This window comes from Acanthopagrus latus, chromosome 20 (assembly GCF_904848185.1).
Source record: "Acanthopagrus latus isolate v.2019 chromosome 20, fAcaLat1.1, whole genome shotgun sequence".
Lineage (NCBI taxonomy): Eukaryota > Metazoa > Chordata > Actinopteri > Spariformes > Sparidae > Acanthopagrus > Acanthopagrus latus.
Genome location: NC_051058.1, coordinates 2,599,106 through 2,887,463, shown reverse-complemented (window position 1 = coordinate 2,887,463; position 288,358 = coordinate 2,599,106). Strand labels below are relative to the sequence as shown.

Here is a 288,358-nt window from a genome sequence, read left to right as displayed (position 1 = left end):
GAATGCAATGATTAAAGAGCCCAAAAATGGTTGTAATTAATTATTCGCGCATGGAAGAATAGAACAACCTCAAGGGGTCTGGCTGAACAACCCCCAGACAACAACAAATTAAAATGACAAGCTGAAACACATCGAGTAACGGTATTTTAATGACAGCCAGCATCAAGACAGTTGGGAATAATTTGACAGGGGTGAGCAAAGTGAATGAAGAGACAACCTGAGTGAGTAGTAAATAGGTTTGGACAGGGTGAGAATTGAGACTAGAGACAGATATATATATAAAAAAAAAGACAGGCAGCAAGAGAAATATAGACTGACGGCTGCGTGAAGACAGAGAAAACCAAAAAGAACAAAAGGACAGAGACGGGATGAGTGTACGAGTGGCGACGTGCAAGTTCATAAACGATATGAGAAAAGAGAATGATGAAAGACTGAGAGGGACAGAGAAAGACAGCAAGACAGAGAGGGAGGGAGGGAGGGAACAGTAAATAGAATCTCTCTATTTAAGACAGCCTGTGTGAGAAATCATTTTCCCTCACGTCCAAGCTGTGTTTCATTTAGGCCATTAATCACAGCTATAATGGAGAGCTGAGCCCTGTGCTCCTACACACTCTCTTGACATCACACACACACATGCACACACACACGCACACACAGTAGCATGCTGGATAGAGTAAGTACTAAGCAGAAACCCTAATAGCCACATGGGAGGGAACTACAACCCTATTGAAAGCGAAGCTGATTTCACAAAACTATCTGGTTGCCAAAAAGCAGTCCTGTCCCCCCTGCGCGTGTGAATCAGGGCATGAGATGGAGGAAATTGTACAGATGGATTTTCAGTTGGTTTTTCGGTGGGAAAAAATCGCCGCTGCAGGGCTACTTCATTTTCTTCCGAGAATGTATCTGAAACGCAGCTGCGGATTTCGTGATTGGCACTGAACGTTGATGCCTCGCAACCAATTTTGTTCCACATCAAAACAAATTGAGGGTTTCAGTTTCTTTCCATATTTTTCAGCAAAAAAGCTCAAGATTTGATATTAAACTTGGGACTAAATAATTGTGCATATTTTTCTTTTTTTTTTTATAATGAGTTCTATTTGTGGAAACAATGTTTAAGTGCTGTGAGCCTGCATTGCTAACATAAAAACTGTAGGCGTTGTCTGATTTTTTTTTTTTTCCCCCAAGTCCACATAGTATTAGCCAGAGTTAGAGTTACATGGGAGCCAATGGGAGCGGAGCTCAGGTGTGAATGGACTGGCTTGAAGCTGTCCGCTTATGATCGTATCACTCAGGATGGCTTGTAAAACCAAATGTGAACAGTTTCACTGTCTTAACGCACCTGTTAAGCTATTAGCCTATTTATCTACTGTCAGTTAGTTATACAGTAGGGTTAGTTAATTTAGAGTTCCCCACAAAGCTCAGGTTATAACTCAAACACTGGTATGAGCCTGAGTGAAGCTGTCTTTCCCATTACAACATTTAACATTTTGTGAGTCATTCTGTTGTCAAGTTATGATGCACGCTGGCCCAAAATACCTTTTCCTGTAAGTTCACATGTAAATTTAGCAGCTGTAAAACTTGCTTCACCTTCAGAATTTGATCCATTCAGTCTGGACACTTGGAATGAAGAGCCATACGTTTAAACGGTTTTATCCCCATTCAGATTTGCAGAGGGCTTAACTGGCTTGTTTGATGAGAGAGAGTCTCTACTGCACATGTTTTAGTTTTTACTTTTAATGGGTTTTGTCTTAATTGTCTGAAATAAGGCGTGTGGTTACCACAGGCTGGAGATATTTACACGTTTTGTTCTATGACATAAAATACATCATCAAATGTCCCACAACTCATCTACTCACTAGTCTGTCTTTACAGGTTTACTTTAGTCACAAACTATCCTAAATCCTGCTTCACTGTTTGCACCCAACTTTGTGCTTCACCTCACGTCACAAATTTACACCTACCCCAGTGGCGGCAAAGCGGCAGCTTTGTGGAAAAGAAGGAATATCACACCTCCCTTTAAGATAGATAAGGCGGCACATTGCATCCTTTACCTTGCTGCAAATGTGCCACCTTTTCTACCTAAAAGGGGCTAAGATCTGTGGTTGAAGCCTGCCATTGGCTGTCTATTTCAGTTGATGTCCTCCCACCTTCGGCTAGGGTCGCCGAGGGTACAAGCGTAACCAAGCTAGCATTTGTTCACTTTTATTTTGCAAGAATGGGTTAGATTATTATGAATTTCTTCTTTTTAAATATTATTCTGTTCCAACAGCTCAAAATAAATTCAAAGGATGTACATATACACTACTCCCTTGGCAAAAATGAATTTCCATTTCAGTTTGACTTTAAAAGGAATCCTCTCTGTCAAAAGAGAAAAAGGTTGGTCGTGGCTTTCGCTGTCTCATAAATATTAAGAACGCGGATCCGATAAATCTTTGGCTGTGGAGCAAAATCAATGGAGGAGTCAAGTGATTTATATTTTACCTGTGAAAGAAAATTATTATTCTTGAAACTGCCCTTCAGGAAAGCCCGGAGTCTGTCCTCGCCCGATGATGTCACCGCCTTCTCCCCAGAACTCCTTCATCAGCAGGGTCAGGAGGCTCTCAGCGTGGGGCTCCACTGTGGCAGCGCTAATGCAGTCAGCTGGAGATAATGGGGAGTTTTTGGGAAGCGGACCTTCAGCGTGACCCTGGAGGCGAGGTAGGAAAAAGCTGACTAAATTATTCATCAGCCGTCACTGATCCCAATGAAAAAAATAAATAAATACGCGATGAGTCTCATGCAAATGAAGACGGGTGTTTTTTTTTTTTTTTTGCCTGTTAAGGCCCCTGGATTCCGCAAAGGCCCAGAGTGAAATGCATGAACAAATCAAAGAATGCATGCACACCCACCACCTTCAGAGCTCCTTTAAACAGAAACCACAGCAGAAAATTCACATTTGCTCTCTCATCGCTCCATTTCACCGTATGTTATCCCGCATTGTGTATAAGAGCTGCAAGAGACAACCTCTCTGTGATAAAACATTATCTCTGTGCCAAAATGTGTGGGCGTTCTTCACATCCTCATATACAGTCACCAGAATGTACAGGATGCCATTGGAAACACATATACAAAGCAGTGAACGATGAGTCGGACCGTCAGAATACATCACATCAGGAACACGTATTCATTAAACGGGCTGTAAGGAGCATTTTGTTTTACTGAGTTTGCTCACTGAAACTGCCTTTATTCTATTTATTTAGGTGTCATTAATAATTCATAAATTTTCTGTATTTTGAGTGCCCTTTATATATTTATACTGTGGGTATGCCAGCATGATGCTTACGAACGAAACGTTTGTGGCCCGTTATTGTGCTGCAAAAAAAGGCCACCAAGTGCTCTTCTGTCCGCCGACAGTATTGTTTGACGGCCTGCTCTGAAAAAGGGGTTTTGTTGGGATCCATTAGCGTGTTTTGTACCCTGCAGCTTTTACAGTGGAAACCCCTCCGTCCCCCCCCCCCCCCCCCCCCGCTGTGGTGAATCTAACCTACAAGCATGCCCAGAAGTGGGTATACATACACGGCCCATTCCAATCCCATCCCCCATAGCACACGGACACACTCAGTGGGGGGAAACAGGTGGGAGGTCAGGCTTGAAAAGGATGCGAGTGTGTGTTAGTTACTATGGTAGCAGTCGTGCTCCGCTGAGAGCACAACATAGAGGGTGGCATGACTGTCGGTAAATAGATTCCTTCATGGGAACACCACTTTACCAGCGGCTTATCAGATCCACCCAAACTAACACTGAATTATCAAATGTGTCGCCCCAAATTCAAATGCTTCGCAGCCCACGCAGTGACAGCAGATTACAGAGTTGTTATTCCTATCTTGGTGAGGCCACCTGGTAAGTGGTGAAATACGGGACGGGTCATGCAATGAGCTAGCACTTGCCTGGGGGTGGGGGGGGGTTGCAAGTAATGCACTGTGCACACTTCATGACTTTATTGCAACTGACAGTGTGTCTGCTGGACTGTTTATTTAAGTAGGCTACTTTGTCATGACTATTTCATCTATGAGCCTCTTTTTACTTACAGGGTTGGAAAACTCAAAAGTAGAAATAAAACTCACTTGCCTCTAATTGTATCTGCCCATGAAGCTACTGTTGTTTTACTTTGTCTGATTTTTAGATAGAAACGGTTTCTATATGGAGAAATTTGTAAGACATAGACAGAAATGTTGTTTAAAACATTCAAAAAACCCCCAGCCATTCCTGTCTGATAACACTACTTTAAACCACATGTGGCAAGTTTCAGCAGGAGATATATACCAGTGGCAAGTCTTCCACGTTTCACAAGTGCTCTTAATTTTTAGTATAATAAATGAAGAAAATTAACTCACAAAATATGGAAAATGTTCTTATTATGTTTAGTTCCCTTTACCAAACAGAAAAAAAAAATCATCAAATCATCATCAACTCATATTGCTTTCTTTAACCTTTAACTGGTCTAAGACTCACTAAACGTAGGTGCCCTGTTGACTGTGGTCACTACGTCTTAGGCACAATGTGCGACGCAGGCAAGTCTCACTGCTCGGCAGCCATCTTGGCAAAGCCCCCGAGCAGCTATTTCAGGCTAACAGTCTGCAGCCGCACCATGAAACTGTTGGGAATCCCAGCTGTACGCTTCCGTTAATGCAACAATGTGTTTGGTTGATAGGATAGTTGATTGGAGACGATTGGCTTTTTGGAGTTACGGACCTTTCTATTAAAAATGCTTTGAGTAGTTTGTGTCGATCTTATGAAGTCTCTGATGGTTACTCTTTTAATGCTGCTCCTATGTTTCTGAGCTACCTTTGACTTCTGGCCATATTTGACAAATTACACTGTTAATAGCAAGTAGTTCCAATATCAACCCTTGTGTTATGTTGATGTTGGAATGTTATGGAGACACTTTTTCTGCAAAAAGATATTGCTGAAGATAATACTTGTATTTTTCATTCCTCTTTGCAATATAAGCTACATCTTATCAACCTCTATTGTGCTGGTGTAGAGCTTTAAATCACAGAGACAGATATCTCAAAGCATGGACAAAACCATCTCTAATGGCTATTTACATACCACTAGAGACAAGTGAGTTCATTTGTGATATGAGTGAATTGTCCCTTAAGATGCGCTTATGTACTTGATTTCAACAACCATTCAATGCAGTGAAGCATCTGCACATCCCTGTCTCCTAAAATTATGTTTATATATGGCTAAGTTGTTTTCCCAATTACACTGTAATAATTGGATTTTGTTCAGAGGAAATGCTTATTTCAGTGAATGAGGCACTTCATGTATCTGCTGCACCAGACTTGCTTGTGGGTGGTCAGCATTCCAAAAGGAGATAAACAGAGTCGAGGGTTCACAACCTCATCTGTGGTTTAGCCATAGGCAACAAAAGCACTTACAGTTAAAGGAACATCATTGTTTTATTTGTTGTTTATTATTGTTATTGACAGTTTTGTGATCTTGCGCTCTAACTGTTTTGGCTTGTAATTCACTTATACACCACTGTCCTACCAATGGACACGTGTACACATGCTATATTGTAATAAACACATTACTTATGTATGTATGTATGTATGTATGTATGTGTACTCATTACTTAGTATCAGTATTTGGCCAGTCAAGTACAGCAACACAAGACAAGTGTAAAAGGGAAATTACAGATGTTATGTATGGTACTCACTACTTCATACTACATATATATATATATATATATATCAGTAGTCAGTAGCATCTTGTCACACTGCATATAAATCTGGTAAATAAAATCCTTTTTGAAGTGAACTGCCACATTTGACTCTGATGGAAAGCAGGATATGCAGGATAGCCATCATGCACAAACAGACGTGTAGAGCACAGCAGTTGGACCACAAACATGGACAGGAAGCCAGGAAAAAAACAATGAACAAAACAGCCCAAACCATTGATCCTGTGTCAGCTTTATGTTTAGAGCAGTTTTTTTTTCAACCACTGCAGTGACAGTTTACTCTCAGGTTAATTTTGCTCACCGGAGAACAATTTGACACCATGGAAGGTTTCCTGGGCAAAGAGCCCAGACCAGTCCATCATGGCCTGCTAAAATAGGGGCTGTAATCTGATTTCACTGTCAACCAATGCAAGGTAACAGGTCTGCAAAGCTCCTGAACCTACTTCAGCGTTCAAACTCTAGTTCTCTTGTAACATGGCAGTAATCTACACAAACCTTATTCAAAAATTCAGCAAAGTTAACTTTTCTCTTGTGATTAAATACCAAAGAAAACCAACTTTAGGCTTCCTCGCACCTTAAAGTTCTTGTTCATAGTCTTGTTTCTTGTCTCTTGTTTCCACAGGAAACACTGCTACAAGTTTTCTACTTATCCCTCTTCACAAGACACCATTTGACATTCTGTAAGAACAAAAGTATATTTCTTGGAAACTAAGGCACTTATCTATAAGCTTTGTTCCAGGTTGGAATGACTCAGAAACGACCACAAAGGCCCTAGAGACGCACTACAAACTCAGACCAACAAAGAAAGGCTCTTTAAAGTGGTTGTGCTGCACTTCCACCCTGCTCTAAGCTGTTAGAGGCTTCCCTATGAGTCACCTGAACACTTCTATTTATCACTGTCTCGCTGTTGCAGCAAAGTCATTCCTCAGCTGGGACAGGAGGATATGTGAGAAATGTTTTTTGAGACTCGGAGAGCGGTCGGCCGCTGTCCAACCTTACCTTGTCCATGTGATGTTTCGTAGCGGGCCCTCAGCAGAAGGCCGGGCTGTGTCTCTCCTTTAATGTCAACGTGCCACTCACCTGCACATGATGTTTATTGAAAGCATCAGGGATGAGGAGCAGCAGACTTCATCAGCCATGCTAGTGATGTAACTCTGGGGTTGTTAATGTTGGTGTGTTGATCTACTTACAGTGAAATATCTTTATTTATTTATATGATTATGATATCTACAGGCACACTTGGTGGAAAGCAATAAAATCACAAGTCCGTATGGCAGTAGAAATCAATGAATAACTGCGTAATGAAAAGCAAATATCAAACTAAATGTACAGAAGGCTCCTGATAATTATTTAAGCAATTATAGTATTCAGTTTAAACAAAACAATACACTGTATCTTATTTTTAGGTAGTATTTATACAGTACATTTCACTACACTTTTCATTCCTTTTCATTTTCATGTTTTTTAAATTGCGGTTTCATTTCAAGTAGTCGCAGTTTCTTAGCGGCTACGGTTTGTGTAAGTTTGTGTGTGTGTGTGCTAACCACTTCAAGTTGGACTGCTTCAGTGACGAGGGTCAGTACAAAGCTGGCTTTGCCTCGTCACTGACCCTCAGAAAAGTATCGTTCCCAACCATACCGGACCCAGCAACTGCACCTGAGCCACAGGTAAGTGTCGCCATGTTTTGATAGTATTTACAGTTCCTTCCATGTATAGTGAAGTCAGCTGGAAATTGTCTAACTAGTTAGCTCCGCTGCGGTCCGCTATGCAATGGCGTTTGAAGCGAGTTTAATGTTAATAATATTACGATGGAGCTTGGTTGGAGACTGTGTTGGACACAAACACAACTTCCGCTAGCTGTTAGCCTTTAGCTACATGCACTGGTGTACTCCAGGGTATATGCGGGTATATGGCATGCACCCACTTATTTTTCAGTCAGCGTTGCATAGACTCACCTCTAAATGCCCCCTGATGTGTACCGTGTGGCGTCACACCCATGGGGGTGTTGCATCACCACCACTTTTACAACAAGGTGATTTCACCCCCCCACACACTTTATCCAAAGATATTAAATGCCTGCCCTCGTGATGTACCAGCATACTGAAATGGAGTACACCTCAGTATGCTGGGTAGCGCCCCCCCATACATGTAGACCCATTGGTCAAGTTAGATTGATTGACAGCCGTCAAGCCAATCACAGCCACTTGACCAAACCCACTAGTCCTGGCCGCCTGGGAAAGTAAACACTGACATGCTTACACAAAGCTGCCATCACTTGCTGCTGCAGACAGTGAACAAAGCAGAGGTATGAAATTGTTGTTTAACTAGTTAATAATGTAGTCCGTAAATAACTAAACTATGTCTTGCTTTGTGGCATGTCAGCTAATATTAAGCAAGCCAGGTGGCAAACAAAGTTAATGCAAGCCAGGTAAAGTTAATGGCAACTGACAGATAGTTTTTCAGAAACATCCACTGATTTTGATATTATTCTACATTATCATTATGCTTTTTGTGAGGAATGCCAAAAAGGAAAAGGCAGCAGAAGACTGACTTCTCTTTCAAGTCAATTTGTCATGTAAGTGGAGTTATGTGACAGGAGGGAAACAGAAGGCTAGCTTTCAATCCATAAATGTACTAATTAAATTTATAGTAGTACATTCATATTCTTGCATTAATGCCATGTAGGTGTTCATTTACATAACTTAAAGCTATTTGTTGGAGCTTAAAACCTTCTTTTCAATGAAGCACATCTCCTACATCAACTCATCCCTGTTACTGCTCTCAGAGACTAGAAAAGAATAGAAATGAAGACAATGAAATGCAATAAAACTATTAAAATCTTAAAAAATAAGAGGAATGAAATAATATATAGTACAATAAAGGGTAGGATGAAAGATTAGATAAAACAGATAAAAAACAAACAAAAGAAAGGAACACTTCCATGTTCAGGAATATTAACATAGAGTTCTTCATTGAGGATGTTTATGAGGAGGGGATGTCCAGGAGCCAGGACAAAGGAGAGCTAAGGAATAAGGAATAGTTCACACAAAATGGTTGTCTAGTTTTGTTTATCTGATCTTATCTTATTCCGACAAATCTGGCAACGATATCAAATGTTTGATGCCTCGAAATATTTGCTGGGACCATGTTTCTAATGTTGCTTAAGTATGGAGCTGTTCTGAGCATTATTTGTGGCTTTTTGATGGCAGTTTTATACTTGAACCCATTTACTGCAGTGTATTATTGTCGTGCGGTCATTTCTGATGTTGCTAAAACTACGTTAGCTAGTGGTCTGCAAACGTTATCTCTCGGGGGGTCCTACTCGGTGTCACGTGTTAGAACATGGATTAAACTTACACCGGACTATCCCTTTAATTTTTTGTGTAATTTAATTCATATACTTTGTACTGCATACAAACCCCCGATAACTAAACTAAACTAAAAGCACGGCAACATGCTCAACATTAACATGCTAATGTTGGACAATGTATCATGCTAACCGTAAATTAGGCGTAACCATTGTATTTTAAAATCCTGACATAAGCTTACTGTGTGAAATCTAGCAGAGTATCATGATGTACTTTTTTTTTTACATCTCGAGATATAGTATGCAACATTTATGCATTGAATTATGCATTGAGTTGTATACTGACATTATCCCAGAAAAATAGAGAAATCCGCAAGCTCACTGGAGGTAGATGGGTGCAGTTCCGTTGACGGCCTCGAAGGCCAGCACCATCCCCTTGATTCGGCTACAACAGGAAGCCAGCGGAGGTCACAGAGGAGGGGGGTCATGTGGGAGAATTTGGGTAGGTTGAGAACGAGGCATGCTGCAGCGTTCTGGATACGCTGCAGTGGTTTAGCCACAGAAGCTTGGAGTCAAGCCAAGAGTGAATTGCAGTAATCCAGGTGGGAGATGACCAGCTCTGTAACCAGGAGTCGCGCTGTGTCCTTTGTGAGGTAAGACTGGATCCTGTGGATGTTGTAGAGGGCAAATCTGCAGGATCGGGACACAGCAGTGATGTTGGGGCGGCAGAATAGTCTGTCGTTGAGGATCCTCACAGTTGATGAAGGCGACACTGTGACGTCCTCGACAGTGACTGACAGGTCCATGCCAGGGAAGTCTTTCCCCGGGATGAAGAGCAGTTCATTTTTATGAAAGTTGAGCGTGAGGCGATGCGCAGTTGTCCAAGCGGAGATGTCTGCCAGACATTCTGAGATGCACGTTGCAATCCATATAACTCCTCCAGAAAGTCTGGCTTCGCCCTGGACTCTCTCCTCCAGAGCTGGCTGACTCTGAGTAAATGGTAAACGGACATACATTTCTAAAGCACTTTTACAGTCTACAGACTGCTCACAATGCATTATAACACTTGCCACCCATTCGTACATCGAGCAGAGGCTTCCATGCAAAATGCAAACTGCTCATCAAGAGCAATTTGGGATTCACTATCTTGCTCAAGGATACTGTGACATGCAGCTTGGATAGCAAGGGATTTGACCTTCCTACTTACTAGATGACTCTACCTACTGAGCTACTGCCATCTGGGGGCCTTCACCCCCACACTTTTTATGTTTTGATTGAGAGACCCCTAGCAGCAGAAATTACATGAATATAAGCTAATTTATTGAACTTCAGGCAACTAAGCTGCATGATAAAATGGTAAAATGGAAGTGAGGCGACCAACAACACTCTCATGTTGTAATGCACTGGAGTCAGAACATGCCTATCTTAGAAACTGGAAACAGGAAAACAGCAACGACCGACTCCCAGAGCTGCACCAAGCCATGCCACTGATTGGTGAATGGAAACAGGAAGTGTGCTTGTGCGTGTGGTTGGCAGCAAACTGGAAACACCAGTGAGAGGATCAGGGATACGTGAAAATAGATTAAAGGGATTCATCCAGTTATCAAGCCACTGCAGACAATCTCTGCTAAGTGATAGCAAGGCCATTCAAAGAGTACCGCACCAGTACACCCCCCCCCCCCCCCCATCTGCCGTCCACTGCCTCCTTGTGTGAGCTGTATTTGGACTCTACAACCGTAACTATAGATTCAATTAAACTGGAAAGAGGATTACTGATGAAATGCCACAGTTTAGCAGTGTCTATGTGTCTAGGCTTACTCTCTTACTCTCTCTCTGAAAGATGTGATAGCTTTCAGTAAGAACTTTCACTCTGGTTACTGTGACGTGGGAAGCCATGTTCCGGTCTCGACTTGATGGAACTTGAGCATGTCACCCTTTCTGAGAAAACAAATCACACTGTGACCAGTCGGCCCTCCTTCTGGTCAAATTCCTTCATATTTGAAGAAATCTAGATTAGTTTGATAAAAAAAAAAAGAATCTTAACCCACTGACTTAGTCTTCCAGGGGCACCAGAGGGCCCAGGCTCACTGTGTGAAAAAAATAAAAAAAGAAGTCATATAATAGAAAAAAAAAGGACATTTGTTCATCCTGTTTGTTAGCTATGTGTTGTGATGAAAAACAAACTTAATGTATAGCAGAGTTTTTGTCTGCACATAAGAAAACACCATGGGGTGGCTTAAAATCAATTCACTTTCGCAGTGGAGCCATGTTTTAGTCTCAACCCCTTAAAGAAGCATTTGTAATTGTTCCATAGCTCTCATCAGCGCCTCTGACTGGCTTTCTTTTCATAACAGTGGCCGAAGATGCTGTGTATTTGTAATATTTAGTCATCGTGCCAAAAACTTTCCCCTCAATTAAACTGAAATGATATAAAACTGTCTCTCATAACATAAACCCATAGTATAGTTTATACTGCATATCTAGAAGTATAGTGGGTTAATCCAGACATGATTATTGTCTTTTTAATTTTTAATCTTTTTTGATCACATAAGCCAGAAAAGATTTTAAAACATGTCACAGAAGCAAAGCGACAAATTATTTAAGCACTGAGGCCAGATCAGAGCCCGGGCAGAATAAACAGCCTGGAGTGTTCCTTCACCAGTGCTTTCATCCCAACCCTTTACTCAGAGCTGAGACATCAGAGCCAGATGTGTCACACTGACTCCTACATGAGGGCTCATTCCCTCATGGCCTACAATTATGAAGCCGTGGATCACACTTTTGAATGCTCCCCTACCTCCATGTAAAACCTCTCTCACCCTCTGCACGCTGGCTTTTCTCTCCGAGTCCACACGTCACAGGGACTCCTTGGCAACCAAGTCAACTCTCTCTCTCTCTCTCTCTCTCTCTCTCTCTCTCTCTCTCTCTCTCTGTGTTTCATTCATATTTTCCTGTGACCCAATTTTCCCTGGTTTAAGCAGAATAAAAAAGATGAGGCACAAAGGCAATTTTGCACAGGGCTTAAAGTCTCTTTCATATGCGACAAATTGTGCAAATGGAAAAGGGTCACAAAATTGTTGCAATGTAATCACCAGCGCCATGCGAATTAAGCTCAGTTGTATCACACGATCATGGAGGAGCTGATTATGGTAATCCACAGTGGTTGTATTTTACAGGTATTGTAGACTATTGTGAGTACAGTTACACTGACAGCTAAATGCGTTTTTTTTAATAGGTTCAGTTTTCTATTTAATAATGTCACAATGCTTTGCTCATAGTTTCATTTGGTTTTAACACACAAAAAAAAAAAACACTTGGTTAGCGTAGGGAAAAGATCATATTAAAACACCCGTTTTGGTTGCCACAAACACGGCTGGAGATGCTCCAACTTATTGTGAGAATTATCCAGTTTCTTCTTAAAAATATCCCGTGGTTTCATGTCAACATCTGAATTCCAGTGGAGACATCTCCATGACATGGGGAGTTCAATGTGGTTCCATCTTCCATGCAGATTCAAACCCCACCTGGAGCATTTTAGAGGCAGAACGTCATGCCTGCCTGATATTCGTGATTTGCTCAGACTGTGCCTTTAACAATATCTCAGTCCTAATTACTATTTTTGGAAAGATACAAATACACTATTAGACTGCATTCATACTGCAGAGTGTTGGGGTACAACGGTAGGGCAGGTTTAGTTATTAGTCCTTAATAATTACTAATGGTAATTATTAAAATCAATAATTAAAATTATCATCATAAATCAATAACGGAGCACCACCCTGGAATCAGGGACCAACAACCAGACCGGAAAGCATTCTCAAAAGAAGGGTGTTCACATTAAAGGCAAATATTTATAATATAATATTTAACAAGCATATGGTGTGTGGGTTTGTCGGAGAGAGAGAGAGTGAGAGACAGAGCCAAGATGGCTGATGGAAGATGATGTCGCGTGAATGCTCAAGATGGTGGACATGGGCATGCCGCACCGCAGGATGGTCAGTGGAAGTGGCTGTGCACGGCTTAAGCAAAACAATGGCGGAGCAGACTGTGCCGACCTAACGCATGCTTTTAGTGACCGTTTGGTTCGAACGTAGCTGAACCCTGAGGTTCCAAATTCGGCGTACGTGCCACTGTGACACACGTGTCTGAGTGAGCAGTGGCTTGGAGGCGAAGTTACTCAGATTGATCTGTTGACCAGACGTGTGCCTCGATGCTTGTAGGTGTGTACGTGATGGTAGAGAATGGGGACCTTCACCTTCGGCTCCTGAGCCACCGCCGTCATACTGCTCACAAACCCTGATCCACAGCCTCCATACCACAAGATCCACTCTTCGTCACTGAATCAGGCAGAGTGGGCACACGCTTCTGGTTCCACCACCATCTCTGCCATGTTTTATCCAAGTCAGGGATTTCCCCCCGACTCTACTCTGGTCACTCCTGCTTCTCAATCCTACAACAGCTACATCCACAACCACCAACGAGCCCATTTCTGCGCAGCCCGATAAACCTTTTTTTGGGGATGATGAGGCCACGGCAATCAAGATCAGCTCTTTGTGACGTGGCCCCTCTCTAAGTCTCAACCTCCCCGGTCCAGTCACTCTACAACCTTATTAGAGCACCGTTTCCTTCATATACTCTCCATTTTTGTGCTTTTACCATGGTCTAGAAGTAGTTAAATGGTTTCTTTTTGCCTGTTTTTATCACGTTTATTGTTAATAATTCCAGTTTTGCTTTGCTGTAGATCCCAAGTCTGCAACGGGTGTTTTATATTAAAAAATTGACTAGATGTTCCATGCTTCCATGTTCTGTGCCTGACTTCCTGCCTGTCATGATCTACTCTTTCCAACTTGATGTAGGTTCTGTCCACCTTCATCAAAAATAACCTTTGTGTTTATTCTCCGTGGAGCAAAATGGAGAGCTGCGTCTGAAAATCATGAGCGTTGTCTCGAATGGCTCCGGCTGCCGTGTGGTTTCATACTTCAAAACACATTCTCGAGCAGTGCTCGCTTCTGTCTTCTCACCTGTGCATCCGCCATCTCCTCAGACTACTGATAGGACCTGATAGGAAATAAACATGTAATGTGAGCATAATATGACATATATTGTAGAAATGTCAATATGGGTAAAGGCCTCTTACACGAGCAAATGTGAAGGAAACGTTGAGTGCCAACATTTTTTTTCCTGGTGACTGGGAAAGCATAAAGTTTGCAAAGTCAAAAATGATTTCCATATCAAAACAGAAATATTGATTCACATCCGCAAAGACTTGGACATGAATTCATGACAGCCGTATCCGGACATTAATGTACACTCAAACTGATCCAAATTTAGTCTGCAGAGGGAAAACTCTGTAAAACAGATGGGCAGATAGCAATGTGTTTTTAAAGCATTTTATCAGACTGATTGCAGATTCATTTGAAGTCACTCCTGAGACCTCGCTTAATGATCTGTGTACCTATTGAAATCCGGCTGGTGGATATTGATGCCCGTCTCTGATAAACTAAGGAGAGCTTGACTTCCAAGAGCAGCTTCTGGATCTCATCCAGGTGAGCTTTCCTCACTTCGTGGCTCAGTTGGCTGGAGAATTAGAATGAGGCATCTAACTCCTGCTTTGGCCTATGGCCCTGAAACAAAATGATTATTCCTCACATTTCAGCTAATGACTTTGGCACATCAGCATATCCCGCTCTCTAACACATATCAATTAGTTGGGACTGCATGAATGCCTAAAACACTTATGTGGGCAGAGTGCTGACACCAGCAATGTGACCGAGTCATCCTCGCTTGACTCTTAAGGAGTTGTGATGACTCTTGTTGCAATCCAATGTCAAAAGGTCCCCAATTTAGAGAGCCATAACAAGTCGAGTTCTGTGCAGTCGCAAGTAGACTCAATTAGTCAGAAATAATTACTAGTTTTACATTAGGACATGTGGTAAACATCCAAAGTAGTGACTGTTAAGAGGAGTATAGTTGAGTCCTACTGAGCAGACACAAACTTAATAAGGCATGCAAAAAGTAGGAGGAAGGAAAGAGAGAATGGAAGACTGAAAGAAGTAAAGAAAAAAAGAAGGAAAGAATCCAATGTATTGGCAGAGTATCAATACATTACAAGCAGCTGGACTCTGGTTTTCAGCTGTTTTCAATGTACTTAACACAGATATAAATATATATAAATATAACAGCTAAAAACAATGACAGCAAAGCTGAACAAATAAAGCAAAGCGTAGACAGGCCTGTAATGTACACAGGCATGTGAAAAAAATAGGTCTATAAAAAGCACCAATAACATGAAAAACTATGTATTAAAGTCAAGTGTTTTGTGAGTTGTATAGAAAATGAATAGTGCAGAGAACAAGAGACTGCATGGAGGTAGAACAAAGACAGGAGGGAAAGGAATAAAGTGGGAAAAAAGAAGGGAAAACAAGCAAAGAAAGCAGGTCAGGTATGTCAGGAAAAAAAGGAAGGAAATAATAAAAGATGCAATGTGCATATATCATTTTATTGCATTGTATTGTATTTATTGTATGAGAATTTCTCATAAATATGATAAACGCACTGTAAATGTGTACTTAAAGGTGTAATCCTTTGTGCGACAGAAATGGATACCTAGAATTATATCGGACATACGTAGATCTCCCAGGTGATGAAAACAAAAAGATAGAAAAAGAAAAAAAAACGTATGCTTCTTCTGGTCTGCTAAACGTGTAAATAAGAACGTTTGCTGTGATAACTTGTAAAATGCTGGTTTGATTACTCTGTATGGTAAGATCATTTCAGTGTTGTTTTTGCACCAGACTGGTTTCTGCTGCCCCAAGTGGCTTAATGGTTAGTTATTGCAGCTATTCTTGAACAACAGTTTTTTTTTTTTTTTTTACGCAAATTCCAGCATACAAACTTTTTCACCCCCTTTCTACTCTTCCTCCTCCCTGTTTCTTGACTGACCCCAGGCACCCTAACCCTCCCCTTCCCTCACAGCATATTTGGGCAGGACTCTTGGTGAAAAAAACCAATGCTGCGTGCAACCTACACGCAACACTTTTTTTTTTTTTTTTTTGTGGAGGCGAAGGTGAGGGGGCTGGGTGTAAATAGCTGACTAGAAGCCATTTGACTATTCTTGACCAGGTGAAAATAGACACTTCAATCAAGTTATCTGAAAATCTGAGTACATTCCTTGGTTGTGACCCAGCAATAACAGTCCCAACAGATTACTACTTGGTGACAGGAAATATTGCATATGTAGCAGCTTAACAATAAAGGTAATTTAGTGGTTTTAAGCAGCAGCAGGAGGAATTGTTAAGTTTGCTTTCGCAGTAACTTGTTGAGGCTACCTGTAAAGAGGGATGCTGTCTCACAAATATTAACATGAGTATTCTCATGCATTTTTCCTGTGAATCACTTGCCCATGTGACCTCAAGTTGGGGGAAAAAAAAAAAAAAACCCACTAAGAAAAAAACTACTTAAAAGAAAGGAAATAACTTGATGTAAATACACTGAATGGCTATTGCAGAAACATGTAGACCATAAAATAATGCTGAAAATAGGGTTTGATGTGATTAAAAAATCATTTTAAGTATAGTAGACAGTACAGAATGAATATATTTCCACTTCCATTCAATGTTTTTGTCTCATGCTGCACCCGCTAATATCAGTCCAATTAAACTGACAATGTTAAAACCACGTATGGTACATTTGCAGTTTTGCCTACAAATGCTATGCATTCATTTGTATACATTGCTACCACCAGTCCTGATGTTTCCCTACATGTCCACTGCACCCCTCTTCAGTCCGGCCACCATATGCTGCCTGCCCTCCACTGGAGCCCTTAATTTCTGATGACAAGAACAGGAAGGTTAAAAGCAGCACAAGTGAAGACAAGTGACAAGAGTCAGCCAAGACCTGAGAATAGCAACCAGGTTTTAAAGAGGCCAGTCTCGCTCTAGTCTCTATCTATTAGAAGACATGTGAGGGCGAAAACCCCTTTCCTCTGGCCTGAGATGGCTCAGGTTGCTGGTAGCAACTGATAAGCTAATAACTGCAGGATGGAAACATGTTAAAAATATCTTCTAAATGGGTCAAAAGTGTACGGAAAAATGTTGAATAACGCCATTGCATTAACCATTACGTTTTTTTTTATTTTATTGGTTTGAGATATTCTTAACTTATTATTGACTACAAGATTAAATAGGACTCAGTATTGCAGAATGACCCATTCTGAATCTAGCAGTTTATCATTCACATGCTGCTATTCTGTGTTTTATTTTACATACTTTATCTGTCACACTCTGATCTATGTCATGACAATTATTATGATACTGCCGATGAAAAAGTCTTCAGTTTCTCAAACTAAAGAGAATATGAAGATGGAAAAGAAAAACCCCAAACATATAATGACTGTGAATGTTCCGACACCTAGATGACCTACAAACACTGCAACACGGGACATTAGAAGCAAAACCAGCTGTGATAGCATAGGAGGTCTCTCTCATGCATGTGTGAAATCCAAATGCTCGATGGAGTCATGTCATGGACATGCTTTTTCGTTTCGTGCTTAAGAATTCAAATATCAAATACATTGCACTGTGTAGGAACAAGAGGTGATTTTGGGCGAAGCCCTTGTTTCATTTGCCAGTTCACTGAAGTACTTCCATTCTTCTGGTGCTACTGACAATAAAACTTTTTTTTTTTTTTTTAAAAGTTTATATATTGTTTTTATCTAACAAAAGCTTACTGGAAAGGGAAAGCTGGAAGACTTTCTTTTGTGAAAACTGTAGCCAGTGAGTTTTATTTACAGTAGTTCATCATTGGTTGAGAGAACCTGTAAAGACTGGAATTATTCTTAAAATGAGCAAGGCACTGCCGGTGTTACAAAGAACATTGTTACTGCACACTGCTGGATTCTGTTCAGTAAGAACCTTTTCTTTTACATTTACTACCAACATTTATCGACAGCGACAGAGTAATACACCCCAAGTGTGTGGAGGAGAGGTATCACAGGTCCTTCCCTCCTGCTGCTGTCAGACTGTACAACCAGCGCTGCTCCCAACAGACCTCACTCTTCATATAACCCATTTCTCTTTTTTTTTGCACTAATTGGACAATTTTCATATCCCATATTTATTATTTATTAACAACAACACACTGCCGAACTTCTTACAATTACACTATTAACACTGTAAAATATTATGTATATACAATGTATATGAGTCTATTTCTATTTCTTACCTTTTCCTTATATTGTTTGTTTTTTTACTGTTTTTTTTACTTTATTACTGTCTTTCGCCTGCTGTGGCAAAGACATTTCCCTGTTTGTGGGACAAAATAAAGGAATTCTGATTCTGATTTAAACTTTTATCATGCGACACGTTCCACTGTGCTGCAAGAAAAAGTGCAAAGTTAGCCGGCTCACATTGTAATCCACACTAAGTGAGTTTTTAGCAAACCTTATGACTTAAGTGTGCATATCAAGAGGCTAACCTTTTTTTTAAAAAAATGTAAATTGGAAATCTTAATGTTTCTGTGACGCCATTTCATATGATAAATAATCCCTAAATTAGATATACAAGAAATTCATTGACAGTGTATTGTCTTGGCCTATTCTTTGGCCACAGCCTAGAACTGATCGGCTGTTAGAACAGCAGCAGTCCAAATCACTTTCTTCCTTGTATTCTAATTCATCTTGAAATAACATCAGCTGGCCGTGTGGGAGGAGGGAGGGTGCCCAATGGTGAAAGGGAGTGGGAGTGACAGCAAGAAGAAGGAGGGAAGGTAATGAAAACGAAGACAGCCAGACAAAAAGAGGGCAGAGGAGCAGGAACAGGGTGAGTGAGTGAGTGAGAAGAACCGATGCTAATATCTGGCCGGCCTGTCAGCTGGACAGAAGCAGGAATTAGTTTCATCACCGTGTTCAGAGGCTGATGAAAACAAGCAGTAACAAACTTGGAGACAAACACAAGTGGTCGCTTTGTGTGTGTGTTTTTTTTTTTGCAGGTTTACATGCTGTTTTTTCTTTTCCTTGCGCTGTTGTTGCTGTGAGCCTACGTGCAGAATAAATGGAGAGTTACAAGAGCCTAAAATTGTTCAGAAATCTCAGAGGCATCATTGTGCTGGCCATCAGAGTAATAGACTGTCTGGATGCATTATCTGGTTGCATTATCTCCCTCTGGCTGCGGCCGCGGCTTGGATCGGATCCCGGAAGCGAAGTGATTGAAAAGCAAGAGGGATCAGGCGTTGGTGAGAGTGAGCCGAACCTGTAATGTATGATAAAATACAGCAGTTTCATTGCACTTGGAAGTCAAGAGGTGAGAGCAGGAAAAAAAGATTCTTTATGCTTAGAAAGTGAAGGACTGAGGGGGGGAAAGCAGACAATGATTAAGGATGATGGAAAGAGCTATTTGTAGGATGACATTTTATGATGGTTTACGTGGCAGGGTGGTGCCTCTCCCAATACACACACACATCCCACGCACGGGCTTTAACACTGTCAGGCTATCATCAAGGCAGCTCACACACACACGCACACACACACACACACTCAGAGATGGAAACAAGAGCCCATGTCACGCTCCTTGTCCAACTTTTCTAATAATAAAACTAGAAGCCACACCCCAACAGTGCCCCTGCTGTGAATAAGTTGCACAGCTTTATAATAACCTGCGTCTGCAACAGTGGAAGTAATAGGAGCGAGCCTATGGAGTGAGACAAGCAGCCATTTTATAATGAGGGATGGAGTCGCTCAGCCATACAGCACCGCTCTTCCTGTTAGGATCCTTAAATTAAAGAAGCAAACGATGCGTGCAGCAAATTCTCGCCCCTAAATCTCCAGGGCTACCTTTTCTCTGAGAGGAATCTAACTCCACTTTCTACCAGCTCAACTCTCATCTGCTCCACTGAATCAGCCCTGCTCTCAGAAAAAAAAAAAAAAGGGGGGGAAACGACTCACTGTCTTCGGTGTATCACTGAATTGGAACTGTATATATCCGCCGACCATTTTCATCAGTGCGGGAGAGCAGTTACTTGTGCATTTCATCACTCTGGAATCTTCGGCGCTCACAGCAGCGCTCCCTGGAACTCTGGAGTGTTTACCGCTTTATTTGAGATTGTTGGGCTTGTTGAGAACATGGCTATCCAATTTCGGGTGCCATCAAACACTCAGACCGAGAGTTGTGGAGAAATTAAAGAAGACGTGACCACCTCTCAACAGACCTGAAGAGCAGATGATTACGAATGAGGATCTAAAGTGAACCAATTAGTTATGAACGCTTTAGTTTCAGCTCAGTCAACTAAAGGTCTAATAGATCAATAACATTAACTTATCGACCCAGTTTCAGAGACTATGTAGAAATTTTGTGTTGTTAAAGATTCTTAAAACATCACTTTGATAGCACTGGTTTTGTCAAAAATGAGACAACTCTCGTAAATTGTTTATGTTATTTTTAGCCTTTTGGGTTGTGTCCCCATGTCAGAAATGAATTGCTTACACTGGTTACACTGATTTCTGCTTCAGCGTCTGTCACTGGGAGTTGCCAAAAAGCAGAACATTTCCAATTCATACACTGTAGTCTAGGTGCTCCAAAGGATAATCCTATTCTAATGACATCTTGGGTTTTATTTTTGTAGGCCATTGTTTTTTTTTTTTTTTGTGGCAATTTTAAACTCGCCAAAGTAAATGCTGAGAACTTTGAATGTGGCAACGTCAATAAAAATAATCTCAAACTGCACACAAGTGCAATTAGTGATGATTACCCTCTCCTCATCATCTTAATCAATAATTTCTTAAGTTATCAGTCAAGTGTGACTTCTTGATTAAAACTGATCTCCATTCTCCACTTCAAAGGACTACACAGAGCCACGACTGGATCTGACTGAAAATGTCTCTAAACCAAGCAGATATTAACGCAAATGATTTTCAATGGAATGATGATCATGACACGAACATTTACCAAACACGGGCAGTCGAAGTGGTGACGTGGAATCGAGTGAGAAAATGGGGAATGCTGGAGGAAATAAAGACGTGGAATTTTGCGTTTTTGAAAATACAACACTCAAATTTGATGAGCGGCGTGAAAAACCAGGCTGATGTATTTCAGGCGTTTGCTCATGAACTCAAAAATTGGACAAATTTAAATATTGACCTGATGACTATGGCAGACAAAATGTTCACTCCAGCTGGTCTAGTCGAGCTCCGGTAGGACATCCAGTATGTATATTCGCACCACTTTGTTGGGCCTCTGGGCACCTCACTTAAGATACTCATGGAGACATGCTGAGTGTTGAATGTATTCCGCATTAACACACAGCTGTGGGCAAACTGCATACGCTCAAACTCAGCTGTCTTATGCAACTAGAGTGTAGCTTCACATTTCCTTCACTGGTCTGGACACGGGTGGAGGTCAGTTACAGCAGGGGGTGCAAGAGAAAGTTAGTGGAGCATGAATTAATTATTATATAATGTTTTTTTTTTACATGTCCTAACTGTCAGTGAGTGAGGTAGAGTGAACCTGAAACTACTACAGTGGTTGATGAAGGGTCTCAGTCCATCCAGGTCATGGTAATCTTTAATGCTGTATGTGGGTTGGGTTGCTAAGGCTAGATGAGCCCGAGTGTGGATGGTTGTTAAGCTGTCTGGGGAGGGAACTGAGTACTGCTTTGTAGGTGGATGATAAGTGATGTCGTAGGCCACCTCCTCTGTTCAAAGATGGTCGCACCAGTTTGACAAAGATGGATTCTTGTGGGCCTAACAACTCTGAAACTTACAGCTTAGTTAGGACAGAAAAAGAGTGAGCGTCTTCAAGAAACTGACAACACATCACGTTGCCTACAACACAGCGCCTAGAATTACAACAGTGCAGCAAAGTTGACTTTTTCTGCTCTGATCCAGAGCAAAAAAGACATAATTCTCGACGAGAAGGGATTTCTCATTCTGCTCTCATTGCACCTTGTAATAACAGGGTCCACAAACACAAACCGCCTCTGCTCCAACCTGAACGAGATAAATCTACAGCTGTGTGGACTAATAGAAAACCTCCCAGCCATGCATCATAAAGTTTGAAGACTCAAACAGGGGGGAAAAAAAGAGAGAATGAAAATAAATGAGGTATAAACACGCACACAGGATGAATGTATGCTTTCAAATCTGCGTAAACACTGATTATTCATTATCAAATGGGCAGTTTAATTGGCGGCAGAATACACACCGCCACCCCGGCTGGTATGAAGAATCATATGACAGCTCTGAGAGGGGGTCGGCTCCTCCGCACTTTCTTTAGAGAGATGAGTTCCGCTGTTGTGATTAGAATCGTACACTCTAAGTCAAACTGCCAGGAGCTGGCAAACCGGCTGGCGCCGCATGTACTATGGATTATGAGGAATTTGCATCTGTTAATCAAGCTTGTCGGAAATTATATAAATAACAATTGGCAATTGCTGTGGATGAAGCTAATTACCCACAGTCTTTATTAAGCACTGTGCGGTAAGCCCTCCAAAGATTCTCCTCTGTGGCATCTTTCCAACACGCGTCCCTGCAGTCAGCCGGTCACGAGAGAGACGAAATTGTTTAGATTTTATACTTCGTCAAGTCCTGATTGTCCTAGTTGGCTTGGCCAGATACGCTATCTAGTGTATATGTGCCGAGTTTGGTCCAAGACGAGTCTTGGGACACAGTGATCTGCTGCAGAACCGATGAAAACTGCTCCTCGTGAAGGGTTTCATTCAACGTTGAATGAACGTAGATTTTATGACGCTTTCTTGACAGTAATCAACAGGAAAAAGATGTTAAAGTGAAAACTGAGCTCTCCAGAGCGATCTCTTTCGAAATATACGAAACACATGAAATTATTCATCCCCTCCAACCAAACAAAAAAAAACCAAAAAGTGCCTTTTAAAAGCACGCATTAGGGGATGGATATGAATCCTTCCAGGACACTGAGCATCCCTCAGTGTGGCACAGCTGTAACTCTGCCTAGAGCAGGCAGTCCTTAAAAACCGAGTGAGCCTGCAGGAAGGAGACTATAGACCTAACAACCCTGAAGGCCTTCTCAGCGGAGACAGCAAGGAGTGTGCTAACAACAGCAGCTGGTCAGGTCATTCAACAGTTGCATCATTATGGACATCTAATATATTGGCAGAAGGGAACAAAATATTTACCCCACAGTGTGTGTTTGTTTGTGTGTGTGTGTGTGTGTGTGTGTGGTCGTGTGGGTCATCATGGAAAATGTGGTTCCGGAGACACCGTTTGTAGCTGGAACAGAAGTAAATGTTTGTATTTTGCTATACGTTTTTTTTATTTTTATTTTTTTAAGTCCATCTGTCTGACTGTGGATAGTTTTTTCTTCTCACTGCGACAGCTGAGTTCAAAGAGAAGAAGAAGTGTAAAAGGAAAAACTGAAATAAGTTGGTGGAAACAAATAGGGGCGAAACTGCAGAGGGAGAAGAAAAAAATGAATAAATCAATATATAAAATGGAAAATAAAATGGTAAGTATAAATAAATAGTTAAATGGATACATATACATACAACTACAGAGGCAGATTAAAGCCATAACATTCATTTATGTCACATTTGGAAAACAATGACGGATGCCTAGATTTATTTTTCGTATCATTGTTAGTTCATATCACTACATATACGCTTATTTATTTATTGATACATTTGTTTATGTCTTTATTTTTGTTTCAGTCCTCCATACTCAGTGGCAGACAAGATGCTTTTATGCATTCATGTATTTATTTATTTCCAGTTTGAATTTCTAAACATGTAACGTAGTCTTGCCTGCTCTTCTTTATTATACCTCTTACTTAACCATGATAACATCTGACAAAATTTGAGGGAACCCCAGACAAAATAAAGCCCAAACTATCTGCACGGTTAGGTACCGAGAAAGCAATCTATATAGATGATAAAACATATTTTCCTCTCTCAAATAGCAGCATTCACCTCCAATAAAATATCTCCTAATTATTGCTCAGTACACTTGGTAGTTTTGCTGCTGCAGCCGTTCTTCATCTGGTATTGCTAACGTTAGCTTACATACTAACTATTTACCCATAACTTACCAAACCTTGGTTGCAGATTACATCTTTAGTACAGTTATCCTTGGTTAAATGAGATTTTCTGCAATGTCTATTTACTCTTACTGTACTTCTAAAAGGAACAATGGAAACATTAGATTGTTAGATGTTCAAATTTAAGAAGACGACTGCACAGGATTCTATTTAAACCTGAATTTACCTGTGTGTTCTGTTAAGATCTGGCACCCTACTGCAGGCAGATGTAAAGCTTTCCCCAAGGAGCAGAGTATATGTGTTTTGTGTGAGCTTGGTGTTGTTGAGGATTCATTTCATTTTCTGTTCCACTGCCCTGTGTACAGTCATCTGACAAACCATTTGTTGGAAAACATTCAGCCGAAAAATCTGATTTGTAGAAAGTGCATAACCATTAACACATAGATCATTATATCCAACACAATAACACATGTATTTTCTCTCAGTGATTGGTGTGCACTCTAATGCTCTTTATTTGACTTTGTGGATGTAAACTATGTGATCTTTGTGTTGTTTTTGTTAGTGGCTTGTAAGCCCATATGGACTTGGCACCTTTTGGTGCTTGACACTCAAACAAACAATCAATGCAAATGTTTTCAATTACAGATAAGTTGTTGATAATTTAGAGGTCTTAATAGAATTGCATGTATTTTTTACTTGGAAAACCAGGAGAACCAGGAGTAAACCAACAACAGCACCGTGAGAACATGCAAACTCTGCGCTGCCCACAATTCAATTTCAATTTCCAACTGAATACCCTGAGCCTAACCCTTCCCCACGATGGCCACTAGAATCGCAAATGAGTCTATTTGATCTGTCCATTCTGGGCTAATGTAGAAGCATAGTGGACTCAGTTAAGGAGTGAATATTGACCCATCTCAATAAGAGACAGCAGCCATTGCTTTTCAAGATGAATGCAAAGCAGTAAAGACAGAATCTTGGAGAAAGATTAAATGTAAGATCCTTGTCCAAAACTGATGAAGGAGGTGATGGAGGGGTGCTTCTGTTTCTTCTGAAGTAGGTGTAGAGAGTGTTTCTTCAGGTGGAAGGGTTACCACTGGATTGCATGCATGTTGTGGAACAGCTCCCCCACAGTCTTGCTCCCTGTACCATCGTCTGTCAACCCACACCAGCTGTGTTTTGAGTGAAGCATGGCTATAGTTAGTGTTCCCAACCAAAGGATAGGAGAAATGCTTGGATTTGTCTCTTCTTTTAAATGTTTGGGCTGGCGTCAACACAGAGTCTTTTATTATGAAAACTAACAAGATGTTATGTTGTTGTCTTGGTGTGTGACTTCCTGTCAGTTCAGTGGGTTAGAAATAGAAGCCCTGCGTATCTGCTATGTAAGGGTCGAGACTGCTGGAGCTGAGTAGATATGCAACAAAGTGAAGCCATTGGAAGTAGACACATGAACTAGAGTGAAACCTATCAGAGATGGAGGCGGGCCGAACATGGACCTGACCTGAATTTGGGGGTTAGGGTTATTGTGGGTCAATGTCAGCCTGTTTTTTATTGATTTAACTATTAATTTACTGTCTGATCTATTTTTCCATGTATCAGTTTTGTATTTGTGAATGTTTTATTGTTGTATTCTCTTTCCACATTTCTTCAATCTTTGTGCAAATGAGCGGGCTGTCATTCAAAGTGTGTTGTGTTTACTTATTTCTCATTTTGTCAGCTTTGGTCCCCCAACAAGGGCACAATGTGATATAAGACGGAATATAGCTTGTCTAAACACTGTACAGTTTTTAAATAAAACTTGCTTTTAAAGTTTTTAAAATATTTTTTGGCAGACTCTGTAGTTTCTCCCACATGCTGTGAAGGGAAGGGTAAGGAGAGAGGGCTATTCAGTTGGTTGCAACCTGCAACCTCAATGCTAGATTCCACTAAACCTGGACAGTCAACAGTCAATGTATCGGCGCTCCTATTGCTACAAGGAGACCCTCAAGAAAGACATACATAATTTAGGTCAATTTATAGTGAAGCTACTTGGCGGCTGATGAGATGTCGAGAAACACGATGACAAAACTGGGCCTCTTAGGGCAATAAACAATCCCAGCTAACAAGCCTCCCCTGGCAACGCACAGCACAAATAAACACCACAGTGTCGGCAGATCAAATGAAAGCAGACAAACAGAAAAGTTTTATAAAAAGGAGATTGTTAGTGTGAAACGCAAGTCATTTGCGCACACACACACACACACACACACACAAACACACACACACACACACGTGGTGGGAACGTAAATGTACTTTTGACGACAGGAGTGCTGCATGAAAGCTTGAGTCAATGAGACTTACTGGAGTAGGCATGCACACAATTATATAATCAACAGCATATTCTCTTGCACTCGTGAGTCATTTTGGGGATTTGGAGCTCTCTGCTGCTGCCTGCCATCCATACCGTGTCTGTGCACCGCATCTCTTGGTGGAGCCGAGCCTTCGAAGGCATTCATAGTTTAATCAATTAAACACTGTCAAGTTGCTGGCTGGCTAACAAGCAGAAGGGGCGGGTGGGGGGTGGGGGTTGATGGGGGTTAGGCCTTTCCTCTTCAAAAGAGGCTTGATTTGCTGTAATTTAAGCTCACAACTCATTCAGGGAAAACTTAGGGTGCATTCTGTTGGATCTGTGGGAAATTCTAAGGTTTGTTGTGTTGCGAAATCAGAAGGAAAAACAACATAAAAAGCTCCGAGCCAGAAAATCAACACATCTCTCTATTGAAGTGCTGAGCAGAGAGCCATCTTTGTGAAAATTGTCCCATGCGTGAGTCATCGTGCCTTTACCCATGAGTGTCCAATTTGCATAACTGCATTCGCAACCACCAGGGAGAGTCTGTTTCTCTAAGCTAAGTTCTGTCCCATCTTGTTTCTCAGCCTTTCCAATCATTGCCAAGGGAAATACTGCCATCATCTCAGTTGCTTGATACTGTACAAGGTTGAGAATTAAAGATCTTTTATCTAAACAGCAGATGTCAACACGATTAGATCACGCAGAATCTCCCTCTCCCTTCCCGATTGATTCTACAGGAGGCTCACGCTGCTGCTCGCATTTCACACTTCTGCACCATCACACCTTGTATATTCAATGACGTTTTCCAGCCATCTGGTACCTGTAGGTGTTTCATACATACCATGTACATTGCTCTCCTTTCAGAGAGGGCGTTCATCTTAAGGAAATCAGCTCCACATTTCCTCCTGCTGGGAAGGTCAAAGTTGAGGTTTCAAGGCCACGTGTCTGATCAAGTGCCTAGGAGCAACTTCTACTGACATGAGCCAAGAGAAGATTGCTGGAACTGCTTTAATACACCTCCGCCCCCATGAAGGAACAGATGGTGAGTTCTGGCAGCGCGCTGTTGGCTGGAAAACACCCTTTTGATATAGATGCCCATTCTTTTACATGTCTAAAGAAATGATGTGAAGAGAGTAAACAGTGGGAAAAAAAAAAAAAAAAAAGCATGGAAGCAGAGCCAAATTATATCTTGCTATGTATGCAATGTCTTATAGACCATCTGGATGATGCACTTGGCCGTTTCACAGCACCAAGATATCTCTATTAAAGTCAGAAGGCGCTTTTCCAATTCATACAATTTTATGCACATTTGCGCATGAAAAAAAGGCCTTCGAGGAAACAATGTCAATTTGAGAAAATCTTGAAATATCCCAAAATGTTTAGGTGTATTGACAAAAAGCAAACTGCAGCAAAATGCAATAAAAAAAGACTAAGCGATTTAGAACAAGACCCAGCAGTTGCAATTTATACTCACTCATCTAAATATGGCTGATTTTTTTTCTTTTTTTTTTTTTTTTTTTCAAATTAGCGAAAATGTCAAAAAATCTCATGAGGAAAAAAAATAATAAAAAATCCCGGATCCATCCCTCTATCAGGATCCAGGCGAACAGTTGATGGGATCTATTCTGGGCTGTGACCGATCGCCTGTCCAAGTTTGTAGAAATCCATTCAGTAGCTTTTTTTTTGTAATCCTGCTGAGCAATTCAACCAGTGGACATGGGTGAAAACTTGGGTACATGATATGATGACAGGACTGGCACATGTATCAGATTAGTGATAAAACAAACATAAATGCCATAGGTCCGTCAAATTTTCTACAATGTTTCTTGCTGTTTGAAGTTAGCTGGGGACGCCATCCCTCTTGGTAACAAAATGACCCAAATGCATCCCCCTTGTTAACCCGCCAACCCTTTCCACCTCCCCCAAGATCACTTATAGACAGACAGCCTTCCTGGTGCGGACCCAAAGGCCGGGATCTATAACGGATTCATTATTGGAAATTATTACATTTTGATGGAGTGTTTCTAGGTGTTTTTATCATCATGATGGTATTATTATGGCCTTTCCTCGGCTTAATTGATTGATCAGCTGAAGAGTGAAAGGAAATGGGATGAGAGAGAGGGATGATGACATGCAGCAACTAACGACAACAGGTCAGAGGCGGTGAGGACACAGGATCATTCAAATCCACAATGTATTGTGCCACTACTTGAAAATGCACAGGAATTGGGCGCAGGTAACACAATATTGTACAATGCAGTGAAGTGCAATGCAAGTTAGACATTCAGGTGTCTTAAAAACTGCGTTCCTTCAGTTTCCCCTGTGCAGTTTAAACAAAATTACAGACTGAGACCACCTCTTTCTTATCTTAACGAACTACCTCTTAATAATCAAACAACAGTGGATCAAAACGAGCATTTTGAAACCGATCAGGTTAAGCCCTCATGCCATTCAGAAAAACTGGACGCTCTTTCTGTGTTTATTGTACCAGTATCTTGGTTTTTAGGACTAGATCTGAATTAAGGATAAAGGCCTTTATTTGCCTGCAGGTCCACATTCAGTGCAGTAATCAGCTAATGGCTAACTTTGGTCACAAACCACAGCGCTCTTCAAGGCTGTGTTACAGTCACCATTAGCTTTATATTGGTAGTGACAGCACATGTACGCCCGGGTTTCTAAGTGACTCCTGGTAGTGTGCCTTTTAATCCAGTAATTGGTAGAGAGGATCAGTGAGATAGAGAGAGAGAGAGAGGGGGACAGAGAGAGAGGAGGAGAGAGGGGGAGAGAAAGTGTATACAGAGAACACACAGAGAGGATTGACCCTTTTCTCTCTTTCTCTAATTAGCAGTATTAGACAAAGAGCCCCGGGAGAAGACAGATTGCATCCCATCTAGAGTGTGAGATCACTCATGTTGGAGTGGCCCTCTGAGTAAAGTCAGCGCAATGTGCCAGTGTCTGAAATAAAGCCGCCAACCCCACACACCTCCTGTGCCTGGAGAAGGACGAGGTGGGACAGGACCTCTGCAGACAAATTGACATCATTGACATCAGAGCTGAGATGGATGGGAAACAAAATCAGCGAAACGACATTCTTTTAATCTGCAGCATTTTTGACACATTAGAAAATCAACAAACATCAAAACTTATCTAAGAGCCTCATGAAAAGGTCTTTGTAACCTGAAATGAAAATCCTGAATGTAATGTTGTGTAAAGAGTAATGAAATGTGCCTGTAATTACTGCATCTAATGATCATTTTGTAAATCAATGAAAACAGTCACAATCATTTGAACAATACTGTTGTAAATCCTGCATGCAGTGACCGTAATTAAATGAAAATAGTCAATGACTATGTTTACATGCATGACATTTTCTTTTTTTAACCTGTAATCTGAAAATGCTCCTACCAAGATGGTTAGAGGGCTAATTAAAATGAATATTATGTAGCTGTGCACTCTCTGATTAATGCACACCGCCTTTCTATTTCTGACTGTCAACCACCTCACCCTTACCATATTTGTGCATACCAAAATGTCTTGTGAATGTCCAAAGAATGCTCCTAAAACCAAAAATAATATCGTCCCATTACACATGTCTGTCCTGGAAAATGCTGCATCTGGAATAATGACTGAATATCCAAGCGGACGATGTTGTTGACATGGCCATATCATATTTGGAATATTGTCAGAATTGGAGAGATTGTAGAATATGAGTGTGCAAATAATACTCATATCTAAAGTCTAGGGTGCAATGTTCTAGACATTTAATTGACCACTGGCTTTTCCTTACATTAAACAAATCGTTTACATTATTATTATTATTATTATTATTATTATTATTATTATTATTATTATTATTATTATTATTATTATTATTAGTTCTTACCTGACCTTAAAACTGTAAAAACTGAATGTTTGGCCACTTTTAGTCACAAAATGATATCAACTTCAATTCGATGGTAATATGTCGTCATAGCACTGTCTATTTGAACATCATAGCAGATACAGAACAACATTACTATTTATATGGAGTCATGTGTCTAGTTTATTCACTCTTTGTTTAACTCCTCCTGAGATAAATATCTGTCGCTTGAGCTGCCACACACTCCTTTATGTTCACCAGCTAGTGTCTGTGTCTGTTTAGGTTGGGGTTTCCTTTATTGGAGCTTTGTTACTGAAGATATGTATTTTTGATATTACTAAAATCATTGTAACCATTTACGTTATCATTTGTCAATTTAATTTTATTATTTATTGTGTGTGTGTGTGTGTGTGTGTGCATATCAGTGTCTTATTTTGATTCACAGTATTTGTATGTATGTGGGCGTGTGCAGATATTGTACGTGTGTATATATGTTACAGTATTTGTTTGGGCGAATCAGATCGGCCCTTTTGGTAATGACATGTTCGGCTCAAAGATGCTAAATGTTTTGCAGAGATGAGGGACGCAACAAACATGCTGTCATTTGATCCATTGTAAAGTTACAAAATATTGATTCGTAGATCAGCTTTCACCATACTTCAGTTTCCATGCACCGATACTGAATGACCACTGGAAAAGCTGACAGTGAACGTTTTGAGACACAGATCCATACATCAGGTAGCATCATGCTTTTGGTATCTACTTGCAATAAATGCTGGCACAACTCGTAGAATGGGCACTGATAAGGAAGCAGCATTACTGATTCACCATTGTCAGATTTCATGATCATCTATTCCTTTTGATTATAAAGCAGGTGCTATGAATACTGTAAAAGTATCAACGCAGAGAAGGGGAATGCACACAGCCAGCATTCAGAAACTGTTCTTTTAAATGAGTTCCATATAGTTGTGATGTCACAACTATACAGTCACAGCCCTTAGCCATGACCGCACCACAGCTAAGTTTGCAAATACACCAACAGAACTGATGCAGAAACATGGTGGGCGGTGCCTGTAGAGGCCTGCCAGAACTGACGAATCAGAGCAGAATGGGCTTTTTTGGCGGAGGCCTTAAAGAGATAGGCACTTAAACAGAGTGTTCATACAGAGGGTGAACAGAGGTACTGCATCAATGGACAGTATCAGAAAAAAGAATGTGTTTTGTTGAACATTAAAGCATGTAAACATTTCCTAGAGGACGCCCAAAACAAAAGAATGAACCTGACAGTGAGCACAACATGGGACCTTTAACATGTCTCTGTGTGTTTTATGTATGAGAACAAATTACAGTATGAATACATAAAATCACACATTCACAAATTATTTTCTGCTTATAAATATAGATGTTCCCCCTGAACCAAAAACCATGAGCTCTGCATTTAGATTTAATGACATCAAACTCCTCAGATCTTTCACCCTGTAAATGTGAGAATAAAAAAAATGTTTCTGCCCCAGAAAAAGCAGCAAAAGAAACACATTCCGTCTCAAGGAATTTGTTTTCCAGTTTAGTTCATTCACTCTGCGTATGTGTGGCCAAGAGACCCAGGGCAATTTTCCGCGTTGCGCTGAGGCAGATACACACAAGGAAAAAACATCCTCCTTCAAGTCGTGCGTCAGAGCTTTTAGCAGGATAATTTTGGAAGGAAGATACAGTTGATCTAAGGACAAAAAATCTGAAGGTGTCCTCCACAATGTAAAGTGCAAGAGCCATGTCCATCATGCAGATACATCTAATCAAACCCCTCTGATTATTTTGACAAACAGCATTAATCTGAGTTTAAGCTGGATAACATACCGATACTGATGCATACTGATTTCTCTAATGCACAAATATGATGATTTGAAAAAAAAAAAAAAAAAAAAAATGGGGATTGTACTTTTCGGTCTGATAATATTGAAAAGTGCTGAAAATGATGCCTGGAGGCTTACAGTGGGATGGGAGGGCGGTACGGCAGCCCATACATACCAATGACATTGATCCGTGAGCAGGGCCTGTGAGATTGCTGAGACGGCCATATGCACATTTTTTTTTTTTTATTCTAGTAAGAAAAGTAAGAAAACATCAGGGATGTTTTGATGAGCTGGGCAGTATTTGGGATGAGTGGGCCATTTCTGTGTCCTTCAGTTTGAAAACGGCAGCAGATGAGGCCGGGGACCAGAGAAAAGGCCCTTTTATTGCGTTACGTGGCAGTGATCCGAAAAAAGGACCCTTCGTCGCTACCCGGACCTTCCCCCAAGGACCCCAGGGTGCAATGTTCTTACCAGGCCTTGAATCGCAATGCACCGTCGCGCTTGCTCCGGGGACCTGCTGGGCTCGAAACACTCTGAGCTTTATTCTAATATTCCCTCACACTTTCATGTACGGCCTTGTGTGTTTGTGAGCAGCTGTTAATATTTCATCGCATTGTATTATCCACATGCTCCACCTGATGCAATATTCAATACATGTACTCTGTACTACCAATGTTTGTACTACTGCATACAAATGCGTCTCAGCATATTCATGATAACTGAAGAGGCGCTTGCTTAATGTTGCCAGTTACATAAAGAAAGTGGTGATTTGGTTTACTCTTCTTTTGTGTATTTGTTCTTTTTAAATGCATTTGAAGCATGTCTTGGCTTTAATTTTTGCTCAACTTTATAAATCATATAAAAAAGGAAAACATGACAATAAGTCTCATGTTGATGTCACATTGTTGTATCAGTGCTTTTAGGCTCTGAGAAGCCCCAGTGGAGAAAAAAAAAGGAGCTGCAGGTCTGTGTGTGTGTGTTTAATCGATGGCGGGGCTGAGTCACATGCACACAGAGCAGGGAGGTTTATGTGTGCCTTTATGGTTACCTGACGTAAAAAAAAAAAAACAAAAAAAACAACTATTGTATTTTACCACATTTCCACCCAAATTTTTGTTTAATTTGAAATCTGAAATGCAGAAAAAAAAAACAACAGGTTGATGTAAATGCACCACATGTCTGCCCTGTCTGTAGCATGAGCTTCCATGCTTTGTAATTAAAGGTGAATTATGTAAGAACTGGCCACCTTTTGAATTGATGCTCTATACAAATACAGGGCAGCATATCACCAGAATAACTGCTAACTGCTTTTAACTGTAGCTGTCGTTAGCTCAGCTTGCCATGTAGCTAGTGGTCCTATTAGCTGACTGGAGTATGCTTACACTGTCAGCACACACAGTTAGCATGGTTAGCATGCTAACTTCAGTAGATACCTCTGCAACACAATACATAGGCATCTTCTCACATGATGTCAAAAGTGATATTTCTCAGATTCTGTTGATACTTAAAGTAATTTTTTTTAATAATATGTAATGTCGAATGATGAATATCTTATATCCAAAGTAAATTTTCACTTGCTGAAGTGTTTCAAATTAGTGAAAAGTTAGCAACTTCTTGAGCAAGCTTTAGATACTTAAAAACAAACTTTTTAAATTCCAAATTTGAACAAAAATATGTCTCCTTTCACATGTTTGTTCTAACCTCTTATAGAACAAGAAGAATGTTTGTTTCATATCATATAATACATATGCCATTACCTGTATTCTATCATATCCAGCTGTGGCCAGTGACTTAATCTCTGCTTTCATCAAAGTTGAGTTCCATTAATGACTTGCTTTTTGTTTCTATTTTTAAACCCTGACAAAATTAGCCACATCCCTTAAGAGCTGACACTAAAAAAATGTGTTTGAAGCAGGTTGATTTGCATTTTTTGCGTTCTTGCTTCAAATAAAACTGCTACTGCTTCTAGAATCAACAAGATTACATTTGGCAGTGTTTAAAGGTCGATGACGAGTTTCAGTTAAAGAACACGAGAGATCAGATTCGCCGATTTTTAATATTTTCTGTGATGAAAGCTGTGTATCCGTGTATGTCCTTGGTGGGGGATGACTGCAGTGTAAAGACTGTTAGGCGCCTCTGTGCAGCCTGATACGTCATTTCAGTGTTTCCCCATAAGAGGCAGTGTCAACAAGCAGACACGCTCTTTACAGAGACTCATAATGAAGGTCAATCTGAGGCTGTTATCCTCTGGAGTCTCAGGAGGGGAGCTACTGTTTGTCCTGGGCATGTCACACACACACACACACACACACACACACACGAGCGCGCACTCGCACACACACACATACACACCACATTTAACACACAAATACGTACACACCAAAACACATGCAAATATGAAAGCACACACACATGAAATTATGCGCATGCATGCCGACACAAACAAAGCCAGCTCAGCACAGCTGTGGCTTGGTTTTATGTGAGAATGGCCATCGAGGCAGAAGAGGTCGTCTCCCAGCATCACTCATGGGTCCAACCTTTGATCTCTCTGTCTCTCTCTTTCTGTCTCGGTCTCATCCACAGTCTCTCTCTCTCCAGGCCTTTCCCCGAGCTCCTGTTAGTGACCCCATCAGCTTCGCAAACTTTTTCCGTCATGGTCCTCCCCTTTGGCCAAAAAAATGTCATGAACCCCCACCATTTTTTTTTTTAAAGGGATTACTATTAATAAGGTGAAGCAACTAATATAAAAAAAGATCCAAACTGAATTTTAGTGAGATAAAGGTCAGCATGATGGCATCAGTAGGCAAAACCAATCATCCATTCATCGACTGGACGACAACCATTGAATGAATCACAAACTTTTTAGATAACCGAGTACATCCTCTGAATCTAGCTTTCAAATGTGAATATTTTCTGGTTTCTTTCCTGCTCTCTGACAATAGATATATGGATATTTTTGGGTTAAGAACAAACCATTTAAGGACATCATCTTGGGATTTGAGAAACACAGAGGACATTTTTCATATTCATTTGGATGTTATGTAGATTTACACATTGGACAGCCATATATTTAATTTACAAATTTAAAGGGGTTTAATGCCCCAACAGTTTGAGAACAACTGAGCTAAAGTCAGAAGTATTCACCCTTCTTTGCAACTGTAAAGTGTTTTTTTTTTTTTTTATATTTTTTGTTAATGAAAGGAAGAAAAATGGTTATTCAGGATATTTTAGGGATGCTCTTTTATCCTTAAAATCTTTTACTGAAAATGTTGATGTATGTATTTGACTGACACCAGTGTACAATGTACAACCCCAATTTCCAAATGTTGGGATGTTGTGTTGTGTTTTGTTGTGTGAGGTTCAGTCATTCAAAAGCAAGGACGAGGACAGGTTCAACACTTCATCAAACACGACTGTGTAAACGTCATAACCTAGTTGTACAAACACTTTTGCTTGTAAAAAGGGTAGCTTGCAGCTTGCTTGAAGGTTGATTTGAATGTTTTTTTCTGACTTGGTTGTTAATAATAATGGCCAGATAGACTGACAGCATTTTGTTAGATGGGGTTTTGATGAATAAGAACTTCATCATTATGCATCTAGACTTACTAATGCTGACATTTTCATGTATGTTTGTATGGACTCTTGTCCCAGTAGATTTTTGGTCGCTTTTTCAGGAAGACAAGGTGCAACACACGACACGTGTCCTTCAATGAAAAGAAATCGTGTACGCACATAAGCTAGAAAACTAATCTGATGTCTGACATACTGTGTTGTAATGCAGGCTGATGTCTGGTCATTGTGCTAACTATGTGCTAACTGTATCGGATGGAAAGTCGCTAAAACTTGCTGGAAAGTTGCGGACCTCTCACTGCAACAAGTGAAACTTCACTTCACTCATTCATTATTATGTATCGTAAAGATTTTTTTTACAAAATGATGTGTAACCAACTAGCTAAGTACACAAGTTCCCCTTGTACTACCAGAACAGCTCCATCAAGATCCATCAAGAAACTGACACAAGACTTCTGGGGGTGTCCTGTGGTGTCTGGCATTGGGACCCTGGCACTTTTTGGTCTCATGGGTTCGGTGGTTTGGTCTCCATTGACTGATTGATTAAACTTGTTCTAGCATGTCTCGTCGTTCCTGTGCTGATTTTGTTTTGTGGTTGAGCACACTGTACTGTGGTGGGGGCCCTGCCATCCATGAGGTTATATACGTGGTCTACAATGCTGCTTGGGTGGGTGGTGCATGTCAGGGGCACCCACCTGAAGGTTTCCGAGCAGAACATATTTTTCTCAACGAGACGATGAAGTTATTTACTTTGTCTGTTAGTGGTTTTATTGTTGTGGCTGATCGGAGTATATATACTGTTTATGAATAGAAGGCACTGCAGGGGTCTTAAATGTCACCAAATCCAGTTAGGAAAAAGTAAGAATGATGACAGCATAATACAAATATTCTCAAGTTTAGAATGAAAGCATTTCGTCCTCTTTCAAAGAATATCTTTATATGGCTTACATAGGAGTCGTTCATTTACTCACAACTCCATACAGTGAATGCTCACTCATAATTTTTTTTCCTGTAGTGAGCAGCAGATTGAGAAACTTATGAGTACTGTAATTGACAATCTGACGCACAATTACAATTCTCACACCTATGAAATGACACTCATTGCAAAGTGGGATTCTGTGCGTGCTGCGACACGACAACACATTTTTGTTTTCCTGCTGAATTTCTGAAGGGCACTTCATAGTCAGAGATCCAGTATGATTTAACGTTCAGGGAGCACCGGCATGAAACGGTGAAATACACATTTGTAATTTACAGGTGAATCAGAATCGACTTTATCAAACAAGATATTTGACTCACTGGAAGAGACAGGCAGCTAGAAACGAGGACAACAAAACCCGCCATGTAAGGTAAAGAATGGGGGGAAAAAAAAAAAAAAAGACCATGCAGTTCAATTTGAAATGGACATGTCTTAATGTCAGTTTGAATGACAACCTCAGATTGAGGCTGAGGAAACAATATCTATGGAGCTCAGAGAAAGACTCAGAGATGGCTTTGTTTTTCTTTTTTTTTTTTCCTGTCAGGCCTCAGGCAGCTTTCAATCCCCCATAGCAGTGAGACTGTGGCTGTAGATGGGAATTACAGTAGCCGAGGCAGTTTACATCATGTGAGTGCGGCCCTGGACATATGGATGGTGCAGAAATAGAGAGCCTCGAGCGCTCATTAGTATCCCACAGACCATAACACGTAAAGGCTTTTTTTTTTTTTTTTGCTTTCAGCATCAGCTCCTGTTTGTACTCTTTGTTCAATTATCAATGTCCACAATGTTGCTAAATTCATGCGCTGGGTTTTTCTGCAGCGCGAGCAATACGCTAGAGCGCATGAAAAAAAAAAAAAAAAAAAGTCTCTCAGGAGAGACGTCGGCTTTGAGGGAACTCTGGGTAATGAGCTGGAAAACTGCATTGATAATGTTGACCGTCACTCGGCAGACTGACGCGAACGTGTCAGGCTCGATAAATAATGTGTGAGGTGTGGTCTCGGTTTTGTGGATGCTCTCTGTGCTGACCCTCTCACTGCTCTCTGTATCACTGACGCTGTTTAATTATGTAAACCTATAGTCAGAGAGCGAGAGGGAGGGGAGACAGAGACGGTGGGGGGGTTGCTTAACTCGACGCTGGTGCGAAATTGTTCGTTCGTTTGTTTTCGGTGACCTAATGATGTTGCATCTTCTAATCTAGACGGAGTTCCTGCTTCACAAACGATCCTTCATTAGCAGGCGTGTGTCTGAAGACTGTCACGCAAGAAGAATATGCAGGAAAAAAAAAATCCTCAACCTGGCAATCTGGGCGTGAGTTGAAAATCGGAGACTTTAAAATGGATTTCGCTCTACAACAAAGATAAGGCCGACCTGAGAAGCAGGCTTTGCTCGAGTATGGAAAACGGAGCAGATATCAAGGAGCAATGGAAGGGTAGTTGAAAGGCCCATAAAGATAGAGGGAATTACGCGCATCGGTACGACAGCCTATTTGGAAAATGCGTTCTCCAGCGCTGCCTCTGTGGACCTTACTTCCACGGGGCCAAGCATGTGGCTGGAAAGCGGGCTGGATGGGAGCGCGGGGCGGGCAAGGTTGATCGTCGGTTCAAGGGAAGCCCGCGCGTTGAGAAAACGTTCTTATTTTGGCAGCTGTGACCCACTTTTACACGTTCATACTTGAGCTATCATATGAGCACTCACACATACACACACACCCACGCGCTCACACATGCCGTAACGCATCAGTGAGGAGGAAAACAGAGGCATCTGGAAACGTCGTCCTCTGGGAGGCATTGACATGATTTGCGGGGGCTCACTGCGTTTCCCATAACTTTGCTAGTGCAGCTCACTGCTAGGTGACTTCCCATGTGCGTTCGCTGCGGCAACTGATGGCTGCACACCTAATTGGCGAAACGCACAAGCAGACCTGCGCGGGGAGCCGAGGAACGCGCTGTACAGTAATGTAAGGAGGCATGTGAGACCACACAATGTATAAATAATTGTGCATTAAAGTTTAACTCTGGTTTAAGTGACTCCTCAGGAGTGAGTGGGAGCGTTTAAGTTCCCTGAGGCTCAGCTGGCGCTGAATCGACAAATGTCATCTTAGATGTGATGGTCTTGTTTGTGCTTTTAGAAGTCTTTTTTGAATTCCATAACGTATACTGCAAGCTCAGGTTATTGTTACTTAAGCAGCTCGGAAAGAAAGAAAAGAAACATTTCAGGGCATAAATGTGTAAAGTGTTCCCGTTTTTAAAGCCCCTTGTGTGTCACACTTCAACATTTTTGCCTCTGGTGCCCTCAGATATGTGAGAAGGATGAAGGACTGACTGATTACACGAAACAGGATGGCATTAATGTGATCACAAACAGCAGTTGTAAACCATTGCTTACTAGAGAAAAAATTAGATCACAGATGCTTTGAACTAGACTGCAGAGGCTTTTCTCCGTCAGTACAGTTTGTAACGGAAGTAAATTATCCATTTAAAAAGTGAGCTTCACATGCTGATGCATCCATGTGGGGCTCTGAGTTTCCACAATACTAAAAAATGTGATTTCACTTCCTAATGTGCTGTCATTGGTCTATGCACAGCGAGGTGATGATTTCTGAACTGTTGTTCTTTGATGCTTTTTAATCAAAGGATACAAAGTGACAAGAGAGATCTCTTGAGGGTGATGGGAGACGAGGGAGGAGCTTATGGGTTTTTTGCACCATCGTGTAATATTATTGATATGTTTCCAGTGAGATGAATGAAAGAAGAATCACAATTAATAATTTTACTTCCTGTAATGCTTGTTGATAAAGTTGTAATTGTAAGATTTCCTATTTTATAACTCAGTCCCCATGTTGAATATTGGTAATGTGCGTTTTTGCAAACCATGGATGTGCTTGAAACCTTACGCTTGATATGTTGCAACTTTACGTTTCTTGAGGTTCAGTTATCGATTTAGCATTTTTTACCTCAACTTGACATTTCTTTTTATGCATTTTTTAGATTTCTTTTCAAATGTTTTCAATTTTACATCAACTTTACATTTCTTCAGGTTCAGTTATCAGTTTTATGTTGATGTTAATGTGCTTATGGTTGGGTTAGGTTTGGACTCAAAAACCACTTGGATAGGATCAGGATGTTTTGGCTGACCCGGTTCTGTTGCTTTAAAATTAGCATTCTTGGCAGGAAGTGGTTTCATGCTTCTAAATGTTGAAATGCTTGTCAAGCTGCCACCAGTCTCTTCTCACCCTGACTTGAAAGACGGCTCAAACACCAGCTCGTCCTTATAACATATAACATAGCATACTTATTTAAACCCAAACCACAATCTTTTCCCTAAACCTAATCAGTTAGCATTGTTGCCTAAACCTAACCAAACTGGGAGATCATTATGAAGGTCTGGTGCACATGTCACCATGCTGCAACAGTCATAGTGTTTTGGGAACGGCGATATCTGTTGTTTGGGGAGTCATTGGCAGTCAGGTCATTCAGTCTTTTAGCTATGAGGATGTGTTGCATATAAATGCATTGCAGATGTGATATGACATGTTATATGTGACAGGTTATGATATGTATGAAACCTACAAATTTGAAGTCTGTGCAGCCCCATATGAGACAAACTGTGATGCACGGTGTATTCTGACACCTTTCTATCAGAACCAGCATGATATTCTTCAGCAATCTGAGCAACAGTAGCTCGTCTGTTGGCTTGGACCACACGGGCCAGCCTTCAACCTCCACGTGCGTCAGTGAGCCTCTTTGACCACTTTTGATAGATCCTGACCACTGCAGACCGGGAACTCCCCACAAGAGCTGCAGTTCTGGAGTTGCTCTGACCCAGTCGTCTAGCCATCACAGTTTGGCCCTTGTCAAACTCACTCAACTCCTTGCGCTTGCGCGTTTTTCCTGCTTCTAACATCAACTGTGTCCATGTTCACTTGCTTTCTAATATATCCCACCCATTAACAGGTGCCATGATGAAGAGACAATCAGTGTTATTCACTTCACCTGTCAGTGGTCATGATGTTATGCCTGATTGGTTTATTTTTAAAACATCGAGCAGCCATGGAGCATTAGTTTAGAGCCATGTTTGTGGCCACCCAACAAGTGTGAACGGTCACTTCCCTTTCAGCTCTGTTTTGGTCTCTTCCAAGTAATTTAGCCGCTGAAGAAGCAAAATTTGCTTTTTAGCCGGCTCTACTACGTTCACCAGGTAGTCAACTTGATGTCCCAAGCTCCCTGTCTGGGCAGAGTCAGCTCATAGGACTGGTAGCTGCCCGGCTAACTGAGCTAACTAGCCAACAACTGCTACATTTAGCAATAGTTAGCAGTCACTCTGGTGATGCAGCCTTTAAAAAACATAAACGTCAGTGTCCAACAATGATGTCATAAACACTGTTAACATTTTTCACAGCGTAGATTTGGAATATCGCAAGATTCCCTGATGACAATTGTAGCAGATTATGATAATCTGTAACTGATTACACTTTGAAAGAAAGCTTCCATCCCCTATATGAGTGTACCGTTCCCCAGGCACACTCACTACACCATCAACTCCCATTCATTATATTCTACAAAGCAGCACTACAGTAATAATCATTTATAGTCCCAACTGCTGAGCCCTGTGAATATATGGCCCTGATCAAAAGCCAACACTGAACATCAAACGGGCTCATTCAGTTGTAAGTCTGGCTGTAAATTAGTGAGACATTACAGCGTGCCAGCGCTGGTGCCAGGGACAGGAGCTGGGACAGGGTTTTAGACTAACAAGACAGTTATGGGAAATGATGACAGCGTGTTGGCAAGTGTCGTTACTCTAGACCTGACCTACTATTCATTCTGAGGAGGCAGCTGGAAACGGAAGAAAATCAGGGAGAAATTTTGACAGGGTTCAAATGCTTTAGTGCTCACAAAAATGATGTAACGCATTCATCGGTTTCACTCGGCCTCAGCTCACTATGCAGAGAACGCGTGTATTATGAGCTTTAATTTGACAGCGCGGGAGGCTAAAGCAGTGATATATGACACGAGAAACACCTCTTCATCTTGTCCTTTTTTGGGGAGGTGCTGTGTCTCTGGCGGAGAAGCTGTCTGCGTTTTATGTCTCCGCCCGGCTAGACACTCCACCAGTCCAAAGCCGATGGCTGGAACTTGTAGCGCTGTGGGCAAAAAACGGAGCATTATCAGAAATTCTTGACAAAGCACTTTCTTGAGTAGGACTTAGCAGCACGCATAGTTAAACTCAAGGGGACGGCTTCTCTTAAAAGCTCTTGTACCAGCCCCAGCTCTTTCTGCAATTGGGGAAACACAGTTTTCAAAAGAAATTGGGTCATGGTAATGGCAGGAGAACATGGCATGTATAAAGGATTGGCCCCTGGAGAGAGAGCAAGAGGAGTCAAGAACAATGGTGGCCTGCTCAGACGGGGCCGTGCTTCACTGCTTTGTCTGTGCTGTAACAGCAAAGTCTTGTCAGCTGAAAAAAAGAAAAAAAAAGAAAAAAGAAAAAAAAAAGTATTCCTCAGCCCTCCTCTGTGTTTCTCACATTAAGGTAATATGTGCCGTCTTAGGGCAGCGGGTGGGAATGGCGCTGATCCTGGGTCATTTCATAAACAAATAAGAAGCTTAAAGTGTTTCTTAGCCTCTAATGATTGTGAAGTTCAGAGATTTTCTGGATGAAAAATGGTCTTTTGGTGGTCATGTGGAAAAAAAAAAAAAAGGAAAAAGAAAATCCAAGGCACTCGGAACGTGTCTGAAGCCTTTATTCTGCATGGCCAGTCATAATTGCAAGCTTAAGAATACAGAGGGAAAAAAAAGAGATCCAAGGCACTCAAAAAATCAGTTAAAAAGCCTTTATTCTGCTCAGCTGGTCACTGTGAAGTTCCTAACTCGCAGTTATGACTACACAAACAGAAAGGCATGAGCTTTTAACTGGTTTCCGCAGTGCCTTGAATCTTACTTTAAGTTGATGATAAGCAAATCTCAGAAGTGGCCGACTGTATCAAGGATAGAACAGAATATAACGGAAAGAAGTAACAAGCATTTATAAAGAGTAGATGAACACTTTGTATTTATTTATAGCAGACTGTAATGTCTTAGGTGCACAAAATGAAGAGACTAGGATTCACATTCTCAATCCTGCATGTGGTTGGCAACAAACGGTTGCAGTTTGGTTAGCACACTGTTGTTTGGGATAAAATAAGTACATCATTTATGCGCACACATGCATGTTATTTACAGGATACTTGTGTTACTAACTTGAAGGAACTCATCGTTGACTTTAGGTTTCACATACTTTGATGCTCTGAATACTTCCTGACCTGACTTCCTATTTTGTGCCTGTTATAATTATTACAGCCACTAGAGGTCGCCACCTGACAACATAAAAAAACAAAAAAAATAAATAAAAACCTGCTTTCAGTTGAACCCTGTGGTTGTTGAGTATGGGCTGAAATATAAGCACAGAAAACAACATATATTATTACAACATGAACCAAGTCGAATGAGATAATCTGCTATACACTTTCCTGTGGCCACATGTGAATAAGGCAACTTTGGTATTACCAGTGTTAATTAAGACTGGTCCCCTGTTCTACTGAACACAAAGAAACCAAACTAATATTAATCTGACATCAAAGCAGCAAACAAACCCAGTCGTATCACTGTAATACCATACTGTGTGAGGAGCTATGCTACTGTCCAGCACTGTTGAAGACAAAGACATTATATGGGATCAAAATAATTGTTATTTCCAGGCACGGTCAAGCTCACATTAAGACAGCAGTTCTGAAGATTTCAGCGTCAAAATGGTAAAAAAAATCCATAAGTGAATAAACAAGCAGTTCTCAGAGAAGGAAAAGAAGGCCCTGGAACACTGTTTGAAGCTAGAAAGGTGGCAGGGTCCGCCACATTTAAACAAAGGAAAACAGCAGAAATTTTGCTGTTCATTTAGTTTGTTGAGGCAGAAAAAAACAAAATTCAGCCAATGAAGATCTGTCTCCTCTTATAAGAATTCATACTCCAAAACTGCATAGTGCACCTTTAATCTGGCTAACATATGAAACAATAAGTTGCCAGTCATATGAGACAAACAAAGTCATAGAGCAACCCTCCCCCAGTGCACTGAATTGAGGAAGGAAGTTTTTTTAAAATTTTTTTTTATGGCTTTTGAATTCTTTTCCTTTTCTTTGTTTTTTAACAAGATGAATGTGTTACATTGTCTCGCTTTAGGAATGTCCTTATTTTTTGCATGTGACTACGTTACAGGGTGTTAGAAACCATTAAAGAAGATTAATGAGGAGGGGGAACATATTGTTGCCCAGAATAGAATAATATATGATGAAAATAATGCAACCAAAACCGATATGATTCCATACACCAACACCAGCAGTAATGACACACCCGTAAGGAAAAAACAAGAGATGTAGTGATCACACAGCCTCATGCAGGATGCATCCTCAGTCTTGTTTATTGCAGGAACAGAAATGGATCTGAAACATTAATGGAACATTGTCCCAGTTGGTCACAAACCACAGCACACAGATGTAAAAAACTCGGGCTAAAACATTACCTTCTGTCTGCATTTTGGCCGCGTATAGTGCAGCTTTAGGCCGTGTGCGTTTGGAGGCGCACCAACACGAATCATGGCCTGTGCTATACTGTGCGCAAGTTTTTTCACCGCCGTGTGCACATCTATATCTCATGTCGAAGTCCCAGAGAATAGTTCAGTAGTGAGTTTAAATTTTTCATCACAACAAGTACGGATGGCATCGTAAAACGCCGTTACCAAGCAACTGCTTCTCAGCCTCCCAATCAGCAGCGTTGTTGGTTTTAGATTCAGAGACAAATACCATCACGCTCTCTTTTCCTCCTCTGCACGTCACTCAGTGTTCAAAAACACACACTGAATGGATTAATTTGTTACATAGTAAATGCAAAGACAAAGTGCTTTTGATCAAGAAGTCTTTCAGTTAGGGTTAGGCCCCTGAAGCGAAAATCGATTTCTTAAGTCGGTCTATCAACTTCATCCTGATGTGTATGAGCCATCCAGGAGATACTGTAGGTTTTATAAGAGAGGCTTTGACTTTAAATAGAAATCTTTTGGTCCCGTAACCTGCTGCCAGTCACACCACTGGTGACAGTGAAAAAAAGATGCTTATGCAAAGCATTTTTTTCCCCCTACTGTTCCTGTCAGGGAGCTTTTGAAATCCCTTTTCTAATGAGAGCTGGCATTCCACCTTCCTTCAGTATTTCCTCCGGAGGGGAAGCAGGGAGGGTTAGTGACAGAGGGATGACAGCAGCGAAAGTGCCGCAGTCAGGAAAAGTCTTCTGCTCTCAGCTCGTACAGAAGTCATACTTGGCTTTGAGATTTGTCTTTTTATAAACAATGTCATATGATTGCAAGGCGGCGGTCAGCTGTGTGACCTCCATCTGCAGCAGCGATATCTGATCTGGCACCACTGGCTGCTCCTGCAAAGCTCTGACAGGCGGTGCTGATGGAGGTGGATTCAGGCGACTCTTAAAGGTCCCGTAATAATCCGTTTCTGTTTTGCTCAGGTAGGATCATTTACTTTGGATATTCTGAAAACCAATGTAGTTTAGTTGAAATTATTTTAAAAGAGCAGGTCAACCAGAAATTAGAACTACCCACGTTTCCTCTTACCAGCACGGCTATTTATCCATCTAAATCTAGATAGAGTTTTGGAGATATCTAACGTAGAGATGTCTGTCTTCCCTCCTATATAATGGAACTAGACGGCAATGTACAGACCTTGTTGTGTGCAGTTTCATGGAGGAACTATTTTCTTTCTGCTTAACTGCACCATATCACTGCGCCAAAAGAGAAAGGTGTCTACTCAACGATGAGACGCGCAGTGAGAGAGAAAATACTTTCTAAATGTAACTGCTCAAAACAAGGCCTGTGGATTATCTTGAACTTGATCACGACCTCTGGAAAGAGACTTTGCTGACGAGTTATGCTATATTATATATAAATGGTTTTTTTTTACCTCTTTGAGCACCATCACTTTCTCTTAGATGGAGAGAAAGTTTTCAAGAGGCTGACACACGGTATTGGGTTCATGAGAATGAGACACTATTTTTAAGAAAACGCATGTGATCGAAAGTCACAAAAAGCAACACAACACAGCGCCACCCATAGAGTGTACTCACTACAGGCTTCCCCTGGATGAGCTGGCTAATTTACGGTTTAGGGCCCAACTCACTTGAATGGGGATTAAATCTAATTGTGCAGCTCCTCCAGACTTTCTAAATTGTATTTGGACAAACGGCTCCAGTTATGATGCAGGGTTGTGACAGTCAAAATAAAAAAAATGCATCCAGTGTTTTATAGACGCCTCTCGCACAATGTTAGCTTATGGGAGAAATTATTGTATTTACACGGCTTGGCCACTATGAAAACTGGCTTCAAAGCCGGGCGCTTTTCCTGGAGGTTCATCTCCTGCTCTGTGTTGCTTATGTACTGACATTGCGAGTCAGCTTTTCACCTCAACAAGCAATAATAGCCTGATGGCCGATATTGCCAAAACTCACACCAAAACAATGCAGATGGATAAAGAAAACCACAGGTAACAATGAGGCTGGTAGTATTCTATGCAGCCCAGTTGGCAGAGGAAATGCTGTCAATGTACATTTCTGCAGACCATAGATATGTTGAAACCTTAAGTTCTGTTTTCAGTTTTATTTTGTGACAACTCTGTGCTTATGCTCTGTTTAGGTTTATACCAAAAAACCCACCTGGTTTAGCCAACACCATGTTTTGGCTTAGAATACACAGATTGGTCGCAGAAACACGGCTGGAAATTCCCAAACCCGCAAGTTCCTACTGAAGATCATAAACTGTAATCGTTTTAAAAGAGGGAAACAAAATCCATATATAGTTTTACTATATATATTACTAAAAAAAACTGAAACAGCTGGATACTGTAGGTTTTAGCAAAACAAATAAATACAATAGTGCATTCCTTACTTTCGGAAGCCAATGTTACATATTTTGAGCTTCACATCACACTGTGTGCGTTCATGGTAATGAGGGAACATGTCAGCCAGTGCAATGATGTGGCTCATTTGTGCGTTTTTAAGAGTTTTTGGACAACAATGGTGCTCTGTGGGAAAGAGGACGAAGACACATCACGATGTGATACACACACAGTACTTAGTTAGTAGTTACGTTACAGTCACTGCTGGTTTGGGGTCTAAGAATATTACCGGCCTTTTTCTTTAAATGAACCTGTTCACAATGCTCTGTCCCGACCAGCTGACACTTTGGTCACGTCCAAGCTGGGGACACACTATGTGATCCAAAGCTCGATCTGAATCCTGATTTTGCCACATGGTCATTTTCAGCACAAGTCTGCGCTTATTTAAATGTACAGGGCAGGTCATCACGGACAGTAGACACCGAGCAGCTTTAATTAGTGTGCCCTCACCTCCTGACCTGCTGAGTGCTGGCTTTCACATTTAAACACTGCAAAGTGGCCCCACTGCAAAGGTTTTCTAGGAACTCTTTCAGCACATCCATACATCCTGGCCAACTCAGCAACAATTTGAAATCAAGGCAGAGTGTTGGTAACGAGTCCAGGCCAGCTGTGTCTGCAACCCAATCAGCATAGCAAATGTTGACAATTCACACTTCTTAAAACCACAGATCTTTTGCAACTTCATATTTTTGACAACGCTGTGCTAATGGTCTGGTTATGGTTAGGAAAAGATAATTTTATTCTTTAGCTCACCTGTTTCTGTCTCCATAAACGCAGCAGGAAATTCTCCCCCCATTTCGTTAGACATACGCAGTGGTTTCAGATGTACAAGAGCTGATACGCCCTTTATAATGATGGCAACTCTGCAACCACCATCCCCTCCACCTCCTGACATGAGAGTTGGCTCATATATATAAATAAACATGGCACCTAATGTAGACATTTGAATATGGTACACGTGAAGCAGAAAAATGTTTACTAATCTGTGGTTTGCAGAAACGTCAAATGGCAACATTTTATCTGGTGAGTCTATTACTGTCCTACACACAGATTTTTTTTGCCACAGCAGCCAAAGGACAGCAATATTACAAATAAAACCCAATAACAATAGTAAAAAATAAACAATAGAATAAAAATAGAATTGACTCGTATATACATGAAAACATGATATTGTACCATGGAATGGAATTTTATTTGTAGTTCAGTTATGGTGGAGGAGGTCGGATACATTTCGAGCTGTGAAATAAACCTAAAAACACAACATTGTCACATCATGACCGTATAACGTTTTAGTTCCAATTTGGTGTCGACCAACTCCTGAGAAAAACGTCTGGCTCTTTAGCTGCTGAACCTCACCAGCTAGTCGCTTGCTGTGTCTGATATTCAGAGCTGGGTACAGAATGTTCCGAGGGCTTTTTCAGGCCATTTTGCTGAAAACAACTGCCTGCTGCTGCTGGAACCAAGGCTGGAGAGGGAGGAGCTGAACACTTGGGTCAGTCTTTTAGTATAGGAATGTTTACTGGTGGGGCTTTAAAAGAGTTGAGACCTCACCACATGGTCCTAACATTGGAGGACTGCAACGCTAAGGTTCGGATGTTGCAGAAGAATGCTCAGGCAATTTCTTCTCTGCAGCAGCAGCTGTTCATGTGAATGTTTACAGAATACGTTTCAGATCCAGAGGAGATGCTGCACAATACGGCCGCCTAAAGTCCATCGTTGAGCCCCGTTTCCTTCACCAGCAGTATTTTCTCTGCTATGACACTGAAAACAGCCATTGTTTGCTGCTGCTTTACACTGTTACGTGTTGTGTTTGCTGTTCGCCTTTTCTTTGTGGCCACCACGAGTTGAGATGAGCCTCTCCACTTTGTGGATCAAAGTGCTAGCTTTGCCGCCATGCGAGTGCAGAGTAGGCCATATTTCTATCGGGAGCAAAGTCGGGAGGAAGGTGATCGAGCCCGAGTTCGTCTGAGTCAGGCTGCCGAGTGACAGAAAAGTAAATACTGTGTCTCTCCACGGTTGTTTTGTTGCACACGCACCTGCACACGTCCATGCACACACTCTGTTGAACAGATCGTTTGGTGTTAACTTTGTTGCCAAGCCATCGTTCCTACTCAGCTGTGTAGGAACCAAATTCGAATCCACAGGTCAGGGTTCAGCTCTGTCCTGAATAGGGTTAGTTTCTTGAATATTCCTCATGTTCTCCATGAGATCAGGTCTCACACACACACACACACACACACACACACACACACACACACACACACACACACACACACACACACAGGCACACTGATTATTCGATTAATATATTTAAGTGAAATAAATCTTCACTGTTCTTCTAGAAAGGTTAAACATTTGATAAATATTTACACTTTAAAGTGCACTTTAAAGCACACCAATTTTTATTATGAATATACTGATTACTATTAATAATTGAAACTGAAAACACAGCAGTATCGTCAAACTTGGTGTGACACCTTCTGCATACAGAACTAACCCTCGAAGTTTCTACATCTGTGCAAAACTGAACTCGGGGCTCTCTCCGCTGAGTGCACAGCTCACTGTGCAGAACTCATTTAAACATCTACTACTTATTCTGCATGTATTTATTTTCCCCTCTGCTTTGCATGCCAGTTGTAACACTGAATCCCAGCTGCCGTGTGGACTGGAATTTTTTTATTTTTATTTTTTCAATCTCGGTGTGCAAAAACATTCGAACGAGCATCAGACAACTGCCTCTGACTCGTGTCCACGCTCTCTTGATGGTTGCTGTGTGTACGTTTGTCTGAGCCTGCAAAGCTGCAGATGCTCATTAAATCCATTGATGGAATGCAACTAAATACAGTACAATTTGAAGGTACCTGTATTCCATTTTCGGGTATTTCATTCTTCCATTCCACTACATTTTGGATGCTCACATTGTACCCTGTACACCGTTATATTCATTGGGTAATTTTTGTTATGAGTTACTTTGGAGATTACATACTGCGTCAGAGCCAAAGTATCACATGTTTTATGAATAATCTCATGAAATAACATGTATTCCAATAACCAAAAGACTATCAGATCCGATAACCAGTCGAGCCATTAACAGTATGTACATACATGTAAATATATGTATGATTTACTTTTACTTGTACTTTAAGAACATTTGATATCAGATACTTAAAGACTTTTACTCGTGTACTTTTCGTGTGGGTGACTTTTTGCTTTAACCAAAGTAATATTTCATACAAAACAACTTTTAAATATGACTATGACTACAACACTGATTAAAGGTACATACTCATGACAAGTGATGGCAATTTGCCAGACTAACTGCTGCTAACTGTAGCTGAGTGTTGGGGTATTTTACACCCATAACACTGGAGCTGTGGGCGCAGGGCAAGCCTCCCCTCACATGTTGCCTCTTTAACTCTTAAGCTGTTCAGTTTTTTTTTTCTCCATTGTGACTTCTAGAGATATATATCGTGTGCTGTTTGCCGGAAAATGGAAGTAGCACTGAGTTTAAATCAAAGCCCGCAAACACAATCACGTTTTAAACAATGTCTACGACAAACATCACATGTTGACTGTACATAAACAGAGGAGAATGAAATCCCTCCAGTAAACCACCTTTGGATTTTTCTTTCCTCCAGGGTCTTATGACATTCTCTCTCTCTCTTTCCCTCGCTCTCTCTCTCTGTCTCTTCTGATCTTCTCTGGTGCCTCTTTGGCCCACATCATTACAGCCTCTCCCTGTCTGCCAGAAACCCTCCCCAGAAACAATGTGCTGTATTCTCCTCACGTTGCATGCGTTTCCCAACCAAGGCAGATAACTGCGATTTAAGGTCCCACCCCCCCCCCCCCCCCCCACCCCCCGCTCTCACCCTGCAGCCTCCACACCTCCTCTGTACCCGCTGATGTCGAGACACCCTCTGTACTTCTTGATCTCAAAGTGTGGTGCGCAAATCTGGTGTGCAGGGTAGAGAGCCGCAGCCCTGTACCTGCTGATCTGTTCCTCCTATCTGGTCGAAAAGGTGTGCTAATGGCTGAAAGTGAATGGGTGAAAAGACCTACACACCATATAGACATATACATGGTTTTCTTTGATGACCATGGGTACAGCTGAGGATGAAAAAAGCATTCTTTAACAAGCTGTATATAGGAGTACAAGAGTGTGAGTGCAGCAGTGTTGAAACACAATTCCCTGCTAATTTAGCCCTATCAGTTCTCTGTAATCCCCCAGGTACCATGTCTTGGCTACAGACCAACATGAACGACTTTATCTGGAAATATGGTGTATTAACCGAGCAAGCACGGCCAATTACTGTTGTCACCCCGAGAAACGGTGCTTGTTTACAGGCATGTTGCTGCAACAATGATAGCAAAAAGAGGTCGAGGGACTGTGAACGCGAGTGAACGGGGAGAGGTGCAGAGAGGAAGAGGGAGGAAGAGCAACCCCTGTTTTGTGCGGACAGAGGTCTGTAGCAGCCATTTAATTTCCAAGTGTTAATGCCTATAACCAGGCTTGCTCGGAGGAGGAGGAGGAGGAGGAGGAGGAGGAGGAGAGGGCTGCAATTTACCGATACTTGGCTGAGTTCTGACGCCAGCACTGAAGTGATGTAAGAGACGGGAGGGAGGGAGAGAGCCGAGAAGGAGGAGAGAAGAAGAAGAGAGAGAGAGAGAGGGGGAGAGGGAGAGACACACACTGAGAGAGAGAGAGAGAGAGAGAGAGAGAGAGAGAGAGAGAGAGAGAGAGAATGGTTCAGAGCTCTGATATTCTCCTCACTTTTCGGAGACCCTGACAGAGAGCAACTCCCCAGCGGGTATCCTAACTGAGGTAGGCTGCCTTTTTTTTCCCACTCTGCCACCCTTTGAATATTAGAGAAAAAAAAGAAAAGAAATTAAAAACATAAAAAAAAAGAAAAAAAAAGCATGTTAAAGTTAGATTTGAATTTTCGTTGAAAAACGTGATCAGAAATGTGATGTTCCACGTTAAGGCAGCACGCGTGCATGTGTCAGACACTGCTGCCGCTGCTGCTGTGTGGGTGTCGCTTCGCCAAGTTGAACGCGTCGTGCAAAACTGCAGACCGCGAGAAACGACCCCGGCCGCGGTCGTTCCTCGCGACTGCGGTCTCGAGGCAAGTTCGCCGGACGTGTGTAGAGGCTCGCTGGTTAATTGGTGACGCTAGCTCTGACGTGAGGAGAATGTCTAATGAGCGCTGTTTGGCTTCTGTGTTTCCTCCAGCCCAACTCTCTTAACTTGAGCGGAGCCGACCGGGGCTCCGGGCACCAGCACCTTGGACAGCGACGCGAAGCGACTCAGCAGCCTCCCTCCTCCCCGTCAACCACACACATACACACCGCCCCCCCCTCCTCCTCCTCCTCCCGGTCAGGATATGGTGCTCTCCCGCCGCTGAGCCCCGACGGGTCGCAATGGGCTTCAGTTCGTCCATTGCATGGTAACGGAAGAGAAATGCCCTTGGTAACGGTCCACACCGAGTTGCATTCAGCATGACGGCGGCGCAGGAGACGACTGAGCGAGTAGTGGAAGACTCGGTGATGAAACTTCAACGAGACTAAAGCCCTGCATGTGTGCCCTGAGTTGAAAAGCCGTAAAAAAAAACAACAACAACACAAAAAACCCCCCCAAAAAACAAAGACTTGAAGAGTTTCTCTCACTACCATGGGGACACGGCACCTTTTGTTGCTGCTCATATACCTGGACCCGCTGAGCGTGCTGGGCGCCGCTACGGGCGGGAAGAAGCCCAAACAGCCGGCCAAGAAGCCTCCCAAAGCCACCGCGGTGCCCACGGTCGTCCCGCCGAAGACCCCGCAGCCGGCGCCCGCCAGCAACCACGACACCTGCCTGGGCTACTACGACGTGAGCGGACAGTATGACAAGATGTTCGAGTGCAACAACACGGACCACCGGTACTGCTGCGGCACATGCTACCTGCGCTTCTGCTGCGAGTACAAGAAGGACCGGCTGGACCAGAAAGCCTGCACGAACTACCAAACGCCGGTGTGGGTGGTGACGGCCGCCCCGTCGCCCATCCCGACCGGCGAAACGTACGATCCGAGCATGGATCAGACCAACACGGCGGTCTATATCACCTGTGGGATCATAGCCTTCATCATAGTGTTGGGAGTGTCGGCCAAAGTTGCGTACGACAAAGCCACAGAGCCGCCTCAGGAAATGAATATACACAGGTGAGTGTGGAGAGAGTCTGAAATCCCATGCAGTGTGTGTGTGTGTGTGTGTGTGTGTGTGTGTGTGTGTGTGTGTGTCTGTGTCTGTGCAGCACACATGTTCTCTGCTTCATGTTGCCTCTACCTACACGTGCTGTGTACAGAATGGACAGACTGACAGGGTTCAAAGGTCAAGACTCATGTCAGAAACAGGCCTAGAGTCATGACAAATGCAGCAGACACTGATGCACTATAGACTACACATCACAAGAATTCTATCTTTGGCTGAGGTCAGAGTGTGTTTCCCTGGCATCAGACATAATGGACCAGAAATGGTGCTGCTGGTATGTCTCACTTAATTAACAGATTGTTATCTGAAGCCAGGCTGATGAGCACTTTTCAGATCAGGTTCTTCTGTCAGATCCGCAGCAGATGTTAAAACCGTGCAAGCCCAAAATAATTACGGAGGAGTCGAACGAGAGCCATCACCAGTGATTGTGGTAGTGTGTTCAGGAAGAGAGTGTGTGTGCATCTGTTACGTGTGGGAGTGAGAAGGACTGATGGCCAACATAGAATCATAGAAATCTTTCTTTCTGCCCTCACTTGCTGGGATAGAAAATTATTATTATTTTTTTTTAATTTAAAAATGGCGTCGCTCATGTTTGAATGGAACTGTGGCTCAGATATCTGACTCAGGAGGCCACCGTGTCAAGGCTGTCAAACATCATCCTTCGTGACCTACCATCAGTCTTACCCCCCCACCCCCCCCCCCCCCCCCCCCCCACCCCACCCAGCTCCACCCTCTGCACATCACCTCCTCTGCTGCCTCCTGCCTCCTGCCTCCTGCCTCCTCCTGGGGCTCTACCATATGAGAGTTATCATACATGAGTGGACCACATGTTGTAGGCTGTAGCCACATCAGTGAACAAATGCTGACACACATTATTTCCTCAAGATTGAATAGCTTTTTTTTTATTGGATGCATTATTCAACACTTGAGCAATCTTAAGACTGTGAATAATGGATAGTGTTAACGTTAGGGCTGTATCAAGGTCGGGTGACATGCATGCACCACTGCACATTCAATAAGTAACAGGAAGAGACGGCAAGGGGGGGGGGTAAAATATTAATTTAAAAGCAAAGGTTACATCGGCGATGCATTTGTCGTGCTAAAGCTTTGAGCTGCTGCAGTGCCGCAAAAGTAATTTGATTTCCCTTTTCAAAAGCGATGCCAGGAAAAGCAAACAAACACTTTTTGAACTTTCTTTCATCGTGATTGCTTCTCCCTCTCTTCCACTCTCCCCCCCCTTGAGGGCTCCATCCTTCCATATGCACCTGGTGCGGTCTGAAAAACATTCAAATTCAACCCAATTAGACGAGATACTCGTGCATCCAACGGTGTTTCTCTTGCAAATGAACATTCGTCATGTTCCCAGACGTGGAAAAAAAAAAAGAAAGAAAAAAAAAGAGAGAAAAGTAGAAGAAACAGAGCAGCCTGAATTACTCATAATAGCACAACACAGTCTTAACAATTAGCAGCCATTCGGCGTGCAGAAAACAGACGTGCTATCACTTCATGTCTAACTCGGTTCAGCTGCACCCAAAGAGGAAATGTGTACAAGAAGCGAAACGCAGTTTTGCTGCAGTATTAACACCCCTTGTTTCTCCGGTTTGCAGGGCCCTTGCAGACATTCTGAGGCAGCAGGGGCCCATCCCCATATCGCAATACGACTGTGAGAATTTCGCAGCGATGAACGGCTCACCCAAAGACAACACACCAGTCAGAACCTCATCCAAGAACCACTACACGCCTGTGCACACCTCCAAATCCAACCACGGTAAGAGTTCTCCTCTCTCTTTTTTTCAATACTCAAAGCCTCACACAAGCATTCGGTGTCATGACTGTTGGTCAAACATAGCCGAGCGGTACATTTCAGCAGTTTAGCCCTTTGCACACATCGCTCAGTGTTGTCTGTGGGAAGCAACTGCGACACATTCATCATTTCTGTGCAAAAATGCTGCATTCCCTTCCAAAGAGCACCCACTGTGCTCACCCTTTCAGCAGTGTAATCTCCAATGTTAACATCCAGTAATCATCCGATTTGAGCAAGAGAGTGCGAGGGAGCGAGCGACAGAGAAAAACAGGGGCCTGCGAGTGGAGATAATTACAGGCTGGCAAGGTGGCGCGGCCCCGCAGTCTCTGACAGGCTGGAAGTGATGACCTCTCAGTCATTCAGTGGGCGAATCGCACACCGAGCGCACGGCGTGATTTAACCCCGCGATCCGGAGAACAGACAGGAAGCATAAATCGCAAAACATGTCCAAAAAAAAAAACTGGAAGGATACCGGAGTCCAGGAGAAGCCGCTCAAGGCCGGCAGGGTGTTTGGGGCGAAGCAAGTGTTATCAGATCAAGAGAGGCAAAGACAGGTGGAAGAAAATGATGTTTTAGAAACACAAAGGAGTTGCTGAGATGGGGGGGCGGAAAAAAAGGAAGATGCGCAGCTTCAGCATGTGAAATAAAAACATATTTTCACACTTTGGATGATGATCTTGCAGCTGTTAAAGCACCAACATGTGGCGTACGTGAAATCATACCTGAGTAATAGTAAAAACATCATGTTAGAATGTGTCCTTATTACAGATACAAATATACGTATGACACGTATGCATATATGGTATGCCAGGGGTGTTTGGACTTTTTCTCCTGGAGGGCATAAATTGGAACTTAATCATCGACCAAGAGCAAAGAGACACCACCTATTCTACTGTATTGATGAGATGAAAGTAGTGCTTTACAGAAGCACTGAAAGCAAATCAGAAAAAAAAAAAATCTAGTGACCCAAAATCTGATCTAAATTGTTTTCCGTCTTGTGTTTGTAAGGTGACATTTTCTTTTTTCTTCTCGCCTCTCAGGGCTTACACAGTACTAGGACCCCAATTCCCCGAATGACTGACTTCCTGCTCAAAGCGCAGCTCTGTCGCCTTGTTCAGATTCTGAAAACTCATTCATAATTAGGTTTTGCACTGATTTTATTTTTCATCTGGAGGGCCAAATCAAAACTTATGGTGGGCCAACTTTGGCAGTCTTGTTGCATGCTATGGGTTGACTGACGAGCCGTGTGGCCGTTTATCGGATCAGATATCTGACATTTTTCTAATTATCCAAATCAGCGTTTTTTTTTAAAATCCAGCTGCCTGTGAAATAACGTACTTTCAAAATGCCCGGCTTTGGTTCTGATGCAGCGTGCAATCTGCACAGTAAGTGCATCCAGTGGACTACAATATTTAGAAGTAGTAGAAGTGCAAAGTAACAGAAAATGAACCCAAGGACAAGTGCCCCAAACATTTTTTAATACAGTACTTGAGTAAATGTACTTAGTTGCAGTGTATCTTGCTCCTAGAGTGTCATAATTGATTTTGCTCCTGGACCATCATTTCAAGCGAGGAAATAGCGGCGACACCCACATCTGGAGCAAGGCGCTGTAGTTGTGTGGGTTACATAAGGGTCTCCCACTCTCCCGCAGGAGAGTCCTGTTTGGAATATATCGTAACATTATTCATTTCACTTTGTATTTTCTCTGCCTTCACCGTTTTTTACTTTGCTTAGGTCTAGGAAAGCATGGTTCCAATTAAAATGAACCCTTTCACATTGTCAAACATGTGTTAGATGGGTCAGTTTCAATGATGGTCCTGCGCCGGCGTTGTTTGTGATGTTCCAGGACTAGAAGCCTTTTTTCAGAGCTCCTTTTACACGCTAGTACAGTATTTAAAACATGACTTGATTAACTCCTGATACTCTGGTATATCAGGCTCCAGATACCTTCACCTTGGTCGAGGAGGTGTGTCTGGAGGAGGCCTCTGCTGCATATGACTGGAACTGGAGCTGCATTTGAGAAGTTCTGAAGGCCCAACAGCAGCTGATACAGTACATGTAGTTGTTCGGGTTGACTTGAGCAACAGGACGGCAAAAATATGTCTGCATCTACGTATCTAAATAATAGATTGTGCACACTTCCAGCTTGATTTGGGTTTACAGACTCTTAGATGTCATGTAAACTTGGCCCCTTTCTGCCACATCTCTATCCATCAAATCCTTGCCGGGAACATTCTCCTGTAGCTCAGTGCTCGCTGCGACCGCAGTCTGCGTTCATTCACTTAGTGTCTCTGCTGCTCAGACACTGTATCAGTCTATAGTTAACGGTCACTAGCCGGCCACGCAGGGGACACCGCTGATGCATGGATGCACACGGCGGGCTGCCTTCGGCGTGACCTTGCATGCATTTCTACTCGGTATAGGTTGGCCATCATTTTAATCAGCCTATCTGACGCTCTGCTTGACTGCAACTATTTTTCCTACTTGCACACAATCACTGCAACTCGAGCCGGCTCCGCTCAGTCTTCCCCAGCCAAGCCCAACCCCCCCTCGAACACCCCCACCCCATCAGGGACCACAGCAGTCCTGACGGGGTTGGACATGAAAGGCAGTGACAGCCCGGGTGAAAGCGTGCTTAATGTGTGCATATAAATTGGGAGCTCCGCTCGATGCCCGAACAGGCTCCAAGGTGCTGTGTAGAGGGAAAACACTCGCTCTCATAGAAAATGCATATTCATGTGCACCTAAATGGGCATTTGGCACAGGGAGGCAGGTCTCTTAAGGAGAGGGGTCCTCTGCTGGAGCTGTCACTGCTAAGAATGGCACTTCACGTCCAGAGGCCTTTTGAGAAATCAGGTGGAGAGACCTCATAAAGCGAGTGGCTAACGGGCCCGAGAGGATCCTATCAATTCATGTCAAGAGAGGGAATAACATCCGTTTCTCTTTGATCCTCGACATGTAATGATGCCAGTTGCTCTCAGAAGTAATCACTTCCTCACCAAAGTGTTTTTTTTTTTTTCTTCATCCTCAGAGTTTTGTTTGGGCTCAATTCTAAAAATACATGCTGATTTATTTTTTATTTTTTTTTACACTGCAGGCCTTGTGTGGTGACACGGTACCCTTGGTGCAAAACTTCCCAGCATTTTTATATATTCCTTTATAAAAAAAAAAAAAAAAAAAAAAAAAGCAGAGCCTAAAGCGAAAACAGAACAGACAGCATAATATGATACCAGCAGAAGTGCTGCTATATTTATTCACATCCACTCTGCATTGTTGTTGGGCTCAGATCCTCTTTTAGGTCGGGGTGTAAACACAGAGCGCCCCACAGCCACAACAAGGAGCAGACCTTGAAAGGGAGGAGATACCTTTGCAGGAGTTCGCCTTTGGTTAAAGTAAACAATAACCGCTCTCTCTGAGTAATGCAGTTTGGCCCACAGCTCTCTTCAGATGAAGTTGATTTATTTACCGCACACCACGGGCAAAGATTTGCCTCTCTTTCTGTTTTTTTTTTTTTTTTTTTTTGAAAAGTGTTGCTTGGTTTCCTCCCTGACATTTTGTTAATGCGCAGAATGATGAAATATAGTTTTCAGGTAGTGCAGAGAGTAGCTCTTTCCTCTGTCTCAGTCTACTCAACAGAAACCAGAGGAAAAAACAATTACTCCCGTACAGCACTGTGTGAAAAAAAAGAAAAAAAAAGTATATAGGTAAATTGGATTATGAGTTATGGGGCTGCGTTCACTGCAGCAGAAGACTCAGAATAAGCACAATGAGAGGAATGACGATGTTGGAGTGGATGTTCAGGCAGAGGCTGGAGAGTCTTTAGCCAGAGCTACTGGGGCTTTTCCACTGGAACTTTTGGCCACTGACTTGCGTGTGCATCACCAGTTTTGCCGGAGTTGAGCCAGGCCAAGCTGAAGACGAACCTTCTTTGGAGCAGGGCCAAAGCGCGCCCACCTGGCTTCCAAGTGGGCGGCAGCGAGAAAGATGTTTTCAAAAGCGCCTGCGTTCAACTCTCAGTACAGGTTTGGCTTTTACCTGGATCTCTGTGGTTTCTCTCCCGTGTCCCTTTTTTGTACTTTCGGAAATCTGCTTCGTTTTACTGTTTCATCACGTTCGCTTTCAGCCGTTTTGGGATTCGCGTTATTTCGCCGGTGAAAACACACCATTTTCCCGATTTTGCTGTTTCCCACCAAAATCTTTTAAATAACATATTGTGACATGGGACTTGTTGCGTGAAGAATTTATAGAACTATCTTATCTCCAATAATCCAGAAGTGAGGAAGAGTTTTTACAGCCGTTCCTTTGAAAACTACTTAAGACAAGCTCATCATTAGTTAGTTAGGCTGCGCTGGGCTGACGTGCCGAGTCAAACCGAGCTGAGCCAAACCCCATATATGTGTTTGAGCTCCAATACAGTACTGGAAGGACCTGAGCAGCCAGTTAATTTGGTTTGTGATGTGCACAGACCCGAGCTTAAAGGTCAGCTGCTGTGGACAATTAGAGGTCATGATGATGGAACAACATTTCCAGCTATTTAGCAGCTTTGACATGACCTTCAGATATTTTTAAAGCCTGTGTGTGTGTGTGTGTGTGTGTGTGTGTGTGAGTGTGTGTGTGTGTGTGTGTGTGTGTGTGTGTGTGTGTGTGTGTGTGTGTTAGCCAGACAAAAAGTTGTTTTTTTTTGCCTAAATAACAAAACAATGATTTAATTACTGTAATAATTTGCCAAAAGGCACTTTTATAACATCATATTCAGTGAGCCTCCCTGCTTCAACCACTGCCACACACAGACACAAACACACGCACACACACGGCCACACACACACACACACACACACACACACACACACACACACATACACACGCGCACACACTCACATACACACACACAGATCAAACACATCCCTCTTCTTCTTGCAACCTCTTCAATTAATCCTTAAAGTGTGCCACTATAACATCTCCACTGTGGCCTCTCTGGCTCCCCATTGGCCGGATAATCATCACCCATGTGTTTTAAAACAACATTTCTATGCTGACTGCATCAACATGTTTAATAGAGGCACTCCTCCTGAGTGCACCTGTGTTAAACCTCAGCATCTGAGAGACCCCACCTAATTGTCTCCTGCCCTAGATCTCATTATTGCCCCTTATTATACAGCTGGACCTTTGGCCCCTTGAGTGTACACCTGTGTGTGTGAGAGGGTTTCAGGTGTGAAGGCATGGATCTATCAGCATCTCCTTCTTGTGCCAGTTAATTACCAACTAGTTTGGATCCCGACTTACTGCACCGCACCATTAGTTTCATGAGAGGGTAGGCCCGGGGTTAAAAGAAAAGGGGCATGTCTTTGCCAAGATGGCATTTAAAGAGCAGTCTTTTTTAAAGAGGCCTCAGGGCGAGAGGAAGATAAATACATGCAGGCACGTGATGCCGAGCTGCAGCTGAATAACTTTATCGAGATGATGTACACAGTTCCATGTCCACTCCGGCAGTTCAGCATCTGATAATGCCATAAAATCAGTATACCATGTAAATTACCCCTGCCTGGCTTGTGTTAAAGCTTAATCGACCTTGGAGTCAGATAACCTCCCCGATGATAGCCACACAGCACCACAGCCAGCTTGGTTCATGATATGATTATCTTATTATTCACATTTTCCCACTCCAAGAGGTCATTCCGAGTTGTAGGTGTCCAGTGAAGAAGTCTGATTAAAACGGTATTACCATATGAATCCTCAGCGCCCGTTAGCTCCGCCACCCGCTCATTTCGGCGGCACATGGTTGGGGTGAAAGTCACGATTTTCCTTGCATCAAGGACGATACATTCATAATGCGTAGCCTTCCCCCTGCAGGCTCTTCATGCTAGCTCACCTTAATGAGCTGGGAACGGGAGCAGGAGGAAAGGAGGGGATTGCTTTTGAAGGGTCTTTCAGATTCAAGGGTTGTCGCAGTGGGTCGTGGAGCGGCGTACCAATGACAAAGGTGACAAAAGAAGACAACAATAACGCGTGTGAATTGCCGCTATGATGGAATGGGAAAATAACCCCAGCAGATTCTCTATCTGCAGCCATGAAAGCAGCGCAGGGAGAGGTGTGATTGAGTTCAAAGTGCATTGGTATGTGGGTGTTGGAAACATATTGCTTTTTTTTTTTTTTTTTTTTTGAGTACCATCACACTATGCTTCTTTGTATGGTTTCACTTTCTACCATTTCCCATCTATCTGTGCCTGAGGTAAAGGCACCGCGGGGAGGTTCCCCATTTGACGCCATGAGAAAGACTCAACTGGGGCCACTGAGAACATGATGGAAACGTCCAAACACTATTTTTCTTATTTTTAACTGGTGCCCTGCTGAACTTGATCACTTCAAGTCATCAACTCAGAGCTCCACAATCTTTGTGGCTTGTGACCTCTTTAAGGAAAAGGAAATTCAGTCGTAGTCTGCTCACATTCATGCAGATGGAAATGATGGATGGAGGTTTTGTAGACCAGCAAAACGGCATTGCAGTATTCTCCTAAACAACTGAAGACGCTGGAGACTTGATTTAAAACAAACCAAAAAAAAAAAAAGAAAAACAACAACAAAACAAATTGGCTTCATTCAGCTTGTCTTATGCTCGGCTTAATTCAAGCATCAAGAGATCCCAAATTGATCTGAAAAGACTTTATTTATACCCTTGCGGTCAAGCTCACGCTCCTCATCAACCGCGCTTTCAGCTCAGCAGCTACAGTGAAGATTTCAGCTTTAAAAAGAGTGTACATAACATCCTTTCAAATCAGTCTGTGATCCTTCAGCTTCGCAAGACTTTGCTTACACCAGATGAGCTGAATGGACCATTTTAAGTTCTTTCAATTACTTGTGATTAGTTACTTTGCCTTTTTTAGTAATAGTACAAATATATAATAGAAATATATGTAATGAACATATTTCAAATATGTCAGAGTGACCTTATGTCATTTATAGATTGCCCCCTTAGCACTTAGAAATCTCTCCTTATGACCTCAATGGTTGCATACCTCCACACGTCAACCACATCAAAACATTTTTTCCTGTTTTATTCAAATGTTTTTTAGTGGACTACTGAGCTAAAACGATTCTGTAATTCATGAGGTACAGAATAAGGAATATCTGAAAAATAAAAATGTCAGTCATACATTTTTTTTTATTTTTTATTTCATAGTCATGCACACATCGTATGGTATATTTATACATGTATGGTATGTGGTAAATATCCACCGGTTTCACACATCAAAGTGTGTTCACACATTGTGTTGGGGAGTTGTATAAAGCCGTCAGTGTCTCCAGGGAGAGCTGTGTAAAGTATCCAGCTTCACACAGCTCTCTCGGAATAAACTGCCTCGAGTGATGTCACTTGAGGCAGTCTATTTAATCTGTTTAGTTAGAAAATGAAGTGAGCTCACCAGACCTCTGTAGCCCGCTCCTCATTCCAGCTTGACAGTCCATGAGATGCTGCTAACTGTTGAGTTGAATTGTGGGTAATGTCGATGTCAGTGTTCAGACATTTGAAGATGTCACATTGGGCTTTTGGAAATTGCGATGCGCTGTTTATTTTTTATTTTTTAGTATCTAATGATATTTTGTGGACCAAACAATTGCTTGATAAACTCAGAAATCAACTCTAGATCAGTCAATAATGCAAAAAAGTGTTACTTGCAGCCCTAAAGTAAGACATTTCCAGTTCCAAAGTTGATCAAATTGTGTGAGACAGTTTTGAGGAAAGTAAGACTGAGGGCTGAGATGTCTTGCCTTGCACTCCCTGTCCAAGACTCGCTCTGATGTCATGATGTTGACACACCACAGTAATTCATTTCCCAAGCGAGACGTGTTCCATGCAAATTCTTTATTATTCAAGCCTTGGCAGCCCCTAAAAATTCCATGATAGAGAATTGGGAAGCTGTTGGCCGCGACTCTCAGCTTTTCCTCCATGTTGTTTGAAGTTAGGGGGCAGCTGAGCAGTTGAGGTAGAAAAACAACTGTGGCTTTATTTCATTGAAACAATAAACTTGGAGTCTCCGAGCCGTCGCTCCAGCGTGACAGAATGACGCCTGAATAAAGTCGAACCTTTCTCCACTCTCTCATGTCACGCCACTTTGAGCCCTGACTCGTTTTTGGTGGCGTTGTCATCGCTAGGGTTCAGTTCACAATGACGCGTCTCCGAGATCATTTCTGAAACTGTGTGATCATTTTGTCTGGCCTAAACGTTTCTATTTAATCTTCTAGTGCTGCTTTAGATCGTTATCTCCACTGTTTGAGTTGTTGCTAATGATGAACTGACCAGAATACTAAAACTGTGTGTGTCTGTGTCTTTGTGTGTGTGTGTGTGTGTGTGTGTGTGTGTGTGTGTGTGTGTGTATGCACCATCCCTGTGTGTTTCCACATAAATGTGTGTATGTTCCTGTGTGGTGGCCCTGCGTGTGTGTGTGTGGGTAAATAGGCCTCCACTATGGAAAGGAGAGTGTCCGGAGCAGCGGAGGCGCTGATCTACACAACTTCATCTCCTCTGGCTTTGTGACGTTGGGTCGAGGCCATCCCAAAGGTAAAGTACCTTTTCTTTCTTTCCATCTTTTCTTCTCTTTTCCCTCACAGGAGATTGAATTAACTCTTATCTAATCTACCGGCGCTGTGCCGTATACCTGCTGAATGCTAAAGCAGCACGCGTAAACGTTCCGCTTGCGACAGCAGTGATCAACAACGAGACACAGGCGGAGGTGAAATGTTTCCAGATTCAATTTCCCTTCCAAGCAATTCACATGAACTCCTGCCTCTGCTTTTCGCAATTAAATACAAGCAAACACACACTTACTGCCGCTGATGGGCGACGCCGGGGTGGAGAAGGTGACTCCCAAGTCACACGCTCATCCACAACACACACGTACACATACACCCATTAGTCCGGGGGCAGAGTTTTCCCATGGGTAATACACTGATTAGTATGCAGCCATGTTGGCCGAGCTCTTGTGATTTATTCCCATCCATTTTGGCTCCACAAACCCGACCCTGTGTGTGTGTGAGTGAGAGGGAGAGAGAGAGAGAGTGTGTCACCTCGCGGGGGTTGCGAGGCGAGCTCCTTTACCTGATACAGCTTTCGAATGCTTAATTGAATGTGTTTGTGCCGGAGCGAGAGCGCTTGTAATGTTTCACTGTGGCTGCCTGCTTTAGTAAAAATCTACATGATTTAAATGTAATCTGGTACCACTGCTGCGCAAGTCTTCCCACTCTTCCTCTTTGCTCTCAAAGCCCGCTGAGTTCCTGTTCATCATCCTAATTACAGCAGCTGATGACCTGTCGTTGCTTTAATAAATACCAGTTCAGATTTATGTGTTGCTCGGCGGGCGTGAGTGGTTTTTTTTCCCCCCACCGGCAGACACTCATCTGTTTTAGTATCCCGGCTTTGTTTCCGAGTGCACAAAAAAACCGCAGGGGCCCAGAAGCTTCTCTCCACTTTTATTTCTAATGAGCAACCATCGTATTTATGTTTACATGAAATTAGCTGTTTTTTTTTTTCTCCTTGCTTTTTTGCGCCGTTTGTTTTCATCCCCAGAGGGGGTCCATTTCACAATGGTATCATAGGCAGGCATGAAAAAAAAAAAAAAAAAAAAAAATACCCTGCTGATATTTTGCAGCCGCAACCCTGCGTCTCCACCAGAGATGAGTAATAAGGAAAAAAATGATTAGGTTTTACGAATCCTGATTCTTTTAAATAGATTCTCCAGCAGTACTCCGGAAATCTCTGGCTATACACTGTAGTGGGGAACAGCATGCGGTAGGGCTTAGCATTCTGCATCCGTGCAGTCAAATCTGTGTTTTCTTGCAGCGGACAGCCTTTGATTCCTCTGCCGCAAATCAAATGAAACGTGACAGACTGAGCTCTTGGAGAGGTCTGCTGACGCTCAAATGTTCATACAAAAAAAAAAGAAAAAAAAAGAAGTGCATGAAGCGCATTCAAATGCCTCAGTTCTTTAACAACACTCTTCTTTTCAACGTCGATGTTTGACTGTCTTGTGCCCAGGGGCGGGTATTACTGTGGAATGAATCCTAAAAATCAATGAAACACTGGCCTGAAGTTTTGGTTCGGGTATTGTTGCTGCTTGGTTTTATCTTTAGCATTTCGCCAGTGTACAATCACTTCAGGGTGGTTGTGGGAAACGAGCAGTTTAACCAAGCCTCCCCCGCTCTCTCATCGTCTCTTTGTAAGCACACTCCATATCCACAAAAGCAGAATGGCTTCAGCTACATAATGTGCTGCTTCTCTCCATGACCGACTGAAGGATAAAAACTGCTCGTACCTGCAGTACGCTCTGCGTTTTTTTTTTTTTTTTGTCACTTCTCTTTCCAGTTTAACGATTCACAAATAGTCAGTAAATCACTTGATCCTTCACTTGACCCGGCGTCCAATTTATCAAAAACCTGTGGATGTGTTTCAGCGTCCCGAGCGGTGAACCTGTGGGCCGATGTGAACTCGCAGTGATGAGAAGGAGTCATGCCGAGGTTAACAGCAAGTAAACAGTCCGGTTGAATTTAAATCATACCGAGCTTCATTATTTTTGAAGAGGTTTGCACAGCTTGGTTTGCTCTGGCTCGGAGTAACAACGCTGAAAAAAAAAAAGTATGCAAATATATATTCAGCGGGGCGGCCAGTGGAAAAATCCTGTTTCCACCTGAAACCTGGAAACAGATGTTGTTTCCTTTGCGGCATCTCGGTTGCTTTTTAGTACATTTGTTTTTTCGCCACACTGACTGAACAAGGTGCAGGAGTCAAGATGCAGTCCTCTGGCTTTGGTATGGCGTCTCTTGCTTTGCTTAATTACACAGGCACAAAGTGTGTTTGGTTGTTAATTATATGGCAAGCTGTGTATGTGTGTGTCTGTCTGCGTGTGTGTGTGTGTGTGTGTGTGTCGGAGCACAGCCCTTGGGGAGGAGATGTGAGGTCAGAGCAGCTGGATGCTTCACATCTGTGTGGCGGGGTACAAAACAACCCTGTGCTGAACTCTAAATGAGATCTGCCATGAGCGCTGGGGAGGGAAACTAACGTCCAACCTCTCGCACTGCAGCCCAAGAGTTTGTTTGTTCTAATGCACCTTTCTGGCGTCCTGACCTTCCCTTCAGTGTAATTCTACTTCAGTTAGTGGTGTCCTGCATTTCCCAAAATGCCTTTCAGCAACCTTTAAAGAGGGGTCATAAACTTGTTTTCATCCGTGCCCTGATTTCATACTGTGTACTAATTCTAAACAGATTTTGAAAAGTGATAAACGTAGATTATATTGTAAAGGAACGCAGGACAAGCAATGTATCAAGTGAAGCTTAGTTAGCAGTGTGAGGTTACGGATAAAGGAACGACCACAGCGAGCTAGTACGTGAAGAGATGAATGACCAGCCGATCACCTCTAGAATGATCCTCTTCTCACGTCAAAACATGAATTTCACATGAGCCTCTGAAAACTGCGTCTGCTTAGGGAGAAGTCAGCATCAGCGCCGCTTCTAAATCAGCAGTTCCTTCTGCTGTACCATGCTGAATGAATGATCAGCTTGTTGCGAAATGGAGAAGGGAGGGCACCGAGACGCACACAAAATGAGCGAGTGAGCTTCTTTCCATTTCATTCACATGCACACTGTGTCTTCTTAGTCCACACCAGCTTACAGACCGGCAGAGACAGGCTTTCTGTGTGAGAACATCGAATTTTTTTTTTGCAGTTTCATGACTCCCACCAAAGCCTTCTGTGTTCTCCCTGTATGGAGTCAGGTGTAGTGTGAAGGTGGGTGGCCATCTGTTCCCTGCATGATCTCCCTTTGCTCAAAGTCCCGGGTTTGTCTCCACAGTGATGAACACGAGGAATACTGACTGCAGAGCTGGGAGTTCTGAGTACAAGCTTTATTTTTTCTCTGTCTTTCTTTTCTTTTCTTTTCTTTTTTTTTTTGCACAAACCCACAGGGTCACTTTTATTTGCTACTTCTGTTTTTTTTCCTTCTCAAAATTCCTCCAAGTTGTTTTACTCCAGCCTAGTGTTTTCCCAGAGTGACAATCTCTTAGTAATGCTAAACTTTATTTAGCATGCACAGCTGCGCACCTTGCTCCTGTCCCCTCAGCCATCTGTCCAGATCGATGCCCCGCCTCACCGACTTTTTGCTCCTGTGTATTCTGTTGTCCTCTTGTCCAAAATTAGGAGGCAGCAAGGTTGAGGCTTCTGTCAAACTGAGCCAAACTAATGAGGATGCTCACTGATCTGTTGTGTGTTAGAGTGTGCTGCTGTCAGATGGGACTGCGCCGTTACACTGCCTTGGGTGTAAAAACTGCAGAACTCAGTTTGAAGCTTCAGAGTCGCCAGTAATTGTATAAAAGTTCTCTGGAAACATAATCTCAGAAGATAGATAAGAGGGAGCCGAGCAACTCTGCTTTCCCCTTGTTAGCTGGCAGTGGTGATGCAACGCTACACCACATCATCGCTCCTAGCCTACGCAGAAGCCCAATCGCAGGCTTATATTAATTGCTCTTGTCACAGAAGAACTGCGGTGTACTTTTCTATTCACTCACTGTCACCGGCTAAAACTCTGCACTGTAAATCACTGTCACGTTGTCACACATATTTCTCTGCGCCGGAGTGTGTTTAAGAGGAGAAAAGCTCGGCGCGCAGGCGGGCGGGCGGGCGCCTCGGATTGAGAATCCTTCCATTGATGTAGCCAGATTACACCTCCGACACCTTGATTGATTGGAATTTTCTGCCTCAGTCAGGAGAGAGGATTGACAGCCGGCATGCAAATTTGATAGTGTATTAAAAATGCAGCTCGCCAGCTGTTATTGGTTGAATGCGTCCATTTTAATTATTTTTCCATATGTCAGTCTTGTTGATATGAAACGCAGCCAAGCCACGGCATCCGGAGAAGTGATTACTTCAGACAAAGCCTCCATCCTTGACTTAGCGTGTGCCATACTTCATTACCTTGCTAAGCCCAACTTTTAATTCTGCCCTGTGGAGGAAGTCAAATTGGTTTTCATGGCAGGCAATTATTGTTTTTTTTTTTTTTTTCTTATGAATATGATGTGTCTGGAATGGTGGATATGGCGACGTGGCAGCAGAATTAGCGGGGGATGTTATCACACAACTTTTATTTACTGTGCAATTTCAGCACATTAATGAGTGCAAGAGCCACTAATTGGCGTGCTCCTTATGTAGCAAGTTGTACAGTACAACAGTGCAGTGCTAAGAGACCGTAGGGACTACCAAGGGAAAAGACTTGAGGGAAAAAAAAAAAAAAAAAAACCTCCAATCATTTGGTTCTGCTGTTGCAGACTAACAGCTGTTTGCCTCTAATGTGTCCTTTTTGTTTACCTTTCATGAAGAACTTGATGACAGGGTATAAAAAGCCCCTCGCTGCATCTCAGTACTTCCCTCTGATTGTGAAACAGTCATCTCCTGTTCCTCCGAATGAATCAGATGCCAAGGAACAACAAGCCCACAGGCAGTATCATCATTTTCCAGCCCGTGTAATCAACACTCCAGGCTGATGAGGCAGAAGATGAAAACATCCGCCTGTGAAAACCTTTGGTGTTGTTTAAGGTACACAGGGAAAAACAAGCCCAGACAGGAACTGATTCACGCGGTGGCCATGAAAAGCTCCAACGCGTCATTAAACCAGAGGCGGGGAGCGAGATCTCTGATGCAAAACTGACTTTCACCAGCAAATCAAATAGTGGAACAGTCATTCACTTCAGCCTTATGTCCAATCTGTCAGCGCCTCATGACTCAATGATGGGTTGTGCATTTTGCCAGGCTGTTTGTGGCGTGGTGTGCTGAGCCGTTTTTAGCTGCATTATTCAGACCTGAAACGCTTTTTTTTTTTTTTTTTGAGAAAAAGCTAACACTACATTGTGCTCCCTGCAATAATCAATCTTTATATATTAGGGTTTGCGTGATGCAGGAACGGATGAATGCACAGCCAAATGTACACTTCACTCAGCTCTGAGGAGTTTCAGCTTTATCTCCAACAGCTCAAGTTCACAGTTGCACCTTACGTATATGCGTCAACTGGAAGTCAGTTTATCCTTATAAGAATATAGAATTTTTACGTATGTTACGTAAAAAAAAAAGTTATTATTAGTTATAATTAGCTTGCTGATAGATGAATGTAATACAGTTCTATTTACACATTTTTCTCAAGTGAAAAGTTTGACGGCATATTCAGTAGTGTATTTAGAATGAATGCATAGTGGTTAATATACTTGAACAAAATATTACATAAAAATGTCTACACAGCTGGCTTCTACAGAGAAATGTGTTTGTGTCACCGTTTGATGATTGTCTGTAATTACGGGCGCCAAAATTAAACTGTGTGGAAATGAGACTTCACCACTGTCAAAAACAGTGATGAACTCACTGTACACTGCCCGCCCAGCACCAAAGAGCAGGCAGGAAAAAGAAGTGGAGCATCTATCAGCTGACGTGATTTGTCTTTTCATAGAAATCATTGAAATGAGAAAGATAAGTGGCTATTTACTGATATTGATATTACTGTTATTTTAGTGTATTTTGTTTTATTCCAGTCAAGTTGATTCACACAGATAGTCTCTTGACAGCCTTGAATCAGCACATTAACAAACAGTCCAGAGTAAAAACAACCCACAAAGGGATCATTAAAGACAGTGCAGTACAAAACTACAGACAAAAGCACATCGCAGATAAATGCTTGTCAAAAAAAAAAAAGCAAGTGAAATGGAAATATCAATACCAAAAGCACAAGTGTGTAGCTGGATGTAAGATAAAAGGTTTTGTCTAACCTAGACAGTATGAATGTGAAAGTTTAGTGCATGCTAGGTTGTGGTTATAGAACAAGAAAACTTCCAATCAATTCTTGAATTATAAGAAGAAATACACCATTTCACAAAAACACATCTACTGGAAATAAATGAAAGTGAAACAGATTTCATGTAGCAGAGGGTTGCAGTCTTTGGTCTCCTCTCCTGTTCTTTTTTTTTTTAAGTAAACTGTCCGAGCAGCTGATAACAGCACAGTCCAATAAATGTGGGTTTAGTTACTTACAGGTGAAAAAGACATCTTGCCATATGTTCGAACTGAATCTTAATCATGTTAGAAAGTTCAGTTTATTCGATAATAACCTTTGGAACATGTAGCAAATCCTACAGGATCTCCTGGACACGTTTCCCAGCAAAACATTGGTCGTTCCTCAGCTTTATTTTAACATGCAACATTTTCAGTGTTTGTAAGAATGTCAGCATGAAATAGCCATCTGAATAAAAGGCTTTTTTAAAAACATTTTTGCCAGAAGAATGCCTCGGATCCTTCTTTTTGACCGCCACGGTGATGTGCTGCCCACATGTCCGTAGAGAGAAAAACCTTATGTACTGTAGGAGTCCTCACCTCAGGCTTTAAAACCTGAAAAATAGATGTTATGTCATCATGAATACCCATGAAGCGTGCTGCGTCGCATTTTCTTTCCAGACAAAATTTGTTTCTCTCACAGTGCTGACAAATTGCCAAATGTTGCACTGAGGATCACAGTGCTTGTATTACAGGAAACACAGGCATTTGTTGGTAAAACTTATAATATGCACACATTTCCACATTAAATTGTCTACTACTAGACTTTTGTCATCTAATTTGTTCAGCAGAGTATGATGTTCAAACCTAGAATAATTTTATTCAAGGTCACAGTGTGTTTCAGTGTGTCACCTGCGCCATAATTTCCAGGTAAATTGGACATCAGGAAGTCAAGAATGTGTCTAAACAGAGCTACAGGGATGACGCATCTTTTGTAGGTGAACCTGCAAGTTAGCATCAAGCCGGCCTGTAAGGACAGGCTAGTGAGTAAACAAGTCTGCCATGAGAATATATATATTAATTTATTATCCTTGAATATATTGGTGTTAGCTTCCCTTGTGATTGCAAGAGGAGTTCAGTGTTACATCTTCCACTCTGGCTGCTTCGTTCTTCCCTGGCAGACAAAAACTTTCCTCTTTAAACACCCTGAAACCAGGTCCCACTTCAGGGACCAATCTGTACCCCCAAATCACTTTCAGGGGCTGAAAATCCGGCTCGGCTGCTCCCTTTACGCTCGGTGGCTGTGTTTTGATTGACAGCGCCATCCTATCGGGGCACGAGTGCACCCGCTCATACAAATTGATGGTCAGGTTCAGGGGAGGTGGCACAGCTGACCTGCTGGCTAAGCACTCTGCGGAATAACCAATAAAAAAAAAAAAAAGCGTTAATAAGGTCCTGGAGAGCGGGGCCGGGGCTGTGGCACTCATTAGTGGAGAGAGAGATCAAGACAGATTTCTTTAACACACAATACGGAGAGTTGCCCGGATATCTCTATCCCCGGCCCTGTCTCTGGAGCTTCCTACTGAATATTCAGGAGTTGCCAGGCTAAGGACAGAGGTGAGGAGTTGTGCGACTGTACGTAAAAGCGGAGAGAGGCGGTACGTTTTACCGGCAAACATGCGGCCTGCTCACTTGGGGGTTAACAGGGTGCTGGTGGGTAGGGTAACAGAGTGTGACATGCCTGTTTTATCACTCACTTTATAAACTGCGGCAGGAGCGGAGCTGAGTGAATGAGAAATGAAGACAGGCAGGTTCTCTTCGCCCTCATTTACGCGACTCACCAGCGATCCTCGGCGTCCTTTAACCGGGGGCCGAATTAACAACTGTCTCTGGGTACCGAGAAATGATCGCATGCGTCAAACGCCCCGTAGCGGGTTTTTTTTTTTTCTTCCGAAATACCACCAGAACTGAAATATGTCGAGGTCAGTGAATGACAAGCCACCCTACAATTCCTGACAAGACTCTTGGGTATCCTGGGGAACAATAGCACTTCCAGATACACTGCAGTCAATTACAGTGATGTGAGATGCGGGGGCAGACAGAGGAAATGACAGTTGGGAGACAGCTCTCTTATCATTGTCCTTCTGTTGTGGCCACTTTTGAAACAAGTGGAGCTATTTGTCTGGTAGCGAGGTAGGCTGGAGGGAAGAGAACGACGGCTTTTATCTCGGAGAGGGAGAGACGGGAGAAGGGAATATGCAAGGAATGTCGCGCAGACAGAACATCTGAGTGGCAAGAAAAAAGCGAGCGGGCTAAACAAGAAAAGGGATTTCGAGAGCAGGTAGTTTGGCAGGTAAAATGGCAGGAGAAGCGATAGAGAGTCCTTGCAGGCAGGTAGTCGGGGACAATGGGCTGACAAGGCTGCTGTGATGTTTGCTCACGCACGGCGGCGTGCCCTTAATGTGCAGCATCAATCAAGATGCTGCCCACCGCACAGCGTGGCAACTTTTATCGCCGCTCATTAAAGTAAGTGCAGATATTTTATGCATCAGTTGGAAAGCAGGGACTTTTTCATGCTAATTTCCCCTCCTTTAGATTCGTTATTCATCATCTTTGATCAACGGGGTCCTGTACACAAATAAAGTGGAGTGGAGGCTGTGCGCCTGATGAATCCGGAATCCGCCATGTGCTGAAGCATCACATCTGTGGATTGATACCGCTGTTCAAGTTTATTCAGCAAACTTGGGGAGTTGTATATATGTTTAATGAAACTGTATAATATATTAAACCCTCCTTCAGTTGTTTGACAAGGCTTTTCTTCAGAGTCAAATTAAAGAAGTGTTGCATTAACTTATTTCTTCAAGGGAGCATTCGTTATCCTTTAATCTGGAGAACAAATCTCAAGTCTGGAATCAAGGTTTTTGTCCTCCCACTATTCACCAGCGAGAGGTTCTCTGATGAAAAAGAACATTTTACAATTGATTTTCACAGCCTCTTTGTCACTAATTCTGCAGGTCAATCCAAGACTGATTAGACAGTCAAACCTCTAGAATAAATGGCGGCAATGTACGCTTCAGAAACTTTACATCTCTTTCTGTTGCAACTTTGAATTTCTATAGGTTTTTAAATCTTTAGTTTTTATGCTGCGACAACATTGTGCTTATTGTCTGGTTTGATTTCGACACAAAAAACACTTGGTTGGGGTTAAGACAACAACATGCTTTGGCTTTAAATACCCTTTTTGACTTATGAATTTTTTGGTCGCAAAAAACACGCGAAACTGTCCGGAGGTCTCCTTAAAAGTATTCAGTAGTTTCATTCCAACAAATGTTGAAACCCTGTATGACACTGCATTGAGGTCATAAATTTGAATACGATTAGACGATATCAATGTCAATATGGCGCATAGCCTGTGACCTGGACAAATGTGACCGCAGACAAATTGACTGCCAACATTTTATCTTGGCAACTGTGCTGGAGAAAGAATAGAGTCTGGAAATTGAGGTTTCTGTCCTCCAGCTGCTCCAGCTCCTCCAGCCCCTAGGAGCACTCCCCTGATGAAAAGAACATTTAGCAATTTTTAAATCCCCCAACCTTCTTTGACCCCCTGCTTCTTTACCTTCACCCCCACTTCTGCAGGTCCATCCAAGCCTGATAAGATTACTTAAAATGCCACGGCCGGCGCTGAAATAAAATGAACTCGCGAACTTTGCCCCAGATATCTACCCTCGTGGAAACGTTTTGCCTCCCTCGCGTACACGTTAGCAGATGAAAGGAGGTTGGCATGAGCAGTTGAACTGTGTCCTGGGTCCGGTCCCAGTCTTTGAAACTCAAGCGTCTGCACACTGGGGCTTTAACACTCCTCCTTCTTTTGCATCACAGCAGCCGCAATGGGAATTGGATCCAGTGTTTTGTTTAAATTGATTTCTCGTGACCGAACGTGAGCGGTTGAACACCCTCTCTCATTAGAGACACGGGCGCAGATCTGAGGGGCTGTTAATCCGCCGCTAAAAGGAATGTGTCAAGCTTTTGAATCAAACAGCCTTTTTTTTTTTTTCTTTCAGCCCTCCCTTTTTTAAAGATGCCTCCCAGCCCCGACGACATTTATCTATTAACAATTCGAACACAGCGCCAGTTGTTTGGATTTTTGTTTCCTCTGAATACCTCGAACCTTCTAAATCGGCCAGCGTCGCTCCTCACCAGCTGCAGAATCCAACATGACGAGCAGGAAGGCGGTTAAGCCTGGAACAGGAGGGATGAAATGTATTAAGCGCACAACGGCAGAGCCCTCCACGGGCTGAGTTACCACATATTTAGCAACCGAGGAACTGAAAATAGCTGTCCCAAGCTGTTTGTCGTCTTGAAAAGCATGACATTGTGCATTGAACAACCGTGTCCTTCCAAACAGTCGTTACACAGAGTCCTGCTAAGGCCGTTACGAGGATACTTCTCCAAATGTTTTAGAGAGGGCTGGTAAAAGACTGATCTCGGCTCTGCTGCGCTGACCTCAAGCAGCTTCATACCCACCTCCCTGCAAGGCAAACTCCCGGTCTCATCTGTAATCTATTATTCATAACGAAGAGGCAGAGACGAAGACTGGGAAAGGCAGATAACTTGGTTGCTTTTTCCTCCATCCACCCCCACCCCCATATTACTATTATCCAGAGGCCATTGTGTGGGAAAACAAATGGAATGATTGCCTTTTGTTGTATAGGGGGGGGGGGAATTTTGTATTCTGCGCAGAATTTGAATGTAGACTTGCTATTCAGAGCACAGCAGCTACGACTGCTGGTTGCATTGTGCAAATAATGATGCATGGGAGGGATCGAATTAAAATTTATCAGCTCTGGGTTGAGATCCATCTCAAAATCTATTTCCAGCAGATGAAAAATTGAAAAGGCAGAGGGGAGCGTGTGTTTCCAGTTTGGTGTTAATTTGCTCCATCATTCCGTCTCGTTTTTTTGATCGATTCTGGCCAAATGTTAACTCGGTAGTGAGTCTGGTGGGGCGGAGGTGGGGTTTTTGGTGTTGATTTCATCTCTTCAGCAAAAGCATTCAATTATTAAATGCTTTATTTGACTAGAGTTACGCTCGCTTAAGTCATAACCAGTACATAACCCTAAAACCTATACTCTCGGGATTTACACAGCCTCTCTTTCAGCCTCTCCTTCAGAACTTGAACAGGGTGCTGGGTGGAAACCAGCCTTTTGTCTCCAGGAAAATAAGTCCCCATAATGTGGCTCTTATAACTGATTTTTGCCGCCACAATGTGAAAAATACGCATCCAAATATTTACATGCAAAAACACTGACACCCCCTCTGCCAGTGCACGCAGACCAGGAGCCCTGTTCAGGCTTGCTTCTATTGTAGAGGCTGATAAATGTCTTCTGTTGTTGTGATAATCAGTAATCATTATCAATTTACAGTGGGCGATTGTTTACTGAGCCCCTAAACTATCTGCTAATTTTGCATTCACACACGATAGACCATTCTAAGGAACCTTTTCCTTGTTGCTCCCAGTGAATTGGCGCAGTAATAATCCAATTTGCTGAACTGGGCCAGCCGAACCTTTACAATGTACCTTTTTATTATTTCTGCAATATATTTAACAACAAGCTGCCTCTCCGTAAAGCAGGTGGTGTTTTCCCGGGCATTCATTTCACACTGCCGCTCACGCAGCACGTAAGCTTGAGGGATGCGGGATCAACACCTTGTCAAGCTTGGCGTTAGGCTCCAATTTGAAAAATCACACAGGACGTGAGAGACGTGACGTGCTGAGAGGAGCCCTGTTGGGCTGATAAAGCTACTCCACGAGCTGTTGGTTGAAGAGAGAAGGTGGAGGCATGTGTACATCTCAGAGCTGTCAGTGACTCTATTTCCCCACCACACGTCACCGCCGTTGTCCCGGCCCTCTCCGACCAGAGCGGCAAATTGTCACCGGTGCAGGTTCTTTGAACTGTTCACGTGGCGGGGGGAATTGATTTATCGCAGATTGAAGCTACAGGTATTCAATCTCCGCACCCAGACTGTGGGGTAAGAGACGGGGGCCGAGGTATTATAATTGAAAGGCCTCTTCAATAGTGATAAATAATGAAGTTTCCCTAGGGTCCATTAGGGGTTGGGGAAGGGAGTGTGTCAGATGGAAGGGGATGTTCTCACATATATCGAGCCAGCCTGTTAACCCCCCTCTGAGTGAGTCATGGAGGGAATATGATACGGGTGTGAAAACACAGGAGGGGGAGTCACTCACACTGCTTCATTATGAATCAACCGGAACAGGTCTATGCATGATGTAACTGTTGTGTTACTGTTAGCTGAGGTGTTGCTTATTGGCATTAGCATTTCAGTTCTGAGAAGCCATTAAAGGAAAAAAAAAACAAAAAAAAACAAAAAAAACAGTGGTATTGCATGAAGTTGCCCATGTCATACATAACATCCTTCACGTGCCAGCTAAATGATAGCCATTGATTTATGCTCAATATCTGTCAATAAGTCGATACTGCTGAACCTTGCTTCAGCTGTGTAATCCCTGTAAATATCAATCATTAAATTAGTCAGTTACATTATTATTTCCAGGTATTGATGTGCAGACTTTTCAGATTTTGGTCACTGTCGGATTATTTGTTTTCATAATTAATTGTAGCAGATTTTCATTTGATGCTCACTATAATGGATTCCACTAGGGCTGCCAGATATTGGAAAAGAAAACTGACATTGTGATTGCGATATGAAAAAATACAGGAATTTACATCAGATGACCTGAACAGCACTTTATGTTATGCTGCACGGCTGCTATCTTGAGGACAATTAACCTGCATTGATCTTACCTGTTTTTCTTGTTCTGAGCTGTTTATGTGGTACCAACATAGACGGTCAAATAAATTAGTTGTGTTACCTCTCATTGTGGCAACAGATGCAAGGCACTGTCGACACAGAACACGTGTTTGGTCAATATCATCCGTCTTGTAGCCGAAATAATTACAGATAACTGACGCTGCTTTTCTTTTTGGCACCAAGTCTTTGTTTTTGGTAACTTTCTCTTGTTCATTGCTCATTTTTCAGTGTTGTTACCAGCGACTCACTCCATGTGCAGGGGCGTGGTCTGCCTCAGCACACTGAATAACAACTAATGATTGGTAGATTACTGCGCATGCAGAGACTGCATGCACAGTGTGTGCCAGGCACCCTTAAAATTAGATGAGTTCATTTGCCTCCTACATCGCAGGCCCTGCAGTGTCACTATTGCGCACACATATGTCGCGATGACGATGCTCAAACGATATATCATGCAGCTCTTGATTACACAACATAAAACATTTTTTTTTAGACAGTTTAACAATTTCCATACTGAAGTGACAGAAGTTAATGGCTGCTTGAAAGACTAGCAAAAGGAAAGTGTGCTTTCAGAACTCTTGAACTGTACATTCTATACAGTATGTAAAATATACATTCACTTAGCATGGTCCTTTAAACAATTTGCCTGCCCTGTGTGAGTATTAATGTATTAATGTTGGCAAAGATGCTTCTGGATTTTATTTTGATCAGGATAGGAAAAATGCTGCTTTGTCCATCATGTGACACCTTTACTTAAACAATAGTTTTAGGGGTTTAGCAGGCACATAAATCAGACTCACCCATCCCATCAATTCTGTGTTAGGAATGACACCTGGTGTTGAAATGGAAATTAAATTTGTCTTTTTTTGTGTAGTCAGATTTGGGCCAATTAACAGCTAATAACTAATAAAATGTAAATGTCATGACCAGCTGTTACATGATTATTATTGCAAGCTGAACATCATGACTAGCGGCTATGTGCTGGTGAATAAAACGGTAAATATCTAGCCTGGATTGAGTTCACTGGTACTTCAGTGCTTTGTGGCTGAGAAGAATATCATCAAAATGCAAACAAACTTTTCTTTCTCCCAAACGACTGAGCTCTCCTGCCATGCGAGTCACATGCCACTGCCTATATTATATGCACATAGTAATTGGCACACCCTTGAAGCACTTTCAGAACAGGCAAAATTAGCAGGACGCTGCCGCTTCTGACAGATATGAGCTTTTCAATCCTCTTCCCAACTGAGTGGAGGAGTTTTCTGTGTCTTAATTACCTCACATTTGGCACAGTGCACTGCAGAGCTAGCTGGAGCCACAGGGAGATGGGGACTCAGCTGAGACACTCAGACAGCGGTTGGTGACAGAAGCCAGGGGAGGATGCAGTGGAGAAAAGGCTCCCAGCTAGCATGCCTGGGATGACAGGAGCGGTGGTGGAGGGGGCCAGAGATCCCTGAGGAGGAGCAGAAGAAAGAGGAAGAGCTAGCTCAAGGGAGAATTCCCCTCAGGCACATATGGCAGAATTGAAACATCCATATGCTGGTGTAAAACAGAAGACATTCCAAGTGTCGATGCTCTCAGTCTCTATCTCCCTCTGCCTTTGGAGATGTTGTGTACTGGCTGGTCTGTTTTATTTTGCATACAACTTCTAATCCCTCAGGAATGCTGAGCATAGTAGAGATGAGACAAGAGTGTTTCAGTAGCTAGACTGAGAATACAATGTCATGGTTGGTGTGTGGCTGGACCTGTTAAAGACAGGCTGATACAGAACATTTTTATATTAAAGCTTTAAAGAAATGTATTTAAATGTATTTTGCTAACAGATAACATATACACCATATCTTTGTTGTTTAAATTTGTAGATGTATTTGGTCTTTTTTTTTTTTTTTAACATGAGATAGAATCATTTCATATTGTAATGACTTGTATTCAGTTAGTGGAACCCTCTCATTAGTGTTTGCCAGGGGGGTGTGAGTTTTTGGAACCACTGATGATGATGATGGGTATTGAAATTTAATTGGCACAGTATCCCTGTGGGCTGGCTGGCACTGAATTGTTGATATGAATTGTTGATATATATATATATATATATATATATATATATATATATATATATATATATATATATATATATATATATATATTGCGAGGAATCCAGTTGAATTTGCTTAATTTCGCTTATGTTTTCACCAAAGTGGTTCAGACCAATCCAAGTCCTGTGAGGAACTAATTGCAGCTATGGGTGTGATTTAGATGCGATGACAGCGGGAGAAGCGACTAAACCGTCCATCCTCATTTGAGACAACTAGAGGGAGGGAGATCGGTGGGACAAGTCCCGCTGGACAGCCAGAGAGATGGAGAGATTGCCACTGGCTGCTGCATTGTTTTGCAGCTGTACACAGTCTAATCATGCATTGTCAAGGACAATTTATGGCCCCTTTTTGCACATGCCTACGTCATGGCCAGCTATTTTTATTTCACTAAAGAAGTAAAACAGAAGTAAGAAGTGAAAGCAAATTATATATGAATTGTTGTACACATCAGATGTATTATTAAATTGTTCAAGTCATCCTTTGTTTTTTGATATTGTAACAAATATCGTGTCATGGACTATTTATCGCAAGTTTCTGGACTGACCTTTGTGTCCAGCGTGAAACCAAAAGTGATCAAAATTACTTATTTCATTGCAAACCACAATCATTTCCTAAACCAATCTGCTAGCACATATGTGATTTGTTTAAATTAGCCCATGTCATGGCCTGTCCTGGGCTAATCCCTGCCAACCTGCCAAGTGTCTTCTTGAAAGTGCCTGCCCCTTTCCAGTTTCCACAGACGACTTTCTCAGATGGTGGGTCCGGCAAATGTATAGTGGTAATCAGTGCGAACATTAGCAATCCAAGCTTCCACTTTCAGAGTCGAAAGCCAACTAATCAACACAATTGGTCTCTCAAGTGCCGAATGTTGCAAAGAGACTGACAGCTTAAACAACTCTCAGTAGATTGCTATCACTATATGGACTCGTTAATAACATGTAGTAGACATTTTTTTTCAGTTGGTCGCATACCAAAAAGTTGATATTGTGTCTTATAGCAACACCAGCTTTTAGTCGTCAATCAAAATGGCTAAAGAATCATGTCCACTGTCAACAATATACCACTCAAATGGCAGGATTAAGCTGATTAAGACAGCCACAGTAGTGAAACACCACAGGGCTCAAATCACTTAAGGGCACTTTAGTCTAAATCAGTAGTTACAATTAAATCATCTGATGGAAATCCGCCATTAAATTTAATCACTCAATTTATGTGGAAACTTAAAATAAAAGACTAATGTGCACGTCTTATACCCAAGCAATTTACGGCCAGTGTTTTCTCTGAGTTAGATGATAGTGGAAAAATCACAAAAAGGACTCTGCAGAGGGAAGTGACTCCTGCTGCCATGGGCAACGAACCACAAAGGCTGACAGCGAAGCACTCAGGGGTGTTAGCGTAAAAACTGTTCCTGTGTCCATGCTACAACACTCTGCTACCTCAACCAACTATGTTCGCTTGCTCACTCTTTTAATTGCAATAGTCAGCTGGTTGTGGGTCAACCATGCATGGCGGCAGCAGCAACACGACGCTGACGTGAGATGATGTGATGCTTCAAATCATAGTTGTCCATGTAGAACTGGACTAGCGGTGAATGTATGGCAGCATTCTGGATCATGTCTCCTCACTGTCGTTTTTTTTTTTTTTTTTTTTCGGGGAGGCTGTTTTTGTTCTCCTGATGATACACAGTCCACTGAGGCTTTTTGCTGCAGCCTACCGTGTATAGTTTCTGTCCACCTAAAGTGGATCAGCCTTCAGTTCAATTGTGCTCCCTTCACTAAACTGCCTCTATTCCCTTGATGTGGCATTGATCTGTCGACTCGGAGCATTGTCTGTGCCAGCCTGACCAGCGCCATCAATATTGCATCAGGCTCAGTCTAAACAGCTCAGAACTCTTTTGCAGTCCATCTCAGGAGGGGTAATAATATTCATGCCCGTCTTCATTCCCTGGGTGAGGAGAGTCAAATGGCAGCCGATCTCACCCTATAGCTCTATTTTGTGCATCGGAGGAGAGAATAATTCAGTCGCTGTCTTACTGTGCCAAGAGGTAAGGTTAGGAAATGATCCTCCCAGGCCATGCAAAAAGTGACTTTTACATTATTAATCACTTCAAACATTAATTAGTAATCTCCGCTAATTAGTATTTGGTCCTTTCATCGCCCGGAATCAGCTGTTCAGAGAGAATTAAATGTTTACAAGAGAGTGAGTCAATATTTGCTCGCTGGAAGTTAAATTGAATTATCTCAAGAATTACTTCTGAGTGCTCAAACCCACCTGAGCAGCGCGGGGACTTGTTACCGTCCAGCCCCGTCCTCTGGAACAAAGTTGGACTGATTTTGGCCCGAACGCCACCTGACTTTTCATTGTCCCCTTTCTCCATCCCTCCTGCAGCCACAGCGGTTTATCTGGCAGACAGCAATCTAGGGATGCATGAAGATATTAAATTAAACCAGGAGGAATCATCCATGCAGCTGCCACAATGCCCCCTGGGAAATATAGTTAAAAAAAAAAAGAAAAGAAAAGTGTTTCCGGGGGATGATTTCCACAGCGCTGGCGGCTCACTGACTTCGAGTGTTTTAGCTAGCTCATTAGCCTATTAGCCATAAGTGATTTTGCAGACCCTGGTCTCTTTATGGTTGTGCTGATGTTATACTATCGCCCTGTTAATTAATGGCTGGAGGAGATCTCGGTACTGTTGTGACACTGGACTGGAATTTGATAGTGATTCATGCACAATGACTGTCACGTGACAGATTTCATGTCTAATTTGGTTGTTTTGGGCGAGCGAAGGGACCAACCGGGGGCATGGCCTATTTCTGAGGGCGCCGCGGATAACGATCTCGTCCAATGCAATAACCCCGGGCTGCCATCCCAGCCTCTATTTTGAGAACACTAATTGAGGAAATGTCATTTTCCAATCCACTTAAGAATCTTCTGAATTTGACAGGCCACACATTTGTATGGTTAAACATCTATCGGATATATTTATTTGCAAAAACAACAACCAGAAAAACTCAGGTCTTATGTAAGTGTTCTTTGAAGTGACTCCCATCATTTAATAGGCCATCACTAATGCAGTCTAATTTGTTCTAATTGAATCTGACGAGGCAGTTTGGCTGGAGCAGATGCATTTGCACAAAGAAAAACAACTTTTTTTATGCTAACATGTCCATGCTCCATCTACCAATTGTGATATAATAAGAAATCAAAGCTGCTGAATCAGAATATGTTGCTCTATTGTTAACATTGGGTGATCTGATAGCTTTGTAACACTGGACATTGTGTGAATTTGTCATTGGTACAACTTTCAAATGAGTCACTCTTTATAAAGAGTTTATAAGCTGTAAATAATGTCTTTTACAATGGTTGATAAATCTTTTACTAATTCTTTTTAGAGCAGTTATTAAAGCCTCCGCAAACCTGCCCTCAAGTTCATTTCTGCACTATATAAAAGGCTGAATTAAACATACAGGTAACTGGAAAGGAAATGGTTGGTTGCTCTATGTTATACCAAAAGGTACTTCAGAGACCAGATAGCAATCCAGATAATACTCAAAAGTATTAGTAGTAAGAAAATGTGTCTAACTGGGAGGGAATTATTAAAACCTCTGTATTATAGCAGGTAAATTATTTAAAAAGGTTCATAATTGATAACATATTTTCTCATCCTTTGACACATTTTCTTGTATTTGGAGTGCCTGGATTGCCTTCTGGTTTATTTGAATTATTTTTCAGTTGTTTCGCACTGAAAATCTCAGCTGGTCAGGACTGTGTGATCTTACCAGATTTGATAGACTGTGAGCATAAAAACCTCCAGCTGTTGTCTCATTCTGATTCAAGTGTTAAATCCTGATTTTTCACTACAGTATGTGACATTATATTATGAGAATTAAAAGAAAAAGATAAGAGAAAATGAGAAATCAAAACTGGCCTCCTTTTTGCATCTAGTAGTGTGTTCATGTAGAGCTGCGACAATATGTTTTTCCAGGTCTTTAAAGCAGCTGTTATTGATATGTCTTAATTAGAAGCATCAAGCAGTGCTGTGGAAACAATGTTTGAACATATCAAAGTGGTCGCTGGTAATGAACATACAGTTATCACCTGAATCTGTAGCTCCACTTGGGTTTACAGTTTGAGTTTCAGTTTATTGACAACTTTACACATGTGCTTCACCACCTCCCTCTCATAGCCCCATTTTAAACCACAGCACGCAGCTTTTTTTGTCAGCAAAAAACACAATACACTACCTTCTCAGCACCAGACGACAGAAAGCCAGACAGGAACATTTAGTAGCTAAAGAGTTGGCTATTTGACCTCTAGAAAGCCAGAAACACTACTCCAAATGAATGATAATGATTTAAACATGATTGATGAAATGACATTAAAACAATGTTAACATTTTAGTTTGCTAAAATGTATTAAGACATCACAAAGGATAAATTATTAGGAAGGAATGTTGCCAAGTATTTTTTTTTTCCCTAATTTGAAAACATTTAAATGTGAAAAAATAAAAATGAAAGAGTAACTCCACCAATCCTTCACTTAATGTGTGTTTACAGGTTTTTTGGAGTAGTATTGCATATATGTATACTACTATATGTGCGTGTGTGTGTATGTATATCATCTGATAAAATGACTCTAGTGGAGTGATGGAGTGGCGTCTGGTGTAGCTTCGCACTTCTATAACACTGCTCATTATGGAAAGTTTCAGAACAAACAATCAAAATTGATACAGCACCTGGCACCACATTACCCATGATTCAACGTTGCCACTGAGTGATATCACTGGAGTGCAATTATAAGATTACATGTAGCTTCTTCTGGAGGCACGAAAGGCTTTATATTACTTTCCTCAAATATACAGCAGTGCTCCCCTTGACCTTTAAACACACTTGTGTTTAGTGTACAGTTGGTGGGGTTACCCTTTAAATAGTTGACCTGTAGCGATTGTGTCTGATTTCAACTCTCTTAATCTTATTAATCTCTTAATAAATTGTTTTTAACAATTAATCATGGCACCAAAAAATTCTGAGAGTTGTGTAGACATTTTTGATCAAAATAAAGCACCGTGAATGAACACTGTCAGTCCTACAGCTAGTTCAGGATACAGGGGTTGAAAGCGCATGACTTCAAACAATATGCTGTGAGTATTAAATGTAACTTGTTTTAGCTTGATTGTTTGATGAAGTGACAGCTCCAGTAGCATAAACCTCTGTAACAGGCTGGTGTCAGTGGACGTTACCTCATTTAAAGGTCGAGCTAACACTTTGTCACTGCTGCGCTCGCGCTCGATCCGTGCAGATTCCAGTCAAGGTCAGCACTGACACATCCCTCCAAAAATACTTTTGACAGGTAACACAATGACATCCAGGAGACGGAATGTGAGTGATATTTCTAAAAGTCCTCTAGCCTCTTTCATAAATAGCCCGGCTGCTGCGTGTCCTTCATGACTTCCTTCACAGAGCAGGCTTTGATTGATAGGAACGCACATAATCCATTATTTTGAGCCCATTGATTGAGCCTGGCAATCAAAGATCAGCGTTGTGGCAGAGGTAACTGGACCCTCCTATGAGACAGCGGTATCGTGCAGGCACAAGCAGAGGTGTCAGCCGGCGGCCTACTAATCACCCTATGCTGTGAGTAATGGCTATGAAAGCAATCACAGGGGAAATGCATCATCTCTACAGACCCTCGATCTATCAACCTGACTCGCTCTCATTTGACTGAAACGCATGCCAACGTGAAATATGACGCTTTGTCAAAGGCAGAGGGAGCACGTTCGCTCCGGAGCTGCGGAATGTAATAATTAAACACATCCATAAAGAGCCATTGTATTTCATGCATTGACACGTACGTGTTGCGCATTTCTGAAGCTGTTTTCCCTGGGTAAACATTTCATGCTCGGCTCCGGTGTATAATTACAATGCTTCACCAGTTTATACAGAGTTACAATATACTAACAGTCATTTTCCACTTCAGTCATCATTCAATTTGTTTCCCCACATGATATCAACAGAGCAATGGTGGAGGAAGAAAGAACTGCCTCGCTCGCACACCATCAAAATACTATTTGTCAGAGAGTTTGATGTGTTCCGCACAAACAAAAGCCACAAGCAGGCGGCCTCGGCTAACTGATCCTTTAGACGGTGCGCATTATGAAGGTGAACAGGAGTGCATTCCCGCAAATCTGGGATATTTGAAATTGTTTATGTTGCAGTTTTGGCAGTGCAGATGTAATTTCACACAGCAGGGGAACGTTTCCTCTCCAGCCACAACCACAGCCCCGTCCCACCACCTTGCAATCTGCAGGCTGGCCTCTTCCCGCTCTCCTCTCCAAACTGCCTCTCCATTATGCAGCATGCTGTTAGTCTCAACAGGTGCCCAAAAATATTTGCACAAGGAGCCCTAGATTTGCTAGCTGAGGAGGAAAATGTGGCGAGGTGAGGGACAGAGGGCACAGACTTTCAACCCGCGCTAATGTGCCAATTTAGCAAAGCCAAACGACCAACAGTGTTAAATAGGGTCCTTCGCCCTGTAACCAATTCAGATGATGATTTATGTTTTTGTACATCTAATGAATGCAATATTTGTCATTTTGAAACAAATTGCCACCACATCTCTGGAAATGAATTCTATAGATTTTCCTCTTGGCTTTCTCTCAGCGAGGGTTATTACTTAATTAGATCGGAGGAAGACTCTGTCAGATATCTCCCCTGCCTCCGACTGAGACTAGCCTTACCTCAGTCACACATGCGGAATACTGATCACTCGGCACAGGCTTGAAGCAATTACTCAACATCAGTTAAATATGACATAACACATGAATGTGTTTCCACAAAACCTTATTTTGCCTTTTTTTCCCCCCTTGTTTTTGGCTGAGTCAGTCTTGTTCGAGATCACATGAAATCTAAATCTTTAGGTTTTGAAAAGTACAGAATACTGAGCTGATACAACCTTATAATTCCCCTTGGAAGTTTTTTCTGACCCCACCTGTCTTCTTACAAACTGGAACTGTTTGACTTTTGCATTTCAAGCACGTTTCCTCTTTTGTCTCCATTTTGCCATGACACTTACCCACCAATAGTCAGACCTTCTAGATCGGAGGTCAGTGACAGGAGGGCGGCGTTTCCGGGTTGCAAACATCGTAATCTGTATCTGGACCTGTAACCGATAAATTATTGAGACGGAGCATCTCTATTGTAACTGGTGCAGCCTTTTCAGCCCTTATGGCACTGATTTAACAGCCCCCGAATGCTTACAGACCTATTGTATGTATATAAATTATCTCAAGTGATGCTACTCAGCCAGTCAAATCTACACACTGGGAAGGCTGATGGGAATGTAATTTGTTTTTGACAATGTTTGACATGATGATGGTGCGAGATGAAAAGTCAGCGAGTCACCAAAGTCAGTAGCATATTATGACATCTATACAAAATGTCCTGCTAATCCATTTTATAGTTGAGAAATTTAAGTCTAAACCAAGTAGTGGGCAGACCAACCGACCAACATACTGACATTGCCATCCCTAGAGGTTAGTGCTGGTTTGGCTGCATGGCATTGCATTGTAAATCTTCTGTATATGATGGGATGTGTGTGAACTGAAAAAGAAAACAATAGCATAAACAGAAAAGGATTTACATCCTTCCACATATGGTGCCATAAACCACATCCCAAGTTACCCAGCCCCACCTAGCTCCCTCCAGCCTGATCTGGCAGGCACAAAAAAATAATCCCAATCGCCGTGATCAGTGCAACTGATGTGACGTGTCGCACTTTTCTGAAATGTTAATAAAGCCATATTGAATGGTGCACTATTCTCGGCAGGAAGTCCGCAGCCTGTGGCTGCTCACTAAATCTCAATGACTTCATTAACTCATTACCATGAGTCACGGCGCGCAGTGCCAACAGCAATTAAAACACGTCAGAAAAGAGCGGTGTCCTTGGGCCACTGTGCTGCTTGCGAGACTAATACGCTTTACTAGATTTGGCGGGATGATTGACATATCAATAGGCACCGAGGTGGATTAAATGGACTCAATCAATATTCAGATTTGTCTCGCTCACACCTCGCTCCTCGAGCAAAATGTGCACACCTTGTCAAGTGCCGTCGTCTTCTCTGCTTCAGGCTGCGTGGAAATGCTGCTGTTATCAATACCCCGGCTGTCGTTTCCAGGACTATGACGTGTCCATGAAGATTTTATTTGAATGTGTATTGCTTTGAAAAATTCGGTATTTAAAGTGTGATAATTGAAAAATGGCCAAGAGCTAAACAAAGTGGAAGTCGGTGGAGAAATCCTAGAGGGCATGCAAGGTCACTAAGATTCTCCCCCAGTACAGAGAAGACTGGTTAATATTCATCCAGTTCTTTTGTCTTTTTATTCCATATTCAACCAGGAGGCCAGAGGAGACAGAAATACCGTAACTTTCGATGAATATGTCAAGGCTCTAATTCAAGTCTCTCCTCTGTCTTTTGTAGAAACACATTTCTATTCATGAAGCCAATCCTCCGTAGTCATGACACTGCATACTTATGTTTCCTTTGTAAAACTCCAGCAAAATGGTAATTAAATTGCAACTGTGGGCTTCTGTCCCCTATGCAGACTTAAAGAAGCCTTTATCTTAGCAAATGACTGACAGTTGATTATGAAAAACCCACCATTCCCTTTTTTTTTCTCCCCCTGCTGTGTGAAGGCAGTCCACCCACACCTTCTGCTTTTGTGTGCACTATTGTTATGGCTCCATTGTTAATGAGTTTAGAATCAACTGGCTGTAATGACTGGAGACTGGAGCCCCTGCTGAGCCTGATTGTGCAGTTGAATGGGGAGCTGGAGGTGTAATGTATGGACGGTTGTGCACACTGAGTGCAGGTGTCAGTGTCTGTTGCTGCCGGAGGTAAGCGCTGCCAGGACTGGGAGGGTCGTTTTCAGGACTGTCACGCCTCGATGCTCGTTGCTGCTGTACAACCTGACATCAGGTGTCATCCTGTGGCCGTTCATCTACTTTAGGGGATTGGTTTTATTGTGATTTTTAATATCAGGCAGACATCAGCTGGTACAGCTGTGGCCTCAGTCAGCTGGGAGCATGACACTCTGCCCAAACTAATCCATTGCTATCTGAATTAGTGCCGTTAGCTCATTCACAGATAATTACTTAGCATTAAAAAATTGTATTTGTGAAGAATTTCTTTAAGAGTAGACTAATATTTTCTTTCGGTAACACATTCAGTGATGAGTGCTGTCATAGATTACAGATTATAGCCACATATGTCTGCATTGGCTGGACATCTTATTTTGAAAACACCGTACACGTGTGAAATTATCGCGTTCCGACTAGTGTTAGTGTTATTTTGGTAAAGTTGTCCACTGACACACAAACACCTCAAACCATTCATCCAAATCTGTTGATCTGAGTGTCAGTCCACGATATGTGTTTTAATACAGTCAAAGTCCCAATTCAGTCATATTTTCATACTTACATATTTTCTGTTAGAGAAGTGACTGATTAGATTTGATAAATGCAACCTGTTAAGAAGAAGACGGTAACGCCTGCATTACAGTGTGCTGAGCCATGCGTCACAACAGAATTTTCATGTAGTCATCTAACAGAAGAAACATTGCTCTTTTTGGATTTTGTCTGTTAAACTGCTATTCAGCCTTCAACAAAACTTTTTTTAATCCACCCTAAAGAACACTGGTTGCATTTTCAGATTCATCTACTCTGGAGAGTTTCAAAAAATGTTATATTGATGGAAAAGCTGCCTTATGATGCAAAGAGAATATTTGCTTCGTTTTCTCAATAGGTCTGTTAAAACCAATGAATAGTAACTGCAACCAGCAAAGTAGACGTAGAATGAATGAATTTGTTTTACCACACGGATGAGAACTTCTCTATGATCTAACTGCGCTAATTTGGATCAAAAGGACAGTGAATTTACAATCGTAACAACATGATGTAAAAAGCCTGAATTCAGGTTTGTCAGCCAGACGACAAGCAAACAACTTATAAAACGCCTGCTCCCTGAATGGAGTTCCGATTGATCGGAGCCTATGCTGCGCTGGGACAAATTTCCATGACTTACCATGAAGTCCGACTTCCTCTCTCACTTTCCTACATGCCAGTTCCTTTCTGTCTTGGTATGAGTGGATGTGTTACTGTGCTAACAAAATAACAGCCACGATTCATGAATATTATCCTCTCCTCAATTGCTGTTCATAAATGTCCCGACATCAGCGACGCTGACGTCAGTGTGAAGTCAGTAACAATGAATTTTGCATGTTGGCATCATTTGTGCCGTGTTATTTGTGCTGCCCAGTGCAATTAAATGCCAAATCATGCCTATTTGCATCTTTTCGTTGACTTTGTATGTAGTCTGGACAAATGAATAACTAGCCTTGGGTTTGGTCTGAAAGCACCATTATTGTGGAAAGAACACTGAAAGGGAGAAATGTTGCCACCTTAGTACTCGGTACTCAAAGTAATTATGTTGCTAATTATGTTCTTAATCGTATACATGTCTGTCTGTTGCCTCAAACTTTCAAACCATGGGCTGTTTTCTGTTCTTACACGTGTTAAATACAGACGATGTGGTATGTGGGCGTGGAGTTGTTGGAAGGCAAATTTGATGGACCTCAGCTGAGCAATGAAATGACTCGTGGCTCATACCGCATCGCCACAACTTACTTACATGTCTGTGTCAAAATGTGCTGTATTCAAGGTTGGCCCTCTGCTAGGGAGGGCTACAGCACCGGGAAATGCCTCAGGGCTGGTGCAAAGGTCCCAAATGCTTGTTTACAACATCTAGAACAGGTCGAGAAAGGTTAGCTGTACATCAGCCGATAGCACATTATGAGTATTAAGTAGACTGTAGTAGACTAGCTGGATTTCGGGGTCTTTTTCTGTGTGCCTCCTCTGTCTCTCCGTCTCCTCTTCTTCTCTCCCCCTCTGTCCTGCAGCATAATTCTCTATAATGAGCTTGTGGACAGGAGATGAGATATGATTCTTGGAATTAAAACAGCATTTTCTACTTTGATCATCCAACAGTGTGTGAAGCACTGAAATAAGACTCTCCCCTTCTTTATCGAATCTTTGCTCTCGCTCTCCCTCCCTTAATCTTTCCCTTGCTCGAACGCCCTGCTCTATCTGTGCTTGGGGGATTGCTGTATGAGATGGAGTGTTAATGAAGAAAGCCTTTTTTTTTTTTTTCTCCCCCTGCAAGTCGACCGGTAAACTTTGGCAACTTTTTACTCTGCTTTTGCGAATCGCGTCATGATCAGCTTTCATGCTTTACAATCCCGACCCCTGTACTAGTCGAGCGTAAATATTTCACATCGTTATTTTCAAAGTCCTTGAGAATGTGTCTTTAACAACTGCATAATCTCCTGTCTGTCTTCATGAAACAATCAAAACCACATCACCCCCCCCTTTAATTCCTTTTCATCGAAAATCGTCTTACTTAACATCGCTTACAGGCAAAACAGCAGTCACCTGGCCCAGAGCCCTCACACTAAAAAAGTGGGCTTGTGTTCGTAAAACTGGAAGTGAGAAGCAACATTGTCAAAAAGCCATTTAAGATGCTATCATCTAATATGGAGGCTGACGTGGGCTGGTGCTGGCAGCGTGGTTATGTAAGCGGCTTTCTCAGGGACTGATAGCAATCCAACACACCCAGCAGGGGAGCAGTGGTGTGTGTTTGTGTGTGTCGGGTGAGGGGTGGGGGGGTGTGAAACAAATCACACGTTCAGTGCGCTACATAATATTGCGACACAGTGTTTTGCCACAGGTACAGAGAGAGGCACTCTTCGTGCCAATTGATTTGTTAATATGCTAATGAACCATGATTAACGAAGCAAGAACTCAGCCGTGTCTTCACTCAGTGAGGTGTTGATTGAAAGGAATCAGCAACTGGGGTGGTAGTCGAGAAAGAAATGCACATTTTGGAAATCAAAACTTTGAACTGTTTGTTGTAATTACAGGCCAACATAGAAGCTGACCAGTGATATCAATTGTAAAGGTCCCCTACTTCTCAGATTGTGTAGCAGTAAAGCAGTAAAACACTGAAGCATGCTAACGGCATTACCGAATGCTATATTCAGAACTCAGGGTTAGCAGATTATAATGATAGCCCGCATCTGTGAGGATAAACTGATGATCAGTTTGTCTAAATTCAGTTTCACCTTCCAGGCCTATGAGCTGAATGCATCGGCACCATTAGCAAACCCGGTTTATGAGATGTTACATACACTACGTTGTGTGTTAATATGAAATGCAAGAGTATGTGAAGTCTTACAGTCAGTGATAGAAGATTTAGCTTTATTGCGGCATACATCACAGCATGGCAGCAGCCCCCTGGAGTCAGTACTCACATCATGTAGCCTCAACATCAGCCGAAATGGCCCTTATTATCAATGAAACTCACGGTTATAGAAACAGTGAAGTGTTTCCGTCCCCTCCCTTGCTCTGTGTTTAATGTGAACACATGACATGTTTGCAGCTGACAGCTTGGTGGGCTGAGTCCACATTTATTTCAGGAGATAGCCCTGCTGATATGTCAAGGCCAGCAGGGGTAAGGGTGGCTGGAAATGCAGTGATGCCCTTGTAGAGCAAGTTAGCCTAGACTGGAAATCCGAGCAAACATTGTCAAGTGTTGATGGTGGGCATGCTGGCAAGTCGATTTGTTTTGGGAGGGAGGTCTCCTCAGTGCACCGGCTCCTCCACAGCTTTCACTCGCTGTTGGCTTTCCCCTTTAAGGTGCTGCACCAGAAAGTCAGGAATTTCTGCCTGTTACAGCCAACATCCCTCCTGCTGACAGTATGTAGGTGCAGCAGTTGACTGTAAAAACACAGTCCTGTTCCAATTAAGGAGCATAACCAGTGCTGTTTACTGTTGAGCTGTCAATGACACTTATGTCATCAGTAGCCTTGCTTTTAAAGTCTCATTAAAAAAAAAAAAAGAAAAAAAAAATCATCCCTCCACTGACAGTTTTAACCTTGTTGATTTATCGTCCGTCCCTGCACTGCAAGAAAATAGTGCATCAAAATAAGTGAGTGCTTTACATGGCGACGCCGTGGAATGATACCATTGTTTGCCTGTGCAGTGCTGAAGGGAAATGCTGAATCTTCCTGTAGCACTCTTCAACCATACAAGTTACTGTTGACGAAAACACAGCGCACATCATAAATATACAGCACAATGTTGAGTCAGGGGAACTGTAACTAATGCTTGTGCGTCAAGGTTTCTTGTCACATTTTAGTTCTGAATAACCACGCAGGAACACTCAGGCTGGTAAACTGATGTGTGAAAGACCGCGAATGGATCGCTTCATTGTTTTGCAGTTCGTATAGCAGGGTCACAAACAGATGAATTACCTTCATTACCCCAACCAACATTCTGACACATTCTGAAGCTGAAGCTGAAGGTGTACAACAATGGTAGATTTTCCCAAGCCTTAAATCTACATAGTAGAGTTCACTGTGGGTCCACCAAGTCCCACACTATAGGGATACACTATTCACAGTGTCTGCTCTCACCAGGCGTAAGACATCAGATATGGACCAAACAAAGGATGCAGGAGATGACGGAGTGTGCCCTCTGGGGGAAACACTCACTACCGTCAATATGTCAGCCTTGCGTTACATGTCCAATGGATTTATCAGGCCATCGATAAGTTATTGACTGGAATAACGCTCAAGGTCATCTTGTAGGAATCGCCAATAGACCTGCTTTACAGCATACAGTTAGAGGTTAATGTCAGTGGTCTTTCCTGTTTCTGCTGTAAAGTGCATTGAGTACAGAATTCACTGCCTCATGAGGTCAAAACGGCCATAATAAATCAGTGTATGGAAGGTCAGGGGTGCTAATATATATCTATATATCTATATATATCTATATATCTATCTATCTATATATATATACATATAAAAATTGGAATTTCATTTTTAAGATTTATGTTCTGGCTACACAAAATTGATTGCTTAACTAAAGCTATTTCTGACAAAAGCCATCACATTCAAATATTGTGCTGTAAAACGTGACCACTTGGGCAGACAGTTCTGATGGATGCTAGCTCTAATTAGCCAGTTTAGTCCTCACTAATCTATAACCTCATTCATTAACAACTTACAGTTGTTGATTGCTCTCTGATTTCATAAAAGTCAAGGATTACATTGAAGAGCAACATTATACCTTTGTTAAATTGATTCTCTATAAATAAAATGTGTTACATACATGAATCGGTAAAGATTGACATGAAATATACATAAAATATGTGAGAGAAATATGTGACGTGTTGAAGAGCTGTTACATATTACTTATAATAAGTAATATACTTACTATATTACTTATGTTTTGCAAAAGTAATATTTGCAATATACATATATATTTTAAATGATTTTTTTTTCAAATGGTGACAGGAAAAAAATAATCAAAAAAAAAAAATGTAAATGAAAAGAAAAAGGAGAAACAAGAAAAAAAGCCAGGATATTGGCTGCTGGTCATTCCATACCTAGTTAGGCTGTGGCAGAAAACCCACTGAGTACAATGTATAAAGAATGTGTTTTCTAGCTTGAGGATTGAACCATTTAATTGCATTAAAATGAATGTGCTTTTCTTGTCTGCAAGTAACACATTTTCACTTATATGCACATTAAATACTACAAGACATGCCATGTTGATAATCTTGTTTTGGTGGGGAGGGATATTCTGAAGAGGAAACACAGTGCACTACAGTGGAATGAATACAGCCGTGTCATGTTGATCTACAGTTTGTACCCTCGATCTGCTGGTTCTGATGTTATGTGTACTTTAGTATTTAAGTAGCAATACTCCTCTCACAGGGGATTTCATGTAAACCTCATGCTCATCAGCGCAGCTACAGCAGCACTCCCACCTCTCGCAGAATGTACTACAAAAAAAATAAAAAATAAAGGTTCATTTGGTCACTGGGTTTAAGGTCAAAACTGGTGTGCATATCGCTCAGAGCTGGGGAACGCATCCCTGTAGCTGTGCACTGTTGTGTGGGAGGCCACAGCGATGAGAGGCTGATGGTAAATCGATAGTGATGGATCAAAGTGCCGCATGGCTAAAGCCCTGCGGCGTCAGGGTGTGGGGAACAACGGTGACTTTTTACACCTCCTCCCTTCTTCTCATTATCCTCTTCCCCTCTCCTCCTACCCCACTTCACTTTTTTCATCTCGAAATTCCAAACCGTCTCTGTCTTCGCCCTCGCTTGGTGGCATTTCATGTTTGCGTGGTGTCTGAATGTGAGCGCTTGCATGAGACAGAATGAGAGAGGTGACTTGATTCGTTGTGTCATGGTGTCAGGTAGCATCAGCCGGTGGTTGATGGGAAGATAAAATATAACATAAATCGATATCTGAGCACTAAAACTGTTCTCATTTCCAGCAGCCCTCTGCACCATGTCTGTCCACATATCTGTTCCTGTAACATGTGGGCAACACTGAATCATAAAAGAGATGTGATTCATAAAATAAAGCTAATGTTCTCTGTTGTATGGTGTTTGAGTACAACAAAGATTTGATCCTATCCCTGCTTTTCAGTGTAAACATGATTTGTGCTTGTAAATGAATGTCATGTATTTTCCTGTTTTATTTCCATAAAAGCAACACAATCTAATAAATAACCACTTGATTCTGTTTTCTAGGAGAAAAACATTGGCCGGTCCGCTCCCAGAGTCACCATGGTAGGGATGGTTGTTCTTTCTTAAAGGGTCAAAGTTGCCTCTAACCACTTCTTTATGATTAATGTACCCCTCTCATGAACCTATTGATAATTAATAGTGCTATCAGAAGACACATCTGGTTCCCGATCAGTGTTTGGAGGCAGCTTATACCTGGAGTGTTAATTGTAGTGCAGTGCCTCCCCATTGACCTCTATAAGCCTAACCTGTGTATTTTCCCCTTGACATTTAGCCCTCCTGTCTGTGGGATGAGTATGTGTGCAGTCTGGTCTCTGTGCATTGGTTCTAGGGGTGGAACAGTACACAAAATTGATTTGGAAAAAAAAATAATAATAATGTAATTAAGACAAGGTCCAAGCAGTTTATGAATAACTTACACTTACTTGCTTACGGATGCGATGGTCAATACCAATTATCTTAACATGGGTCTGTCTAAAATGCCTGGAGATACGTCTACCTGCACCTGTCATGGGTTACACATTGGACCTCATTTGTTTAATACACTAACAAAATGTATGTGCTTTAACAAGGAGTTAAAATTGCTTGTTGAGCAAAATCTAGCAGCAGTGACACCCCAGGGTGCTGAACTGTTGTTTCTAAAGACACAATGCACTCCCTCTAGTTTTTACAGTTAGCTACCTCTCTGTAGGTCTGAAGCTCCATATTTAAAGTGCAGTGCTTGTTTACAGGGCAGGCGCGACGGACTAAAATTCTCAGGTTAAGAAATACTATAGTAGGCCTCTTGCTCTGTAATAGAGAAATGTTTTGCAAATGTGAGAAATGTGCAAGTTTTGCTCAGCTTCAGTTCAAAAGGACAGCACACACTCTATAATTTAGATTCTTTAATGGAAAACCATACCACTTGGCTCAGCGAAGCTTTACACGTCCAAGGCTTGGCCAGTAGAGAAGATGTAGCCGACAGACAACAACTGTCTTAGGGCCAAACCTTTCCAAGTGGGACTCAGTTCTTTGGAGTTTGTGCTCCAAAGGTACTTGATGGACTGAAAAAAAATAGTCTGAATTAGACAGTGTTACGCTAATATCACCATAAACTGAGCTCAATAATAGTTCTGGGCTTATACATGTACTGTTACACCCCTATTTGGTTCTGTTCAATCAATGGTGTCGTGATGTGGGCTCGCTTACAAGAAAGCATCATAAAGAAGAGATTTCAAAGCGGTACAGTTTCTATTTTCAACTAAAAAGTGAATACTACGAGTGGAGTTTGGGCCTAATTAATGAAAAAAAAAAAAAACTAACCAAACTAGGACATTCTGTATGTAAATAAGAATAGTCTGAGCTTCTTGGTGTTTGTTGCAGCTGGCCCACATCTTTTATTTTATTGTGTTTTGCCTTAAAATCCAACTGGTCCCATTTCACTCTGTTCTAATTCCTGCCCTTTGAATTGTATGTTTTGAACTGTCTCACTGAAGCTTTTTCTATGTGCTGTCCACTTTGCTGAAATGAATGTCCTAACCTCTATGGTGTGCGTGGTCTTCGGCTCTGTCCGTCTCAATGGAGAGGAGGGCTGGTCTATAAAGGCATGGATAAAGGCAGTTTTGATGATGTTACTTCTTTTATTTTAAGAAGACATCAGATAAATCTGTGCTTATCCTTGCTTAAGATATACGGACCCTCCTCTTCCTCCTCTACCTCTTCCTCGTCCTCCGCCTCCTCTCAAAGGAAGTCTGCTTTTCAACAGCCTACAAATGGAGTCGGTTGGTATGTCAATCAACTGTTGAGAGTTGTGGCTTTTTGTGTTGAGAGTATTACTTGTACGATGTGACATCCGATGAAAATGCCATGCTGTTGCACTGTTTGATTTTCAGGAAAAGATTATTGCCTTTAAACCCGGTGAGTCACCTCGGCTTTGTAGTGAGAGAACACAGGGAAACCAGATGAGCTCTGTAGGAACACCGTGAAGCACTGCTTCAATAAAATGGATCTCTTATTGCCTTTTAACACACAGGGTCAACGTAGTCCACAGCGGGTTCACTGTCTATCACATTTCAAAATGAACTGGATATGAAGTCCATCTCAACCTCCTGCCCTTCCACATCCCTGCTGAGACTATCATGGCGCATTTGTCAAGCTGCAGAGGCAGCGACATGTCAAGTAACTACTTGGCCTTTAGTGTCTTGGGGGTGATTGTGAGTTATGAGATAAAGAGAGATACTTACTGGCAATATGGTAGTCTGTAGTGGGGTTTTATTGCACTTGGAAGAACACAGGAATTTTTTTGCAATCTGCAGCTCCAGCGACTCATTAATGGAGTTATCTATGAATGCATAATGATATCTGAGTATTTCAGTGTAGCTCTTCATTTCCACCAATTACAAATGTGTGTTAATGGATTTGCACTCGTTATTCGACATGAAATGTAGATTAGCAGACAAGCACCGCCATTTGGCGATAATATTGTTTTTGCAGACTAGGTATACAACAAATGGTTACAGCCACAATACAAAGTCACGAACCAGAGCCTGAGCTATATATCTTAAAGGGCATGCTCTAAAAGGAGCCTCTGATCTCACAGTGATCTAGTGTTTTGATTTGTTCTGTTTCAGTATTTGTTTTCTGCTGCAAACTATTTTCCTTTTTACCGCAGTTCTGCTGGATGTACGCATCTTCTGTCACTTTGGTGACATAGAAATGTATAAGTTAAATCAATATCAAGGCACTCATCAGAAAAATTTGCCACATATGTTGACCGTGAAAGCAGCTTATTACTACACTTATGCATCTTGTTATGTGACAACCTCTGGTGGCACCAGTTGTAATTATTACAGCTGCAAAGAAGGAATTTAGGTGAAGCAGTATACATTTACATTTACGTAGGGAGTCACGCTATGCAGGGTTGAAATGAACACTGAGCAAATGAGTCTTGAGTCTTTTGTGGAAGATGGCGAGTGGTTCGGCCGTCCTGACATTGGTCAGGAGTTCGTTCCACCACTAAGGTGCAGGAACAGAGAAGAGTTGTGACTTTGCTGAGTGAACCTTGTTTGCTCTCGGCTATGTGCTCACACTGGGGCGCGTGGTCTGACCAGTGTTTGGAGGTAGATGGGTGCAGTTCCGTTGACGGCCTTGAAGGCCAGCACCATCATCTTGAATAGGATGTGTCATTCATTGTACATCTGAAGAGGACTTTCACACAGAGACTGCTGATATGTAACTGACGTAAGACACATAAAATAGGTAACTGTAGCTGAACAAGGTACGACCCCCTTGTTATGGGAGCAGTTATACATGTCGTTTTCGGAATCACTGGAAATCAACCTATTCAGTCGCCTCTCTCTGTCTTTTTAGATGCACACATCTTGCACTACTCATAATTTTCACATGAACGTTACAAGTGTGAGAAAATGAGAAAAGGCCTATTGATGAACTTAAATCACTCCCACTCAGAGAGCACAGTCTGCCCTGGGTCAAACAGATAACAAACAACAGAGCTAAAAAGAAAGCAAATATTGGACTTTGGTTTATCAGGTCAACAGAAACAGACTGTGACTGCATTTGGATCCACCTGTCTTTACTGAAAAGTAAATCCCATAATGTTTAAATAAATAAAAAGCTTTTACATTTGGTGGCGGTGAAAATTTAGTGTATCAATAACAGCAATGGAAATAGAAAATGCATGTAAATCATTATGTACATATATCATGTGACTTAAACAACACATTTGATTTGACTGGCGCCAGTACATAATTTTTGTTGCAGTGGTTTAACAGTGAAACTAGTTCCTAGTATTTTTATAGCAGTATTAGATGGAAACACAGATCAACAACCTACATAAGTCATTATTTTCTGTCTTGTTACAGTTGGTTTTGCATGTAACGTACCACACTGATGTGGAACAGGGAGTAGAATTAAAGCAAGAGTATTTAGGATCATACCAGCCGGAATGTCCGTCAGAACGACAGAGAGAGAGACTCAAAAAGTGGAAGCTTTATCAGCCAATGCTTTCGCGGCTGCACATCACCGCTCCCCTCGCCGTCCTCTCAATCTGATCCAAGGAAAGGAATGCGGTGAAATCATCAGAAAGATTTTGCAGACTCAACCTGGATTGTCTCATTTTTCAAAGAACTAAAAGAATGCTGTCAGAATAAGAAAGAGTTTTTAAACTGATTTTGAGGAGCCAGACAATATGCTCTGATCAGGAATGTAGAATCGGGCCCTTTCAGTCTTTCAGTCACACACTGCCTGACGCTGGAGCTGACGAGTTGCTTGATTTTGTTTTCCACTGTCACAGCACTTTCGCATTTAGAGCCTCATGTTTGCAAGTATTGACTCTGAGTAGCATTTCATTTTATAATATTGACACCTTTGGCATCAAGCGGTCACTGCAATGCTACAGTAGTTTTATGGAGTCCACCTATGATGTTGCTTGCCAAACCACGTTCTTTGTGTTGTGTTTCAATTTTTATTTATTTATTTTTCTGACATCACTGTAGTTTCATTGCAAGGTTGCGCAAGTTTTACAGTGTAAGTCCTGTTTCATATCTTTTGGTGATACTTGAGTTTCTGTTGCTGCAGTTCTTTTTTTTTGTTTGTTTTTTCCTGGTGGCTTTTGCTAGTCATGCAAACTGCTCAGTCAGCTTTTACCCCTTCTGAACATGTTCCCACTGCACAAGCTCTTCTGAAGTAGTTACAGGTTGAGTCATATCAAACAGTAACTGCTACAAAGCACAAGTTTATTATGAAACTATGACTTAAAGATATGGGTTAAGCCTTTTATCGGGTCCATGTTTTTTGTCCAAACTCTGACATCTCTCACCTCTCACATGAGCCGTTCAGTTAAGAATGAGCAGGAGAAGCTAAAATTAGCCGAGCTCGAAGTGCTAAAAATATAACTTATGAGCATTACCACCAGTGCTGCAATTGGGTCAGAGTTAAGCCTCCTGCTCTGCCAGTGAAATCAATGAGGAAGTGGGAGCTACTTCTGTCCAGGGACCTCAAGCTTTGTCCCCCACTAACCAAGTGAAGTGGGGCTATTATGGCAGTTAACATTTAGCGATTAAATGTGAACACTCTTTGTCAGTTGTTAAATGTCAAGCCCGCAGTGGCTTCCCTTCCCTCCGCTTCCTTTGCTGCGAGAGGAGGGCAGGGACGTGTCGGTAGCGCCGGGCTGTCAACAGAGCCGGTAGGACAGAGACATCCGCATTCATACCTGTCACACGCATTTTGCGCACACACACTCACAGACACACACAGTGCACTCTGTAGCCCCACCGCCACCACCACCTCCACCTCCTCTGGGCCTTTCATAACTCCAGTAGCTCCACTTGGCAGGGCTAATGGGATGGCAGGGCTGTTGGTTTTAGAGAGGGATGTCACGAGGAGAGTGGAGCAGAGAGCCGAGGATGGCTCGCTAATAGATTCTGGGGTGGGTTGTGTGGAGTTGGGGGGGGGGTTGCCTTATGATCACTGGCCCATGTTGCTGTTTCTCTCCTTTTTTTTCATCCCAGTGCCCCACCACATCCTCCTTTTTCATATTTTCCCCCTCTTATCTGCTCTGTGTCTCAGTTTCTCTTGTGTCCACTGCATTTATGTCCCTCCCCACCACCCCAGTTTTGTTGAGAGATGCCAAACCTTTAGGGTTGTGACTCGACTTGCGCCCGTCTGTCTGTATTGTCACTGTTTTAAAGTCTGCCTGTGTCCATCACAGTTTCTACTTACACTTTGCATAAAGCAGTGAAAGGCTTTCTTGCCTTCATATTAGTAATCACATCCGGTGCTGCAGAATTTTATATTTTAGAATCTTTTATGCATAGTATGAAGCATGAAGCTCAAGTGCCGCACCGTGCCAACACTCAAGGGATTTAATAGTGTCTTGTTAGAAAGAAGGAGTGGCTAATTTGTAACAGATCACACGGAACCTATGTAAAGTGTGGTGTCAGCTAGAGTGCGGCTCGGGCAACATTTCTCCATCAGAATGAGGCAGAGAGAGGAGTATTCAGTCTGAACCAACCCAAAGTCGACAGGTGTTCTGTTTTTAATGTCTGAACCTGACTTGAGCCCGACTCAGTTCATGTGAGAATGAGTTTGTGTTACTCTCGTCTAGCAGTTGTTTCCCTTCTAACAGACATGTACAGGGTAGATAACTGTGAAGAGACGTTTTCCAAGCACATAGATATCAAACAAAAATAATACAAATATTTCACATCTATATGGGTGGAATGTCTCTTCGCAGTAATCTACACGGACTAATACAGAACTACAGTTACATCCAGGCAGTAAATGCTACTGATATGACTAAACCTCGGACGTCACCTCTAAATTTTTGTCTTGGTCCATCCAGTGCTGATGGGTTAAGGCTGTGGGGTTTGGGTTGTGTATCCCTGCTTTAGTTTTTTATGCTCTATGGATTTGTGTCTCTAGTGGTTCGGTTGCTTAGTAGTTTAGTACAGTAGTTTAGAGAATTCCCCTAGTCTTTAGTACCACCCCGATTCCAAAAAAAGTTTGGTAAAACACAAATAAAACAGAATGTGATGACTTGCTTATCCTTCTAAACATATGTATTTGAAACAGTTTTTATTTTGACTTCATCAGATTAATTGATTTGTTTTCTTCAGTTCACCACCTGTCTGTACATGTTGCTTGTGTGCTTGGGCCTGACAATTTATAACTCTTGTCTGTGTGCTGCTTGGTTGCCAAAGAAGATCCTCTGACAGCGTTATTTGCTTAGGTCAATTTGCGCCTCTTTATTTCTCACACAGGGCTCCATTTACTTTGCCTCTCCTTTTAGAATGATCTCTCTATTAATGGAAATGCACTCACACACACTAACCCTGCCCGCAAAGTGTTGAGTGGATAACATGACGCGACTGTTCATTTGTTGGACGGGATGCAGATTCTTGGGAATCAATGGTCTGATGGTTTCCAAGATACCGCTAAGCATGTGACCGCCATCGATTGTGCAAATGCTTATTTAACCTTGGCACAGGGTTCAAGGTGTTTTGAGTCGCTTGCGTGCCATTTGGATGCCATTACGTAAACCCTGCAAGGAGGTATTTTCCAGACGTCATTAACAAGCGAAGATTGATTTAATGTGAGTAATTTAACGGAGGTGAGGTCGACTGTATCTGGAAGAAAGTGTCTAAGACTGGCCCGTGCATCATAGCTGTATAGTTGACTCAGACACTAAATCTGACTGACACCATCTGACAAACACAAAGCTGCGTCATCAACATACTGACAGAAAAACATTCATTTAGCAATTTAGATAGGGACCCTGTTCAACCCAACAATCTGGAGAGCATGTCAATCACAAATAATCAACCCACTGTATGATTAGACAGCATCGCTGGCTGTGCATCTATTTAAATATGCCAACTGAAGGAGATGAAGGCAATAACGAGTGGACAGCATTGTAGCCGGGGCGTCTCATCCTCTGCTGTAAGCTCCCTTTATCAGTGACAAATAGTTCCTTGCAGCTGCTTCATGGTAACATACTATATGGAGGCTATTTTGCGATGTCAGCTCAAAGATGCTGCAGTGGGGTTTTTCCACGCTGATAATCAACCTCTTGGCTCTGAGAGGTTACGGGGGTTGTGCTGGGCGTCTTTCTTCAATATGTCTAATTGGCCCCCAGATTATGGGGGGATCAGTGAACATGGCCGTCCAGGTTCTTAATGAGCTTCAGTCTTCTGTGTCTTCTCACTGGGCCATTTGGTACAGTCCATCTCTCCAGGGCCCTCAGACCAGGCTTTGATTGGAAAAAGACCAGACTGAAGAAAACAGTTGACCCTTCTTAAGTCCTGCTCATTTTCACCCTGTGTTCCAATAACAGTTGAGCAAGCTTAGTACCTATATGAATCTCCATCAACTCTCTTATTTCCTGTTAAACTTATAGTTTCTGTGCTGGGTTACCTATGTTGACACTGAAAACAGAAGATGGTTAAAAGATGTTGCTGGGGGACCTGTACCTTGACACCCCTGTCCTAATCCCTGTTGAAGGCGTTTTGTTTATTCTGTCGGCAAAACTGAAGACAAATTTTGTCCAATGCAAAGAGTGGATTAGGCTGTGAAATAGACCTCGCCATCAGCTGACATCAACACTCGAATTGAGCGATAACACCAATATCTGTATTTGTACCTGTGTCTGAACAACCGACTAAATTATCTGTACACGTATCTGTGCTTGGATTGGGCAGGGTCTTAGCTGAAAGTGGGAGTAGAAAACTATTTACAGAAGAGCCTCAGAAACAAAAAAGGAGTTAGCCTTATGTCAGATCACCAGCGTCAGCCAGGTCTGCTTCCTCCGTACGTCCTGAAGTCTGTGATAATGCAAGAATGTTTTGGAAAAGGACAGATGGGTTGCTGATGTATTTTTAAGAGGACATGATTTATTGTTTGCCAGAAAAGATTAAGGTTTCCCTCTTTTTCATTGAGGCTGGAATTACTTGGCCTCAATTTGCATAATTGTGCTATGTTCATAAGGCTTATGATTATGAATATATCTCTCCATCACTACTGTGGTCCTTGCTGTTGGCTTCTTGGAGCAATATTGGCTGATTTGATTTATTAAACACTGCAGCATCCAGCTGAACGGGACCAATGTCACCAAGTGTATTGAGTCAAGCTTGTCAAACTTTGCAACAGTAACTGACAGACGCAGGACTCTGGATCAGTCAAATATTGAAGCATCAAGTAGTAATGCTCCATGTCTGGGTCAGCTGTGCTGATTTTCAAGAACTGAGTTTACTTGCCTGCAATGGCCACTTTTTTCTTTCCTGTAGCATGTCACATTTTATAGATCCTCATACGGTAGGACCTTTTATGTTTCTGTATATGTTGTTATTTCTTTTGTGGACTGAGGCTGCTCATTACACATACGACTGGTGACAGAGTGATGACATGTTCTCGACTGCCTTCCTCTCAGTAAATACATGCTGATATATGTATGCTAGACATGAGGAATTGATGTTTGGACTGGATCATAATCACTGCAGACCATTTTTCAAAGCATAAAAATGAATACATTTTCCTCCCATCCACTTAACTTTTTTTTAATGATACCATGATGAATGTAGAAAGCAACCATGTCTGGACAAAAAATGCATTCACATAAGTTGTGTAGGAAGCCTGCTGCTGCCTGAAATTATATTTGTATGTCGAACATGTCTGGAAAATAATAGGAGGTATTTTTTGTTTGTTTTGTACAACAGCCACTCCTGACATCTGAAGCATGATTAACATTTCCATGGTCTGGGATAGATCATGGTCGTGGTGAAATATCAAAAAGTCAGCGGCGACCCGAAGTAGGAGATTTACTCTCAGATTTTACTTTTTGATCAAACCAATTAGCCTTGCTAACAGCAGCTAGTCACTACAGCCAAAGATAGATAAAGTTAATGGTTAGGCTGCCTCCAGTAGTTTTGGAGCTACTTTTTAATTCTGGCCATTTCTTACAAATGACATCTTTCAGAGTCGACCAAATGATTTTTAGCACATCTTGTGAGTGGAGTGAACAGTTCGTTTTTTAATATTCTTGAACTTTACGAGATGTTCTAGTTAGGTCTTCCAGATTATTTCAAGACTAGTTTTAAGACACTGGTACTTTTATTTCAGTGCAGGAAACAGTTTTACACATGGTTTCATGCAATGGAGTGGACCACTGGTTCGCCATTTACATTACATATGAGTTATTATCGGTTCTATTTGAGAAGGACAAAATTGTGCTAGGATTTAAAAAAAGGCAGACATGGTAGAGTTGTTAAATATATAATGACACAAATTAAAAAAAGTTACCTTACATTTATTGTCAATTACATTTTGTCGTCTTTGTTGTAGTGTAACTAAACTGTGGGCACTACTTGCTCAGCTGTTCTCACTTTTCTCTTCTGGAAACATAGTTTGTGATTATTTTTCTATTCCACCTCCTTTGTGTCGCAGGAACAGTTAACTGTAAAAGCTTTTACATCCCGGCTGTAGGACATATTTTTGTTGCACAACAGATAGTAACTAAACTGACATATATTTGTATTACAACGCTGTTTCATATATTCAATATATTCAGGAGACAGTCTCGGATGACTATGAATTTCCCCTCTTGAATCATCGCTTCTGTGAGAATCACTGTTAAGCATTTATATGGAAAAAGAAAAAGCCAGCGAAGGAACACACAGCAGACACATCCCATCTATCTCCATAGCTCGAGCAAATATTGAAACCCATGATGTGAGCACGTCGCGCCTCCCTCTCCTCCTTCACTTCTGTGACAGATGTAAATGGACGTTTCAGCAGTTGGCTCTAATGCATTTTTAAACAGGCACAGCAGCAGACAGCAAATGAACGTGTCGCGACGGCAACACTCCGCGATGGTCTCCCCATCTATCGCTGCCTCCTCCTCACATACAAACCCCGCGCTCACACATACAATTATACGTACACACACTCCAGCCCTACACACTGCTGGGAATGGCTGTCATTCATCAACTTTCTCAGTACAATGGGCTCAGTAAAGGTCCCATCTTTCAACTAAAGCACCTCCACGCTGCGGTGCCCAGCCGAGCACTGTACCGCTGCATCACATAACCTGTCAGCTGCAAACCCTCCTGCACAGCAGGACGGATAGATGATTGGGCGAAGCTGTTGTTTATTCTCTCAGTTAAAACTTAAAATGACTCTGCTTTCCGTGATGACAACAAAACAGGCTGTTCCTGCTGATTGGACCACACTCACGTACACAGAGAGCCACAGAGAAATGGGCAATGACCAGAGATGTTGCACTTGTGAATGTTTTACCAGAGCCAAGTAAGCTCGAGGGACTGCATCTTTAAAAGAAAATAAACATGTATAAATGTGCCACAGAAATGTTGCTGAAAGCACATCCAGAAACACACTGAAACGTCTGTAACATCAAAAAGCAGACATGCTATGCACATACGTCTTCTGGCCTCTTCTTCATACCAACAGTAGCTGAGGCTCATGGGTATTGTAGTATTTAGCCCCTCGTGCTGAAATGACAAAGCTCAAGTTCTCAGAAACAAAGTCGAAATACTTCAAACTGATGGTCATCATTACATAATGTGGGAGACTCTTGTGTGTCTGTGCTGAGCAGCGTTGAGACTATCGATCAAACTTTTACATCTTCACAACTGTATTTTTTTTTTTAAATTGGTGAAGCAGGAAAAGAAGGGTGGGGCATGAGTGTGAGATGAGGTTAGGTGTGCGTGTGTGTGTGTGAGAATGGATACGTTGCAAGTGAGGATGAGCCTGCAAACAACACGAGCAGGAAAAAAAAAAACCGATTCCAATACTTGATCCTACAACCACTACTACACACTGTGTACTCTGCAGATGTATAATGTGTTTTTTTTGCTTGATTTGTATTAATTATTGTGTTGAATTACCATATGTGAAGCCTCTTCTGATGAATGCATAGATTAATTTCATCTCTGTGTCTTGAGTAATGCAATTTAAAAAAAAAAAAAAAAATATGAGGGCTTGCTTGTTCCAGGTCACGATGTGATAAATATTGTATACAGCTCTGGTTTTTCCTTCTGTTCTGTGCTTCATCTGACGTTCTGGACTGTTTGATGTAAACATGTTTTGCAGGGTAGCGATGAGGTCACAGCGGACTCCACCTACTGTAGTGCCACTCATCCCACAGTCTCTCTCATCTATATATATGTCCATTGCCGTCATTTGGGGAAATTAAAGAGATATTCCACTAATTAAACGAGTTTGCCGGCAGTTGTGTAGAATGGGGATGTGGCGACACGACTCGTGTTCACTGAAAATGCACTGATTTCTCTAAATAAATCTGTAATTTGTGAATAACAGCTCAAAATGCCGGATAAATAAGGCTTCAAGAGCATTTTAGTGAATCATCTCTTTAATTGTCACCCTCACACTGCTAACAGTCTGTATTCCTCACGGACACTGAACAGATCTTTCATTGCCTTTGTCATTGCAGGTACCCATCAGCACAACTATAACCATGTGGCTCTAGGTAGCCCCACACGCACACCTAAGAATGGTAAGGCAAACTAGCAGCAGAAAGGAATATACAAGTAAATTCACGTCTCAGTTCAGTGTTGGAGATGAAGCCTGGGCCTGGGCATTAACTTGAATACAGTGCTTGACATGGATGTGTGAAAAACCCCTTGACACGCTCCTCTTTTCAATTCGCCCCACCGCAAATCCATTCTGTTATTGAAAATGAGGCTTTTTTTTTGTTGAAGATTCAATCACAGAAGTGTCACATCCCATAGTCATGAGCATTTTTCTGTGAGTGGGATCAGGCCACTCTCGCTGTCCATCTCATTTTTAACGGGAACACAATTGGCTGAGGATCAGCTTAGTGTTCTGTCGAGGTCATCCCGTCCTCTGGTTGACAGAGCATGTGAAACCACAACGTTCCCTGCTGTTATCCCGAGAACAAAAGTTACCACCGTAGCCTCGCGCTCCCTGTGAGGAGCATCACCGTGAATCGGCTTTTATCACCGATGTCATGCAGCTGTTTGTTCAAATGCTTTCTTGTGAGCGAGCCGAGGCTGGCCCGGGGTCGCAGGCTGGCAGATGTGAGGAGTAGCGGTTGTGTAAGGATGCAAGGTGCAGGCTGGAGAGAGGAAAAGACAGCAGATATAATAAGGGAAGAAAAGAGGCCGACGGCTGGTTATTCACTTCCTTCGTATTTATCAAATGGTGCTGGTCTTACCATTTGATCTATATTCTGCTTGTTTCCACCACAATATAAAGAAAATGACTTGCTGCTCCCAGAAAGTCAGGGGCTCTGCAGCCAGAATCCCCCCCCCCGCCCCTTTTTTATGGACATAATTGGCCATGTGGCTCATTTTTCACACACACGCGCGCACACACACACACACACACAGAGGGAGATAAGCTAACCACAACTATGGAGAAATGCCTTGGAGATCTCCGGAAAACATGAAAAATCCATTCAACAACACATCTAACACAGAGACTTTGATCACAGGCCCCTGAAAGACATTTAATTTCAGCACACAGAAATGTATTTATTTTTTATTCTAGATAAAACCCTCTGCCATGACCCCCCCAGTGGCCTGTGACTGAAACAGCCAGGAGATACGTAACTGCACATCACAGGCAGAAAATGTGCAATCGTACTCACAAGTGTCCGTTAGATGCCTCAGGAAGCAAAAAAGCTGATTTGATTTGAACTCTCTTTTTCTCTCCTGCTCATGCTAAATATGGAGGAAGTCTTTGTAGGTTGTTTTTCTCACCATCAACATGTTTCTGAAATATTTGTTTTTCACTTGGGTTGGTAGCTCACCGATCATTGAGACGTGGTAAGTCAGACATACATAATTTAGTGTTAAAACTCATTCATTACATTCCAGCCCACATCTGTGTACGCACACACGCACATACAAACACACGCACACACACACACACACACACATCATCCACTATGTTTGTGTCATCACTTCCTTTCACTTAAACTGGTGTGTTGTCAGACCTGATTTAAGTAGCATTTGCTAAGTATTTGGGCTATTTGTTTAAACCTCCTATAAAATAAAACGAGTGGTTTGTCATAACTCAGATTTCTTTTGAACCATGAGTCTATATGAAAGTCAGTCCATGTGTTTGCTAATGTACAGGACACAATAATACAATAAAGGTTAAATTGTCTTATTCTATATATATATTTTTATTGTCAACAAATGCTTGTTGCCAACGGAAACCAACAATGCATTAGTCCATGTCTCAGTATGTTCCAACTTCCCTACAGTATCTGTGGCACTTAACTCCAAGCCCACTGGTCCCTGGTGACCATGGAAACCCTTAAAAGGATCCAAAATTTCCTGAAACAGCCAAGCGTCGGTTTGTAGCTTCATATCGCCAGCTTACCTTATAGCCCAATGGTTTGTCACTGCTGGTGTGAACAGGGTACAAATAGTGAACTGGGGGCATCACGTACGTGTATGGCTCGCTATCTATGGAGGACTGAACCGATCATTTATTAATTATGAAACATATTTATTCATATGCTCATTTCTGTATTATGTTCCTCCATTTATTTCTACAAACCACTTTATTTCTGCCTTTTGTCTTATGCATTTCTACTTTGATAAGAAATTAACTCGCTATTTATCACATTCTATAAATTAATGAATGCATACATTTTACTTCAAATAATATTGTTCTTGCATTTAATGGCATATTAATTTATTTATTGACCCATTAATTCAATTTGGACTATTTCTATTTAAGTTGCTTCCAAGCTAAAACCATGAAAACCAGTGACACAACATTGACCACCCAAAAATCCTTTAAATTAACATATTCTTTCAATTGTTGTGAAAATCTGCTCCCAACAACTACAAATGCATCCATGTGGACTGAAAATGGGGTCGGCATACGAGACTTTTTGCTAATGGGGTAGGACGAAACAAATCACAACAACTACTGCTTTCAGCAAGCACTGTCAGCTAGGACAAATGAAGTGACGCACAATGGCAACTCAGTCTGATTATCAGGACAGGTGTGTGTGTTAGATTGACTTGAGAGAAACTGCGGTGGCCATGTTCATCTTAACGTTGGAGCATGTCACTCAGTGTCATTGTTGGTTTCGGTCCTCGCCTTGAATTTGTTGGCAATGAGAAAAGTACAGGAAATCACCGGGCTTATCCTTTAAAAACACTGACTTAAGATTTGCAAAGACTATTTGAGCCAGGTCTGTGTGGTTGTACTGTCCATCGTGATGAAGCGGTAAAACATGTTTGCTACTCAGATAGCTAACAGCATGCCACAGTCCGAGTCGATTCTCCCCATATTGATGCAGTGTGGCAGACAGTCCACTCACAGATCGTTCACATCCTTCAAACCCCCCTCCTTGCAGCTCCCAGGACCCCCCGCGGTCACCTGGCCCTGCCGCCACCCTTTTGTCCTACTCTCTCAAGCTTCCTCTTCACCCTTCTATTTTCATTCCTTCTTGTATTTCAGCCTCCTTTTTTTCCCCCCCTTAACCTTTTAGATTCTCTTATCTTCATCTCTACTCTTTCCTTTCCTTCTCTCCATCCTGCAGCAGTTACTAAAGCCCTATTTTTATCTATCCATTGGAGGCTGGTCTGGAGCCGCACCCATGCCCGCTGCTCTGCACTGCGTGACAGACTCACAAGCCCACTGGGGGGAAAGCGAGATAGAGCAGGCGCGAGGAAGAAAATGAGAGAGAGGGGAATACTGAATGGACAAGAAAGAATTAAGGAGCGAGGGAAAGTGGGTGGCAGCATGGTAGGACAGATAAGATTGACGGAGCGAGGAAGACAGCAGTGAATGAGGCAGACTGCGGATGTTTGTGTGCGTGCATGTGTGAGAAAGAGAGATAAAGAGAAAGACGAGAGCGACCCCCCCCACCCGCACCCCGCACCCCACCCACCCCGATGCGTCTTCCTGGCTTCATATCAGGTCACATCAACGACAGCCAGTCCAGGCTGTGCTCCCTGGCCCCCCCCGTCCCAGATCACATCACAGCACTTGTCACGAGCAGGGTCACTCCCCAGCACACATCTGTTGTTTGGTGTGTTGTCTCTCTCTCTCTCTCTTTTTTTTTTCATTTTCTTTTCTGAACCGTTGTTTCCTCCTGTCAAACCACCGCGTCACCTGTCAAGTCAGTCCCACACCACACGCTCACTGAGTGCCTGAAGTGACCACCTGCACTCCCCCATCACTGCCACCAGCAAGTTGGAGTTTTAGAGACGGAAACCAATTCTCAGAAGCCTTAAACGCTCAACTCATCGGCTGAGGCAAAGCTCAGGCAAAGTAATGTTTGACCAAAAAAGGCACGGGGAAAGAGCCAAAAACCAGGGCCGTAGCCAGGATTTTGAGGTCACGAGCTCAGATTTACCACCAACCATCAAAAGCATTCTTGACTAGCCATCAAGTCTTCACATTTTATATATTCACGCAGCTCTTAAACACATTTTCTATTAAGTTATTCAAATGCCCTTTCCACAATGACAGAGTGTAATCCTGGTGGGGATGCACAAAGTCCCTTTTTAATTTAATTTTTTGGCCTAAAAACAGCAATCACATTGAAGAATTTGACTCCAGGGTTGGATTGTGGTAGCCAGTTCCATTTTGCATACAGTTCCAGCCTAACAAATCTCTTATTGAGTCTTTAGTTCTCTCCGCTCTGTTTTATTAGCAAAACACAGAGTGCAAACACTCTCACGTGGCAGAAAAGCCGCGTTATATGATTTAAAAACCTCGATCCGACACATGGGACAACAGGGAATGCAACAGATCCCACTGTGTTCTAAGAAGAATATTTTCGAGTTAAAATGCAGCACAAATCTTTATGACTGCTGTAGCGCCAAACAGCGAGGTGTGTTAACTCTTGTGAAAGGATCTCGGGAAAAGAACTGATTGTGGCACATACACATATCGTAGTATAAAGAGCGAGAAAAGCTCACATTGGGAGGAAGTCAGGTGGGGAACTTACATACTCATTTCAAGCCAAACCATAATGTTTTTCCTAAACCTAATCAAGTACTTCTTAGCTGCCTAAATCTGAGCAAATTCATTTTGAAAGTCTACCTGTATGATGCATATTTATTTGCCCTGCACGTGTGAAAGTGATACTGAAGGGCACTGTCAGTGTTGTACTGACCAAAGCCGCCATAGTTTGTATCAATAAGATAAATACGAAAGGATAAAGTGATTTTGAAACCTCAACCTTAATTCACTCCCAAAAGCCCCCAAAGTCCCAGAGACAATACAGAGGGCTTGTCCTCTGGGTCCTCAAGGGGAGCTACAGCCCTGGCAGCAACCATGAATTATTTACACGCCTCACTTCTCAGATGTCTCCGGAAAGACGTTTGAAGAAATTCTGGAATCTGTATTGTGTATTATTTCAACCCGCAATTAAATGAGCAATGGAAACTGTGCTTCCATATATCCAACCGCGGACTCTGATTTTATACCAATGAAATGATTTCTGAGATGTTTTCAAAGCGCCCCTGCCTTCAGTCAATAGTTGTAAAACTAAAACTCCAGCCTGCCCTCCAGCTCAATCTTCCCTTCTCTACCTCAGCAGGTGGTCTTCCCTTGATGGTCTGATCCTCGCTGGCTTTCTTTGCGTGGGTGTGTGTGTGGGGGGGTTAGGAGAAGCCAGCCTGCCCATTTTTTTTTTTCTTTCTCTTCCCTTTTCTGTGTCTGTATATGTATGTATGTGTCTCCAGAAAACAATCGGATAAGCGGCATCCTGACCTCGCAGACGGAGCCCTACGACCTGTCTTTCTCACGCTCCTTCCAGAGCCTGTCTCACCTGCCGCCCTCCTATGAGGCGGCCGTCAAAGCCGACCTCAGCCGCTTCTCATCCCTGAAGAAACTCAGTAGGTCCAAGTTCACTGCACTAATGCAAGAGTAGGCTCCCTGCCCTGATGCCATGCATGAAAAAAAAAAAAAAAGAAAAAGAAAAAAAGAAAAAACCTGAATTACGTGTGCTCTCCTGACTCCTGACTGGGACTTACGGAGTGACTCCAAAGTGTTTCAGCTGTGAAAAAGAATTGGCTGCTGTACTGAGGACATCCAGCTATCTGAAATAGTTGCGGCTGGGGCTTAGCGGTAGGTCGGAGGCTCGATCCCGGACTTCTCCTGTAAAGTGTGCTCGAGTGTGAAAGCTGTGACAACAGCAATCACACTGCAGTTTGGTCAGGGATTGTTCAGTCTAACCAAAAAAGCACTCGCATGCATTTCTCCAGAGATTTGTAACTCTCTATTGAGTAAACATTTATGTGGATGAAAGTGGCTTTGAATCAGAATCAGAAAATACCCATTTCTCGAGTCTGAGCCGTCATAAAATCAGCCTAGTCACCTCTCGCAGCTATGAGTCATTGAAATTCCATGCTTCCCTTGTCTCCACTTAAAGGCTGCAGCCACTATTTCTCTCCGAGCGTATAACTACATTAAGCGTCTTCTTATGCCTGGCCCGGCTGGGTATTGATTTAGTGGTCGCTACGCTGGATTTCTGCTGCGTAATGAGGTCCCATCTCATGATATTCTCCAAGTGGAACGCAAATATTCCTTAAGGCTTGTGTAATTTCATCATGACTGCCCCACTTCACTGCTGGCTTGCAGTCAAAGTGAAGGATGACGATCTACAACTCATCCCGTCAGGGCTCGCCCCGCGCCGGCTCCCGCTCATAACTGCCAGGCAACCATTTCAGACTAAAACGGTAAGACGGGTTTGCGGGACGCGGTGCTATTTACCGGTCCTCAGTTGTAACCGGACAAAAAAAAACAAAAAAAAAAACACATTACGACCCTTTTTGCTTGAAGAATACTGATGCGAATTAACACAATGGTTTTTGATAGGTGGTAAAACAACCCCCCCCCCCAAAAAAAAAGAAAAAAAGGACATTTGTTAAATATCGTAGCCAGCAAAAGAGGCACGCTGTTGAAAAGGAAAGCTATCCAGAGGCAGAGGTGTCCTTCAGTCTTCCCAACTTTCTTTCTGCTTCCAAAGCAAATTATTTGTTGCAGCGAATAGCCAAGAGGCTCCACAGTTTCTTTTTGTTGCTCAACTAGTGTGTGCACACTGATAGATCATGTTGGATTGTGCTGGAGGGAAGATAGAGCAGCATTTTCATTGTCAGGATAATAAAAGAGAAGAATGCTGCTGCTTATTAATGCAAATTGGTATCAAACTGAAGAAAGGCATTTAGCCCATTGCCGCGCAGGACAGTATACATCACGGGTTATTCATTCACTCTATGGTAATATGGTTGATGAGTTTGCAATGCCCTGCCCAGATCTTGAAGACTATTATGCTTGAGAAAGGAACATCTTGTTTTTATTATCTCTCATAATGAATCGATTTGCAGCGAGCACCCATGGCTCGCTGCTGAAGGGGATTTTGGCTGGGTGTAATCTTGACAGGTGGTGTGAACACTGCTGCACCCATTATTGAAAAAGACAGGCTGAGACTCAGAGTCCCCTGCGAATTCTCAATAAGGTGGAGAGGTCTGCTCTCCATAATTTACTCCCACTATATACATGATATTAGTGTTCACCCTTGATTCAGTGCGATGGTTAAACATTCATGCTGACGTTCAGAAGGAATACAGAATCAGCTTCTTGGTAACACTGGACTTATAAATGTTACATTTTTGTCTGTTTTATGCTGCATTGGTTTTTTTTTTCTAAATGTGCGTCATCGTGTGTGGTTATGTACTCAAACACAATGTTTATGCATGTTGTGTGGCATGATGCTACATTCCCTCCTACACTTTACTGTCTTTGGAAATGTATTCCTTTTTTTTTTTTTTTTTGATCTGCTTCTAAAATGCATGTCGTAGTTGTTTGTACACACGGATAAGGATGAGGCACCCATTCAAGGACAATAGAAACAACTGCGATTCTCAATGTGAAGTGATTGTGCAATAATGCTGTTAGTTTTCCAGCATGTGTACATGAGGTGCCTGCGTGCTTCCCTTCATATCTGTATGATATGACCATGTTTGTTTGTAGACTTTCACATGACCTTTGAAAAGTTTGCCCCCACAGCCAGGTCTGCCTTTAGAATCCCAGATGAAGCCTGGATGTGTGGATGTTATGTGCCTAGCATGTAATCCACTCTGACTGCAGTTCCTCTGTCTCTCTCTCTGTTTTCTATTCCCCTCCATGAGCTTGAAAAGGTGAAACACAGATGGTTCCGCCAACACTATCCTCTGCATTGTGTGCTCCAATCCCACTTTATCCGATTTCTCCCCTTGCATTCTAACACCCACCCGTGTTTTCTCTTGCCTTCCCTCCCTGGATCTCCTCTTCACCTCTTGCCTCTGCTTTTTTTTTTTTTTTCTTTCTTTTTTTTTTCTCTTACTCTCGTCTCCTCTGCAGCAGATAAAGAAGTCGAAGACTACTACACTCGCAAGCGCCACCTGCCCGACCTGGCGGCAAGAGGCACTCTTCCCTTGCATGTCCTCAAAATCAGTCAAGACCAGGTGGGTACTCAAAGTGTGCAGGCGTCTAAACAAGGTCGTGTTCTTTTCTTTTTATGCAGCTATGAGGCAAAGAAAGTACACCCTATCTCTTATTCCCCCCCCCCCAAGTTAGAATCAGTTAGAAGCTATAGCTGGGCTTTTCACCTCTCTCTGCAGTGGTGGGTGGCCGAGCTTATTACCCCTCAGCTTGTGAATAAACTCTCCTCATTCATCTTTTGCTCAACAGCACCGGGAGCAGCAACAGCAGCTCCAGAGCCAGCCCCCACCGTCCTCCATCTCCCAGGCCCCTCCCCAGTCACAGTCTTCACAGCAGCAGTCTCAGCAAAGACAGCGGCCCCGTCGTGTCCAGAGGGCCATGTCCCAGGATCGAGTCCTGTCCCCGCAGAGCGCCCCACAGCAGGATTACAGCATGTCCTCTAACGGTATGTCGCCGTACGGAGGCAGGATCCTCTCAGACGAGCAGCTGCTGTCCGCGGACCGTCTTCGATCCCAGGAGCGTCTTCTTCCCCAGGACCGCCACCACACCTCCCAAGATCGCCTGTACTCCAAGGACCGCATGTACTCCAAGGACCGGCTCCTCTCGCAGGACCACCTCTACTCAAAAGACCGCCACTACTCTCAAGACCGCCTCTATTCGCAAGAGCGCCTGTATTCACAAGACCGCCTCCTGTCCCAGGATCCTCTGCTCTCACCGGACAAGCTGATGATGTCGCTAAAGCGCGGCATGGTCAGCAGCATCTCTGGCGGGTTTCGCGGCAGCGACATGTCGATGTCACGCGCCATCTCCCACACAGACGTGTTCATACCGACCACGCCCCTCATGGATCGCTACAAGATGACCAAAATGCACTCCCATCCCAGTGCCTCTAATAACGGCGGCGGCGGGGCATCGGGAGGGGGAGGAGGCAGTGGGCACTCCAACACTTTATCCATGAACCAGACAGCGACTAAGAGGCAGGCGTTTGCCTCCAGACGGACTCATACCGTGGAGCAGCTCCACTACATCCCACAGCACCACCAGCAGCAGCAACAGCCACAGCACTACCGCACAGGCAGCAAGACTGAGGTGACTGTGTGACGGCAGCCAGGGGCAAACTGAACTGCACGGGAAGAAGCACCTCCGTGTGCCAAGGGGTTTGACTGATCGACGTACATGGGAACACTGGCCTTCTTTTAGAGCAGGGTGGTGGCGATTTCGTTTTCTTTGACCGGGGTTCCTGCAAAGTCAGAGGTTCCAGGTCCAAGAACATCCACATACTGTGAGAGACCGGAAAAATGAGCTACACTGTACACCGCATTACACAGCCCCAGCTAGATGGGAAGCCAGAGAGAGTCGTGGATGGGGGAGGTGGTGGTATTATCCAGCTAACTTGCCTACTATTATTTCCACTGTCTTGATTACCCGAGTCATCCACGGGCTACGGCCTCATTCTGTGTATGTTTTAGTGAAAAAAAAAAACACTGATTGTGTCTGTTCAAGCCTTCATCGGCCCCCTTTTGTCCAACCAATCTTATTCTGCAGCCTTTTCTGGCAAATCTTAAAGGGCTTTGCATGGTTAAACACATAGACCGATTCCTCCGTGACTTCTGTTGTGCAACACAACGCCACAACAGGTGACGAACTAGGATGAGCCTCGAATAACTTTATAAATATATAAATAAATGAATTAAAAAAAACCAACCATTTGTACGCCCTTGTCCTACTCATAGCTCTAGAGAATCTCAACGGGAGAAACTGAAATGGATGTTATTAGCACTTCTATCTGGCGCCTCTGACAGATGTTCCATTTCTACAAATGAAGTGGTTTTGTGGGTTACAAAGCACAATCAATACAACAAAAAAAAAAAAATATTCTGTTCTGTTTTTTGATTTTGTTTCTGAGTTTGAATAGTGACGGCTAGCTTGTTTTGTTCTTAAAGCAATGGCAGGTTTTTTTTTTTTTTGCTTCCAGTAGATGATTGTAAATAAGCTATTCTAGAAACAGTATTATGGACAAGTCTGTACTGGATGGACTTTGTATTAGACTGTCTGTTTTCAATAGATTCTTTAAAAAAAAAAAACAACTATAAATCATCACTGTTTCGTGAGTTCAGAATAGAAACCCACTTAACCAAGTAACTGACAGGATAAATTAATACTATACTGTGTGTGTCTTTGCAAAACTGTTTGTAGGACGAGAAGTGAATGAATGTGTCGTCGCTAACAGATATACCACTGTTCATATTTGGATGTAGACTGTGTTCCATTTGACATCAGAGGAGTTGAACATCATGGAAATGGATTACAATGCTTGTTATAGTAGGGTCAAATAAACCATCCATATTTTTCTAAACATTCAACATTGTTTCTTCACATGTCTGTGTTCTGTGCTTGCTTCAAAACATCGGTACACAGCGTCACTGTTGTGAGTTCTGGGTACACAGCCATGTTTGTCGAAGTCGGTCCACTTAGTTCTTCTGCTTAGTTGCTGATATTTTTGGTTTAATGGGGCGATGTCCTAAATTAGGCGAAAGTCAGGCAGCCCACATAGTTTCAGCTTGGAGAAGTGAAAGTTTACAAAGTAAAACAAATAAACTCACAAAATCGCAGGAAGACTTTTTATGAAGCCCATGTAGATAATGCATTATAATGCCCTATAATGCATGAACATATAATGTGTTTAAATGCAGCTATATTGCTATACAGTCTTCTTTTTTAATGAATATTCATAATGCCTTATAACGCTAACTGTAACTCATTGTTACACCAATGTTTATAATAAGGGTTAGGGGTCATATCATATATCATTTAATATATATATCAATTTTACAGCATCTGTTTGCTGCTCTTGCATGAACTCTATCTTGTTTCTTTTCAGTTTTTTTTTAAAATTTTTTAACAATGACCACTTATTGTCATTTACATACAACCAATCTTAAACACAGGGATTTCATTACTGTGCTCACAGTGCACAATGGCCACATTCAATAACTTATACACACACTATATACATATTTAAAATGATTATATTACATGAGTTGCATTAGATTGTGTTAAAAAAAGATCATTTATAATACACTATGATCCTTACAGATCCTTGTGTATTGACACTTACAAGTCATTCAAATGCTTAATAATGTGAATAGTTATGAATGCATATACGTATTGGCTCATTGTAATGCATTTTAAGTAAGTTCATTAAGCATTAAAGATATCAGTGTCACACTGACGGGATTGTATTCATAAAGCATTACGAATATTCACGATTGACTTTAATTATGCAGCATTACAATGTAAGTATAGCATGTGTTATAATGCATAATTGTCATGGGCTTCACTGTTTCCCCCGTCTCCAGACTGGCACCTGGCAGCCTCAAAGCTGCGTTCAGATGCAGAAGATGATGAGCTGAGCCTCGCTGCCCGCAGTGTCCAGGCACACTCCAGTCAGCCAATAGGGCCACTGGCTAATAGCTAATTAGCTAAAGCCAGCGAGCTATAGCCAAAGATAGCTACGGCAAAGAGTTTAGTGAGCAGAAGCTGTCAGTAATCCGGTGAATTGCAGCTACCTTCAAATGTTGCTCATAACTAACCCATTAATGTTCATGTTCAGTATGTGTTCGTTTAAGGGGCTTTAGTTATTCCATCTCTCTTGTCTTTTCATCTGAATCCAGAGTGCTTTCGGACTTCCAACTTAAATCTTTAGGAGTAAACCTACTTAATGTCAGCTTTTTACCTGCAAATTTCAAATCAGCTGGGGGGTCTCTCAGAAGTCAGCACGTCAGCGAGTGCACTGTAACTTACCCAGGCCATGCTTCTTACTAAAATGAAGTCATTAAAATGCATTGTTATGGTTTTAATCTTCTCCTAGTTGTAACCAACATGTTTTGGTATGCATATCAGAACTCACTTACTGGATATGCTTTTTGAATGACACACCGCTACACATTGCCGAAAGAGACCGTCCAGCAATTTTACAAATAAAGGTCTAGTTTATGTTTAACATTATTCATCGGTAGATGGACGACTGAGCCTGTGCAAACTGTTAATGTCTTCTGTGGCTCTTGATGATGACGTCACCAGGGGCATATCTCGACTTGTGCTAGGAGACAACATATTTATGACACAAAGGATTCATTCAAAGCCTGGGGGATGGGCAAAATAGGGCCTAGTCTATTAAGCTGCATAATGGAAAGAATTGTATTTTTGGAGATTGACCCGTAAATACTTCGAATCAAAAATCAGTCTCTTTCAATTTGTCTTTCAAAAGTCTCCCAGTGTCATAGAAATAAAATGCTAAATCTGTAGACCCTTGACTCTTAAAATGGACAGTTCAACCCCCGAGATCAAAAGCACACATTTTTCCCCTTACCTGTGGTGCTATTTCTCCAGCTAGATTGAGCTGCTGAGTTTTGGAGATACCAGCCGTAGAGAAAGTGCATTTGAAATCCACAGGCCTTGCTGTGAGCAGCTTCACGGAGGATCTATTTTCCTTCCACCAAACTGTGCCCGCCAAAGGTGTCACCACTCAAATGCATTTGCTTTGAGCATGACAAGCCGAGTGACATCTAGTTCCACTATATCCAGGAAAGAGACACCACCGATATTTTCAAAACTTGGCAACACCAACACCGTCTAGATGGACAAATGTCGCTACAGGATAAGGAAATGTGTCTAATTTTGATTTTGTACTTTGGACTGTCCCTTTAAGATTTCTGTAGCATGATGATAATGAAATTGTACTCATAAAATAGGCTGTTTGTAGTCGTTTGAACAAGCAACACATGCTAATTTTGAGGATAGTTCAATCCAATGCTCCTCTTCATAACCCCCGGTGTGTAAACATTGATGTCGTCGCTGTACAATGACGTGTACTGCAGACAGCGAGGCTTCTCTTCCTCCAGAACAGCTTTGCATCTGAAAAAAATATATATATATATATTTATATATATAATTACAGCTCCAATCTGTAAAAGCTTTTCTTTTGCAGAGGTGGGGGTATGTCACCTTATCTGACAGTATGTCACAGCCAGGCCCATATCTTTAACTGACAGTGTCACCATGATGTATGGCACCGGTGTCGGCCAAGGCAGTATTTCAGTTTGACATCAGAATTAATACGGTTGACTTTAATGCTGGTCAGTGCAATTTCAGACCCTCTTTAAATTCATGGCAATCTGTGGGTGCGAACAACGATTCTCACAGCAAACAACGGCGCCTGCAATTGCACTCCTCCACAAACACACAAGGAAATAATAAATAAAAAAAAAAAAAAAGGACAAGAAAGAAGCGGAATAAGTTTGGGTTTCCAATTTACACTGATCCTCTGGCCCATCAGCATTTAAATGAAAATATGAATCCGCAATCAAAAGCAATCTATGGATGGGAGCCGTCGCTGAAGCGTGAGAGGTAAGATGGCTGCGATAGCCTGCACTGCAACTGCAAGGCGGAGGGAAGCGGAGCGAACCCGTCTGAGAGCAGGGCTTCCCATAAAATAATCAGCAGCTTTCAGACAACTGTCTGTCCACATCTCATATTGAGCGCGTTTTTCCCCAACAATGTATTTCATTACCTGTCTCTTCCACTTTTAATACGAACATGATCCGAGGACAGGGGGGCTTATTTTGTTGGTTAAATATTTAGCTCGTGCCTGTGTAGTTCCCCATTTGTCCCCTTGCTTTGTGGTCCCGGCGGTGTGCTGTCAGAGAGCTCTGCCAGAGTTTTCGTGTCCGGATTTGAAATGGAAAGAAATCGTCGAGTTTCGATGATCAGAAAGTTTCGCGTGGCGTGACAAACTTTCCGGATTATAACTCCCTCCGGTCTGCAAAGTCAAGGAGGATGAGAAAGGTGACAGGTCCGAAAACCAAAATCTTATCGCATGAAAAGCACTCTGAGATAACAACGGAGGGGAAAAGATTCCTGTTGTTCAGTTCTTGGATCAAAAGCTGCGGTGGATACCTCGCGAAAAGATCAAGAGAACGGTACGGTTTGGTTTAACAGCCTTCCGTTCAAGTGCATCAGCTCCTCTAGTCTCTCAAAGCGGGAGGTCAAGAGCTCGTCACTTTCCTCTCTTCCCACTTTGCCTTCCTCGGCGGCCTCTGTCTGCTCACTTCAGAGCGACGGGCTCCATCACTGCAGCTGAGCACCCACTCAGTCGCCCATCAGAGGAACACAGGGAAGACAAATAGTACGAGACGCTGTCGGCTGCAGTGCCCCCGAGAAGTTCGCTGCTCATGTCCCGTAGAAAAAAGGGAACAGGGATGAAGTTCACCGACGCGCCGTGGTCAGTGTGTGCTCGCTCTGAGTTGCTGTGCGAAACAAAACTAAAGTGAACAACTAAGCAAAAAAAAACAAAAACAAAGACACTTAAAAATCCCATATATATTCAAATCAATCCCACAAATAGCAAAAACGTAATGAAAATGGGTACCGTGCTTTCCATAATAATGGGGAAAAAATGCTAAGTACGTAAACCTTTGTACTGTAAAGGGACTCTTGTTTCCTTAATAGGACCCTGATGCTTTGTAATAGAAAGTGTTGTATTTGCACCTTAAGTATAGAAACTTATGTCTTTGTCTTTTTATGACTTTTCTTTTCTTTGACTATTGTTCAATCCTAGTTTTATTCAAGGAGAATATTGCTTGTAAAAAAAGAAAAAAAAAAGACTGATCGCTGTGTGGCCAAGGTAATCCACCTGAAGGCCACTCAGATCCTCTTTTCTCTGGATTCCAGGAGGCTGGACCGTCAGAGGACACGACGTCAGGTTAACTTCAGTGTGTGAGATGCCTTTTTAATTAAAGCGGTGCGGCTGACAAACCATAACACAGTGTTTTTCCTGAACCTACCCAGGCTGCGGTATAAACTTGTCACTGGTGCACCGCACATTGTTCCGGGAACGGTGATACTTTTTTTTTTTTGGGTCGTTCTGGGAGTCGCCGGTGATCGACGTGTCTGTCAGAGTAGATCCCAAGCAGTGGCTAAATCCTTGTAAGCCACCAGTAAATACTAAGCTTAGCACGACTGCATTCAGCACTTTACACCTTATAAATGGAAGCAACTTCAAAGGACGCTGAGAGTCGAAAGATGCTGAAGAGATCTTGATCCCAGCGAGGTTTCCTGACTAAATACAGGTCCGCGGCTGAACAGCTACATGTCAGCTACATTAGAATTATCAGACAAAGGTCCAAAAAGCGTAATGAAGCGAATGTGTTCGTGATTTGTGGTGGAGTGCCACGGGAGATGGCCTAATAGTTAATTAAAAACAAACAAAAAAAAAAAAACATCCAAACATTAAACAACAGTACTTCTTTCTAAAAACCTTGACTCCTGATCATCCTTTCTTATATCTCCAGGATAATCCAGACAGATACCTTATCCTGACCCTCACCTCGCCCTTTGAATATACATCTCTTGATTACAGAGCCCCAAAATGATCTCCACTGATTAAAAGATTCCAAATCAGACAAAAATAACAAGTAGAAACCATACCAGCCACATAATGTTCAGTGTGTGTTAGTTAGTGCCAGCTTGAATGTGGATGGAGATAATCATTGCCATTATGAGTCACAGTAAGCTCCTCACATGCACACAGTAGGTGCTGTTGCCGTGACTAGTTTCTGCCTGGCTGCTCTAAACGTGCCCCGCGTCACCATCCTCTCCCCGCTTATCTCCCCGCATGCAGGACCCAACCCCAGTTATTTGTAATAATCCACAGATTGTAGGCAGCTAACAGACATTTGTTTTACGACAGATGCCAGATTCAGATAAACATTTAATTAGCAACTCATCAGCTCTGTCAAAGCCAATTACCCCTCAGTCTCCAGCCCTCGCCAAAAAACTGCTCCTCTCACAGTCGGCCTGCGCAGCAGCTGACTCTGCTGGCTGCGGCGGGACGTGAGGAGCCAGAGGCAGCGCAGGGGCCTGCGGGGCCCCCCACCCCCCCCCACGCTGCACCAGGACCGCGAGCAGCCTAATCCAGCCGCCATGCCACCGCCGACTCTTGCGGAGCAGCGAGGGGAATGGTTTGGATAGAATTACAGCCCGGGACGACATCGCGCTATTTATCAGCACTTTACACGCCTGTTGTGAAAATCACTGCTAGCGAGGTGTCTTGGCAGCGCTTTCGGGTTGTCACGACAGCACATTTCTCAGCGCTCAGAAGGAGCTGCGATGTGAGTTTTGCGGGAGGCATGGCGGACACACTGTTTGGCTGACAAGTGATCTCCGGGCAGTGTGGTAGGGAAACCGGCACAGAAAGCGACTGCTTCGCACCAAAGATTTCAGCCGCAAAGAAGAAGTGATCGGCAGTAAGTAGTGACGGAAGCGTGCATTCCACCAAATGAGCACAGGATAATTAGCCTGCCCTCCTTTTAGATGATCAGCATTCGGGTTTAGATGTGTGCAGGACATGTAAAGAATGTCGCAGTGGATGGGCCATGTGGTTGGAGGACAAAGATATTCGGGGCAACACCTCTGTAGTTATTTGTCGGCGCTGAGCCCTGCAATCACGTTATCACATTTCACTCAAATGAGAGGTCCGCATGCTCACATATCATCAACACCAAGGCATCGCCATAGCGCTCGCATTGTAAAGCTTCTCTGCACTGACCTGTAACCTAGCAACCGCCTGACGTCTCACACAAGCACATGATTAAAGGTACCTTCTTTTCAATTCTGAGCATGAACCCCTTTGATAGATTCTCCCCCCCCCGTTCGACTCCAGCATTCTCTCCTCACTAGCATGCCAAGAACACTCGTATCACCCACAAATATGAAATATGAATCGCCACGCTGTATGTAGCCTTTTTGAAACCAGGGGTCTGTAGCTGCTGTGCTCTGCAAAGCCCCATCATTAACTGCTCCGGAGAGGCGTTAGGGCATCTGGCGTTCCATGTCATTCCAGGACAGCGGATGATCTTCAGGGGCGGCCGGAGGACTCGTTGGTCTAGGAGTAGCTCATCATCTGGGCCCTACACCATTTCACGAGCATAAATAAATGATATGTGCCGATGCTTACGAGCTAGGAAGGTGGTGTACCACCAGACTACAGAGCAGCTCCTAACCTCTGGATGTGAGACGACTCAAGTCATCCTCGGCCCTCCACCTTAAAGCATAGCTTTTTTAACTTTTATGATATATCGGATCCAAAAAGGTCAGAATGCAACTAATTGGATGGCAATATAGCCAAGCTTCTTACTGATGGGCCCATTTGATTATGTCTATCATATAGAAGCATCAAATGTTAAATGGAGGCTGTTCCATGTGACCAGTTAAAAACTCCTCACAGTACCTGTAATCTGACTGGCCTAAATAACATTCATCTTGCCCTCAGGATGTGATAACGCGCTGTGATCTTCCTACTTATCTGCACCGATCAACACTTTATGATCAAGTACCTGTAAAAAAACATTCCCATCAGCCTCATCTGTGCTTCAGTAGCGTAGTGCTGTGAGCGCGCTAACACACTAAAACAACATGGGGAACAAGCTAAACATTACAACTGCTAAACATCAGCATGTTTTGTCATTCTGTGCCAGCAGGCTAAACTGAGGTGGTAACTTGCTCTACAGTAAGAATTCAAACAAATTCGAAATGGTAACAAGGCTGCGCTTTTTTTAGATCAAGACATGGTGAGGATGCTTTTTTTTTTTTTACGCTTTCTCCCAGGTATGCAGCCACCAAGTGCCTACAGTACGTTAGGGCTTTTTACCAGGTTCTGGTTTAAAACGCGTCACCTTCAACCTGTAATACTGAACTGGGTTGCAGAATGAGTTGAAGTTCTATGCAAAAGGCTAATGCTAGCTCTGAGGGTCAAGACAATTATTTTAAAGGAGCCATCTCATCATACTCCAAACATACAGGATGCGGCATGCCACCGAATTAACCTCTAGCTACTCATGTATCTCTATATAACTCATACGCTGTTGATTTTATTCAATTTCTAGTGAGTTTTTGATTAATTTCAAAATAGAATTCTTCCATATTGCTCCTTTAAGGGTTAGAGAGGCCCTGACAACTAACCTGTGGCTCCACCCTGTTAGCTTCCATGCTAGATACTCCTACTACTACTACTACTAATATTAATAATAATAGGTAGCTGGCATGGCCTACTAGCAGCTATCTACTCTGCTACTATCAACCTTTCAGCTGGCAGATTTGACAGTCATCAGAAATGACGAGCTTTCTTCTGCTGTTCACGTCTGTGTGGAATCTCAGACTCAGCTGTGGTAAAACAGAGAGCTTGACATAGAGAGATGTAGCAACAGTAACTAACAGAGTAAGCGACCTTATCACATTAGAACATGCTTGCAGCACCACTGCTGCACTACAGGCCAAACTGTTTCTCCACACTACAGATGCATAGCCTCTGTGCATGTGGGCACCGCTTCCATAATGCCACCTGAAGGTGTAATTTGGGGGGGGTTCTACATAAATTGCCTCACCCTGCATCATTATTTTCCCCCCCTCCTACTTCCCCTCGACTGCTCCTGCTCTTCACACCTCCATGTCTCTGTGTGCATTGTTAAGGCTCTCCAATAACAGGATGAAGGAGACGCCGGGGGACCTTGGGCTGAGGCAGCAAGAGAACAAGAAAGAGAGGAGGAGGCAGGGATTTTTAGGGCCAGGCCATACTGTAGTGTGCGTGTGTGCATCTACTGTACATGAGCGATATCTGTGTAACACCCCACACTTTGATGGGTTTTGGAGAGGGATGTGTAATCTCAAATGGGGGAAGAGGGAGGAAGAAAGGAGTGAAGTGGAAGGAGGAGGTATGAGAGTTGGTCTAAAGAGAAGCGGCAGGACCGGGAGACTGGAGACGGGAGATACGGGACGACTGCATATTGGCACTAAAATGGGATCTATTGTAAAGTGTGGGAAAATAAAACCACATGCACAATCTGGAATGACAAGATAAAGCATCTTTATTCAGGAAGTTTTCGGGAAGAAAGTGGAGATGAATTTAAAGTTGTTTGTATACATACAAAAATATAGACTCTATATATGATCATTTACGACTTGATTATGCGATTAGAAAATGTGCAGGTAGTTTAACAGATTTGGACCCAGCTACAATGTGTGAAATTACCCAATAGTTAAATTTATTCTGTGATATTCCCCGACCAGCTTCAGCATTATAACACCTCCTCAAGTGACTCACAGATACATGATGATTACTAGGATTTATTTTCAAACACATACAGATAATTAGCATTTTCATAACTCAGAAACAGTAGCTCAAACAAGAGCTACAAAGTAGTTGTGGGTGATTTTCACATTTTCAACTACTGGAGGTTTAGAGAGCTTCATTTAAAGGCAATTTTGGAGACAGTGGAGGCCTTGAATAGCAAAAAAGTACAAATGAGAGAGGTTAGACACAAGAAATTCATTTGGGCAAATGGAGAAAATCTGCGAGATTTGTGGAGATCAGATGTGCATTAATAATGCAGTGCGATGTGAAATGAAAAATGTAACTTTTGAGACAGTGGTCACTGTGGCCACAGGGGGTAATTACAGGATATGGCATGGAGAATATCTCTTAATCTCCGAAGATTCTCTTGAATCAGGTGGCTTAAAGAGTTGCTGGAGTCGGGAGACTCTCCAGGGACGACCAACCTGCAGCTGACAGTGCTGAGCGAGCATGAATGTCAGTGAATAGTACATTTTTCCAGCTGACTGCTACTGGCTGTCGGAGCTGTTATGGCATATTACAGACATCATTGATTGAGGATTGTTACCTATTTAGGTATCCATCGATCAAGCAGTGATGACGGTGAGGTGAGGTGTCTGTCACAAAGCCTGAAAGATACTAAAAGATAACACCCACCCAGCCACAGTCTGTTCACCCTGCTGCAATCTGACAGCAGATACAGCAGTACACTATATTGCCAATTGTATTCACTCACCCATCCAAAATATTGAAATCAGATGTTTAAATCACTTCCATGGCCATAGGTGTATAAAAGCAAGCACCTAGGCATGCAGACTGGAGCTCAGTGAATTCCAGCGTGGTACTGTGATAGGTGTGCAACAAGTGGAAGCGACTGGGAATGATAGCAACTCAGCCACGAAGTGGGTCAGTGGGGTCAGCAGATGCTGAGGCGCATAGTGTGCAGAGGTCGCCACTTTCTGCAGAGTCAATTGCTACAGACCTCTAAACTTCATGTGGCCTTCAGATTAGCTCAAGAACAGGGCGTAGAGAGCTTCATGGAATAGGTTTCCCTGGCTGAGCAGCTTCATCCAAACAGTGGTGCTGGATGCAGTGGTGTAAAGCCCGCTGCCACTGGACTCTAGAGCAGTGGAGACACGTTCTCTGGATTGACTAATCGCACTTCTCCATCTGGCAATCTGATGGAGGAGTCTGGGTTTGGCAGCTGCCAGGAGAACGGTACTTGTCGGACTGGATTGTGCCAAGTGTAAAATTTGGTGAGGGGGGATTATGGAGTGTGGTTGTTTTTCAGGAGATGGGCTTGGCGCCTTAGTTCCAGTGAAAGGAACTCTGAATGCTTCAGCACACCAAGAGATGTTGGACAATTCCATGCTCCCAACTTTGTGGGAACAGTTTGGGGATGGCCCCTTCCTGTTCCAACATGACTGTGCACCAGTGCACAAAGCAAGGTCCATAAAGACGTGGAGGAGAGAGTTTGGTGTGGAAAACTGTTTGACTGGATATTCGTTCATCTTCATGACTGTTCGTGTATGCTATGATGCCATATCGTTTTTATTTTGTTTGTTTCTCTGATAAGCATCTTTTGTGGGTTTTTTTTACCTGCATGCATGTGTTGGTTGGTTGGTTTGTCAGGATCACACAAAAGCTATTAAACTACCATACCTGGATGGAGGATGGATCTCTGCCAGACCGGAACCCATTAACTTTTGAAACCTGAACTGAGGGACGGATCCAGGAATTCTTTTGGACTTCCTTTAACATTGAGAGATTTTGTTAAGTTGTCAGACAACAATGTATAGATCTCAATGAAAAAAATAAATAAATAAAAAAAATCAGGTTTATTTCTGTGGCTGGTTTCTATGAGTGAGTAAAAGCTGACGCAGGTCCTAATTAAGATGTATCATTCTCCACAGCCCAATGGAGATAATGTTTCCATCTGTCTGTTTTGCATTAATTTAAGTTTTACAAATGTTAGAAAATGCAGTAATGTTATATGCAATGACTACCTTCTTAAAGTACAAGTTATAAAAAAACAAAAAGACAGCAAGGGTGTCTGGAGTGTAGTGTGAACCTTGCCTAGCACATTTTACCTGTCCCTCAAAAGTCTCCCAAACAGAATGGCACTACAACAAACATGTCTCCTCAATATATTGTATAGAATGGATCACTAATGTTAGAACAATATGTATGTAAAATATGTAAAGTACTATATCTTGTTTTAATCTTGTGCTGAACCCCCTGGAAAGTTTATCTGTGACATACTAAAACTTTAACAAGTAGCACAGTATCTTTGGCTAACATTAGCTAACAGTAGACAGCATAAGCTTGTGGTCCAAATCAGACCAAGCAAGTAGTGAAAGCCCTGAGAGCACCGAATTGAGCAAGGATTTGTTTTGCTTCATTTGAACTAACCTTTTTCTTAGGAAGACTGTGTTATCACTTCTTACAAATCTAACCCTGTTGGCACCATAATCACCATAATAAAGCACAATGTCCTGCTAGATCTGCAGAAGCAAGGCCACTCCAGCTAAAGTCCACTTGGATGGATTTTCTTTGGTCTTCAGGTTGAAGGTCCAAACATACGTGGGTCCCCTCTGGCGGGTCTTATAGACAGGACACTGGTACACATTCCTGTTCTCCTGTTTGTCCACAGGAATGGCTTTGATGAAGATGACCGGCATGGTTGGGGTGAGCTCTTTGAGACGGGCATCAACAATCATGCCAGTCTGAAAGAGAACGACAATTCAGGGTGGAGAGGAGAGAGGAGGGAGGAGTGTGGGGGGATGACAAGCCAGTCAACCACAGACAGAAACATTTCACAGAGCTGAAGGAAGTCATAAATTAGTTTGAGGCGCTGTGAAAACTTCATCCACACTCTGTACTTGTCATTGAAGCTGCAATTAATAATATTCTTTTGTAGGAAGGGAAAAATAGATGTTTGACTAATCTTGGGTCGGCACCATTGCGTTACATTTCCAGTTTGGAGAACACGACGTTGTGGCACCCTTGAAAAGTGGTGAAAGTCAGCAGAGTTTGAGGCGAAGTCATGCTGCCCTGTCTGAGAATACACACTCTATAAACACACTGAAACAGAGTGGTCTGTCTCATTAATTAATCCTCCTACACTTAGTGCCTGACAAACAGAAGTTTCACCATGCATGCACAGTGACTTTCAGGAATGAATGTAAATCCTGATGACTTTGGAAAGCTCAGAGGACACAGCCCTAATTGCGTCGGCATTCGCTGTAAACTTTAAAGAGGCATTAAATACCAATATCATTGTGTCTGTTTGTGTAAATACTAATGATGGGTAGGTTAAAGCGGGCCGTGCGGGCTCAATGAGATTCAATGTGATTTTGTTTAATGATGCTGTAAATACACCGTTACTACGGTAACAGATATCTGTCTTTATTGTATAATCTCACAACGTGCCGGGAGAGAATATCTATCAACGTTCAATTACGTCCATCACATGAACACACAAGCTTCCCCTGTGTAATGTCTGCATTTCTATCCTATCTATTCAGCACACAAGGTGTTTATCATACACACCATCGCGCTGTCTTTGATGTCTGAACCCCTCTGAATAAAATGCAAGCTTCATTAATATAGATGAGTAAGTTTATCATAAATCTTTGACTTTTACTGCTGCACAGAGCTGCGTCCAGATGGAGCGCCGCTTTCTCTCCCATTCACTCTCTGCTACTCACGGCCAGTGGCACAGTACTGGCCTTGGGGCTGAGAGGAGGACATGAGGAGAGTAAGAGGAGGAGGAGGAGGAGGAGGAGGAGGTGGAGGAGTCGTGAGAAGAAGCCGCCCGGCCCGTCTGTCCGCCTGTCTATTTGCCTGCGTCTCCGACTTTAATGAAGAAAAAAAGGAACCACTCCTCTAAAGGGCGATCTAAGTGTTCAAGTGCACACTCTGCACATTCCCTAATTAAGAAGTCTACAGGGATGCTCCTTGAAAGCTGGGCGCATATACAGTAGCTGTGTGTATGTAGATAGATAGAGCCCTGGGAAGCTAAGTAATGCACTGCGCTCCCAGAGCTGAACGCAAGCAGGATGCAAAGCAGAAAATTAAACCACAAAGGGAACGTGGAGGCCCTTCAGGGGCAAAAAAAAAATATCGACGTTACTCTCCTTGACTCAATTTAAAGATACATTTTGAGGTGAGCTCACCTCATGTTCACGTGTCTCTACAATCCATGATCCATCATCGGAAGTAGTGTGCGTACAGGAATGTTCTGCGCGAGGTGCTTGTGAATCAAAGTGTGCTGTTTTTGATTTTGTATCCACGCCTTCCCTGGAGACTACATGTCAGCTCAGCTACTTTGCTACTTCTGTACGAAGTCAGCCCAATAAAATAAAAACATCTGTGACTCATGTACCTGTGTGTCCCAGCGTGCACCCTCCATGTACAGCCCATGTACGTAGGCCCCTTCACGTGGTGGGACGCTGAAGTCCTCGCGGTTCTTCTTGGTGACGTCACACTGCAGAGACATGCGGTCCAGGGGCCACTCATTCCTGCCATTCAGACACACTGTGTGAAACCACATTCTTTCGATCCCATTGCAGCCCTCATGTCATAATGCACACCAGCCGTACCTTCGAGCCATAGTCTGCATGATGGCTGTGAGGAAGGACTGCGGGTTGAAGAAGCCAGCCAGCCACACTACAGAGGGCAAGGCGAAGTCCGCTGACCAGTTTTCCAGCTCCTTGATCCTGACCAGCAGGTCAGTGAACCACAGGGCCAGGCCGGACATGGAGGGGTACGCCCGCTTGGTCCAGCTGTCTGGCACCATGTCCAGGAAGATGGCATTCTGAAGGTTCTCCATGTCACTGGTCATTGTCAGCTCTCCCTGAAGGGTGCAGGCCACAGGAAGGGAGAACATTTCATTTCCAACTGAAATCATCCGTATCGTTGTCAAACATTACTCGCAAAGCAATTTGTATTACTGACAGGAAGAAATAAGATATATTTGGAGTAAATCAGTATAGCTCATTTAAGGGGCGAATTCCACTATTTTTAAACATAGTTCCTATGTTTACATATTTTGTGTGAATGACTAAAGCAGGTATAAAAAAGTTTTGGAATCAGTCCTGTTGATCGTTTCATCTGGCAGCCACAACAGGGGCTGCAGTGTAATCCTTTGGGGTATCAAACAATTCCTGCATAGAGAAACATTTTTGTTTAAGTCAGATCTTTATTTTTATTATTATTATTATTATTATTATTATTATTATTATTATTATTATTATTATTATTATCATCATCATTATTTATTTATTTATTTTTTTTACCAGACACAGCTTTCAGGACAATGAACTGCTAACATAATAAGCCAGCCAGGAACGTGCACCAGCACTCGCTACAGGAATCACAGATGTCTGAGCCACAATAGCTTCTTCTGCTTTTGACTCCAGTTTTCTGTTTCCTCAAAGGTGTCCGGATGGTTCAATGTCGTCAGTGCAAAATTAACAAAATTAAATTTGATGTAAAAAATGATTTACGTCATTAATGTGAGCAAATCCACTGATTGGAGTAATTTTGCTGGAATGTTAAATATTTATATATATATATATATATATATTTAAGTCAAAATAAATATCAATTAAAAAAGTAATCATGATGTTTATTGTGAGGTAAAAATTCTCTTTAAATGCACGGTATGTAATTTCTTGCTGTCTTCATTGTTTAACAACCACCATTGTGGGTGAAATGATCTTCGTGACTCAGGCAGTAGAGGTAATGTCTTCAAGTCTTATTCATTGGGCTCTGGGTTCACTTTGTCACTCAACACGTTACAGCGATGTATAATCAGCAGAGCCTGCCTGAGCTGGTGATGTCAGCGCGAACGCCGTTGTGCCAGTCGCTAATTGAATGTAGTTGTACCTCCCAAGGACAGAGTTTGAACTTGGCACACTCTGAAACGCCTCATGTTTGTAGATAAGAATACCGTGGCTAAAAAAGTTAATGTGGGTCGTGGTACAAAGGCTGCAGCTGTTTTCGTGTTGTGTCATCGTTGCTGTCTGACTATAAAATTAACATTTCACCCTTTTGGGTACTTATCTTTTGCTCAGAGGCGAGCACAGGGTGTGTAATTGAAAGATCTGTGTGCTGTAGCAGAAATACAAGATTCAATTTCATCTCAGACAGAAATAAATTTTATTACTGCTATAATCTGAATTCTACAGTGTTTGCTGTGCTTTGATGAACAGGCTGCTTGTGGATATTAGAGAAATCTTTTGTATACTCTGGCTTTTATCCTCTTTCTGATCATCTGGATAATGGCTGTTTTAATTAGGACGGCTATTCTCAGTGTTGACAGATGCCGCTGCCTCTTTTGTACAGAAAAAAAGTTCTTGGTTGGTTTGTGCATTTTCATTACAGAAAGGAACCAGGAGTTCAGTGTGCCACTTCCTGTTTGTCTCAGCCGCTAAACATTAGAGGTGACACCTCCCAGCTGCAAAAAAAAAAAAAAAAAAAAAGGTGTGGAACGGTAACAAGCCCTCAGAAACTACTGATGCATACATAAACATGAAGACAAGCACACCTTACCAGATAAGGAAACATGCTGTAAGATAGCCAAGAGAAGATGGCTCTGTGGAGTAATGAGACAGAATAGCAGTGAAAGCATTGGGTTGCTTCACCACTGAGACTGCAGCTGATGTATTGCCGATGTACAGATACCCATATGTGACAGTCATAACAAGTTATTATGAGGCTGATAAGGTTCTGCAGATTGATCTACATCTGTGCATTTACCAGGAACCTTTCACCCTCACAACAGCCCTCCGAATAATCCTGATCCGTCACTTTTGACACAGTGGCACTATGAAGCTGCACCATCTCACCAAGGCTAGCATCCTGATAGTTCCTATTTATTCCACTATAAAGACGAAATATGATTCCATTTGCTGGTACAATGGTCTACATGGCTTTTAAATCACTGAGCCGATTTATTGAGGCTTGTAGTGTCGGGAGATCGAAGCCTCATAACTCTCGACAAACGCTTTTACACATTTTTTCCTCCCTTCTTTCGCTTTTCGTTTGTTGTTAACACATGATTCAGTTAGGCTTGACACACAGAGCGCAGACGTCTCATTCCATTCTGCTCCTCTGTAAGCCAGATCTCTGAGTCATTCTGAAGACCGGGCTTCTGACAAACAGCTGAGAGAAAAAAAAAAAGGTTTAGTTATGCAGGAATACTAATGCAGCAGCATGTCAGAGTCAACAGCAGCCGAGCCAATGACGTGTGAATCGTAGGTGTTGAGGTTCTGCGGTGGATTTAGAAGGACAGATGACTAGAAGTTCATTTGATTTATGTTGAAGGTATTTAGCTTATTCTTGATGAGCCTGCTCATCTATGGACACCTGAGGGGGATTTGAGGTGGGTCCAGGGGAGTCCCTAACATAGTGAGAAATGAGCCCCATTCAGACAGGATTCTCACTCTCAACTGCCTGAGTTGTATTATGGGTAATGTAGGCACCAGGTTTACTTAAACATGGTTGAACTCATTCTGGAGAGTCTAAAAGCTAATGCATAAAAACAGAGATTTCACCACACATTCGAGTTGATGTTATAATTAGGGGGTGGTTGTTCAGTTGCACCCAGAAGCGGACACCAGGACAGGGAACAGGTCGGCAGGACAAGGAACTAAGAGTGAGCTTAAATGACCAACAGCTGAAAATCCCAAAAAACAAAGAATCTAAAAACAAAGAAGTGTGAGGGAGCACACACAGACTATATACTGTGTTTACAGGACATAGTCAAGAGCTACTTACAAACAAGACACAGGTGGACACAGGAATTCAAACGATAGGAGGAAATGAACGGCAACACATGGAGGTGAAACTTTTAAAATAAAACAGGAAACGACAGAGGCACAACCAGAATCATGACAGGTTCATTTCAAAACTGGTACCCACAATGCAACTTAGCCACTGAGTGACATAACTGGAGGAAATTAATGATCAGATTACATGCAGCTTCCTCTGGAGCCACAAAAGACTTTATACTACTTTTTCCACATCTGCAGTAGTATTTCCTGAGACCTGTCAACACACATTAATTTGTACAACTGGTGGAGCCATCCACCAAAGAAATCAAAAGCTTCGATTTTCCTTTGTGGAAACACACAGAACTACATCTGCTGTTACTTTCTTTTTCTTTCATTTCTGAAATTGTAATAATTAGATGCAAACATAGCAACAATATTCCCTTAAGTTCTACATTTTTAAAATTCTATAAATATATATATATATATATATATGTAGGTCACACCTTGAGATGATCATGAGATGGGAAGAAGATGAGATCTGCGACATTAATTTCAATTCGTATGACAGATTTTTCTCTCATCTTTCCTCTTTTGTGCGATGTTTACTAATTAGACCTCGTTGGCTCCGGCCTGCTCACCTTGAGTCCCAGGCTGAGCTCTCGGAGGGAGCGCCTGATCTCCTGTGTGAGGAGGTTCATGCGCTCACACTCCTGCAGCGCCACCACCTGGTACGGAGTCCTCTCCTCCGCCTTCCCCAGCAGCTCGGCCATGTTGAACTCTTCCGGGAGCTTCTCCATGATCTCCTCCAGCACCGCTCGCACCTGGTAATTAATTGAACGAACAAACAAGCGTGTCGATGTGTGATCGATTGAGCTGGCAGTAGAATATATTGTTTGATCCATTCTACTCTTACAGTTTAAGATACCACGGGCAACAAACACAAAAGGGAGAGAATGCTCATTGAAAATAAAGACTCACGAGTGATTGGGGTTATCTGTGTCAGATAAACTCAGCACTGCCAATGCTGACAGCCTGAGAAACTGTTACAGTTTGAAACAGACAGTTTCATAAATATTCATGAAGATATATTTTGCGAGGCAGCTCTTTGTTTTCGATAACAGTCTAATCCCTCCAGAAAATCAATGCTCACATCATATTTTTGTGGGTAAGTGATGAAAGCTAACGTCTGTGTCAACATTTTCCCAAGGCAACCGGCATTAGCGATCAATCAACGGATTAGGTGCCGAACAAAGGATATGAGGTCATCATATCTATGGATTTTTCAGCTCAAATATCTGATCTGAGTTTGGCAGCGACTGAGCACGCTGAATACAAAGTGAGCCTCGTTGGTAAACTCTGCGTGGCTGTCATCTGTTAAGACAGGAGCATCCAGGCTTGTGAACCGGAAAGGTCACACACCGTAATACTTCCAGGAAACACACACACACAATCACACACACACGCACTCACCACAATCCCAGACTAGGCTGGTTGATAAAAGATGGGTGTTTAGTAGAGCAATACTGCCTGGTAAATTAGGCTAAACAAGGTGTTGTTGCTAGTGACTGCACTACCTCTCCAAGCCCCGAATATTCTTTATATTAAGATGCCGGGTTAATTTGTGACGCCGGTGTTTATTTTATCTTGGCTTAGCGTACTCATTAAAGCTGGCCAGCTAACAGGGTTTCGAACTTCAGAGGCTGAACACAGCTAAGTTATGGACATGTGGTGCAGAGGCAGAGACATGGGGGATGTAGACATCGCCCTACTAAAGTAAGTCTGGCTTACGTTGGAAACTTTTCCCTCTACGCTAGCTTGATCCAGTGGATTATTGTGAAAAGTCAATGTTGATAAAACTGAACATTCTGAATTCATCCAGATACGGGGGTTCTACAGTTGAGAAAATGCAGTGCAAAAAGAAAGGGTGGTCTGACGGCTATGTAAAGCGGTGTGAATTTTTTCTATACAACATACACTTGAACTGATATAGATTTTTTTAGGTGAGCATTGTTTTAGGTGGTTAAATTTCGCTTTGTTCACCGCAGTACAAAGCTGAGCCTCTGGGCTGGAGCGGCTCTCTGCTTCTACAAACTGAGGCTGCACTGATCTGTGATTATGGTAGGGAACAGATCGACTATAGATATGTACTTTACATGACCCCACTTCAAAAAACACGAAATATGCCTTTAAAGTTATCTAGAAACTAAGGTCCTCGATCATTTCATTTTTAAAAAGCTAGCTGGTGTTTACTGTCATAGACAGATTTCTGGGTGTCAATGAGTCCACCATGTTTCTACATCACGGACAAACAAACATTTACCATAGAAAAGTTTTAGTGGCCATAGCCGGAGAAGGAGGGAGGAGACGAGGAGTGTTCAGCTGGTTGCAGTATCACTGCTATATGCCATCCTACAAACTGGACCTTTAAACGATTTATGCTGACTGGAGAACATTGCAGATAAGACAGAAAAGATCAGAGCTCAGATTTTAACTGCACACTAAGAGCAGCACAGAATGTAATGAACAAAATGTAATCACTTTAAACATTTAAAGAAATCGGACTAATGTCCACAGTGCAGCAGTGAGGCTGAGGAGAAACTGAATCTGAGGGCTAGTATGACCAGGACCATGCTAGACTGGACATGCTTACAGTAACTTAGGTCAGACTTGTTTAAACCTCCTTTATGAACCAGATTTTGCTGAAAGTAGGCCTGGTCAGAACATAAATCTGGTCAGACTATCTTCACCTCAGACTGTAGTCAATCTGCCATTGAAACACAGCCGCCCCCCCCCCCCAGCCAGTCCCGCTGCCCTGTGAAAAGCATCAAAGCCAATTTGCAATTTCGAAGTGTTATATTTATCACATTTCCACATGGACTGCACTTAACAACTAGACCATCATCCAAACAAAGATGGTTGCAGGACAGGAGGAGTCACAGCTTGAGGAACAGGTTAAAAATGTGTTTCTCTTGTGCAGCGGAAAAAGTATTTTTCATCCAGATGGTTCCGCACAGCTGCGAGAGTGTTTAAATGACAGTTTGGTTTGCCAGACATTTAAAGGGTATTTGTCTTTCAGAAAAAAAAATGGATGATTACCAGTGTGAGTGGAACGTAACGCTACTACATGAGGGAAGCAGACTGGGCTAAACCTGATGAAATCTAACCTTATTATGCATAATGTGCAATGTTTTGCACTAAACAAATGTGCTCATTAAGGATTAATTGTGTTTTAATTTGCACCCAAAAAAAAAAAAAAACACTATCATTCACAAGCACGAAACTAGACATGCTCTTATCAAAAAAAGAAGAGATTTTAGAGGAGAAATCAAGTTGATGAAAGTTATTTAAAAAGCCTGACTTACATTTTGCTGCTCGTTTCAAGCACCAATAAGCATAAATGACTTTTTAACAAAGCTAACACTCAGTCAACCAAGACCCTTATTCATGGTATTAAAAAAAGTGACACTTGCTCCATTGAGGGGGTGTGCGGGGCTGCACTCTCCGACAGAATTTGTTTGAGTTTTACCCTCAAAAAAGCTTCGTTTCAGAGCAGTACTGAACTAGAAAATGTACCAGAAAATGCCATCCCTGTAAAAATCCAGTGGGTGCTGTCAGAGGCCCCAAACAGTTGGTCTGCAAATTTATTTTCAATTCAGTGTGCAGCAGCTACAGAAAATGTCACCTGTTGTCATCACTCATTTAAGATTGGGCGATCTGGCCCAGAGTTTTAGTGAGACAGGCGACTTTGTGACAGGCGTCAGTTTACATATCTGCTCAGGATATCTCCCATGTTGAAGGCTTCACTTCTGACCTTTCCAAACTATCATCAGGGCCCGAGCAGGTCTCTACCTGCGAGGTCCCTACTTTTCTTTGTCACAAATGATCACATTTTTCACTGCCTGAACATACCCCAAAACTCACCAAACTTGGAATATAGGTCACACCTGCCGAAAAAGTTTATAATCTATTGTCATTATGAATTTTCACCACTAGGTGGCACACATTCAAAAACCCTTTATCTACGCGTCCCCTGAATTGTGTTGAGTCTTGTGATACATTTCCGCCTACCGTTCTGTTTCACTAATTCGCAAAATGTTGCAAACTCCTCCCTGGCAATTTTACCGATTTACACAAAACATTGCGGTACAGTGAGGAATTAGAACATCAGGCTGCTCAGAGGAACAAGGGGAAAATCTAACAGGAAAAGTTGTCAAGGCACCGTATTGCATTGAGGCTGCAACTAACAAATATGTTTATGATCGATTAATGCACTGATCATTTTCTCTGTTGATTGATTAAAATGAGTTAAAATTACTTACTTAAAATTAATATAATGTTCATTACAATTTCCCAGAGCCCACAGGGTCTTCATTTCTCCTTTTGTCCAAAACCCAGAGACTCTTCATTTAGTATCACTAAATAACAAAGTAAAGCAGCCAATCCTCTTGTTTAAGACCTGGAACAAGTTCATTTTGCTTAAAGGATGGTCAAAACGATAATAATTTTCTTTCAATTGAATAACAGCACTTACATGCATGACCTCTAGCTGTGGAAACATTACAGGGAAAAATGTAATTTGACTAAGACAAATAATCAAAGGGTATTCTAGTATTAGCCAATCCATCTATCTTGGATTGTCTTTACCTTTTCATCACGCGTCGTCCCGCCGCCCTCACCACCTCCTCCATCTCTTGGCTGCATCTCCAGCACTGTGCGGAAGAGCTTCTCTGATGTTTGTGTGAGGAAGCCAATCTCAGCGTTGGGATGAAGGCCATACAGGTAGGGCGACTCAGCGGGAAGCGTGTCATCGATGTACTGCGGCAGAAGAAAATCACGTCAGAACTGTGTTCAACCTTCATGTCATCAGAAGTCTGAACGCAGATTTATTGATTTCTGTTTCGATGTGAGGATTTTAACAAAGTTTGAAATTCCATGAAAACCTTGTGTGAGATACATGGTCCCAATGATGTTTCTTTCTTTCTTTTTCAAGTTTTGGACCTGAACACGAGAACAGTTAAACACTAACCCTAACTTATCTTAGATTATCATCCATTCACACCATAAAGATTAACAACTCAAACTGCTTCCTGCCAGAAAAGCACCAAAGTCGTTTTCCCTCTCATGTGTTTCTTCTAGAGTACTGCTGACAAAGGGAAAGAATGGAACCATATAAATGACGAGATATTTCTGGGCGAGATTCAAACACTCAGGATCAATTGACAGACGGTTAATGACCATGACAAGGGGAAGGAAATGTGGCGTTTTCCATCTGCCGCTCCATAATGACTATCAATATGCTTTTAAGTTAGTGCAGATGAAAGTGGAAGCTCTAGTGGATCTTTGTGGGGCACGTACATTAAATAAAAAACGCTCTTCTAATCATAATGTCCTGATGAAAGTTTTGATGGGAAATATATTGGCTTTTAATACAGAAACACTTTGTAGTCGGCTTGTTTGATCTCTTCTGTGCTTGCTGGCTAACTTTTGCTGATTGCGTACACCTGTATATTGTTGAAAGAGGAGTAAAACTGCTGAATCACCCTCTGTCTTTGTGCATATCCAACCTTCTCTACTCCTAAATATACCGTTTGCTCCAGATGGTTATGAGCGAAGCGATGGCCTAACAGACCCGTGGGGACCCACAGGCCTTTGCAGCCCCTGATCTTGGGCCAAATCTCGACCACTCAGCTCTCAGCTTGGCTGTGCGGTGACAGCCGAATGTAAAACGTTCCAGCCCTTCCCACCGGAGCCAGTGTGACAGACAGGAGGTGCCCGCTGAGCAGCACCCAGACTGAGGGAAAATTGAATACAAGTTGTACTCCCCACTCTCTCTGCCTCCTCGGGGACCTCATGGGGGAAATCTTGACTGTGTGCAAGAACACATTTCTGCTCCTTTTCATATAAATGTTGTCAGTTGTCAGTATTTTTTAAGTCCTGCTCTGAAAACTTAAAATGTTAAATAAAATCTACCACCCCCCCTAAAAAAAACACCCAGTCCAGTCCATGCGTGGCCTTGTTTCTTTATTCCTTTCTGAGACTGATACAAAATATGTGGGCCTTCAACGGCAGTTGACATAACAACCTACCTCATTTAACATTTCACGCTGTCAATCAAGGTTTGTGTTTAGCGATAAACAACAGCACATGACAGATGAGGTGAAGCAGTGACCCGATGCTACCTGGAGCTGTCAGGACTTGTATATAATGTGTGTAAAAGCAAAGTCAGGTTTAATCAGGTTAATATTATTAACGCTGATCATTTACTGTTTTAAATGGTTAAATAATGGGGCAGTGTGGTTCAAGCTGTTGGAGCCCATTCACACCAGAGAGGTGCAAAGCCAAATGTCATATGTGCGTCTACATTGAATAGGCAGTGTTGGACGCTGGCTGACATAGTGACTCAGTTACAGAGGCAGCTGGATTCGCCTGATCACATGATGAAGTGATCTTGCAAATCCATCTTGCCGGGCTTCAAGCTATTCACTAGTGGCAGAACACACAGTGTTTGAACCAATCAGCATCCTTTGAGGAACTACTGGCACCGCTGTGTGTATGACGACCGGTGAGCAAAACGGCTGTTGCTTTAAAACAACCGGTGCTTCAGGTTAGTGACTTCACCCACAGTCATCAATACTTAGTTTTACCATTTTCCAACAAACTCTGAAATACCGTTACAGAACAACAAACTGTTGTGCTTGATAAACATAGATTTCGACCAATGACAACTTTAACTGTAGACAAATGCGCTAACATTCTCACGTGACGAAGATCACAGTTTCATACAGTTCCCTTACGCACACATCAAGCATACATGAAGCACACAAGTCGCTCTGAAACGGACTGATGTTGTTTTTTGGTGCTCCTGAGGCATGCTGGGATAGGCTCACGCACCTTCACTTCAGGCAGTGACTGGATAGAGGACAGATAGATGGCTGCTAGCACGAAACCTACTCCTCACACCATTTTCTCATGCATTTGTATGAACATTTTGTGGGCTCCATGACTCATCCGGCTCCACTTGATTTGACTTTCGTGCCTTTCAACTTTCCCTCTTAATGACTTTGTAATCACAGTTTGCTAACATCCAAGTTTGCCAGTCAGACTTGCTGGCAAACTCTCTCCACCCACAGAGCAGCTCCACCTCGGAGAAATATTTATATAACTGAAACGACAATCTGTTATGTCCCAGGGACCCATATGGGAAGAATTTTATTGTTATTGATTTAGCATTGAATTCTAGAACTCCACACTGTACACGGCACATAGTGAACAAACTTGTAATTATAATGATTCAATTTTTGCGATATTAAACCGCCATTAAGCTGCTGTAGACCACATATATGTCCCTTTGGGGCCCTGGCTGCCCCAAGCAAACACCTAAAGTAATCACACTATTTTCTTGCATTGTAAGCATGGGTTACATTGTATTTATTGCTAGAATTCCCCCTTTATACTGGATTTCCTGCTGTAGCCTTTATGTTACTGCAATGACTTTAGTAGACTTTCCATGTAATCTAAAGGCTGGAAATGATCTGTCTTGTCTGTCTCACCTGGTGGTAGCTGTTGTAGTCCATGTTTCCGGGCAAAGGAAAGCCAGGTGCTAGGTACAGCTCCCCCTCCATCATCTCCGGCTTGATATACTCCTCCAGGTAGGTCCGACACAGACGTCGGTCCCAGTCGTCTGTGATGTGACCCCCGTACATGATCTCACCAAACAGGTAGCGCAGGTCATCAAACGGCACCTGGGTTTCAGAGACAGAGGGGATGTTGCTTTGCGGCAAGGTGGCCTGCCGTGTTTAGCTGAGGTCACATGTGTTTAGATTTCCAATTAAGATTACACACAGTGCTCTTTGTAATCCTTTGCAGGAATAAAAGAAAAAAAAAAAACAGAAAAACATCTACCTTAGGATTGGCTTCCAGGTAATTGTAGAGAACATTGATAGAAATGGTGAGGTCTCCGGTGTTAAAGGGGTATGATCTGTTCCAGCCCTGAGGACCAAACTTCCTCCTCTCCGCCACCACTGCATGGAAGTAGCACAGGGCGAACAAAATGCTCTTGAACTCATTCTCACGTGCACACATGTCCAGCGTGTCCTGGAAAACAAAGAAACACAAGAGTTACACATTTAAAAGTAGAAGTGTCACAGCTTCGAATTGAAGAGTGATCGCAGTGAGCTTTTAATTCAAGTGATCAAAATCAAACGCAGGATCAACAGTTTTCCAATATTTTTCTTCTCCCCTGCTCTCACCTACTTATAGGCGCTTGAAGACAAACAACGCTTCAAAGATGACGCAGGTGACTTACTGTAAGCCTACAGCTGCACTTCTATACACTTAAACTGTTTGGGTGAAGACGACCAGCTGAATCATACCAAAGACAACTCTGACGGCATCAGAGATCTTTTCAGAAGATCCCTTATTGATTTGTTTGGGGAGAGGGTTCGCTCAGAATGGATTTGAAGCAGAGAATTCACATTTTTTGTTGTTTATTGATGAATCTTAGAACAGTAACTTTTTTTTTATTAACTGTTTTTTGTTGTTGTTGTTGTTGTTGACGGTGCATCTTTAATTTTAGTGAATATCATTTGGACTTGCCTACCCTGAGCTGCAAAAAGCCACCAGAATGAGACAGGTTTCTTTTTCAAAGAATATGTAAACGCCATTTGTCAGGTCATTAAACCCAAAGATCTGCTGATCTTCACATCTTCCAGATGTGACAGTCTAGCAGTCGAATTGGGGGTTTGGGGAATGGTGACACTTCCATTTAGAGGCCACACCTCTTAAGCTGCGTTAACGGACCCACATCAGTGTCATACAGGTAAAAAGTTGTGGCAGGCAGCCCTGTGATCTGTCTTATTTTGTCAAGTCCACAGCACTGTGCCACACTAACAGACACACAATGAGATGACTAGATAGCAATGAACGCGACGATGAGATTCCCTTTTAATTGTCACAACTTGTCAGGCGCTTTCAGCCTCCACCCGTCTCCTGGGCTCATTATTCCAGACAGGCAATAAAAAAAAAAAAAAAAAAAAACTGGAAGTAAATGGCGTTGTAATCTCTGGGGGGAAGAGACAGTTAAATAAGCATGCCAATAACCCCTATGGAAATAAGAAGGCTAAATTCTCTTTATTCCAGCTTGTGTCATGGTGAGTGCTGCGCTGAAGGCCCTTTCACTTCCCCTGGTGCAGTGCCCTAGGGAGCTGACTCCTACGACGCACATACAGTGAAGCCTGACTGCCACATACACACACACACACACACACCCACACACACACACACAGACACACACCCTGTTTAGTTAATATTCTGCGCGCTACTCCTCTGCTCAACACAGCTGAAAGAGACGCATAGCCTCCCTATTCATGACCTGTAGACTGGAGAGAGACGCAGTCAGATTGCACAGTGAGAGGCACATAAACACACATATGCATGCATGTGCACTGGAAAAACACACCGAAACAGGCAGAGGCTCAAGATTAGCACCGGTGTATGCGTGGGTCTGAATGACTGGTAAATTAAAAAGATAAACCGAATCAATCCTTTTTACAGGCAAGTGCAAATCTATAACATCTTACTTCACAGCAGTGCTACGCAAGTGTTATCTCAGGAAAAAAACCTAAACCATTTTGCCAGACGTTAACAGCGGACCACCCAGACTCCTCCTCTTACAGGCGAATGGAAATAAGCAATGGAGCTGTACGTATCTCCCAGTGAAAAGGTCAGGAGGAAAGAAACTGTCATTTCTCTGGCTTAGCGCTGGCTTTAGCCACGTGGGTGGGCTATTACAGAGAGTTAGCCTAACATTGATTAGCTTTCAGTGAGTACACATGACTGGAATATTCTCCCCATCTTTACCTCAGAGGACCTCCCAGTGGCTCTGCATGAGGCGGGGCTCACAACGCGTTGCACTTCTCAGGCAGATAGACATCGGCAAAACTAAGGGCTGTGGAAATGGACTGGGAGGAGGCCGAGCACTCAGGTAATGGTGCGGGGGGGGAGATGCATTGGCAGTCAGCTAATGGTGAGGCTTAGATAGAGAGGAGAACTGATAAGGTATAGAAAAGCTGGGAGAGTCCACTGCAGTGTACTGATCCTTTGTAACAACAGGGGCTGTAGATCGGTCCGGGAGCGTGATGCTGTCTGGTCATTCTCCGATAACAAACACAAAAAAAAGAATCAGATTGGCTTTGTTGTGATCTCTGTCCCATTCCCACAGACTGTAACCACCCGAATGTTTAACATTAGCATGTGCTACGTACAAAATGTGTCCTCTGAGGGTCAGAGGCAATTCCAGGGTGAGTGAAAGTTGACTCTCGCCATCTGCTAGCTCCCACATTTCTGCAAATTGGCAACTTGATGAGAAATCTGGAGTGAAAAATTGGCATGTGTCGTCTCAACTGCCACTCATGGCAAACACAAAAATGAGTCATTCAGAGGAAGGTAGCTTGAAGTATCAGCCTCATTAAAGATCCCATGAAGAAGGCACTGGAACTGTTATTGGAAATCAGTGTGCCTTCAGCGGTAGCCCTCAGTGGCTAAACTAATGGTATTTGGGATTACTGTATCAAATTGGTTCAGACCAATTTTCTTATATTTAATCTATTAAACCGTTTTTCTAAAAAAAAAAAAAAAAATGTCAGCTGCAGTACACACAAATATGTGCCTTAAAAAGATTATTCAAATGAGACAGTGTCAGAAGTCCAAAAAGTCATTAAAGTGAGGATGTTCAACTATCCTGCAATGCAGAATATTCTACCAAATCAAACTGGCTTTCTTGCTGTTGACTGAAATTATTCAGATAGGAAGTATGTTAAGGAAGTAATTCTATATTACAACAAAAATGAAATGTAATGTGTCTCTGGAGTATAATTTTGAATATGCATTGACTTGGGCAGAGTGTTAACATCATATGTGGCTTAGTTAAGGCTAGTTTTAAAGGTCCCATATTATGAAAAACACATTTTCTCTGGTCTCTACATATATGAGCTGGTCCTCCCTGAGCCTGCCAACTCCCAGAATGAGGAAAGCAGACGAGTCCTGCATGGTCTCTGCAGCCCACCCACTGGTAACACGGAGCTCCAACAGGCTGTTCAGATTCAGCTCCTGTCATTATGTCACAAAAGGAGTCATTATCATAGACAGGCCTCCTCTGTGCAATGATAGGAGATATCTGAGAAGGGGGCGTTCATCCCCAAGGTGAAGTTCGGTGTGTCCAGCGGTAAGATAGCAGTGTCTCACAATGTCATCGCTCAGAGCTAGACACGCAAATTATTGTTGGTTGTAAAAATCAACATCAGTGGCTATATTCTGTCCCAACTACAGAACAACAGAAGAGACAGTGGTTGAGTTTCATTATTAATGACATCGTGCCGGCTACGGTTTGTGTAAGTGTGTGTGTGTGTGTGTGTGCTAACCACTTCACATCGGACTGCTTCAGTAACAAGGGTCAGTACAAAGCTGGCTTTGCCTCGACACTGACCCTCGTAAAAGAATCAGTCCCAACCATAAGAGACCCAGCAACTGCACCTGCACTACAGTTGCCTACGAGTATGATGAAGTCAGCTGGAAACTGGCTAACAAGTTAGCTCCGCTTGGGTCACAGTAAAAAGTCTGAAAACATGTGCAGACTGGAGACAGAGACAATGCTAACGGTGTCCAAGAGTTTGGAGACTGTGTTGGAGACAAATACAGCTTTTGCTAGCTGTTAGCCATTAGCTTAATAGTAGTGAATGTAATAACACATACGACAACAAGCAGCATCCTCCCCCTGAGAGAGGAGCGTAGCAGGCAAGACAGATGGAGCTCATTAGCATTTAAAGAAACATCTTCAAGAAAGTCCAGCTGCCTATAACACAGCACCTAAAGCTGATAGGACACAAGTAATAGCTTATCAACACTAATCTGAATCTGCAAAGAAAATTATGAGTAAACTTATCAAATAAGCCATAGGGAGTGCAAGTACAAAGTAGCACAGACACCAGTTTATGATACGCATGTTTTAACCTTCACAGATGAATGCCACTATATGACTTTCGAAGCATTAAATGCAGTGGGAAGAGGTTAAAGCTAACTTTAGCCAGTAAAGGAACTACATCACAGTCACATGACTTCAACGTCAACTCCTCTAAGCTTCCTACTATGCTATACTATACACACTTTACTGTTAACTGATCCATCTACAAGGTTTAAAGATAGAGTAAGAATAGTTTGTAACTAAAGTTGACCTGTAAAGATAGACTCGTGAGTAGATGAGTCTCTGTGTCTGGCATGAGTATGTTTAATGTCCCCGACAACCTCTCAAGTCTCATTTAGACACTTGTTAGCACCCACTTTTGGGACACTGTGCAGTTTTGATGAAGAAATTCAAACTCAGAATGTTAATATCTGCAATATTAATGAGGTAATGATACAAACTGAGAAATATGTAATTTGTCCATAAGTGAATAAACAAGCTGTCCTCAGAGAAAAATAACACTGTTTGAAGAGAGAAAGGTGGCAGGGTCCACCACATCTAAACAAAGTAAATCAGTATAAATCGTGTCGTCCTTTAAGGTCAGCTTTCTTCAGTTTAATCAGGCATGAAAGCAAAGAGAGATTGTTTAGGCAGAAAAAAAAATCAGCCGATGAAGATCTTTCTCTTCTCATTAACTTTTCTGCCCTAAAACATACTGCACCCTTAAGAGACATAATTGCTTTATTCATTATAATTCACGTGTGGGGTATTTGCTGATGTATTTAATGTTGAAGGGAAAAATGTGAAAATCTCTTTGAAAAACTCATGCTTATATGTAAAAAAAAAAAGAAATTAAAAAATATAGGAATTTTATAGGCTGAGCACCTGGGAAACTTCACACCTCTGGATGAATTACCTGGGTGAAGTTGTCCAGGGCCTTGTGCAGGTTGGCGTGCATGCCAGTCGGGGGTTCATTGGTGATCTTGATGGAGTTCTCCAGGATGCCCTGTGGGATGATGTGGCCCTCAGCGGTGGAGGAGGGCTCAGCGCTGACGAACACCCTGAAGTTCTCGTTGCTTCCATCCGCGTGCTGCTCCAGGAGTTTCTCTAACGTACCCAGCCAGCGAGCCACCAGGTGGATGTTCTGCAGCCGGATGAGCGGGAGACAGGATCAGCAAGTAGAGGGTTAAAAAGGAGAGCTGAAATATTATTGGTTGGGGACAAGTTGTTAGGCAAAATGAATTGTCCCCTGGGAGGGGTAGAGAGACTAATCAACACCCAGATAATGTTTTTCTGCTGGATATCTCTAAAAGTATGGGCTGTAATGGATAACACATAATAGCTTAATAAGGTCCTTGATGCTGGAATTGGCTGTATAATTTATGTTTGTAATGACAACTAGCAAAAAGGGGGCAATTAAACGTTGCATACTCTCCTCTCTTCACTGTGACTTTGATGTGGCACCAAATTAAATGGTACACAGCACTTGAAACCCATCTCCAGGTTGCTGACATTAAGCGACCGCTCTCCGGCGTAACTTCAGCCTGACTTTTCTGCATATTCATCCCTCAGCGCGGCAGTGCGGGCGGTGGAGCGGACGTGTAGTATCGTGCAAGCGTGGATGAGCTCAATTTTCCATCTCAACTGTCCTGACACTTACAGGATATCCCGTGAATGATAAGGAGTCAGCCAAGCCCCCCCACATCTCACCATGCAGCACTGCCCATTCCCTAAATCTAATTACAGCACTAATAACTCCAGTCATTAATTCATAAGCCTCTTTACTTTCTCATTTCCCTTTGCTCTCCATATTTAATCTTCCTTACGATGGCTAAGTTAGCCCTCTTTTCCGAACGACAGGACATGACAAGGAGCGGAACGTCAATTTTTTTGGCGGAGGGGGGCGGGAGTCGGTGAAAAAAACAAAAGAGGAGGGAAAACTTTAACATTCTGTGAGCGAGCTGCCCGGGAGGAGCTCGAAGCTGAGAAGGGGATAAGTAAGTTTGCCTCTAGATGCCTTAGAGAATAATGAATGGTACACAAATTAAAAGTCTAAATTCAAGCGCTTTTTCATCAAGCCAGAGTACAACCCTTCCTCTTGGCATGTAAATAGTTTGGCAATAAAGGGAGCCAACAGAAGAAGTGAGAGACTGCCTCAGAACTTGTCACTGTAATGAAACCATTCATCCTCTGGCTACAGGGGGAGAGGAGGGGGAGGAATGGGGAGGGGAGGACAGACCAGCAGGCGGACAGACAAACAAACAAGACAGAGGAGCAGCCACTATTTTATGGCTTTTTAATTAACTTTCAGGTGCAACATTTTTTTGTTCCCTCAACGTCGTCTTGATAAGGGCCTTCCAGCCGCCGTGATGACTGCGCTGATACTACATCAAAGAGTCACCTATTTACATAATAATATAAAAGTTGAATCTAAAACCCATTAGAAGACACCACTGGCAAGGTCTTTGATGCATTGCTATCAAACGCAACCTCAGGGAAAACACAATGGCACATGAAACCGCCTGTCATGCACACACACACACTGGCTCAAACACAGGCAAATATAAACACATGCAGGTGCACACACACACACACACACACACACACACACACACACACACACACACACTCGTTTTCCTTTTACACACACAAAAAACACATTCGTCAAAGAGCAGCGCTGAGGACAGCTGCACAGCTGGGCTCCAGTTCTGAGGAGGCGGCCCTGCAGAAGAGAAGCAGCCAGACTCCAGACTGACGTAGGAACACAGCGAACAGGACTGAGGGACAAACAGGACCGCCGACACTCCGCGGGCGCTGACAGCATGACAGGCTGCGCCGTCTAAATTTAACAAATGGTGCGAATAAAATTCACAAATACGCCGCGTACAGTTGAGTGTCGGAGGTTTTGAAGGTCTTTACTGTAATACGCATAATTACATTTTATCGTAGGCATGCACAAGTTTATATTTGTAAGTTTGTTATGATCTGCCTGTCATTATGTTAAGGCTGAACTACACAGAAAAAGGGTTTTCAATGCAGGGATTAGATAACCATGTTAGAAAAATAACCACGTTGAAAAGGTTTTTCAGGTATCACAGGATTCAGAAACTCAAAGTCCCATTTGTTGTCTCTATAAACCTTGTTAAAAGGCATTTGGAGGTTGAAGGAAAATCAAACTCTCTATGGTGAGCCATCAATACAACAGATGACATAAGAAAGATAACAGTGTTCTGTTTTTTTATTATTATTGTTTTCTATTAAAAGACAGACAAATTGCAGCTGTAGCTCCTATTTGGGCCTGACCAGACTCATGTCGATTGATTTATAAGACACCTGCACTGTACTGAACTGTCAGAAATAAAAACATGATTTCTGAGAAACATAAAATAAATAGTAAATAAATAGTTAAAACTGCCATAACTAACAAAGAAATGATGTCACGCTAGCATTAACTGATGCAATGCAATTCATGCAATTATTGATTATTGTCAGCTGACTTTAACGTGTCACATCTCCAAAACGATCTGCTCACTTGTTTGCTCACGTAGGGGCATCACTACTAAATCCAGACCTGGATTAAAAACTCCATGTAGGAAGTTTAATGTAAATGTATTATGACCTTACACTGTAGTCTGCTGTATCTGTGTTGATGAACCTTGTCGTATCAGTAACAGAAACCTTTGCAACTGGAGTTCACACTGGAGAAAGTTTTGCAACTCTCTTATTTAGAATGTAAAATGCAAGATAATTCACTTCACATTAATAAATCAAATGGGGTCGCAATAAAGATATTCTCAGTATACCCAAAATTGTTCCATTTATTCCTTGCCATCCCAGAAGGTCGAAAAGGGTCACCTCTCCATCAATATTTAAAACAACTCTCAATGTAAGATCTCGAAAAAAGAGAAATCCATGAATGACTTACAACTTCCTTACAAAGTAAAGTGAAGAGAGACAAGAGAGGACATCGAGGGAGCATTTTTATCAAATTTTCTCTCTCTCTTTCTCTTGTTTCTGTATTTCTTTCTGCCATTGCCTGCAAATGGGGTGGCTTTAGCAGTAAATGCGTGCAGAGGATGGCGAGTTTAGGCCACTCGATTCCCACCGCCTAGCCAATGCTGGATATTCAACTCCAATCTGCTCGATTGATTGCCTCTCCATCTCCCCCCCCCTCCTTCCCAATGGGCTGCTTTCAAAGTTTCTGCATCTCTGTCTCCCAGGCCCATCTGAGCGGGAGCTGCTGTTCTGCAGTATAATTACCCGTCAGCGAAGGGGAACCCGCCATTGACCCGGCCCTCCGCTGATGGAGCCGGGCCTGGCAGCGAGGGAGTGAAGGTGGACTGTGAGACGGGAGGGTGGGGGTCGGATAGGTAGGTGGATAGCTGAGATGAGAAGGTGAGGAAGGGAGGGAGCAATAGCAGGTTTGTCGGAAAGGTGGGAGGACGTGAGGATTGATAAAAGGGTAGACGTAGTGTGAGAAAACGGTCCAAAGTATGAAAGTTGGTGGTGGGATGAGAGGGTGGGAGGAAGAATGAGGACGAAGGAGGAGAAGATGGAGCATTATATCAGTAGAAATTACTGTCAGTAAAAACAGGAGGGAGACAATGTGATACCTCCCCTCCCCTTAGTTTTCCTCAGTGGCACAGGGGTGGCTCTCAGCGGGCAGACAAACAGACAGCTGATGATAAAGTGAGTGGGAGGTTTGTTGCCAGGGGGACAAGGCCTTTTTAAGCCTATCGATCGGGATTCTTATGCAAAGGTAATTAAACAACTGCTTGTCTTTGCTATCCTGGGTCTGGAACAGAGAGTGATGGCGTTTTTTTTTAAATATTATTATTTCTACCAGCTGTGTGATTTAAAAGAAAGGGTGTCCCGCAGTGCCCGGTCTGCGGTTCATATCTGTCGATACTTCCTATTAGAATTCCACCAAGGTTTCCACTTAAAATGCAAACGCCAGCCTTGCCCTCCAGATAAGAGAAGAACAGACACCGCGGCTGTAGATATTGTACTGTATAATGCCGCGGCCGTTTCAGTTAGGACATTTCCGCAGAAAATTAAATTCACTTTTCCGCGCAGACGAACCTGGGAGGAAAAGCAAACATTCAATTCAGCGTGCAATGAAAAACAATGTGATAATACACCTCATTCACAACATGCACAGATAAAGGAAATGCCACCTAAAACCACTTCAGAAAGAAAAATCCTTGAAACAAAATGAAGCCTGTATTCATTTTGCAAAATGTGTTTTAAATGTGTGTTTGTCTCCATGAGTGTCTGCATGTCAGTTTTTATTGCAACTGTATTGTTTACGGTTTGGCACCTTTAATGTGAGGGGGATGAGGTTTACCACACACTGTAGGACAATTCAGAGAGAGCCAGAATGTTTTAATAATCATACTGAAATGTCAATTTATTCAATTCATGGCGTTCAAATACCCGACATAATACATATAATTGGATCTACCCAATCTGATTGTCTGAATGTTTTCATGAAAACATATTAGGTTGGTGTGTGGGCTCTCTGGGAATGGTTGTGTGTGTGTTGAGCATAAAATACACAGCACGTTTTTATTATACATTATATTCAATACAACACTGAGATGCTTTTGTATGGGTCTGTACAGTATGTGTATGCATATACTGTACCTGTAATATGACCCAATGGCCATTTTTAGCTGCCAAATCGAGGGCCTGTTCAGCTACAACCTCTTGACCCTGACCCAGAGACACATTGTGGAAGTTCTTGTTGTCAAATGTGTACCCCAGCTTCTTCCCTGAAAGAAAACACACAAGTTAGATTTCAAACAAAAATACATTGTTCAACCCTAAGGATTCAAAAAGTCTGATATTTCAGACAAATGTGCACATTTTTTTTTCCTAAAAGAGAGTTAGATGAGAAGATCAATGTAAATTGCAGATGTGGCTTCAATGCAGAGGTAACTGCGATGTGTTATGCCAGAGTGCTTGTTCTTGTTTACTTTTCATCTACGGCTTCCACAATGCAGTTTTTGTTTTCAAGTGCAGACAGCCTCAAAGCAAGGCTTGGTGTTCAACCAGCACTGCACTTAATACAGCAGTAAGCCCAGCGCAAATCATGTCCTGTCTGAAATGCCCATAACAAGGTTAAGTGACTGTTCGCATTGAGATGCATTGCAAATTAAAAATATGTCTATGAATGTAACATCCATCCAATGCAAGGTGTGGAGTCATGCATGTTTTTTTTTTCCATTAATTGCATATGACAGCTGGATGTGGATGCAGCTCCACTGCACAGGTGCACAATGCTGTGTTGCACAAAAGGCTTTTCTGAGGTGGCTGTACCTGTCGCAACAAGTCTCTGGGCATAGAAAGCAGTCCACTCAAGTGTCACTGGGGATTGGTTAAGAGTTTGGAAAGTCGCAAAACTGACATAATATTAAGAATAGCCTTTTTAAATGTAGTGCAGCTTCAGTGCTTAAGCTTACGATGCTAGCTGTATCCCCTCCAGTCTCTGTGTTAAGCTAAGCTAAATATTAAAATACTAAAAGTGGTCAGAACATCTTTAAACTATATTTAACAGGGAAACCTCAAGTTTTACTCAGTGGAATGAATCATCAGTGTGTCTGACTGAATCTGTAGCTTTCGGGGTCGAGCTAGCAGTGCTGGCATGACGTTGTGTGTTACTTCCTGAGCTCCCAGGTAATAAAATCATATAAGGTAACTCTATAGCCAATACGTAGATAAAATACTGAACTTACCTCTGAATTTTAAGCAGCTAAACACCACCATAAAGGAATATCATGGCTGAATGAAGACTGTTGAAACACTCGTGTGATTAATGGTTTAAAAAAAGAACAAATTAAATACTACAACTATTTGGAACTCACTGAGATTATAATGATCTCAATCTGACCTGATGAGGATCAGAGTGGGAACGGAATACTGTCTCCTGTGGCACTGAGTGAGTCTGCAGGTGTTTCCTTTTTCAGTGTAAGCGATCTTCCCATCTAACGTCCATTTGATAAGCAAAAGTGACCAAACGTTTTAGGTCATAATCAGCAGATGGTCCGTGACGCAGCCTTTCCTCGCGTACCTTAATCTGCCTATTGAAATCTAGCTCAAACAATACAATCACTTTTGTCTGTTTCATTAAAACTCCAATCTGAAACCAGGCAGATAGTGAGGGTTTTGTCTCAGGAATATTAGTCCCCTGCAGAGCATAGAAAATCACATCATCTATCTAATGAAAATCTAATTGAAGTCCAATACCAATGAGAAACCCAATAGTCACAGCTATAATGGAAAAGCACCTTTTTGTGGTACAGAATGTGTCTGCTGCTTCTCCTCACCACCATGCTATCTCTACAGCAGCAGCCATTGGTTGCTTTTAACTTTGATGTGATTGACTACGCTCAAAGTGAGAGTGTTGATAATCAATAATCACACCCCTTACAGGCAGTTCCAGCAAGAATTCTCCTTCTTATCATATTAGGAGGGGAGGGAGGTTTCCACACAGGGCCAAAGGTCTGTCCGTTTATGGCCGATTTAACCACCTGCTGGTGCCACGGATCTAAAATACTCCTGCATTCTGAACAGCTGCCACTGACAGGCATGTTGAATTGAAATATGATATGGATTCATTTGTTCAAGAAGGAAGCAAAAACAGAAATCCTGGAGAGTCAAAGTAGACAAAAACTGTTCAGTCATGATATCGACAGTTGAATGCAATTACACCGACTCTATAATGTATGGTGACTTGGTTATATGAGAAACACTGAGGAAATCTCTTTGTTCCGGTAAACTGATACAATCCCTGAAATCTGAATATTTCATAGAGCTGACTTCAAATACCCACAGACTGAATTATTTGGCAGCCGATTCAAAAGTGTCAGGCTGCGATGGTGCCCCGTTCCAGGTCAGTACAAAAGCTTCAACTTTTGGCATATTTGTGGTCAAAAATCAAAACAGCCCATCGTGCTGCCATCCGCATTATTCATACAGAAATGTAAAGTAACTCTAAAGCCAATGACATTTACTTTCTGCTGCCCCTAATACACCAGTGGTGTTGTCTCATATATTCCTGACCTTTAGTATAATCCTTTCAATCTACCCAGAGCCTGTTGTGCATTGGCAGTGACGGCTGATATCACAGCAGAGACACATAGCAGCTGTGTTGGGATGACTGCTGTTCCGTCTGATAATCCAATGCAGTAGGAATCAAAGTGAAAATCACGCATGCAGGTATGCCTGCACTTCACTTCAATGGGCTATACCGCCCAAATCCTAGATGTTCCCACGACAAAGCGATGGAAGATAAATGGGCAATACGTATGTTCTGATAAAGTCCACAACACACTCAGAGGATGAATTTTACAGCTTATTAAAGATGAAACAAGCAAGGGTGTTACCATGTTTCTCCACATCCTTCAAAGGGTCAACGCCAGGAGAGAGGATGAAGAACATGGGCGTAGCTGGACCTGACTCTTCAAAGGAGACGGCGAAGTCCAGTGATCTGCCAATCACGTACTTACTCCCCAGTTTCTCCTCTACAAAGTCTCTGCGGGGAGAATATGGCTCAGTTCTCCTAGCAACATTTTCTTATTATGTTTGACCGACAAGCTGCATGGCTTTAAGAGTGGGAATCTTCTGTAGCACAGTGTGTTATACAGACAGCTGCTTATAGAAAAAAAAATATTAACTCCAGTCACGACTGTGTTGTCAGTGGCTTTTTTTTTTCAACATCTCTGAATTGAATCCATCAACCTGTACAACAGTAAGGAAGAGTGAACAGTTACTTACATATGTTCTGTATGGAAATCACGCTGGAACAGAATATTTGAAGATACAGAACATAAATCATCTTCTGATCGAAGACTTGCAGCAATTAAAAACTGAATTTCAAATGTTTTAATGATTTTGGCAGCAAACACTGATGTTGCTGACAACAGTAACAAAAAACAGCTTTAATCATGTCTGACACAATCCATAGATCAATTACATCGAGGTATTCATCTTAACTTAACCAGCTTACCTCAGCCGCATCATTGAGACTATTCTGACAGCAAAAGGGCTTTCAATAAGGATACAATGCCTGAATAACAACATCCAATCAAATGACCTGTTTCTAATCAACACTTTACGCTTTCAGTTTGGCCTCTGCTGTGAATAATATGACAATTATTTATGCAGAACTGGAGGTCAATAAATAGCACAGTGACACAGCTTATTTCTGAGGATGTGTTTAGTGTCCAAGAGAAGGGTTACAGATGGAGGTAGGCAGGCCAAGCCATCTGCAGGCTAGTTTTTAGTAGCCTTGCTCACTCGTCCAACACTGTTCATACTGTTAGTATACTGCTAGAACGAAGAGGTTTTCTACCTCCACTGGTGACCAATTTCTTATATTTGGCTGCTTGAGAAGGTGTTGACTGTAGTGTAGCACAAAGGGACTACACCTTATATTTAAGTCTACAACTGTAGTGTTGTAAAATGACTACTAAATGAAGATTTGAACCTTTTCAGTTACCAGTTAAAATGTTCAATTAATATTTGCGTAGCTCTTGGCAGTGCTTTGTTGTATCCATTTTATTTGTTTTATTATCCAAGCAAGATATCAAGTAAGTTAGTGGAGATTGGGTGTTAATTACAGACGGACGTAGGGTCTGATGTCATTCGTAGAGGGCTTTCGTCTAATAATGAGGCTCATTGATTGCACCTGCAGAGCTGTGTAATTGCAGCCACTTCTCAGTGACAGATGAAGACAGCAGCAGTGAGCACAGGTGCCCTGTCAACTCAAACTATAAGCCAAAGGTTAAGATGTTTAACCTTTAGCCTCTGACCAAACAGCACTGGTCAGTGAGATCCTTCACGGATCAGAGACAAAGGGGCAAGCTATGATTCCACTTCTCACCTGACGGCGTACGTCATGCGGTCAGGCCTCAGGGCCCTCATCATGCACAGTCTCTGGAGTGAGGTTTTGTTCTTCCATTCCTGTGGGAATTTCTCTTTTTCTGGACACTCAGACTCCACAAACTTCTTCCAGCGTTTGGCAGAGCCCTCGATGTCTCGGTCAAGGTTCCGGAACTCTTCTATGGAGCACAGGGACTGGTGGGTGGAGAGAGAATAGTGGGTAATACAGAAAACCACTGTATTTTTGTTTAAAAAAGTGCTGCTACTGTGATCAGCGATGCGCATTAAAGTTTTTGACGACTTCAGAAACATTTCACAAGACGCAGCAAAACGTCTGACTTTGTTTGCAAAAGTTGGCGGAAAAAGAAAAGAGACAAAAAACAGAAAGGAGTGCTTATCATCCCTCACGCCTATATAAATATATTTATTCAAACGGAAATGCTGAGTAAACATGATCCCTTTCATAACGGGACGGGGGGCTGGGGAGGACTGAATATGCTTCCGTTGCAGAACCAGTAGGGGATCTGCGTGACGTCCCAGCTGACAGACGCCTTATCACATCGGTGGAGAACGGCAGTGTCACGCGGTGCAGCCCCCAGCAGGTACGCTACCTGACGAGCGCACACACACATGCAGTGTGTTTGCTGTCTCAAGTTGAGTTGGGTCCTCTTTCCCATAACGGATGAGGAATGCATTGATTTAGGATTATGATGGTTTGATTAGCTTGTGGGAAAATCCTGGCTTCTTTGCTGTATAATGCATTGATTTTTTTCACAACACTACGGTCTTATAAAATCTTATGAGCCTTTTTAATTAGTGGTTATATTGTGTTTTGTCCCCTCTACATTTCTTTGTTGGTAAAAACAGAAATAATACAGTGACCAAATAATGCGATACAAAATACGCAATAAGTAAGGAATGGCTGTCTGTCTGTCTGTCTTTATGTCAATCGCTTATCTCAAGAGCCGTCCATCTGACCCACTTCACACTTGGCAGTTTTGTTCTTGAGGGCCCAAGAAAGTGCAGTGTTGAATTTGGTGCAAAAAAAACACAAGACAGGCTTGATATTGATAAGATTTTGAATAAACAGCGAACACCGCTCCGCTCTGTGCAGTGGAATTGGTTAATAGCTGCATCCCTTTAGCAGACACATATCCAATACCCTTGTGAATCCTTAAAAATCTACTTTTCGAACAAAAGCTCACCACCGGGTGAGTGTTAAGGTAGAGGGACAAAGTGCCTCAGCACATTCAGTTTGCTTAATTACCACAGGCAAGTGGTAACCTCTCAGGGCCAATTAGAATACTCTGGGTCTCGTGGGATTCCGGCACTGCTAAAATTACCAAGATGGCCAATCAATCAGTGGATCTTCTCCTTTGTAGCTTTCCAACTGATTATATTTCCATCCGCGATAAGAAAATCGAGTGACAGAATTTGGAGCCTTAATCATCCACCGTAGATTGAGTGCAGTTGGGGAAAGGTTGTTTCCAAATCCTCAGAGGGGTTTAGGTTAACTTAATATTCTAGGTGGTACAGATTGAAAAATGCATGAGCACGAGAGGCTAAAAAAACATGCTGCCGTTAGGGCTTAGTTTGCTGCTAAACTGATCTGACAAGAGAGGGAACCTCTGCTGCTTGACGTCCACAGGGCTGCATTTCCAAACGTCTGTTCTTTAAGAGGAGCTACGGGTGTGCAGAGTTTGTTCTCGTGCCCTTTCAATGTTAAAACGCACTGAGGTCACAGCTAAGCTGGGCCCTGGAGGATCACATGCTGTCAAAGCGGAGGTTTGGGTGAAAAAGAGAAAACAGACTTCAACTATGCTGCCAGCACTTTTAAGTACGTTTAAGGGAATACCTTGCGGGAAATAATGGATTTCAGTCATGCCTCTCACAGGCTGACGGAAAACTTTGTTAGGCAAGACAGAGGAGTCAATTAAATCTTTTATTAGTGGAGACTGTTTTTCAAGACTTCAGCAATGAAGGGCATCTAGGATGTACTCTTCTGCACTTTTTTTTAACACATAACTATGTATCTCAACGTAGGAGTTCTGTCTTTACAAACAAGCTAACTACAGTGGGATTGTATGAACAACTTTATACTGTAGTTTTGTACAGATCTTTGCAAGAACGTTTTTTATTTATTTATTTATTTTTACAATTTCTTAGGAAATGAAACTGTTTCAGTTCAGAAATATGTTCTCATTCTTCCATTTGAACGCTTCGCTGTGTCGAATTACGTACTGTACGTGCAGAAGGCAGTTTTCACATTCATTGCTCAAAGTGTAAATTATCTGAGAGCTCATGAAAATTAGATTTTAAAAGGCGTTATTTGTGACATCACAAACAGTTTGGAGGTCAGTCTGGGTCATATATACAGCATATCAAAGTGTGATGTGAAAACTTGAAGCCTCAGGGCACACACACTGAGAATGGACTTCATGGTGAAGAAGGAGACAGCTTTAATCCAGCAAACTTGTGAAATTGCGAATATGTACATTTTCATATACTATGGAATATTTAATAACGGAGAAAGAGGAGTTGCCATGTAAGGATGTTAAAGTGGTAATTCAATACTTTTATCTGCAACAGCCATATCAGACATGCATTAGAGAAATGTAATGTATGTCTTAAAAACATACATAAGGGGATCTTTAATTTAAAAGTGAAGAAAAGACAATACAGCCATCTCTGCCTCTCTCCGTACCTTGATCCCTCCCCAGGAGTGGTTGGATAGGAAATCGACTGGTGATGTTACACCTGGCTGGACAGGGTATCTCAGAAGGAAGTCCAGCTCTGCAGGGTTTATTTCTTTATTCATCAGCAGAATCTGGGGACACAACAAACAGGAAGGATTTCCAAATTTCGTATTTCCAGCACAAACCACATTTTCCTTTCCACTTGATTAGATCTGAACAGGGCCGCTGGTCTCAGGAGCAACTGATTTCGATGGCATGCCTTTTCTCAGAACAAACCATGCAGAGGATGAGACTGGCTTCCATTCCTACCTGGAAGGCGAGCTGAGCGATGTACGTGAGCTTGTCACACTCAAACAGGCCTCTGGTGGTGTACTGGAAAACTGAGGAGGTGATGCTGTCAATTAGGTTGGACACCCGCTGCTTCAGAGCCTCGTCCGGCTCGGCCTTCAGAACCGCTTTCTGGAAGACCACACTGAATGCCTGAGGACGCACAGGAGCAAGTACAACACTCAATACTGTCTCACTGTCCGACATCAAAGTGTTAGAAATACCCGAGTAACAACATTGTTGAATACAGAATCACCTAGAGTCCACAAATGTAAACCAAAAATTCACATGACTGGGTTGTATTGTGTTCATTTGTTAATTACAAACTGGATATCCTAAAGTCAGTGTCGGTCACCTCTGACATGATGGATATGATATGGCCTAAAGACAAACTAATCAATACAACCCTGACTGTTTTATAGAGAGCTTTTAACTGTGATTGATTGATGCGTTGAAGCTCATGTAAGTGTGTATGAATGTGTTGCCATGCTCTGAGTCTGAGAGTTCAATATTATGAATTTATTGCTGAACCGTTTTTAATAGATAAGAATTTTAGATTAGAATATTAAAAGTTTAAATAAATAAATCAGCATTTATGAAGCATTGATAAAGCATATGAGCTAGCCCCTGCTGTGTGTCTCCATGGTAAGCTACTGTATCCCCCCTGCAAGCTTTCCCGGTCCCATTTTCTTTCTTTTTTTTTTTTTTAACCCATCTCGGTTTTGATCTCTGCCAGCATTCCTCACAGGTTGCCTGTGCTAGCGATGTAAACGTCAACACACTGGGGTGCTCCAAGCTCCAGGCAGAGTTAACTAGCAGCTAACAGCAGCTGGCATGCTGCCTCCAATGTGTTTGTAACAGAAGGGAATAGACAGAGTCAATTCTTACATATTGGACCTTTAAAAAATTTAGCTATATGTTTTTTTTTTGTGATCTGTATTAATTGACTTTTTTGTATGCTTGGGGAAAACATACTGGCTTCTTATAGAATTTATATGATGGACAGGTTATCTGTTTTGGTCTCCACCAGCTAAGAGAAAAGTATCTGTCTCTTTAGCTGTGAATTGCTCCTCATGTTCACCAGCTAGTATGCTGTTTGGTGTTGAGCAGGTATTGTACACAAACACAAAGGTCATTCTTGTGTAAAAGTAAAGATACTGTGTTAAAATATTACCTTAGTTAAAGTGAAAAGCCCCCCCATATGGATAGAACTTGGGTAGAAGTCTTAGTATCTGACATTAAGTATGTCTTATAGCTAAAGTAACTGTCTCTTAATAAATGTACTTAAGTATCAAAGGTACAAGTAAAAATAAATGATACATGTTACATGAATATATAAACTGTATACCATGGATCATCTACTTGTTCGACATACATGACACAGTAAGAGCTGTGAACCAAAAGAGTGAAGCTGTTCACTGGAGACCAAAACAATGAGCTCAAAAATGCCAACACAGAGAACTGCAGGTTTGGGCTCCTAACTTTGTTGTGAGTTATTATTAATGAGCTGTTTCACAGTGTGCATTTGACTCATTGTTTATTATTTAAAAAAAAAACAAAAAAAACCCCAAAAAAATCATTTTCCAGCAGGACTTTGCACCTGCCCACATTGCCAAAGGTACAAAAAGCTGGTTCAATGACCATGGTGTTACTGTGCTTGATTGGCCAGAAAACGTGCCTGACCTGAGCCCCACAGAGAATCTCTGGGTTATTGTCAAGAGGAAGATGAGAAACACCAGAACAAACAATGCAGACGACCTGAAGGCCACTATCAAAGCAACCAGGGCTTCCATTACACCTGAGCAGTGCCACAGGCTGATCGCCTCCATGCCACGCCACATTAATTCATGCAAAAGGAGGCCCAACCAAGTATGTACTGCATAGAAATGAACATGCTTTTCAGAAGCCTGTCATTTCTGTTTAAAATATCCTTTTTTTTTATCTTATGTAATATTCTAATTTTCTGAGACACTGAATTTTGGGTTTTCATTATCTGTAAGCCATAATCATCAAAATTGCAAGAAACGAAGGCTGGAAATAGTTCACTCTATGTGTAATGAATCTATATAATGTATGGTTTTCACTTTCTGAAATGAGTGACAAAAAATATTGAACTTTTTCATGATATTCAACATTTTTGAGATGTACTTGTATACTACAAACCAGGTGCAGACTGAAATTTCAGTCAATTTAAGTGTAGCTAACGGTCATTATTTTCAGCTCGGTGTCCTCTGTGTCATTCCTACCAGTTTAGCAGAGTCACTTATGTGTCTACCCTTGTGTGAAGAACACATATTATAACATATTTCATTTCATTCACAAGGTCAAAGGTATATATTCTCTGAATGTGTTTTCATTTGATTATGTTGGGAAATAACTTGGGCCAGGGCAGCTACCTGCGGAGTCGGGAGTGATTGCAAACCATATCTCAGGCTGCCTCCTCTCAGCACTCGCTGGCTGACAATATGAAAGACATTACGCTCTACATAACCACATTAGGGAGCCACAAACACAATAAAAGCAGGGCAAAGAGCATAAAACATGGCGAGCAAATGGAAGAAGGAGGGGAGGAACAGAGGAATGAGTGTAAAGAGGGGTCTCACTGAGGGCCCGAGAGGCAGGGAGGAAACATGACGTGTCAGTAGACAGGCTACCTTGAGAGAGAACTGGTACATGGGGTGGATTTTATTGAGGTCGTTCATTATGAAGTACAATAAGGAAGCCCGTGCCGCTGCTGGTCGGTAGTGCTCCCGAGCCTCATTGATTTTTGCCTCCGTCACCTTGGCTTCTTTTACCTACAGTAAAGACAGAGCAAACACAAATGAAATCATACTCATAGACACAAGCATGCATCGGCACGGACATGCATACACTCAGGATTCATCAATCAGCTAATGATGAAATTGCGCACCATCCAATAAAACACCCTCCAGTGAAGAGCAGAGCTATTCCAATTTCACGGTTCCAGACAAAATGTTCTCACACTGCGTGGAACACGACAATTATGTGCCTTTTTTTTTTTTTTTTTTTTAGTAGCAAATGCCTGTGCAATTATGCTTAAGAATGAACATCTGCAAAGGCAGCGCTCATCTCCTCGCTGACAGAATGTCTCACATCATCATACAGTACTTCCTCAGGAGCGCTCTGAAGTATCAGAAACATCATTCTTTCCTAAGGTGACATGATCTTATTTGCTGGAGAAAAAAAAAGGTAAAAAATGAGTAAGGGAGAATACTTGTATTACTGTGAAATACTGTGTATTTTGTACATTCGGGTGACCAATGAAAGACTTACTGGGTGCCTTCAAGTAGGTGAATGAATAAGGGATTGATATTCTGAGTTTGGAACTAAAGTTGAAATAATCTACACGGTAAAAAAATTTGGGTTGTGACAACGACATTAAAATGTGATATTTCTTGGCGAGGTGACGTCTCGTGATATCCGTCCACCAGCGGCCAGCATTATGGAGTTTCAAGGTGAACTCGAGATTAGCACTGAAGTTGCCCTCGCGTTTGAAAATCGTTTGTGTGGCAGCATTTTGGGTACCCGGTTGAAACAGTAAACGGCGACAGACCAACAGACAAGACACAAACAAAATGTAAGCACTGTAGGAAAATAGTGACGTAAACCGTGGCTAAGCCCCATGCAAAGACACCTACAGAACCACTGCAGCTCTCTGCTAAGCTCAGCTGTGACGGTGAAGAAAAACACTGAAAGGCCAGACGATGTTGACAATTGCCTGGGAAATGGTAAATGTTGCACTGCAGACTCGCCCACACAGGGGCAAGCTGTCACTGACTGGGAGCTTAAAAGGCCAAACCATGACATCGCTACTGTGACTGACAATGTGCGTAATAGCCGAGAATATCTTATAGGTTGGCCAGTGGAGTTGTAGCCAGCTCTCAGCTCTGTTATCATGCTTTGTAGAGAAATGTGGTCAGCCTCTGCACTGTAAGTAATGAGAGAGAACTACTTTGAATATGGCTCGCACTTAAAACACAAGACAAAGAAAATGTGAGTGTTAATTATTTTTGTGTTTTTCCTTTCAATTTGTGGAAAGGAGCTCAGTTAGAAGGTCACATGCAGCTGCAATTAGAAGCTCGCACATAATTCATGCGCAGTTATAAGGGCTGAAAATACTCATGAGAAATAACACAGGAGAGTAGCCAGTCGGTAGAGTTTGTGGCAGAACCTTTAACAGTGCGTACATATTGTTTGTGTCTTTTACTGCATATGATAATTCATACTCAGTCTCAGCCTCCTTTGACAATGACTTCAGTGTACATGACACTTTCTCTTTGTAAAATAATCGTCATAAACATCGATATGAATGTGATGAACTGACTTTCACAAATCTGAAAATGGAAAAACTGCCACAGCCTGAATGACCTGCTGCCCATCTATGCTGTTTGAAGGAGGGTGCCGTGCGTTGCCAGATGGAAACATTAAATTATTATACCAGAGGCTTAAAATTATCGGATTTGGGGGAAACTGATTGTAGGCGAGTCACGACCATGAGAGCAAATAGGCATAAATATGTCAGTTTTCAGAACGGCATTTGAAATAAATAACTGGGCGGATCAAAGCCCCGATGATGTTTTATGAACAAGCAAATGCTTTACATTTACTCGCTGTCTATATTTTGATGTCTGCTTTAATATCATTTTGTTTTCTGTTTAATAGTTTTTATTTTGTTGATAGACCATACTGTGTAGTTATACTGTAGTAACTGCTTACCCAATATTTACTTGGTAATAACAAAAAAAAAAGAAAGCGAAATAAACCACCTAAAACAAGGCTCACCTTTAAAAATCTCTAACAGTTCAAGTGTATGTTTTAAAGGGAAAATTCACATCGCTTTACATCCGACCGGCCTTTCTATTGGCACTACATTCTCTCAACCGTAGAACCTCCGTATCCTTACACATTAGCGAACTGGGCAACAGCTGATGTGCGAGCGGCAGAATACAGTGCGAGGCCCAGTTGCTGGACGAGAGGTTTACTTTAAATAAAAACAAAACTTAACTCTCCGTATCCCTCCGCATCAGCGCAACTGCGTGAACAGTGATTACGGTACAGACCGAGTATAGACATGTACTTTATATGACCCCACTTCGAAAATCCCTTTAAAAGCTCATACACCCTGCTACACTGTTATTGCAATGAAGGAACTGCTTTATTTCACAGCAAACATACACAGCAATGACTTTAATGTACGTATGAAAAGGTGTGATTAGTAGCAATAGGAGCAGAGATGATACAAACATGACCGGAGCTGTAAAGATAAAAATGGATGGGACCTTTTCCTCGATCTCAGCGGCGGTGCGTTTCGTCGTCTCCAGGTTTTCCACCAGCTCTGTGTCACCCAGGAAGTTCCCTGAGGCCGAGGACAGACGGGACAGCAGATTGTCCTCCAGTGTCTTCAGAGTGATCTTAAAACCGTTTTGCTGCTTGGTCAGGTCAGACTAATAAAAAACACAAACACACAACAACTTGTTTTCCAACTTATATCAGGATTTCAGATACACCGTATGCTTGCCTGTCAGGTTCTTTTCTGGCCGCATCATAATGTGAGGCGGTGGGAGATGTTGAAGGTGTGGGTCAATAAGAGGACATGAATACTGAAGGGCACCTCAAAGGCAGAACTAATCGATATGCTCTGCGCTGGCTATCCGGACCCATGAAGGGAGCGCTCTGGGCTGGATTAGCCAGCTTCCTTCTGGTTGCCAACATCAAACCTCTGCCAGGCGACCTAACCCTAGATGTGATGAGACCGTCGATTCCAGCAAGAAGGGAAGGAGCTTTGATGGTGAACCGCACACACACACACACACACACACACACACACGCATGCACGCACACATGCACACACACACACACACATTTTCTTTCACACACGTTTCTATGATTCATCTGACACATGCATGTATGCATTCAATTATGAACCGATACAGGCAGAATATGCACACACACGGCTCAGCAACAACGGGCTGTACTCACACCTCACCATATGGATTAGAGCACCCTGTCCTCTAATAAAGCTTGAAGTCAAACACTTTTTTTCTGTCTTTGTTCTAGCTGAAAAAAAAAAAAAAAACAAGCGTCTTAGAGAAACTTTCACTGTTTCAAAGCCTTTGGTTTGAGCGGCGTCGGGAGAACAAAGTCGGCAGGGCACGGTTACTTCTCTTTATTGCTTCATTCTGCTTTGTCCTTCATTAGAGTCTGTTGTAGCTCCTTGTTTCTGCTCGATAATGGCTTTGCTTTATTGAAGTTTCCCTTAATAGAAGCCTCTTTGACCTTTGAATTGTTGTAATTACAGGAGGGCGGGCTGTTGTGAGATTTGCCTACTCCAGTGTTGTCGGTGACTGATAATAGCTGAGGGTTTTTTTGAGCGGCGTGATCCCTGCCAGACGGTGGTTATACGTTTCTGGCGCTGCTCGTCTCTGCCCCCGTGTACCCACCGGGGGAGCTGGAAAAGCTGCTGGTGGGAGTGGGGGTGGAGCTGTTCCTCCCCCCCTGAGGCATAATGTTCCCATGACAAAAGACATACTTAGCTCAGATCGCACCAGGGGAGCAGATAGTTTAAGAGATCACACTGCTTAATTGCTCTCTTTATGACAGTATTTCCTATTGCGGTGATGAGAGGTATTTTACACCATTGTTAAAACTAATTGAGCCTCTGCCTTGTTAAATCGTACATGCTCCGAGTTTGACGTTATTACTCACACTGTAGTTGAAAAGTTCCTCCCTGCCAAAAATGATGTGATTCATGGCATTTTAAGAAAAGATCTGACATGTGAGGAGAAAAAAAAGAAGAGAATGGTTTTGAGTGGTGGACATTTAACCGAGAACTGTGTGAGTCAACTGTGACCTTCTACTCGCGCAGACCGAGGGCTCTTGAGGGGAAAAGCTATCCACGCTAAAACATTCCCGACTGGATCCAGTAATGAGTCAGTTTTTAACGATTAGCTTTCCTCTGGCACAATGTTCTTGTAATTACCCTTGCTTGGGAAAAACAAACAATTAACCAGTCAGCAGAACACCCTAATTGGGATTAAAATGAGATATTAAATCTATCATTTTTTTAGGCAAATGATTACTGAGTGCCACCGAGCAGCCCTGTTAAGGTAATTTGGGAAGTGGAACATTTTGGCTCTCATTATCGGCGTGTCGGAGCAAACACACATGGGTGAGACGCACACATGCTCATAGGCGCAGAGGGAGGAGCGGCGGAGGCACTTATTGTGGTAAAAGGTTGTAGTCTGATCCCCGTGTGCTCTCTCCAAAAAGGCAACTTGACATTTTAAGCTCCTTAGCCCGTCTTTGGCTTGGTTAAATGAGAGCTCTTTCACCCGGTAGTCATCCTCGGCTCAGTGGCGACGCTAACCTCATTAAAGGTATAATGGCACCGAGCCCGTTCAGAGAATACAAACAGGTACAGCCAATTTGCACTCCGCTATCAGTCTGATGATTGTTATCAGTCCGGGTTGTTTACTGACAACAAAAACCCATTCAGCGCTTCATTCTATGGGCCGTGTTTTGATAGGAGGGTTCTGGGAGTGTACACAGCCCCCCCTCCACCGCCCACCTTCAACTTTCAGTGTTAATTAAAATGATAAGTGAGTTCCAGATCTTGTTTTTTTTTTTTTTTTCGCTCACCCACCGATCTCAGTGAAATGCTAATTAAACAAGCTTCATTAAATCACATTTCACTTCTTCTCCATTGGATTTTGCTGAGGGGACATAAGGCTTAAAATAACTACGGCATTTTGCCACCCCCCCCACCACCATGTTTATTAAAAATGCTGATTCGTCCATGGATAAAAGCCTACAGGTCTGAATAAAGCGCTGCCTACAGAGGCCCAACGCAAACGAGGACACCTCCAGAAAACCATCAAAATGCAAATAGGATTGTGTTGGAGTAAATCCGCCTGACCCGTTAACAGAGTTCCCACATTATCTTCCGTTCTGATCTCTCAGAGAGACTGCCGTCAGCCAAACGTATTCTGAATGGAGAGGGATTTTGCGAGTTTCCCTCTCCCCCCCTCAACTAACAAGAGCCGCATTTAAGGAACAGTGGAAGTGTGTCAATGTGTTGTCTAATTGCCGTGGTACAGTAGTGCCATCGGCCAATCCATTTCAAACAGCTGACATGAAAAGAGCAGATTTTGCAGAAGAGACGAGTGCGAGGCATCATTAGGCGCTGGAGCTTTGATCAAGTGAATTTTCACTTAATTACGAACATTTACATTCACACCGTGGATCATACTGTGGGTATCGTTACTATCTGCTGCTCATTACTCCTCAAAAGTTGGCCGTACAGCTGCCAGGAACATGCTGTATTGTACATATTGTGCAGAGCCGGCCATTAACTCTGACCAGCGATGACAGCTTAAAGGTACAGCTGCTGACGCCGACGCTCATCAACCGAGTGGAACAGCGGTTCTCCCCTGCTCATCGAGGGTCCAAAGTCCAAACAACAAAGATGTTCGTTTGCATCAAAAAAGGAAAATGCACCTTAAAGCGACTCCTATCTGCGCCTCCTTTGATTTTGGAGAGGTGGATGTGGATAAATGAGTCTGCCAAAGTGATAAGAAAAAGATGAAACTCCCTTGAGGATAGCATCAAGACACAATTACACAATTCCTGGAGCTCGGTGATAAATGAATGAGTGTCTCAGGAGCAGTACCCAGGGTGACAAGAGACACAAAGCTAAATTGTTAGTGCTTCAAAAGTTAATGTGATTCTTTGATTTAGGATTATTGGATTATTGTCTTCGTGGGTGATTCTTCATGGAGGCAACAGACTAACACACCATGACATTCAAATAAAACATACTTTATCTTTTGCGACCGTCTATCATCATTTAGGATGTTGATGCTTCAAACACAGCAGTTCATGAAAGCTTTTGGAAGTTCTGTCTATTTGTTGGGTGGGTATAACATCACAGCCAAAGCAGTTGGTAGTTTTGGTTTAACAACAGTTGTATTGTTGGTATGAACTGTTTCTTACAATAACCTGTGCATGTTTTACTTCAGTTTGTGCTTAAAAAGAGAAGGGAAAAAAAGCCATTGTATTGTAAAGTAATCCTACAGATACCTAGCCAACAGTTATAGATTGTTTTTTATTAATTGAATAAATGGAATAAGTATGTGTAATGAGAAAAGGGTCTTGTATAGTGACAAGCTCAGAGATATTTTGCATCAGACTCTGCAGGTTCCCTCAGCGTTACTGAACAATTTAGTGTCTTTTGGTAACTTGTTTTGGTTATGCAACCCATAACCTCACTGTTGTGGTTATCTTGTCAGCGTGGTTTACAGCAGGAGCAGGTGTCTGTTTTCAGTAAAAATGCTTAAATAAACTGCTCAGCAATAGCAGACAGACACAGATGAACAGAGTTGATAGAGACTAAGACTAAAAGGAAGATGAAAAACTAAATAGACTAAAGGATTAGAGCAAAAGAGAATTAATACTACATTTATAAAAGTTTTTTAGGTTGGTAATTAGCCCAAAAAATAAATCGTTGCTGTTTTCACCTTTAATATGTGACCATTCACCACTCTTTGGTCTGTACACAGTATATAAAGTAGCTAATTAATCATAAAAAACTGCTTTGTCATGAAGGAACAATTAATTTGCTTCAAATGGAGCTGAACTACAGAGAGTGCCTCAATAAATGCAGATGGTTGACAAATTAAAGACAATTCATGAATAAAAGAGTGGAGAACAAATGCAGATGCAGCTCTTGCACTGTTCAGAGGCTCACTGAATGGTTTGATGAGAGGGAAAACCGTGTGTGTAGCATGATCTTGGCTTTCACCACCGCCTGAGCTCAACCCAGATGGACAATCACAGTATGGATGCGACATGGTGGTGAAGTGATGCCGTATTTACATTGGCCAACCAGGTTTTCTATAAACTGATCAATATACAAGTTGTAAAGTTAGAGCTAGAACAGTTTGTAACTACAGTCGGCCTGTAAAGACAGACTACTGAGTTGATGAGTCTCCCACAAAAAAATCTGTGGTCTCCTTTAGACACTTGCTAGCAACCGTGACGAGGGAACTGGAAATGCTACTTCAACTCATAACTACAGCGCTCTGTTTCCCATCAAATGCCTGAGCCCCGAACTGCCATGGGATTAGCTGATGTCACCTGGTAAGTGCTTCAGTGTGAGAGGCTGCAGGAGTCAGGAGTGGTAAACATACAAATGGGATGAATGCCAAACAGCAATCATTTCAGTAGAGTTCCATGTATTATCATTCATGGAGGCTAAGCTTATGTAGATTTTTTCATTCAACTGGAAGCATATGAATGCATCTTTTCTACTGTGATTACACATCACTTGCAAAATATTCATATCTACAATAACTGATGTTACGGGCAACTTGGCGGCAGTGGAAACAAAACTTGGACCACAACATTGATATATCATCACTTTTTCAATTGCTTTGGTGGAGTTAAATCAGTAAAGATGTGGTTTAGACAGCTAAATGACGAGCTGAAACCGGAGCAGCTAAGAACTGTTAGCTGTTTACTGAAATTTGGAAAATAAATTCAATAAATTGTAATACTGATTAAAAACTAATATGAATGTGCATTTTATTCAAAAACACTATTCAATGCACTTTTTAAGACGGTAATCTAATTACTATGAGTACTATATATGTGTGAGCACACAGGCACCATGAGCATACGGTGATAGATTGAGACACACACACAGACACACACAGACACACACATGCACACATAGCCGTGCAGCGTCCCAATCTCCCTAAGTGAGGGACCCAGAGCTCCATAATTATCACACATCCACTTAGTTTGCCGGTAATCAAAGGCACCAGCTGATTGTTTTGGAATCAAAGAGCCCGGACCTGCAGCCTCTTGTGATGTTTAAAGAAAGCGATGTTTTCTCGCCGCCATGTTGCGTTAAAAAGAGGGATAATGACGAGCCAGAGCGCTACGCCGGGCTCCTGCAGGCCCCTGACTCCTCCGACTGTTTCTTTTAATTACACCTGCACAGAAGAGATGTTAGGAGAGAAACTCAAAAGAGTCAACGTGGAACAGTTGTTTGTTCTGTGATAGCACCTGAAGACTGCTTTCATGTCTGCTCAGGTTCACTTTTACATTCCTGCGACACAGCAGATGAAAAGCGATGTGTCAAAAACGCCTCTTTGTTGTTAAATAGCTGTATCAGGTGGTGTTTCTCTCCACCTGTACTGATACTGTGACTCCCTCACCTTCAGCTGTTCCAGGTCAGGTCTCTCCATGCTGACCACCGCGGCCAGCAGCTGGTCCTCCAGACCGTCTCTGGTCACCGTGAAATTTATCAAGGTGCACTGGGCCTGCAGCTCCGGCTGGTAGTGAGGGCTGGCAAGCTTGGTGTGCAGGATGAGGCGGAAACTGGGGTTGTACTCGCACTCCTTGTCTCCGATCTTTATGTACCTGGTTGGGTATATGAAGGCTGGTAAGATCGCTGACAGCTGATAAATGGAAGTAAATGGAAAGCCTGTTGGCAAAGTAGGTTTTTCTGTTTTCAAAAAAGATTATTCTCTTTCTCAGTTCACTCCTTGATGCCTCAGCTTACGTGTTTCATTTTTTATTTCATGTAGTCTAATCAGTAGTTCTCTAAGAATGTCAATTAAATTACTGAAAATCTAGGTCTTTATTTGAATAAAAAACAAATCTCATGAAAACATCAAAATCAACGACATGCTACTCCATCTCTTAATACTTTCTAACTTCCTGTCTCTGACCTGAGCACAATGAAACTTGAAAAACAGATCACAAATATATAGTTGCATTTTTTTAAAAAGTCAGTAAATTCCTGGAACAGCTGAACACTGAGGCTTTTAGCAAACATGTCTAAAACAGGAGGGAAAAGCATTTGTTGTGGACTACCTTCAGTGATTAATACACACCTGAAACTGTAGTGAGTATATGACATGATGATTGTCTCTTTTATTATTTTCTATCGACATAAACTGTCTGATTAACAGCCACAGTACTGCAATTGCCTTAAACTTGTGGGGGACTTGCGTAACAAAATATTTTGTTTTATATCTGGGAAAAATCCTTCCAGAGTACTGTGGTTAATTGAGTGCCTGGGAAATATGGAAATAATAATGCAATTTATTATGAAAAAGAGGACAAACTGACTTATTGCTACACTGAGTTGCTTTAATTACAGTATCGATTGTAAATCAATCCTTTCTCAATGTAATTATGACTTAGAGGGCTGAAGACAGTATCTTAATGTTGTTGGTTACTTTAGGGTTTATTTAGTCAAACTGGATCTAATATACATGACTGAATGTGACGTATGCAACATCACAGATTTTGCTTCTGATGAAATATCAAGTATTTAAACTTATTCTATTTCTTTAATCACAGCTTGCATTATTATATGGTCCTTACTTCAATACTTCAGTCACAATTTTCAAATACAATTACTTAAAAACCGGCTTTCTCTCACTGTGAGTTCACACTTTCTGGGTCGTATCAGGATTCTTACAGTTGCTTTTAACTTGCCCAAGTCCCCGTGACAGCAGCACCAACAGTGTTACCACAGGGAAACATTAGGAGGAGGATCTTAAGAAGTTCTTTATTTCTATTTAATTAATTAAAAAAAAGTTATATAAATAAAGTACAATTAAAATATTTCCATATATGTTTTATATAAAATATATAAAAAGACGATTCAATTTCATATCTTGCAAAAAATATACAAATTCAAGCAGTTTTAATGACCCCTGTCTGTTTATGTCAAGTTATAAAAAGCTTTCATACAAATTCACAACCTTTTCAACTATTTCTCAAGGACAGGTGGGAATCTGGTTCATAGCTTGATAGCTCAGTAGTAGCTAATTTACTTTATTTTCTGTTAATTTGTCTGACAAATGCAGTAGGTACAGTACGTATCGGTCTAGAATCTGGATCTGATATAGCTCTTCACAGCTGCTCAACCAGTACTGTTGTACTGTATAATATGTTGACTGAAGCTGTAGTCGTCTGTCTTTTCATCAGTTTAAATGAAACTTTCATGGTGAGAAGGTCCAACTGTTGATTGATTATGTTCTGTTATTTACAAGTGCATTATACCAATATTCTACCAGTATCAATATTATAACAGTGTGACAATGAACTTTTCAATCAAATGAGTGACTGACAACATTCTACACTGCATATATTATATAACTCAAATGCACTTCAGTCAATTATAATTTCCATAAACAACAAGCAGTATTGATCCTTTAGAACAGACTGCCTAATATTCATTGTCTGATGTGAATAACAAAGCGTCTAGATGACATTTTAACGAACAAATAAAACAACAACAAAAAAAGCTAAACTGAAGTGATTGACGTAAAGTCACTTCATGTCGCTGCCAGCTAAATCTTCATCATTATCTCATCTGCGCTGTCCCAGCCACTCACTAACTCCTCTGTCATTCAAAGTCCACCCACTCCCTCCCGCCCTGCAGTAAGCCCTTTCAAACTGTACACCACCACCTGACCTTGCCCACCCACCTTCCCCCCTATCAGCCCTGCAGCACACAATACACCTACCCAATACACTCATTGTCTGCCAGGTCTGTGTACCGTGTTCCCAGCCTATTTTTGGCCTCTCTGACCTGTTTTTGGATTTGTTTGCCTGCCTGGTTTTGGTGGTCTCTCCAATCCAGTTGCCTCTCAAGGTGAGCTCAGTGGAACTTGAGGTGAGATTGTTTTTTCAGCAGGTATGAAAAAGTAATGTTCAATACCCAGCCCTAACTCACATGTTAAGTAGTTAGTAAACAGCAGAAGTGTTCTTTACCTTCCCTTCTTAATGGTTTCTCTGCCCAGCAGAGGTCCAAGAACAGGATCGACCAATTCCTCCAAGTTCTCTATCAGAACCACTTCACCTGCCGCCAGTGCCCTCTCTATGGCGTCCAAGTACCTTTCAGGGTGAAACAGCAGAACCCCTCTGTCAGAATATCCTCCAAAACATTAGTACATGCACGTTTCACTGTAAAGCCTCTTACCCTCTCTGTCCAATGCGGATGACACGTAGGTCTTCGCCGTATTTGTTTTTTATCCATTTGATGCCTTGCAGCTGGGGGTCCACCATGAGGGGCCAACGCTGGCAGGAAGTGAGAATGGTGGCGTTCTCACTGGACATCCTGTCAGCCGGCAGCCCCTCGTTCTGCCAAGCTGCAATGTCTGCGTCATCCGCCAGCATGGTCAGCGGGTCCAGGTCAGGGGTCACTGGGATGGGAACCTTACAGATGGTATTGATGAGTGTGTATTTGAATTATGTCTGCTCCTGTCTCCTATTATGAAACTGGATTTATACTTGACCAGCAGTCATGGTGGTAATTATGCAAATGGTATTGATGCATTGCTTGTTGTTCACCCACTGATAGCATCAGAACAACATGATACACATCTAAGTATTAAATCACGCTAGTGATCACGCTGTATGTGAACTTGTGTATTACAGAAACAGGCTTATTCACAAAGTGTTTGCTGTACTGAATAATTCCTGGAACTAAAACTATAATACTCAAAGATCATTGAGCCTTTCTTATAGAGAAACGTCTTACAACCTTTTTTTTTCTTTTTTCACATGGCTGTCTGTCTGTCCCAATGGTATGAAGTTATAAGCAAGTTGTAACAGCTGCACAGCAAGTCCATGAGAACTGTATGCAATACTGCATTAGTGCAATGTTGACCAGGCAGCTGGAGATGTCAGCTCATGGATGAATTAAGATGTATCAATTCCAACCTGCGGCCCTTTGTTATATGAATGAATGAATGAATATTTTATTTTCGTGTCTGGTCATTTACATGACGTGTCCCTCAGGGCATTATTCAGACACATTAACCTACAACAAATCATTAGCATAGTATATGTCAGCCCCTCTTCTATCCCCCTTCCCCATCTGACTGTTCTAGCTGTCCTGTAACAATAAAGGTTAACAGTCCCCAAAAAATAATCATAGAAAAAAATATTAATCAATTCCCAGTGGTCAAATGGAATACTGCAGCAACCACCCAGCCCAGTCTGACCTATTCATAATCAACCGCATAGATGATGGCTGGAAGTTAAATACAAAACCAAAGTTTAATTTAAACTCATCGTGCTCAATGTTCCCAATCTACATCAGCAAACTCGAATCTTATAGAGGCAGTAAGAGTTGACAAATGTGAGTTCTTGACGTCTCCATCGTGGTTGTTATAGTCACCAACATTTCTGAGGAGGTGTCATCCAAAGTGTGAAGGCCACTTGAGGTCACCTACCTTCAGCTGACTAAGATAAGGCCTCCAAGTGTTGTCCATCAGCTGGAGCCTGTAGCGTTTGGTGAAGTATCCCAGGTAGGAGATGAAGGCGGTGATGAGGAGGACGTCCCCACAGAGAGTCCTCTCCTGTTTCTTGAAGTTCTCTACAGCCTCTGCCCAGCGAACGTTTTCTGAAGCTAGACCTCCCACCTGAAACGTGGGGACAAACCAACGGCACATTGTTTTGTTTCACTGAAACATTACATTACTGCAGCATATTCCTCAGGGCCATCTTGTAAAACCACATCTAAATGAATCTACAGCTGCCGTCATCGATGCACAGCCTCATGAACACCAGGAAATCTCCAGAACAACGGTGCCTTGCAACCTTCAAGTCCTTTTTTTTATTAGGTTTTCATATCCTTTATCACCTCTCTGTTCGTGTACCAACACCTCGACTCTTTACTGCAGCAATGAACCAATTTCCCTTCAGGGATCAATAAAGTTCGCCTTAATATCTTATCTCCTCAAAACTTGAGAGGCACTGCCTTGGTACAGATTGCAACTCCTCAGCATACATCATCACTGAAACACTGTACACTTCAGCATGTTGACTGCATTTGCATGGATATTTGTGATTGACGAGCAGATGAGCACAACCTCGCATCCTTTTGTTGCTCCTGTCAGGCCTTTTGAAAACTTCCGCTGAATAATTTAGATTATCATACTAACAGTGTCAACACTCATCTTTTTGTTGTGCCGCTGTCAGCAGGAGATTTACACACCGGCAGATGATGGTGGGATTTGTGTGTGTGTGTGTGTGTGGTGTGTGTGTGTTTGCATGTCCGTGTGTATGTGTGTGTTTGTGTGTGTAACCATATAAACTGTACAAATAAGAAACAGATGGCAACACTATCAAGCAAGATAACAAACATCTATTTTCGGTATACTGTGTATGTGTATAGATACAGGTGTATGCAAATCATCTTAGAAATCCCCTGTACTTGTTCAATTCTAGTTGTTTCATTTGTTTTTGATCGTCATTTATACTCCTTTAAAAAAGGGTGGAGGCTGTGCTTTGAGCTAAAAGCTAATGTAAGCATGCTAACATTCTCACAATCATAATCATCACAATTTTGTACTATAATACTACACTTATACTAATAACACAATGTTACTGTTTGGTCCACCGCTGACACTTCTAAGTCAAATGTTTAAACACTGTGGTGTATGTGTGTGAGGTTTCTGAAATATTAGTGAGTGAAAATTCAGATACTGTTTGTCTCTGACCCGATGCATTGTCTGTTTACATTCTCTCCATGTGTCATTGCTGGTTTCAACCCCGACTAAACATTTGTATGTACATCTAAGAGAGAGACGCACACTAACGAGCTGGGACAAAAATAGTTTGGGTATATATTATGTACAAGCTTGAACACATCTGTAGCCATGTTAGGGAAGTAGTAGGGTGGGACAGATGGGAAAGACAGAGTGTCTGTGTTTGTGTGTGTGTGTGTGCGTGTGTGTGTGTTTGTGTAGCTGATGCTCTGCGTGACCCCGCTGTTGCCCTCCTCACCAGACGGTTGGCCAGGGAAATGGTGCGTGCGGTTGACTCTGCTTCCTGTTGGCACTTGAGCTTGTCTGCAGTGGCTTTCTCAAACTTGGCTGTCAGCTTGGCCAGGTTCTCATTAAGGTGCTGATAGGCCACACAGACACGCACACGCATGCGAGCACACACACAGAGACACACACACACACACACACACACACACACAGAAAAATTGGCACGTGTTAAAACACAGCATGGTCATGAGGAATCTTCAAAGACAAAGAACAAAGATAGCTAAAGTCTCTCTGTGAAATAAAACTTGTGTGTGTGTGTGAAAGTTGGGTAAAACTTATCATTCCCTCCGCTATGGATTTATTTGGCATATGGAAGCAATTAGCACAAGGACAAACAGGATTAATCGGTGGAGAGGCACACAGGTTCAGTAGATTAGTTTGAGGATTGCTAATTCCCCTTGGCTCCGAACCCTCTCTCCGCTCAAGCGATCTGACTGAGGGCTGACAAATGACAGCGAGAAGTCATGCTGGATCTTATTAAGAGTCGTCACTCTGCACTCTGCAGGGTTTGATGTAAGCAGCAGCCGCCGCCGCAGCGTCCCGAGCACCGCGCTCTGCCGGGGCTCTCTGGCGCTCTGATGTGCTGAATGTCAAACTCCGCTGAGAAACAATTATTTACAGCTGCTTTTATCAATAGGGTTTTAAGGTTGATGGATTTGGTTTTAGATAAATGAACAGTGAAAGCTTTTAATGGCACTTACACCAGCTTTGTATTGATGAAATGCTGGTGGTATATCATTACTGGCATAGCTCATGTGTCAACTGTCACTCAAGCCTCGATAAAATAATTAATATCCTGCATTTTGGCATCAGCTCATAGCCTCTGGTGGTTGTTTTTTTTATTTTATTTCTGTAGCATCAAATTCTTATTATGACAGAGGACACATTATACATTTGATAGAGGAGCTTATCCACAGTGATGGCTCTGAATCTTTCACAGCTAGGTACAGAGATATTTGGCTTTCGCAAGTCGTTTTTCAGTCCATATTCTGTTTAGTTCAAAACCAATAAAGTTTTTAAGAGACTCCTCAGTGTCTGTGTCAGTGTGTGTTTCTGTGTAAAAGAAAAGACGAGAAAACAAGAACAGGACTCAAAAGGAAAATAAGTCCTTTCTTTAATAAAATGGTAATAAGATTTCATAGAATATATCCTCTGGATTTGAGATACTGAGATTGCCTTGTATCGAAAAAGACACTTGGCATAAAGCAAATAAACTTTTCATTTCCTGTATCATCAGTCCAATGTGATGGCTTACATTGATCTTGCCCTTGATGGCGGCTAGCTTCTCCTGTGCAGCAGCCAGCTCTGCGTTGGCCTTGCTCAGAGCCTGACGCTTAGGCTCCACCTCACAGTAAACCTCATAGAACTTGACGATGTTTAAAACCCAGGAGCAAAGGCCGGCAGCTGCGTTTGACTTGGAGGCCACCAGTTCTGGCTGGAACTCAGGATCCTGGAGAAGATCAAAAAGATGAACAAACAAGTTCACAAATGAAAATGAAACCACAGATCAGTCTAAGGGCTGTCATGCCGGCACCTAACTCATGCTCAAATCTAAAGCCCAAAAGACATGATGTAGTCACATTACATTATATTAGTAACTGACGATTATGTTCATTGTCAGATATCTGTTATCTATTTTCTCAGTTAATCGATAAGTTGTTTGGTCTATAAAATGAAAAAAAAAAAAAACTGGAAGAGGTTGATCAGTTTTGCTTTGTCCAAAATGTGAAAATATTTAGTTTACTGTTACACAGGAGGAAACATACCAGAAAATATTCACATTTAAGAAGCTCAAATCTGAGAATATGACAAAAAAAATCAAGAAAATTACTCAAACCCATTAATCAATCATCAAAATAGATGGAAACTAATCAATTAATCAACCCAATTGTTTGTCTAATTAAACATGGTGTGGCTCTGAAAAAAGACATTGATGAAGGTTCTCAGTCACTCACTCATGGTAATTCTCAGTGCTGTATGGTAGGTAGAGAGCATTTAAAACCTGCGGCCACACAAACTGGAGCTTTGTCAAAAAGATCAAGAGCAGACAGAGAGGAGGAGACGAGAAAACCGAACAACATCGCAGTTCCCTATGTCACAGGAACATCTGAGAAACTCAGGAGGATCTTTAATAAATAAGACAGCAGTGACAGCCATCAGCTCAGTCTCCAGTTGAATTCAGACAAAAGGCTGTTTGCTACATAAGTACAGTGGGCATTAATGAATTTATATTTTATATTTTTATTTATTTCTGTATTACTTTCCCTTGCATTTATTCCCACAAATATATTCATTTCAGTAATTTCTCCTCACATTTCTTTTCTGCATTTCTTAATCTTATCATGTACAAATAGGGGGCTGTAATTAAAGGTGCTGTTACACAGTTGGCCGGTTGAACAGCCTCAAAACCTTTAGGGCATAATGAGTTCAAACCGTGGTGGTGTTTTTGTGATACAAATGATTTAGAATGTGTCATCGATCCCCACTATGAAATATAAATGGTCTTTTATAAGACATGAACTCATTACATCATAGTCTTGGAGCTGAATCTCCGTAGTGTTCAAAGTGAATATAGAGTGAATTTTGGCTTTATCTGCTTACTTATCTAGTGTCCGCTCCACTGAACTTCATAATCGGGGCGGCTGTTAAATTTGTAATGCTTAATTGACTGGCTGATTTTCTCTGGGTGTCATTTGGACGTTTCGGCAGCCATAATGTGGCACCGTCATTGTAGTCACAGCCCTGCTAAATTTATGACTTATTAGATGAACTGGCCAAGCGGCAGACACTGCACACTGTGCGCCGTAAGCGTTGACTTTAATGAATAGGGGCTAATTGAAACGCTCACCTGCAGGTAAGGCTGAATAGCTTTCAGGCAAGCCTCTGGGATGTTCTCCTTGTTGAAGTTTATCAGAGAGTCCAGGAACGCGTCCACTTTGGCCATCATCACCTTTGCGGCCTTCCAGCTGCGGTCTTTTGGGACTTTGCCTCCAGGTGCCGACAGGACCATGACCGCCGCTGTGACGTTGGTCACCGCCGCCACCGGAGAGCCAAACGACTTCAGCTCTGTCAGGTTGTTCTGAGGCAGACGAGATAGGGGGAATAACGGACGGGGAATGAAAGAGCTACGATTTAATTGAGTCTGAACAACTGCATATCTCTATGGTCTGCTGGGGGAAAAAAGAGAGAGAAAAAGGAAAGGATTAGAGAAAAGGAAGAAGAACCTGTGCTGACTTTGAGAAGACAACAGAGAATACTAATTAGGGCATCTTTAGAGAGCTCTGAGTGGTGATTGAACTGTCGGTTCTGCTTGTTTGAACAGAGAGCACCTTTTAAACACAGAGGGTGTTTTTGAAAATCCCCTAGGCTGCTCATAAAGCTACGCGGGATGCCAGGATGAAGTAAACTGCCTGCAGAACATAGAGAAGACATTATTTTAGCAAAGACCTGGCTAAATCCTGTGATTCAATCTTTTTTTTTTTTTTTCTACAGTTCAAGGCCTGTGTGGACATAACTTATTCCACTGAAGGTGGGAAGATGAAATCAAACAAAGTGAGGACAGCACAACCCCGTTCACAAAAGGAGAGAAATAAAAAAAAATAGTATGATGGAGCAAATCAATATCACACTGAAAGGTATATGAGAGAAACTAACCTTATTGAGAGTGTTAAGGGCATCCTGAGCAGCTAGAAGTGCTGGTTCCGCCTTGGCTAAGTCCTCCTCGCAGTCCCTCTGTTTGCCGCTGACCACCACAGCAATTGCTGCCACTTTTTGCTCTTCCTCATCAGCTACTGCCTTCTCCTTAGACACCTTCTCAGTTTCTATCCCAACCACCTGGGGAAGGCACACAGGATTTATTGTTGTGTTAATAGTGCAATCTGAGTCGGTGGCTTAGTTTTCACACCGTGGATACTGAACTTAATGCTGGCAAAACCAATAAGAAATGTGTGACATGTAGGAAATGAACAGAAAAAGCAGTGTACAACATTGCCAAGGCCTACCCCTCTGACTTATCTGGGATCAATCATTAATGAAAAGATGAAAAAGATCAGAGGTTTCACGTCCAGCCGTCTCTGAATTTCTCACGTTGTACAAAGCAGGTTCTACCTTCAACACCAGGAATTTATCTGTGCATTATCAAGAGTCAAGAGTTCATTTCCAACATGTTCTTGCCTGGATCAGCTTGTCTGCGTCCTCGTTCTTCTGCTTGAGCTCCACTTCTTGAGCGGCCAGCTTGGCTTTGAGATCATCCACCTATCAGAGGAAGAGACAGGGAGGCCAAGAGGTCAGGTGGTGACTGGCTAATACTACAGCCAAGCACTGGGGGGGGCTGGATGAATGAACTGTAGAGCATACCCGCTATCACAGAATTAGTCTCACCCGAATCTAATTCCATATTGTATATATCTATGTAGGTTATCTACACTTCAGTCTAAATCTAAGGGAGCCTGGTAAACAGCAGTTTGCGAAAAGTACATTCACTCCAGTCCTGTGCTCAAACTTACCACAAAGAGTTTTTAACTCAGTACTGATGCCTCTACATGCCTTAAATGAGCAAATCAGCAAGACAATTTGCTTTTTCTATATAGTCATTCTTAATACCTTTCACCAGGTCAGGTTCCATCTTATCAAGGTCTTATAAGTCATAAAATTAAAACCATTTCTATGGTGGAGGGCTGAGGTTGAACTGAGGGGTGTCACAGCCTGAGGGAAGAAGCTACTCTGTATTCTGGTGGTACAGCACTAAAACAAAGTTTACTGTTTCACCGTTTGTTACCACATAGCCACAATATACAAGTATTTTTGGGGGGGAGGCATTTGTATCTTATGCTACCTTATACTTTTACCGTTTACTTTATTACTTAAGATAGATGATATAAAGAAAAACAGAACACTTTGAAAACGTTTTACGTATTTTGATACATTAAACTGACAAAGAGAGTGTGAAGTGAACTCCACACTGTGGCAGTACTATAGTATAGTAGAAATATTTGCAAATCTATTTTTAAAGCAGTGGGAACACGAGGAAGGATTAACACTGTGGAATTACTACTATCAGCATAAACACTCATTTGTTTGAAGGTACACTTAGTAGCTTTGGAGAGGAAAATCAATATACAATATACAAAATTTACAATATTGATGAGGTAATAATACAAACTCTTGTCCATCAGTGAACAAAAAACATGTTCTCAGAGGACAATAAAGTCCCTGAACACTGCTGGAAGCTAAAAAGGTTGCATGGTAAGTGGGTTAAGAATTTATTTCAAAAATGAGAAAAACACTGGCTAAAACTAATAGCTTCAGCTCGTTTCCTGTCTACTGTCAATTTCCACATTTTTCCACAATATGAATGAGTTTTTGCACCTGTAAGTGTTCGTTTGTCTCTGGCGTGCATTGCCTGAATACATGTTAAACTTTGCTTTTCCTGCCTCTAGTAGGCTAACCACCTCTGACACAACCTTAGGTTAAACTAATTTCTTCTCCTCTCACACTTGGACAGAAAGCAGTCCAGTACATTTTCTAATAACTACTATTCCTTTAAGTTTAACAGGAATATACATGAGTGTCAAAGTTGAGGCAGAACAGAACACATGCATTAAAATTAATACTCAATAGAGCACAGGGTTGGGCTGCTGACAATAATCTATTTTAGTCTCATTAAATGGTATGAGTAGCAATCAGAGTGTATATCATGGGCGCTAATGAATCTATCGCTATCATCTAATTTAATTTCTCAGGCAGTTTTGAAGGACTGATCATTTGTTTGTTTTGTTTGTGTCCTCGTTGGATCTTATTAGTAATACAATTGCTGCTCGAGCTCGATGGCAGTTTAATTGAAACCTAGATATCTCCTCCATTCTTCTAGGCTATAAAGAGGAATCTGTAGCTAAAGAGAGTCCAACGAATAAGCGTCACAAAGAGCCTAAACCTTTGTGGATAACATTTAGTGCCCTGCAGGATTGTGCCATGGACCACGCATGTGACCTTTAATCCATCACTAGGAAAAAAATCGTATTCTGTCCAAGTAGATAAAGGGCTGGAAAAAGATGAATGGCATGCATATCTGAGGAAAAAAAAAAAAAAAAAAAAAAAAAAAAAAGCTGCTATCAGCACACACACGCACACACACATGCAACTGCACAGATCAAGGATGGTCGTAAAGAGAAATTAAAGCTGTTACAAACTCCTCATAACTCCCAGACAAATAGGGCTCTGCACTGCCGTCCGACTCCATCAAAATGTTGCACTGGGGAAATAAAAACAGACGGTTTTTCATGCTTGTCTTTCAGCTAATTAACAAACAGGAAATCAGGCTGGAGGGGAGACGGCCCTTTCGGGTTGCGAGGATTCCGCGCAATAGATTCGAAAGTTAGACGAGCACCAAGTGAGCCATCAACGTGATGAATGGGCAGTGGGGGAAGGCGGGAGGGGGGGGGGGGTAAGGGAGAAGAAGGACAAACTAATTGGTAGGAGACATGGGTGATATTCAGTACATCTGAGCAGCTTCTGTGTTTACGTACTGCGCACGGAAATCTAAGTAGAAAAACACATCCCTGCTCCTGACGGCATTCATGAAACAGGCCGACGCTTTTCTTTTTCTAATGCAAAGAGCTGCCAGGATGCTGCTCACACTGGTTAGATCAGTCTGGAGCCATTACATTCAACACCACTCTGCTCGCTTTAGGAGGAGCCGTCTAACTGATCCCACCATTAATACCTTTATATCACTGCTCTCACTATGACTAGTATTACTACCACTACTTGTTTAATGGTTGTAACTATTAGAAACTATTATACCAGCATCACCGCTAGTATTACTGGTACCACTGTTATTATAACCACTACTATTAGTACAATATTACAACCACCACTACTTGTACCATCAGCAGTATTACAAGTAATACTTCTACTACTCTTACTACTACTGCTTGTTTGATTACTACTGTATTTACTTGTGCTTATACTAGTAGTACCAGTGTAACTTGTACCACTAGTGCTATTACTAAAACCGCCACAACTTGTGTTATTGCTACTAATTAAAGTACAGCTGCTACTGATAACTAATATCACATACTTATATTTCTAGTACTTACTAATACTACATCTTAGTGATGTTCTGATTCCTGCTGCTGTGTCTATTCCCACTTTTACGACTTTCGTGTACTAATTCTACAATTACTCTCACTGTACCACTGTTACTACTCTCATTAAGATGTTTCTCGCGTATGTGCATGCATGTATGTGTGTGTGCCTCAGTAAGTGTTTAAGAGAAGATGAGTGGGTGAGTGCTGCAGAGAACACACAAACAAACACACACACACACACACACACACACACACACACACACACACACACACACACACACACACACACACACACACACTCATAAGACAACAGCAGCCAAAGGTAGAACGCTACCTCCACAAAACTGAAGAAGAAAAAAAAAACACAGAACTAATGTGTCCTCTGGGGAGCGGAGCGGATGACTCATTCACTAATCCCCCCCAACCACCACCACCACCAAAACCATACATACGCTCAGAGACACACAGAGATCCTTTGCTTTAACCCTCCTTGTTTGTCATGACCACAGCAGCCCCTGACGAGCAGTGGATTCTCTTGCACAGAATGTTAAATAACAGCACTTATAGTGGTACGGCCATCAGTGTGGATGCACCAACAAACACAGGGTGCATTAACATGTCTTGCTGCTGCAAAGGGTGTGCTCCCTAATTGGAAGACTCCTCAATTACCATACAGCCCCTATGTGAGTGTCTGTGTGTGTGTGTGTGAGTGCGTGCGTTGGCTCAATTCTATAGTAAATGGGCGATGACGAGCAAAAACACAGGACACCGGGGCTTTCGACACATTGATGTCATTTACATGCAAAGTGTGTGATTTTGTGCGGGTGGGTATGTGTGGGCATGTTTATGCAAAGCGGCGGAGATGTACGGGATGTAAGGGCTAAAATTATGCATGTGTGTGTATGTGGTTGGTTTTGCATTCACTCGCACAGTAGAGCAGACCCACTGTAATTAGAGCTGCTTCACACACAGACCTCGTTTTGCATAATTCATATAGCTCACTCGCAAAGGTGTGGAGATGGCAAACATTTGGACAAATGGATCCAGGTGTCGATAATAAAGATGGAAACATCAAATGACACAGACACACAAATTTCATGTGTAAAAATAAAGAGAGGAGTAAAAGACTGTTAAGTCTGTTTCTGTTCTTATGTGTAGCTTAGTGGGGCTAATTGGCTGTGTGTGGTTTAGAGTCTGGACACAATGAAATAATAACTATATCACTACTTTACTTTTGTACTACTACTATATTACCAGGGGTGGGTAGTAATGAGTTACATTTACTCTGTGAGATGTACTTGAGTAACACTTGAGTCTGTTCTAACAAACTGTAGCTTTGGAGTATTTTTAATGCTTTTACTTCAACTTGAGTAGATTTTTTGAGAACAAATCAAAACAAACAAGGCATTACTTTTACTTGTTAGTGCATATTTTGTCATGCACATTCTGATAAGAGGCAGGTGGTCAGCTGGTCCCACGTCTGCTGGTGCTCTGTTGTCAATCCTACCACAGCCATGCCTTCACATGACTCCGTTCAAAGCAGCAGGAGGATGGCTTTGAAATCGCAGAAACCGCTCTTATCAACGGACGAATTAACAGCGAACAGTGCAGCAGCTGCAGTTTTATGAAGTCGGTAGAACATCAGACACGCCATCGCTGACAGAGAGCTGTCGGTGTGTCTCTTGTGGTAATAAGTTTGATACATACATACACACGGTATACCATGCTTCAAAACTACAAGTACTGCTCCTGCTGTCTGTCCTAATGTAGATTACATTAGATTAGATCATGCAGATTCAAGCTAACTGTGTGTGTGAGCACTCAGTGCCATGCATATTAAACCTCACCAGTCATCAGGGTGTGACAGGCTTGCATTGCTCCAAAAAATATGGTGTGCTGAATAATGCGTGACTGCCTTTCAAATGAAGCGGACGGTCAAACAGTAGGGAACCACCATAGTTAACCGTAGTTAAAATGTGATGTTACTCTAAATATGGCTTCAAATGGCCCCAGCGACCCCCCGAAGTCTCACTGCAAATCTCTGGTGAAACTTGGCAGCCCTGATGGGCGGTTAGAAATGCGACCGCAATAAAAGTATTTTTACAAATGATATAATTTAGCTGACATACATCACATAAAATGTGTGCTTATATCTACAGGCATGTAGAATATTTAACATGCTCTAGTGATACTTTTAAGAGTTCTAGTGATACCACTAACAGTACTAATTGTTTGTTTTCCAGTGAAGGGGAAATGAAGTGGGATAACAAGATACCATAAACAACAGCATAACAGTTATATAATAAGAATAACACAATGAAGAATAAGTTGCAAAAATACATGTATATTATTCGGGTTTTCCCTTAAAAAACAAAACAACTATGTATAGACTTAGACAAAAATAATACCACTGAATCAACACTAATGACCCACAAGGAGATGTCCATAATAACACTCCATGTTCTACATAATCTATGTTAAATTCCAAAACAAAATATCGACCATTAGCTTAACAGCTGACACCTGCAGTGAAACCTGCAGTCATTATTGCCTCTCATTCTAACAAACTAATGGCAACCAACCAACTGTTAGCTTGGTGTGCCAGGCGAGGGGCATCATTACCTGGTATGTTAGGAAGACAGCAGTACTCAGACTGCCAAGCAACAGAGATGGAACCACTGTATGTACTGAATTAAAGTATTCAACAACAACAACAAAAGAAAATCAGTCTCCTTCTATTCACCCTCATGTCAAAGGAAAGTTTCGTCGTCCACAAAACATTTCTGGAGTTTTACAGCAGAGCAGCGTTACGGCATTCTCCCGACTGAACTGAAGCAGCTGCTGCGAAGGAAAAACCATCTGGAGAAAACCTGGAGATGGCTCCATACAGATCATCTGGCATAATCCAAGTCTCCAGAATACCAGAGATCACAGACTGACTTGAAAAGACGTAATTTAGACCCTCAATGCACAGTCAAGCGTGTGCACCCACTCCAGACTGGGTGCATGCTAACTCTTTTAGTTTAATTTGGGATCTCTATTAAATAGTAGAATAAACGTTGAATTTTCAAGCCAACATGAATGAGAAACATAAAACGGGGAACTTTTTTTTATGAGACCTGGCAGACGCTTTAAATGGCAGCTTGTGGACAGTACCTGAGCCGAGGTGCTGTTGAGCTTTTCCAGGCCGTTCTCCAGCCGCTCCATCTTGGTGGTTAGGTCTTTACTCCTCTGGCCCAGCAGACTGCGATACAGCTTGATCTGCTCCAGGAAAGACTTGGGTGTGGTGTAACTGTAGCGTCGCTCGTTGGCCAGGTACTCCTTGGACGTCTGATTGACACTCATGTGGACGTATGCCATGAATTTACTGACCGAGTCCTTCACTTGGGGCTGCGAGAATTGTAAATGACAGCAACGGTTACTTCACATTAAAAGAAGATGACTGTGCAGATTTGGCTGGAAAGCAATATTTCCTGAAGCTCAGGCTCTGAATTTAATTTTCGGGGGGCCTCCAGTCTGCTCTTGAAATTAATATCACATTGGTTGTGTCACGCTGCCTGACATTTTAAATGATATTTTCAGAGTGTGAACATCATTTTTGTGGGTGGCTTCATCCCCGTGTGTGTATTATAGTACGAACAGTTCTCACTTCAATATTCTCCACCTCCTGGAGGAACCTGAAGCTGACCGACTCCAGCGCCTCCTGTGGCCACTCGTGGAACCAGTCGATCGCTGTGCAGTTCACCACTGCCGGGAACTTCCTGCTGCGAACCCTCAGTTTATTACCCACTGGAGAGAAACACAGAGCCACCTGCAGTGCACACACACGCACACACACACACACACACACACACAGCAAGGTCAAACAGAATTGAGTGTGAAGTCTGATACAGCAGCGAGATCATAGTCATTTTCTGTTTCTCTGTGAGTACAACTCGAGTCACAGTCAGCTGTGGAAAATACAGGCAGGGAACTCCTGCTCTGATTATCACTTCTTCATGGTCAAGAGGGGGGAATGGGAAAGTGTGAATTAATTATTTGCAGCTACATCATTAAGCAAATAAAGCCTCCAGCAAGCATGTGAATTAAAAGAGTGTGTTTAGCTGCGGGCCACGTCAGAATGATTTTCACTGTTGGAGACAAACAGCTGGCTTGTTGAGAAGCTCAGCCAGATGCTCGAAACAAACAGAGAGAAGGCAACACCCACAGACACTACTGATGATAATCTACCACTGTATACAGCTGCAGACATATTCTACATTCACTCTGACATTTGTATAAAACACTGCTTTCATAGAGGGGTGGGGTCAATAAATATGTCAACCAGCTTGTCCTTTCTGACAGTGACCCATTTTTACAAAGTCATTTCGACATGTGACGTCTTGTTACGGTTTACATGCAGGGCTGAATTAACCTACCAGGGGACTGTGGCTCAAAAATGAGGCCCATTAGTTCACTCAAAGATTGAGCTGAGTGAAACTGATTTGTGGAGGTCCCAGCAACCAGTTTGGGAACTAGTGGGTGGCACGAGACACACACCCTGAGCAATTGCCAGCAAACATTCTGAATCAGATTACCAGCATTTTTTTTTGGGAAAGAGCCCTCTTCCTCCATCCAGACAGACAATTTGAGAGACAGAGAGCCAAATGGTTAGAAATCCACTCTTTACAAGCCCATACCCGTGGGATTGCCTTCCCCATTTATTCACTCTCCAACCCAAGGAGGCATGAGCTGGGAGCGAGGCGGGGGTGGAGGATGTGGGTAGTAGTGGTGGTGCACACTGTAATAATGGCAGGATAAGCAACAACCTAGAATCCCTCCGTCCCCAGAGAGAACAAACCGGCTACACGTTGGTGAAAATTATCTCCAGCTAAACGGGGGCTTTTCTGCTCATGCCAGTGATTTATAACGACGTCCACTGCCTCCGCAAGCATTCAAGTTCATCTGAGAATGTCAGGGAAGGAAATTGTCTAGGGAAAGGCTTCATCATAAAGCCAGATGTTTATCCAAGTATACTGCTTTTTATATTCTGGAATGGTAAATTAGAGTGTGAGGCGGCATTCTATTGCTACATTAAGAGAGGGCGGCGATGACGCAGTACTATGAGAGAGATTAATGGTGAACTTGCCCCCTAAAAAGAACCACTGACAACAACTTTTCTTTCTGGATGATTAGTAGTCAAATGCAGACTAACAAAGAACACAAACAGCACTTTGTCTGGCACTTGTGTGACTGCTTCACCTTGAGCTGTCTGCGAACCCGGTCGATGAAGAACTTCCAGCAGTTCTCCCTTGTATCCATCAATCCCGAGCCACGGACCTCTGGCCTCACGCTGCCAATGATGTTCTCCAACTCGTCGTCTGGGAACAGGTCAGGAATCTCGCCTTGAATGAACGAAATGACCCTCATTAACGCTGGGACGAGCACCAAGATTGTGGGGAACAAGCAGTGTGATTTTTTTTTTAAGTTTAACTTGTAAGAGAAGTCTCGAGAACTTTCTTATCTCGTTGGGATCTGAGCTGACACCGAGACTCTTGTATCAAATCTAGGAGAGCCAATAGAGGTGGTGGCAGGTGGAGTTCATTCAAAGGGCCTATGCTAATGCAGAGATCCGCTGTAAGTCACAGCCTCACAGGAGCAAAGATGAGCTGAGCAATGTCGACATATAGAGCTCCTAATCTGCCAGGATCTGGCCTGATCTCAGTTAAAGTGTCTGTGCTCTGTTTTAAAACATGTCTTTCAACAAAACTGCCCAATTGCAAACTGTTTGCGGTGACACCCGCCTGAAGGGACACCCGGGCAGTACACACGAATTATGCATTGTGTCAAAAATGCCAGCTCTTCCATCAACTTGAGTGTGAGTAGTGCATTTAGGATGCAGTGGTATGGGCCGCAGGGGAAGCTGAAAGAAACAGAGCAGGGACGCAAGAATTACCTTTTGGAGAAACACTCCCTGACGTCACACTGCAGTGGCCAATCACGTAAACCAGTGAATAGAAGCCACAGGAATAGAACCAATCGCAATGTTTGTTTACTATATCTTCCTGCTTTTTTCCCTGTCATCTTTAAGTATATGCATCCAATTTATCTAAGATGCATGATGCTTTCATATGTCATTAATAACAGCACATGCACTACTGTTAGGCTTGAGACTTGTTTTACCTGTTGTGCAGAACAGAATGAAGAAAATGACAGCTGAAAAAATGAGTGAAACTAACAGCTAACAGGCTATGAGATGTTGCTACTAGGTAGATATGGTTCATCAAAGAACTTAACGTAGCGCACGGTACATTAAATAAGCAAAACTTCAGATAAGTCAGACAGCCGTGTCTAAGTACAGTATGAAATTAACAACAGAAACTATTACTTTTTCAAAAACCACACAGTGCAAATCAATCAGCCAGCTGGCTCCTGGAAATGCCTGTTGTCGTTACCACAACAACACAGCGATCGATGAGAAACCATGTAGCATTTTAGAATCTTAGTGTTTACCGAGCAACTGTGAAGAAGAGAGACTGATGCCTTTTCACAGCATCAAACAATTAATTAAAACCAAATGTATCAGAAACTCTGATACGTACAACATGAATGAAAGTCCCATACTGCCACACAACCCCATGCTAACTGCTGAATTTTGGTGTGAGTTCAGCCTTAAGTGGTGCAGTTACTTCAGGGTTGCCCTACTCCCCCTCTAGTAGACCTGTTCTGATGTGACTTTAGGGCAAAAAATAAACTCTGAACCTTACAGTAGCATAACCTGATGTGTCAGTGTGACACTGTCTCCGTTATAGTGGTGCTAACTGTCCCAACAATGTTAATTTCAGCTGACAATGAAGCTGTTGCTATGGGGAGTTGAAGATGAATCGTGGTATTGTTAAGCCGGGGTCCTATATTTACATACTCTGGTGTGTGAATGAACTCTTTTACTCGCCTGCAACAAGTCACCTCGCATGAGATTTCAGAGTGAGACTCTGGTCACAAAAAGGATCTACCTATTTGACAAACAGGTCCATCTCTACAGGAATTGTTTCCGTCAAGTTGTCAGCCTGTCAGTGGCAATAACAAGCACTTTTAGTTGACCGAACTTTGACAGTTGGAGTTGCCCCAAAGGATTATGCTGCAGCAATTGCAGCCGTGTCAGCTGAGGTGATCTACTGGACGCGTTCCAAAACGTTTGGTAAGTATGAATCATTTACAAACTAAAACATGTAAATATAGGGCCCGGGTTTAAAATACTGGAGTTATCCTTCAACGTTTTTCATGATGATCAAAGAAATATGCTGATTTAACAATCTCTGTCAGTAAAATGGTGTCCCCATTCTTAATCTGGCCAATAATATGCAAGGCTGGTTGTTTGTTCAAACAGCACCTGGAGTAATTGTAGATGTGAGTTATGATAAAGATATGAAATCATTTTATAGGGCTATTTTATAACGCTTTGTGTTGCACCCGTCAAGTGTCGAGCATAAATCTCGATGCGCGGTTCAGCCTAGCTTGTAATTCGTCACAATGATGTGTTGCAGTTGTTGAGTAATGCTGCAGAAATGGCAGCGCTTGTGATTTGTTGCCGTGGCAAAGCGGAAGCATTCCTCTCCTGGAAAACATGACACGCAGTAATTAGTGAAGCCTGCTGTTACCCGACGCCAACAGATCGTTGACCAGAACGAGGAACTTCTCGTCTGCCACTTGGGCGTCAGTCATTAGGAACACGGTGCCAATATTCTTCACGCCAGCTTTGATGTAGAGGGATGCCAGGTCAGTCTGGGTGACAGGGACAGAGAGAGAGAGAGATGGAGTGGGAGAGTGACACACATAATGAGATTGGGCTGTGAGAGGGCTAAACATTTGGTTATTTTGCAGTGATACATGCCTGACGCTTGAATCCCTGTGAGGATACTGCGTGGATTACCATTACTGTGTTTACATACTGAAGGGATTAAGTCCATATTTCACTCAGATTCACCGCCATGTTTAAATTTAAAACCTCACCTGGATGTGAGAAACTTTATAACACTTAAAAGGAGACGAATGGAGTAGCTCAGATGGATGTATTCTGCAGTGTGGTATGCCTCTGCCGAGTCATCCTTCTCATACCTTCAGGTCGGTGATACTGTAGCCTTTTCTCAAGGTGATCTGGAAAACCTCCAGATTGGAGATGAAGGCAGCCAATCGGGTCAGACTCTGCTTGCCGCTGCCGCCCACTCCGACCAGCAGCGCATTACCCCGTGGAGACTCCAGGATTCGGTTTATACGGCAGCTACATGTGGAGGTGCAGACAGTCGGGGGAGGGAAAGGTGTGAGGGAGGAATCGGTGGTAGGGTGAGATAAAAGGGAGAGGGAGCCGAGCCGGATAAAGACAATCTATGACTCATGAGAGAAACAGCAACAGACAAACAAACGCAAGTAGTTTCTGTCTCTTCCCTTGCTTTTATATTGCCCGTCACTCGCTTTCATTCAGACGCACCAGCACAAAATGTATCAAACATAAGACTTACTTGTGCTGTGCACCTGAGAATCTTTATGCCTTCAGTACAGTGAGATTAAAGCCTTTCATTCATGACACTTCAACTGCTTTCACTTCTTACAGTACATACTGACTCCAACACCTCAGTCTTTTACTCTTCAACTGACACTTCAACTGCTTTCATCTCTTAACTTTGAGCTGGCGAGTCAGTTTCTTTCGGTGCGTACACAGATCAGCTGATCTTTTTAATGCACTTGCGTATTCAGATTCATAATTCAAATACCGTCATTACTAACACGCAACCTGACAACTAATCCTCTTAAAGTGCTTAGAGAATGCACTTGCTCTCAGGAATTTCACTTCAACTGATTTCTGACTTCACTTTCAGCCAACACCTCGGCTCTACTTCATCATTCCACTTCAGTACTTCAACCTTCATTTGTGCTTCAACTTCAAATTACACCTGACCTGTCTAAAGGATATTAAAGTGTGCTCACTAAAATAACATCGATGTTGCCTTGTATTTATTTATATCCATTAGTCATCTTAAATGATGAGAACCTGAATGCTACTTTAGATCATTCAGCTTTGTGCCAACAGTTTAGAGACCACCATGTTGAAAGTCAGACAGAAAGACTGGCCTTTTAAAACAACAGGTTAAGCATGTGTTTTACTATATGTCTTGCTTGGTCATAAACATAAAGCAACAGAACAGTATGCGCTGTGGTCAGCGTTATCTTGAGATACCATAAAATCACATTAATGCAAAGTATCTCCCTACATCCATTGCCCTCACTTACTAAGGTAACTTGATCAAACTTGTCTCAATGTAGTTCAAACACAGTGAATTGAGATCACATATCCCCCAAGATCAAACACCTTTATATTTAGTAGCAGTGCAGGGAATATTTAGTAATTTTCTTTAGATTTCTGGACAGATAATATATTTTTCTTGGTGTAAACAAAACGCATGTCCAGTTTTCATTACTTTTAGATTCCCCAACTCTGTCTGTGGTACACACATACCATATTTGGTTTCACTTTTAAAAAGGGCCCAATCGTTTCCTAAAACTGCTGGATTCTGAAGGTTAGCCATAGCCCAGTTAGAGTCTGATGGCAAATAATCACAGAAGAATGCTTCCATTGCTAGCTAGCTTGCACGTAACCTCTGTTCGGATGGTATAATGTGCTTGAGGAGATGGAATGTAACAAAATACACTTACTCAAATACTGTACTTAACCCCTTTTGGTGCACCAAGTGCTGAGGTGGCACCAAAAAAATCCTAATGAAAAATCATCATAGTCATAATGATTGTAATGCCGATATTATTTCAGTATAGAAATATTAGGCACTTTTTAGGCATGAATATCACAAAACAGGCAAAACAAGAGATACATGTAATTGCTCAAGAAGGTAACAATGGTGCTGCCCCCCCAAACACACACACACACACTTAATTTCCCAGCTCCCCTGGGTGGCCTCCCCTATCTCAGTGGTCTGTTGGATTGCACCTGAAGAAGTTTGACAACAAGCTGTCGACTTTTTTGGAAATGGCCTCGAAAAAGACAGCAGGAGTCAGGAGCAGAGAGAAGAAAAAAAGAAAGAAGAAGAAGAAACTGCGAGATGATGCCTGTGCTTCACTTGCAGGTAAGTCCATGTTTACTCATTCTTAAATACATGAAATGTGCTGCTAATGTGATGATTAGCATTGATTAGAACCCTAAATTTAGATTTTACTTTTTGGCCAGACATTTAGCAAAGTTCACCTAGCATAGTGTTATTTGAGAACAATTATTTTGGTGTTTGCGATGCATAACAAACCCACGACCATCTTGAGGATTATCATTCAGTAGAATTCAGTAGAATGTAGGCTACAGTCTCTCACACACATTAGGTGAGGTGTTGGATGTGTAGTGTAGACAGAAAATGACTCTTGATAATGTGAAGTCTGAAGAACTCAGACTTTTAGTGTTACTGCTACAGCTAGCTTAGTTACAGCTGAATGTGACAGAAGCTACATGTCAGGATGCAAAGGCAAGGATGATATCTGCCAGTGAAATAGAAAAAAACATTTTGTAGTAGACAAAATGCTCTCATAACCATATTTAAGTTGTATTTAATTAAATGGTAAAATAATGTTTAAGATTCAGAAATGTCGTTTTGTGTAAGGTGTATTATTTTGCTCTTATTCCTGTGGGCAAGATATAAATATAAAATATCATTATGAATGATATAAAGCAAACATTATTGTTGAATTGTGCGCAATATTGCAACTCATTCTATTATGCTTTTATATTAGATTAGATTTATCATAAATGAATTATGCTGAGGGCACCAAAATGGCCAGTAATCAGAAAAACACTTAATATTAGATTGGATAATTGAACCCGCTTATGATTGGTCAGTGTATACATACATGTAAATATGTATAATTTACTTTTACTTTAGAAATTTAAGAACATTTAAGTGGGTTCAACCTTCAAGTTGTTTGACATCATTTTTGCATGTCATTCACTTAGTATGAAGTGTAGTGAAGAACTTCATACTTTGTTTTGACAGGTGCCCTACAAATTAATTTTATCATTGTTATTATTATTGCAATGTTTCCATTTGATACAATGGTGCAGGTGTAAAAAATGTGGCGCCAGTGTAAACAGCAAATAGTGGGAACAAGCTCATACGGATTAAATGAAAATGTCACTCAGTTTACCTTTCAGATCTCAAAGGGGCTACAGTATATGGAACAATTTGTAGTAATGTATATGGTCATATGTGAGTGGACTGTTACTTGATGTGGAAAAATTAAACCTTCTCAATCTCACACGGTTGTCTATACAAGCCTGTTGATGATATATCGAAGTTGTTTAACGCTGCTGGACTGTGAATTTCTTTGTGAAGGACTCAGTAGGATTTTCCATGACAAAGGATGTGACTTGATATACGAGTGCCAAGTCTCAGTACCTCTCTCTCTGCTCTGCTAACAGAGAGTGACAGGCTAACAGCTTAGAAATTGAGTCCACTAACATAAAATAACAACCGACTTTCAGCACAACACAGGTATTTAAGGGTATTTAAAAGGGAAAAACTGCATATTAAGGGTTAAAAGTTGTTTTTTATCATTATTATGTATTTCTAGAGTGAAGCAAACATAGCCTGCATTTTTATTAGGCTTCCATGATGTCAGCAGCAAGACTGCTGACAGATTTGCCTGTCTCCCTCTGACAGTCTGTGAAATGGAACTGCAAATCCTAAAATACCTGGGAAGCCAGTTGATTTCCTTGACAGACAATAAAGGAGCTGACAAAAACACTTTTTTTTTTAAACTCATTTTTTACTCCCACACACGGCCCCCGGGATTCCAAAGCTTCCACTCACATGTGAGCCATGGCGTCCTCAAACAGCACCAGGTTTAGTGTGGCGTTGACCTCATTGTAGCTGTCCAGCACCTCCAGCAGGGTTTTGTTGAGGCTGCTCCAGGACTCTGCAGCCATGTACCTGGCCTCCCCCAGCCCACGGGCGAAGTGGCAGTACAGGTTCATCTGCCTGGTCTGCTGCAGAGTCTCCTCCACGTCCTCAGGGAGGGACACACACACACACACACACACACACACACACACACACACACACACACACATAGCGCAGTGGTAAACATACAGACTACCCCTGTCAGCATAACATTAGTGTTAAGCTTAAACAGTCTGGACAGGGACACAGCTGAATATCACAGCTGCGCAGAGGGTGACCTAGTTCATTTTCACCCTGGCAACTGTTGGGCACCGAATATTTCACTGGAGAGAATTTGTGTCTCTCTCAGGGATGCTTGTTTTCTCTGCTAGAATCCACTGGCATTAAACAAAAAAAAAAAACTACAGTAGGTGTGATGAATGAGGATTTTCTCCTGACACAAATTCACATCTCTTTCATATTCTGGTGCAGTCTTGATTATCATAGTATCAGGTGCACTTCGTTACAGTGTGGCGCTCTCTAAAGACTTTGTTGTTTGCATGTAAAAATAGCAATAAAACATGCTGCATATTGCTTGGTGGCACAAATTGACACAGTTTACAGACAGTGCCAACTCTGAATAATATATTCTGGAGTGGGTAGTTTTATTCCCTCTCCCTCTGTGTCTCTTTCTGTGGGTGTGTGTACACATATACTTGTCAGGTTCTTCATTGTGGCATGACTAGTGTGCATGCGATAGAGCCAGAGAGGGCAGTGAGGGGAGCAGTGGACAGAAAACCATTAAAATGTTTTCCAATTTGTCGGGCTGACAGCGCAGACCCTGACAGCCAGACCCCCATACCACACTGATTAATATTCTCTCCAACCCTCTTCTGGCCCTTCCGCCCTCTCTCTTTCCCCCACAACATCCCTTTTTCTCCTCGCAGTGTTGGCCACTGATGTCCAGGTCCAGACACAGAAGCAGGCAGCCTAATGATTTCCCCCTCCTCCCGCCATTCTCCAGCCTCCGGTTCTTGTCTTCCTCTGCTGAACTTTGTAAAACTCTCACCTCGTAGAACTTTTTCACTGTGTCCGCCTGCAGCTTATCAAAGACCTGAAAGTCCTGCTCCTCCACCAGCTTGTCTCTGTAGACCCGGCTGGACTCGTGCAGGTAGATTTTCAGAAGGTCTGTGGGGACTTTCAGGCACTCGTCGGTACAGAAGAGAATGCCCTGGGCAGAGAGGGGAGAGGAGAAGGCTTAGAGTTTAATTCCAGAGGCTGATCTGTCCGTTTTACACCGCGGCAAAGAGGGAAATACAACACAGTCACTTTGGGCAAATCAATGGACATTGAGTGGGAAAGCTGTTAGTAGGTGTATCAGAGAAACTTAGAAAATAACGGCAGCGCTTTCCTTTCGTTTCACTGTCTCAGAAGTATTGCTGCATGCGGAGATAAGTTCTGTGGGCAGGTGTTCGCTGGAAGAATTATGACAAATCAAAGACAAAGTCTGCAAGTGACTCAAGCAACCAGTTTAAAGTATATAAAAATACAGTAGGCTGAGTAAGCTGAGTGCTTGTTAACTACACTGTGCTCTATATTTACTGTAAGCCACTTCATTTGGGGCGTGAATTGTATACAGTGCCCTGAAAAATGTCAGCAATAGAAAAGAAAAAGTGGCATCCATGGTGAGCAGCACTTCCTGCAAGCAATCCATGTTTTTGTAAATGCAGAAATTACCATTTTGTTTTTTTGTTTTTTTACAGTAATTCACACATACACTGATGGCGGTGGCTGCCACGCAAGGTGCCGACCAGCACATCTGGATAGTGTCAGAGGAACGTGTTTTGCATGTGGGAGGTGAGTCGTGACATTAAACTGGCTTAATCCCTACAACAAAAAAGGGTTACAATTGTTTGTTTGTGTCCATACTATCAGCGACCATGTTATGGTTAGGGTAACTTATCATTTTCTGCCTGTAGGTTACTGTGAGGGTGTTGGTGTTGTTTTCTGCAGAGACAAGGATTTTGAAAACAATCCATATGATGAACTTCATGGCAGTGCTGAAAATAGATGAGTCTTTTCTGTTCTTCTTTTCTTCTTCTGTGCAGAAGAGACACAATTATAGCAAAAAATCATGACAATGAGCAGACGAGATGGATGATATCATGATTAATGTGTCTCTAGAGGATGCATGTGTGACGTATTGGCCTCCCCTCAGGACCGCTCATGATGCAGTCAGCCGGAACTCAATCTAGGTGCCTCACATAACAGGTGCCGTATAGGATGAGGAAGGGGACAAAGGGGCTCCCAGGCACTGTTTGTTCCCCTCTGCGCACTGTCACCCACGAGGCAGAGGCAGAGGCAAGCAGATGTTGTGTGTCTCCAGCCCCAGAACTTATTCCAATCAACAGAATCATCTCCAGGGGTAAAGCCAGCTGAATCTGATCTGCCTTCATATCTGAGCCCGCTGAATGTGACAATTGGCAGCTAAATCCACTGTGTAATGGTACAGATGGGAGGTGTGCCTGTGTGTGCTGAAGATTCATACTGAGCCAGCATGATCGCCACTACTCTAGATCTACAGAAGCCAAGATGTTTTTCCTCGAGTATGTGTGGATAATCTAAACCCCTGATTTTTTTTTAATAGATCTGTCTTTTTCTGCTCCATTTCGTTGCTTAATGGTGTCAATCATGACGCACTGCATTTATTGTGTAAAAGTGTGCCTGAGCAAAACAAAACACCATATGGCAGCTCTCTGTAACAGTCATACTCGCAGGCTTAGCTGTTCGCCGTACCAATCGAACAAACAGCAAAACGTTAACAAACTGAGGAGGAGAGACAGAACTTTGTTTTCCTTCTATCCAGCCGACTCTGGCAGACGATCTCATCCTCTCATTGCTTTGTTCAACTCGGAGGAGAGGGATTAGAGAGTTCTGGGTGTCGGCATGTATCTGTCTGTCTGTCGCGCTGTCTGAAGCGGGTCCGCTTTCCTCGTGGCCTGACAGCTGCTCTGAGCCCCAAACAATGCTTCCCCGGCTAACAAATGCACCCAGCTGACTATCCACAGTACATCATACAGACATATCGTGCAGTCAGTACAGTTCACCCTCCCTGCACAGTGAGTCTCATGTACACTCGTTCTTTCTCCGTCTTTCCCTTGTCTCTTCCCTCCTCTTTCATTTCATCCATCCTTCTCTCATCTCCTCCTTTGCCTCTCGAGCTGCGAGGGGCTCATTTAGGCTGACGCGGGGAAGACAGGCCCTCAGATATGGCTGTTGGTCATGGCAGAGAACGAACCTTGGCAAATAAAGCTCTCTGACAACGCTCCCAGCCGGGTGCCAAACTGTTTGTCTTGCCCTATGAGTGGAATTTGGCTAGTGAACTTCACTTACAGTACGTCTAATTTAACATCCGCAGGGCGTAATGATCGCTTGGAGAAAGTCGAGCTTCTGTCTCGAGCTTCGAGACAGAGTGCATGAAGGAGGAAGACTGCGCTGTAAGACACTAAGTGAGCAGTAAGGGACAAAGACAGAAGAGGTAGTGGGGAAAAACACATAAAATGTGTTGGCATTAGCTACTACTTACTATTCAAAAGAAGCCCCTAACCTGAGAGTTTTGTCAGCAACAATACTCTCATAAAGATGTAACCTCGAGTGCTGTCTGGACCCCTTCCTGTCATATTTAAAAACACCTTTACAAGGAGTGTTGCAAGTCTCTGAGCTCAGTTTCTTGGCTCATTAGAGTTGATCATAATGAGACAGTTGCCTTTGGCTACATCTCAGAGTTTTCCAAGTTTTACAAAACAAAGTGAATCACAGAAAGACCCCCCAATTATTTCCACTGAGGCAAACATCTCAAACGTCAAGCTAGAAAACACTAAGTGACAACCATTTAGGCCTCGCGCTCGAAATTAGACGAAGCGTTTGTACTGTCTCGCCAAATACTTTCACACTTCTGAAGGAGCAGAAGCACAGAGGTACGGCGGGGGAATTACAGCTGTGAGCTGTGAGGATGCTCACCTCTTTCCGGCTGTTCTTAGGTGTTAGAGCCAGGAGCTGAATAAGTTGGGCAGGAAAGCTTCAAACGAGCACCATGAGTTCCTTTCTGGCTTTCTTTATATCCTCTGTATGGCTGGAGAAAGGAACAGCGAGGAACTTTTGACACGTTTCCTCTTTGTGGTGACTGGACGTACAGTCACACTGTGCAAGAGCCCTTAAAAAACAAAACAAAAAGAGCTCGACAAAAGAGGCAGAATTTGTCTTCAGATGCCGGCTTCAAAGTGCAACGTGGCAGCTAAGATTCCCACTGCTTCGAGGCAGTCAAGTGTGTGATCAAGGTTCTGGAAGGGAAGCCTTGGGTTCATCAGAGCTTGAGCTTTGGAATAGTAATTATGCTTAATCTGAAAGTGCAGAAGGCTCCAACCTGCTACAAATCAACTCATTATAATGGCTAAAATCCAGGAAGTAAGGTTAATAATAACATACTTAAAGACACAGTGAAATGTCATCATTAAGACTTCAGTATGCTTCAAAGCTTTCTTTCGTAGACTCTTTCAACTGAGGTGTGAAAGCAGGCAGAGTTTGTACCGCTCTCCCAAGCGCTCTTTTTTCACTCTTCACACAGCTACTTCAGAGTGCTACACCATGGACGCTTCAAAACCATGAATGTCAACATGGTTGGCACTGTGGGAAAATTCAGAGGATCACCAAAGTCCTCACAATTCATATCGGGGACCAGTCCTTTTGGAAATGAAACCGGACACCTAAAATCTTTGAGGTTTCAAATAAAGTGTCTCAAACAATGTAGGATGGATTTCCATTAACTCCGGTTCTATCTCTGGTAATTCCCCTCACAGTATCATGTGAATATTAGGAGCTGGTGCAGTGAGATAAAGACTAGGCATTCAACAAGATGACAGAATTCAAAGAACACCAAACCCCCAAAGACTAATATGATGCAGATGTTGTGAGCAACTTAAACACTCCTAAGTGCAGCAGAAGCTCTGCTGGACATTTAATTGCAGCCCGGTGTCACCCCAAAATCTGTAACAAATCTGCCAATCCACTAGAGGGCAGCGTGTGAGCAACAAGTGTATGCGGGTGCAGTTAGATTAAGGGGTAATAATGACAGGGAAAAAAAGAATGACCATAGTGTAAGACAGCAGCAAGTCTGAGACATTCGTGTTGTATTGGATGGTCCATTCATAGCGTGAAGCAAAGGGTGACTGGCAACTGTTTTAAGTAAGTAGTTACATTAAGCCAAACCATAGACCTAGTAAGTCTGGAAGAAAAGAAATCCCTTTGAATGACCCCCTCTCCTCTAGCACTATTATAAAGACCACATTTTAACCAAGTACCTACAAACTAATGACTGGCTGCACTTTGTGTTTAGTGCTGGCAGATCTTGCAGACATGCTTAAACACGATCGTGAACATGGTAAACAATACACCTGCTAAACATCAGCATTGTAGAATTAGTATGGTATGGATGTTGGCATGGCGATATTAGCAATTAACTAGTACTGTTCTGCCTGGTCTCACATAGCAAGTTGTCGTGCTGCGCCAATTCTGATTCCGACTAGGTGATAAAATGCATTTCTTTCAACCAATCACGGTTGTCCTGGACAGCGCCAGACCCAGAATGCATCAACTGTGCCCCTGTAAAATAGCATCATGGGGAGTTGGTTTGCACATGGCTTAGGTTTCAGCTACTACTGTAGGCTGTCAAAGATTGAACTGTTAGTGACCAGGTTAGGCTGGCTCTGCCATTTTCAGTGTTCGAATTGCTAGCTTGGATGTCATTCTTGTTCCCTGTCTCTTCTCCAGTGGAAGGAAGGAGAACGGCAGGCTTACATTAACAGTCTACATCGGGTCAGTCAGACCATGTTTTTCTCCAAAGCAGCCTCAAGCTGCTGGCTTAGCTGGAGAGCATTTGCATGTTTAAGCCTCGATGGGTTTAGTTTCCTGTCTTGATGGACAACCTGTTGTCAATGCCTCCAAGTCTGACACAGCAGTCTGTGTTTTTAACCTACTTACCTATTACAACCAACACCTTTCACATTAGTTGCTCGATCTAAAGTAGTATAAAGTGGTTCATAATAAAAAAAAAAAAATTGAATTAGCGAGGCTTTAAAAAGGTGCCTCTAAAATAGTACATTTGTGTATTTATAGTTTAGCAGGAACTCTGCCTTTTTAAACTCCTAGATGGAATTATGAAATATGAAGTTCCTATAGCTGAGTGGCTTAAAGCATTAATTATACAACGAGTGTGTTAAATGAGAGCGCCTGCCCTCCATGAAACCGTGGAGGATTTTGACAGAAATATGGCCCCAAAAGCTTCTCCCCTGACAGCCTCTGCGCTCTGATATTATATTCATTTAAATACATTAAATCATCACTAACACCCGTGGAAGTGCAAATCCATTCTATTTTCTGTTACACTTATTTCAGACTTATTTCTAGCTTTCAGACCCAGCTCTTAAATCAATAATAATTTAGATGAGAAATTAGTGACAGAAGCCTGGCTCTTTCCACGTGGGAAGCAGAGCCGTAAAAACAGAGAGAATCGAGGCGGAATGTCTAACTCCTCATTTGTAACGGAAAAGGACGTGATTTGAAAAAGCACAACTTTTTCGATTTAACTTCTGACGTTTAATTGTGAAAAGATGAACCTGGGGTCGTTCTCCTGAAACAATGTCTGCGCAGATAAAGCCTTCCTGTGTATTTTCTATCAAGGTGTCACCTGGAATATGTTGGAGAGGTCTCGCAGGTTGAAGATATAGTGGAACTTGACTGCAGTGGGGAGGAAGGTGGAGGAGATGCGTTGATGTAGGGCCAGGGCTAACTGGACCAGGGCGGGGCAGCTCTTCTGCAGGGCGCGGCTGAAGCCCTCTCCTCTCACGTGCTGAACCAGGATGGAGGTATAGATGGTGCTCAAGGCCTCGGCTCCGGGAAACGACAGGGCAAAGACAGAGAAATGCCGCTACAGAGGGAGAAATGGCACAAACAAGGTAAGCATGTGGCTCCCTACTAATGATGCAGTCAATTATCTTCCAGACGAAAAAGCAGGGTCACCTTGTGAGTGTTTACAGCAGTTAGTGAAGAGGGACTGCCGCTCGGTCAAGTGTGCCTTTCAAATTCAAATACGACTGTCTGTATGCTCGACCTGACACTCTCCATTTGGAAACATTGTCCTCTAAAGTTTAGAAAAACTTGGATTAGCGAGTATGTGCTGCATCTCTCCCAGTTAGAAGTGCATCAAGTCTTTGATCCCATACTGTATGCTTTATAATTAATATAATATTATTCCAGTTGTTGGTCATTATCTACTCCGTGCACAGTGCATACGACTCCTGCCAATCTGTTATGTTCAGGATGAGCTTAATTTGCTTTATGGGTGCCAAAGTGTAGAGGGTGAACAAAAATGGTGAACAAACAGTTCCCTGGCACACCCCAGGGAACTTGTCTTTCACCGTTTTTGTTCACCCTCTACACCTCTGTCTTCTGCTACATCTCCCGGACATGCCACCTGCAGAAGTTCTCTGATGACTCCTCCATTGTTGGATGTATTGCAGACAATGGGAAGGAGGAACACAGGGAAGTAATTGAGAACTTTGCTGGTTAGCGTGGCAGGAGCCACCTTCAGCTCAACATCGGGAAAACCAAAGACCTGGTGTTGGATTTCCGGTGCAGAAAGAGCCCCCCAAAACCTTTTTCCATAAACGGGGAGGGGGTGGAGATGGTTTCTCAGGGTGCATCAGAACAATAAACTGGACTGGTCAGACAACACTGAGGCCCTGTACAGAAAGGAACAGAGCAGGCTGTTCTATCTGAGGAGGCTCAGGCTCTTTCAGTCTGTGCACTAGGCTGCTACAAATGTTCTACCAGTCTGTGGTAGCCAGTGTCATGTTCATACCATCAGCGATTAGACTACACAACACCACCACCACAGCACCATACACTGCACTGACACTTCTAGACTGATGCACATTGCACAGGCACATTTATTATATATTGCACATGTCAGGTACATACTAGGACAGTTACTGCATATTGTATGTTTATCTTTATTTTAATAGTTTTTTTTAATTATATTTTTTCTAATCAAATCATTGCTGTATTCTTTCCAGTATCTCTCTCTTATTTTCTCTATTTTTTGAGACTTACTCTTGTGCTGCTACTTGTTTCCCTATGTACTGCTGTGTTACCTGGGAATTTCTCTCAAGCGACATCGATAAAGGGGACCACATATCTGCATATCTGCAGAGTCACATAGTCACATATCTGCTCATCGATTTCTCAAAGCTGTGTTGATTGGAAAGGTGATTTTAACACCATGCAGCCTCATACACTTTTAAAATTGTCCTTCAGAGAACGAGTTTAAGTAAAATGATTTCATCTCCTCAAAATAAGTACTTACCATGTGTTTTGAACACTTTTCAATGCCAGGTCTCAGAGCCATACATTTTTAAGACACAGCTTAGTAAGGTTTGTTTTAAAATTGACGAGTCTAAAATGTATTTTGAGAAAAAGATAAAAAGGATATCTTTAGTTCAGAATTGAAAACAAGGAACAAGGACATCTTGACCGCAAGAGTCTCAGTGCTTAAGTGCAAAACACTGCAGCAATCAATGTTTTTCTTATGCTGTTTAGTAAGTTCCAAACGGGTCATCATGTCCTTCAGCTTTTTTGCAGGTCAGTATGAGTGTGTGTATGTGTAAGAGAGTTTGGACCTCTGGTACAGAACAGACATGACTTTGACTTTCTTTAAATAAGACAGTTTGAGTTGAGCCATGGAGGAGGGTATTACAACGGAACACTAAGATCTAAACTTTACTTTGCTCCTGCTGCTTTCGCAGCTTTTAACAGCCATGGTGATCAATGCAATCAACAGAGACTGGAACTGCAGCACTGTATACGTCTCATTTTGTCCTCAGTTTTAATGATGCATATTACATACTTCAGCACATCTGTGTACATTTTATGATTTTTTTTAAATGCAACATTTTGGGGGTTTGTGTGTGTGTGTGTGTGTGTGTGTGTGTGTGTGTGAGAGAGAGAGAGAGTGTGCCTGTTTGTGTGTTTGCAACTTCAAGCCAGTGGACACAGCATCGTGTCTCAAGTATTTTCTTTACTATTAGTTTTACTATTTTGTTTGTTTCTCTTTGTTCATTTTTCATCCCTGTGTACTCCTCCACACACACACTCCCATATATATACATATATATTCAATTGTATTATATATCTGTGTCTTTTCTTTTTCTAATAAAGTGTTACAATATATTTCAAGACCCATCCGTAACTTAATATACAGTATATATAGATGTATCGAGTAAATGTAATGTGGGATCGTATTAAAACTGCACTTAACCATCAGCCTGTGAGTTGTGCTAATTAGCAGAGTGATCAGTGGTCAGAGATGTGCGCCAGTTTGTAAAAAACGTTCACAATACCACAGAGTGAGGTTGAGGTCTAATTTATTAATGCATACCCCTTCAGCCTCCCACTGATCTAACAATGCTGGTGAGGGAGGTGTAGGTGGAGACCATCAGCCCTCTACAGCTGATATCTAACTGTATTCGTTGAGCCCCGCACACTTTTTAGTTTCCCAGTCAAATCTGACTGATTCATCTTACATCAGTGGTAATCTTAGGGCTCTGTTTGATGCCCAGTGCAAAGCTGGAAAGTATCATTGCTAGCATTTTAATTTCCATGCCCAATGCCCATGTTCTGTAAAGAGCAAATGTAATTTCACCCACCTCTTAAAATGAGGTGTGGTCAGGCGCTTTGTTGGGGCATTACTAACATGAGGCAGCAAAATGTGACTGTGCCATAGTCCAAAAAAAAACTGATCTAAAGGGAATGGTGCAGCATTTTCCTGCAGTTCAAAGGGCACAATATTCAGATTCAGTAAGATGCCCTCAGACAGGCGTGTCGCTAACATGCGTACTTCCTGCTCTACTGAAGAGAGAGGCTTCTTTCAGTAGTTAAAAAAAGTATGTGGCAACAGGACAGAGGAAACTCTACAGAGGAAACAGAATTTTGGTTACTAAAATAAAACATTTTTAGACAGCTCTGATGGAGCTCAGGATTCATCATGAGGAATGCTGCTTTACTGGAAACAATTTTACTGCACAAACTTGAACTGTGTGTTTGATTTGATGAATAGGAGGACACAGAACATGTACTAACGTTAGATTCTGAGTGAGCCTATCAGTGAAATTAAGCTGCTGTGCCTTTTGGCTAAATGTGCTCACAGGGTTCTTTTTAATGGAGACACACACTTATCGAAAGATGTATAGTCTAGGAGCAGTACATTCAACTCCTCTGTGTGAAAGTAAGCCTACTTTCAGAAATCCATCAAATCAGAATACTTTATTAATCCCCAGGGGGGAAATTGTTTTGCAACAACTTGTGCCATTTAACAAGCAAAAGGAAGGTAGACATACCCTAAACCTACGTTGGTCATGGACTTTAGACCATGCACCACAGATTGTTGGAGCCCTCAGACTTTTACCGACTGGTATGATCCTCACTAGAAAACAAATCAATCCCACACACACCATCCTGCTACTGAAAATAATCACTACAGCACAAAATATGTATTATTTCCTCACTCACAAATGCACTGTTCCCTCCTGTAAACTTTGAGTAAAACTACAGTGACCAGCTGTTTTAGGAAATTAATTCTTCAAATCAAATTTGTATTGTATTGTATGTATTGTATACATAATTGTAATTATTATATCATATTGATGTATGTCACACATGCCATCATGATCATACTTCTTCTATATCATAATAAAATTGATAATTAATTAATCATAATAATTACATATTACACACAATATATACATACTGTATGTTAGGCTGCTCTTTAAATAATGTACTACATCATATCTATTACACAACTATAGTACTAAATAATAAGAATAATCAAAATGAATCTTATCATTCAAAGAAGCAAGTCAAATAGCTTGTAAAGCAGACCTCACTCACAATTATCAAACAATTATCAAACACACAGATGCTTTTAAAATACTCATATGTGAAGCCCCAACAACAAGCTTCTTTGTCTTTTATGTAGATCTAAGGAGCTGTTGAACAATATGTGGTGTTGAAACTAAACCTGGTCTGTATTGTATGGATGATGAAAAGATCCATAGGCAAAGCATATTACTATATGCTTTGTTTGCATTTTCAAAGATTTTTTCAAAGTCTGCCTAAAGGAATGGATAAGATACTGTTATGATTTTTGCATTCAATTTTTAAAAGTGCTGTAGTGAAAGAACAAGGCAGTCTTGACAGATGCAGGCCTATTTCAACAGTGGGGTCCGAACCCTGAATGAACAAATGAACTGTTATTCTGGTCTCCGACTTTCACCGTTGTGTTTTTCTTGTTCTCTCAAGTTCTGATACATCAAATCAGTTCAGTCTGATATTACACATTAACAAAGGAATGATCAAGTAAATAATGTGCCACCTTCCTCTGGGAAACCAGTGTGAATTAGAAAAAAATCTGAGACGTAGGCACGTAGTCATTTACTTTTTGTTAAAGTTCCATCTAAATCCAATCAACTCCGCATAATTGGCCACAGCAGAATGAAAGGACAAATGAGCAAACAAGCATGAATACAGACAAGCAATGTAGCAATCCAAAGTTTTGCTCTAATACCACAAATGAATATAAAACAGCATGTAATGGGATCTGCTTTAAAGGGTAATGTCACCAATTTTACAAAGTAAAGCATGCTTATAGATGTTGGGGAATTCTACTGAATATGTGAACAAAGTTGTATAAAGCCTTTTGTGGCTCCAGATGAGTGTAATGTTAGACAAGTGGACTGAGGGGCAATTTATCAGATTACATGCAGCTTCTACTGGAGCCACAAAACGCTCTATACTACTTTCTTCACATATTCACAACTCCTGTAAACACACTTTAATGAGTAAAGTTAGCGGAATAACCCTTAATAATAGGATGCAACTATAAAGAGAAGACGATAACATGATAACATGTGCAAGAGGAAGTGCACATGTAAGGTCAGCAGTGTGTTGCGTAATAAGTAGAACACAATGTGCTGTGAGGACATGCTGTGTGTGTGTGTGTGTGTGTGTGTGTGTGTGTGTGTGTGTGTGTGTGTGTGTGTGTGTGTGTGTGTGTGTACCTGCAGTCGTGGGTTGATGGTGAAGCTGCCAGCTGTGGGGTTCATGCAGGACACGTATTGAACACTGTGTATTTCCTTCAGAAGCAGCTTATTACGGTCGTACCTGGGAGCGCACACACACACACACACACACACACACACACACGCACACACAAACAAGCATGCGTAAAAAAAAAAAAAAATCATTATTTAACAGCCTTGCATGCACACATGCCCTGCTCACACGCACACGACTTTGCTGATATGGATGCCTCAGCTCCTACTTAAGCTGGCGTGGCTCGGCGGCGTCCTCCTTCCTCTCAATTTCATACCTGAAATCCTCCCAGCATATCTCTAATGGGCTGACCGTGTCTAAGCCAGTCAGCCTGTGTCTGACGCAGTGGAACCATGTTCAGAATGGCCTCACTGTGTCAGAGAGATGAGCAACAAAATCCTTTTAAGGGGAATCATACAACCCGGCGCTCACATTTGACTTTTGACACTCAGAAGTTGTAGCATATTGATAGTGAGGCGGGGACCTGTCTGAATACTAAGAGGAAGATGTTCTGTGCAGAAAAGGCTGCTCATTTGAATTATTACACCAATCAGCTGCTGGCACTCTATTATCTGAATGATCCTTTTCTATGTTAATACACGAAGGAATTCTCTGAAGCTATCCATCATCAAACCAATTAAAGCGAGGGACAGTTCCACAATTGATGTGATATTTTCTGGAAGTCATCTAGAAAGAAAAACACTCATCAACTTGTAACAGCACAGGCATGTGCTCGTGTTTGCTCATACACATTTGCATAGCTGCATGTAAATGACTGTCTTACCAGTGGTTGTAGTCCATGTGTTGGCGTATGAGTGTATGAGGTTGCACCGTGCCATACGCATCCACCTCGGGCATATTCATGTCATCTATGAAGTAGATCAGTCTTCTGCTTCCTGGAGGTCCATAGTTACGCCCAGCTTTCTTCTCCAAGGGCTTTTCCAACACCGCTGTGTCGAAGAGAGCAGAAATGTAGAAAAAGAAAGAATGACGTATGAGAAAAGTGTAATTAAATAGCAACATTGATCAAGTAGTTTAGAGTTGGAGTGTTATGGGTCAGTGGGAAGACATTTGATTCAACTGGAAGCGTACATAAGCCAGTGGTCTTAACTGGGTCAGGACCCATTAAATGGGGCGTGAGATGAATCAGCGGAGTCTTATAATGATCAACGTGTTGAAAAACAGGAACGTTTGATTTTGTTTTGTTTTTTAAATTTTGAAATACTGTGTAGTTTTACCCTCGCCCTCACAGCTCACTGACAATAGACACAGCCTGTCTATGAGTGGCCACAGCAGATTTTGTGGTCTTTGTGGTTAGTGTACATAAGCAAAAAAGGGCTTTAAAGCCACTGACACTGGCAACCGCGCAGTCTGAGATGTTCCAATATAGCAAATAATGACCTCAACAGTTATTATCGAGAGCTGACAGGAAAAAGTCGCAGGGCATCCCTACAACGAGCAAGCCGCTGCAGGAGAGTGGTGAGTTGTATTCATTTTTCAGAAGCCAGCAGTTGTTTGATGCCTCGAACAATATGCTTGGACCCTATTTGTTGCTGAAATTTTGTGCTGTTCTAAGCATTATTTGTGGCTTTTTGATGGTGGTTTCTTGGCGGAGGCATAGACTGCAGTGTATTGTTATCATGCAGTCTTTTCTGAGGTTGCTAAAACTACGTAAACTATCGGTCGGAAAACTTGATCTCTCAAGGGGGGTCTTAGTCGGTGTCATGGTGTGTTAGACCATGGATTAAATTTACACCAGAATATCCCTTTAACAATACCGGTATTATTATTAAATTATTATTTTGTTTCTGAAAGTGAGACGAGAGAAATTATATTAATCTTATGTCTGTGTGTTAATTGCAGAGCTGCAGTCAGACAACATTGTTAAGGTATCTTAACTGTAACTATGTGAAAAAAGGCTACATCTGAATGTACTTTAACAACACCTTTGAATTACTTCTGAAGTTGCTTACTTTGAAAAGACAGGTGGAGTATCTACCTCTAGTAGTTGAGCGTTAAACAGCCGGCTGAATGAACACAAGTCAAGTCTCCTGTCTCTGCTTATCAAACCAGGTGAGTAATGTGTGTTATCCGGCCACAAAACATTCCGAAGGTCTTTGTTAATGGTTTGTGTAATATTATTTAAATGTTGCTCAGGTCAGCTGATGCCATATCAAACTGTAGTTGTAGTGGTATGTTGCTTATGTTAATGTTCTGCTGGTGTTTATGTCTCAGCGGATTTGAGTCATAGTGCAGATTAAGACTGTGATGGAACTTAAGTATGTCTGAGTAAAAGTAGATTTGTACATTACGAGGACAACACAAGAAATCTTATTAGAGCTGTGGAATTCTAAATCACTGATCTTTGCTCATTTCACCTCAGCCTTTCTTTCCGTCAACTCCTGTTAAGAAATTCTTTTCAAAATACATAAATGTCAAACTGTTGATCTGTATTGCCTGAAAAAATCTTTACTAGCCATAGCTAACTTTTCTTATTTATCCACAGCCAACAAACATAACTGAAAGTCGTTCTTTTTTTTTTTTTTTTAACTTCTTTTAGCTACTATTAAGTCGAGTAATGTTTATCTAAGTAGTCCAGCATCACAAGTTTGTCTGAGAAGGTTTTACAGCTAGCCTGGATCCAGACCACTGAGTTGCCTTCGATATCTCTGCTATTCAAATTAAATTCTCTCAAGTGGAGAAAGTGTCAACTAATTAAAGATTTTTTGGGATGGATACAAGGTCAGCTTCCAACATTAGCAGGTACATCCAAAAAAAACAGCATCCGACAAATGGCTTTGAAAACAAGGATGAGATTGATTCTGATTACTATAAATCAATTTACAGAAATAACTCTTGAACTGGTGTAGTCCAGTGCTAACCATCATAATTTTCCTGGAATATTCCTATTCCTCTCCTGGTTTCTTCTGTATTTCTCAAAAGTTCTGCCACATTTTGGCACCTTTTTCCATTTTCATTTTAACAATCTGTTTCCGCTTTCTACAGCTTGTAGTATGCTGTGCTGCTGAACCTCGTCCTTCACAGTGAGTAAGAGACGAACAGAGATACAGGGATGAACAAGAAAACTCATTTTCAGACTAAATTTCAGACATCATGGAAAGAAGAATTCCTGTTGATCAGTGTGTCGTCAATCACCATGAAGTTCAGGGCAGGTTCTTTAAGAGGCAGGGGTAAAAAGTCACTGAATGAATATTAGTTCATGCAAGATATTCACTCAAGTTCACGCTAGAATGGACAATTAAGAATTTAACATAAGATGTCTCTTGCAGCGTACTTGATATTTTGTTGATCTCATTATTTGAAAGTCACCAGAATGCAGAAAACAAGTTTCTTAAATTCATATTTCTTCTGGTGGAGGCCCCCCAGACTCCCACTGTGGTTTAGAAATCCTCCCTATTTTTGAGTTTCAGGGTGGTAGTGATCAACGTGAAAACCATTAGCTGCTCGCAGAGATTCTGCCTGTTTATTTGGCCACTTTACACTAAGTACGGCACATATCACTGGAGCTGTGACCTGAGTATCAGTGTGGAGTGCACAGAACCACTGGTTTAAGTCTCAGAATGTAAATGGTGTGTTTAAGTCTGTATGGACAATAAAGGACTAACGTCAGGTAGAATGGTTTCTATATTGAAGCGCATTACTGCAGCCTGAGCAGGAAGCATCCCTATGGTTGCCATGGTTACATGGAGCCTAACATGTGAAGCACTCAACATTGATTTCAATCAAAAGCAGATATTTATCATTTTGAAAAGGGGAACATATAGAGCATGATATCTCTGCTTATAGACGTATGGTCCCTACCTTGCAGCATAGCAGATGTGGTGTAGTAATTAAATGGGACATTTTTAATCATATATTTCTCTGCGTCCAGTGATCCCAGTTTGTCCCCAACCAGGACAGACTTTCCTGTCCCGGCGTTCCCGACCAGCATGACTGGCCGACGGTGTTCCAGGAGGCGGTCCATGAAGTAACGCACTCGAATGGTCTCTGTAGTGTGGACCAGACACGCCTGCACATGGGAAACAAACGTACAAACTGTTTGTATACATATATATACACATATACATATACATATAATGTCTGTTGGAAATATCTCATCTATTTAATTCTAAGATATCAATGTACTAAAGGGTTATAGGTCTGTAACTAATGATTATTTTGATTATCTATTCGTAAGTCAAAAACGTTTATTTCTCATGGGCAATTAATCATGCCCGGAAAATTTTCTGACGATCTGACGGAGACTTCTCAAATAAATTCATCTCACAATGACAGAAAACAGAGAAGGCAGTAAAGCCTAATTTTGGGGAAGCTGGGAGAAGAAATGTTTTACGATTTGATGCTGATTAATGATCCTGGATTTTTGAAGCCAACAGTACAAAGCACACATTTTCTAGAAAGATCATTTGGTAATTTGGTAAGGCAAGGTAAGCAGATAATTACAAATTAGACTAAACTAAGAATGAAATAATCACATATAACCTCAGTGCAAGTAAATATAAAGACAAAAAGAGAAAAACAGCAACACTGAACTGGAACTGCTTAGTTATAATTAGTCAGGCTGGGAAGAGAGGAGAAGTCCCGCACCTTTTGCGGATTTTACACTGGTCAATGGGGAGAGACAAGTAACTTATAAAAATATATTTTAAAGATAATTTTGTGAGTCAGTGAATGTAGATAGCTCTGTATAGCTGATGAGAATTGCCAAGCGGGGTGATAATTCTCTTGATTTGTCACCGCGAGGACTTCGTATATAGTCATTTCAATCTAATGTGAAAATCGTGATCAGTGCAACTTTAAACAGTTACTTTCATCAGAATGTTGTATAATGTAATTCAAGAATAAGGCCAGTAGATTATAGCTGTGTGATTTAATCAAAAAGTACTTTGAAGAACTTGAAAACTTTAAATCAACCTGTTGTACCTGCAGTGGTGTGTCTGTGTCCATCTCAAACTTGGGTACCATCTTGGACCAGGGTTCAAACTTCTTGCTCTCGGGGTCGATGTAGTAATCAAACACGGTGCCCTGGGACGGGAACTTGATGGTTTTGAACTCGGCCACCCACCACTTGCTGAACTCCACTCTGTAGTCGACCAGCTACACTCACACAGAGCACACATGCAGAGACACAGAGGGTAGGCGGGTGGTCAATACTCTAAAATGACTTCCTCCCCGCTTTTGCTCCCCATACAGTGGCTATGGATCTGTGCGTTTGATTTACTCTGGTGTGAATACGAACCATAGGACAAATAAATGGCGACAACATAGAGATACAGCCACAGCAGCTGAAGGGGAGAAAATGAGAGATGGCAGGCCTATCTATCCATCTGTCTGATTCAGACAGTGAAGTAGCCTCATCACCTGCTGGCTGGCAGGTCCTCGCCTTCCTCCCTGCCTCCCCACCCCTTGGTACCTGTCTCCTCTGTTCACTCCCAACTCTCCAGTCAATAAAACCACTTAGCATTTAAATGCATCTGTGATGGGAAAATAAAGTGGAGTACATTTGTACTGAGGGGAGAGCAGTTTTATCCCATAACTTAGATGGACGCTCTTACTGTACGCCGCTAACTGGATTGCTTAGCAACTGCTCGCCACGGCTCTTCTGCTGATTTAAATTCATGCAGCCTGTGTGTTGTTGAGCGGGAATGGAGTCCACTTCATTTTCAGATGCAGATCTCTCCCTTTTTTCGAAAAAAAAAAAAACTGCCACTTCTTCAACTGGAAATAACTTCCAAATGACTTTTCATAAATAGAGACACAGAGTTGAGTGGAGTTGCATAAGACCCATCATCCGGGCTTGAATGGGCCTGAGGAATACCCATAATGCAAGTGCAAAAAAACTATTTCAGGGAGGAGTTATATGAGGAGGAAGGGAAAAAAATCATTTAGCTGTTTCAGTTGTGTCCCATTCTTTTTTTGCTCTTCATGCAACCACTTAGTAAGCATCTCACACGCCCAGAGGCCCACGCAGTACCTGGTCTTGGAACATGGCTCCCCCAAAGGCCCAGATTGCAGCAAAGACAAAGTAGAGCTCATAAAGTTCCTTGGCACAGTCAGGCGGGGTGTTTTCTGGAGTCAGCAGACACTCCAGCAAGAAGCACAACATCTGGACCATGCTCTGTTCAGGGATGGGGATGATCTTCTTAAACCTAGGCAAAGACACACACACACACACACACATTGTATCAGCAGATGCAAGCATTTTCATTAATTTGTTAAATTATGGTTTACCTTATGTAATTTTGAATGAGCAGATTTAATAGAAAAAATACTGTTTGTTTTGATGAAACAAAAATCAATTTTGTTTATTCCCAGAATGCAGATGACAAATGAATCTATGAATATCTATGAGGCATTCTGGTTCTGTACAGTGGTGCATTTTCTGTATCTTTGGCCTGGCATTGAGGATAAATTATTCCTCCTCTCTGTCTCCCTCCTCTGCTTCCTGTTTTTGTCGTCTGCTCCAATAGCAGTGGTGATGGAGGTGTTGGAGGAGGCGAGTGGTCCTCTACAATAGAATGCAGGATGGCATCCAGTTCTTGTGAGTCAGTACCTTGTTTGCTTCGGCCCACTTTCGCACTCCCCACATTATCTCACACCCCAACATCCTGTGTCAACTGGACACAACTGTGAGAATGTCATTATATAGTGACACTGCTGACGAGCCGTGTTTACCTCGATCTGAGCGTGTCCAGGCAGGACGGGAGGTACTTGTCGAACAGTATGGTCAAGTTGGCTTTCTCTGATTGGACCTCCCTCCTGTCAATCCAGCTGGACACCGGGGGGTTCCAGCCGAGGTCTGCTGGGTTAATGTACAGGATACCTGGAAAGAAAAACAATGAATACAACACATGTAGTGACTACAGCACCTACACACATGGCTGGATTAACAAGATTCGGGTCACCGGGGCAAGCATTTGTTGTTGGGCCCCTTCTGGCCCCCTCACACTTCCTGCCTGTGTATGTGCCACGATACCCCCACTTATAATGCATAAAGCAGACTATACAATCCAGTCTTTGCACTGATAGGAAGCCTGGCCTCAGGGTTTCTGGGCATCCGTTGGTTCAAGCCAATTTGTTAAAACAGAACTTTTCTTTTCTACAAAATTAACTGAAATCATTTTTACTTAGACAAACAAATCCCCTCATTGTGTTTAATGAGATAAAGCCTACAGTCATGCTAGCAGCTCTGTGAGGCAGTACTTAGCCTTTAGCAGCAGAAAAACTGTAGTCCCTACATCTTCAAAATGCTAACATACGGACATTTGGCATAATGGAATGTTCAGACTGTTGATGGCATTACAAATCATTTTCAATGGAAGCTGGCGATATGAAGCTAGAAACTGACAACTTGTCAACAACACTTGTCACTGTTCACTTTATCACCTGATAATCACCTGATATGTTTTAGTTTCAATCAATCCCTAATAGCATGTCTATTCAACTTCTCCACTAGTTGCCGCCAGTGTTTGGTGCTGGTCAGGTGGTGTTAAGTGGATTTAACAGCTGTTTCCCACTGAAAATATACCTTTCTGTTGCATCTGAAAACATTTGAGATGAGAATGAATTTTGACATGATCAGCTGATACATATCATTAGGAAAAAAAATATTTCTCAGTGCAGCTTTAAGGTCTTGAAGGGGCTCTGGGGAACTTCTGTGTTGTGCCGCAAGCCGATCGTTTACGTTAGCGGACCCCATTTCTTAACTAACGTTAGCTACTGTTGCTATATGCGGAAAGAGGCGCAACTCCAATAAATCGTCCACAGGCTTGTATAGACAACCGAGAGAGACAGAGGTGGTCTCATTTTTCAATCCGCTTAACACAGACAATAAAATAGTGAATCATACATATAAATTGTCACATAGAGCCACTTAAAACACAGAGCTTTTTGCCATAGAATGAAAAGATAAGACAAAGCTGGATGCACCTCTTCAGTCTTCAGTGTTGCAAACACGTGTGAACAAACCAGCAGTGAACAAATTAGCAATCAATTGACTTATGTGAAAAAATGTTGACACAGATGGAACTTTTTAGCCCCTGAGGGTCTGTGGCTGCTGAAGCAGTTGGTAACCCAGCCTTGCAGAAAAATGTTGTTTTATTCAAGTCAGATAAAACCACAATATTGTGACATTGTGAAAGAATGACACAAAGACAGACAAGCAATGATTACCTGCTCTTGATACAGTCGCTGGCGTAGCAGTGCGAAGGTGGCTGATTTCAAACACCAGCCTCATGGTGGGGTTCAGAGGGATCCGCTCATTACTGGCCAGAGTCAGCACCTGATAGAAGCACACAGCACATTTACACACAGTGTACACAGATATGAGTAACAATGAGTGAGTTTTGAGTTGTTTGTGCCTTTTACACACGATTAGCTTGGATCACGTCATGTTTTGCTCAGTTCTTCACAGTTCTCAACATTACAGGCACACACTGCATCATTTATTCTCTCATCCACAAGAGTACAAATAGTTTACTACTCTGTCGTGTCAGTGATGAGTCAACCACATCCTCTTGTTCATATCTGAATTATCGGAATGCTGATTGACAGTAAACAGACATTTCCAATGTGTCATTTTCATACTGAATAAAAGACCCAGTCCACAAGTACACACACAAATACACTCCGCTTGCTCACACCTTGTTGTCATCCATGACTGTGTTAAGTGACTCAATCCACATTGGGTCAATGTCTCCATCCAAAACAATCCATTTTGGTCCGCTGTGAGTGACGTTGGCCAGTTCGCGCATTATATTAGAGAACAGGCCTGTAGAGAAGCAGTTCACATCATGGACATTGGACTCATTAACATTGGCCATTAACACTTTGTACTCATCCGTGTTTCTGCACAACACAATAATCACCATCTTTCCACTCTCTGGTTGCTGGGTTGATGATGCCAAAAAGCTCGTCATTGGTCACAGCCTTCGGGTTAAGGTCCGCCCACACAGGTCTGCGCTTCATGTTCTGATAGGTCCTCTGGAGTGACCTCATCACCTGACTCTTTCCAGTGCCCGCGTTCCCGATCACAAACACGGAGTGACGCACGGCCAGCAGCTCCTCCAGCTGCACCACCTGACACACAGATACACACAACCGAACATTTCATATTATGTTCTGTTTACAGCACATGAAGGACATTGGCGACATGGTATAACAACAAACAGTGACCCTTTTACAGTGGCAGGGTAGATAATGTCGCATTTCATGGGCCACTGCACTGTAGCAGCCAGTCTACTGTGTCTCAGTCTTAATGGTCTGCTTTATGGTGAATATAAAGTGATGCAGAATGACAGGGTAGTGTGATGCACCGCAGTGCAGCGCAGCAGCTTAGTACACTGTTCACAGACTACAATAAATGACAACTGTGGTTTTCTGGAAGGACAAATATCTGCACCCTCATTATTCTGTGTTTGCACACATAAAGGGCCACTCCACCTAGTGTATGCACCAAGATCAGTTTACTTGTCATGAGGACTAGCAGTCAGTAGTTTTATAATGTCTTCTGACGTTTCTATGGAGAATCAATGAAAAAGATGTAATGGCATATACAAGTAAAAATGATAAAATAGACACAAAATAAGTAATATAAATATTGACATGAGAAATATTCTAAAGCCATTTTGACCTAAGTTCTAATTCATAAAATGACCATGTTGTTGTATTAATTTAAATACAATTCCTCTCTCAGTCGAGACAAACAGGCCAGACGCAGTAATGTGACTGGCTGTTTCCTTGGTCTGAATGAGCAGATGGTCAATCACATAACTGTCACATGAGTTTGTCTAGATTGACGGACAAAGTGACAAAATCAAGTTTCCTCAAAAGTCAGTGTTGATAATAAATAACACTTGGTTTATGAATGTGCTGTTGTTGGTCACTATTTCCCCTCAATACAGCGCAACATGAGAAGGAAGAGCTGCCTGCAGCCAAAAAATAAATAAATAAATAAATCAAATAAAAAAAAAAACAATGACAAGAAGCTGTGGATGATGATAAAACAGCTCAAGGAAGAAACTAAAATCTAGTTTTCTATTTGTGAAGTTTAATTAACAGTGGCATTTAAAGTGAGAGATTTTGATTAAGGTCCAACATAAAACTGCAGCAAAAGTCCTAAAACCTTCAAATAAATGCACATTTCGGCACTTATTGTTCCCTCGTCTCCCATATGAAGTGTTTACATGTCATAAAATCAGCGGTTGCTAAAACGTTTCTAAATGAGACTCCAGCGGCTGTCGGGGACATTAAACGTAGTCATGCCAAACACGGAGACTCATCTACTCACTCACTCGTCTTTACAGGCCCACTTTAGTCACAGAATATTCTTCCAGGTTAGCTTAAAAACATAGGTCAACCTGGCACCACTCTATGTAGCACGCAGTGTATCTTTGTTTAAATGAAATGGACTGACAGCAAAAACCGTTACGTATGAGATATACTGTATAGTGCAGTGCAAAGTATAGAGTGTAGAGTAGATACTGTGTGTAATAGATCTGATGTCTGCACAGAGCCCAAAGACTAAAAGATAACACCCACCCAGCCACAGTGTGTTCACCCTGCTGCCATCTGACAACAGATACAGAGGTATCTGCTGCCATAGCACCAGACTACAGAGCAGCTTCACTTCCCAGGCTGTGGGACTCCTGAACTCATCATCAACAATCCACCATAAAAAGCCAGCTGTGACTTGATTTTTACATTTGTTTGGGATTAGCTGAGGGGGTATACAACTGCACTTACATTATATGATTTATAGACAGCTGTCATTATTAAGAAGTAATCTGTTATTTGCAAAATAATAATTTAGTTGTATTTGTTAATGAGCAGGTCACGTCTCTTTTGTTTAAAAACAATTAATTGGTTGGTTGCCTACTATTCAATTTACTGCCATTTTTTTTTTTTTATAACAATTTAGTTGGATTGAGTAATTTTTAAGAAAAGTTCAAATCATCTGATTCCAGCTCCTTAAATGTGAGCATTTTCTGGTTTCTTTCCTCCACTATTAAAGTAAACTGAATATCTTTGGGTTGAGGAAAAATGAGACATTTGAGGACATCAGCTTGGGCTTTGCGAAACACTGAAATGTACTTATTTTTTTAAAACAATTTTCGGTAATTTTATGGGCCATACTTTTAATTGATTAATCGAGTAAATAAATAACAGAATGATCTACTTGAAAATAATTGTCAGTTGCAGCCCTATTTAACTTTTATTTCATTTTAATGTCTTTAAAGTGGTTAAAAACACTAAAATGAGCATTCATCTGACAATTTAAAGAGAGGGAAGGAACTGAATTCTAACCTTTGAATGATTTAGTTAAAAACCCACTAAACCTCCAGCTCACTTAATTTCCAAAGCTTCTTCAATATTTTTTATCTACTTTTGCAATAAATCATACTCTCTGTTCATGTGCTGTGGGGGGTGGCTGTTTTCCATCTTCTCAGGCTTCAATCACTGGGTCAATGTGTTCACCTTTGACCAAAATTTAAATTACAGTTTGTTTGTTTTTATTTATTTTTTTTTTTACTGAATTTGCTTCGCAACATCTAGTCACAACTTTTGGGTCAAAAAACATTTCATGTATGGCGGTGCCCCTTGAAAGTCAAATGAACACACTCACACTTGACTTTATGAATTTCTTTTGACTTGCTGTGTAACATTTTGTCACTTCAGGCATGTGAGGTGACACCACGGAGTGAGTAACAGAATAACAGGGAGGGAAAAAAAGGGGGAGAAAGAGCGATTTCCTCCCCATTTCCACTCACACATACACATGGCAAGCTGAATCAATGCAATCGACCGGGCTCCTCGCGGCTCCTACTCACCATCCATTCAGCTGGAGCGCAGGCGGCCTAACGCTCTCAAAGGCCCCGGCTGATTACTGCTTTGATGCCGGGAGAACTAATGCTAGCAAAAGCTAATGCTAAAGGTATGCAATCTCCCTCACCCCGCCTGCTCCCCCTCCTCTTTGTCTGAAATCAAAAGGTTGGTCACTCAAACAAAGACAGTAAAAGTTCAGGCTCTGGGGGTGGATGGTTGTTATTGACCGCTCCGGCATTCTCCCTCTCTCTCTCTCCCTCTCTCCATCTCTCTTGCTGTGTTTCTCTTCTTCTTTGTTTATTTCTGTGGCTGTCTCTCACAATGTCAGGGTTAAGTGGCATGGTGCAGCACCAGCCTCCATTGATGGAGTGTTATTATGTGGTTCCCGTGTCTATTTGACCTGGGGCAGATTGCACTTATTTCCCCTGGTCCTGCGTTCATCTGTCTTTGACACATACCGCCTTCTATTGTGCATGTGTGAGTGTGTGCGTGAGTGTCTGTATGTACCATAATGACTAGAATTAGGTCAGCAGCTCAGGCACCTGAACTCTCATCGCAGCCAAACGCCTGCTTTCTGTAATATTTGCCCGATTCATCCCCATGCTGCAGACTTGTCTGACACTAATGTGTATTTCCCAGTGGAACATTATGACGGGAGGTAAATAGCTTTTGGAAAGAACTAAGATAAATCTAAATGAAAGTGCTACAACTGTAATATCTGTCTCAATTGTTCAAGATGAAACCCCCATTTGGGGACTTCGCAGAGAACTTGTTATTGAGTTTGCTTTCGTCCTCGGCTTAGCAACACTTGTGACACTTACATTTTGTGAGCTGTAATCAAAACAGAATCAAGCATGTCTGGGGGCTTCCAGAGAATCTTGTTAACGCACCTTGAGTACGAAATTGTCCTCGGCCTGTAACTTCAAGTCCAGAATGGACTCCTTCACGTGCTTCTCAAAGTCCAGGTCTCTCTTCCTGGGGACGTCCAGGGCAGGAAACAGGTCTCCGATCAGCCCCATGAACACAGGCATGTCATCTGTCACTATCTTGGGGATGTTGAAGTCTCTCAGAGCACGCATTAGCACTTGGTCCTCCTCTCGCCCGGGGTCTCCCCTCTTCAGAGACCCGGCCACGACCAAGACTGACTTGATGGCTCGGAGGCCCCAGTCATAGTGGTCCTTTGGTGAAGAGCAGTGAGACGTCAGTAAGCAGATGAAAACACTCAGGGCTCTCAGAGCAGATAATGTTGGCTTTTGTGGGTCTAATAACAACCTTCATTGGCTGCCAGTTAAATTTCTGATAGATTTAAGATTCTTGTCACACTTTTAAAGGTGCAATATGTAAGAATTGGTGACATGTGACCAGAATAACCGGTAACTGAAGCGACAGTGTTGTTTAGCATGCTATCACAGGGGCTTTGGACCATGACAGGTTACAGCTGGGCGGATAAAATGAAAACTAGCATGTGATATAGACGCCATGATGTCAAAACTGTTATATTTTTACAGTCTGTTGATAGTTGTAGTTAATTTTACATATTGCACCTTTAAGGCCCAACATGGTCTAACCTCTGCTTATGTTACAAGCTACTGACTCCCCGTGAGATCCTACATTATACAATTGCTAGCTGTTTGTACGTTCACACTGGTGACTTCATCTGCCATGAAACTTATTACAGCATTATTTCAGATCCCTACAGATCGTGATTGCATGAACATATATCACTGTGCTCTCATTGCACGCTCTGGTGTCTGCCCACTGAAAAGGAAAAACAGCAGAGTCGTTCTGCACAAGACCGGCGGCAGATCTTACAGAAAGTAATATTAAATCCACAATTATGAATCACTTGTTTAAATCAGTAATTGTCTGAATCAGCCCTTATGAATATAGCTTAGAGAAGCAGTCTCTTCATTATCTTTTGACTCTACTGGCACGAAGTTGCTAATGTTTCAAAACTTGTGATGAAACTCTGGCAAACAACTGTGAAGCAGCTAAAAAACTGTAATTAAGGTGATATTTAAAAATGTCTGAAGAACCGGGGCTTCATAAAACAGCCATAAAAAGGACATAGTGTGCTCTGACACTTAAATGGGCCTGTGGTCATGGGAAATTCATCCAGAACTGAGGGCTCATTAAATCGCTTACCTCAGTCGAGGAGCTGCACTGTAACTGTAGTCAGCACTGTGAGCGATTTTATTGCTTTATTAGAATAATTAAAATAATGGCATAACATGTAAAACAGGACTAAAAAAAGGATTAATGAAAAAACTGGGATGGAATAACATCCGAACTCCCTGCAGCTTTTCATTCATATGCATGTAAGGCTTCACCCAGACAGTTAAGTCAGCTCCTGAGTGGTGCCTCAGAGTCATTCTTTTATCGAAAGCCTCAAATAAGAAATGAACATTGGGTCAGTTGTTCAGCTTTGAAGTGGAAACGGTCTGGCTTTCCTTTAGTCATAAAAGATTTGAAGAAAGCATATAGCACCTGTTTGGATAACAGCTCTTTACACAGAGTGTAGAGGGTGATAAACTTCCTAGCGAGCACCCGAGCGTTGATGAAGCCCTCAGCCACCAGCATGATCTCACAGATCAGCTCGAAGTCTGGCACCACCATGGCACATGGTCTGCAGAGAAATGGACATTTGGCATTAAAGGGGAAGTTCACCCAAAACAGAAAAATCCATCAGTATCTACTCAGCTCCACGCTGCCATCAAGAAGTGCTGGTGCCACAAGGGCAGGGTACATTATAACAAGATGATCATTTTTAGTGATTTCACCTGTCAGTAGTTTTAATGCTGTGGCTGATGGTGAATAAAGTCCCTACATTTCCATTTATGTGATATGTGTGAACTAATCCTTTAATAGATGAATAAATAAATGATTTGTTGTGTTTGATGTGTTTTTGGTGTTTCTGCCCAACAATATTAAAACGTCAACATCTATCGATTCAACTTTAATATCCAGCCTGTTTCTGTGTCTTCTTATCCTGTTAAGGGTATTTGAGAGTTGAAAAATCATTTTGGCGGAAAAGATGATTTTTAGTTATATAATCATAATTTATAAAGTTACATGACATATTGATGGATTAAACTCAAATTGATGGAATAAACATGATCCCAGAAAAATTAAAAAGTGCAAAGAAAGCGCAGCTTGAGTGACTTAAGGTGATCCATTGGCCCACCTGAAGAGAGCCTTGAGGTTCTCCGGAAGCTCCGTCCTGCCAGCGTAGCCTGGATTCATGGTGATGAAGATGCCTACAGACGGGCAAAGATTCACCTCTTCTCCCATAAAGTTGAACCTCTGCTTCTTATCTCGTATGGCATCCTGGATGCTTTTGACCTACACATACAGAGGTCAAAAACACAATACAGAGCATAATTAATTCACACTCTTCATGCTGGGTACCTTCATTTCCTTTGGTACCAACCAAGATACATCAAATAACACTTCAAATGAAATATATAACACGTAATATTTCTGTATCAAATGTCTAAAAACGAGTAGACCTGTGACAGATTTTGTTTAGTAGTTTGCTTACATTTGTTCAGGGTTTGTACTGCTGAAACCGTACCAACAAGACGCATGAATGCAAGAATTCTTCCAACTAAAATGAACTAAAGCTAACTCTTAAATGGATATATTCATATTTTAGTATTTAGCTACAGTACATCTTGTTGCATCTTATTACATCCTGTGTGCTTAAAAATGGTTTAATTAGTTGTGAAATGAAAAGCAGCTCAGTGAAGCTGTGCATTTGGCTAAATGCTAATGCCAGCATTATCACAACAGCAGTGCTAACTTTCTGATGCTGAGAGGGTATAATGTTCACCATGTCTACCATCTTAGTGAAGCACGTCAGCATGCAAACATTTGCCAATTAGCAGTAAACCAAAAAGTCCAGCTGAGGTTGAAGGAAATGTTATTAGTTTTGCAGCTACTTTAAAAAACAGTTTAACCTAAAAATGGCACATAGTTACAAGACTGCTAGACCAATTCATTCATTCATCATTCATCAATTTATCATTGCTCTTTTTTTTAAGTAAGAACAAGAAATACAATTTTGTTCCACATCTTTCTCTTCCATGTTAAAATCTGGCAACCACATTACCAACAATGCAAAACAACTGCAAAGACTTTGGTGGGATATATGATTAGTGTAGCATAAAGCTGCTAGCTATGTTAGCTATGTTTGTTTGTACAGTATGTTTGTACGTACACCGTGTCAAATGACATCCCTGGATGACATTTCTCAGACGTCCTTTATCTCCCACTGGACACACTACTGGCTGTGTAGAACTTGTTTCATATAAGCAGTAGTAGGAAAGAAATCTCGAGGAGACATTACCCAGCCCTGTTCAGCCACTGTTTATGAACACTCCACAAAGGTGCTTCCAACTATCAAAAATGGGAGGTAGTCTGAGAAAGTTAGTTATCTCTCATTAGCATAGAATTACTGTCACTAAGCACATACCAGAGTCAATTTGTAACAGCCTGTCAAATTGTTATGCGATACGCACCTTTTTTTTTTCTTTTTTTTTCAGGGACACAGTTTCATCAATAATATGAGCATGTTATCAGCCAGGGTTTACTGGATGGATGAACTGCCAAGGTTCCGTTTGTCTACATTATGATGGAATGAGATATCAGAAATGAACTTTTTGTGTGTGTGTGTGTGTGTGCACGAGTGTATTTGTGTGTCTTGGCCTCATACTCTGAATCCCAGCCTGTAAGAGGCTTTATGAATTTAACATGCGTGTGGTAAAAGAGCGGAGCGAGTCGACAGCTGGAAAGAGGAGGAACATCTCTTCATGGATGAGTACTCGGCTACAGATCACTCAGTCATACCAACACAACGGGGAGAGGAGGGGAAAAATGCAAAAACAAACAGTGCAGCTGCCGCACACAAAGAGAAGAACAAAAGTTTTCATGAGAACATCAGTGGGGCTTGTGCTTTTATGTGAAATGACAGCAAACCGCCGCTGCTATCCGTCAGGGACACCAAGGAAAGTAAAACACCGAAAAACAACATTTTTAAAAAAGCTTAAGAACAGACGCCGTTCTGAAAGGTGTGATCCGGAGAGGTCTGGCTACACTCTTTGCTGTCTCTTTGAATGTACAGACTGGAGCCTGTGACATCAGTGTATTCACAGCACAGGCCTGTGTTTGTTGTAACAGAGGCAGAACTTCACCAATTTATCTCCATGTGGTTATGTTTAGCAGCCTTCTGTTTGTCCCTGCTTTATTTAATGTAGCACTGGTCCCGCCACCTGTGTTAGCAGACCCGACCGGCAGCCGGGTATGTCGCCGCGCCACGCTAGCCGCTCCCTCTTTAAGAGGATGGATTAGGTGTGTGTGCCGTGGTGAGAGATGGCTCGGCGTTGGCTCCACTGAAGCAGGCAGGAGTGCTGGAGCAAGCTGCCAGCTGTCACAGCGGGAGTTTGACGCTCCTCTGTTCTCAAGGTCTACTTCTCCACGTATAAGCCACCGTGATTTATTATTCATTATGCCACGCACAACCTATTCATTCTTCTGCCACTTTGAAATTCTCTAAGTGCTGTAGAATTCCACAGCTTACGGAAGAGGGCTGCTTGACATTCATTGTTGCTTAAGAGATACAAGAGGAAGGGCAGAGGAGGGAGTGTTAAGTCTAGCGATGAATAATGATCCTTTGAGGAGCTCTATCTCCATTATCATCATGATCATGATCAGCGTCCTTATCAACTGTATACATTTTGCCGTGACAGTTTTGCACATGCATACAGATAGTGTCAGGGGCGGCAGCATGCAGGATTTGAACACAGCAGAGGGACTAACAGAACCAGAGAGAGAGAGAGGCTCCGTTTGATCCGGGATAACAGAATGCAAGATAGCAGAAACGCTAGCGTCAGCTGAAACATGCCGAATCTGGCTGATTTCTCAAAAGACTTCAGCAATCAAAGAGCTAGCTACTGTAGGTCGCCCAGAGTATACACCGTTATACAACTTGTCACTACGCATGAAGTGGAGACAGAGATGGAAGGCAAAGACAGTGCCTGTATGATCCAGTTCATCCAGAGAGCTCCGGGATCTCAGGTTACACCGAGGTCATGATTTAACTTAAACCTGCGTGTATGACTTTTCAGCAAGGTTTAAATACATTTACATACGTATGAGCAGGCAGTATTGAAAAATATCTTTAGCTGCTAAATGTGCCACTATGTTCACCAGCTAGCTGCTAACTTTGTCTTCAGTTTGCTGCTTGGCAGGTAGTGAGATATTTGATCCGACCTGAGATTTCTGCCTCCACCCCGAAACAGTGACAGGTGATTTTTTTGGCCAAGTTCAAGGTCCCTTTTTGCTACACAAAAACAAAAAAGAGTAAATGTATATATCTTTCTCGAGGAGAGACGCTGCTCTGTAGTCTGGTGGTATGGCAGCGGATACTTCACTAGACTGATACAATTGTGAAGCTAGATGGTTACAAGCCTCCACCAACAGCGTGGCCCCGAAGCCATCGTGTATGTAGATGTATGTTTCTTGAATGCAAAACCCTGCAAAATGAGAATTTGGTTCAATAACATTTGGAGAGTCTATAATAGCCGCACCATTAAATTGTTTTATTCCATAACATTATTATTCTAAGTCTCTAGTATGCACGCTCTCTGGGCCTCACAATGTGGAAGTTATGCAAAGGATCTGGGTAATTTCAGCCAGGAAGTCTAACTTTTCTGGCTTTTCATTTAACTTGTTTTATTTGTAGAGGGTCATCATTTGTGCTCCACTGAACAGCTTTCATTGGATGAATGGGGCTCTGAGTCTGAGGCTATATCCATATTTCCCTTATTAAATCCATGGATAAGGTATCAGGGATGTTCCGGGTGGTTTTAATCTACCTCTGCAGAACCATCCCTTTCCTAGGTCGTGCACATCTCAAGTCACTCTGCAATATATCCAGTCAGAATGCTCTCTATTGCTCCTCTGTTGAAGTTAACAAGAACTTTGCAAGTGAATTCATTCTTTTCAAGTTTCCGAAAGAAACGCAGCTGTTTCTGAGCTTTCTTTACCAAGGTGTGATGTCCGCGATAGGTTCTCTGTGATGTTGATTCCTCGGAACCAAAAACTGTTCACCTGCTCTATCTCAGAGCCACCGATGCAGACAGGGCTGTGTGTGTGTCTTTGTCTCCTTTTTATTAAATCAGCGATCAGCTCCTTAGCTGAGCAGGGTGCTCACAGAATCAGACATTTAAAACATAAACAGCAATGTGTTCTTTCAGAAACAGTGTTTTTGTTAGTCAGGATAATCTGTCAGCTGTCTTAATTAGGACTACCTTTCACTAGTAATAAAGGAAAAACACTGTGCTACAGGGTGGTTTCCTGTCCAAATGTCCACATTTTTGTCTGATGAGAAGGAAAAATAATTTTGGGTGTCTTGTGTAAAAATGATATTTTTTTTCACTATTTGCCCAGTTTTATCCAATTTAAAGTTTTGGTTACATTAGCTAATTATTATGGTTGAGATTGACACAGTCATTGAGTCAGCTCATCACATAAAACCTGATAACCGATGATAGAAAAAAATCCTGTTTCAGCTAATTGCAACTAGACTGAAGCTTTTTAAGTCGGTCCTAGTTCTGTAACTTTCGTCTCATCTGTGTCTGTTTAAAGTTAAGTTGTTCAAAAGAGGCAAATATTCATTATTGTGACCATGAGTTTGTGTTCCCCTAAACTTCTACAAATGCTACAGATGCCCTGAGGCGCAAACACGTCCTCTAAAGAAACTAACAGAGATACCACAAGGCAATCCCAGTGGCTATTACTGATCATTTTTACATTGTTGCTAAGATGAAATTATTACTGTTCTCTGGATGCAGGTATATGTGCAGCCAAGCTGTTTGCATGTGAGGGTTAGGGTATGAAAACAAGGATGTGTGTAAGAATGTGTAAGTATGTATTACTGATGTTGTGGGGGAGTGTATCTGTTTACACAGTGACACCCTGGGGTCGCGCCTTCCTTATGGGAACAAAACACAAATCCCTGCAAGAAAAATCGTTAACATTTTACAGTGAAGACTTGCATTACGGTTAGAGTGAGGGTTATGGTTATTCAAGTAGGGGTCATAATGACAGTCGAGGTAAGTCTACAGGAAATCAATATAAATCAATGTAATATCACTTTATGTGATGGAAACAGGACTGTGTACGATATTACTATACAACCAAAAAAAAAGGCCTTTTTTATATCCGGAGGCCAAATTATTGGTTCTGAATGGAAAGTTTATATCTTCATGGAGATGAGTAATGAGCAAATACAAATAGTTTGTTATTTTCTACACATTTGCTAATCAAGGATGTACTTACTAACACTAAATACACAAATTCTAATTTACTGAAGTTACTGTAGCACGTCCTTTGAGACCTGCAGCTGTTATTAGTGCTGAAAGACTTGAGCATCGTGACCATCTCCACAGGCAAGCAATGGAGGCACTTTTCCATCCTCAACTCCCAAATCAGATCAGAGAAGGCTCCAATTATGGAGAAGCTCCGCGGTGCAAAGGTGCCAGTCTTGGTGGATTAGTCTTATAGCTGAAGCAATTTGCGCTTGCAGTTGGTGATGAAGAGGTTATTTACTTCTGCTGTGCTGTTTTCAAGGGCTTATTTTCACCACAATTTGATTTGGATAGATCACCTTCTTAAATAAGACGAAAACTCGCACACTTAGCTCCACCTGCCTGAGGTGAAAATACACAAAAGCTGTCCTCGAGCCTCGACCTTGGTGGGATTTTGGGAGTACCTGAGGAAGAGGAACTGGACCTGTTCTTACCTGCACAGCCACCACAGACAGCACCTCCACTGAGATCCTGTTGAATTCGTCAAAGCAGCCCCATGCCCCCGTCTGAGCCAGGCCTTTGTAGATGTTCCCACAGGACTGGTGGACAACGAGAAACACAGATATTCAGATGGTGACAGCGGGACGGGAAGTCAGCCAGGCGGGCTCAAAGGTGGAGACCCAGTCTGACTGACTGGTGCAGACACAGACGTATCTCCAATTAAACAGGAGATATATGGAGCAACATTCATTACCGCGGAGCTGCACCTCAGCAGGATGAGAGTAGGCGAGTAATAACAGCATGATACATAAACAAGGCCTCACACCAATAAAACACGGCGAGCAGCGCAAAAAGAGAGAGGTTAAAATGTCTACCACCCACATTTTAGTTTTCCCAACACCAACTTGAGAGCAGGTGAACGGCCCTCCGGAGAGCAGCTGGACCAGGATGAAGCAGGCAGCTGACTATTCTCTCCAATTACAGGGCAGAGGAAACGTTCTCTGACGCAGACCAGAGCTGACTGGAGGATTGATTCAACTGTGTGTGTGTGCGTGTGTGTGCAAGCGTGTGTGCGTGCATGACTGAATATGAGTAACAGTGTGGGGCTGTGAAGCCAGATTCTAGTGCCTGTGTTCCTCCTGGAATATATTAGCACTTCTCTCTGACACCTTGCTGTGGTGTGTATAGCCGGGGGTGCTGTACGCCTCTATACTGTAATGATGCCCCTGCGAAGCCGGATCACAAGATTATGTTTATGTCTCCCTTGAGCACTCAATATGCAGAAAGTGTGTGTGTAAGAGTATACAAGAGTGCATAACAAAATGAGGTGGAAGCTGGGTACAGAGAGGGCATTTTGACTAGATTTAGTAAAGAAATAACAATCAGACTTTAACTAATCAGTTCTGCTTTCACCAGAGAAGCGAGGCAGGCAAACAGAAGATGAAAAGGAAGAAGATGAAAAGAGAAGGGCATTAGGTGGGCTGATGACTTTAATGACAAATGCATACCATATCGCTGACAAAGGCAAAGATGAAAAGAAACACGCATAATATGAGATGCTGTCAACGCACATTAGCTACTTGCACAGGCTGTAATGCATATACGTGTCCGCATGGACGCTTGCTCACCTTGTAGTCCATCTGCTCGGAGCAGTTAAATACATAGACCATGATGCCCAGGGCTCTGCCCAAATCTTTGGTAGTCTCAGTCTTCCCTGTGCCCGCGGGCCCTGCTGGAGCTCCACTCATGGTCAGGTGGAGGGACTGGGTCAGGGTGATGTAGCATCTTAAAACAGTCAAGAAACACACAAAGAGAACCTGAGATTCTGTCTGAAAATAGTAGAATTACAGAACTAAAAAGGTTTTTTAGTTTTGCTGATTAAATGTGCCACCATATTGTTGCGGTGACTTTACTGCAGGCATGGAAACATTTAAAATAACTAAAAATCATTACTGTATGCATGTTGGGAACCTATCTGTGTAGGCACTTTTTACAATCTCAATAATAAGCTCTTTAGATAGCAGAAAGAATACGGCACCATTGACTTTAGATCAGCTTTTTGTTGGTCTACGGCGCTGTCTCTTTCTGCTGCCATCAATGCCCCTGACCAAACCACCTTCCTAACCCAGTTTTATCTTGCCAGTCAGGCGATAGAGCTGGCGACCCTCTGGTCACAAGCTCCCTTCTCTAACCTTCATGCCAACACATTTTTGAATGTTGTTATTCTCCTGGAGAAGTCATAAAATACCTAAAAACTGCATTTTATGGCAGAGGGCTGAGCATGAATTCTCAAAGCCTGAAGAAAACAAACTGCTCTGTAGTCTGGTCGTACGGCATGTATACAGCGGTACTCGGTTTCACTGATAGGATAGATATGGTTAAGGTTAGGGGTTAGATACAAATACAGCCACCTCGTGCACAAATGACAAATCCTGAGTTGACACAGTCTTGTAAGCAGCCCTGACAGTGTCTCGGTGTCAGCTCAGCCATCATTGTACATAACCTCATTATATGATAATATAATCTGCTCCTGTGCTTTGATTATCACACGGGCTGATTAGTGACACCAGTGATTGCTTCTCCCGCAGAACCTGTCAGGACTAACAAACAGTCGGCCCATCCAGTGTCAATAAAAACCAACAGCATCATGGACGTGAACTGATGGAGACAATCAGGGCTTTATTGATCAGGCCAATAAACACAATGGCTTGCCTTGAATATCAATACGGCAATGATTTTAATGAGCTGCTGGTTAATAGATGATGTATGGAAGGGGAAAGTATCGGAAAGCATAACAAGAGACAGAAGCTCGGAGAAGACAAATGATCCCATCTGTATACAGTGTATCATCCGGATACCAGCGCCAACAGGCTTTATGGCTCTCCTTTGAAATATGGCCAAAAATCTCACAATCAGTCGTCTAGGAGGCTGTATGAGGATGTCCCGCATGAAATAACTAAAGCCGGATAGAAGACAAGAGTGTGAGTCTGAACTGGACGTCTGTGACAAGGTGACTTATTTTATTACAGTGTTTTTTAAAAAAACAAAAAACAAAAAAAAAACAGCTATATATCAGTCTGTCTGTCTGACTCATTCTCCCTCCATTCTGCTCTCTCTTGGTCTGTGTGTGTGTGTGTGTGTGTGTGTGTGTGTGTGTGTGTGTGTGTGTGTGTGTGCTCTTACTTAAGTCTAGATTGGGGACTTTCACCAGCACACACACCAGTTGTTTGGGGACGCCTTTGCCTTTGGGGACCAAAACCACCGTCCCCAATTAGATTTCAATTCAGTTGCATTCAGCACGCTCCAAAATGTGTTTTTTTCAAAAAATCTCCTTAGTCCCTAAAAGTGATTTATTTCAGATTTTCTGTGTGTGTGTGTGCCCCCCCCTCCACCCCCCCACCCAATCTGTGTATCCCTCTACATTGCCCCTAGTGGAAGTGTGTGGAATTGTCTAGGACCCTATAGGCGGTCCACATTTTGCCCGATCATAAAGATATATGGATAGATAGATAGATAGATAGATAGATAGATAGATAGATAGATAGATAGATAGATAGATAGATAAGCCAGCCAAGCGCTATAGGTAGCCTGCATTTTGCCTGATAAGATAGATAGATAGATACAATCTGTTAAAATGAGTTCGCTAGCATGCTAATGCTAGCGCTACATGCTAACACTATGTGAATTGGCATATAGAGAGCTAATAGGTGGCTTGTATTTTGCCTGATAATAAAGAGATAGATAGATAGATAGATAGATAGATAGATAGATAGATAGATAGATAGATAGATAGATGAAAGTCAAGAGCTATAGGTAGCCTGTATTTGCATGATTAAAGATTTATATATATATATATATATATAAATATATACACATATGTATATATATGTATATATGATACACACACGCATATATATATATATATATATATATATATATATATATATATATATATATATATATATATATATATATATATATATATGGAGAGAGAGAGAGTTATAGTTATACTATAAATGAACATGTCCATTTCAGCCCCTTTTGTGTCTACAATAGCATGTATGTAACCTTTGCTCATGTTCAGTGGAATTGTGGAGCTACTTAGGAAATTAGAATTCCTAATCCTTGTCACACACTTCTGCGTACCCAATGTTAGCATAATTAGTTGAGTAACTGTATATTCCTATGCATTGCAAGGTATCGGCAGCATGTGTCTACCATTACCATGGTCAGCCTACTTCTCCAAAACCTACCAAGCATTGCAGCTGGTATGCATAAATGGCACTGACGGTAAATCATTCATAAATCACAGTTAGTTAGCTGTGTTTTTAAAGGTTCTCACATGGACCCAGATGCTCTAGGACAAATAGTAATTCATATAATGGTTTGTTATAGATTTAACAAAAAAATGTATGTGAAGCAAAAGAGATAAATTCAATGTCATAATAACTACACTAGATGTACATGAATAGATACAAATGGTATATGAATCTTTATATGGCAGATGCAGTTCTCAAGCTTGAAATATGTTTTTAAGCCTATAGGGTATGTGTTTAGCAATACGGATGTGGATGAACCTTGGGGTATCAGTATTCACCTCCGTTTTTAACCTGTCCCTTGCACCGGCCACAGACCTAACCTGCTTTAAAAGCACCACCACCATCCCAGTCCCCAACAGGAGCCCAGTCCCTTGTGTGAATGACAACAGGCCGGTTGCACTCACTTCAATCATAATGAAGTGTTTGGAGGGAGTGGTTCTTACCCACATTCAGAGTAATATACCTGAGTCACTGGACCCCCTACAGTATCTACCTCTTCCCCCACAAACTCACAAACCAACTCTACAACTTTGGCATAAAACCCACACTCTCTGAAATTGCCAGTGAGGAAATCTAACCTCAAACAATGTGATGATGAATACTGACACCCCACAAGGACTCAGCCAAAGCTCTACACACTGCTCACCTATGACATTGTTGCCTCACACAAGGACAACATTATCCTGAAATTGGCTAACAACACCACAGTCACTGGCTGGATTGTCACTGTCACACATCACTGATGACCTAACCTGGACAGATGACATCACCCAGCTGGTCAGGAAAACACCACAGTGGTTATACTTTCTAAGGAGACTGAGGAGGTTTGGCATGTCATGAAGATTTTCAGTGTAACATTTGCCTCTTGCAAGTTACATTAAATACATCATTTGATTTTTAAATGGTTACTATTCCTTACAGCAAAATTTTTGCATTAGGTCGAACAACCCCCCTTAGCTGGGATATAATCCCAATTTATGACGGCCTGAAGACAGCTGTTGCTTTAACAAATGGTTACCAAGTATTGCAATATTAAAATGATGGACAGATTCCTATTTAAACTAGCTTATCCTAGCCTAGCCTGCCAGTTTAACATTATCCCTGCAGTCAACCCAACCTCATAACCTGTGTTATCAGTCAATCAATCAAGTGTATTTGTCACTAGTAATTATATAAAGCACAATGGCTTGTGTTGACTGTTCTGCTGTTACAGACAGGGTGTCTCTAGAGAGGTGTTGCCACTAAGATACATAAGATATCACGGCCACTCCAGATAACTTTAGCTGCAGACTAGCATAGTCTCAGCAACTGCAGCAGAGTTTGTCCCTGTCCAGCAGCATGAGAAGGCTCATGACGGCAAGCTCTGGTTGTGTTGCTCCACACAACACCTGACTTTATCAACCCTGCTAGCTCCGTTGTTAGTCCTGTTGGCCCGCCACCCAGGAGCCTCCTCCAACACTGCAGACAGGGTTAAACAACATGGAGTGATACTGAATTGTGTAAAGGAATTAGATGTTATTGCCATGATATACAGGTGTTATATCAAGGCTAACAACCAGTTAGATTGCTTGGTATGAGCTCTCCACTTTATAATGTTAAATGAAAACCTGTAAATATTCATAACCTATCTGAGATAGACAGTAGCTGTACTGACATCCAGAGCAATTATCTATGTGTACTTATCCATCTGTATCAGTAGTGTCTTTGTGTAATTGGACATCGACATTGGAGCTGTTGATTGGAGCACAATTGGACATTGTGCTTCTTTGTTTGAGTTAACTCGCCAACTGTGAGCCATTAGTCCCACATCAACATCAAAACACAACACAGAGACTGTTGGCTGTTACCATGATCAGATATATACTGTAAGGTGATTCAACAGGTGTATTAGAAACTATGTATTGATAGTTAGAGAAGAAGAACAGCAGCTTATACAGTTGCATCAGAGAGCTGACCAGCTGCATACCTGTGCGGTATGGGAACTGCATCGACATGGACCGCAACTGCTTGCAGAGAGGTGAAAACTGCTGAGAGGATTGTCAGGGTGCCCCTACCATCTCTGCAGGACATCATCATCACGGACTCCACCAAACCACAACACAACCTTTTCACGTGTATGCCCTCTGACAGAAGGTACAAAAGATGCAGGACCTCTAGGCTGAGGGACAGGTTTTATCCTCAGGCCATCAGACTGATCAGTAGCTATAATCCACTGTCCCTTTAACCCACCTCACCATACAGGAAGCTTCACTTTGCAAACAATTCCACACGTACTGCACAATCACAGACAGATTTTGCCAGGACAGACTTTGCACAGATATTAGTTGCTGTTACTGTATAATGTATATAGATATTGTAAAGTATATATTGTACACAGACTATAGTGTTCTTTGGATACTTTTCTTTCTTTATCTCTCCAAATATTTTCATTTATTTTATTGTATTTTGAATGGCATTCAGAGTGAAAGGCAAAGTAAGAATTTAACTGCACAGGGTTTAAAACTTGGTTTTAACTGTGCATATAACAATAAATGCTTTAATTTGAATTGAACTGATTCGAAAAATTGATTAGAAATTGTACATGGCAAATTTGAATAGCTAGTCAGTATACATACAGTAGGCTATGTGCTATGTGAAAGTAGGTACAGGTAAAATCATCATCATCATTTCATCAGTGCACATGTGCATGATATTAACATATGGGATTAGCATCCAGGCCTCCAATGGGGGAATCATCAGTGATCAGTCAGCAAGAGGAAGATCTGTCATTAAGGAGATAGGACTCACTAGGGCACACTTGCTGTTCCCTACCCAGTTTTGCCATCACAATGGACACACAAGGTGTACCTATGTAATATACTATTTATTTATTTATTTATTCATTTATTCATTCATTCATTCATTCATTCATTCATTCATATCTTATAGTCACTGTTGAATATTTATAAACTAAACACAAATTACAAACTCATTCAATAAATTGATCAATCCAAAATCAACTAAAAGAAAGTGGTCATGATAGAAAGATAAAAGTGAAGTTTATCCCAACCCCCACCTCCTACATGAGGTGCACGAGCCCCGCCCCCCCATTAGGTGGATGCATGAGCTGCATGCTGCAGATGGACAGCAGGAAGATGCCATGAGGAGCTGCCTTTAAGGTAAGCAAACTTTACGTTTTTGAAAATGTATCAGGTTTTTATGCCATGTGGTTCATCCAGTCATGTTATGACAGTGAACTTATAGAAAAGCGTTAAACTGACCATTTTCTGTGGAGTTGGTGGAGATAAATTGTTATTTATCCACAGAGCTAACTAGCGTTAGCTAGCTAGTTACACTCTTGCAAAGTAAGCTGGGTAGAAAACAAGCCTTAGCAAGTTGTTCTGGTGATGGATAGCCTTATCAAACATGAGAATAACTGGACTGCAGCAACCCACCAACAAGACTGTCATTTCAAGGTAAAATTAGCTGGGTTGCTAAATTTCAGGAATTGCTTGTCCTGAGATTAGTTAGCAGGGAGTGGTAGGATGGACACCTTAACATGATATTAAATGGTCACCTGGGCCAAGTTATTAAAGACAGTAGTAATTATAACCTCTGACACAATTGGTTCTTTTATATGTACTTTTTTATTGTTTTGGTGTAGTTCCTTAAGCTACATCCTCTCTGCTCCTCTCTGTCAGGGCTGACAGTTCAGACACAGAGAGGAGAGGATCTCCTCATACTATGCTGTAAGTGCAATACATCTTCAGGAGAAAAATGCCAGTGCTTTATCAATATACCTGTTCAACGTGAATAGATATGTAAATATGTAGAAAGCGATATTTCAATCTGCTCTGTCCCCAGTCATTTAACTGTTTAACTTATTGTGCCAGTATCTTAAAATTTGACAAATACTGACTGATGTCAGCATTCTAAATTCTTTCTAAACTTCACTCAGTATTTTGATGCTAGGAATATGATTTATTATATATACAGATTTATTATTGTGTGCATAATAAAATAACAAGTGTGTGTGAGGGAAGGGTAAACACCTTGAGCTACACACTTAGGATCACAACAGGTTTCCTCCAGGTAAATCCACTGCATTTGCTACTTAAGAGATTTGATTATGAGGGTAAAAAGCCTGCATTAGTTTGTGACTAAGCTATCAGTATAAAAATTACATCCTGGTATAAAGGAAACTAAAAAATGTATGTTGGCTTAACTGGGTGGCTCACATATGTTAATTATACGTGAAATATTCTGTCAAACAGATGATATGGCTGGTTGAGACGGGTCGGTCCTCAACAGGATGCCGAACAACACATTAAACTGAAAACTGACAAGGCTGGTCTCACAGAGCATTTTATCAACCCATACAAAGGTAAGTTCTTACATTTTGCAAGTAGTGTTTGTGTCAGTTGTACAGAGCCTGTTAATAATAATGTTGAATTACACAATGTAAATTCAAAATTCATCACTGCTTCCTATGCGTATCTCAATTACACAAGGCTACTTCATACTGGCAGTGTGGATTTGCTTTTAACATTTTAAAGCTGGGTTAGACAACTTTTTAGAGCCATTATGGTTATATTTAGTTAAAGTCTTTTACCTTGCAGAACATGGGAGTCGCTAGTTTGCCACTGCCTCAAGCGATTAGTTAGTGTTCTTGTGTGACTTTGGTGTTTTAAGCCCAGTTCAGACCAAAGATTTGCAACAAAACGAAACCATTTTAGAACACTGCAGGTAAACATTGCAGTGGTGTGATCTGGCCCGCTTCATCTGACTCAAACCAGCTGATGTTGTCGCCTGCAACTCAGTTTGTCAAGTCTACAACAGCTGGTTTTAGAATGTAAGGCACGTGATGTTTTTTTTTTCTAATTTTCAACCAAGGAGATTTTGTGCTTGAATACCGTGGTAAAAGCTATTGATGTTGGTGGGATTCTACATCTTTGCCTGTTTGCCCTAAGAGACATCGCCCCAGGTGAAGAAATAACTTACAATTATGGGGATTCAGACTGACCTTGGCGCAGACAGGTACAATTTGTTTAATGTTGATAATAGTTGTTTTTGTCATTTTCAGATGAAGCTGATCTCAATGTGTCTTGAGATTTTACCTATATTATGATTGTTTTAATTTTTTTCTGGTTTCCAGCAGAAAATGGCACCTGATGTCAACGGACAGCTGATACCTGATGTCAGTGAACAGCTGACACCTGATGTTAGCGAGCAGCTGACACCTGATATCAGGGACAGACCTCAGGTAGGGGCCAGTTTATAAAGTACTACTTAATCTCTTATACTTTGTAAGGTATTTGTTTTCAGTGTAGTACTCAGTGGGTTTCAGAGTTGGTATTACTGTCCAGTGTTTCTCTTATGACAGCCCAAGTAGTAATGGACACTAAGGATAATGATGTGTGTTTGGAACATGTCCTAAAGTACTGACGGATTTACATACTGGTGTTTTGACATTATACATAGATGAATGTCCCCAATTAGGTATGAGTAGCATGTGTGTGTGTTTGGAATGACGCAAAATGTATAAAAATATTTTTTTTTTCTTTTACAGCAGCAATTGATGTTAGCCAGACAATTGAGGAAGAAAGCAACAGACCTCAGGTAGGGACCAGTTTATAAAATACTACTTAAAGACAAGTTGAGCAAGAACTTCTTCACTGAAATAGCAGAAAATTTCTCCAAAAATGGTCCTACTCATTCATTCCTGTGTGACAGTGTGTGTGTCCACAGAGAGCCTGCCTTCCTCCTGTATTTTCTTATTTCTTGGTGTTGGGGGTCTATGCCTGCCACCTAAACCCCTGCTGAATCCTTTTATATTAGTATGTATTACTGCCCAGTGTTTCTCATATGACAGCCCAAGTAGTAATGGACTACAAGGACAATGATCTTTGTTTGGAATGTCTCCTAAAGTACTGACAGACTTACATACTGTTGTTTTGACATCATACATAGATGAATGTCCCCAATTAGGTATGAGTAGCGTGTGTGTGAGTGTAGAATGACCCCAAAAGTACTTTTAGACTGACATACTGGTGTTTTGACATCATACATAGATGACTGTCCCCAATTAGGTATGTGTAGCATGTGTGAGTGTAGAATGACCCCAAAAGTAATAAAAATAGTAAATACGTTTTTTTCCCCCCCTTTTCCAGCAGCAATTGGCACCTGATCTTAGCCAGCTGTCTGTGGAAGAAAGTGACAGACCTCAGGTAGGGACCAGTTTATAAAATACTACTTAAAGACCTGTTGAGCAAGAATTTCTTTATTGAAATAGCAGAAAATTTCTCTAAAAATGGTCCTACTCATTCATTCCTGTGTGACAGTGTGTGTGTGTCCACAGAGAGCCTGCCTTCCGCCTGTATTTTCTTATTTCTTGGTGTTGGGGGTCTATGCCTGCCACCTAAACCCCTGCTGAATCCTTTTATATTAGTATGTATTACTGCCCAGTGTTTCTCATATGACAGCCCAAGTAGTAATGGACTACAAGGACAATGATCTTTGTTTGGAATGTCTCCTAAAGTACTGACAGACTTACATACTGTTGTTTTGACATCATACATAGATGAATGTCCCCAATTAGGTATGAGTAGCGTGTGTGTGAGTGTAGAATGACCCCAAAAGTACTTTTAGACTGACATACTGGTGTTTTGACATCATACATAGATGACTGTCCCCAATTAGGTATGTGTAGCATGTGTGAGTGTAGAATGACCCCAAAAGTAATAAAAATAGTAAATACGTTTTTTTCCCCCCTTTTCCAGCAGCAATTGGCACCTGATCTTAGCCAGCTGTCTGTGGAAGAAAGTGACAGACCTCAGGTAGGGACCAGTTTATAAAATACTACTTAAAGACCTGTTGAGCAAGAATTTCTTTATTGAAATAGCAGAAAATTTCTCTAAAAATGGTCCTACTCATTCATTCCTGTGTGACAGTGTGTGTGTCCACAGAGAGCCTGCCTTCCGCCTGTATTTTCTTATTTCTTGGTGTTGGGGGTCTATGCCTGCCACCTAAACCCCTGCTGAATCCTTTTATATTAGTATGTATTACTGCCCAGTGTTTCTCATATGACAGCCCAAGTAGTAATGGACTACAAGGACAATGATCTTTGTTTGGAATGTCTCCTAAAGTACTGACAGACTTACATACTGTTGTTTTGACATCATACATAGATGAATGTCCCCAATTAGGTATGAGTAGCGTGTGTGTGAGTGTAGAATGACCCCAAAAGTACTTTTAGACTGACATACTGGTGTTTTGACATCATACATAGATGAATGTCCCCAATTAGGTATGAGTAGCATGTGTGTGTGTGTTTGGAATGACCCCAAAAGTAATACAAATAGTAAATACATTTTTTTTCCCTTTTCCAGCAGAAATTGACACCGGATGTTAGCCAGCCGACTGTGGAAGAAAGTGACAGACCTCAGGTAGGGACCAGTTTATAAAATACTACTTAAAGACCTGTTGAGCAAGAATTTCTTTATTGAAATAGCAGAAAATTTCTCTAAAAATGGTCCTACTCATTCATTCCTGTGTGACAGTGTGTGTGTCCACAGAGAGCCTGCCTTCCGCCTGTATTTTCTTATTTCTTGGTGTTGGGGGTCTATGCCTGCCACCTAAACCCCTGCTGAATCCTTTTATATTAGTATGTATTACTGCCCAGTGTTTCTCATATGACAGCCCAAGTAGTAATGGACTACAAGGACAATGATCTTTGTTTGGAATGTCTCCTAAAGTACTGACAGACTTACATACTGTTGTTTTGACATCATACATAGATGAATGTCCCCAATTAGGTATGAGTAGCGTGTGTGTGAGTGTAGAATGACCCCAAAAGTACTTTTAGACTGACATACTGGTGTTTTGACATCATACATAGATGACTGTCCCCAATTAGGTATGTGTAGCATGTGTGAGTGTAGAATGACCCCAAAAGTAATAAAAATAGTAAATACGTTTTTTTCCCCCCTTTTCCAGCAGCAATTGGCACCTGATCTTAGCCAGCTGTCTGTGGAAGAAAGTGACAGACCTCAGGTAGGGACCAGTTTATAAAATACTACTTAAAGACCTGTTGAGCAAGAATTTCTTTATTGAAATAGCAGAAAATTTCTCTAAAAATGGTCCTACTCATTCATTCCTGTGTGACAGTGTGTGTGTCCACAGAGAGCCTGCCTTCCGCCTGTATTTTCTTATTTCTTGGTGTTGGGGGTCTATGCCTGCCACCTAAACCCCTGCTGAATCCTTTTATATTAGTATGTATTACTGCCCAGTGTTTCTCATATGACAGCCCAAGTAGTAATGGACTACAAGGACAATGATCTTTGTTTGGAATGTCTCCTAAAGTACTGACAGACTTACATACTGTTGTTTTGACATCATACATAGATGAATGTCCCCAATTAGGTATGAGTAGCGTGTGTGTGAGTGTAGAATGACCCCAAAAGTACTTTTAGACTGACATACTGGTGTTTTGACATCATACATAGATGACTGTCCCCAATTAGGTATGTGTAGCATGTGTGAGTGTAGAATGACCCCAAAAGTAATAAAAATAGTAAATACGTTTTTTTTCCCCCCTTTTCCAGCAGCAATTGGCACCTGATCTTAGCCAGCTGTCTGTGGAAGAAAGTGACAGACCTCAGGTAGGGACCAGTTTATAAAATACTACTTAAAGACCTGTTGAGCAAGAATTTCTTTATTGAAATAGCAGAAAATTTCTCTAAAAATGGTCCTACTCATTCATTCCTGTGTGACAGTGTGTGTGTCCACAGAGAGCCTGCCTTCCGCCTGTATTTTCTTATTTCTTGGTGTTGGGGGTCTATGCCTGCCACCTAAACCCCTGCTGAATCCTTTTATATTAGTATGTATTACTGCCCAGTGTTTCTCATATGACAGCCCAAGTAGTAATGGACTACAAGGACAATGATCTTTGTTTGGAATGTCTCCTAAAGTACTGACAGACTTACATACTGTTGTTTTGACATCATACATAGATGAATGTCCCCAATTAGGTATGAGTAGCGTGTGTGTGAGTGTAGAATGACCCCAAAAGTACTTTTAGACTGACATACTGGTGTTTTGACATCATACATAGATGAATGTCCCCAATTAGGTATGAGTAGCATGTGTGTGTGTGTTTGGAATGACCCCAAAAGTAATACAAATAGTAAATACATTTTTTTCCCCTTTTCCAGCAGAAATTGACACCGGATGTTAGCCAGCCGACTGTGGAAGAAAGTGACAGACCTCAGGTAGGGACCAGTTTATAAAATACTACTTAAAGACAAGTTGAGCAAGAACTTCTTTACTGAAATAGCAGAAAATTTCTCCAAAAATGGTCCTACTCATTCATTCCTGTGTGACAGTGTGTGTGTCCACAGAGAGCCTGCCTTCCTCCTGTATTTTCTTATTTTTAAGTGTTGGGTGTGTCTGCCTGCCACCTAAACCACTGCTGAATCCTTTTATATTAGTATGTATTATTGTCCAGTGTTTTTCTTATGACAGCCCAAGTAGTAATGGACTGTAAGGACAATGATCTGTGTTTGGAACGTCTCCTAAAGTACTGACAGACTTACATAATTGTGTTTTGACATTATACATAGATGAATGTCCCCAATTAGGTATGAGTAGCGTGTGTGTGTGTGTTTGGAATGACCCCAAAAGTAATAAAAATAGTAAATACATTGTTTTTTCCTTTTCCAGCAGCAACTGGCACCTGATGTTAGCCAGCCAATTGTGGAAGAAAGTGACAGACCACAGGTAGGGACCAGTTTATAAAATACTACTTAAAGACCTGTTGAGCAAGAATTTCTTTACTGACATAGTAGAACATTTCTCCAAAAATGGTCCTACTCATTCATTCCTGTATGACAGTGTGTGTGTACACAGAGAGCCTGCCTTCCGCTTGTATTTTCTGATTTTTTATTGTTGGGTGTGTCTGCCTGCCACCTAAACCACTGCTGAATCCTTTTATATTAGTATCTATTATTGTCCAGTATTTCTCTTATGACAGCCCAAGTATTAGCATACTGTAAGGACAATGATCTTTGTTTGGAATGTCTCCTAAAGCACTGACAGACTTACATACTGATGTTTTGACATTATATATAGATGAATGTCCCCAGTTAGGTATGAGTAGCGTGTGTGTGTGTGTTTGGAATGACCCCAGAAGTAATAATAAAATGATAATAATGATTATAATTATTATTATCATTATCACCATTATCCTCTTTATTAATAGAGCAGTCTTCTTAATCAATGTGAGACATTTCTTCATAAAGGCATCAAAATAAAAGTAATACAATCATCAAGTAAGTAGTAATAATAATCAAGAAAGGCTATCTGATAAAAGTAATTTTGCTGCCTTTATGAAACACTTTGTAACATGGATTTAGAAGAGTGCTCTATAAATACAGGTTATTATAATGATAATTATCATTTATTGTTATTATATTACTTTTTGGCCCTGTTTTTTTTGTTTTTTACAAATTCCTTGCTGAATCAGAGATCACCTTTATGTCCTTTCTTAAAACATACTTTCCTGATTTTACTTGAGTTTTAGTTTCCTTTGTACTGTCTTTTATTTTCTTGATATGTATTTTTTTTGCACACTAAATTTTCTATAATAGATAGAAAATTCTGCTCCTTCTTCTAATTATCATTATTATTACTGATAATATTAATAATCATATGAATAACAATAATAATAACACTTTTGGGGTCGTTCCAAACATACACATGCTACTCATGCCTAAATGGGGTCATGCAGCATCTTTATCTCAATATGTCTTTAAATTTCAGCTGTATCAAGGTTGATCAGATATTTATTTTATCCGGTTTCCTTTTCCAGCAGAAAATGGCACCTGATGTCAGCGAGCAGCTGACACCTGTTTTTACATTCTGTGCTCCCCAGTCATGGCTGACAGGGCAAAATGTTCAAAATTGTGGGTTCACTTTACAAAATTTAATGAAAATGCAGCAAAATGCAATATATGTCTAAAACATATTACACCAGCAACCTCATGAAACACAAATACAACGTTCGATAAATCTGAAGCAATGCAGCATGTTTGACTGCTTTAGCTAAGCAGCTGCTGCAGCTAATGTTTCTCCTAGCTGTCCCTCCTGGCACCTCCCAGCTCCGATGCTGATGGGGTTTGCCAACTAAAAATGTGGCTGTCTCGACCTCATTGATTCGAGGTAAAACTTGTTATTGTTATTGTTAAGTCTGTAGTTATTAACTCAGGACACAGTCACAGTGTTTCCCCTAATGTTGTATGCATTCAACAGCAGCGCAGCACCACTGCTAATTGATTTGCGCCTCAGCTCCCCAAAGTCCCACTCTCTACTTTAAGCAGCCAGAGTCGGGGATAAGCGAGGGACCCTCCATAAATTTAACACGCCCAGACATTACCACTGTTTACCACGCTTCACTGCTGGTCTTGCTAACTACCTATAACATAAATGTGTCTGCCCACTGCACTAACAGACAACTTGTCTGTCCTTGATAGCCTAAAGAAAGGGCACTATGGCAGAATCTACACTGCATTCTCTGTAGAGCAGCGTTATGTTACAATCAAAAGCTGAACCTCATATTCATATTAGATCATACTCTCCTTACTAAACATACTGTAGCTTAAAGTGCATGCAGATAATAACATTTAATGACTCTTGTCCCTAACAGGAAAGTTAACCACCCACAGGTGACTTTTACCAGTTTGTGCATTTGCGTACAGCTGAAGATCTCAAAAGTGACATTAAAATGATTTGTTCTCAATCTAAAAGTAAACATTCTGTTAAAAAGTTGTTTGATACCAAAATATCTGTTTACAAATGCAGCTAACAAGTGAGTTTAGAGAAGAATCTTAAGTTTAAGTAGTAACACTATAACACTTTGAACTCCAGATTCTATGAATAGAGGCATAACCCCTAAGAGTCATCAGTCAATATCGTGAAGATTTTTCTTTCTGTCCATGTCTGTACAGTATATGACATCATCAGGACCTGAGCTCTGCTCCCAAAAAGGCACTAATTTCTCTGGCTAATGTTGGTGGAGCAGAGAGCCTGCTTTTTTTTTTTAAATTTAACGGGGATGCCTATTTGGATTGTGTTTAAATAATTAAAAAAAAAAACTATGTAGCAATATCTAGCATTCATGGTCTTCTATTTTTGATCAGTTTACCTTGGTGTTGTCCTTGCACTTTGAACAGGAGTACTAAAAGAAAGCAGAGGTTGTGAATGCATTTTTGGATGGACTCCAAAAAATGTTTTTAGTAATGGAATATTGACACCTGTATCTTTTCTTTGCAGACAACAGAGGTAACTCCAAACGTAAGTGGGAAGACAGTGAGGTACATGCAACTGAAAGACATATGAAGCACTTCATCCACACATGCAAGGTACCTCAAAAGGTCGACTGCATTCGGTGTATTAGTGCAGAACCCTATGCACTCAAAAACCGAAACTGGACTGGAGTGAAAAATTATGTTCGAAATCGGATCACTGCCTTGAAGAGCAAGGCTTGTTCTCAGGACTCACGCTAGCTATTTTTTTTAAGTATACCTGTGTGAAGTGTATCTGTTATCTTATTTTAGAGGCTAATGTTAAATTTGTTTATGCCCGAAGCCCTTCTTTCTTTATTTTTTTCTTTCTTTCTTTCTTTCTTTCTTTCTTTCTTTCTTTCTTTCTTTCTTTCTTTCTTTTCATATAGCTAATGTTTTTGGTTGTAGTTTGGAGCACAACCTGCTATTATCATGTTGCTAGCGAGTCCAAGAAATTGTTTCTCTGAACATTCTCTAGTCTACTAGTCTAGTCTAAGAAGTATGTTAACTGACTGTTGTCCAGATGCATTCATTTGAAAGCTAGCCAAGTCTGTGGCAACCTATAATTTTCAAGGACATTCCATTTGAGCTGTGTGGCACTTGTACATGATGTCCATGCATTATGTTACTAAAACACAAGTTAACAAACGCAAGTCTGTTTGGTGTATAATTATTTCATGCAGATTTTCAGTGTGGTGTAACTATGACATATTCAATCTACCTCTTAATCTGCATTATTACATGGTCTGGGTGAGTACTCTTTTCTGATGGGCAGTCAGGTGTGTTAATTATACAATAGCTCACGACAGGGTGTTGGGATAATATCACGGCTAAGGGGCATTCTTTGGCCCAACGCAAAGCAGATGCACTGATACTGTAGTGTGATTGCTATTGATAATATAATATAATAATGGGGCACAAGATCACAGATGTCTGAATTTCAATTCTGCAAGAATTTAAACCACAAATATGAACACAGGAGATGACTTTATGTAACATTATACAGGGAGCGGGAGGAACATTCTAGTTATAATTACTACTTCTTTCTTCTGTATGAGATAATTTGGGGTTTACTTTGAGTTTAATGTGTTTTCTTTAGATATCTCAGAAGCTACTCGAGACCAATGTTACTTGATCAAAGATTGAATTTTATATTTCATTATAACATAGTCTCCTCACTGAACATAGCTGAACGTGCATGCAAATAATAACATTTAATGAGTCATGTCCCCAAAGGAAAGTTAGGCACCCAAAGGTGACATTTATCAGTCTGTGTATTTGTGTATAGCTGAAGACCCCAAATGTGACATTAAAATTATTTGTCCTCAATCTCAAGGTAAAAATTCTGTATGGACAAAAGATGTTTAAAACTAAAATCTCAAGTGATTTTCATAATCTGGAGACTCCCAGTGATATATTCCACTTGCCAGCATCTCTCTAAACCATTCAGAAAGTGGTGTCCTCTAAGGGGGGGTGTTGAAATGTGCGCCCTCAAAGTGGACATAAGTAAGTATACGTGTGTGTGTGTGTGTGTGTGTGTGTGTGAGGGAGAGAGCTGGCTAAAATATTCCTGACATTTTGCATGATGGTGCAGCTTCGGAGATTCTGCGGTATGTATTGAGCGATTGCTAACCTTGTGCCGATAACAGTCCTGCTGTTATAGATTATGTGAGTGTGATTCCTTTCAGCCTAATTATACTGCTGCAGAAGGCGAACAGACCATACCGACTACAGTCCACAACATACAGGCCTGCATTCATTAGCAATACCTGCACAGCAGCTGCACATGTATAGGTAGAACCGCTGTCATAAACATCTGCTGCGATGATTGTTATGTTTTAACTAGCTGGAGTTGGTATTTATGAACCATATACAGCCTGGGTCTTCAACCGGGGGTCCGTGACCAAGAGGAGGTCCTCGCAGTTACTGCAGGTGGACCAGCATATTACTGTTTGATAACTTTTCGTTTTATCAAACTTAAATGTGACCGAAAAAAACACATGAGCAGGAATCCAGCATATCATCAACAAAGGAATATTTGAAAAAAAAGAAAAGCATTTCATTTACAAAACAAACACGATGATAATTTATCCACACGCCTGCGAAAACTGCTGCTGACTTGTTTCTACATAGCACTTCAGGCCTACCTACACAGTGTTTAATATGCGGAAGATTTGTATATAATTTACATAGCGGGGGGTCCTGCAGCCAGAAAACCTGAAGTCTGCTCCAGCTCTCAGTTCTTCCAAATAGAGACTCAAAATGTTTCTGTTGACTTCATTTTGTATCTGGCAAAAGATAACTTTTCTGCTCTATGATGGCACAGTGTGACGTCTGTAGAAAGATGGCGCCATCCATGTGCAGGATGTTTGTATACTCCTGTTTTAGTCCATTTAATTCTTAGTCTCAACTTCTATTATCTATCATTCTATTTAAATCATTCTAATTTGTTTTATATGACCTCATGCTGATCTCTATCTTTGCCTTAATACCTTTGTATCTCTTATGTAAAGCACTTTGATTTGGCATTATGAAAAGGTGCTATTTGAGAACATGCTGTTTTTTAATTGGATGACCTGACCCAAACATGCATAATGTTGAACAAAATATGCATTTGTTTTACTTTCAGCTAATGCAACATTTAACGATATCGCGCTTTCACTCGACACCATCAAGGTATATTCTTTTTGTCCTCTTTTCTTTATGTAACAATATCATGAAGAAAACACACTTTTAGCTGTCTTCTCAAGTCGTGGATTAAAGGATTTGACACCCAGCCCCCTGGTCCATGGTCCATTGTTGAAATGAAAGCCAGCGGCAAACTGTGCGAGCCTCAGCGAGCTGCAGTGAGGGGCATGCACCATATGGTGAAGTCTTGCTACACGGCCGCTGATCCGCCCATCAAAGCCCGTTGTTTCTGTTTGTTCAGGCTTCAAAGGGAATACTGGTCAGTCTGGAAAACCACACAGTCAAGCGCTGCAGTTTTTGCCAAAGGGCTGTGAGCAGCAGGTATTCATCTCTGTGTAGTTGAAACTTTATCGGGAATCCTGCAGAAACATGTTCATGTGAACAAACAAGATGCTGGCACAGAGCCCGAGCTGAGTTTTTCTGAACGGTTTTGCTAGAGGTGGGTGTGCATAATGATTCAATGACGATCAGCAGAATGCGTCATATGGTTATTATTAGATAAGGAGCTGGTATCTCCAAGTCAGTATTTGTATTACAATGGCGAAAAAGACACAGACACAATACATATAGAAATGTTAAAAATGTATTTAGAATGGACTTTGAGAGGCTTTTGTGCAAATTGGCATTTTTTTTTGATAACCTTATACAGGGCAACAGGCTGGATACTATTGCTTTTTCACGTAAACTTCATCAGGAGTTCCTGTAACCCTTCCCCAAACTGCCACTGTCCAATCAGAGCTTATCAACCATGACTGGGAACAGCAGGCCTGTCAAGCTCTCCATTTCTCCACATGCTGGAGCTGTGTGCATGGCTCTGTAGTGAGAGAGGTCCTCGGAATCTAATGAGTGTTTGAGGATGCTGTGTTTTTTAGCCTATCCGTACAAAACAGATATAACTGGTGCGGATGTTAACTTTTGGCTCGGGATATGTAACTTTGGCCTTTCAGCACAAAATCATAAATGTAGCCTCTAAGCTCATATTTAAGGCCCCAGTTATATGGTTCTTGTTAACATGAGTCAGCTGTAAACAATAAAAAGTCAGTCATGTTTACACCTTAAACATGGAGTTACCATTAACTGTGTCGAGGAAATCTGTCATTGTCCATTCCTGCAAGAAATCAGAAGCCCGCTCTAGTCGGTCTAACATAAAGGACCAACTTTAATCAACACTGAGGATTTTGATGCTATCACTGTCAACTGCATATGTGATGCATGAGGATGTAAAGCTTAGAGAAGCAGCAGTAAGCTAACCATCAATTGCACTGCCATACTTTTTTCAAGACTCATAGCCAGAGTCTGCACACAAGCAATGTAGAGGCGGATTGCTGTCCCACCCATACACCCGCGGGACTCAATCACAGTTAGTGCTCAGCTGCCAATCAGGATGTTTCACCCGCTTTTTATAGCATCGCATAACGAGCTAAAAACAAACTTTTCTGAAAAATGAACACTCGAAAATACAAACTCTTGAACATCTTTGTTTGAGGTGAACTTTTTTAGTTTGGCCAGTGTCACATCTGCTAACATTAGGGGGTTGAGGGGTCTATGACCTGTACCGAGCTCTTGGGGTGCTGTGATGTTGTCCTTCTTTATATACAGTCAGTGGTCAACTGAAATAGCTGACAAGCAATCATGACGTTTTGTTCCCTTTCATTGTGCACAAAGACAGCGAGAACGACACCTCCGTACCTGTCTGTTAGAGGAGTGATGACCAATCGTGGCGTGTTGCCCAGGTATTCGTAGGAGTAGAGAAACTGTGCATCGCAGATGTTGGCAAAACAATGCTTCTCCTTCTCATCCCAACGGTGTCTCAGCTGGGAGAGCCACACAAAGGCCTGAGAGTTCTCCACCTTTAAAATAAAAAAAAAAAAAAAAAAAAGAGAGAGAGACAACCCAGGCTTGAAGTAAAGCCAAAAATAATCTGTGCTTTTCCACCCTCTAATTATGGTAATGACATACCTTGCTTGAATATCTTGAGTGCATTACTCACCGTTAATAGCCTCTCAAAAAATACAGCAGCAATCACAGTGTCTGCATAAGAATTTATACCGTATAGGTCCTTGGCATTTATCGACCGTGCCCAGTCCTCACCTTCTGCGCGATCATCTTGGCTACTACGTCTCTGGCGTGGACGTCAATAGTGCAGATGGTCATGACCTTCTGTCTGTCGCCCGGTGTAAGCTGCCCAATCAGCATGGAGATGAGGGTGTTGAGCTGGGACACCTGTTTCTTGTAATACTCCTTCATGGCGTTGTCATAGCCCTCCTCCAGACGGGCAAACGCCATGCCGACGTCAGACGTCCACCAGATCTGAGTGCAGGTCAAGGCCACCTGAAACAGAGATGATGAAATCATTCACAGGTAGATTCTCTATATGAAAAAAATAAAGTGGATTCTGTATTTGAGGTTACTCAGTTTCTCTCTGGCTGTTTATCCAATTGACAAAAAAAGCAGCTTAACATGAAACAATTACATGAACTGAGCAAACTAATGAATATGTATATGTCCATATGTTTTATGCATAAAACTGGCAAACCATTGCCTCTACCATCCAGTTTCCTGCTGCTACTTGCTGCATTTGGATTGAGATGAGAGGAGGCCATGGCAGTTTTTGCTGACCAGTGTGTAAAGTCAGCTTCAAAGAACATGAAGATGGGCTGAGGAGGTTTAATGTGGACTGTCCAACTTTTTTATCTTTAAGAAAGAAAAATCTAAATTATTTTTCAACAGTCAAGTGTAATCTTAATTTCAAGGGTGACTCCAACAGTTCTACACAAGTCAGCAACACAAGTGTGTTGACGGGTCTTGGAGAGGATTACTACATATGTGATCAAAGTAGTATAAAGCCTTTTGTGGTTCCAGAGGAAGTTGCATGTATTCTGATAAACTGACTCTGGTGATATGACTGAGTGGCTGAGTTGAACTGTGGGTTATGTAGGCTCCAAGTTTTGAAAAGGAAGAAGAATGTGTGGAATGAAAAGGTGATGCCTCTGCTCTGTAATCATTCTGATCGTTTGTTTCTGAACTGTCCAGAATGAGTCCGACAGTGTTAGAAGAACGTAACGGTCATGACCGGGACTTTTGTGGTTTTTTTGTACTTTTGTTTTTTCAGAGGTCATCTACAGAGACTGGAGCTGCCGCTTCTCTCACACCTTCAACCAGCTGATCACCTGCCTCACACACCTGCTGCTCATCTAAGTCTGTTCATCTAATGCATCTCTACTCTACTCTGCCCTTCACTCGTGGCCAGACTGTGTTTGACTACACAATGTGGTAGATGGCTGAATCGCTTGTGTCTTTTCTACGACCTTTTACCTACATGTGTTTTTGCTCTTCCACTGACTTACCCTTGTTCCTCCTGTGACTCCACCTGCCTGGACCTACCTACCTGGAGTCAGTTTATCAAATATTTATCATACATTAAATATATAATATAAACTAAAAGTTATGCTTCTCATGATGTAGAATCACTAATTATTTTCCATAATCCAAGCACATCAGGCAGACCTACACTTGGCACACAAAGTGAAAAATGTGATCCAAGAACCATTTTGCATCTTAACAACACAGTACAATACAGTAGCTGTTGGCTCTCAGCTTATGGCCTCATTAACAGCGTCTTTTTGCTGTCCGGCTGTCATTGTCCACAAGAGAATCTTACCATTTATAATAAAAACATTGACATGTTCATTTATGCCCCTTCAATGTGTGTCTGTGTACTCACCCCATCAGCTTTATGGGACCAGTGAGGGCCCATATGGAGCCAGAAATGAAAGACCTGCAGACACAACTGAGGGCTGAAAAAACACTACAACCTTGCCCGTGTGATTTTTGGGAGCAAATAAGTGATTTTTGGAGACTTTAGAATTATACATTAGTGCAAGAAAAGAAAGGCCAAGAAGAATAGTGCGTGTTTTGTGTAAGAACGTTACTACATTATTTATCATAAGGTATTAGTTCTCTATCAATAAACAATTTGATATCAAATAGGGTAAGGGCTGTCAGAATATCAGGTTTTCATGGGCGATTATTGCGGCCAAAAGAACTCATGATAACGATATTATCCTGATATATACAGACATTTTGGAGAAAAAATGCTCTCTGTCAAACCCACCTTCACTTTGTTTTACTGTGTGTCGTCTCTGTTTCTTTTTTTTTTTGTCAAATGATAAATGTTTTTGAGTGTAGGGAGGTGGAGAGAGAGTCTCTGTAACCATAAATGTCTGACGTTTTGACGTGACTTTGCACAGTCGTAGTAAATCAACGAGCAGCAGCCGCACAGCAGATTCATGCCACACACTAGCTAGCTAACAGTTACTGCAGCTTTTCCTTTTCTTTCTGTTGAATGGCGTTTGGCAACCAGTGTCAAGGCGCATTACCGCCAGCTACTAGAACAAAGCAAGAACAGAAAGACACAGCAACTATTATTATTACATGTCCATCATTAGCATATTATCAATATCTATTTCTTTGAATATTACAGGTACTGTCGTTACTGGTCATTGACGACACCCATAGCTCTGGATGTAGAATTTTTAATTGTTGTACTGGATTAACATGACTATTGAATGCATGCATACGAATTTCATTTGAATGTGTTGAGTGCTAAAATTCGAATATTTAACATTTGATCTTTTTTTTTAATTTTTTGGTTGGTTTATGTTTTTTTCAGCCTTGACTTAATTGTCTGGCTTCTGAAACCAAACCTGAGCTCTAACAAACAGTCCCGCACAACTGGCGAGATAGTGGCAAATCTGTCTGAGGAGTTACACCGTGTTCTGTGACCTGATCATTCATAGATTTGTCTGCACACCACTACCACCTCACCTGTTGACATTTGGTCGCCTGTTTTTAAAAGTCTCCGGTTGTGTTTGACTGTTCACAGATCAGACCACAAACAGGGAAGTTCTGTAAGTGAAAGGTTTGCGGCTGTTTTTCACGTGCAGATGCTAAACGCAGCAGCTGGCTGGAGTCACAATGTGAGTGTCATTTGTGTAACTGTCTCTCCTCAGCTCCGATGAATTCAGGGGAGGATCGTGCAAATAATAGGAGGAGACGTGTCAACAGAGTCTGATTATGTACTGAGGTCACGCTATTTGCACCTGTCATTTTTTGTCAGTGAGACTGTCACTGATTATCAGAAACGAGTAATTGGGCTATTATTTATGGGGAAAATATCTGATTAATGTAATGCATACAAATGAGAAATCTCTACGGACGGCAAAGAAACTTTTCTTTGTTTTGTTAAAAAAAATGTAAAAATGTCTGATTGCATTTACCTCAGTATTAACAATCATCTGCACCTCCTACTGCTCCCCCTCCTCTCGTTAATGATTCAATTATGATTATATATTTGTCTTTTTTTTCAAGAAATAGTTTTTTTTCAATCCTTTTTTTCTCAGGCAGAGTTGGCCAAAGTAAATATTTGTACTCGAGATCACTGCGTTATCCGTCTGAGCTCAGTGATCTCATAGAAATCCCGCAACTCATGTGCTCCTACAGTACGAGCTCTCCTTCACTGACAGAGTGTGTCTGGAGGGCAGCACCAGGATCAGTTCAAGAGCTGACTGCGTAATGAGCTGCTGCATTAGTAACTCAGGCACTGAGTGCACACAGCAACGCCATTTTCTAAGTAAATCTGGCCCTCAGCAGCAACATTTCTTACGCTGTTGATTTACAACTGACTTCAGTAATGATTCGTGTTTTTATTCAGGAGTTGTTCATCTTCAGTCAATGAGAAAATACTAGGATGTATTACTAAAAGACTGACCTTCATACTTTAAGAGTGATTCAGCACTGAATTATTTTCTTTATCTGTGCTTTTATGAAATGACTTTTGAAATTGCAGCCTGCTGTGAACCACTTTCAGCCACACCTGAACTAGTTTCGCATTTTACAATACAGGACATCAAAAGTGTGAATCAGCAGCATTTCCAGCAAGGGACAAGAGCTCTATTAGCCCAGACACCCATAGTTGCTCTCACTTCCTACTTCTCCTTCTCGCTGTTCAAAATACCCAACAGAATCTTGCTATCACTGTGTGTGTTAAGCATGAGTGAGTGTGTGACTGGTCCGAAATATCCCACACACAGTTTATGGCACCTAACTCTCTGATGTTGGATAAGAGGACTAATGGGAAAAATCCCAAAAGTGAGCAACATCAGTTAAATGTCCACGCCCATCCCCTGAGCCTGTTTACCTGAGCTGGATAGTCAAACAGCCACTGCTCTCTGGGTTTGTCCTCATAGGTGGTCACCGCCTCGGTCATCTCATGTCGAACTGTGGAGCGCATGGTGTCCAGAACCCGGTTCAACCACACCTCCACCTTACACACACCAAAAAACACAAAAATTCAAGAAAGAGCCACGAATACAAATGCAGGAAAACATTGCAATGCGTGTCACGTGAGCACCGACGGGCTCTCTTATCAATGGACCCTAATGAGGTCATTAATAAGCATTAGAGTGGAAGTGAAGTCAGGCAAATACTATGGGATGTAATGGAAAATTAATGGATTTATAGGCTTTGATATGCAAAACCCCAGGGGCAACGACAGACTCAATTCCATTTCTCTCATTTATCGTGATATCTTTATTTGATATACATTTTCTCCTACAACAGACATGGGCAGGTATGTGATTTTTTTTTTCCCTCCTATCACATTCATCTACAGAAATCGCCACTTCTTGCACATACATTTAAATGCAGAACAATGTTTTGGGTGAGGCCACTGCCAGCTGCGGTTGCGACTCACATGCCTAAACATTGTAGCCTTTTCCATGTACACTTGTTGTGGAATGTATTATTGTACTAACTGCTGCTATTGTGATTTGATGTAACTTGATTTGATTTGATTTGACTTGACTTGACTTGATTTGGATTGATTTGATTTGATTTGATGTTGTCCTTGACGCTGCTTTTTTTTACTGGCTCAGTCTCACTAAAATATATTTCAATCTCAATGTGACTTCCTAGTTAAATAAAGGTTATATACATGTTATGTGCATGTCTGTCTGTCAATGTGTGTGTGATTATTGTGTCTTGTGCTCTTGTCTTGTGTGTCTTGCATGCGAATGTCTGTCACAGAGAATCCAGTCTGCATCCAGTTCAAAAACTTGAGTGACAAGGACGTTTTTGTACTGCTTCTGCACATCTGTCAGAACTCAGTACGTTTAAATAATAGCAAATAACTACACAGCTAAACCACCACCTAACGTAGAGGAAGCTCTATAGTACATGGAAGTTTAAACCTTCATATCAGTGAATCGTTTTTTTGTTTTTTTTATGAAGACCTGATAATATCTGACAGAGATGTGGACTTCAGTCATTGTTTTGATGGCTTGTACACTGACTTGGCAGAAAAACTACTCTACTTGGATGTTAAAGACTCTGGACTCGAATCACTTACCATTTCTTGTATTCTGTTTAGTTATTTAGTCTTTTCAGTCTGACTCAAAGTATTTCAAGCTTTTTGAGAGTATTTTGATTGAGAGGAAATTAATTTAATATGCGTTTATAATATATCTATTTGTTGTTTGTTTACATTTATTCTCCTTATATGAATGTACATCATAAAAATCTGATTATTGTCATACTTTTTAAACAGACTAGAGAATTAATTGGTCAATAACGTCATTATTAGACAGGTACTGATACGTGACCTTTTCTCTTTAGATAAGGCTGCAGTGTCCTGGGTGGTAACAAAATGATTCAGGTCTCCAATTAACATAACCTGAGATTTGGACTGAAAGACTTGAACTGAACGCGTCATATTCCAGCTTGATTATTGAGTTTGCTGAGCACTGTTAACATCAGCACTTTGTCACCTAATTTTTAAGCAGTCTAACATCTTGTTTCATGTGCTGTGGCTATAATGAAGACACTTTGTTCCTGTTACTCTCAGCTACATAATGTGTTGAGAAATTAAATAAAAATGGATTATTGAGTGTACCTTGGCAAAAAAGTTAACAACCAGTGATAAAGGTTAGTCGGGAGTCCTGTGAATCAAAGGGTTCAGAGGTATTTCACCTGTCCAGTGCAGTCACAGAGCTGATTAAAGGGGACATACTCCTCCTCCTTGCTGTACATGCCCAGACCAGTCTTAGAAGGATTCTCCTCTCCATCTGCTTCAAATCTCATCTTAGCCATGTTGTCAAACAGCTTAGACAGATGCTTCTGGACCTGAGCAAACACACAGACACATTCAGCCCGGCTCTGTTAGCACTCCGCTCACGGTCTGACTGCTGTTTTCTTCTTCGCCGCTGCACGAAAACATAACGTTTCATCACTGTTTTTTCAGAGTCATTCATAGAAGGGCAGGACCCATGTTCTGCAGCATGCCTGCTAACTTCCTCTTCGAGAGATTTAGTGGCAAATTGTGTTTAACGGTGATTTATTTCTCTGAGGTTGTAATGCATAAGACAATGTGCTGATGTTGGGGGCGAGAAATCTATGACCGACATTGCCCCTGTGTGGACACCGAGGGTACTACAAATTCGACTGCACTCAGCAAAAGAGATTGTTAAAAAGAATCTTGCTATGCGCAGTGTAAAATGTTTTTTTCTGACTCAGTGAACAGACTGAAGCATTAAGTTCATCGCTACCCCTCAAGCGAAAATTAGCGTAGCCACCTGGTGTGGGTTGGTCCCATTAGACAGGATGTCCAGCAGATCGGCTGAAGAAATGAAGTAAAATCTGGGGAAAGCCAGACGCTTGGTATCCAGGTATTCTGTCAGAGCTTTTTCACATAGAGACAGCCTGTAGACAAATACACAGAGTGAGTGTGTGCATCCATTTATGAGAATGATGTGAGAGTGCTCCTGGTAACAGACATAAAGAGTAGAAACAGAGAGAACTCTCACCTGCTCTGGATGTCCTCCAGCTTACCAAACAGGCCTGGTTTATTGGTGGCCTCCACCACGTTGGGCGTTTGATGCACGGCGTTCGCCAGCTCTTTGAAATCGGCATCAATCCCCTCGAAGCGCCTGGAGTCCTGCGGAGGATTTCACGAGGGAGCCCAGCCAGGGGGTTTAGGTTCCCAAAGGAGAGAAGTGGGGGGGGGGGATCAGGTTTAATAGCAAACATCTGGCTTTAAGCACAGCCGAACATCGCGGGAGCAATTAGAAAGTCATGTAATCTCGTCTCCTAAACCAGCAGTACGAGCCAATTAATGCTTTCTTAATTAACAGCTATTGCAGTCATGCTATCTGGGTTCATATGGCGACGACAAGGGCGCAGGTTAAGGCCTGCATGCATATGAGCCTGTCAGTGATGTACACCTATAGAGCTGTAATTAACTGTGTGTGTGTGTGTGTGATCCTATCTGCTCAGTGTGTCACCTCAGGCAGCTGTGAGCGGATATCCTCTGAGCCAATGAAGATGCTTTCCAGGTGGGTCCATGTTCGCTGCACCTCGAACCAGATGGAGATGACGGAGTCGGCCACAGACAGCTTGCTCTGCCACGACGACACCTCATCCAGAAAGTGGGCGATGTACTTGGACGACATGAGGTTCTGCAGCTGCACCTGGTTGTCCTCCAGCGTCTCGATAAGCTCCTCGTCTGTGCGCAGCAGAGGCACCCGGGTCCGGTGGTGGGGCTCGTACTGGAACCGCATACCTGGATGATCAATACGCTCTGTCAATAGGTCATAAACTCTGGATGTCGGGATGAAAAACACTCATGTGGAATAAAAGCCAGACAAACACGGACTCAGAGAGTCTGGGTACAGTAAACAGTCCCTCTCTGCACCTGTCCACGTGGAGTTGAGCTCCGAGAGGACTTTCTCCATCCCCATCTCTTTCACGGCCTTGTCCACGATCCCTCTCACCTCCTCTTCAAAGCAGTGCAGGTTCAGCTGCAGCAGGTCAGCCAGAGTGGTGTCCTGCCCATAGAAAGCCACATCAGTACTTTACCCACAATTCATCTGATCGCCATTATGTAATATGATAATATTAGTAACATATTACTGCCGAGCAACCAGAACCAGAGCCTGGCAGCCGGGGCAGGCGGCTGAACTGCAATCTGCAGTCCCTACTGACATCATGACAGAGGAGAAGAGACAGAAGAGGATGTTGATGGAGGAAACTAAGAGAAAATCTCAGACTTGCTTTCAGTCGCTGGCGAAAGCTTCACAAAATAAAAGGCAAGATGGTCGCATGTCTTGTGTTGTTGCTCTTGCTTGATATTTGGTTATGTTAAGTTTTCAATTTGATTACCAGCCAAGTCAGCCCATTTTAACAGAGGTTTAGCTGAGAGCCTGTATCAGACAGATACATTTATAGTTGTAGTCTCTGGTTCTGCTTATGGTAGCTTGGAGAGCTGTTACTGCTCTGAGTTTTGTGCAACGCCTGCATAAACTTTGACTGCTGCATGGCAAAAACATACAGTGGGTTTTTTTCATGAACAGCCAGCTCAATGAATGAAGACAGAATGAATGGTGAGAACAAATTGCCAGATTTGTCATTAGTCACTCCTTAGTTGCTCAGAGTGTCTGAAAAATTGACAAAGTTGGACTTTCTCAAATTTCATGCGAGAGTGTGAAATAGTTCATTAATGAATTGGACCAACTTTAAAGGGAGGTGGATTGAAAAGGATTGTATCGTAGCATCTAAAACTGTATTTTCTTGTAAGGCCTATAACTATATCAGGCAGAGTGACGACTGGCACACCGTTGCGCGTCATTGTGGGAAGACGCATCTGGGAGAGAGTTATCGTTTGGTCCATGAACACCTGGAGAGCAGCAGGTTTCAGGCTCCCTGCTTGGGAGCAACAACTCGTCCTGAGAGGCTCTCCCCATATACAACAAGGTTAGAGTGTTCCTCCTCCCCCGCTCGTGCAGTCTCCTGGTAGCACAGTGTTGTTTGAGGCACCAAGCAACGTAAAAGAAACTCAACAATACTGCTGACCAGCCAGTCTTATCATCGGCTTTATGCGACCGGCCACCGCACCCTGATGGCGGGTTGCATTTCTCAAAAATTTGAGTGCGTTTCCCCTGCGGTCAGCACCGCCGCAGCCTTAACACTGCTCAAATAAAAGGGATGACTAGCGGTTTCGCCGCAATGTTTGATGAGGCTTTAGTGTGCAGCCTGCTAAATGTGAGTTTAACACACCATACTTTACCACTAGTTCTATAAGGCCAATTTAGACTCTGTAATACATTTTTGTACAAACTAAACAGCTGGAGCAGAACAAACAGTACAAACAAGTCCAGTGAGGATGCAGACGGAGCTGGGAGAGGAAATAAGAAAATAATTGGAGAAAGCTGCCTTGTGTGTATCCCCTCCTCAAGCGCGCCCTTAAATCGTTGGCACGTTATAACAACACTGCTTGTTAAAAATGAAAATTGCAGCCGATGTAAAGCTTGTAAATATAAATCACAAATTGGAAACATGAGCATAACTATAGCATCTATATTTGTCTTCAACAGAATAAATTTGAAACCTGGTCCATTTTGAAGCGGACTCCAGTAGCAGCCATCAGCTGATGCCAGTGTCGGGGTCGTATGGCCGGGTTTTGTAGCTCTGCCACAGCCCGGAGGGAGATGAGGAGGTTCTTCACCCTGTTGTCCAAACCTGTGAAGGCCTCCCACGCTCTGACCTATCAGGGACAGAGGCCAGGGATCAGTACAAGAGAACCCGCACTACACATGCTGGGTGCTTCCCAGCTTCGATCGAGGACTTGCAACTAAGGTTTTTGAGGTTTTTGCTCTTCCTTCACCTGCAAACTGCTTCCATAGCTTATAGTAACCGGCCACTTGTCAGTCAGCCCCGACCCCCTTGTTCGCTGTTACTACACCTGACCAGCTTTATGTTCTTGCAAGGCAACACATGCGTTCACCTTTTTTTCACTATTCATTTTTAAATAGTTTTATTTATCCAGTGCCTCACTCAAGGTTAGCGCATATCAATGAACATTAATCTACACATGCCAGAATTAGCCGAGGGGCTAGTTTTCAGCTCTGGTCTCTGTTCAGGTATAAAGTTGGCAACACTCTTGCTGTCTTTCTCTACCTTTAATCGTAATAATCTTTTAAACAGCGGATCTTTGATTTCAGGAAGGGGGGGACACAAGCTGTTACAGATTTCTTTGCTCTGAGTTTATTAACTATATAGCTAGCAAGCTAATTATGCTAGTGTTAGCTCCATGAGTTGGTGTGAGATTTTTTTTGTAATGCTAATGTTCCTGTTTTGCTGTGTGCTCATTAACTATACACATGAAACAGAGAAATGTACTAGTGTTAGCCAAATCTGGTTTGGCTAACTAGCTTAAATGCTTTTCTTTATTTCAAACTGTATGTTTTAACTTTTAATATAATGGAATTCAGGATTATAAGGAAGATAAGCTAACTCAGAAGTTAGCATCGCCCTTGTTCCCTCGACAAAAAGCCAACGCTATATGACATGACGAAATTCACTTTAGCCTGACATGCTAAGAGTTACAGGTTTTGTTACAGCAAACAAAGACAAACACACCGTTTAATCCATTCCTGACATGTTTGCGCTTGTGCTTTGGGATTTGAAAATGCTAAAAAATAGGCTGCCAGCCTCTAACCTCCTGAAACTCAGAGTATCTCTCTTACTACAGCCCACTGCACACTGTTTAAACATGTGGAGAAGTCCACAGCTTGACAGGCCTGCTGTGCCTAGCTACATTTGCTGAGGTTATGATGGGATAATGGCTGTTCAGAGGAGGGCTCTCGTGATCGGTCAACTGCTTTTGGAAATTACTTATTCATCGTATTTCAAGGGTCATTTTTCCTCTCCACCTTTTTTCAACCTCACACATTTTGCAGTTTACCTATATAAGATGTCCTCCTGTCCGTCCCCGCTCTCTCCCCTCACCTCTTTATCCAGCCCCCGTATTTCTTTAGAGAAGCGTTTGCACTCCAGCTCCATGTCCTCCACATTGATCTCTCGCCAGGGAGTCGTCCTCCACGCCGCCATGCTGGATTCCACCATGGTGATCATGTCCCACAGCTCCTTCAGCAGGCCCACCTCACGCCTCAGGGGATACAGGAGAGTGGACACGGTGAATGAAACCAGCGTGAAAAGTGAAACTCTTCAGATACTGACTGTGAATGTAAAAGAGTGTCCCTGCTATAATGGCTCATTAGTTTTGAATTTGGCACAGGATCGCCAGTGTTTTTTCTCCTTCCAGCTTTGGGCTTTACCTGCATTGTCGGAGCTGTTTGTACTCGGAGACGGTGACCTCGAACAGGCTGGCAGACTCCACCAGGGAGGCCATCACTGCCTCCCGCTCCCGGATCTGCCGGTGGAACGCATCCAACATCTGGTAGGGGCTCTCGCTGTCAAACCTGGACGATTGCATGAGCCCACACAGGCACCCATCAAAACACACACACACACACACACACATTTGCACAAGCCCAGTATAAATCAGGCTGTGTTTAGGTAATGAGGGGCTGCGATTATGCCAAGCCTGACTTGGCTGCAGCGTAACCAGACCAGAGTCTCCAGAACTAAACGCACACGGTGACAATTAACAATGACTTCCATGACATTAATGGGGAAATAATCACCAGGTTATTAAGAGACCAATTACACACATAACTAATCTGACAATTAGACGTTATGACGAAGCATCTCTACCTATGAATTAATTATCATTATGTTAAGATTCAATTAGCCTTGTCGGATGTGAGAGCCTCGAGATAACACTTCTCTACGAGGGCAGAAAGGTGACGTTTTTATCTCTTCGCGGCTGCTCGCTGAACTTGGGAAAGGAAACTGTGAAACTGAACACTCAAATCAAACGGGAACAATTTATTTAAACCTCCCACTATTCAGCCTCAGGTGGATGCAAATCTTTGCAGGGAAAACAACACATCTAGAACTTCATTTCAAGAGATCAACGAGCCAAACGGTGTTATCAGCACATACATGTACCAATTTGCCCGACAGCGTGAATATCAGGTCAGTACCCGAGCTAGAAAAACAGGCGATTACTTGGCAGCCAAAATCCGTTCTGATGAATAATGCACTCCACTCCTAACACTCCAAAAGGACTTCAAGTAGTAATCAAATGGTGTTATTAGGTGTTATTAGCATCTTTTTCATTTGATTCAGTGTGACAGAGTGAACTGATGTTTCCACATTTAAAAAACAAGCAAGTTCGTCTTCAGTGACTGAAATGTCAGGAAACTTCAAGGAAATGCGAGGCCTCCTTCCACTGAACTCAAAAAAACATGATTAAACATTCATGAACTGTAGACACCAGATCATTTCTCGTCATTGATGAAAACGAAAAGGAAACAGGAACTAAAACTGAAAAACTAAATTGCATTAAATCAGTTAGTAGAAACCTTCACAATGTCTGGTAGTTTCTGTAGTTCAGGGAGGCAAGAGGGATAAAATAATAACTGGTTGAAATAAAACATTAGCAAATCTCATTATATTTATAAAAAAAAAAAATTCTAGCTACTAGTGTAAAGTTACATGACTAGCTGCAAATGGTGTGCACAATCCCATGAGCTACATGCAATCTGCAGTGGGCAAGCAGAACTGGTATTTCTCTTATTTCTTGTTTAATGTTAGTTCTTTTATCTGTAATTCATTGTTCCAAACAGATGTTTTTGGAGCATTCAGCAACGTTCACAGTATTATATTGCTCCTGTCCCAACTTGTTTGAAATGTGCCATTGCCATAGAATTCAGAATAAGCATCTATTTACAGAAATCAATGAAGCTGATTGAACATTATATCATATGATATATTGTCTTTGTGCTGTTTTCGGTTGTAAATATATCTAAATGATAAATGTAAATTATTACATCCTGTTTTATTTGTGTTTTACACAGCGTCCAGACTTTTTAACACTTACAGTTGACCCTATACTTGCTTAAAACAACACAACAGTGTGTAATAAACCTTTTACATTGTTTGGTGACATGTGGTGTTAAAATAAAGGGTTCCAAAAGATATCAAGGCTGGTATAAATTCTACCTGAAGGGCCCGTTGTTGCGGAAGTGCTCCCGGAAGGTGTGCTGCTCCACATCGAATGAGGCACACTTTCGACGCAGGCCGGCCACCTCGATGGCCTGCAGAGGCGCCACCTGCTGTTTGACCAACACTGCCTGCTTCCTCACATTGTTCCACTTCTCTGGCAACTCCTACAGATAAACAGATTGATAGATATAGGGAGAGGGAGATGAAGAGACAGAGATAAAAGCAAGGCAGGCAGGAGTGACAGATGATGAATTGCCGGGAGGAAGAGGGCAGAACGAAAGTCGAGCGATTGGAAGACACGGAGAAAAAGTAAGTGAAATGGCTCCATCTCGGCTCAAAGAAACAAGAATATGTGTGAGCACAGAGGATGTGAAATGACTGAACATTAGTTCTTACCTCTAACTGTTTATAGACCACATCTGGCAGCTCCTGCTCATACACCTTCAGCAGAGCGATGGTTTGTTGCAGGGGCTCAAACATGGCATCTGTGGTGTTCTGTCTTTCCTTCATAGCCTGCAGGTGACCCATGACACCCACCAGGCCACCGTAGTCACCCTCCTCCACCCGCTGGCTCAGGCCAGCATCGGCCACACTGATAAACTTCTCCAGATCTGACAAACTGGGGAGAGATGTCAGCGGTAATTAAAGGGACACAGGTTCATTGATGTGTAAAATGAGTACAATCCAGATGAGATATGCGTCACACAGTGTCACTCAGCCTGTGAAACCAGGTGTATGGTGTCTTCTGTGGCTGTTGAGGGGTTTTGTGAAGTCTGATATAATAACCTGTAGTTATGTCATCATCAGGGTTATCTAAGCTTCGGGATCACAAATGTTTACCAGAAAACCTTATTAAAACAGGACGTGTGGAGTTTGATGGACAAATGACGAACACATTGTGGGAAAATGTAGGATCCAATGTTGGTGGATTTTGACTATTTAGTCTCTTAAACACCATAAGGTGCGACTTAGAGACATCTTTAGTGATGGACCCAAGGTCTTAGGGTGTTTTGGGTCAGCAGACACCCTAACCTCCAAGTAGTGCACTACACCACGTATCACCCCTCGTGCTCCACAGCCACCTTTATCCTTTCTTAGCTGGATGGCTGGAGTTTGGTGGCTGGAGTTTGGTGGAGTGCCTGATCCAGAGACTGTCCTGCAAAGCCACTACTCCCTATCTATGAGGTGGAATACTACAGCTACCAATTTACAAAACCCCTTGACATTTAGAAGCACTACTTCAGAGGCAGTTGGACTTGCTTGTGATTTATTCATTAGGGCTCATCAGTTCTACTGATGCAGTTAAATATACCAAGACTTGCTGTCATCATGCCATTCAGATTTAAATAGTCAATAACACACTCAGGCAGTGTTTCCCACACATAGACTTTACTTTGGGGGTTCACCCAAGGTTTTCCAAGAGAACGTATGTTGTGCGAGGTGACATTAAGCCCTCGCGCTGCCTCTCCTGTCCAATATCACACAGACAGAGGTCTTACATCCCGCCTGTAAACTGTGATTCGACATCTATTCTATTTAATGTAGACCTGCATGGCATTTTGTAGAATCTTGTAAGTGTGCCTGGTTTGTGCGATGTGATTAGGTGCCATGATGGTTTGGATGGGCCACATAATTAACAGCAAACTTCCTCATCACGCTGCTCACCTGTCTAATCAGAGGGGAAAATTTGAGGAGTGTTTACTTGATAAAACATACTGCTGATGAAGAAAGTCAGCAGAGCAGACACATACAGGGAGAGAGAAACTCAGGCGAGGCAAGACACTGTGTTTGTAAAGGTAACACTATGCAGGAACACATTTAAAGCAATCGTGAAAAATGTGTTTTGAGTCGCATGTTGTCAAACGTTGGTGTTTGACAACCTGCGAATGTGACTCAAACATATTTTTCAGCGTTCGAAGCTTGGTGATGAAGTGATTCTTCACAGGGCCTGTTTGGACAACAATGTCTCTGAAAAACAAACAGCGAATGCGCTAATCAGCCAGTAACATGCTAGAGCCAGTCGGCCACAACTGCTCTCTAAGCTCCGTCTCACAATCGTCCGTGCCTCTTTTCTGGAACAGGTTACAGTACTGCAAAAACACCAGTTTAAATTTATAAACCTGCTAACTTTAAACATGACTGGTGAAGATGTAGCAGCCAGTGTGAGTGTCCTTCACCTGTTAGTGACATGGTCAATGAGGTGCTGTTTGAACATGAAGCTCCACTTTTTGATGATGTTGAGCAAGGCGCTCTTCATGCTACGGCCATCCACCCTCATCCACCCATGGAACACATGCACCGGCTCCAGACCCTGCACCTCCTCATAGATCCTCTCGTACCTGCAGAAAGACAAGTTTTAGACAGGAAGTTGGAAGCTTAACTGTTTATTTCAGCTTGTTTTTAAGGTGAAATGACCTTCATCCCCCAAAACATATTCTAGACCCATTAGAGGAGATGACACTAGAAGTGACCACGGACAGAAACTTAAGAACACACACTCATGCTCCACTTCACCAACACCCACCCGTCCACCTGCTCTCTGAAGTTATCCAGCGTTGGTGGGCTCTCTGGGACATTGTCCTCGGTGTAACCCTCCGTCTCCTGGCTGCTGGGAACGTGACCGTATAGAAGGAACTGACGCATGAACTCCTTCCTGTCATCCACGTAAAGGTAGCTGTAGCGCTCCAGAGAGTTGCGAAACTCGCAGCATGTTGCCATGACGCCTTGCACGCGTTCCATGATGAGATTGCGCATTTCTGCCAGATCAGCCATGTCCTCCATGTCAGCCTGAGGGGAAGTTACTATTGTTTGCTTGGACACATGGCATGTTGATTGGGATGCTGCAAATGATAAAGAATAACATGTTGTAGATGAGGGGGTCAGTACAGTACCTGGTAGTGGGGGAAGGGGCTGTGCTGGGCCAGGCGTGGCACTAATGAGGAGACTCTGAACACATCGTTGATGAGGCTCTCCACCAGCTCAAAGAAACTGTCTCCGGTCCCGAACTCCAGAGGTGGAGTGAACACCATGTCAGGGACCTTCAGATCCAGCTGAGCCTCAAACAGAGGAGCCACGGACGCTCTCTGGTCTGGAGCCACAGGAAATAATACGAAACTGGTGAAACGGCAGTGAAAAACTCTGCGAGTGTCAAACAGTGTTCTTCAATGTTAGAGTGTCCTTTCAGAGATCTGCAAAATACTGATTTAAAGATGTCTTTCAGTGTGTTACAAACACACACAACAAGAGAAAACATACCATTCTCATGTGATTGGCGAGGACAACAAAATTACATGATGATGAGAATAACAAGTGGAATAAGAAGGGGATTTTTGAATATTGCAATCTCCATTTTTCATTAATAACTAATTGTTTCAAGGCCTAAGAAAAAATTATGCAATCATCGATTGTCCAGTACTTTGGTTTATGGACACATATCTCTATCATATATTTCTAAATTTAAAAGTGACTGAAATATGATATAATAAAGATGGCCTTGTGTGTTTTTCAGGCTAAATACTGTAAGGAGAAATATTCTGTTTATTTCCTGGCCTCTGGAGGATTGCTGTGCTGAGATATTTCCTGGTCAGTTCACACACTCCAGCACCTTCCTTTTCATAAAGAGACTGTTTGTTTGAAATAACATAAGGAAGAAGAAGGAGAGGAAGTAGAGGAGAAAGAACGTGCAGAATAAAGAGGAGAAGAAGAACTGGACTCAGTAGCAGCCTGGCAACAATCCCAGTCTATCTAAACTGGTTGACAAAACTCCTGCCAGCGAAGAAGTCCAGACCTATTTCATGTCCACAGCCAATACAGGCGGACAACCAATTGACATCAGAGCCCCCGAGGATGCGTTACCAAGTCGGAGCTGGCTGGAGGACGATGTTTTTGGTTCGTTGTAGAATCAGAGTAGCAGGGTGGAATTTTTTGGATATTACATTCAGAGTTGGCGGGCGACATTCTGGCTTGGAGACAACAGTAGTAACACCACCATCACTGCAGAACTACTAACAGTAACAGTAAGCATGAGTGTTTTTTTTTTCAGTGTCTGTGTGTCACTCGGCCATTAACGTCCTACCAGTGTTATCCAGGAAGAACTTGAGCGAGCACTCGATGCTGTTGAAGAATCCATCGATGATCATGTCGTCGATGTGCTCCACGTAGGCCTTCCACTCCTCAGAGCTCTGCTGGCCTTTGAACAGCTCCAGATTGCTCTAAGACGCGATAAAACGTGAGACTCATCCTAAATCAGCTCTAACGCATTTGAAAATCACTGTAAAAATTTCAAAGTGTATCAGGAACCGCTGACTTCATAATAACCTTGCAGAATGATGAAATGTGAGTGAAACTTAAAGTTCATTTGACATGTCACACAGCCACGAGGAAATCTTTTTTTTTAATCACCTTAAGCAGGAAGTGGATCTTTTCTCCAGAGGAGCGTATCAGACTGTAAAACCTCTCCAGCCTCTCTGCCCTGTCCTCCAGAATGAGCAGGGCGTCTTTTTTACCATCCTTCCTGTCAAACATCGGGCTGGTCCAGGACCTCATGCAGCTCTGGATCTCCTCCAAGTTGTCCTTGGTCCTCTGGAGCCGGCTCTCCAGGTCACAGACGGAGTCTCGCACTTCCTGGATATACTGCCAAATGTCTGGAGGGGGATGGTGGGCATGGGTGGTTGAGATTGGGGGGAAAAAAAACATGAAAACTGAAGCTATAAAGGGAGTGTGTGATTAAAACATTGACATCCCCTAAAAATGTTCGACGTCAGGGCCCGGAAAAGGTTTTACTAGTGTCTTGACTCTCTCATCACCGTGTTTGTGGCTGAGGCCATGGAACTGTCATTTAAACACAGTCAGTACTTTTTGCCGCAAGAGATCTCTCACTTATATCAAAACAAAAGAAGTGAGAGTTCATTTTCAAACAACCACCATCACACAAATCCCTCTACGTGACTCAGAATTGTTTACAGACGAGATGATACATTAAAGTCTTATGAACGTTATTTTATCTCACATTCCCCGAATTTCTTCCTCACTCTTACACTCTCTTGTTGTAGCAAAAGGCAGCTACATGTAACGCACCATAACCTCTACTGAAAGTAATAATTTCTCTGGATTTAAATACTGATATATACTGGTACAGAACAAAGGTGTAGTCATTTTTAGATGTTTTAATGCAGGAATGTTTCATATCACATCTTTAATTCAGCATTAAGTATAGTAAAGTGTATGGATGTATTGATCATATATTGGGTTCCAACATACCGTATAGCGGACACTTTAATTCTATTATTCTGAATCTATTTAATTTTCATACATTTTATTCTTTGCAGTGCACGCTTAGTCAACAGAATGCATGTTCTTAAGAAATGTAGATAGTTGTGTGAGTAGTTAAAAAGAAACACTAACCTGTTTTGTATAGTGTCTTGTAGTATTCTATATTATAACAATACATGAAGAGTGTCAGTGTGGACCTTTTAAAGGTGCAATATGTAAGAATTTTAATTAATGAAATTCAACAACAAACAAAACAACATTGAAAAAGTTTTGAAGTTATGATGTCTATGTGCTGTATTTCACAGATATCTGCTGGAGCATGCTAACTAACCATCATTAAAAATATATATATATATAACATTTCTGCATTAAAGTGTCTAAAAAAGATGAGAACGTTACTGTATATTTTGTTGGGTTGTGTATTCCTACCTTCTCAAACCCAGAGAAATCCATGATCTTACTCAATGGTGCATTTCATTTGCTCGCCTGTTGCCATAACTTCAGAGGAAAAATCACATGATTCGTCAGAGAGTGAGGGAGGAGGTCAGTAAACGTGACTCAGCATCAAACCAGTCATCTGTGAACATTTCTAGCTGAACAACGTCAGACAGAAGACATATCGCCTCTGATCCCAGACCAGTTCACATTGTAATCAAACTACATCTGTTTACTTGTTTTAATTGAGAGACCCCTGGTGGCAGGAATCACAAACTGTGCCTTTTAATTGGTTGCATGAAATTTATTATACAACCTTCTCAAGGCATTTGGTGCATGGAGCACATGGATACAACCACTACACAAGTGGACATGTTATCAGCACTACAATAGAATGGATGCTTTGTTTCCCTAGACGTGGGAAACTTACTTCAAGCTAGTTTTTTTCTTCAGTGCTGTCAGTGCTCATCAGGACCAGAAGATACGTACAGAGGACGACCATTCAATGCCCTTTACCAAATAAATCTACAGGAGACAAAAATCCTTACAGACTTCACATAAGTCTCTGGAATGTGAGCACACACACACACACACACTCGCACGTGCACATGTGTGCACACACATGCACACACAAAGCAGATAAGTGTGTAACCACTGCGTGTTCTGCAGAGGGACTGTGAGTCTATTCCCACAGACAGTCGGGTGCATTGGCTCGTGCCGTAAACACTCTTCTCATTTCTGCTACGTTCTTCTGGGAATCCTGCTGTCCAAGAAACAACGTGCCTGCCAGCAGAGTGTCAAGCAAAGCTTATCAATGATTGAACACTTCTTCTCGGATGTTATATGTTTCTCAAAATGCAAAGCCTCTCCGCTCATCATGTCAGAGCAGCCTGCTCTGCCCTGCGACTGGCAAGGATGGAGGGAAAAAACAGGCAGGAATATTTCTATAACAGCCTGTCAGCTTTCATATAAATACACATCAGCTTGGCCACTGTGTGTTGCTGTTTACATTATATACTCTCAAAATATACTGAATGTATATGTGTTAATATATCAGAGCTTTAACATTTGCTGTTCTTTCCTAAATAAATATCTGTGGGTCACAGTGGCATGACTGTGTACTGCAGTGCTACAGCAGCAGTGTTTGGGTTTGCAGCAGGAGCAAAGACATGGAGCTGACGGAAGCCCACTGGCCTGGTTACTGAAACATGCCAACCAATCTCCAAGCTACCAACATAGCAAAGCTAGCAGTTTTAACAGTCAGTTACCTCGCAGGATTTGCTTGCGTTTGATCAGTGGATTATTTCTCTTTATTACAAATTCTCCCATTTGTTGACTGAGGGTTTATCCGCCCCAAAACAGCTAGAATACAAGACTGTTCGTTAGCTGTGAGATAGCAAGCATTAAGAAGTGGGAGTGAGGTAAAAATCCATGTTTTGATCCCAAATATTAAAAACAACGACAACTTTGTGTCCCCTCAGTCTTGGTGTTTATTCCTCCAGAATCCAGGCTCTCCACAACTGTCTCCTGCCCCTGTGTAACGCTAACAGGTTTGCTCGTTTATCCAAAACGCCGCCGTCTGTCCTTCCACTCTGGTCTATTAGTCCAATTATTGGCACAGAAAGACATATCATGTGTCCTATATTTGCATTAAAAAAATATTCCAAAGGCATCAACAGCCCAATCCTCAAAATCATTGACTGGAATTATCTGAGGTAAAGCCAAGCTGACAGCCCGCAATTAAGCATAACTTCAAGCCTTAATATCATTTAAGATGTATAAAATTCACCCCCGTGGAGTATAAGCAGGGGAATTAGCTAAAGAGATCAGAACCATTTATTGTAGCAGGCTGTGGACATGTTTATTTCTGCTGTAAAGTTGGGCCTATCAACACGAACTCTTACAGTTATGACTCTCAAGTGGCCATTCGAAGAACTGCAGTTTTCGGCAGTTCCGCGTGTGTTTCATTTTTCCAGTGCCGGTGTGAAATGGCAAAGGAGCAAAGGAGACATTTAAACATGTCAACAGTCAAGCGCTGTATCAAGTGTTTCTCAGTTGGTGTACTAACCTTGGCTGTTCCAGTTCAGACTCTCCTCTGCCTTTTTCAGCTGAGCGTCGATGTCCCTGAGCTGGCCCTGAACCAGAGGCTGCTCCACGTCCAGCATCGACTGCATCACCTGCAGCCAGACGGTGGGAGACAGAGAAAGATGTGATGTGATTTTCAGCTCCCATTAAATGTGTACAGAAATATCATTTTAATAAAACTTCTATTTGGCTGCTGGAATAGCACACAGAGGCCCAGAGCATCAAGACAAGGATGTCATCCTCATTAAAGCCACCGTTTCTGGATCGTTCCGTGTTGCATTGATTTAATTGGACTTGAACTTTTGGCTACCTGAAGCAATGAAATGCTATATTTTTTAATATGTAATCATCTCATTGAGGGAGCCGCGATACGTGTGGCTGAGCTTTGTGGGAGCTGTCCTCTGTGAGGCCGAGTTAATTACATCACTGATTGCTCCTACACTGTTTTATGCTACATTATTAAAATTGCCATTTTGCCCCCATGCCCGTTTCCCATTAAGACCAACAATAGAATTAAGTGTTTGATAGTGTCTGTGAAAAAAAGAGTCATATTTTATGCAACTAATTTTCATTAAGAAAGTACACTGACACCATGCACATTTTCATTAGCATAACTTGAAAATCCTTATATCCTTATACGTCTGTTTGTTCGTTTTCTGTATGCACAGCCGTCACTGCAGTTCAGTTGAGAAGGATATAACTGATCCAAGCCACGATTTGGACGTTTCTGTTATAGTATCAGACAGCAGAAAAAAAAACAAAACATTAATAACCACGACAGCAGCCCCACGAGGCTGTGATGCTGTTTAAACACGACAAAACAAAACTAATGGATGGATGGAAACTGCAGGTTATGTTGTTGCATTGTGGAGCAACAACTATAATTACAGATATCTCTTATGGAAATGCAATTTGGAACTGTTTATTTAAAGGATATCACAGAAGAATGTATGAAATATGACCAGAGGGTGGCGCTAAAGACTAAAGGAAAAACATTACTGTATTTAAAAAAACTTACCATACCTTATGAAAGTTATGACCTCATGACTGCACTAGAAGATCATCAGGCGTCCTTCATATTAATTAGTATTCATTCTCTGGAGACAGCCAAATTCTTTAACACATGTCTTGGCAATCCAGCCAAAAGTTGGCTAGACTGACTACTTTACTGGCTAAATCCCTACTAAAGAAAAGGTACCAGCTCCTGGCTTAAAGTGAAACTCTTGCTAAAAAGCAACCCAGGCTTTATTTGTGAATGTATATGAGTCAAACCTTTGTGTAAATGCATAATTACGACAAAAGAGACACTTTTAAGATTTACTCTAGTTGAGTTTTCGGCAAGCTAATTTTCACTGGAGTGCATGGGGCACTGACACTAAGAATGCTCGACACAACATGAAACTTTGCTCACAGTATCACCAGGGTCTCACAGGTTAGGTCACTCCTACGGTGAGTAGTTCAAAAACTTTTCTTTTTAATAAACTCTGTGTATACAAACAATGTTCTCAATGCTCGTGTTCATGTGTAGAGACCCTGGTGATACTACGAGCAAAGTTTCCTGTTGTGTTGAGCCTTCTTAGTGTTTTAAAAATAGCACAAACACAAAAAGACCCTAGGTTGCATTTTGGCGAGAGTTTCACTTTAAGTCTGTACTACCAGCAACCAGATTAGAGATCATTTTGAAAACAGTGAAAACAGTGAAGCTAGCAGAAAGAAAGAGAATCCTGCCTGAAAGGATGTTAGTCTACATCTATTAAGTCAAACTACACCTAAAACAGTCATGTTCACTGCATGCAGTCACGCAACACAAACACCCAAAAACAACGGCATACAACATCTAAATTCATATCTGGTGACAGATGCACATTAATAAACAATTCTACTGAACTATCACTCTGGTTGTAGAAATCCAAGATCAGCAAATAGCGATGAGGTATTGCAGAACAAAGATGATAATTCCATCAGTTAGGAAGCAGACAGCCTGGCCCTTTCCTCTGTGCTCTGGTGGGGAATGTGATGAAATATTGGGCGTAACTTGATTTGTGCACTGAATTGGCTTGTACATTTCACATTAGAAAGGTGCACAGGCCCCTAGAATGTCATGGTGCGCAAGTAAAAATAACACTGCTGGTTTGAACGTTTTTGGAAACAAAGATCTATGATGAATATGTGATATTATGACATTGATATCATTGTTTTGTGCATTGGCAGCAGTAACAGATGAGACCCCTGCTCAGTTCACAGAGCCTACAATACATCTCTCAGTTGGGAAGACACATCCACATGTACGTGCCAGTCATGTGACCTGACTAGGGCTGTCTAAGTTAACATGATTGTAATAGAGCCGTTCATTTTTTTGACACGTGATTAACACGGGCACGTTGTGACCCTCGGCCCACCTCGTAGTTTGTGAAATCAGGATGCGATGCAGCAGCAACGTTGGGGATGGAAGCAGAAACAAACCTCCTCGAGCAGACACGGATAAAGAAAAGGGACGGCAAGTTCAGCTTCACAGCCCTGACAGATGGTTCTCTCGACAACAACAAAGTTATTTGCATTTACTGTCGATGTGAACGAGTTGCCACTGGAGCACGTTCAGTCTCAAATACCACCTGCTGGCCAAACACACAGCTGATGCAGAGAGCACTCCTTCCTACAACTCGCAGGCAGATAAACACTGTTGAGTTAACTTTGCGTAAGTGTGCAGTTGGACACTACATTGTGAGTATCACTAAGGAATGTTACATTCAGGTCAGCATGTGCATCTGTTGTTGCTTGTTGGGTTTGAGTTTGCCATGTTATGCTTTCAGCATATTTTCTGAGCAAGTAGCATCTTTGAGGTTATTCTGGAGAATATTCTGGACTGTATTTGTTGTTTTTGTATAAAGCAAGCATATTTGTCCACTCCCATGATGACAAGAGTCTAAGAAACTTGAAAAATATCCCTTTAAGGTACATTTAGAACAGATGAAAAAATGTGTGTTTAATTTGCGATTATCGCAAGTTACGATGGGCAATCATATGATTAATAGCGATTAAATATTTGAATCAACTGACATCCCTAGACCTGTAACTTGTCATCAAATATCAGATAAACAAAGTTACTTAATGTGTTATCTAGCGTACAGCTAGTTTACTGTGTTGTGGCAGCAGCTCAGTGTTTCTGTTGTAAAAGGTTCCCAGAGCTTTGTCACAAAAAGTCCCAGACCGACCGTTTTATAGAATTATGTAATACAGTTAGTTATATCATTAATTTAATGGACTGAATATCATTTTTAAGATGTACATATATTCATGTGTTACATATGTTCTACAACAATGAGCTCAAGTTATGGAAAAACTGGATTGTGTATAATAGTGTAACTGAATGTATGACTCTCCACTTTGACAGTGTTTTAGATGAAAAATACTGACACACAGCCACTCAGACAACTTTCCTAATGAGGTCGTATTGCTATAAACCCATGAAAAATCCCAAATACCAACACATTCTGACCAGCCACCATCTTTACAGTAACATGGCCAGCTGTGTGGGAGAACTGATCTAACTAGCAATGCAATGTTAGTAGCGGCCGATGTTTGTCACACAGCCAGCTGCAGAAGAAACTCTTCTTCTAGCTGTCACAGCTGAGCTCAGGGCTCTGACATCACAGAGCTTGGGTCACTGAGCGTAATTAGCCAATTTAAGCCGACCTTGTTGTATCTGCCCACGGTGAGCTCCAGGTTGGTCACATACTGCCACAGCTGCCCTCTGGTGGTGTAGATCTGCACTGCAGTTTCAGGGATGGCCTCGGTCTGTCTGGCCTCCAAGTACTTCACTTCCCTCAGCACGGACGCCAGCTGGGACGAGGGCGGAAAGGGAAATTATAAGAAATGGAAGACATTTACAACACGATGATTGCACAAGAGCCTCAGTTTCACAGGCTCTCAAATGTGTGTGCCCATATTCAAAATCTTTACTCTTAAAGGAACAGGTCACGCCAAAAAATTCAATTAACTCCTTCCCCCATGCTGATGGAAAGTCAGGTGAAGTTACATAGCCCTAAGATCCCAATTTGCAAAGCATAATTTACACCCTCGACATGCTGCCCAGCTTGTGCGTCCAACTTTCACCTCGGCGTGTGCGAATGTTTTTGGCTTAGAGTGAAGTTTTCAGCTTGAAAAAGCCTAACGTCTTTTCATTTTGGAACCTCTGGGCTCCCTGAAACTTGGATTACCCTGGACGAGCCATTTCACAGTTTCATTCCAGCTCAAGCTACTACTACTACTTCAGTTGTTTAGGAGAACGCTGCACCGCTGTTTTGCTGTGAAGCTCCAGAAATGTTTTGTGGCCTACGACACTTCAGCCAATCTACCATCAGCACTGAGGGGAAGGGGATAGTGACTCGATTTTCACTTTTATTTTGAGTGAACTGTTCCTTTGAGATCAATTTCATAATAAAAAAAATATTGGAAAAATAAATATGCAGTGCTACAATTCTGTGCTGATTATAGGAAACTCGACGTTGAGATTAGCCGGTCTTTCATGCAGTGTGTCCCAATACGAATTTAAAATAAAAGATGAGAAGATACAACTTTATTTGTCTATACTGACTCATGCAGCTGCAGGCAGGCGTGTTACACTAAATGGGAGATATCTAATACATCGCCCAACTCTATTCTAACTCTGGTGAAAGTAAAAGGGTTACAGGCAGCGACACATCCGACAGCCTGTCTTGGATCATTTTTTTTCTAACATGTGGGCCCAATGTAAAAACCTGTGGGTTGAAGTTGACTGAGATCAGCTGAGTGGCCGGGTCTCTGCTGATTAATGGCAAGCTGAGGTTGTACTGAGAGCTCTCGCCCACGGTCTCTGTCCATGTCTCATACAGGCTGCAGGAGTATCTGAAACAGCGAACACAAACAACACCATCCCTGATCACAATCAAACAAAAGTTATTATCACAGAGAAAACAATTTGTACCTTTCCCGCCAGGGTGTAACATTGTCTCATATCCCCATTAAAAAGGGGCCGGGCGTTTATTTCTCGAGGCCACGGTGCGAGGAAAGCGGCTCGAGTCATGAAATTAACATAAGCGACAGAACAAGCAGCTAAAAGGCATGTGATTGAGCCATTTTCCCAATCCTCCGAGGTTGTAAACAGAATGAGAGGCGTGATTCGCTCGTCCATATCGAGCAGACAATAAGGGCAGAGGGAGATGGGAGAGGCAGCGCAGCGAAGGAGGGCTGGATGTAGGCGTGGGGGGGGGGGGGGGGGGGGGAGGGGGGGTAATATGAGGATAAACGCTGATTCATCTGGCTGGGAACAGAGAATATGTCAGGGCTCTGTACAGCTATATCAATCTGTAAATAGCCACGATTATGATGAGAACTTCAGCGCGCACTGTGTGCTCCTTATTGGATTTCTGCTGTGAGCTTCATTTCCTGATAGTGGCGCCGCAGACGCAGAGGCAATCAAATGCCTTGGTCATGGCCATAAATCACAGCGCATTTTGTCTGCGGGGGTAATGAGTGAGCATGCCCGTCCTGGTACTGACTGGAATATGTATAATAATGGCGGCGTTCATCGGAGGCAGCCGCAATGATTATTACAATATAACAAGGGCTCTAATTTCTGATGGGAGTAAATTGAGGGCAAAGAACTGCTGTTGTTCATCATTGCATTACTCTGGGTGGAGGGACACAAGCGGAGGAGTTATATGAAGCGCGTGGAGCATAAAGAATGGCTGCTTGTCAGGGCGTGTGTCTGCGCCTGAGAGTGCACACTGTGATGTGCATCTCATTCACAAAAGACTTTGTTGCGCACTTATGCATAATACTGCACAAACACAGACACACACACTCACTCACTTTTACAGTACCATACTTGTAAGGACTTAAAATGACAATATACTCACTAACCTTAACCCAATTTTTAACAACAATCACTGATGGTAGACCATTTGTTATGTTAAAACAGGGGGATGGACCTAGTATTTTTTTTTGTTTTTTTTTTTGTTTTATCCCAGACTAGTCATCTGACTCTTTTGTTTTTAGGCTTTCACAGCCACGGTCGGGACTGTAGACTATACAGTAAGTCCTGAAAACATCAGACAGATAAAGAAACATGAGTCAGGCAGATTAGACGAACATATTCAAATAGAGAAGGCAAGTTATGAACAACTTGCTGTTGTGAATGCTCCCTGTTGACAAACTGACAAACTCAAATCACCTACTGATCCCTGCAACTTCACATTAACATTAATCTAAGCTCAAAAACAGTTATCTTTATCAATGAATCTGCTCAAATATTTCTCAACAGATCAGTCGTTTGGTATATGATGCACTGATTTATAGGCCAAACATCAGAACTGGCCGTTATGCCAATACGCGTGATTGCAGTAAATGAGGTGGCATTCACCGACATCAGTGGCTGATGTAAATCTGTGGGGTCAGGGCTCTCACCGAGGGGATCACATCGCAATAGGTCATTGGAATATCCTGCAAACTGTAAGTCACTGATCTTTCTCTGAGACAGGGATGAGTGTTTTTCGAGGCTGTCAACATTAGTTTGCTCCAGTGGAGTCCGATCCCGTATTCTGCCCCATGACCTCACTGTGTCCCACATATAATGATGAGGATATTAAACAGCGCCCACAGCAACGCTTAACGCGAAATTGAGATTAACTAAGGGAGTCGCAACAACTTAAAGGTTTATTCTATACTTTCTGTAATCACTTTTACATCTACATGTAATTACATTAATTCAGGTAACACAAAGACAATGTGCTTGTTAGAAAAAGGCATGTATTTGTACCACGGGATGAAGAGGCTTTTGAGGAGTTGTTTTTCAAGACTTTTTCATGGGAAAGAAAGTTAGAGTCAGTGTTTAATCATTTGTATGATTGGTTTGATTGGCTGGTCATTGTAATGGCGGGCTGATTGGCTTTAAAACAGTTCAGTTATTTTTTTTTCACTTGACAAAAGGAAGAATAAATAACAACAACTGAAATATAGCGGTATCAGTTATCAGCCAAACTGTTGTATCCATGATGGATGGATGTTTGTGCCAACTTTAAAGAAAATACCTCCAGGTGATCACAAGATATCCTGTTCAAAAGAATCTGCCAGAGGAAAAAAAAAAAAAAAAAAATGCCTCCAGCCGTGGCTTTCATCAGTGCAGAGGCATAATGATGCTGTACTAAGAATGCTACACAAACAGCACAGTAGCAGGTTTGACACTCATCTAATTAAGATTTTCATATTGAGAAATATTAAAATGGCTGTGCAGCTTTGTTAGGCCTTTTAGTGTCTTTTCAGTTCATTGTGTAATGGCTGCAAATTCACGGCTTCATGACTCGGTTCATCTCAACACCGTCCTCAACCAACAGCAGCACAAACTGCGCCTCTAAAATGACCATACCACTCCTCAGAAACAGTTAACAGCTAAAAAGTGAGCATTAGAACCTTCACGACGGAGGATTTATTGCAGGACTGTTGTAGTAGACTACTGTTAATATATATAGCACCGTAAAGTGCAATGAAAATTTCCCATAAAAGATAAAAAGTAGTGTCAGGGGCATGTGCAGTACTTTCTGCTAACAATCTTTGCAATGCAATGTGTTACATTAGAAGTGGAATGTACGGTCCCCCGAGAACAGTAAATCGCAGTAACACATCTGGGGTGATGATGCAAAGTGAGAATGATTCAAAAATGGCCAAAATCTCAATTTAGCAGTCTTACATCACATCCAGAATCAAGCTGTAACCCGCAGTGGTAGAAGTGGCCTCGCGTCGAAGAGAGGAGAGGCGAAACATGTTCGCACTGTGGGACTTTTCTCAGCTTTGTTTGAAGGCATTTCTTCGGAACAGAAAATCGCTCTGTGTCTCTTTCTCTGCTTTATCTTGCAGGTTGTGAGGTTGGATGCGGTCTAAAAAGGCCATTTCTCACTTGGCATCAGTGAACAGCGAAAGAGCATATGGGATTAAGGGAGTCCCGTGAAATAATCTGCAGAGCAGCGCCGCAGTAATGAGAACATAAATCATGCCTGGAGCTGCGTGCCTACATGCTATTCCATAGGGGCCGCTTCATAACTGTTAGACACTCAACTAACAAAAACACTAATGTTGAGTTAAAAACAGCGCTGGTGTGAAATTACAGGAAGAGACGGAGCTAATATCTGCTCCGTGTCGCTGGCTTTTATATTTACAGTCCAACAAAGAGTCGCTGTCTATTCTGTTTAATCTCCCTTCCTGTTCTTTTATTCAGTAACGCATTCATCGAAGCATGATGACATATGGTGTAACACACTGCGATAAGACCCACACACACCTGTCCAGCAGTTGCATCATCTCCTCATACTTCTGGATGACCCTGGCTCCTTCTGCAGACTCTAGGCACCTGCAGAGAAGATGAAATTTTACAACCCGTGCAAAGGTTACGCCCAATATCTTTCACTGGCCAATATTCCAAAGCATCATTTTATGGGGCCTTTAAAACAGCAATTTATTCTCACTGAGAACACTGCGGATGCGTGACCACGACGACATTCAGTTTGTTTAATCTGCTGTGTTGGCGACAAGAGAGGAGACTCACGGGTAGTGGAGCTGCCTGAATCTGGAGAAGGGCGTCTGGATGCGCTGCTGGAGCTCCTGGGCCCATCTCAACCCACCGGCTACTGCTGGCATATTCTTATGGACTGGAGTCCAACCTGAGGAGGTCAGGAAGCATTACTCACATGTATAAGAACATATTACTCCAACACTTGCCTCTGTACACCAACTGTTTGTATTCTATAGGATCCAATTTAAATGTCTAAATGATTTGGCACCTTTGTACATGAATACACACAGAATGTCTATCACAACATGCTGCAGTTTGGTCACTACGACCCACACACTCCAGACAAACAGGTCTACTGTGGCAACAATGAGTGAAAACAAACTGGCGTCTGTGTTTTGTGCCTCCGTCTCATTCGGTGAAGTGCCTGTTACTTCCACTCCTCTCTCGTTGTGTCTCGCCTTCGTTTCCTCCCCTCGCATATCAGGTGGGAGGGAAAGTGGGCAAGGAAAGGAACTGAGCATGTACAAACTGATAAATGAGATTAGGGGACACTTTCAATGTGTTGGAGTGTGTACAGGCTTTAAGGGTTTCCAATGTCTTTCAAGGATCTCTCTTGATCTCTTTCTTTTTAATTACGAAGTTTTAAAATGAGCATCCCGAATTTAATCTCTACAACAACCAAGTGTTTGAGGCTTTCTCACAGTGATCAAAGTGACAGCCTCACTCAGACTTTTTGGGGGACTGTAAGCCTGTATTAGGGAGTAGAGTCACAGTAGAGATATAGTGGTAGATGAGGGGGCACAGAGATGGGGGACACACAGGGGTAAAACGTAAAGGGTTAAGAAATTTATCTATCACCTCTAGTCTTTTTATTCACCCAAGGTTTGACTTTTTTTTTTTTTTTTTTGTGCGGGAAGTCAGTTCAATTAAGGGGACTTGGGTTCTTAAAAAAGCCCAGAGAGGCAAGTGAAAAAGAAGGAATAGAGAGATTATTCTTGCCAAAATATATATATATTTATTTTTACTGTGCAGAAATGTTGCTCTGTATTGTGTTGTATAAACTGCGACTCTCACCCAGCTCCTCTGCAGTTTGGATGTGTTTGTCGAACAGGAGTTTACAGCAGTCCAGCTCCCTGTCCAACATGGAGACAAGGAGCGGGTACCTGTCCAGAGCATCTGCAGCCACTAAGGGGCGCTGCAGCAAGCTACCGAACATATCCAGGACCTGCAGACATCAGATAGGAGAAAGGGCCTTCAATACATGTGAGAATGTCTCTGTGAATGTCAGAGAGAGAGAGAAACAGAGAGGGATTTTGTTCTCCGACCTTGAAGGCGTGCTCCAGTCCGGAGGCGTCCTCAAAAGCCTGACAGAAGACGGCTCCTAGTCGTCGCTCTGTGTCATCCACCTTAAGTTTGAACTCCCTCACATCTTCCTCGTACTCCTGCAGGGCAGATAGCTCAGTTAGACGAAGCGCCACAGAGCCGTGCGGGCGAACGCAGAGCCAGCACAGCATATTCCCTTTTCACATCTGACTGACTCAGAGCCATCCAGCAGGGAGTACTGACTGGGTCTTACAAGCAAACTAAATTGCTTTTCTTGCAATAACTCAGGAACATCTTGGTTAAGCATCTAGATGGCACTGAACAGAAGTCTATTTGGCCAGGAAACAATTTGCTCCGCGGACGGTGAGCGATCAGGTTGTGGTGGCTTTTGCAAGCTTGAGGGAAAAACAGGCGTGTACTGTGTGAAGTGGACAAAAGCCTGACGCGCTCGATGCCATCATATCACTCCATACCCGGTTGTTGAGGTCCAAGCAGTCATAGGGCTTCTCTGTGAGGAATTTGTAAGTGTCCACAAACTCTTGGTGGAGCAGCTGGACCTGCTGGCTGAGGGCGCGGCCTCTGACACCTCCAATCTCCAATTTTTCAAGCTTCAGCAGGTCCACGGCTGTCAACAGGATGTCCTACAGGGAGGAAGGAACGAAAAAAAAAAAATGGTGTAACTGTAGCTGTGTCCGCACCTTTTGAGGAAAACCGTGAATAATGTTTCCGTGCTCACCTTAATAGTCTTGACTCTGTTGGTAAAGCGGTCGAGTCCAGAGAACACCAAGACTGGGGAGAAGTCCCAAGGCCTCACCGAGCTACCGTTCCTCTGGTACTGGCTCAGATTGGCCCTTCGGTCATCGTAAGTGCTCCTGAAGAGCTGCAAGATCTCCTCGCTCGCCTGCACCTTCAGGAGACTCTCTGAAACCTCTCCGCGCATAACCTCCTCCGGAACGAGATACGCCCGGGCCTGGTGTGGGACAGCGGTAACTGGTTAGCTCTGACTGTGCTATGGTGACAGCTTAATGTGTAGTTAATTAGCCCTGGTTAATGCTAGCGTTATCTTTTTCATTTTTAGACCACTGTGCCTGGCAAAGTCATTAACTGTCCTGGGGCTGTTTTTTAGTATGATATCATTTATGAAACTTTTTACATGGCTCTCCTTTCAATAAAGTGAGTAAATAAGGTTCAATTCAATATTGCCTCCCAACACATGAAATTAGTGAGAATTAGCTGGCTAAATTTCATAGTCAGTCTGCTCATTGTAATTCATTCTGACGTTGTTACTACACTAAAGTCTGACAGGTTTCTAACTTCATCAGTGTTACGTTTGTGGCTTTACTGCACACGATTCAAAAACATTCACAGCTGAGAAGAATGATGAATAAAGAGATGAGCTCCACCCACAGGGAAACCTCAAAATCACAGCAGAACCCACCCACCCACTCCTGTTTCCTTGATACTGGGAGGTGATCTCGGTCAAGTGCAGCTCAGAAACACCGCAGCAATGACTACTTAGCAACGGAGTGCTACCTCAACAAATAGAACTCAAAGAACAGGCTCTTGGGATTGAATTGCCACTTGATACAGAGAAGACCGTGCAGCTGACCTGCTGCATGAGGAGGTTACAGGTCTCCTGCAGCAGAACGATGAGGCGTGCTGGGGTGTTGTAGTATCTGGAGTTTGCCCACACCAGGCATACTGTGTGCATCAAAGGGCCAATGTGACCCCTGACATCGGGAAACTCTGCGTTCTCCACGTCCTCGAACAGACGCTCCAGGGGCTTCAGATAGGTGCAGATGTCCTTCGCCTCCTCCAAGGCTGGAGAGTGAAGATGTGGGCGACAGCCAGTTCAATGACAAAGTACTGCATATGAGAAAGCGCATGCATGCGCACCTCAGAAAGCAGGATTTCAGCGTTTATATTTTCAGGTGTCTTTGATGGTGACATTACCTGCAAGGACGTCCTGTTGCATGTTGGTAAAGGCAGGGAAGTAGCTGCTCTCAGCAGCCTCCAGCAGCATCGCCATTTTATCCACCTTTGAGGATTTCAGCTGGGAGTGGATGCACTCCAGATCTGCATATCTTTAAGGAGAAAAACAAGAACAGAAAGGTTTTCTGTCACATTTCTACAAGACCACTGGGCTGGGTTGCACGCAGAAGTCTGTATGAAATTGTCCGAATTGAGATGTTTTGAATATTTGCTGTACTGAGGGAGATCTCTGAGACCCTCCCACCTACAGAAACCACAGTTAGCATCTCTGTTACTTCATAAAAAGTTCTATGGGAGGACTAGTTTGTATGGCGAGACCTTTTTAAATTCAGTGATGAAATGTTATTAAATCACCACTTAGTGCATAATTAAGATATACTGTCGACAGGCTAAGGTTAAACTTATCAAGGGCTTGTGCAATAAGAGCGGATACACTTCATATCTGCATGATGTGCAAAGAGCAAAACAGATGGAAAACAAGCAGGCCTCTGTCACATGTGTGCAGAGGTAATAAATGATAAAAGTAGTGGATACTGGATACCTCAGCAGGTGTAATTCTGCTGTGTGAGTAGCCGACAACAAAAAAAAACAAAACAAAAAGGAAGCAGTGGGCTCCAAATCACATTTTTCGCATGATAGCACAGGTGTTCCTTCTGAAACTAGAATAATTAGCGGCAGCAAAAACTTTGCAAACAACTAATTCAACTTTGGAGGTCCTCTAAGGGCGCATTTTATTTCCATATAATCGCTGAAAAAAGTGCTACTCTGAGGCCGTCAGCGGACACGCGGCGTCTGTAATAACACAGGACCGGACCTGTTGTTCCAGAAGAGCAGCTCTGTTTGTGGTGTGGGGCTTTTGCCCTCCAGCAGAGCCTCAGAGGAGTCTTTCTTCAGGACGGCGCGGATCTGATGGCTCCACTCAATCACCGCCGACTCCAAGGAGTGGATGACACTCCCATCCACCGTCTCCCCCCTGCGAAGATGCCACAAGTAAAGCATTCGAATGCGGGCGCGGGGCCAACGATGCGCTGACATGAGCCTTTACGTCTCATGGTTTGCTTACCTTTTGTCTGTCTCCAGGGCAGCCTGCTCCACTCTCTCGGAGCCTGCCGGGAGAGGCAGCAGAGTCTTGCCTTGCACTTGGCCCGACATTACAAACACATTGGTCTTGAGGGAGTGCACGTGGCGTCTGACATCCTGAGACACCACCTGTGGCCATTCAGTGTGGTTCCTGCTGTTAGACAGCAGTGGGGCCACAACCTGGAGGAGCGCAGATGTTAGTTTTCTCAAAAATGGAATTGTTTGCTTTGACACGTACAGGGGAGAAGGAATTATTCAGATATTTGACTGAGTAAAACATTACGTAGAAACTGGCATTTTGTGAGATTTGGTGCCCTCCGTTGTATCTGAGTGCCAGCAGCACTGTCGTGAATACAAGTCTCAGGTGTGGAACAGTTTTTTTTTTTTTTTTTCAGATGTAATAAAGGTGCGACAAACAAAACTCCTGACGTGAAAACAATGTTTTACACTGAGACAGAGACACCAGTCTCCCTTTTACAAGACACTGTACCCTCAACATCATTCTGAAGCTGTTACTATAAGGCAGAATGGCCCATGCCAGTGTATAATATTATATGCTCAGGAGGTATCGGTGTCCACCAACTGGAAGGTCTGTGGTTCTACCCCGGGAAAAGTGTAGCCATTGTAGTAGTGTGCAGGTTTTAAGAGTCTTTTGGCTATTTTTGAGGGCAGCCAGCGCACTCCTTTCTTCAAGTCCTGTACATTATTTGGGTCAACTCTGCTTTATTTAACGACAAAAAAATAAAAAGATGCTGGAGCTGCAATGTCAAACTTTATCAGGCACCTAAAAACACACCCAGATAGGTCCGGCATCCAGTGGTGAAAGTGAATGTCAGCATCTGTGGACAGTTAAGCAATCATGCTTAACTCAGCATAATAATCAATATAACATTAGCTTGCTTGATTAGATGGCTGTTGGCTGATTATGATGAAAAGATGAATGCTGCCACCATCAGCTGGCTGTGTAAGAAAGCAGGACTTCAATACTCGATAGATGATCATTACAGCCATAAGAGACCCAACACCTGACTTGGTCTTGCAAGAGAAACCCAAAAAAACTGAACGGTGGAACTGATTAATCTATCTTTCGGAAACAATCCTTCACAGCCGCAACTGAAATCCATCCATCCATCCCCCCATCCATTGTCTGTAACCGCGTTATCCCTTTTAAGGCGTCGCGGCGGGGGTTTGTGCTGGAGCCAATCTCAGCTGTTTCTGGGTGAGGGCAGGTTACACCCTGGACAAGTCGCCAGCTCATCGCAGGGCCCTCACTCATGCAAGGTCCCAACTGCACATCAGGAGCAATTTGGGGTTCAGTGTCTTGCTCAAGGACCCTTCCACGTGCAGCTCAGCTCAGCCCGGAGCTGGGATTTGAACCTGCGACCCTCCGATCAATTACAGCCTACAGCCGACCCCTTACCACGGAAATCTAATTCTACGAAGAGAATTGCCTCCTTGCCTCATCTTCATCAGCAACTGTGCAGATACAATGAGTTACAACAGAATGAACGCACGTGGCAACCCTTTCAATGTGTTACACTGTATGTTACAATTCAGTTTTAGCATCAGCTACCAATTATGCATTTACATATAGGAGGCATTTAAATGTTCAAGCTGGTCAGGACTGACTGCAGCTGTCAGAAACATGGAGTCCACCCACAATACTTCCCTCTCACATGTGGTGGAGTGACCACAGTGAACTCTCCACCTCTACTGCACTGTATGCAAACGACTGCACACAATGTTCAGGACCGGTAACAATGGCGGCGGTTGGCTGGGGTCCTGCCCCACACCTGCTCACACACACACTAATGAAATGGGTTGAAGATTAACTTTCACTAAGAGACCTAACTTAGTGAAGTGCAAACAAAGTGCAGCTCCCTTCTTCTCGAGCACTTCCGGACTACGTGAGTTTGCTCTACAGGTGCTGCTAACAGAGTGAGAGGAAACGCCACACAGTCGTTAACACGCCGCTCACCTCCTCCACCAGAGCGGAAAACTGCTCCAGCGGAGCGTAAGACAGGTCCCCGCACACCAGGCCCTCCTTCATGGACTGCGGACTGAGCGCTGCCGCCCCCGTCCGCTTCACGAAGTACACCGCCTTGTGCCGGCAGGCGGCCGGGAAGGCGGCGGCGGGCTGCAGCAGCCCGGCCGCGGTCAGAGACACCACCAGGGTCCTGCGCTCGGCTCTGTCCAGGAACTCCTGCAGCAGCCGCCTGTTGTCCTCGCTGGACACGCACTTCTGCCATTTGTCCCGTTTCACTTTCAGAGTCCTCAGCACGTAGTCCGCTATGAAGTCCAGTCTCCTGTCCTCAGCGGGCGGCCCCTCCATGTCCTCTTCCAGGACTGTCCCGGGGTCAGTCCCTCTGCGTCTGAGCTGCTTGTGCCTCGGCCTCCATAGTAACGCAGTGTTTGCATTAATCAGGGCCGTTGCTTAGGGGACGTGAGCGACCTGGAGCTGACCCAGGACCGGGACATCCCTCTGTCTGTCCCCCCCCCCCAGCTGACTTGACACCCATTGTTCCTTCAGCCTAGTGTGAGTTTCAGGGGAGCTGTGTGTTCTGGGATCAGCCTGGTGGGCTTCATGTGGAATTTCAGATGGGACTAATTAATTGTCACTTGATCAGACAGTTCGCAGGGTGAGCCAACTTAAAGAGAAGCTGAAACGTTGATGGCACAAAATGTCACCTACTGTTCCTGTCATCAGAGTTGCACTCAAATAAAGGTACAGGTGTCATGTGGCGCATGTAGGCTCCATGGGATTTTGAGCTATTTTGAACTTTAAGTTGAAGTGAAGAGGTGGGACGGACACAATGACATTCTTCCTTTCTTGGGGCAAACTAAGTATTAGAAAGCCTTCTGAATACGCTTGTAGTCAAGACTGAAGAGATGTAGGATGTTCTGCAGAGCTACTGTACAGAAGGTGGTTTTACTAAAGGACTGTGGAAGTCATTGCGTTACACATTCTGTTTGTAAAGAATCAGAATCAGCTCAGCTAATTCTAAGAGGAGATAGATCATCTTCATCGGTCAGATCTGCTTATTAATTCATAAGTCGTTGATCAAACCAGCCGTGTATCATCTACCACAAAACAAAATTCCGCCTGCTGCACCTCACTCACTCTGTATTTGCACTGACATCACGCTCATACACACATTTCCCATTCTGACATCTGCCCTAAATCTGTCCGTGCCTAACAAATGGCAGATTATACAGGACTTTTATGTATCGCAATATGAGTTAATTGTTTGTACAGTCTGAATATGGTTTGATTATAAACAATAAATATAATCAGTCTAACAGTATTTTAACTTTACAAACAAACAGTTGCAAGACCATAGATTGGTCCCACATTGTGCTCATTGTCAGGTTCATACTTTTTATTTCGGGTCTTTTAAAATATATTTACATGCATATTAACAAAAAAAAAAAAAAAAAAGCATTATAAAAAATGTTCAGACTCACTATTGCTGCAGCTCTGAACGCTCCATTGAAGAGCCAGTCCCTCTGATTGGTCAGCTCTCGGAGGCCTGAGCAGGTGACTGTGTGGTTATGACATCACATCCTAACTGAAGTCCTGACAGCTTGTTCAAAGGCACAGTTACTGATAACATGCTGTGTGCATTTCACAGTGATAGAACATGTTGCTGCTCTCACGGTATTTATACAGCACCTGGACAGGCTTTATCATGGAGACAAAGAAATGAACATGTCACTTCCCCACAATATGGGATCTTTAAAAACAACTGCAAACATTTACAGCATTCTCTCTTTCATGCGACCCTTACTGTTGTTATTGTAGTATCCACTGCAGGGAGTCTTTACTGAATAAAGAATGTGGTTAAGTAGAGAATAAATTTGAGGCTAAGGGAAAACTCAAAGTTAAATAAAATGTCTCAGAGGCTTTATAAGACCTGTGAGACAGTGTGTGTGTGTGTGTGTGTGTGTGTGTGTGTGTGTGTGTGTGTGTGTGCAGCAACAACAAACTCACTGAATTCTTGTGAGAGGAAATTCAAAAAGAGATCCCGTCTTCACTGGGAGCATTACGAGATGTAGGTGGGAAAACAGTGGGTGGGAATAAGGGGGTTGAGGGATTTGGGGAAGTTGGACGGGGGGGGCTAGCTTTGGAGGACGTACGGCAGACACATAAAAACATGGGAATCTTCTCCTCTGAGGGTCTGTTAGGCCCTGTTTTTGATCCGCTCTTCTAAGTCGACGGTCCTGCTCCATCTTGTCTCTAGAGTGTCCCCCTCCTTCTGCAGGATGTGATGGATGTCACCGGGGGACTCGATGAGACGGGACCTCTCCTCCCGCCTCTGCAGCTGTTGACTCTCCAGCTCTCTCTGTGTCGGGATCAGACTTCAGTTTGTTACTCTCCTCCATCTGCTGGGCAAACCACATGTCTAGTTTTGTCTGGTTCTCCTTTTTTTTTTCTGCCCCTGAAATGCTGAAGTTGGAGCTCAGGGGTACGGTTTGGCAGTTGTGGTGGTGTCCAAAGGCTGTCTTCCGGTGGACGAGGCCTAGTGCCAAACTCCCTGGCCTGCTGTGTAGTCCCTGAAGGTGTATCCGCTTGTTGTGCACAACCTCAGGCTGCCTTTGGGGAATACTATAGCTGGACACTGTCTCAGGCTGCTGAGACAGTCCATCTGGCCCTTTTTTTTTTTTTTTTTTTGGTGAGAGGAGTTGTTTTCCCCGCTCTGTGGAAGCTGCATCCCAGAGCAGGTGGTTAATAATGTCTGACCTCCGCAGCCTCTGGACCACACACTCCCTCTCCTTTGCAGCAGCATCCAGAGTTGCCCCCAGACATATTTCTGAGCGGCAACGAAATGAAAAATCTGAGAATGTAAGAAAATGTAATTACAACAGCCCACATATATTAATGTACCAACATCAAGATACATGTGTTTAACAATATGCCAGATGTCAAAGAAATGGATTGGTTCTTGTGGACACAACTTCTCCCGCACACACTTGGTAATCTAAGGAGCGGGAAACAACTTCATTCTGATAATAACAACATGTACTTTTTTCTGTGCACAGAGATTGTGGCTGCCTGGCCTCACATTAGGTACTGCTTGGGACCTCTGAGCTCCCTAAAAATGTTGTTCAGTCATATTATTAACCGTCCACTGGACACTAAAGACAAGGCGCTTTCATTTATTGTGTGGCCTTAGCAGACAGGACAGCATAGACAGATGACAGGACACAGGTTGAGGGGGGGGGGGGGGGGGGCCGCGTTGTTGACACACGGCATGGGGCCACAGTTCGGATTTGAACCCTCAGCAGCTGCGGTGAGGACACAGCCTGTGTTCATGGGGCGAACGCTCCACAAGCTGAGCTACTGGGGCGTCCAGGACGAGCCACTTTTAAAACCGCGGAACCCAGCAAGCCTCATGGTAAACATTCTGACAAATCGCATTGTCTTTTGAAATAACTTCAAACGATCTGCGCTCAGATTGTTCCTTAAAATATACCAAAGGATGAATTTATGAATATGTAATCCCACTTTAGGCGTGCTGATGTGGATCATTTTCACTGAAAAAAAAAAACAAAAAAACTTAGTTAAGTGTGTCACCACGAAGCTTTTTCTGCTGAAGAGGGAAGGTTTGCCTCGAAACACATCCACACATATTCATTCAGTAAATGAATGCCTAAACTGTAGATACTATGTATTTACTGACCCTCTGTTCCAACGGTTTCATGAGGACTATCATTTTTATCAACAGAGTATTGGTCGATTCAAATAGATGTGATTGCCATAGTTTGCCACAAGGTGGAACTACTGTACTGAAAACATGTCAGGGGCCTGTTTCATGGAGCAGGTACCTTTGATTACTTTGTAGAACAGGACTTCTAACATCTGTACGCCTTTCAGATTTAAGGGGTTCCTGGTTTTACTCAACAAAGATATCCAGGAGCCCAGTAAATCGCCTTCTTGAAACGGGCCTCACGTCTGATCTGAAACTTTGGAGGCCCCTGGACAGTGAGACAACAGATTTCTGAGGTATGTTGGACATATCTCTACCTGCTCTGAGAAATTATCAAACTATGCACAATAACGTCTGCATTCACCCCCCCGGCCCCATGAAGCTTTCAACTAGAATTAAGCTCCAGGAAACACAAAGTGTGTGTCGCCTGTTCAGAATGCTGATGTGAAAGAGGATTATAAACACCACATCAAAAGTTTTCTTTGTCGCCTTCTTCCTCGTGGAGGTGCATATCATGGCGGAGCTTGATAGCCTTCCAGGGAAGGAGGTGTTTGCATGAATGAATATGCATCTGTGTGTGTGTGTGTGTGTGTGTGTGTGTGTGTGTCTGTGTGTGTCTGTGTGCAGACCGGAAGGTGTGAGTCATTCAGATTGTCCAGAAGCAGCAACTAAGGAGTTTCAGTTCCTCTAAATGACTTTGAAGATTAAGATGACAGACCAAAGAGAAGCAGGACAGCCAGACATTCCATTTCAGAATCAAACGAGCTGCCTGGTCACCGATATGATGGAGCTACATCCAGCTGGGTGGCTGCACACACTGAAATACATAAACCGGAAAAATGTCTGCCCCGATCTTGAGATCAGTCAGGAGAAAGGGGCTGTTGCATCACAAAACGGCAGCAGGGCCGCATGCTAATCAGCCCCCCATCGCTCTGTGAGGATTATGCTATAGCTGTTAGCTGATAACTGGGCAGAGTGGGTTTCTTGGAAAAGTTTGGCAATTTGATTAAAAAATTAAAAAAAACACATTTTCATACTGTTCCTGCTTCTTAAAGGAAAGTGAAGTGATTTTGTATTAATCTCTTTTTAATAGTCATCCTTTTCCTATCGTTTTCAGGCATGAATATTTATTTCCAGTGTATTGTCTTTGGACAGGTCTTCACTGCAGGCTTTGCTATTCGATAGATGTATTTGTAGTTACAGAAAGTAGTCTCTTGTGATGTCATAGAATACATGGCTGTGTATATAGTATATTAACTGGTGGCCTCAGATGTCTTGACCCTACTGTCGCTAAAACTAGTGCAGTCCTTCTCATGTTCTGCCTCAGCCGAAACAGTTAAGAAAGGTGTTGATTCCACCTTATTGTCACTGAAAGTCTTCCTAATATTAGACACTATCACGAGAGTGGGCCAAATATCAGGAAATCCAAGTGGCACGTCATACAACAGCAAAAAACTGAAGCATAAAAAATGACCATGAAGTCTAACAAAAGTAGAAAGTAATTGAAAATGAAAGCGGTTTCTTTGTCATTAATTCAAAAACTAGGAAGTGATTAAAAAACATTGTATAAGGCTCCTGAATGCAGCGTTTAATGAGGACTGAACAGCTCCAGAATACAA

At 42.2% G+C, this 288,358-nt stretch overlaps 2 protein-coding genes across 21 annotated transcripts; one reads left to right on the top strand and one right to left on the bottom strand.

The window, feature by feature from the left end:
* Positions 1 to 51,298: 51,298 nt before the first annotated feature.
* LOC119010272 (protein shisa-6) lies at positions 51,299 to 116,332 on the top strand. Of its 16 annotated transcripts, none has more exons than XM_037082264.1 (10): positions 51,299 to 51,422; positions 51,831 to 52,795; positions 54,452 to 54,612; positions 63,101 to 63,202; positions 94,023 to 94,061; positions 105,979 to 106,041; positions 107,315 to 107,335; positions 111,230 to 111,382; positions 113,892 to 113,992; positions 114,219 to 116,332. In XM_037082264.1, exons 2-10 carry the CDS (start codon positions 52,269 to 52,271, stop codon positions 115,068 to 115,070), a joined length of 2,019 nt encoding a protein of 672 aa, XP_036938159.1. In that variant the 5' UTR covers positions 51,299 to 51,422; positions 51,831 to 52,268; the 3' UTR covers positions 115,071 to 116,332. The 16 variants fall into 16 exon arrangements, with proteins under 16 accessions (XP_036938159.1, XP_036938158.1, XP_036938161.1 ...); XM_037082263.1 differs by having other exon boundaries at positions 113,889 to 113,992; XM_037082266.1 differs by lacking the exon at positions 94,023 to 94,061 and having other exon boundaries at positions 113,889 to 113,992.
* Positions 116,333 to 126,957: 10,625 nt separating this feature from the next.
* dnah9 (dynein, axonemal, heavy chain 9) lies at positions 126,958 to 284,305 on the bottom strand. 5 transcript variants are annotated; one of them, XM_037081128.1, is made up of 78 exons: positions 283,010 to 284,305; positions 281,015 to 281,211; positions 280,766 to 280,924; positions 279,913 to 280,043; positions 279,569 to 279,780; positions 278,696 to 278,929; positions 278,433 to 278,600; positions 277,962 to 278,078; positions 277,711 to 277,861; positions 276,670 to 276,784; positions 276,406 to 276,474; positions 272,852 to 272,978; positions 271,788 to 271,934; positions 268,078 to 268,186; positions 264,705 to 264,946; positions 264,379 to 264,514; positions 263,195 to 263,391; positions 262,828 to 263,090; positions 262,481 to 262,642; positions 260,700 to 260,922; positions 260,301 to 260,467; positions 258,509 to 258,652; positions 258,180 to 258,339; positions 256,780 to 256,935; positions 255,088 to 255,220; positions 254,678 to 254,955; positions 254,201 to 254,331; positions 253,970 to 254,096; positions 253,368 to 253,520; positions 251,539 to 251,664; positions 247,431 to 247,670; positions 247,029 to 247,189; positions 227,644 to 227,800; positions 226,510 to 226,614; positions 220,891 to 221,048; positions 220,194 to 220,332; positions 218,597 to 218,884; positions 214,751 to 214,961; positions 214,526 to 214,653; positions 214,056 to 214,164; positions 212,559 to 212,706; positions 211,858 to 212,032; positions 210,807 to 210,980; positions 209,685 to 209,892; positions 206,647 to 206,812; positions 205,829 to 205,931; positions 200,404 to 200,643; positions 194,731 to 194,892; positions 193,593 to 193,789; positions 189,847 to 190,009; positions 189,390 to 189,513; positions 186,994 to 187,136; positions 185,402 to 185,563; positions 184,909 to 185,142; positions 178,838 to 178,918; positions 178,319 to 178,498; positions 177,513 to 177,743; positions 175,920 to 176,114; positions 174,618 to 174,737; positions 173,063 to 173,251; positions 171,805 to 172,040; positions 171,597 to 171,719; positions 169,022 to 169,226; positions 163,082 to 163,246; positions 160,436 to 160,576; positions 157,764 to 157,934; positions 157,463 to 157,585; positions 154,760 to 154,953; positions 153,261 to 153,409; positions 150,520 to 150,647; positions 145,790 to 146,017; positions 140,820 to 141,011; positions 140,468 to 140,659; positions 137,562 to 137,732; positions 133,556 to 133,738; positions 129,741 to 129,994; positions 129,524 to 129,659; positions 126,958 to 127,862 (listed from the first exon to the last, which is right to left on the bottom strand). In XM_037081128.1, the coding sequence occupies exons 1-78, from the start codon at positions 283,361 to 283,363 to the stop codon at positions 127,635 to 127,637; spliced, it is 13,398 nt and encodes a 4,465-aa protein (XP_036937023.1). In that variant the 5' UTR covers positions 283,364 to 284,305; the 3' UTR covers positions 126,958 to 127,634. The 5 variants fall into 5 exon arrangements, with proteins under 5 accessions (XP_036937023.1, XP_036937025.1, XP_036937028.1 ...); XM_037081130.1 differs by lacking the exon at positions 283,010 to 284,305 and adding an exon at positions 282,701 to 282,947 and having other exon boundaries at positions 127,635 to 127,862; XM_037081131.1 differs by lacking the exons at positions 126,958 to 127,862; positions 129,524 to 129,659; positions 129,741 to 129,994 and adding an exon at positions 132,181 to 132,306 and having other exon boundaries at positions 283,010 to 284,303.
* Between the last annotated feature and the right edge of the window lie 4,053 nt (positions 284,306 to 288,358).

Bases quoted from the DNA above. Each gene is read 5' to 3' on its own strand.
- LOC119010272 (XM_037082263.1), top strand. From the start codon at position 52,269: ATGGGGACACGGCACCTTTTGTTGCTGCTCATATACCTGGACCCGCTG. The intron at 107,336-111,229 runs GTAAGTCAGACA...ATGTGTCTCCAG, and splicing joins TCACCGATCATTGAGACGTG to AAAACAATCGGATAAGCGGC. The intron at 111,383-113,888 runs GTAGGTCCAAGT...TCTCCTCTGCAG, and splicing joins CTCATCCCTGAAGAAACTCA to CAGATAAAGAAGTCGAAGAC.
- dnah9 (XM_037081128.1), bottom strand. From the start codon at position 283,363: ATGGAGGGGCCGCCCGCTGAGGACAGGAGACTGGACTTCATAGCGGAC. The intron at 279,781-279,912 runs GTAATGTCACCA...TTCACTCTCCAG, and splicing joins GCAACAGGACGTCCTTGCAG to CCTTGGAGGAGGCGAAGGAC. The intron at 169,227-171,596 runs GTAAAGAACACT...ATACCCAACCAG, and splicing joins GAAACCATTAAGAAGGGAAG to GTACATAAAGATCGGAGACA.